Raw genomic sequence first — 288,358 nt, 5'->3', positions numbered from 1 at the left:
TAAGGAAAGCTATTTCATATACCAAGAAGAATGAAAAAGAGCTGCAGACAACAAAGAAACAGTACAGATAACATTGAGGACAAGGAACAATCATTTCAAGAAGATAATGAGGAGTAGCGAATGACAAAGCAATGGTGGTGCTTCTATCACATTGTCTTACCTCCTCCATATATGAGCACAGGAGTAAACATAAACTATCTCAAACAATAATGACCATTCACCATATGCAAATCATAATAATATATAAACTAAGAAGATGACACAAAAACAACACATAATTACTCCCAGAGATAGATACCTTTATGCCAACAACAGCCAGTAAAACAAGGTCATCCTCAGGTAAGGCCCATTTAGCAAGCTCTTCTTCATTAGTCGGAACCTTTTCACTGTCATATGATCTGTATGCAATTGCAACACAGCGCAAACTACCAGCTGCCATAGTTTCAATCGCCTTCTCGAAAAAGGCCATCTGAAGAGGATAATTTCAAGAAATACATTTCCTTCAAAATGTTAGCAACCGCAATCCTAACGATATCAAATTACAAGCATTATGAACTACATAGTTGAAAATTTTAAAAAGTTTAATCAAATACAAAAATAGAGTAACCATGATTCAACTAAAGAAAAAAGGAGGCAACAATGATGTTTAATAGGCAAAGTTTCTCAAACCTTTTCTTCATCCATTGCTACAGCTTCACCATTAGTGTCAAGGTACCGAGTGCATGCAGCTAAAACTATTTCAGCTGCCCCTTTCCAGTGAATATGAACTTTAGAGTCCGGCTGGAGACAAATTATCATAAAAAATTGTAGAATCAGAAGAAAAGTTGTTTAATTGGCTTAGAAAGAAGATATTATGAATATAAAAAATATACGTAATTATTTCTAAAAGTATCCACCACCATCTTTCAACCCAAGACATTTCTAGATTCAGTTGCAGCCTGTAATAATATTTTTTTATCATACGATTGATGTTGTTCTAAGTAAGATGATCTATAGATATACAACAAGGGGAAAAATCTAGAAAGAAGTCTTCAGCAGTATTGTTGTTCTTAACTAATTTAATCTGAAGCCTAGGTTAAAGAAAACCTTCGAGATGAAAATGGGGTTACTATTTGAGGCTTGAGCAGCTGTTGTCACTAATCTTCCTATAACAGTCATTATCATTAGTATTACAACATGTTCAACTATTAATATTACTGTTAGGATCTTCCTAAATGTCACCAGTTACCCAGAAACTTCTCAAATAATGACCGTAAACTCAACTGCAACCACAACAACAAAGCCTCAGAAGTACACCCCCCCACCCCCTCACCTCCCCACCCAAAAAAAGAAAAGCAACATCAACAATCTGAATGGAACTTCAACTGATTGCATATGCATGCATAGATTAAAACTAAAAGGAAAGAAGGGAGCCATAGATGTTTAAGGCATATAATGAATACCCATTCAAAAGAAGGGTCATATATCACCAGAATTCTAATTATCCTTGCTTGAAACTTGATCACAAAAAAGGGTTAAAATTTCAGTCAACATTCAAAATGCAGACGTTGATGATAAAATTGCTCATAAAAGTTAACAGTATAGTGACACTACCAATCGAATTGCAACACCGCCTCGTTTTTTCTCTGAGTTGAAGGGGAATACATGAACAATTGAAGAGCCTGACCTAACAGCATCAAAATCCATACCAAGCTACAGGATTCAAGGACTAAAGATTAGTATTAAAGTTAGAAACAAACAAGGACAAGAAGATATCATGAGGTTAGATATGCAACCTTGATCCCCCAATTAAGAATTGCTTTTTCTGTTGGTGATCCAGAAACCTCTACATCTCCACCTCCCTAAAGAAACCAAAGAAAGTAAAAACGGAAGACATTTACTAAAGACAGCTCAAGAAACATAATTCAAAAAAAAAAATTGAGCTACTGAGACATGCCTCTGGGGTGAAGACACTGCCATTTGCATTCACTGCGATGCCCTCAATAAGTAATGAGACTAGTGTATCAGGTAACTCTGAGCGCCTTTCTGGAGGATCATTTTTTCTTCCACCAGCATAAGCTTCAACCACAGTCATCTGTGCAGAAATAAACTTTATAATTAGATGGATAAAGCATAGAGAGAGTTTTTATTACGGCCATTCTCCTAACATCTATCCCACCCAAGTGCCACCTCTGGAACCTGTCTGTTTAGCAATCATTTAGCTATAATTAATTTTTTAAGTTGTAAAAAAATTTTGAATCCCGCTTCATATAAACGCAAAACCCATCAAGTGTGGTATTTTTCTTTCATCAATATTGCTAGGGAAGAGACTTTGGTGCTATCCTAGGATGGGAATATGCCTCAATAAATACATTGATATTGTTGTCAAAAGTTCAATTGATATGCATTTAAAGGGTTGATCTGAAAACGTAAAACTACAAATTATAAGATTTTTTTGATGTTACAAGAATTAATTTTAAAGTCATAATTTGTGAACTAATGTCCTTCCATGAGTTAAACAGTTGTTCAATAATTTAAAATTAGGACCAAAAACTACAATAGTAAATTAATCGCAAACCATAAATAATTTTGAAAGGTTTATGAATCGAGACAAACCAATGCCTCAGTAAGTGCAATTTGTTCACCAAATAATCTAAAATGTCTTTCAATTATCAATTGATGTTCTAGATACACATAATAAATCAATGCAGTATTTATATTATATAACCTTCATTATTGTTCTAATTTTACCAATTTTACAAATAGCAATTGATTTAACATTTTATGCCGCATTGTATCAGCTCTATGCTTAAAATTTACCAAGAGCACTTTATTTTTATCAGCAAATAGGTTTAGAGTCCCACATGCTGACGTCAATTTATGCACGTTATTAAAAATTATTAATGTATAACAGCAATTCTTCAATGAAAACAGTGAAAAATATTCAAAAGGAATGATGTTATATTCTTAAAGTTCAACTAAAAAGAAAAACAAAACCCATGAAAATCACTCATGTACAAAAGAAAACACATCCTAACTTGCCTGATTCAATGTCAAGGTCCCAGTCTTGTCACTGCAAATTGTTGTCGCAGAACCCATGGTCTCACAAGCAGAAAGCCTGCGCACCTGCAGTTCAAATCCTATTAAGCAGCATGAAAAACAGCTATTCCACAAAACAATTTTTCATGAATGTCAAAAAAAAACACATAAAAAAAACTCATTATACGCACCAGAGCTTTATCAGCCATCATTTTCTTCATCGAGTAAGCAAGGCTGCATCATAATCACACAACTATTATATTAAAAAAGATAATGGAACGGATAAATCGAAATTACACATATGAACATATGAAATAACTTTTCCTATTATTTGCACAATTACACTTCATAAACTGCAGCATCAGCCATATGAAACAAAAGATGAGATATTTGGAATTTATATAACAACAGTACTATGAAGCGTTAGCACAACTAACATAACTAAAACAACTAGGGGAAAACATAAGGAGACAGACCAACTCGCAAGAGAAAACATATGGCCTCTATACAAAATGCAACCCGATATCAAGATATCCAATAAAAAACAATGAGGATCCATAAATTTTCTGGATTTCAAATACTTCTACATATAAAATGAACTTACGTTAAGGTGACGGCTAAAGGAAGCCCTTCAGGCACCGCAACAACTACAATTGTGACCTACAAAGTTCAAAATGTCATACACACACAAACACATATCCCCTTAAGGGTGCACATAAGATGAGGACAAAGGATCATAAATAAGGAGCACATACTGCAACAGTGACAATTTTAATGGCTCCATCTATAGCATTTCCCACACTAGTTTTGCCTGCAACAAATTGTTGTCTTCCATTCGAGTCTTCAGTATGGCCGGTGAAGTACCTGAGTGAATAGGAAAATTTTAAGAACAAATCAAACAGCAATGGGACTAAAAAACAGGGAGTGGGAGAAGCAGAAGAGATTGTCATTAAGCCAAATTTTACCTAACTAAAAGGACGACCAAAACAGCAAAAGCTACACTGAGTCCAACAAAACCAATGAAAGTCGCAACCCCATTCAAGCGCACCTAAAAACAATTAATTGAGGTGAAGATAACAAGTACAACCTAAAATTTCATAAATTGCTGTCACGGGGAAACTGAAACCTGCAAGGGTGTTTCTTCACCGGTGTCTTCTGACAGATTAGCCATGAGTAAACCCCACTCAGTATTAATCCCAACCCCTGTTACCTGAGATTTAAACAAAGATGATCATAGTTGAGCTATAAAGAGAGACACGGTTTCAGTCTACAATGCACCAAAAAGAAGATGTGAATGGACAAATATAGGACACTAAAAGAGTGATTTCATCTGCATGAAATATACATTTGTTCCCAAGGAAGAGAGCCAAAACTGCAACCCAAAAGTTTCTGACTAAAATGTTAAAAGACCAGGTATTAAGAAGAGAGTTCGTGTACTCCAATACATAAATACAGCTAGTTGTGAGGAACAGAAGAATTGACAGTATTAAGTTCAATAACTTTACGACCCAGTGTCTAAAGTCAATATTAAAAAACTGGAACAGGCCACTTGCTGTAAAAAACACAATATAATGGTTTCGAGATACAAAAGGAGTAAAGTTTACCAGCATAGTGCCACTTCCATCCGCCACCTTGCAGCCAGACATTAAAAAAGGCTGCTTTGCATCCTTCTGAACCTAAAGCAGGATGAAATAGCAATTTCAAAGAATGCACAGTGCAAGAATTTCAATGAATAGCACGGCAAGTCATAAGGCTTACTATATCACTCTCTCCTGTCATGCTAGATTCATCTATTGCAAGTGAATGACCGGAGATTAGAATTCCATCAGCAGGGACCTAAAGAGAAGATTAGAAAAACAGTCAAATAATGCATTAAAAAGATAATAAGGTAAAAGAGACATGATAAAAGCCAATACCTGATCACCAATATTGAGGGGTATGATATCACCAACAACAATATCATATATTGAAATTTCAACTCGTCTACCTCCTCTAACAACCTGAAATACATTCAATTATAAATTCCAGAAGAATATTGTTTGTACTCAATTCAATGGTTAACCGATCATCACCAACCTCCAAATGTATGTTTCTCTTCTCTTCATCAAGTTTTTGGAACTGAAGAGATTGTCTATAGTCACTAATAGCTGCAAATTTAAAACCTCATAAATAATAAGAACCAAAAGGGAGAAAATTTTCATGCATTACACAAAACTTAAACAATTAGTTCAGCACCTGTCACAATAATAACAAGGAAAACCGCAAATGCTATGCTACCCCCATCATACCAGCCTTCCTTGGGACCCTGTAAATGAAACATGCAACATGGGACGTGTAAACTAAAAATTATTTCTTAAGAGGCCCAAAGGCTTAGAACAGAAGAAAGACTTGAAGAAAAAATAATCTTAAATAATTATTCATCACATCCAAGAATATGAAGCTATTATACACTGCAAGGTAAATGTTTAGCAATACTACTGGACCTCATGTTAATAACTAGTTAAGAACATATAATTCAATCCACATGACATTCTAGTTTTAAAATCCAAGTAGTACATCGAAGACAAAGATAATTTGAATCCATAAAACTAAGTGATAAAAGACCAGCATTACACATGTCATCCTCCTCTAAGATTTTAAGAAACAAAAGACGATCCCTTCTATTTGCGTTACTTCCATAAAGTGTAGTTTTATAAAAAAAGCAACTCTAATTGACCATACACAGAAGAGCTCACCTCTGTCTTTATACCCAAAGCCAGAGAAGCTACAGCAGCTACCACCAAAATCATCAAAGTAAGATCTTGGCAAGCTTCCCAAACAAACCTCTGTGTGAAAGAAAGTAAAGATTAACATAGATATTCTACTCAGAACCCAAAAAAGAGGTTCTTTAAGAAAAGAATATAAACAGGGGGAACCAAGAAACAACAAAGACAGAGAATAGATATAGAAAATGAAACCGATATATATAGATACCCACCCAGAAACTCCTTCCTTTTTTCCGAGGATATGTGTTTGAACCAAATGCATTCCTCCGTTTCAGTAAGTCAGAGTCATCCCCTGGAATACCTTTCTGCAAATTTGTTTTTAGTGACTCTGCCAGCCCATTAACCTGAATTAGAAAAAAGAAAAAAACTAAATAAGAGAAAATTAAAACCAAACATAATATCAATCAACAAGTTTAGTTTTCACAAACTTACCCCTCCATATTCCTGCAGAGCATTAAAATTATGATCCCTAGTCACTGAAGCAAGTTGCTCAGGTCCAAAAGCAAAATCACTGCCAGGAGTTGGGTGTGGAGTTGTTGTACCTACAAATCAAAGCACTGTGATAAACATCTACATCGAAATGCTGAGCTTTTATAAGCAGCAGCAGCGCAAAAAACCATTGAGTAGAACAGAGAATACAATACATTTTAACAATTTTTTTGTGAAAAAATAAAAAGCAAGAAAAGAAGACAAATGACCAAACAGAGATCTATATCAACTCAATTGCACTGCTACGAAAAAGCTCAAGTTGATTAGAAAAAATGTAATCATTGGCTTTGTACATTAGTATTGAACAAAATAAATGTCGAGACACTGATTGAAACTGTATGTGATAAAGAAAGGAATTTTATAATTTATGGTATTAAAGTTATTAAACTTAATACCATAAAGAAAGGTATATTATCATTTATGGTTTTTCAAAAATGAGAAATTCACAACTATATTATCATTTCATTTTAGCAGTACATGCTGCTTCTGTCTAAAAACTCTCAAACACCCTATGGGCAAGTTACAGAGAAATGGAAGGGAAAGTCACAAGGGTTGGAAATACATTTGAGATGAAGCAAGATAGTGAAGACTAAAGAGAAATGACAGCATATAATCTGCCATAAACGAAGAAACATGCAAAGAACTGAACCTCAAACTCTAGCTGTGAAATATAAACATTATCCTTAAACACCATTCTACAAAGTTAAAGATAGGATAAGTCGGATAGATTACCATTTACTTGTTCCCCAGCTTGTTTGAAAAGATATGCTGCCTAACATAGCCAAAAACAAAAAGTTATAAGGAAAAAGATGCAACTTATCCGATGAGAAAACTAAATTCAAAAATAGCATACTCGTATAGCTTGCGCATGTGCTCTAATCTTCCTTAAAATTTGTTTCTTCTCTTCTTCCTTTTTCAAGTCTAAGGTGTATCTAAACCGACGAGATGCATTGAGCACTAGTGCAGCTTGCTACAAAAGAGAAAAAAGAAAGTTGAATACTATTCAGTACCCGTGAGAATTATCACCTTCTCAATAGTAAAGAAAAAAGAAGCCCAAACATAACATAAAGAGCGTGAAAAAAAAAACATATATGACACCTACAGTTGTCAAATGGGTGGATCTAGCAGAGCTTGGGATAAGATTGATACTTCAGGCTGAAAAAAATTACTGCCATTTGGGGTTTGAATCATTCCGATGTAGCATTCAAGTTATGAGGGTTCAAAAAAATCATGTTTTGATCATTCAAGTCTGCATTATTGAGTTTTAAAGTCGAACCAATTTAATTTTGGATCACTTCAACTTGTTTGGATTTTGATTAATTCAAGTTAAGGTTGTTTCAAGATCAAATAGGGCATATTTTGGTTTAATTTGAGTCAAGGATGGGATCAATACTTCAAGTTGAAATTTTTACGGTCATTTGGAGTTTGAATCATTCCAGATGTTGCATCCAAGTCATTAGGGTTCAAATAATTCGAGTTAAGGTTGTTTATAGTTCAAATAGGGTGGATTTATATTGTTCAGGTTGTTTGCATAATTTTGGATTCTAGGTAATTCCAGTTCAAATTGTTTTTGGTTTAAACTGGATGGATTAATGCTCAGGATGTATGGGTAAATTTGGATTCTAGTTATAATTTGAGTTCAGGTTGTTTTGGTTCAAATTGGGAGGGTTTATATTGTTAACTTTTCTTGATCAAATTAGGTTGGGTTAAGGCCAGGATTTGGGAATGTTATTAGGATTCAGTTCAAATTTGCAGCTCAACAATACTCAGATGTAAATAATAGGCCAAGCCACCTGCCCAAGCGAACAAGTCACAATGGCCACTAGCAAGTGGGTGAAAATCTTTGTTATTGCTACTTGTTTCTGCAGTTACTTTTACACATAACTATCTCACTTGCCATCCTAAGCTTTACTCATGAGGGTGCTGTTTCAGCTATCATTTATTCACTTTTACTACAGTAATACTTCGTTTTCGCTTCAAGAGAACAAAAACCTAAAAGGGAATGTTTGGATATAAAAGTACCAATTAAAATCCAAAAAAAAGAAGGGCAAAATACAAATTTTAGGATAATTATGTTAAAGTTGGTGATACGTATTAATCATAGTGCTACATATCATTCCCTTTTGCCTTTTGTAAACCGTTTAATAAGCAATAAACAGAAAACAAGAAAGCAACTAGAAAAAGCAACAACATGAGAGCAAGCCACCGAAACAATTAAGCACTGCTCTATGATTCAAGACAGGTGAGACCAATCTATCCTTTCCTTCTGCTTTTTGTAAAACGTTATCACTAAGCAAGAAAAAAGCACAAAGCAAATCAAGCCAGCGAAACAATTAAAACATAGCTCTATAATTCAAGACAGGTGAGACCAATCTATCATTTACTTTTGCTTAGGAAAAAAGAAACAGAAAGAAAATAGAAAAAGCAACAAGACACGAGAAAACGCCAGCTAAACAATTAATTTATTGCCCATAATTCAAGAGAGGTGAGACCAGTATATATTTCTCTTGAATAGGAACGGAAAAGACCAAATTAAATTTCTGGAATGAAAGAGAAAGAAAAAAATGACAGGGAAGGATGAAGTGAAAGAAATTCAAAGGTAGGAGGAAAAAAAATCAATTAGCAGTTCAGTTGCCCCTCTTTGATTCATTTGCAGGAAGCCCAAAAAGGAAAGCACGATTAACCCTCGATATTACGGTTTGTCTCTAATCCGTCTAAAATTAGTAACCTAAACCGCCAAAATCAAAGGCATAAAATAATATGTTCGCCTTATAACACTTAACAAAGCACAGAATATATCAAATAATATATATGTGAATTATATATATATTTCTAAAATTTAAAAAAGAGAGAAATTAGGGGATTACCCTCCAGCGGCGGAGTCGGTCGATTGGAGCATTCTTAGTACTTGTGATGTCAAACGGATCAGCACACGACTCATGGTCTTCATCGTCGGAATGAGCGGAGCGACTGCTACCCGCCTCCAAGTCATTAGGCCGCCGGTATGGCGACCCCTTGAATATGCTACTCATCACTCTGTTATGTCGCAGGAGAGATGGCACAGTCACACTATTTCTTACTAATACTACTATTAGTTCTCATTCAAAATCAATTTTCTTTCATTTTTCAAAGCTCCCAAGAATCTTTGATTTATCGCTTTTTTTCTCTCGTTCTTTTTAACTTTTTTTTTTCCGGAAAGAGAGGGCAGAGATATTTCTTTTTCAACGATTTTCTCTTTTTTCTTTAAAGTTAAAACTCATCTAAAAGAAAATTTGCTTCGAAAATCAATTTAATTGTTGAAAACTCGACTCCACCGTAAGCGTAAATTCCACGTTTTAACACTTCAACAAAAGTGATGTGAATGGTCCTTTTGGAAACCAACAAACAAAGTGATTCTAGTTTTTACTATTTATTTTACCCCTTCTTTTTCTCGTATTTTCCGGGAAAAACCACTGGCGAACAAACCAAGCGAGTTCACAAGTCACAACAGAAATTTTTAATTATACAAATAAATAATAATAAATAAATTTAAAATAATAAAAACGATATAAGATATCTTAAATTAAACAAAATTAAAATCACCTGATCTACTCAACAAATAACAAAACGCGATCTTCGATTTTAATGCACCGAAAACCGTTAATTATAAACTTTAACCGGCTCTTATTTTTTAATAAACGCAAAGAAAATCGATGTCAAAACGACAAACCGACCGACCGACAGACCGGCCGACGAGGCGAACGCCATGGAAACCATGCACGGACTCTCATCGAACAACGAAAAACAAATAGAGAGGGAGAAAGAGCAAAATATATACAGACATATATATCAAAACGAAGCAAAATGGAAATGGCGATTTATTTTATTCAAAGTAGTTGTTACCTGCGTTGAGTGTTTTTTTCAGGTTTTTCTTCTCCGAGAGGAACTCGTCGAATAGCACTTCGGTTTTTAAGCTTTTACTTTCTCCTTCTTCTTACGCTTTGAATGGTTTTGCTTTCTCTCGAATTTACGAAACGAAGGCTCTCTGCCTTCCGAAAATGTTATTTGATTTTTGAATGCAACAGTAGCCCAGCCCGCCTGTGTATTGAAACTTGAACTTTATACGAAGGGGAAAACAATCAATTCTTACGCTTGAAACAATAAATATACAAGTTAAATTTGCTTTAAGCCTTGTACCTTTTTTTTATTTGGAATTTAAAAATATGTCTCATTGTTTGATTCTGATGCATGTGTTTTAAAAGGATTATACCTCTATATTTTCATCCGAGGGGACTTGCTTGCCCTTTGGACCTTCCTAGTCATATGCAAACTAATATTTAAAGTTTCTAGAGAGATAATCAACTATTTTCGAGAGAAGTCTTAGAAGCATCGTCTCCACAACTAATTTAAACCCTTATCAGTTGAAGGAATTGTTCTTGTGTCGAGGTTTTGTCCCCAGCTTCAATGAAGAGTCGTGTACAATTCACGAATGGGAGTCATGTACATGCAAGACTCAAGAAAGGTGTTAGTATTGAGCATGTAAATAATGATGGTGGTACCTAGGTTTGAGCTATGGCGCTCCCAGGTACCTCCATTATTATTTACACACTCAATATTAACACTTTTCCCAAGTTTTGCAAGTACCTATCTCCACCAACCAATGCGCCCCCATCCACGAATTGTACACGACTTTCCGTGGAGGTTAGGTAAAAAATCCTGACACTAAGATAATACATTCGATTGTTAAAGGTTCGAGTAGGATGCCAGAAGGAAGATACTTTAAAAGACTGATCCTAAAGGGAATCAATGTTGGATCTGGTGCCATGAGTGTAGTATTTTCGTCTATTTGCACTTGTAATTTTTTTAAACAGATTGGTGAAGAAAATTATTCATGAATTATATTAATACCTTTTGTAAACTGCCCTCGCGTAATTTTTGCATGCAACACAAAATAGAAACAAATATTAGATAGCTAATTGTCTAATGTTTAAACTAATACTAAGCGGTATTACGTGGTCAGGTTGTAATACGGAAAGATAACTTATATTGGTAGAAGAACCTAAACATGTCATTAGTTTAATTGGAAATGAGCAAACAAATTAAAAGACCAATATGTTGTCTATCAAGTCCAATTGAGGAGATGTTTTATCTTAGGCATCAAAGTGAATGACTCCTAAAAGATAGAGACATAGATGTGACTGACTAGACTGACAATACATTGGACTAGACTCAAGAAGAATAGATCTTGAATTCGTTTATGAATTTATTAACTCGTGACGTTCAAAGTGTGACATACATTAATCCTGAGTGGATGACAGACTATGTATACGTAACTCGTATACTTTGATGTAAATAAAAGTCTGAGTTCAAATAGATAAGGAATCGAAAGTCGATGCGTTGGTTATACGACTTTTGCAATATGTAGCGTCATTCATAATAATGGAAATTTTAGCCTGAGATATGGGGAAACGATATCCTCTTATTAGCATTACATGGTTGATAAAAAGTAAACGTATTCACGGATCATTCGTCTTTGTGATGAATGACTACATTAATATTTGATAAAAATTGACTTTTCATGAAGAAAGATGTAATGGTTACCATGAGATAAAAAAATATCATATCGGAAGAACGGGTTTATCCCAATAAGATTAAAGATATCCCATGAGGTAACACACTAATGACAATGTCATTGGACGAGTACTGGTCGAATTGCTTTCGTAATGGTATGTCGTCGGAAAGAGCTTAGTCACTATACTTTAGTGGAATAACTTCATAACTAAATAAGTTTTTAATTAATAGGTGAAAAGTTGGAATTTAATTATAAATCACTTAACCCCTGATCGCATATATCTAATCGATCCCTCCGCTAGCTCGTTAAAATAAAAAATGAATTGCATGTTGAATCAAATGAATAGAAATGGATAAAAATGGAGAAATGAGAAACGTTTGAAAATAGATGTGTTTTTTTTCCAAAATGATAATGAAAATGACATTTTCAAATTAAATAAAGTTCGAAAATGGAAATAAACTGTTTGGCCATAATAAATTCGTTGAATCTAGAAATATGAAATATATATTATTATATATTTTTTTATGATAAAGTTGTCATGATTTAACGAAATTAGAATTGGGTTGAAAATTTTATTTAATTGATATGCTTATTTTGGGAAATAAAAAAATAAATATCGAGTTGGATCGAATTATAAAATACTAGGTTAGTTCAATGAGTATTTATAATTGGATTCAATATGGGAGAAGCCTAAAAGGCCCTCATGTTTAAGAGGGGGACAATAAACCCTAGTTTGTTTAACTAGGGTTGCCTCCCCACCTACCCCTAGTTCGACTAAGAGTATGTTTTTCTATTGAAATAGGCTTTTACAATTCAATAAAGGTTTTACCTCTTCTCCTTATAAATACATAGCACCGATAAAGCTAGATATACAATTTGAAGGTATTGTTACACCGATAAAGCTAGATATACAATTTGAAGGTATTGTTACTCTGCCCAAAAATAATGAGAGTTTATTCTCTAAGTATTAAATCTATTTTCTGAAATAACAATTCTATCGGTTTCTATTGAGAAGAGATTTTGCTTTCACACTGAAAGTAAAGAAAACTATTTCTGGTTCTGTGTTTGATTCGAACCGTTTGAGCCCATACTTGAAGTAGTTCGTAGTACGATAATAACGGAAAAGACTATTCGATTGAAAACCAAGAATGACAAGGATTTGTCTAGCCAAAAAGACAAGTGTGATTTCGATAAAAAGGTTTATTGCTTTAAATACAACAATCCAACTCGGTTTTCAAAAAAAAATTCCGTTGTGCAAAAAAAACCATTTTCTAATCGTATTTTTTCCAACCATCGATTCTCCCCTCAACAATTCCTAAATCAATAGTCAAACTAATGAAATGGCTAGATCAATACAATATCGACACTCTGAATATATCTAATATCTAATACTTATATTAAGCACTTTACCGGGTCGCTATCACATTTATCTCGGTGAAAATATTAGTTATGAAATTAAAGAAATATCACTTCTTTTAAATTATAACTAACATTATTATTATGTTACTTTTGTCTTCCATTTTAAATAAAACAATTGAAAATTACAAATTCAATAATCAAACACATGTTTAATATTATTAAATTGCATATATTCATTATTAAATAAAAAATAAAAAATTAATATAAAATATTTTATTTCACCCATATAAAATCTAGTTTAATTAAAACATTTTAAATTTTAGAGGAATCATTTATATTTATTTTTTAATTTAATTTTATAATAAAGGTTGGAAGTTTTATTTTAATTTTCCAATAGGGTGAAAAATAAAAAATGAAATATTTTAAAGGGTTAATGCCATATGAGAAGTACCTTTCATATTTCAATATTTCATAATATGGGCATGACAAGAGAGAAAGGAAGAGAGCAAATTTTGGATTTAAAACGTGTGATCACATGACATTGATGTCCTTCCCATCTACATCTTAATTTTCATAGATACACACCGCTCCTTACTCTCTATTTTTAATATTATTTTTCTCTCTCTTACCAAAAGCAATCTCTTAACTTTTTTATTTTTAATTTTATTATTATTCAATTAGACGATCAGTACTCACACGTACATGATTGAGACATATTCGTATTATTACGCATATACTACATTTAAAGATAATTATTTACATGAATATTTACTATTTATTTATTTTAAAATTAAATTTGAATTATAAATTTTAAGAGAATTAAAATAAAAATTTGTCATTGCAATTTTTGTTTTAAATAGCACATAAATAAATTTTAAAATTTAGGAAGGATTGAAATATAATTTTACCATTAAATTCAACTACGCTACATTTGCTCCATCGAAGGCTTGAACCTAAATAAATTTTATTGGTAAACATTTTGTTGATCAGTGGGCCAAACATAAGTGTTAAATTTGTCATTTTCAATTTAAAATTATGATAATAAGTCTCGCTTTTGTTTGTAAAAATATTTCTTTATATTTTTTTAAAATATTATTTTATATTTTATATTTTTATAATTGAAAAACATATTAGGTAAATCCAAATAAAAAATTGTTTTCAATGATTAATAAAACATGTTTTGCACTTGTTTTGTTACAATTAGAGGTGTACATGGGTCAACCTGAGCCGGGCTCAATTAAAAATTTAGACCCGTTTGCTAGGCTCGTGTCTTGACCGTAAAATGGGCTTAAAATTTTGCCCAAGCCCGATCTTGATAAAATGTTCAAATTTGGGCTGAAATGGCTACCATATTAATTTTATATAATTTTAAAATATATATAATACATCAAAATACTAAAAATATCAAAATAAATATTTCCTAACAAATTAAAAATAAATTTTAAAAAATATATATACTTAAATAATACTAAGATAGATGTAACTTAACAAGCAAATGCCTCTAAAATAATAACAAAATTAACAATAAAATAAGTTTTATATAATATCTAAACAATAACAAAAAAATAGTAGTAACATAATAATAAAATAGGGAGAAAATAGGAAGAAAATAATATAAAAAATAGATTTTTTTGTCATTTAGTGAATTTGGGTCGGGCCAAAAATGCATTACCCGAGGGCTAGCTCGTTTTTTAAACGGGCCTTATTTTTTTGTCCAATCTCATTTTTTGGGCCTATATTTTTGTCCAAACCATCCCACATTTCGGGCCGGGCTAAATTGCAGTCTAATTATAATGAAACACAAAAATAAAATAATTATTACATTTATAGAGATTTGAACTAGAGTAAAATATTTTATATTTAAAAATTGTTAAAGAAAAATAATTTCTCTACTTTTATATTAGTTTTAAAAAAGTTAATGTTGTTGATTAAGTTTTAGCTCGATTGGTATGTGTATTGTTGCCAATATAAGAAGACATGAATTCAATTGTGCTGAAGCGCATTGTTCTCCTATTTATGGGTTTGTAGAGGGACTCTAGATAGTTCTGAACATTATGTAAAAAAAAACAACAAATTTCACAAAATTTAACAGTTCAATAATTTATATGCAACAGATTAACAAAAAACTAATTATTTAGTTTATTTAATAGGTGTATTATTTTCAAGTTTTTATTTTAATTCATCTTTTAATTAAAAATATATTAAAAATTGACTTATTTTCCTGAATATCTCAAAAATCGACCCAAAATCCTAAATATTTTTTTAAAATCATTTTATTTTCAAATTCGACCAAGTAAATGTTGGAACATTTCAACAAACAACAAGTCAAGAATCTGCAATTTCAACTCAAATTTTAATTTAATCAATCATTAATAAATATTCGATAATGATACTAATTATACAAAAAACGAGAATAAAGTCTAAAAACAAGCAGAAACTAATTCAAAACAAAACAGAAAATGAGATAAAAACAGAAAACAAGGATCACACCACCAAACATTTTAATATATATATTTAGTTGATATTATGAATAATATTGCAAAGGGCTGTTGACTGTTGTAACATTTTGAATACTCATATTTTAGTAAAATCTTATAAAAAAAAAGTAAATTGCACCAAACGTTCCTAAACTATTATTTACATTTCAATTTAATCTTTGAACTTTAAAATGTTCTAATTATATTTCTTTGAATTATTAAAGTTATATCAATCAAGCATTTTGTTATTCAAACTGTTAGTTTCACTGTTAAGTGAACATTAGATCCCATGTAGCATAACTTTTTTTTTTAATTTTAAATTATGCCACAAAAGATATGATGTGTCACTTAACGGGGAAATTAACGGTTTTAATAATGGATGGACTTGATTGATATAATCTTGATAGTTTTTAGGATGTAATTAGAAAGTTTTAAAAGTTATTTGGACCAATTTAAAATGAAAATAATAGTTTGGAAGCGTTTGTTACAATTTAATTAGAGTTGAATTAATTTATTCAGTTCAGTCCGATTGAGCTTTTGTTCAATTGATACTATTGTTATTGCAACAACTAAAAAGAAGTGAGTTCAAATCCGATTTAAGAGCTAGGAGTGATTATAGGCATAAACAAACATTACTTAAAAAAGAAAAATTAATTCAATATTTATAATGAATAATTCTAATTAAAATTGTTAATACAATTAATCAATTTGTTTAATCACTTAACAATGTTGTAATTTTACTTGTAACAAAATAAGAGTTGAATATAGACACGAACTTTATGTTTTGGATATAATGAAATAGCGTAGTCATTAACATCTCTAATGGCCGACTGTGGGTCGGTGGAGGCGCGTAAGCAGGTGGACAAGGCGTGCGGCATGGACTAAATACGCCTCAACCATGCTGCCGCACATGCCTGGCTGGTCGGCCGACACATGCGCCCAAAAATAACGGTTCTTGTCAAGTTTTCTTTCGGTCTTAGGTGTGAGGTTATTAATCATTAAAAAATTAAAATTCATTATTTCAGATTGAATCCAAGTTCTCGTGCCTACAATATAATACTTTAGGTTAAAAAGTTGTTAGCATTTAAATTCTATTATTATTATAGGTAAGTCGTGAAAATTAACCTTTATAAATTTGATTAATTTTAGTTATTTTTCATTTGAATTTTAAATTCTAATCGTCGCTACAAGTTTTTATAGGTTAGATAGAGACTGGGTTTCTAAAAAAAATCTGCGTGTTGTATAGACCCATTTGATTGTTCAAAATAAATAAAAAGTATTTTTTATTTAAATTTAATTATAAAATATATGAATATGAATATTTTTTATATTTTATAAAGAGTAAAACAAGCTGAGTCACTCACGGTTGAAAAATGTAAACCCAAGCCCAATTCAAAGCAAAATTATGTGAAGTCAAAAATCTTTTGCGACAAACATATTATTATGTGAGTAATTCTATGTTAACTTGTTATATTCAGGTATTACGAGTAATAGATTCTAGTACTAAATTTTGGGGCTAGTAAAATTTAAAAAATTTAGAGTTTAATAAAAAATTTAAAAATTACGCCTAATTAAATTTTTAAAATTTTGTGAGATTAATGAGAATTTTCAAAATTCTCTAAGTTCCTAATTAGAAAATTTCAAGAGAAAAATCATAATTTCCTAGTCCTTTTAAACATTTTGTCTCGCATATTATCAAAAGAAATATTTAATAAATTTAACTATTATTGTTTGTGTTAAAATTAAAATTTCAAATTTCAAAAGTATAAAGATTGTTACGATGCATTTACCACTTGTCTATTTTCAACAAAAGGACCAAAATGCAATCTAATGTATAGTATATGAACGGTTATGGTAGTTTTTCCATTTTTTTATTTAAAAAAAAAACCTTTCTTGTTGTTACATGTACGTGTAATAATTTTTAATAAAACTGAACCAACTATAGCAGTTAAAATAAAGTTTAGATTTTCTTAATTTTTTGGAATAGATTTGATTAATATTTGGGTAAACTATTAAAATAGTCATTTTTGTTTGTTTCAGGTTACATTTTAGTCATTTATATTTGAAATGTTATGTTTTAGTCACTTACGTTATCGTATTATAATATTTTAGTTACCGAACGTTAATTATCATTAACGATATAACAGTAAGTTGACTTCGCACGTTAAATCATAGCTTCAAATAAAAATTTTAGGTTAAATTTTACAAATTAGTCCTTATTTTTTTCGTTCTGAGCAATTTATTTATTTATCTTATTTTCCATTCTCTTCTCTTTCTCCCTCTATTTTCCTCCGTTCTCTATTTATTTTAATGTAATTTTTCTATATTTTTTATTTGTTAAAACTTTTTATGAGGACCAATTATATAATTTAACCTAAAATTTTTATTTGCAATGATGATTTAACGTGTCAATCAACTTACTGTTACACTATTAACGGCAATTAATGACTCGTAACTAATATATTACAATATATAAATATAAAAGACTAAAACATAATATGAAATAAACAAAATGACTATTTTAGTAATTTTACTCATAATATTTTGAACAAACTTCTGTTTTTGGTTGTTATATGTACGTGTACTCATTTTTAATGCATAAACAAATAAAAGAGGAAACTTTGTCTTAAACGTAATTAAAACTGCTAAAAGCGATATAAGCACTTTAATAATTAAGAATCAGTTCAAATTAAGAATCGAGTTAATACATCAAATCGGTTTGAATTTTAATAATTAAAAAAAAAAGAAACCAGTACAAGCTAATACCTGTTATGACAAAAAGTGGGCACGTGTTGATTAACCGAAAGAAGACATGAAAGGTCTGTCATGTTCTGTCAAAGAGGCTAATTACGTGTCATGTCCTCAAATAGATATCTGTATTGCGGTCTCTACAAGAAAAGGTGTCACCCACTTTCTTTTTTTAAAAACTAATTAATTGTTTTTTAAATTTATTTCGGAACGACTTTATCTGAATATTACTCTTCCTCAAATAAATCGAATCAAGACATTTAGAGTTGAGTCCGATTATAAGGTTTGAAATAGAGGGTAAAAATTTAAATAAGGTTTGAAATAGAGGGTAAAAATTAAATAGTATATTTTTATGATAATAAAAATATAATTTTGTTATTTTAATAATTTATATTTTATAATTTTAAAAATTAAATCAAAATTTTATCTTTTTGAGAGAAATAAAGTGTAAATTTATTATTACTAATCTAAAATTTTATAAATTATAAAGGATACGAATGAAAGTTTTTTCATTTAAAAAGGGGTGGGCCCCAACTAATCCCCCTAGGACAGGCTCCGATCCCCTCAAAATGTAAAATTTTTCATTTAGACTTTTTATAGTTTATAAAATTTTAAATTAAGTAATGATAAAATTGTACTTTAGTCTTTAAAATGATAAAAATATTCAATTCAATTTTATAGTTTATAAAATTTTAAACTAATAATAGAACATATACAATTTATTTCCGCTCTCCTCAAAAAATTTCGACTTACCCTAGTTTAAAAATGAAAATTTTCAATTCAATTGAGTTCTTTTAGAAATAATAAAAGTACAAAATTATAATTTGTCTCTTCAAATGTAAAAAAAAGTTATTTAATTTATTTAAAATAATAAAATTTAAATTATTATTTATTAAAATTACATTTTAATCTCTTAAAATTTTATAATTTCACTCGATTTAATATATGTTTGTACTTTTGTTTATTTGTTTTATGTTGATCCAAGCCTTTTTGTTTTTGTTTTGAGAATTATTAGTGTAATATAAATAATAAAGTGTGGGTTATAAAAAAATAAAAGAAAATGAATCTATATATATGTTCTTTTTCTGCTTAAATATAAAATTGATTCTCAAGTCATATTGTTTTTTTTAATATTTATTTATTTTTATTAAAAGTGGTATCTAAATTATCAAGTTTATTTTTTATTTATGTTATTCATGTTTGTTTTACGGTCCGTTTTCGAGATTTATGATTGTTTCTTTCAACAATATTATATCCAAAGTTCAAACCCGCATTCTCTTATTAGAAGTATAATGTGCCTTATTATTACGTTCAACACTTGTTAGTATCAATTTTTTTTTATTTTACTAAATAATATATGACATCTACTGAGAATTCGACATGTGTTGTGCTTTTATTGGCCGGTATTATATTTTAGGGTAAAATGAAATAAAATTAATAGTTTAACTATTTGATAATAAAAAGGGTATTAAGTAGAAAAAAATGGTTGGAGAGCTAATGTTGCATTTAAGCCTCTTTCTCTCCTCACTTTAAATAATAGGGTTAGTTGCATCAAGGGTCTCCAAAGTCCAAAACTATGCTAAATTATAAATAGGTCCCAAACATCAATATATTTTAATTGGGTTTTTCAAGTTCTAATATTATTTTAGCAAATCTTCTTATTAGCCTAACTATCAACTTAGGTGTTAAATTCTAACCCGAAAACAATGTTAGATCAAAGTTGTTTATATTGAATTGCTTGTTTTAAAAATGTATTACATCATATGATAGCTGAGCTATAAATAATACTTAATGGGTATAACATTGATATTTCAAGAGCTCGATCAAAACGTTTTAAAGTTTAAAAACTAACTTAAAACCAAGATCAAGGTTTGAAAACGTTATGATATAATTAACCCTAAATGACAATAATTCACTTAATTAATCCCCCTATGCCATAAATTCCATCCATTTCACTTTTTAATAAAAAAATTACTCCATTTCTTCCTTTAAAAAATCTAATCCATCGTGCTTGAATTAATCCCTCCATGTTAGTATAGGGTATACACAACGCACCAAGTGTCACTATTTTGTTTCTCCATTAGTCGCATCAATACTTACCAATAAAAATAGATGAAATTTTTAACAAAAGAACTGATTTACTCTTTAATCTATATATTTTTTTTAATATTAATCTCATTATAAATTCTTATCATATCGAAATCACATTTTTCTCCACCCGCAACATTCTTACTCACATGAATAGGACTTTTATTCATTTATATATATATATATATATATTTAGCCGACAATCCAAGTTGCAGATTTTTGAGGAAAAAAAAGGATAAATAGTTAGAATATTTTTATTTATTATATTTTTGTTGGTTGAAAAAGCAAATTCTTTTCTGGAGTTAGATTCTATTCGTTACAACTGGTGCAACCACTTTAGACTCTAAGAAGCTACCGTGTGATAATAATGTATATTCACCAGAAAAGGTCTTCGATCTTAATCTTAATTTATCAACGAATCTGACCCATGATTTTATTCCCCAATAATTTTCAAAATAGATGTAGAAAAACATCGTATGGAACCTAATATCACCATCACACACGAGAGTATTCTCGTATGTTAAAAATATTGTAAAAGTTTTTATACTATAAGTCGGATTATATTTTATTTTCTCTAGTTAAAAATTGGGTAAATTCATCTCTGTACGTTAGATTCAAAAGCGCATTAGTCCATTTGTTAAATTTTTTATCTAATTTTACTTTTAAAAATTGGTCTATGTAGGTCAATTTAAGGTACAATGGCACGTTGTCATGTGTAACTGTTTGATTATTTCATCAACCACGTCGGTTTTTAACAATAGATATGGATGAAAATTTTAACAGAAATGACTAGTTTGCTCTTTAATGTAACGTATAATGACTTATTTACCTATTTTTTGAGTAAATGAGACAAAAATACAACCTAACTCATATTATAAGAGCTTCCATGGTACTTTTATCCTTTTCTTTTGATAAAATTTATTTCAGATGTCAAATTTATTACTCAACTCGGATTAGAATTAGATATGATTCACGTGTTTAAAAAATACTCAACCTCAAATTCAAATTGGTATTTAACACTTAAAACGAGGTTTAGGCTAATAGAATGATTAATTGGTAAAATACTAAATTTCTAATATTTGAGGACTTAATTAAAATGTTTTGAGATTTAAGGATCAATTTGGCATATAAATGATAGTTTGATGATGTTTGGTGAATTAACTCCATTTTTGTTAATTTCGGCTTGTTTGACTTATTCTCTTGGTTAGACTTTATTGGACTTGGTGGCCAAAGAAGAAACTAGATAAAAAAATAAAATTACTTCATTAATTTGAATTTTTTAATAAAAGTGATGGGACAAATATTATATTTATTAAAGATTAAATAAAATATTGGATCAAATATTAAAGTTTATTACCCCAGGTGTGGCCTAGGTTCGAGTCGTACAAATTGCGTTGGTTGTTCGGGCTTTGCCCTGTTATTGTAATTCACAAAAAAGAAAACATTTATAGTATTTTTTATTCAAATTTTTCTATTGATGAATTTTTATTAATTTATAGAAAATATAAAAAGACAAAATTATTACTTCGTAAAATGAAGGGTTTTTTGTCATTTTCTAATTGAATTGATGCTTTGTGAATTTATGACATTGGCTCAATTAAAGGCTTAAACAATATGAAAATACAAACATGTTATCTCAAAATCCCAATAAAGAAGCAAAGAAGGTGATATGAAAATACAAAAGTGTCATTATAGTGATATCAGTATTTTGTAAAATGAACGGTCTCTTTTGTCATTTCTTAATTGAATTGACGCTCAATTGACTCATGATACAAACTTAATCAAAGGCTATTAAAAGTTTAGATGATAGAATCAATATTGGAGAAAGAAAGCATATTATCTCAAAGGTTAAAATATGTCAATATTCTTTGTAAATTTGGAAATTAATCTTTATACTTTTATTCCTACAAATTTAAGTATCTATTTTTGTATTTCGAAATTCACGTCAAACAGTTAATATTGTTAAAATTATTTTATTAAATTCAAGCCTTTTAATTACATTTCTAATAAATAAATATTTTTTATTTCAAAATATCCTATCAATAAATTTAACGATATTAACAATTTGAACCAAATTTTAAAATTCGAAAAAAGTAGAGAGATTAAGGCTCCCTTTTGATACGATTTGACCCATGGTGAGATGGAATCAATAGGGTATATGCCTTTTAAACGGTGAAGCAACTCCCTTTTTACTCTTGTGGTGAATTGCGGTGTGGTAGTTGAATTGCACCACACCCCTCAATTTTGGCTAGTGTTTTATGCTCCGGTGGGAGTAAAATTACTAAGATGGAGAATTTATTTCAATTTTAGTACCGTTCTTAATAGTCATTTTTTGTTTTGACTTCATCGATAAAGTTGCATTTAAACCCAATTACATATCCCACCGTTATTTCTAATCTCACAGTCACCATTATTTTTAACCTCACTAGAGGTAAACACATTATCTATCCAACTAAATTCCAAAATTCCTAGAAAATAAAAGTAAATTGATTAAATTCCAAAACTGTGAATGGTACAAGGACCTATAGCATATTTTTATCCATCTCAAAACCAAATCAAGAAGCAAAGATGGTGTGAACCAAATCATATTCTTCATATTCTTCTTGTTATTATTATTATAATAATATAAAATTGTGTGAAGTGTGGAGACAGTCAACTGAAGGCATAAAATAAAAGAGAATAAAGGCTATGTGCCAAAGCAACAAAGTAAATCCATGATATTAACTTAATATATGAAATAATAAAGTTTATAGTAATATGCTTTACTTGTTGCCTCTGCATGTAATCCAAATACTTACGTTTAATGCTGGATAAGAATCACAGCCATTTGCTTTTATATGCCATTTCCTGTCATATTCGTTTTTTTTTTTCATTTTTTTATATCGTAGGTAAAATTTAGTTTTGGTCCCTTTATTATACTCAAATTTTAAAATTTAATCTTTGTACTTTTAATTGATATGATTTGATACGATACTTTTATAATGTCATTAATAAAACAATTTCATTAAAAAAATAGAGTTAATCATGTCAAACTAAAGTATAGAAATTAAATCTCAAATTTTGGACATAGTAGAGGGATCAAAATCACAATTTGACATATATTTTTGTATTTTATAAGTTTCAAGATAATTTTATTTTGTATGAATCTTGACCCTTTTTTTGTATTTTATTCTGATAATATATATTTTGATCTAATTATAAATTTTATCATTTCACTTTTAAAAATTGAGAAATTAATCCAATTTGGTAAAATTGTTAAGTTTTTACATTGAATTGTTAACTTAAAATTTTAGCAGTTCAACAATTTATATATGTATAATTGTAAAAATTATCTGTCCAAACAATTCATATGCAACAAATTAGTAAATATTAGCAATTCAAATTCACGTGTTTACCAATCAATGGACTAACTTATCAGTTTTCATGAAGTATGAAGACTAAATTCTAATAAATTAAAGCAAAAGGATTAAATTCTTAAATTTCAAAAAGTAAAAGGATTAAATTTAAAATTATACTATTTTTCATCGTTGAAGAAAAACGGGAGAATTTACTTTAAAGAGCCCTTCCCCGTTTTGGCACGAAAACAGATGGCCATTGACAAGAAAAAGTGAGAAAGGAGTGAAATTTACTTCTTCCACAAAGTATCTATGTCACGTGAATTCTTTATAATAATTATCATATTTTATGTTTTACACTTTTAAGATAAATATCAAATTTATATATTAAATTTATTTTAATGTGTAATTTAATACATAAATTTTAATTTTAATTTAATTATGTATATTTTAAGAAATAAATACGTTAATTTTTTATATTAATTAAATATAATTATTTATGTATATAATATATAAATATAAAATAATACTATATTAATAATTGTGTTAATGATTTATAAAATTAAATAAAATTAAAATTTAATGTATAAAATTACACAAAATTAAAATTTAATCCATTAATTATTAATGTCAAATCACTATGTGCGGAGTCAATTTAAATTTATTAGTCAGTTGATTCTACTTCTAGTTAACCATACATATATTAAATAGAACACATATTTTTTTAAATAAGTAACCCAATGTTTTGTCAAATTAAAATACAGATATCAAACCTTCAAGTTAAGTTTAATACATGACAAAAATCATATTTTGAACATGCTTATATTTATATTCAACTGTATAATCAAAATTTAAAAATGAGAAAATATTTGATGCATCGTTGGTATATAAATTTCATGAATAATAACATAATACATCGTTACTGAAAAAATAAAAAAATAGCAAGGACTTGAAAATAAACACTAATAACTTTATTTAAACATATCAACATAATAATTAATTATAAATAAATATTAAAACCTTAAACTCTAAACTCAGCCGTATTTGGCATGACCTAATTATATCGTTCACCACAAAAACTATTAAATTACCATATGTTAAATAAATATAAAATTACTTAAACAAATGGTCGGCAGATAATGAATGATGTGAAATGTGCTTTCCATTCAAAGATAAGGTTTGATTGTTTACAACTAAAAGATGGTACATGGAATTGGCTACAACTAATTGAATTTTGAACAGAAATTTGACAAGTGTTCATATTACTCTTGTGGTTTTGTACCTGGATTGTGTTTGACAATCATGCATGGATTTTTCTTCACTCAACCACTTCCTACGGAAAACATGAGTAACTCGTTTGAAATTCCAGTAACTAACTGTACTCCCGGGTTATCGAACTGGACAAAGTTTCCATATTACCCATCAGTTTCATTTCCGGAAATGGGTATTATACATTTGTTCATTGTCCTTCCTAGACTGGTGCAAGTTTATCCTGTTGCAAACAGTGTAGAATATGAACAGTAAAAATATCATGAAGACTCTTGTACTACTAGCAAGCTGATTGCACTCTACCTCCTCTATTCCAAAAATGGACGAAAGAGTCCTTGTATCAAAAAATAAATTTGTCATTCTATTAAAAATTTCATCCATTTTTACTCTTAAAAACTAGCCCATGTATGTCAACATAAGATATACATAACATGCCACGTATAGCTGTCTAATTACTCCATCAATCACAACGGCTTTTAACAGTAGGAATGGATGAAATTCTTAACAAAAAGGACCAATATGTTCTTTGATTTAATGTACAGGGACTAACTAGCCCATTTTTTAGTAAAGGGAACAAAATACAATCTGACTCTTAGTACAGGGCTTCTATGATATTTTTACCAACATGAGCTGATTTTTTGTGTTGCAACAATTACTTAGTTCTCTCCCTTTTGCTTAATAAAAAAGCTCCAATCTAGATGTTGGAAGTTAATTTTTACCTCTTGAAAATTGTTCGTTGAAAAACAAATTGGCATAGATTAGCTCATTCCAGGTATCGGGAACTCCGGGAAGACACCAATGGCTGCAATCTTGATGCCTTGAAGAAACTTTTTTCCCTTCTGTCAATCCCTTGCGGTAGATTGACGGATGGCCATCCTTTCGAGAGTTAGTCAATCTTGTTATGTTTAAAAGTGCCACGGGAAACTTCATTTCCCGAATCACTTCTTCCACTATTTTCATTTTTGGAGGATAGGTTTCAAGAAAGGCACCTCTCTTCAAAATTGGTTCGGTTTCCCCATGACAAGTTCCGCCTGAGTTCCAATCTCCACCTCTATTTCAAGGATCAGAAATTAATTAGCCAACACAAGTTAATCCTATATACATACTTATATGTGCATATGTGTGTATATACAATACACTCGTGCAGTGCATATATTATATAAAATTGCATGTTAAATGCAGGAATTCTTTGAATACAAACCTTTTTTATCAAATGGTACACAAGATACTTATGGATTTTCATTTCAATAATGAATAGCATTAATCTCGTTTCACTATATGGATTTTCTTAAAAGGGAAGGGTGTTTCGCAATGGAATCAAGCTTAAGAAAATCGGGCCGAGGGTCAAACCCTGGTTTACAGTCTAGGTAATCTAAATATAGTTAATAACTAATAAAAACATGCATTTAGCTTAATGTTACAATATTCAATATAAAATTAAGAGGTTAATTGCTCAAATCTCATCAACCAGGATCAAAATTACGGATTTTAAAATTTATAAATGGTTTTATCTAATGGTTTGCCTGTTAAACCAGTTCTCTACCAGTTTTAGATACTATACTGGGTTAGACAGTCAGTTCCTAGTTTAACCGGTCTAGCTTTTTAATCACTAAAAGGAATGAGATCGAAGCTAGTCTAATGGTAATAAAGTGTGTTTCGATTATACCTGAAATGAGCAGAAGAGTATCCACGAAAGAAGACCAATTGTTTTGTGGGTTTAATATTGTCATCGATCCATTTTGCCCAGGTCTTCAAAGCTCTTCGATAAGCTTCCATAGCATCAAATTTCGGATAAAGATAATCACCTTCTTTGTAGTAATTTCTCCTGTATCAACTAATCATATTTGTCATTTCTCCATAAGGCTTTGCTTGATAGAACAGATATGTTGGTAAGAAAGATGGAAAAGTGAAAAGAAAAAATAAATTTCTTTCCACACATTGTTTGCTATGATTGAAAAATGAAACAAAAGAAAATAAAAGCATACTGAGGTAAGATGGAAAAACAAGAATGAAGGATTATCATGAAAATATACAGGGCTTGAGACACTCTCATTTTCATCCATCTTTTTTTTTTTTTTTTTCGATTTTAAGTGATTTAATTTTGTTAATAGTAACAAAAAATGAGAATTTTTCCTATTTTTTCCCTCTTACTTTTCTCTTCTACCAAACACACCCAAATTTCATTTTCTTTCAACTTTTACATTCTCTTTTATCCATCTCTCCCACTTTTTCACTTACCAAGTACAACAGCACGCCCTAAAAGTAACTTTTCTTTTCATTTTTCGACTTATGATATTGCAACTCTTAGTCAATGTAGCATTAAAATAAAACATGTATGAAGTATAATTGTAGTGAGATTTGTAAAGTACCCTCGGGCAGTCTTTCCATGAACCCACCAATGGGCGGTATTGAAAATGAGAATATCAGCCCGCTTCCATTTACGAGATGACTTATCAATTAAATCTAACGATAGAGTGCGAGAACCTTGTCGTACAAGAAAATGAGACCTTACAAATTCCACTGTACAGTTATAGTCCTGCAAAAAATTCGAAGTTTAGATTGTTTTGAAATCACAAACCGCTGTTTTTCATTTAATCCTTTTTCTGGTTTCATTTGTTTGTAGAAGTTCTTTTTTGAAATTAGTTTATTTTTCAAAATAAAAAATAAAATAATGTATACATGGTCTCAATATGCTATTGGAATAAAACTGTATACTCTCAACTCAAAAGATTAAGTGCTTGATGAAGATAAAAGGTTCGTTGAAAAAGATGCTTTAGAAAACACTTGTCCAATTAATGAAACATGAAGAAACCTAATGAAAGATTCGAGAGATTATGGACAATTTTGAGGACTCCTATAGAAAAATGTGGTCTTTAAAAGAACGTATTAATGAAAGTAAAAAGGAAAAATGTAGCCATTAAAAGAATGCATTCAACTAAGTAATGAAGAAATATAGCAAGCATCTTGTTACCTTGATTTTGAATAAAAAGTACCCTCTTCCTTTTGATACTTTGTTGCCATTGACCTCGTACATTTTGCTCTTATCGGTAAGGCCTTTGAAGAGGAGGCATAAGATTGACTCAAACTGATTGCGGTTCATTGAGTCTCCAACCAGCATCAGTCTTTTACCTCTTAGTCTCTCCAAGAAGTCCGTAGCATTAAACCTGAGTTCAATTGGTAAATTAAAAAAAATATCTTGCAATCGGGAAGTAAATGTGAGGAAAAATATGGTTAAATAGAAAGAAACCACAGCTAAGCAGGCATTAATTAGCAATAGAGTTAAGTGAAAGGGCCGCCTTGTCAAAACAGAACAGAAATTCAGTGCAATAGGATATCAACAATTTGCAGTATTTATAGCTTCAAAGATGAACTAAAAGTTTTTAAAGTACTAAAGATGAAAGTATTAATCGTATTCTTAGGTTCTTGTATGAACTATTAGAGTGTGCTTTAACTTAAGCAAGGATAGCAAGTCGAGTTAATATTACAAAAATGCATGAAATGAGAAAATATAAACCTCTTCTTTAGGTCCAAAATTCAATAACTCACCCTCGGTCACTTATAATCCGAGTTATTAGCATATTTAGAGCTTTGAAATACTCAATTCTACAATCCAGAAATATGCATTTGCATGCACTAAGCATCTTTCCCCGTTTGATGCCAACACAAAATAAACGAAACAGGCTGAAAGGAAAGACTTTCCTCCTGTTTATCTATGCAAGTGATTTCCCCTTTGTTTTCCCACGACTGCCCAAATCTCTAGAGCCCAAAATTATCAAAGTCTAGCCTTTTCCTACTCTTACACAATATCCGTAGCTTTGGGGGAATTTTAAATGCACGGGTTGGGGGGCAAGCTGCCAGGAATATTGCTCTTCTCCACACTCTTAGATCAATATAGCTTGCTACATTGCTTTCTCCTAAAACTTCCTAAAGTCAAAATTACATTTTGTTCTTAAGTGGAGTAGCAAGGAAATGCCCCTTGATATGTTACAGGGACTCGAGAAGGGGTCTATAATAAGAGTATCTAACCAACATGGGCATTTCATGTCTTTCGGAAATCCTTTTACGTGAGTCTTGAGTATCCATGTCTCATACATATTTGCAGTTATAATGCCAAAGAAGTATCAGCCTTGGCAGGTATAATAGGACAAAGCAAACAGTTCATGTAGCATAATGTTCTAATCTAGCACTAGTGATAGCTAGAGTAACTCATCCTCGAAGTATTATTATCACCGAACTGGTACAAAAGAGAGTATTTCCACCTATATTGTTGTTACTAAAAAAGTAATAGAAACATTTTACAAGTCCAAAAGAACCAAAGATGTACTTGACAAAATACACTAGTTATAACAATAATCCATAAGTTTTACATAAAAATGTAAAAATAACCTAGGAAGTTTAATACGAAATACATAATTATATAAAGTATTATGCGACAGGAAAAGGTAAAAACTTGCTAAGAATTTGAAAATGAAAGAAGAATTCACCATAGAAAAAGTAAACAAAATTTGACTAACAAATATGATAGCTTTTAACCCTACAAAAAGAATTCAGGCTAACCCCGTTACAAGCCAGTATTGACCTACGATAACTCTAATACTCGATAACTCATTTATACATACAACTGACTGTAGAATTTTAAAAGGGAATTCTGCAAAACATTCAACTTGAGCCACAGAAATTAGGGATTAACTAAAATCATTGACAAACAATACACTTAGGCCTCCACATGTGTGGCCTTAGAGAAAAGTTTTCCTAAGATATAACTAAATATACTAAAAATTTCATCCCAATTTTTAATAAGACAAATTTGCAATGACATTAGATCAGCAAGATTAGGTAAACGAAGTCATTAATTTAGCAAGAGTATTTTACTATTAGTTCATTTGATTCATACAACCATTCTTAAGATGAGGTATTCAATAGATTTGGGGTTCAGATTCCAATATTTGCAGACCCTTCCCTGATCCCCAAGGCAACTTGTACTACTTGAAAATATCACTTAACACATTTGAAGACCACAAAAAGCAATGAACCATTTTCACTAGATGCATCTATACTACAATAAATAGTTTGTATAATGTAAAGAGAAATTGCTTTTGATACACAGTAATTTTAAGGAAATGAACACATACCTAGGAAGATCACAGCCATCAGGCTTCCACCGCCATCTCAAGTAATCATAATCTTTCCTTCCATTGCCATGACAGTCAAAAGCCTCGTCAACGTAAGGGCAAGAACCCGGTTTGTAAATTGGGTACTCTTCATCTCTCACCCAAGTCCCAGTGTAAAGATCACAGGTTTCCCTCTTCTTCACTTCACCCTTGCGAACAACTCCGTTATTTGGCGGTGGTGGGTTCCGTTTCTCTGGAGCAGCTCCGTTACCAGCAGGTGGGTTCTGCTTCTTTGGGGCAGAGAACGGATCATCCACGCTTGTGGCATTTGAAGAAGAGTCAAGCTTAACAGTTTGAGAAATTGAAGGAATGGGGTCTTGGTGGGTTGATAAGTTCAGCGGCTCTGAGCCAGCCGGTGGCGGCAGAGAAGGCGGTGGTGGGTCGGGAAAAGGGGGAACTAAAGAGTGAATGTGAGATGTGGTGACTGAAAAAGATTCCTGGTAAACGGAAATGGAGGGCTCAAGCGTGCGTTTACTGAAAAGAACAATGCTGAAGAAGAACAATGCAATGAAGACAACTGTGGTTAATGCAAAACGGGTTTTTCGCGAAATGGAAGGAGAATCGTCCATTTGGATTTGGATTTGGATTTGGATTTGGATTTGGTTAAGGGAGATTTGCATAGGATCATTTTGTTTCATTTACTATTGGCAAAACCCTCTCCAGCCCCTCTTAATTTTAATATTGAGCATATTGATCTCTCAAAAAAATTCAAAATAATTTAATCTCTTTCAATCTCGAAAGTAAAAAAATTAAGGATAATTAGTCTCAACATTAATATTGTTTTCAATTTTATGCAATTTTGATTGCTATAATAACAACTTTATCTCTTGAAGTTTAGACATTTTGTTAATATGGTCTCGATTTAACTAATTTAGCTTAAAATATTTGTGTAAATGTTAAGGTTAAATTTATTGATTTTTTAGAATTAAGACTAAATTGACAAAATATGTAAATATTAAGGGCTAAATTTATTGTTATATCAATCAAAATTATTTACACTTAATGAAAAACATTAACACCGTGATTAATTGTTCTAAGTTGCTTGCTTTCAAAATTGAAAAGATTAAGCTTCTCCAATTTATTGAGAGTGATCAATTTGCTCGATTTTGAAATTAAGAGGCACTGGGAATGTCTTTTTACGTTAACCTTTTGAAATGTATAAATAGAAACTTGTAGCAGGCGGCTGCAATTCGAATATTTTTAATTTTTAGGGTAAACTCCTTAGTTGGTCACCCAACTTTTAGGGTTATTTCATTTTGATCATTAAAAAATTATTACAATTTTATCACTCAATTTTTAGGGTATTTTCATTCTGGCCACCCAAAAATTTCTTAACGGTGGCTAACTGTACAAGTGAAATCATGCCGACTTCGTGTTTACACTTTCATTTTGGTAACCCAATTTTTAAGTAGTTTTCATTTTGGTCATCGAAAAAAATCATTTCAAAATTTTGATCAAGGTAAAAAAAAGAGTTAAGGATTAAATTGAAAACCAATATAAACTCAAATAATGCACTAAAAAATAATTGTACTTGTTTATCCAATTATCGAGAATTCAAAATTTTTATTTTTTCTTCAATGTTGAAAATTTAAATTTAAAAACATTAAAATTAATTAAATAAATTATTTAATTTATTACTATAATAAATTAATTAATAAATTTAATTTCATTCTGAATTTTAAAAATTATTTATATTTTAGATTATCCTTGACGAACTTAACTTAAATAAATCATGCTTAATAATTGTCTACAAAACTTAAAAAATCATGTTTAAATAAATCATGTTTAGTAAATAAGCGATTAAAAGTTAATTAATTGTAATATTTTTCTCTTTATTTTTAGCTTAGCATGAAAAATTCGAGATCATATAATCAAAAGAAATTTGGACTTTGTAAACCATTATTAAAGATAGTTATTTGAGTTTATCTTAATTTGGAAACCTAAAATGAAATTGTAAACTCTAGAATGAAATTAAATTAATTAATTTCAATATTATAGTAACAAATTGGTTAATACTATTAAGGGATGATAAATTTTCAATAATTTAATTAATTGATTTTGATATTTTGATTTTTAAATTTTTAAAATTAAAAGAGAAAATAGAACTTCCGCACAAAGGTAAACAATTACGATTTGACAATTTTTAATGCAGTATTTTAGTTTTAGTTGTTTTTTCACTTTAATTTTAAATGTCCTTTTTACCCCCAACTAATACTTAAAAATAACTAAATTTGGTGATCAAAATGAAAGTGACCTAGAAGTTGAATGACTAAAATGAAATTATAAACATGATGTGGTGAGTATTAGAGATTTAATGCTTGAGTAACTAAAATGAAAGTGCCGTAAAAGTTGGCTGACAAAATTGCAATGACCAAAACGAAAGCACCTTAAAATTTGGGTAGTTTACCATAATTTGTTTTATATATAGATACGAAAATAGATTTTGGTGTATATTAAAAGGCATAATAATAAATTTATCCCTAAACATTTACATAATTTATCAATTTGGCCCTTGTTATTATTTTGGCTAAATTTGGTCATTGACCTTTAAAAAAGAGCCAACTCACTTTTTTTTTTTAATGGAAATGTAATGGCCTAAATTCAAAATTATCGGAACAGTGGTTTCGTAACCACAAATCCGATTTAAATAGAAATTTATGTCAATATTTTTGCATGCAAATTGATATGATAGGAAAATCGTATGAAAATATTGATAGAAAAATTTTACCGATTTAGTGATTAGATAGAAAAAAAAAATTATTGAAGAAATTGGGTAAAAACAATGTATCGAGACCTTTATCTCGTAAAACTGAGTCAAAAATAATTTTATAAATATTTATGAAATGTTATTAATGTGGTATTGAAATTTCGTTAGGAAATTTTAATGTTTGGGTAGTCAATTAAATGAAAATGACTAAATTGTAATAGGTGTAAAAGTTACTAGAATGATTAAATAGCTTAAAAGTCTAATGAGAAAGGATTTAAAAGGAAATTAGACCCAAAAGTTATTTGGGCTGGACGGCGAGGGTATGACATCAGCAGAAAAATTGATAAATTAAGGGTAAAATTGGAATATTGCAAAATTAACTAAATAAAACTAGGACTAAATAAGAAATATCTAGATTTCTCTTCATTTCTCTTCAATTCCAGCAGCTAAAAACGCCATAGGAGGGTTTTCTAAGCTGGTATTTCATAATTTTTGCACCAAGCGAGTTAATCCTTGCCTTTTTCTTGTAATTTTTGTGTTTCTAAGACTTTTACAACTAGGTCCTACTATTAAATTCATTAGTTTTTGATTTCATGGATGAAATTGAAAATCACCATGGTTGAGTGCTGTAAGTTTATGATGAAATAGAATGAAATTAAAGCTTTAATTTGTTTATGAGATGATTTTATTAGGTAATTTCCAATAGAAATTGATTTTTAGGACCTAATTGTAAAAATGCTTGGAAGTAAAGTCTATTGATAAAATTCTGATTCCTAAAGGTTGTAAACTAGTTTAAGGTGATAGAATAAAATGTTAATTGCGAAAAATCAGCTCAATTGAGAGGCTAATTGAGTAGGGACGAAATTATCATTTATTAAAAGCTTAGGGGAAAAATGGTAATAAACAGCTTGCACAAAAACAGTTTGGACAGCAGCAGTAGACTAACTTTGAAAAATCACCATAAATTGTAGAAATCGAATTAGAAGATGAAAAAAATATGGCTTTAAAGCTTATTGAGTTTAGTTTCTCATAGAAGGAATAGTGTAAGCAATGGATTTGTAAATTTTGAGATATAATGAATTTTGTGAGACAAGGTCAGAATGAATTCGGGTTCCCCTGTTCTGAATTTGAAAAATCATAAAAAATTGACGAAAAACAATTATGGGATTAAATTTATATGTCTAGAATCCTTAATGAGTCTATTTTTAAGAGAAACAAAAGAGAACATTATTTGAATTCTGTATGAAGAGATAATTAATTTTTAGTGAAGAAGGGTCAGAACTATCGACAGCAGAACAGGGGTGACTTTAAAGAATAAACTGTACTTATTAGATAAACCAAAAATTCTGAAAATTTTATGGTAAAAATATATATGAGTCTAGTTTCAGGAAAAATTAACGGATCTTAATTTGGAGTTCTATAGCTCAAGTTATAAATAATTTAGTGACTATGACTCAAGTAGACAGCTTTGAATGAACTATAAATAATAGTTGAATTATAGAGAATGTTGCATATGAACATGAAATGTATTAAATTGATAATTAAATTTATTTATTTAGATCCGGAAGATTCAAATACGAAGCTAGATCGAGGAAAGGAGAAAGTTTGGGATTAGTAGATTTTTATTGTTTACAAACAAGTATCAAGGTAAGTTCATGTAACTTGAATTATATTATTAAATGCTTGAGATTGTATGTTATTTATGTGAATATGATTTGAATGTTCATTGTATGAAAATTTATGAAACATTAATATATTTGATAAAAGGAGAAGAAATCTCGGTTGAATGAAAGGAAAATTCGATGGATCTCTGAAAAGGAATTGACGGTAAAAGGATCTAGCCGGACGGGTGATCCTAACTCGATATAGCCCTCCCAAGAATATGTGTAAAATGGATTTAGCCCGACGGGTAATCCGAATTAGGTCTCAATTTAGCCTGACCGTAATTCAGATCCAAGCTCATTAGAGTAATTGTCGCTGTGGATTTAGCTTTGACCGGTAATCCGCTGCAAGGTTGAGGTTCATGAGTGTGCTCTCGAAATGGATACGTGCGCACATGAATATGAATTGATCGACCGAATTGTACAATAAATGTGTACCTCTGAAAATCCATCGAAATTCCGATAAATTCAACTGGATAAATATGGAAAAATAACAAGGAAATGAAAATCATGGTATTAACGAGCTCATCAATCATGGTATATATATTATTGATACATGGAAATTATTGTACTAACTTGAATGTTGAGTTTGTGCATATTAGGGTAATAATGCATTGAATGGATATATGGATGTTTATTGTATTGTATTGAAAATATTCGGTAAGTATAATTCTTGTTACATGAGCTTACTAAGCACGAAGTGCTTACCCCGTTTCCTTTTTCCCTGTTTTGTAGTGTTAAGAGCTCGGAGGTCGGATTTGGTCAGAGACACGTCACACTGTCAACCGCAGGATTTCGGTATATAAAGAAACTTTATTTTGGAAATCAATGGCATGTATAAGCTAACAAAGTAAATGTTAACATGAAATGAATGTAAAGTTAGCCATTAGTATGGTTAACAAACCTGGTTTTAGATATGTGATGAGGTTATCTTATAAATATGCATGAATTTATCTTGAAAATATGTTGAATTGATTTGGTTGATGTGGATTGGTCTTGATTTAATATTGCAGGGACGGTTAGATATTTATAAAGGGGCTATATTGAATATAAAAAAAAAGAATTTAATTCTTAAACTCCGGTAATGCCTCGTACCCTATTCTGACAATGAATACGGGTAGGGGTATTACAGGAAATGATGATTAAAACAATAAATTTTTAACAACATTAGCATGGAAAGTTGTGTGACAATTCACATGTACTTCATATGACAGTTTTGTCTTATATGTCATTTTAACAAATAATTTAAAAGTTATAAATATATTTTAAATTAAAAATATCAAACTTTTCATAAAAATTCAAAAATTTAACTTAAAGTACACGCGAATTGTCGTGCAAGTTGCCATGTTTTGAGCTTTAATGTTTTAGTCTATTTATAGGCTTTGTAAAGCCATATTCTAATAGGAGTGTAGTAAGATTGAAACACCTTATTCTAATCAATATAAAATAGATGGGGTTTAATAAGGTTTAAAAACCTCATTCTAAAATAAAATAAAATAAAAGAAGTGTAGTTCTATATGGATTTTACTTTTATTTTATTTTACCACATTATTTTATTTAAATAAGGATTCGGTTCACTTAATTCTAACACAAGTGTAATTGCATATGATATAACTCAAATCTAAATAGTTAAGACTCAAAGTCTTAACATTTACCAACAATACCAAAACTTCGTTAACATAATAAAACATATTTTAAATTAGAATTATGCAACCAACTTTAGAAATATAGTTTGTTAAATATAAAAGTTTAACTATATAATTTGATAAAATTAAATATAGTGATTTACAAAGAAGTTAATTTTAAATTTAGTGACCTAGAATATAAATTAAATTATATCACACTCATGATGTGGGTGAAAAAATATTTTATGTAAACCACGAGATGGAGTAGTAAAAACTTTATATATATTTTATTAAACATGTATTTGATCGATAAAAGCACTATAAAGATCATTGTATTAGGAGTTTGATTGCATTCTGCCTCATCTACTAAAAATGGGCAAATTAGTCCATACATGTTAGATCAAATAGTAAATTAGCCACTCTATTAGAAAATCCATTTCAGTTCTACTGCTAAAAACTGATCATTATATGTCAACGTGCCATATGTTGTTGATTATTCTGTTAGCCATGTCAATTTTTTATGGCAGAAATGGATGAAAATTTAAAAAAGATGACAAGTTTGCCCTTTAATTTAATATATGGGCTAATTTATCAATTTTTAATAAATAAGACAAAATACGATCTGAAACCTAATATAGGGGATCTCCATAGTTTTTAACGTATTTCAAATGCAAATATATATATATATATATATATATATATATATATATATTTTAATATTTTATAAGAAAATTTTAAAGAAATGACATTAGTATTGTTTTGATAAATTTAAAACTTATTTAAAAATGTTCTGAAATTTTCTATAAAAATACAAAAACTATAGTATTTCAACTTCAAAATTTATTATTTTTATTTTTATATAAAACTATAAAAGAATAAAACATCATTAAAAGGATATAAATTTTAAAATAATGATATTTTGGTCATTGATCAACTGAATTGGTCCAATTGCATCCACGTCGCCAACTTAATCAAGTGATTAATATATAATAAGTACAAATATTAAAAATACATTAAATAATAATAAATAAATTGTTGAAAATATATAACTACTATTAAATTGAATTGGATTGGTCGATTAAATTAAGATCCGATTAGAGCACTGATTTGGAGGGAGGGAATAGACTAGTTGACTCACAAACTATTCAAAACCTATTGAACCAAGTTAAAAAACTAGTTGAACCTATTTTCTTTATGTTTATTTTTTAATTTTATGAGCTCTTAATATTTTATTTAATTAAATTGAATGAATTTATTGAACCAGAAGCATGTGATTTGATTGGTTCAACCATCTATCGTGCTCTAAAAACCTTGATTTTGATATTAAATATTTAAACTAAAAGTTTAGATAAATGGCATTCATTCATTTTTTTATTTAAATTTGTTTTTTCCTATTAATTAAAAAATTATAAAAAAGTACAAAAGTCTTCGACATAAGCAAGGTGTTGTTTCCGGTATAATTAAAAACGAAAAGTTTAGCTAATTGAGTTTAACTCGATTGGTATGCGCATTGTTGCCAGTGTAATAGTACGCGAGTTTGAGTACACTAAAGCGCATTATCCTCGTATTAAGGGTTAGGGACGAGCTATGAGTGGTTCTAAGTATTATGTAAAAAATAACTGATATAATCAAAACTTATAAATGAATTACAAAAGAAAAGGCTTAATGCATAATTTGGTACTTGTGTTTTTTTAGGTTTAATATGGTATCTGAATTTGACAAAAATTATAGTGTTTAATTCGGGGTTTAGAGTTTATTTAATGAAAAAAATCATAATTAGCTAACAATATTAGCAATGAATTTTCGTCGAATCAATCATAAAGAATTAAATTACACCCATAGGATTGTATTTGAAAAACTAAAAGCAAAATTAAATAAATTCACAATTAACACTAAATAACTTCCTTCAGATCAACCATAAAACTTGAATTAGACACTAAAAAGATAAAATTGTTACTTCAAGTACCAAAATATATAGTTTTTGTCAAATAAAGGTACCTTATTGGACCAAAATATAAAACAAGTATCGCAATAGAAACAAGTGTAAAACCCAGGTACCAAATAATATATTAAGCCTAAAAAAATACATAATCTTAACACCGTATTTATAAATATTAAAATACCTTATTTTAATGAGTAAACTACACCCAATGCCACTAAACTATTAGTAACTTTACGTTTTAGTTATTAAATTTTAAAAAAGTTACAAAATGATCACCAAACTATTAGAAAGATTTCATTTAAGTTATCGTGTTGTTAAAGTCGCTATTGTATGACCTTTTCTATTCACTCCGCTTGCACCAATCGAAAGATTTCATTATTATTCTCTTCTATGGCTCATTTTTTCATGAAACAACATTAAACGTTACGAATCTACGAATCAAAGCCCAAATAATTTATTTTTTAATCTTCGACACTGACTATCAAATCGATTTGGATTTAATGCATGTTCTACTACTCATTGATGAGTATCGATCAACCTCATTGATCGTCAACTCATCACTTGGACCTAGCCAGCCGAGCTAAAAAATAATTAACATTACCGCAACTTAACTAAAAAAGTTCAAATAGTTCAATGACTTAAATGAAAACTTTCATATAGTTCAATTATTGTTTTGCAACATCTTGAAGTTAAATGTCATCAACATAAACTTGTGAATAGTTTAGTGATCTTGAGTGAAAATGGTTGTGCAATATATTTACTAAAAATTGACATAAAAATTAAATATTGTATTAGCAGGAACGATAAAGTAAGAAGAGTGTATATGATGGTGTATTGGGTTCAAATTAGACATGATCATGGGCTAGTTTGGACAGGGTTGAAGTAGAATTTTAGGCCCATTTTCGCGCTGGGTCGACCTAAATTAAAAATGTTAAACCTGAGTTCGACCTGACCCGCAATATTAATTATTTTTGATTTTTTTATATAAAAACAAATTTTAAAAATATAATATACCAAATACACTAAAAACATTAAAATAAATATTTTTAAACAAATTAAAAATACATTAAAAAAGTCCTCATATTTAAGTAACACTAAGATAGGTAGCTACTTAACAAGTAAATGTCTCAAAAATAGTAACAAAATTATCAATAAAACAAGAGTTATATAATATTCAAACATTAACAACAAAATAGTGGTAATATAATAGCGAAACAGTAGTAAAATAATAACATAACAAAAAAACAGTGATAAAAAGTTCACGGGTCAAAAATATCATACTCGAGGTTCAACCTTTTAGAAAATGGCCTTAATTTTTTTTATCTAAATTTATTTTTGGGCCTATATTTTTTCTCAAATCTTTTAACTTTTTAGATAGACCTTCGGATCTAAACGAGTGGCCAAATCATAGTCAAGCATAGTTTAGATTTTATTATAAGCTTACATTTTTTTCGATTTTATATAAGAAGATAAAAATACCCTTAAATTAATATTTATTATTTTTATTAAATAAAATTATTTTAGATATAGATTTTTGAATGTTAGCTTATTTTAAATCAACACAAACCTGACCCGACTTTATCTATTATAAACACCTCCGTCGTAATTGACGAACACCGTTTTATTTTCTCAAGCAAGTCGAAATAGAAACCTCTTTTTCGAAGCCCCGACCAGCTCTTGCAAGTAAAAAATTCCCGCCATGGAAATCGCCGACGCCTCGGAGAACGGTTCGGCAAAGACCCAAGCACCGAACAACACGGCTATAGTAGCCGACCCATCAGCCGTAAACCCTTCAGAAACGACCGCTAATAACCCAGCAGTAGAGAAGTGGCCTGGCTGGCCGGGTCACTGCGTTTTTCGGCTCATCGTGCCGGTTTCTAAAGTGGGCAGCATAATTGGCCGTAAAGGCGAGCTTATCAAGAAGATGTGCGAGGAAACCCGGGCCCGTATCCGCGTACTTGATGGTGCTGTTGGAACTCCCGATCGAATTGTAAACGCCCTTTCTTTTTTTTCTTTTTTAATTTTTACCTTAAAATATTTTCCTCATTTTCTCTTTCACAGTAGTCGATTCATTGGGCTCTCTTTAGTTTATAATATGTTTGATAATGAAAAAACGAGCTAAGGGTAAAAGAAGAGAAACTTTAGGCCTAATTAATCTATATTGATGCAAATCTTGTATCTCTTGATTCGAAAAAGTTAAAAAATTTCGTTTTTTTTTTCTTTTTGGTAGCGAAAAATTGCAGTAAAAGTAACAACTGAGCTTAATAGGATGGTTTCCCATTGTGAGATTTATGTAAATCTAGGTACCCTTTTGTATCTATTACTGTATAGAGAAGTAGAACTATTGTTTGTAGGCAAAGATTTGTTTTTGGAGCAAATAGTAAGTACTCTGTCCATTGTGAGATTTATGTAAATCTAGCTACCCTTGTTCTGGTTCCTTGAATTTATTGGCTTTTTCTTGTAGGTGCTAGTATCTGGAAAGGAAGCACCAGAGGCGCCTCTTTCGCCTGCAATGGATGCTGCTATAAGAGTTTTTAAACGTGTTGCTGGATTGCCGGACAATGATGGGGATGCTAAAGCAGCCGGAGCTGCATTTTGTTCGATCCGGTTGTTGGTAGCTTCTACGCAAGCAATCAGTTTAATCGGAAAGCAAGGCTCCTTAATTAAGTCATTACAAGAGAGCACTGGTGCATCTGTGAAGGTGTTGTCAACAGGTATGTTTTGTACATCTTAAAATATGGGTTCAATTTGTAAGAGTTCTTTGCATTTAGGTTTCAGTTGGTGCATATGGATTGGTTAATGAAATATCTTTATCTTGTAATTTTAATGCTCTAGCCCTATTTTGTGTAACGCTATTGTTTTGGGATTATACCATCCTTTTGCCTTTTGATTGAGTTGTTTAATCCTCTTCATATATGATAAATCCAACTGATTGTTCTATCCTTTAATTAAAAAGGTCGAGTAATTGATAAATATGAAATTAAATAAGAACTTAGCCTACCCATTCCCATGCTAGGCATGAAGTAAACCTTAAATCAATAAAGTCTTCACTTAATTCTGCATGGCTCAGTGCATTAATGGATAATTATTGAAATCCCGTGCCCTTTTTTACTTATTTAATGGATGCACGCTTATGCTCATTTATGTGCATGCTTCATTTATCTATTTTGGGGGGATTTCAAGTGCTTTGGTTATCTGTTTGTTTTGGCTGGAGGGACTTTGTTGGAAGGGGTTATTGCTTAAATCAACCAAACTTGCCTTCTCTTTTAATTTTAGTAAAGATTTAGAGAACTTAAGGACGCCTTTTTTCCAGCTGAATGTCTTCTCATCTCTGTTAAAGTGAGGGCCCTCCTTGGTGGTGCACGAAGTTTTCCAATCTGTATAGCTGAAAATTCATGTTCCTGAGACTTAAATAACTTAATGATACCTGCTGTGTGATTTTAGCTAATATCCTAACCGGCTGATTTTATTGCTTAGCTTTGTTATGTCGAGGAATCAATAAGTGGCTGCCTTAGGTTGTAATGTCCAAAATCTACAAAGTGTTGGTCATATTGTCTGTTTCAATCATTTAATCCTTTGATAATTCATCTGAACTTTACTACTATTTTAACTCAAACCATTGCAATTGTATGGTTCTAGACACATAGAAGCAGTTTTTATAACTTGTACATGATACTTACGATTCTAGTAATAGAAGGTAATAAATTTTGACGTTTCCTTCAATTATTTTAGACCATTATGGTTGCATAAATTGTACAATAGATCCAAGTTTTTGTATATTATTCTGTTCAAGAAATGCCCTATAAATCATTGGATTTATGGTTTCTGTAAAATTCATGATGAACACGTTTCTGTTGTACAGATGAAACACCATCTTATGTGGCAGCAGATGAGAGGATTGTGGAGTTGCAGGGGGAAGCACTGAAGGTTCTTAAAGCTCTTGAACTAGTGGTGGGGCACCTGAGGAAATTTTTGGTTGATCACACTGTTCTTCCTCTTTTTGAAAAGACCGTAAGTTTGATTCCTATCAAACTGTTGTTATGTAGACTGCAGCTGTTTCATGCTAAGAGTTGCTATGTATGTTTGTAGCATAATGTGGTTGTCACTCAAGATCTCCAAGCAGATACAAGGGCTGAAAAGTCATCTCTGCTTACTGTTTCTCAAAGTGGAATCGGAATTGATCTTCCTATTACAGCAAGGAGAGACTCTTTATTCCTTGATCATGAAAAACAGTTCGAGTCACGAATCCCATCTGGAATTTCATTCTATGGACAGGATCCTGCACTTCCGACAGTACATTCTAGTTCAGGGCTTCTTCGAACTTCTGTTCCTATAGTTACTCAGGTTTGTTTTTACGTGTGCCTCGATTATTATTATTATTTTTAATTCCTTTTACCAAAATGGGAAAGAGTGAAATCAGAGATTATGATGTCAAACAAGGAAGGGAAAGGGGGATATGGAGATGAGATTGAAAATTAGAGGGCAGAACCAAAATAGGGTAAGAGTGGGAAATCACGTATTCAATATTCTAAATTGTCAATAATTCATAATCCGAAGCTGGTCGAAATTCATAATCCTGCAAGACATGAACATAAAATGCCAAATAAGTAAAACCCCAAGGTGATTCTCCATGAAATTAAGTACTATTTTAATTAGTAGTTAATTTGAGAGGGTGAGAAGCCATTTTTTAGGTCATTCATGCCCTACTTGCTCCAAATCATTGCTGAAGAACTTGAATGTGGCAATTTTTCTCTTAATTACATGCTCATCATTACATGAATTTAATTCAGCTTAGAGATTTTTTAATGATGTTTTGTTGTTGAAATTAGGATTTTGCATTACATTGGTTTATTATGTATTGTCATTTCTCTTCTTGCATTTATGGAATCAGATTGCTCAAACCATGCAAATACCATTTTCTTATGCTGAGGACATTATTGGGATTGGAGGAGTTAATATTGCACACATTCGTCGCACTAGTGGAGCCGTCATAACCGTGCAAGAAAGTGGGGGCCTATCTGATGAAATAACGGTTGAAATTAAAGGCACCTCATCTCAGGTTCAGTTGGCTCAACAACTTATTCAAGTAAGATACTTTCCCGTACGACCTATTTGTTAATTCAATTATAACCGGCTGGCGTTTCAAGTTTTACTATCACTTCTCTTTTGCTATGTAAATCATGGAACTATGCCTCCTTTGTGCTCTCTTTAATGGGTTTGATCCGTGTTTAACATCCTTATTCAATGCATATTTGAACATGGGTTCCAATATATGATACTCTAAAACCCCTCCAATACATGGAAACCTTGAGAAAAATTGAACACACATCCGACACACAGCCGAAGACTAGTAACATGAATAGATATTTTTCTCTATAAACAATCATTTTGGTGCTTTATTTACATATTAAGACTTTTAATACAGGAATTTATGAGCAATCACAAGGATCCGGTTATGAGCAGCGGTTACAGAGACACGAGTTATAGGTCCTCGTTTTCGCAGTTAGGCAGCTCATCTGCACTTTCATCCCAACCCTATGGTGGATATGGGGGATCTTCAAGTGTAAGTGGCTACTCTACTTTTAGGCTTTAAGAAAATTATCATTTTACCTTAAATTCACTTTGGAGTATGAACTTGAATGGGTGTTTTTCTCTGATGGGATTGACAACGGGGCGGGACGGGGCGAGTGAGGAGTGCAGACTCGGGTTAAGTTTCAGAATATATCTATAAACTTAATATAAATTATATACATATATATATTTATATATATGTATGTAAAATTATTAGTTCATATTAATGCTTTCTGGAAAACATTTGATGTAATAGGGATATAAGTAAAATATGTAATGATTTACATCCAAGTTTGACACTCAAAAACTTTAAACATTGAACCTATTTTGCCTAATTCTACTTCAATTATCTGATAATAATAATGCCATAAGATTATTTAACTAATTATCTTTATACTTGTAATTGTACCCAAAAATATAATTTTCTATTATGTCCATTTACATAATATTGATACACACAATATATGTTAAATTAAAAGTAAATAATGCTTATTCCTAAAAAAAAAAAAGAAAGTAAATAATGCTTAAGAAATAATTTTAATTTTCTAAATATAAAATTAGTGTGTACTATAATGTATTAAAAATATTTAAAATATATTATTTTACGTATCATTTTAAATATAATGTATGTAAATGGAATGTAAGTACGATTTTATTACCATAATTTTGAATTATATTAATAATAGTATATAAGAAATTAAAAATATAAAAAGAGAATTATTATTTCTACAAGGATTAAATAGGCATTTTATCTTTATTTTAATATTATTTTAATCAATACAATATAATAGCGTCTTTCATTTCATTTAACAAACCATTCATAATCGAAATAAATAGCGTTATTCAATATTCAATAATTTTATATTCAAATTGAGTTTTTTTCACATATTAAACATTTATTAAATATTCAGTTAATTTTATATTTAAATTGAGTAATTTAACACATGACCCAGTATGTTTTTCCCACCTATTTTTATCACAATCTATATTTAATAATTTAAAATGTGTTTAAATTATTAATATTAAAAAATGTTTAAACAATAAAATGGGTTGGTGAGGTTCATGAATTCCGCCATTAAGAATATTATGCGCTTAATGATGATTGAATTCTTTACCCAATTTGATCTTTAAATAACACCTTTTACAAATAATTATAATAATAAATAACGATTGTGAACCCAAATTAACATAATTTATATAAATATAAGTGATTAAGTTGTTTAGATTCAAGATATTCAGTGTTGTTGGAATTGGATTAGATCAATTGATCAGACCAGTTAGGTTGAAATCTAAAGTCGTGAAAAAGATTGATAGTTGCACTGGTTTGGTTTTTATCAATTTTGAAATTTTTATCAACTTTTATGATTTTTAATTATTGTTAGATTGGTTGAATTAAAATTTAAGGAATATGCCCTTTTAGATAATTTCTAAAATTTTAAATTGAACTTCTATTTTAAGAATATTAAAAGTTATTAACATGCCTTAACCCTTATTCTATAATTATAATAATTTTTATTTTTGATAATTTTTTAATTGAATTGGTTTCACTTTATTTGTGAGATTAACTTAATAAAAGGAAAAAAATATTATTAGGACTAAATTTTGACAGTCAGATGGGGAGAATTTTTTTCTTCTAAATTATTTTGGGAAAAATAATGTATTAAAATATGAGTAACATTATGTATGTTTTTGGCTATGTTAACATACATAAAAATAAAAATAAAAATATTAATATTTTTGGTGATATTTTATTTATTTACCCTTAAAAAATGATAGTTAATTTGTAAAATACAATCTTAGATTAAACTAGTATTTGGATACATTGAATATATTTATGATGATTCTTTTTCTAATTTAGAGTCACAAAATAAATTATAATTACAAAATAAGCAAATTATCCAAGATAATTTTTAAAGTAAAATTTAAATAATAATTCAATATAACATAAATACAATACCTGTCCAAGAAAGAATCTAATTGATCAATTGCATAAATTGAATTATTAATTAATGTGTTGAAAATTATATATCAAATAATGTTAATTAAATTTAGAGAATAAAATGATAAATTTAAGGAATAATTAATATATCAAAATTCAAATAAATAAAATATTAGTAATACATCTGATATGGTTATGGTACGCCTAATGACTACATATTATTTACTTTGCTTTAGTGATCATATTATTATGTTCAGTATTTATTTTATGCGTTAAATAAATTAAAAATAATAATTTTTTACCTTATGTTTGGATAACTTTATTCATTTATTTATTGAAGGGAAGGTTAATGGGAGTTTAATACTCAGTTGCTTTTCTTGAAATTACTTAATTTTATTTACTCCCATTTGTATAAAAGTTAATGAAAGGAAAGATATTTCCTTTCTTTTATTAATTTTAACCATCCAAATAAAATAAACCATTATAGACAATCATTTCTTTAATTTTTCATAGTTTAACCAAATAAAGGTTGTGAAAAGTTCTTCCCTTTTTATTAATTTTAACCAGCCAAATGAAAATTTTCTTAACCTTTCCTTTATCTTCTTTTACAATTATTTACTCAAACATAGTGTTAAAGTAGTATGACTATTCTTGAACTGTTCATGGTTGTGGATTGGAGCAACAATAATACGACTAAGCTTGGTGTGCGGTTGATTGATGACAAGGTGTTGTTATAAGTGTGAGAGTCAATGATGGATACATGTCAGAGAATAGTGAATTGGATTGACTCGACAAGAGAATGTTTATTGGATTGTTATGTGAATGTCACAACGATTCTAATGGTGTATGTGATATTTGGACTTGAGGTCACCATGGTTCCCTACATCAGAAGTCTGTTCGGTAATTCGAAAATAAAAGATTGGACGGTACTAGTATGATTGTCTTGTGATTTATTTTCAATCTAAAGATCACTGACGAAGGGATAGATTGCATGATAACGTTATTGTGGAAAAGTTTTGTTGAAACCCATATCCCTATTTTTAGGCCTTCAAGATCATACCGATGGTCAAATTGGTCAAACATTAGTTTACGAATTGATTGATTTGATCTGTTTAAGTAAATAAATTAGTAAAAAGTTTGTAAAAAAATTTAAAATAAGAAATTATTTAAAAAATAGAGAATCATCGTTTTAGCTCGATTTGCGATGTCTAACCCTTCTCTAGATCAATATTCTAGTCATTTCTTGTTTTGATTGATTGGTATGGTTTAAACAACATTATCTATTAGCATCGGTAGAAGGTAGTTGGTGACTTCTTGTCTTTAAATGATTCTCTCTTATCAACAATTAGGTAGATGACATAAAAGTTGGGATTGATGAGTTGTGGCTAGAAGTTTGTGGAAATGTTTTTTTGGTTGTATGAACACATCATCTTAATTCGATCTATGCTTATCGATCAAAGGTGAACCATTCACTCTCTTTCACTTAGATTTGGTATCTCGCACTTGGATCTGTTGGTTTGGACTTCTTGATTTGTTTTTTCACTATGTCGATGGTGCTTTAGCGGCCCAATAGCAATGTTAAAGCCCTGAGTTCGAGTTTATTTTGTGTCAACACATGACAGTGATTGGATTTTGATGAGTTTTTTATTAGGTTTGTTTTGGTTACTTTTGGTTTAATATCCGGTTTTGATTTTATACTCCTAAATTTAATATTTTAATTAGTAGCAATGGTCAAGCGTTAATGCCTTTCATTGCTTACCCTAGTCAAGCCCTCCTTTATATAATGTAGATTTTGCCAAAGGTTGGTGCCTAACCATTTTATCCTAATATATTTAGGGACTTAAAGGCAAGTAAGTTGGTAGGTTCATTAGATGATTTGAGTGGTTATTCATTAGCTTTTTGGGAATTACATAAGATGTAATAATTAGTAAAAATTGCTTACCTAATTATCTATAATCTTGAGTGATTGGCTAAAACTATTTTAAAAGGAGGTGAAGTATAGATCTTAATCCATTAAGAATTCTTTAATTAGAATTTTTGAGATTAATAATGACCATTATTAATTATGAATAAAATAGTGAGTATCACTTAATAAAGTCTTGTTTTAAGTGATCATATCATGGTATTTTACTTTTTGCATTTTTGTTGTTATAAATTACAATGGCATCAAACACATTTAACACCCTTTCTTGAGGAGGACAAGTTAAATGGTCTTAACTTTTTGGATTGGTATCGTAATTTGAATAGTCCTCAAACAATAATGAAAATTATATTTTCTTAGAAGTCCCATTCTTGAGCCTTCGAAGATTAATGCTTCTTAAGTTGATAAGGATGGTTACAAGAGGCATCTTGATGATATGGTAGACATAAAATGTCTAATGCTTGCCACTATGACCTTTGAGCTTTAAAAGCAACAGGAGGACTTGATCACAAATGATATGATTGAGCACCTGAAATAGTTTTTTCAGGGGCAAGCACGTCAAGATTCGTATGGGATTTTTAAAGCCTTACTTCAATGTAAAATGGTAGAGGGAGCTCATGTTCTCAAGATGATAGACTATATAAAAGATCTTGCAAGAGTTGGCCATTGATGTTGTCTTGCAAATGTTCTCAGAAAGTTATAGTCAATTCATTATGAATTACAACATGAACGAGACACAAAAATCTTTGTTAGAGTTGCTTAGCATGTTGAGAACAATTGAGGCAAACTTGAAGAAGCTTGTACTCAAGGTTATACTAATGGTTCGAAGGGGTAAGGGCAAAAGTAAGAAATACTGCAAGGATAGTACTAACGGCAAGTCTAAGTGCTTTAAAGTTACATTGGAACCAAAAAGGTGAGGTGGTTAAAGAAGGTAAGTACTACCTCTATGATCAAATCAGATGTAGGAAGAAGAGTTCTACTTACAGTGAGAAGCTTATGAAGATGAAAGGAAGTAATGCTTTTGCTTCAAGTATTCTTGTTGTTGAAGTCGGTTTGTTTTCTACTACTTATTTGGTATTTATTATCGAACGTGGTTCTCACATATGTGCTTCTGCACAAAGACTACAAAGGATAAATATGGAATAATAAATTTAGATGCTAGATGTGGTTCTCAGTACTTTGTTACTTTTGCCGACGATTTCAATAGTTATGAGTATGTTTACCCTATGTTCCATAAATCTAAAGCCCTTGAAATGTTTAAGGACTTCAAGGATGAATTAAAAACTAACTAGGCAAAAGTATTAAAGAATCTCGATTAGATCAAACCGGAGAGTAGTTAAGCTAGGAGTTGGATGACCTTTTGAAGGAATGTGGCACAGTTTCACAATGTACTACTTATGGTATTTTACAATGGAATGGAGTGTTTAAGGGGAGGTATTCAATTTTGTTAGATATGGTTTGATCAATGATGAGTTATACAAATGTTTGTACTTTCTTTTAAGGAAATACATCAGACTAAAATGCTTTTACACTGAATCGTATTTGACATAGATGTGATTTTGTGAAGCTTAATCTCAAATCTAATAAATACATCTATGTAAAAATCTCTTCAAGAACAAAGTATTATTAGTTGGACATGTGTTTTATCATAAAAGTGGTTCATATTTAGAGCGGAAAGTGGGAGAAAGATTGAACTTAGAGAAGTTTAAGATCTATAAGACTTCATTGAACCGGAGGTAGAACAATAGCAAGCTCTACAAGTTGCGGAACAAAAGTTATGTAGAAACACACGCATTGTATAGGTTTGAAAGAAAACATCATGCATTTAAGAGATATGGATTTCTTACTATAACGTATGGTGATGTTTTTCTTATGGATTGAGATGACCTTATGAGTTGTTTTGGCTATAGTAACCCGAAATCCATAATCCTATTTTTGGCCATTCAAAGCTTCGACTAGCACGAATGTAGGGAGGTTGATGGATTCCAATTTCAAAAAGACTTCGACTGGTGATCTAGTGGATTCGTAGAAGATGGTACGAATGAATTGTAATTAAAGGTTTGTGAATGCATTTTTCGATTGTGTGAATGTGTCATCTAGAGTCGAGCTACACTCATCAACCGAAGGTAAACCCTACACACACTCTCTTTCACTTGATTCTGATTTCTTACAATTGGTTCCATGAAATTGGGCTTGTTAGTTTGTTCTTCCACTACTCCAATGGTGCTTCGACGACACAACAAATAACAACAAAAACCAGCACATATATTAATGCAACAATAAGTGGCACAAAATTTGGAATTATTTAGTATCAATTAGACAACAATTTTGAAAACATGATAGTGAGACATGAACATAATATAAAAATTAATAATAAAAACACAATTAGGGCGAAGCTTGGAATTTTTTCTTTGGGGCGAAATCAAGTTCAAAGTTTTTATGAGAGCTAAAATGTAACTTGACTATTTCATTAGCTTATAGTTTTATGATTTTTAAATGATTAAATTAAAATTTTAACATTTTAAGTGTGAAGTGTAATTTTATTATATACTAATTCATAATTTTATAAAACTTAAAGGGTCAAACATGTAATTTCTCAATTTAAGCGGGTTGGAGGCCCTTGTTAGTCGCTTGCCATTGCCTCTAAACATAATGATACATATAAATACCAAAATAAATATTAATTTGTCATAACCATATAATAATAAGTATGGTTCACATCCCATGCTTCGTGTTGGATTAATTATCTTTTGTGGTCAAATTATTGAGTAAAACTTTGAAAGTTAAAATATGTTCAATGTTAATGCCAATTTACTTTTTCATACTTTTAAACCCTTTTATTAAATCAAACTAGTAAATCCATAAAATTTAACTCAAGATTTCATTAACAAGAGTTTACTTTCTTTGTTTTATTATGTTTAAATTTAGGATTTACTATCTATATTTAGTTTGACATAAATTGGTATACACGCTAGACTCGTCTAAGGGTTAGGAGTCGAGTTGGGCTTGAACAAGAATTTCTACAATAATGAAAAATATTTTTATTAATTAAATTTAATTATGAAAATATATAAAATATTAATTAAAAATATATTTTTATATTCTGTTACATTTTGAATAGTGAAAGAGGCTTTTTGAGCAATTTAGGTCAATCTGAAAATGGGCTTGAACTTGAAACTTTTTATGAAATTGAGCCTCAATTCGGCCTGACCCATGGACGGCTCTAGTTCACGTAGGCTCAAAGGAGGCAGATAGGGATTTTGGGCCTCCACAAAATGGAAAAAAATTGTTGTGTGTTCTCCTTATAAATGATAATAAAATAAGTTAGTACATGATAAAATTACACTTTTTGTCATTCAATAATTTATAATTCAATTTTTGCTCACCTAAAAAAATTTATGGCTTCGCCGTTGTTGGTCCCTTTACTTTTATAGAATCATTAGTTAATCCAAATTATTGGCACCTTAATTATTTCAAGTAAAATGTTAATGCCGATTTTATTCTAAAAATATGCATTCTAACTTATAATGTTGAGATTGTTTTTTTTTTTTTTTTTTTTGTGTTAGATGTTTTTATTATGTTTACATTTTAATCGAAATAATTGAGGATAATAACTATTTGAATTAAATAATGTCATTATTAAAGTAGAAGATCAAATTATGTCAAATTAAAATATAAAAATTAAATCTCGAATGCGATCATAATAGAGGGATTAAAATTGAAATTTTATCATTCGGTATGAAGGGTGGGTTTGGATGGATGGTAGAGTGCGGTGCGGTGTGTTTAGCTTTCATGTTGTCGCATGCTACAATATCTAATTTTATCACCGCCGTTGTTTTTACACTAACCGTAAGTAAAAACATCGCTTATCCAAATCCACCAAGGCTCTAAATATTAAAGAAAAAACAAATAAAGGTAAATTAATCATTTACATAACATATTAATGATTTATTTAATTAGGTGTTAATTACATTTTAGTTAGTTCTTAGTAATTTCTAGTTTTACAATTGTTTTGTAGACTTTTAATATTTATAATATAAGATAAAAAAAATAGCAATGAAATAAATCTTATAATATAATTTATTATAAGATCCTTATATTATTAGAAAATTATTTTTATACAATTATATATTAAATGTAAAGTTAGGTATCATATAAATAATTAAAATTTGTATTAGTATTTAAAAGAAAATAAAATTTCTTTTCATACTTTCAAATTAATAAAAGTTCATTATTTTGGGTTAAAAAATTATAACTAAACTCAATATAAATTTTAATTTTATTTATTATATAAATTTATTTGGGTGAAGTTAATAAAAAAATTATTACATTTGAGGTACAATGATTTAATATAAAATTTAACTTTTGTTATTAACATATATTTTGCTAAAATTTATTATAAAATCAACTCCTTTAACCAAAGCTTGTGAATTGAATAGAATTCTTGTTTATATTTTTAATAATCATATTAATAATAAAATAATATGGAATGAAAAATTAATATAATGAGCAATAAAATATGAAAAAAAGAGATAAAATTAGAAATATAATGATAAATATTAATTATTTTGTCAATTCAAAAGATTTTTCAAACTTGTATTTATTATATATCAATTTTTCAATTCATTAAATAATGTATTTTAATTTCATATTATTAATGTAAAGTAATATAATTTAAATTGTTGAACATAATCAAAATATGACAATAATAAAAAATTCAAATCATAAATGAAATTTGAATGAAAATAATTATGAAATTAGACTTTTTTTGTGATATTCTAGCTTTTAATTGAATGGAAATACTTGAACGATAATACGAATATAATAAATAATAAAAGATATTTTTATTAGTTTAAAAATATTTGATTTGATTTTTATAGATTGTAGATTAATATCAATATCAATATATGATTTTGTGTTATATTGTTATCTTTTGGATTTACATAATGCAAATTCATATTGTTATATAGGAAATCAAAACTTAAAATTTTCAGATCAGCTCCTATCATGTGTGATGATGCCATGGCTTCATGTTTCACTTAAGAAACTTGTGGGATTTCGCCCTTAAGATATTAGCGCCCCAATCGGCGGATAAACCCGAGATCGCACCGTCCCTCAAATGTCAATCACCCGACTCCGTGCCATTTGAATATGTTGCAGCTTGTTGAATATGTCGGTTTTATTAAGCTAATGAATCCGACAAGAGAATGGGTTTAAGATTTATAGTTTAGGTTTTTGATGGAATTTGAGTTGTTTAAGCGAGAAGCGAATATGGGTGTTATCTAAAAGATAAATTACCAAAGCTGAATGACTAGATATGAGGATGGGTGTAAGAAAGAGCATAATTGTAGATCTATCCAAGAGTCGATCGTGAATTAAAATTTTGAAAATATTCGAGTCATGGTTTGATCTCATTCGGAAATAATGTTTTGTTAATTATGAATGAAGGATGAGTTTTTTTTCTTTCAATTGTGCTTCCCCTTCTTTTTTATTGTTTATATTGCTCCGCTTGTATTTATTCAAGGGTCAAATATCTAGGCTCAAAAGATTTACTCAGAATATGATAAAGTTTTGGCAAAAATGTTAAGCTCCACAAATGAGCTTGAATAAGATATTGAGCTCATATCTTATTTAGCTCAGTGCTAATCTCAAATCTGGCTTGACTCAAATGTGTTGTTATCCAGTAATCTTTAAATATATATATATATATATATTTAAAAAACATTGTCAATACACCATTGATGGGTAATTATGACACTTTATCATTGAGTGAAACAAAATAAATAAATCAATACTCATATCTTAAAACTTAATTCAAACTCGTTAGTTTAAAAGCTGAAACTATACTGAAATGGTAAGTTGTTTAATTATTAACAATGTTTTCAAAGTTGGACTGACAGTCAAACTGGTTAGACAATTGGTTCGTCGTTTAATCCGAATAGTTCGATTAAACAAATTATTAAAAATCCCATAAAAATATAAAAAAAAAATGAATCGTTGTTTTTTAGTTCGGTTCAATTGGTTTCGAACCTAAAGTTTTTTCTAGATTAGTACCTCGATCGACTTCCAATCTAATCGACCAATCGGATTCATAAATAAATGATTTTGACTCAATTCACTCGAATTTTTTCAAAATTTTAATTGATATTTATTTTGATTGAATTTTCAATGTTTTTCTTTTAAACTTATTTTTATAATATAAACTTTTATTTTAAAGCATTTGAACATTAATCGATAAAATTTTAAAATCATTTTCATAAATATTTATAAAAAAATTATATGATATTTTTAGAAAAATATTTTTATATAAAGCTCTTAAATAATTCTCATTACTTTAAATATAACATATTTAGTTTTACATAATCAAAATTTTAAATTAAATTAAAAACGTTTTTTTAATTTCTTAACAATTCTAATCATATTTCGAGTAAAAAAAAATACTTCAAGGTAAAACCAAGCTCCGTTTGTTTCAACATAAAAAGCTTTTATAGAAAGTATTTTTAGACTTTTTTGACGTTTGTTTCATGTAAAATAGGATGGTCAACGTAAAAGGTTTTCAAGTCTTGATAATTTTTTTTCATAAAATGTTTTTCAAACTAATAAGAATATGTCACTGAATACCCCCATACCCAACACGAGCATCAAGTCAAACTACTGGGATATTACATTCTCTACTACATTCTTCACTTATTAAATATTTTTTTATAAACTTTCACAATTTTTTAATTTAGTCCATTTTCATCCTAAAAGTTCAACATTCACTAATTAATCACATTAAATTAATTTTTTCTTATTATACTTCAATCATATTTTTATGTATTTCACTTTTATTATTTTATCCACGTATTTTCTTAAGTTCAATAATTTAATTCTTGCCATCATAAAAATTCATATAATTCCATAATTTCATTTTACAATACTTTATGCATATTTCATCATCTCATAACAAATTCATTAAATTTTTATCATAATTTTTTGTTCGCATATTGGATTGTTTCACACTTAAACTTTTGTACATTTTCAATTTAATCCCTATTATTATATAATTCATTTTTCATCATATAAAGACTTTAATCAAATAATTCATTATAATATTTTATTTCACATAACAAATTTTCATACATATCACTCCTCTTATTTCAATTATAAATTTTACAGAATTTACAATTTAATCCTTTACTACATATCATTATTCTCAAATGTATGTTTATTTCATTGAAAATAACTTTTATGAAATATTTTCAGAAAATTGATCAAACAACCAAAAATATTTTACATAAATTCATTCAAATACCAAAAATTATTAATATTTTTCAAAAAAATAAGTCATTTTTCAGTAACCATTTTCTCTCAAACAAATGAGCCTAAATTTGCAGTCAATTTCCACTATAAAAAAACAATTCAGTATTTCATCGATTGATCCCCAACTTATCAACACCCAACAAAAAATAGTCAATAGAAATCAACAACAGACCACCATAACAAAAATCCATTGTATTTTTAATTTTATTTTATCACCATAATGCTGCAACGCATTTGATCAAAGACAGTATCTTCCTGCCTAAATTGTTCAGAAATTACAACCAGAAGAACCTGCAAAACATAAATTGTGAAATGATAAATATTTGCAACATAAACCAACCAAAATAAAAGCATAAATTAAATATAAGTTTATTCACATATCACCCATGGTTATGCTTTAAAATAGTATATCTAGCAGTAGTATGTTGAAAATTTTTTTGAAGTTTTTTTTTTTTTTGAAGTTTCTCAGAGATTGTTATGTCCTCATACCAACATCCAGTTATGCTCCGGACATTGGTATCAATCATGGCATAAAGGCTCCTGTATTAAGAGTCAAATTGCATTTTGCCCCATCTATTAAAAAAAATGGGCCAAACAATCCATTACATTAGATAAAAGAGCAAACTAAACCTTCTGTTAAAAATTCTATCCATTTTTACTGTTAAAAACCGGCCCCTGCATATCAATATACGTGACATGTCACGTGTAATTGTCTAGTTATTAGAAATGGATTAAATTTTTAACAAAAAAAACTAGTTTGCTCTTTTATCTAACATTTTTGAATAAATGGGGCAAAATACAATCTGACTCCTATTACAAGGGCCTCTGTGGTACTTTTACCATATGATGGCCTCCATTATAATTTCAATTTCAAGGAAACATATGAAATGCATTCTTCTCATATTTCTTCTATCATTATTGCGCAAGTTATCTCATTAGAAAGGAATGATATCTATTGATGTAACCTAGTCCTCTATACTTTCATGGGACATATAAACCGACTATCTACTCAAAATAATTGCTTGGTCTTTTGCCATAAAGGAAGCATAGGAAGATACATCCATCAAAACTCAATATTTATAATTACAGGGTGAATGATGTTTTAAATTGAATTATACATATGCATAACTTTCATAGGCAGAACAGATACAAATCTTACACAATTAAGGGCACTAACATGACCAGAATTAGGTTAATGATGTTTTAAATTGAATTATACACATGCATAAGTTTCATGGTATTAGTTAAAACCAGCATTCGTATGACAGTCAGTCCAACCAAGCTGCAAGTTGATGCCCAAAAAAGGGAACAATGACAGCAATGATTAAGGAAAGAACACATGGTTGAATGTTAGTACTCATCCATCCCAATTTGTAATAAATATTAAGCTGTTCAGAGCCTGCACATCATCGGAATAGGTTCATTGTGTTTTAAATTTTATCGTATTAGTTAAAAGCAGTTCTCATGTGTACATTTTCATCCATCCAACATGAGTTCTATCAAATGATAGTAAGTCCAACTGAAGTTGATCAAAAAACCGAACAACAATGATAGAGGAATGATCATCACATCATAGAAGGTTAGCACTCATTCCATCCCAATTTGTAATAAATATTAGCTAAAACCACATATAAAAATGGTTGAAATCTCCTATGACCAATAAACACCCAAATATAAACAAGTACATAACGAAACAATTAAAACTACAAATCCATCATCACTTAAACTTCACTAGAATCGAACATCAAAAACTAACATCAATGTTACAAAAAGCTTGACTTGAAAAAAGTGTGGTGATAAATGTGGTCTTAGAACTTCTAAGTGGTAGATAAAGCTGGTGCAAAGAACTGAAATCTCGAACCATATATATTTCTAAAATAATAAAAAGTTCAGAGATCTGAAGATATTATTTACAAGCTTCCAAATTACAAAAACTCCATTTTCTTAGCTTTTTAGTTCGAGCTGCCAAACCATGATTTCAACCTAAAGGTCGAAAATTTTCGCTGGTTTAGCATTGTGAAACATAGCAATACTATGTAAACATCAATGCTAAACCGGGGCCGAAAAATATAACCGGAAAAATGCAAGCAAATCTCTTATATCAATGCTCCTGCTCCAGCAAAGCAATCCCAAAATTATACAAATTTATATGCAATAAAAGATCATCAACACATCAATCCAATAAGCATTAACAAACATATCTCCTTTTTTCCTTTCCTCAATTCGAAATCGAAAACCCATCTATTAAATCAGCAGTCGATTACATAAGCAAAAATAGATCGATACTAAGGAAATCAAATCATCATCGAAAGAAGCCCATCGATCCATAGCCAAATTTACCCACATTTCAAAAACGAGGCATCAAATCATCCATCTAAAACAAAACCCACACATATGAACCTCTAAAAATCCTGAATAAAAATTACCTGGGCGGGGATCAGTGATGACCATGTTCCTTGGGGTGTTGCTGGTGCTCCAGATGGCGACGCTCATTTGGGAGAGCGACGAGGTAAGAAAAGGCCATCCCACCGAAACAGACATGGTAAAGAGGCTGGATCGAATCGGTTTGAATGTACTTTGAATTGTAATTGTCCAAACCCTTTTGAAAAGCTTTCTTCACGTAATCCATAGATAGCATCGGTTTCACGTAGTTAGGGACTTCCTTCACTTTCATCCCTTTTATCTCGCTATAAACTTTCCTCATTGCCATTTTCTGCAAAATTCAACCCTAACCCTAGCTTTGAGTTCCCCCCTTTCCTTATTCTCTGGGAAATTTGGAGGATTGGATTTAAGAGTTTTTTTTTTTTTTTTTTTTGTGTGTGTGTGTGCGTGTGTTAATTGAAGGGCTTCTCTCAGTTAGGTTTAAGGCTTCTTCGTTGGGCCGCCCTGCTTCATTGTTTCTTTCACCTAAAAATAAATAGGGTAAACTGCATTACGGTGACTCAACTATGTTTTTTCTTTATCCAATTATGAAAGTTACTAAATGGTTACTTAATTACTAGTATATTTTTTTTTTGTCATTCAAATATGAAAAGTTATAAAATGGTCACTCAACTATCAGTAAATTTCTTTTTTGATCATCCAAATATGAAAAGTTACAACATAGCTATTCAATTTTATCTTTTTTAGTCACCCAACAGTATCAGATTTTTGGGTGCTTCCAACTTTATATGATACACGCACAGATGAGATGAAATTTATTAAAGAAAATTCAACTAAGCTACCAATTTTCAAGATCAAAAGATTAGTTAACTTGAGACGAATTTTTGAATGGGATCCAAGCTGTCATGGGTTGAGATGTCTTCATAGCATTTGAAGATCTGTCTCTTAACCTCGAAACATACTTTGAATTACTCGATTTCGAGTTTAGGAACTCAAGTTATGATCATTTTAGTGAAGACTACGCGAACATAATTTTTGGACGGTATAATTATGAAAATTACGAGTTCCGGGCTTTTAATTCGAGTTTAAATCATATTGAGTTTAATTTTTAGACTTAATTTTTATTATATATGAGCCCAATATTGTATTTATTTGATTTTATTATTTCATTATTTGTTTATTCCGAATTTTAGATTTTTTAAGTGAGTTTTATGTAACAATAAAGTTTAGTTTAAAATTGTTTCTTATTTAGAATGATTAGAATTTCAGTATATTTAAGAGTTTTATTTTGATGTACTTAGCCAACTTGTATGAAGGCCTATTCATTATACACAGTCAATTCATTCATTATTCACTTTAAGTTAATAAATTTTCTTGAGTTTTGATTTTAATAATCTTTTCAGACTGTGAGAATATTTTTTTAAGCTTTTTCTTGAAAGATTTTCTTTATTAAATGGAAAATTAGAGCTATTTTAAGAGTGTTGTGAATTCATCTTTCTAGGACTTTTTACACGTCACTTTTCATCTTTTTCATCTAACTTCTTCATTTTATCTTGTTCTTGTTTAATTGTTCAAACATTTGATTTATTTAACTATTCTTTTTTTTTTCATCTTAATTATTTATTTTAATTATTTTTCAATTAATAGATTTAACTTGGATTTATTTGTGTTTTAGGTTTTGTCAAACTCTAAGTTTTCCTAGAGCCGTAAGCCAAATTCATGACTTAGACAAATTTACAATTCTATTCTGCGCATGTGTCCTTATTATTACATTAGCTAGCTAGTGATAAAAAAGATAAAATTGAATAGTTGGGTAACCAAAAAGAAATTTACTAATAGTCGGGTGACTACTAACATAATTTACCTAAATAAATAAGGTTAAAACATGTTATAAGTCATTGTACTCTTCACAACTTTAAAACTCAGTCCTTGTACATTTTATTTTCATGATTTTATTCTCTCTAATTTTCAAATTTCAAAATTCGATGAATTGTTAACGCTATTTTTTGGTATGATATTTTGAAATAATAAAAAACTCACTTGATAATAATGTAACTAAAAATGACATTGGTAATGAACCTAAATTTAACAATATAATTTTAAAATGTTAATAGTTAGATTTGAATTTTGAATCTGAAAAGTATAGGACTAAATTCTTAAAAATAAAAGCATAAGGACTAAATTTCAAATTTATGAAGAATTTTGAGACTTATGACATTTTACCCAATAAATAATATTTCTTGTCTATTTTTTTTCTATTTTGGTACTTAAATTGTTATTTTCATCTCATTTATTTAAAAATTACTGAAGCTCAATAATAATATGCCATGTGTTACATTTTTATCGGTAACTTTGATTTTTAAGTAAACTGAAATGAAAATGATAATTCAAATACTAAAATGAGAAAACAAATATGTTTCAATGGCTAAATTGTGACAATAATTGTCAATACCTATCTATTTTGACTCCAACTAAAAAAAAACATGATTAATTAAATCTAAATCTAATTTTGATCCAACTTGATAATAAAAAATTAATAAATTGTACTCATTGAATCTGAACTAGAATGACCTAAAATTGAAAGGCCAAAACAATTCGAATTCAAAAGCGATCATGTTTAATTAAAATCTGAAATGATCAAAACTCAATCTCGAACTTAAATGGTTTAAACCCAAAGAATTCAAAACTACTAAAACTTGAAATGATACGAACCCAAACTCGAATTATCGTAAACTAAAACAAGTGAGAAACTTAAATAAATAAATAAAAAACCTACCCCTATCCAAATTGAGCAGGTCAGACCAATTGATAGATGTATATATGCAAGGCTAACCCGCTAAGAATTATTTAAGTGTAAAATTAAGAAGATAAGATATTTAATTATATTAATGCAAATTTAGATTAATTTTATAAAAAATATTAAATTATTTTTAAAAGGTAATTTTATTAATTTATTTAATAAATGAAACTATACAATTCAGGAGGAAAAAAAAGTAATTACTCGTCGTAGATGACGAAAAACAAGTTCCATCAAACATAATAAATGTTTTAGCTTTTGCATCAATAAAATATTATAATATGTTGACAGTTGACTTTATTAAAACTAAAGTACGATATATTTGAAGTGATTGTAAACATTTAATACGATAAATAAATTAGTATTGAATCGTCCAAAACGATGAAAAAATCGACAAAAGAATACAATAACAAAATTATCTCTAATATTAATTAAAATCACTCATTTAAATTATATCCGTTGTGTCAATAAAATTTTCATGAATTTTGGGATTATTAAATAAAATTATCACAAAAAATTTGGTTAAAAAAAAATTAGACGAACATATATGGAAATTGGAATCATTTTGGGGCAGTGAAGTGGGCAGTCACATGTGGTGTATAAACAAAACGACAAATTCTAGTGGGCCATACTAACATGTGATTCAATCTCTCGTTTTCCCAAAATAATAATAATATAATAATCCTCAATTTAATTTCAGTTTATAATATATTTGTAAAAACCACTTAAAAATAAATTATTTTAACCAAAATTAATAGACATAAAAATTTGTTGATTTGGACAATGTAAAAAAATTGTGACTATAGCTATTTTAACCTATTAAAAATAATATTTGAAAATTTAATATCTCAATAATATTATTTTTATTTAAGTATTTATTTTCTCCAAAAATATTTCTATTTGTAATTAAAGTAAAAAAAAGTGAATAAAAATTAAATAATAAGATAATAATTTATTTCATTGAGGAAAAGAAATTCCATAATAGTTTGGTTGAATAAATTGAACCAATTAATTGGAATCTTTTAAAAGTATATTAGCTTTTTTCCCTAAAATTAAATAGGCTAAGTGTGAGCTTAATTGTTACTCAATAAAAATAATTTTAATTATTAAAATATAAAATATTAATATAAAACATTCTTGACTAATAATGTTAGTTTTTGAATGTGATACATTCTCCAACATATTTTTATATATTTAAATATAATTATACTTGCGGTGTGTGCCTTATATTTATTGAACGTTTTGCAAATAATTATAGAAGACAAACGCGTGACAATCTCTTAAGGCAGAAGTAGGGGTGGCGTTGCGACAATATCTCATCTAATGTAACCGCGTTTTCAACTTCAAGCAAGATTTATTCTCCCAGTTAAACTATGACTACTCTATAGATATTTTAGTATGATTAAACCTCTAATCTTAGCTTGTTTAAAGGGGTCATTTTATTCCTATTTTTATATGCCAATCAGCAATGACTTTTCTTGAGGGCAACAAGATGAAATTGCATATGAGTTTTGGTAAGAATTCTGTAGTAACTATGGAAAGAATTTTGTTCCCAAGTTAGAGTTTTGTTTTCAAGGTTTGGTATTGTTAATTTAGTACATTTAAAGTTATTTTCTCTATATTACACTTTTGTTTATTTACTCATTTATTGAAAAGTCAAAGCCTCCTTTGCCCATAGTTTTTATCCTCTTTGGAGGAATTTCCACATAAAATATTTGTGTGTTTGCCCTACTTTATTTTACTTGTTCATTTATATGTGTTGATCCCCGACAATACTAAAAAATTATAAGATATCGAAATTATGTTTATAATTAAATTAAAATATGTAATTTTGTAAAAGTGATTTATTATATTTTTAAGGAGAAAATAGGATTTGAATGTTTTAATATCTGTATAAATGTGAGATAAAGGTGGATAATATAATCTCTACCAGTTACACCTCATTACCATCCTTATTTAAAATTAAGTGGAAAGGGCATTTAACTCCCTAAAATGCGAAATTATTTTAATGTCTTAAAATTTTATAAAAATTAAGTTAATATATGGTAAATTTATAGTTTGGTCCTCAAAAAATATTATAATTTGAATTTAATCTTTTAAAAATCATAAAAATATAAACCAATACAAGGATGAAATTGCATATTAACTCTTTTAAAAGTATATAACTTAATATCAAAATAGCAAGAATGGAGAAAGCATTTCTAAATGTTATTTTTTTATTAAATCGATTTGGTTTCTATGGTTTATTAAGTAAATTTTATGGAATAAAGAGAATCAACATAGCACAAACAAATTAATATATTAAAATATATAATTTTAGCAATTATTTGTTTAGTCCTTTTACGAATAATTTATTTGACATAATATCGGGTGAAGGTGATTATAGATAGTTCACACAGTCATGTTGAGAACTATTGAAAAGTAATGAGATATCAGGGAGTAACTCTGAAAGGTCTTGAAATTTTATTTTATACACTTTTTGATGATGATGAAAGGTTTTACGTGAGAGGATCTTGGACGATACTTGAGTATCGCAGGATGAATGCTCTATCGTGTATGGTCACGGAAAACTTTATTATGATACAATCATATATGACGGGTATGATTAGACTTTTAAAAAAATAGTTTTGAAGTTACGAGATGAGATTGAAGATGTCCCCTTTGTTAGAATTAAGTGACCCAAATTCTTATTTAAATAAAATACGATGGAAAATAAAATAAAAGTAAAATCCATATAGAACTAGACTTCTTTTATTTTATTTTAGAATAAGGTTTTTAAACCTTATTAAACTCCATCTATTTTATATTGATTAGGATAAGGTGTTTCAATCCTACTAGAATATGGCTTTGCAAGCCTATAAATAGACATAGTCTATTCCTCTTGTATTTGAGTAAAAATTTTTCGACATAGTGAATTTTCTTCTCCTCTGCCCGTGGTTTTTTTCCCGAAAGGGTTTCCACGTAAAATTTATGTGTTCTTTATTTTTATTTATTTTATTCTATTTTATTTTTCACACCCTTAATAAATTTTCTTATGATCCAGTAGCGGTCTTTGCGTCTTCTTGACGAGCAAGGTCCCATATAGGTGAGTCCCTGTAAGTTTGGGTACTTTCCTTTAATGAGGACGAAATTAAACCAATACAAAACACAATAGATGAAAAACCGAAAATAATATGGATAAAACCCATACAAGGAACACGCATATGAGGGACTTATAAACCCACACATCACAATTACACAATGTGAGACTCGAGCCTCAATACTTAAAGATGTGAGTCTTCACATTAACCAACAAATTTAAAGTCGTTGATCTAATAATAATTACAAAATAATTAAAACATTTATAAAAATAATAAAAATTTGGAAATTTATTAAATTGTCGATTTTCTATCCCAAATTCTGATTTTTTACGATTTCGAGTCATTTGTTCAAAAACCAATTCAATTTTTATACTCGAACCCATATACTAATTGATTCCCGAGTTAACTAATCCACGTAGATTTCAACAACTTTGTTTGGTGAGATATCAAGTTCCATTTTTATTTCCCTCGTGATTTCCTTCCATTACTTTTTAGAATATTTTATTTCCTAATTGTCATGATTCTTTTTTTTTTTTAATCTAATATTTTCCTTTTTATTTCAAGATTTTCAGTTCACTTTTTGTCCACTTATCTTTTAAGATTTTTGAATAAATAAACAAACAGAACTGTAAAATACACTTAATAATTGGAAGAAAAAAAAATGTAATCTCTGTCTTTTCCTTTGTACATTTTCCTCACATGAATGATTAAATACATCCATATCTAATATTATATATTTTTCAAAAAATAATATAATATATACAAAGCAGTATTAGATACACTAATAGTATATATTTTTTATTTCACAAACAAATTTAAAAAACTATCATGTGTGCCGATTGATTCTTAATTTGATTAAGATGGACATTGTTGTCAGTGCAGAATGATAGGGGTTCGAGTGCGTTGAAACGCATTATCCTTTTTTTTTTGTTAAAAAAATATTATTTAAATTAATCTAACATAATCGAAAATTAACAAAACTATCAATTTCAAGCACAGGTAGTAAATCTTCACCTGCAAATCTGTACTTCTAGTTGTGGCCAACTTCGTAATACGATATGCAACTTGGTTTTTTCCCCTGGGAACATGTCTTATCCTCCAATGCTGAATGTCTTTTAATCTCATATATATCCTTCGTAATAAAGCTGAAGAGGATTTTGTCAAATGAAACCCTTGAATGACTTTGACTACCTCTAGATTATCTGTGTCACAATCTTTTGATATTCATTCCCTTAGATGAGGGACAAACCATTTAGGATACCCCAAAGTTCGGCGTAGAAAACAGAACAAACCCTCAAGTGTTGGGGAGAGACTATAGGTAGTTCTAGTCATTGTATCAAAATGAGTATATATGATCAAAACTTATAACGAGATTATTCAAAAAAATTATCATGTATTTTTTTAATATTTTAGTATACACCCCTTGTAGAACAATTGTAAATCCCCTGACATTGCTTGTAAAATCTAAAAATTTTTCTGTCAATGTATTAAATATTTTCTCATATTTATATATATATATATATATATATATATATTATTATACATGTCCCAATCGCATCTTGCACGCTTTAAGCCTATATGCCTAATAGTTAATTAATCATTTTAAATCAAAATTAGGAAATTAATCACAATAAGTTTGAAAAAATAATTTATTTGTGGGAACCTTTTGACTTTTAACTTGGCTCATTTGCTTCATATTCTACATTTACTTTCTGACCATTGAAAATTTCTTCTTCCTTTTTTTTTTTTACTTTTTGAAATTTAAAATAATTTTTATTAAAATATTAAAAAACTAATGTTGGACTTTTTCACATTGATTAATGTATTTCTTTATTTCATTCAAATAAATATAATCTTTTAATTTGTACCTAATTAAGTTTTTATTCTAAGTGAGAAGTTAATTTTTTGAATTATTATACATATTATGAGGTGATAAATTTAATCTTTAAAGTTTTTTTGGTCATTTTGTCATAATTATTTTCTTTTGATCAATTTGGCCTTCAACATTTAAATATTAGTTTAATTATCTTTCTTTTACGAAAAAATTGGTCGAACAATTAAAATTTTAATGATATCTATGTGATAAATCATGTGGCAATTCACATATATTTCACTGTAGATAATTTTTTAAAATGAACATTGTAGAAAATAATGTATTTTATTAATTTTTTAATTTTTATGAAACACATGCGAACTGCTATATGGGTTACCATGTCATTGACGTTAAAATTTAAATAGTTTGATCAAAATTTTCATCTAAAGGAAAATAGTTTGACTAAATATTGAAAGTTGAGGACCAAAGTAGTATAAAAATGAAGAATTAAGACCAATTTGATAAAAAGGGTAAACATTATGGGTTAAATTTATCATTATACTAATTTTTAAAGTTTGGATTAATATTTAATACATTGTTAATGCAGTATTTTAATTTCATAAGTAATTTTAAATACTATCCCTTATCTTTTTTTTTAAGATTTAATTTTTATTACACCCTAAATAAGATACATGTAGGCAGAATGCTAGGGGATGATAGGGTCCTTGGCCCCCTTAATGAAATGGCTTTATTCCATTTTCAGTCCCTTCAGAAAACTATTAGTTCAATTTAGGTTATTTTAATATAAAATATATGGGTTTGGTTCCCAACAATTTGACTTTTTTGTCTTAACACCTTAACAATTTCTTTTTGGCTTTGCCTTTATATACACCTCATCTTTTGAGTTTTGCTTGTCTAGTTTAAAAACTCATTTTATTGTATCAAATAATTTTTTTTAGCTTTTTAATTTTTTATTGGGTAAACTACATTGCACGTCACTCTAAAACAGCATCATTCCTATTTTGGTCACTTTAATTTTTTTTGTTAATTTAGTCACTTTGGTTAAATTAATTGCTCGAATTGGTCATTACAGTTAAAATTTCCGTTAATCCACCAACAGATTGCTAACGTGATATTTTTTTTACTTTTGACTAAAGTTAGAGATCTCTTTGTAATTAGTTCAAAGCACTTTTTTTTTGTTTATTTGCAACATAAGACTAAGGTTTTCTCATTTTCTTTCTACTTGTTTGTTTCATAGGAAAAGTAATAGAGGAAAATGAGAATAGTTTTGACTTGTTTCTTACTCAGATAACCTTATCTCTCTTTTTTTAATTGAATTTCTCTTAACATTTTTAAGAGAAAATATGCAAGTGATAAAATAGAAGAAAAAACTAAAAAATCCCTTTAAAAAAAACCTTAAAATCTTGTCTTGAGTACCCTCAAATTAAATCATCCTTTCATTATTAACATTCAATACCTAGTAATAATAACATAATTACTATGAAAATAAAAGAGAATAAATATTTATATATAAAAAATTTATTTAGGGAATCACTGTTTTCATTAAAAAATTAAACACACAACAAACTAGATTTGTTAATAAATCAAAAACACATGCAAAAAAATAGAACACAATCTAATTTTGGAAATTTAAGAATTAAGGGAGAAGACTAAAATTTTCTTTAAAAAAACAGAAAAGAAAACTTACCATATTAAGATCAAGTCTTGAAGAAATTGCGAAGGATCTCCGAGAAGCAAATAGCAGAATCCGAGCACAAATAAACACGGAAAACATAGTATTTATCGTAAAACCTCTAAGTCAAAACTATTCTCATTTTTTTCTATTATTTTTCCCAAGAAACAAACAAGAAGAAGAAAAAAATGACAAAACTTATGAGTTTTAGTCTTATGTTGGAAATAAACAAAAAAATATATATTTTAGACTAATTACAGAGAGATTCCTAGCTTAATCAAAATTCAAAAAATACCACGTCAGCAATCCATTTGTGGATTAACAAGATTTTTAACGACTATGACCAATTTGAGCAATTATCTTAATTAGAATGACTAAATTGACAAAAAAGACTAGAGCGACTTATGTTGCAGTTTACCCTTATTTATTTGGTTACAAGTTAAAAAAGTTAAAAGACTTATAACAAAAGTAGGATTATTTGCATTTTAGGTCCTTTTAACTTATATCAACTTTAATGTAGGTCACAATTTTTTAATTTAATCAAATTACATTACTTATTTTCAATTGTTAACAAATTAAGTCACTTATTCTAATTATGTTAAGTAGTTCTCGTTAATAAAAACTAACAAAAAACCGAATGCACAACCTAATCTAAAGGATTTATTACTATTTAGGTCAGGTTTGTAACACCCTCTAACCCTTATCTGTCCCCGGAACAGGATTACAGGGCATTATCGGTCTGTACAGTTCAATTATAGTCATTTTTCCTAATTCCTCTTAATTAAGCTAAATTCACTTAATTAAAGCCTAGTTAATTACTCAATTAACTTCATAATTATTTTTAATAAATATTTTCTAATTCATTTTTCAGAAACAGAGACCCAAAAATACACTTTTCTTATAATCTTAAAGTTCGGGTCGTTACAAAGGTTAGCTTTGGATGTATTATATGTAACTGTGAATTAAAATTGTACTTGAATAAAAAGTTAATTTCTTAAAGGCTTTATTATTGATTTAGCCCCTAAATTATACCACTTTTTTTACTTTAGTATTTAATTTTTGTTGACCCACTTTGATACTTAGGATTTAATTTTGTTTACCAATTTAACCATTAAGAGTTAATGCTGTAAAAAAGCTCTCGTTAACTTGTGGAGTCAAACAGAATGTGCCATGTGGCATTTTTTCCGCATCATCTACATGGAATTAAAAAAGCATATTTATTAACATTTAATTTAATTAATAAACTTTTTTTAATTCTCTTCCCAACTCATTTTTTCTCTCTCTCCTCCTCATCCTCTTTGTTATAATAAACATTGATAATGGTAATAGAACGATCACAAAGCAATAAGAAAATGAAAAATAAAACATATAGATTTTACGTGGAAACCCTTTCGGGAAAAAATTACAGGCTGAGAAATTCACTAATGTTGAAAATTGAATGATACAAGAGGAGTTTCGACTACATCTATCTAAAGGTTGAAAAACCTTATTCTAATCAATGTCAAATAGAAGAAATGTAGTTCTATACGGATTATTAGTTTTATACGGATTCTACTTGTGCGGCATGGTCCTTATCGGCCCTCGGCCCCTTGCCGCCTTGCCCCCAAAGGTCCCCTTATTTTGTCACTGTATTTATTTATTTAACAAGTGACAAGATTTAGGTCACACAAACTCTAACACTCTTGTTAAAACATAATTAAAATTTTCACTCCCTAAACCAGAGGCGATTCTAGAGGGGTTGGCATGGGCCTTGCCCCCCTAAAATGTAAAATTGTCATTTAGGCCCTCTAATTTTTTTTAAATTTAAAATTAGTAAAGGTAAAATTTCACTTTGGCCTCCCTTAAAATTATAAAAATTCGATTTAATCTTTTAAAAATTATAAAGATATAGACTATAAAAAATTAAAATTTCATTCGACCACTCCTAAAAAATTGTTCTGACTTCGTCTCTGCTCTAAACCCTTAAATTTTCTTGTTGTTTTGAAGGATAAAACAAACACAATCTCTACTTATTTTGAAGGAAAGTATTCCACTTATGGGTTCTGATCCAAACATATCAGATTCACTATTAAAACATAAAGATGATATAAAAACAAGCAACTTTTCACCATTGATGTCATGAAATCATTGTAGGGACACTAGAAACTTTTACCTATGACAAAGTATATTTGTTGGGTTTTCAAGAATTTGGAAATAGGGATTTATGGGAGGGAGAGTTGTTGGATTCGACGGAGTTCAAGTTTGGAAGGGAAGGATAATGTAGTAATAACAGAAAAAAAAACTTAGGAAAGATAACAAGGTGTAAAAAATTCATGAAAAATAACATGAAGCACACCTAATTTGCTATTCAGGTTGCTATATTTAAAAATTAGCATTTTAGTCAATATTTTCTAAAAAAAATAGCAATTTGACTTTTTTTTAAAAGATTGATGGTCAAATTTAGAGGTTCTCGTGGGCCAGATCAAGCTCATGCAAGGTATCTTGAAACAATCCAAAATCCGTGGGCACCGGAAAAGTGTGTTATCGGGCCTCCGTCTTAGTGAAATAAGTTTGAAAATAATTATTAAAAATATTTATGAGCCTAGTGGTGTGTCTAATTAGGTTTTAATTAAGTAAATTTAGCTTAATTTAGAGTAATTAGCAAAAAGGATTAAATTGAATAAAGAGTGGAAGTCTAATTATAGATTAAAAGAAAGTAAAAGGGCTAAAATGGGAATTAAGCCATTTAGCATGAGTTGAGGCGGCAAACATGTTAAAATCTAAGATATTTTTAGATTTTAATTATGTAAATATATATAATTTAATTATTAATTACTTTTTTAAGTATATAGATATTTATTAATTATTATTATTATTATTCTATTAAATTATAATTTATATTATTAAATTATGATTATTATTATTATTATTAAAATAAATTAAAATAAAGACAAATGTATGGTGATTAAATTATACAAGTGTAATGAATATATTTATACATTTGTAATATATTTATTTAATTACTTTTATTTAAGTAAAAGATTTTATCATATTAAAATATTAAATTATATAAATTAAATAAAATACGGACAATTGGATGCTGATGATAATAGGCAAATGTAAGATATATGTGTGTCCAATTGTAATATATATATTTGTTACTAAATAAGATATTTATAATTATTGGTATTATTATTATAAAGTTAATAAAATGAAAGAATAAAATAAATGAAATAAAATAAAGAAATAAAACAAAGTAAAGAAGAAACATAAGACATTTCGAAATAGAGCAGTAAAGAAAAAGAAAGAAAGAAGAAAGGAAAATTAAGATTTTAAAGCTTGAAATTTAATTGCTAATATCGAGCCTGAAGCATCGGTCCAAAGAGGAAAAGGAAAGATCGTCGAGGATTAAATCCGAAGAGAATTCTGGTTTGTATCACTATAACTCAAGCTTTATAATTAATATGTGTTTAATTTAATATGAATGTGTGGTAAGTATTTTAAGGTAAGTATTTAATGAACTGATAAAATTTGTGATTGGGTATTAAAATTGAAATTGATATTGAATTGAATTATGGGATCTTGAATATTGTTTTGAATCTTGAATTGAACTGTGAAATTATGAATAATGTTACGATATCTTGCATTGAATTGTAAAATTTTTAATGAAGTGAATTATCAGACATCGTGAAAATTGATCAAAATAATAAATTATAATTAATATTGAATCGAAATGGAAATTATCTTTGAAAATGATTTAAATACCCTATTAACTAGTCGGGCTAATCGGATATAGTTGGCATGCCATAGGATATGGAAGAGTACGGGTTTTTGCTTGCCTTCGATCGAGCACTTATATGCCGACTACTATTATTTTATCATTCTCATTATCGATCCGACACTTTGTGTGTCGAATCTTTATTCATATCATTATGATTCAGACTTTGTGTGTTGAATATCACATTACTAATTCTTGATTAGGTATCAGTACTGTTAAGGCACATTGTGCCGTACAGGTATGTTGGTTGAAATCCGTGTATCCGCTGAGTCCGAGTCAAGTTAATAGGGACAAATGAAATAAATCTACTGATAAAACTAAATTTGAATGATATGGCATATGTGAAAGTTGAGAATTGAAATAAAGAAATAAGAATGGTATATATATAATTGAATGATAACACGAAAGATTGAATTGTTCATTAAGTGATGATAATTGTAATGTAGAAGTATGTGTGTGATTTAATGTATTTAATTATAAACTGAATTATAGTGATACCACTGAGTATATGCATACTCAGCGTACGGTTGTTTCCGTCATGCAGTTATAGAAGTCAAATCTTGAACCAAAGATCTAAAGCCAGACCCGACTTCAGCAAACTTTTGGTGATGTATATTTTCTTTTGGTAATGTGGCACGTACATAGGATATGTATAAAGGTTATTATGTTTTGAATATAAATGGTTTAAAATATTAGTATTACAAGTCTAAGAATTATAATGAAAAAGTTTATCCATTTCAATTTAATTAGTACAATGATAAATTTAAATTGATATTATATTGATTAAATTGATTAGAGGTATTCAGAATAGAATATGAATGTGTGAAATAATTTGGTTGAATTGGTTATGCTTGAAATGGATATGATTTTAATTGCAGGGGGTTTTATGTAAAAATAAGCTGAAATGCTGTCGAAATTTAAAAAAAATAATAAAAAAATAAGAATTTGGAGTACTTAAACGAGTCCCATTTCACTTAAATGTATGTTTTAGACTTTGAGAGTTTGATATAGGGATTTAGTAATTAAATTATGCTATGAATGTTATTTTATTTGTGAATTATTCATAAGTTGATTGATACGTCCGGTAATGCCTCGTAACTCTGTTCCTGCGACGGTTCGAGGTTAGGGGGTGTTACATATCTAGACCAATTTTCTAAGCCCGAGTCTAGCCTGACTCAAATTAAGAAAAGTAAACTCGGGCCTGGCCTGACCTACCTATATTTGATTTTTTGGATTAGTTTTTATTTAAAAGTAAATTTTTAAAAAATATGATACAATAAACACTACCGTAAATATAATAAATATTTTATTGTATTAAATATACTTTTTAAAATTTTATATTTTGGGTTATGTTATTTAGTTGGATAATCGTTTTTTTAAGGTTTTGGGTAATTGGTTTAATTGTTATTGTGTTAGTAATTTAATATAAATATAAATATTAATTATTAATTAACATATTATAAAATAATATATTCGGTTGGGCCAAAAATCTTGCCAAGGTTGGCCCGACCCATATAGAAAACAAGTTTCAAATTTTACCTAAACCCGTTTTCTGGCCTCGTATTTTTGTCTAAACCCTCCTATTTTTAAGCGGGCCTTCAAGCCTGGGTGTGCGGCCCCGTCCGTGGGTAGGTCTAATCAAATTCAACTCTTTTCAAAAGGTTGAGTGCCAAATTTAATTAGAAAAAAAAAAGGAATAAGGGTCAAAATTGTCATTATGTCTTAAAAAACACTTTTACGTTGCATTTCCAAGGAGATAACACGTGTGAGAACCCTAGAGATGATATTGAGAGGGGCAGCCACAAACATCTAATATAGATCATAAAATAGATACGAAAGATACAAAATAAAAATCTATCTAGATTGCTTATAAGGACAAAAAAAGTAGACATGGCGCGTTTTAATTGGGTCACCACAACACCTGGTTTAAATATTGACAGCATTAAACTCAAAGGACTAAACCGATTGACGGAAGTGAAGTTTAAGTACTAAATTGAGCAAAAACAAAGTTTAAGGGCCAAATCATAATAAAAACTTTCTCAAGGGCTAAAAACTTAAAAGAAAAAGAAACGCGCTTAAATGCGGGAAAATTAAATAGCAGCAGTTGTATCCGTCCGTTCCGGTCCAATCAAGGTGCTCTCCCACTTATCAAACTAGCTATTATAACTAATTTCAAGGGTAATTAAGTAATTTCAGTCACCCGACAGCTTGCGCGCGAATGTCTCTCTCTAACAATAATTAAAGATAACAATAAAACAAAAACTACTACAAGAGAAAAAAAAAAATGAAAAGGCAATTTCATTAATTGACCAATAATAATAATAAGGGTAGGGTCACCTTCATTTGGGTCATAATCATTTCATTTAAACTTATTTATTGCTCTAAATTTATTTTTTTTATCTCTTTATCATTATTAGCAGTGAATAATTTCACATCGAAGCCAGCAGTGAAATCAAAAAATTTGTATAGAATAATAAAAATATAAATTTATTTTTATTAATTTAAAATTTTAAAAATTTTAAAAAATCTAAATAAAAAATTTTTCATTTTAAAGGAGTTAAGGCCCTGCCAGCCTCCTTAATTTTACTCTTGGTCACATATACTCTTAAAAAAATAAATGATTGATCACTAAATGTGTTTTATTTCCATAAATAGGGGTTAAACTTCGACTATATAACTATTACGCCACAATCTTTACTCTAAGGTTTGTAGACAATCTCTCTTATATAAAGAAAGGGATAAAGTAACATTTAGTCCCTAAACTTGATAATTTTTTAAATTTAGTCTCAAAAATTTGATAATTTTTCTCAATTTAATTTTGAACTTAGATTATATAAAGACATGGTGACACGACACAATTTAAGATAAAAGTAGGTGCCACATCATCATAGTTTCTTTTACAAATATATCAAGTCTAAAAATTACAATAAATTATAAATAGTTTAATAGTTTTTATAAAAAGTTTTTAGTGAAGACATGATACAATATTAAGTATCATCATACATAACGAATTCAAAGATTAAATTTAAAAAATTGTTAATTTCAAAAACTAATGTGATAAAAATAGATCCTTAGATTAAGATAAAAATTATCAAGTTTAAAGAATAATAAAAGAAAATGTATAAAAAATCATGTTTTAAAAATTAGCTTATTTTAAAATTTATTTATAATATAGTATCATTTAAAATTATTAATTGAATTTGTTTATTCAATTAAAAATAAGTCTACTTCTCATATTTGATAATAATGTAACTAAATATGATTTTAATTGATATTTAATTTCACTTAATTTAATTTTTTATAATATTATTAGTAGGTTGAAATTGATAATATCATAACAATGTCAATTGTTACCATTGAAACGAATACGTGAATTTTTTAAACAATTTTAAGCATTTAGATAAAGGAAATGATTATATAAAATAGTGACGTTCAATCATCTTTTTTCTAATAATTTTATGTTACATCAGTATTTTTATTTTAAAAAATCAAAATTAAATTAAAATACTATAATTCAAGATTAAATTATTGATGTGACATAAAATTATTAAAAAGAGATAATATCCTATTTTACATTCCTATTTTATACAATTCTTCCTCTTTAGATAAAATATAAATTCATTATTAGTTGAACATTATTTACTGAATTTCTAAGCCTCTCTGAAAATTACGTCATACTCTAACAAAAAACAAATTACTTCAAACTAAAATGGAAGGATTAAATCTAAAAATCACCATAATAAAGGGACTAAAACCAAATTAAACCTCTATTATTACTTTTACTTTTTTACGCGTTTAATAAAGTAATATATTAATATTTAAAAAGGGTCAAAATTATAATTAAAACAATTTTAAGTAATGGTTAAATTAGTATAAATTGTACTACTTAATGATTAAACTTTTAAAAAGTAAAAATAGAATATTTATTAAAAAAAAAGAAAAACTACCTACCTCACAGACTCACTTAAACTCTTTTCTTCCTCTCTACTCTCACACACACTGCTAAATAAACCTTTAAAGAACTTTACTTTCTCCATTGCTTAGATCTCCAGTTTTTGTTTCTCTTTTGTGTGTGTGTGTGTTATTTTCACAGCAATTTTCTCTTATTTTCTTTGAATGAAGGATCTATCTGAACTTATTAAATCTCTGCAAATGTGAATAAACTATATTCTCTCTCTGATCCAATCATTTTTCTCATCTTTTTTTTGGTAAAAATCGTGTTATAAAAGCTTCTTTGATTCGCTCCTTTATTACTTGCGTAAGTCTAAATTTTCCTTTCTTTTCCTTTATTATTTTTTTATTTTTTATTTAATTTTTTCGAGTGATATTGTTATGATCTTCTTCTTTACCACCGAAAATGCTTGTGGAGATTCTGGTATTTCTTTCTTTTTCTTCTTCTTCTTTTTTTTTTTAGTTCATTTTTGTAATTATTCTTTGTTTGGATCGTAGATAAAAAGGACGTTGACGCAGGTTGACGTGAATGTAACTAAGAAACGTGAGCTTCCGGCGGGATTGGATCGGGTTTTTTAGTGTCTCTTCGGTAATATTTTCGTTTTTTATTTATATTTTTCTTTTTTACTGATTTAAGTACTGTTTTTTTTTCTTATAGAAAATGATAATATAGTTTTTTTTTTTTGGTTTTAATGCAATAATATGGTTTATTGAAGTAGCTGAAAAGGGCTAAACTAATTTCAGCTAAATCCAATCTCCACTGAAATAAGTTTATTTTTAGCAGGAAAGATCTATAAGCCAAAGTTAGTTTATTTATTTCATCTCTATAAATGTCGATATCAAATAATCACTTTTACAGTCTTGTTCCTTGCATATAAAACTATAGTTCTTGCCTTTTCAAGAAACAAGAAAATATTTTCATAAAAAAAAAAAAAAACAAAAAAGGTAATTGCTGTTAAATTTGACTTAGAAAAACCCAGCAATTTTCTTGAAATACTGATTTAATATGAAGCAGATCTCTAGTGAAGCGAGAGAAATGAAGGCGTCAGGGCTTGGTTGGGCTGTCCTGTTGGTGCTATTGGGGCTTGTGGTTAATGGAAAAGCTGAGATTTACATAGTGACTGTAGAAGGTGAGCCTATTATTAGCTACAAAGGTGGTGAAAATGGCTTTGAAGCTACCGCTGTAGAGTCAGATGAGAAGCTTGACACTACTAGGTAAATTTCTTAGTATTTCCCATTGTGTTTGTGTGGATGTGTTTACTTATTTATTTATTTTATATATAATTGTTTTCAGATTCTGCTGTGGGGTCTTGGACTTATTTGATTTTTTTTTTTGGTTCATATTGGACTTATTTGATATCCTGTTCAGCAATTGTCGTGTTTGAATGATCTATGCACATTTTTGGGCCTAAAATATTACTATGATTTGAGTATTTGACTTAACTATGTTGTATATAGTATTAGTTTATGTTATTTGGATTTAGAAGCAGATAACATCATATATGAATATTTGTTCAAAATGAATATATTTAATTTTTTGATTTTTTTCTCGAATGTTCAAATATGCTAAGAACATAGGTATCTGTACATGAGTAAGTGCTGTGAGTTCCTAGAAAAGACCTTGTAATTCTATGCCTTGAAGTTTGAACCATTATTTTCGAAATTGAGCTAATTTTTACCTTCCTATGCGATTAATGAAACCTCTCATGTAAAACAATAAGGTGGTTGAGTCTACTATTGCAAAGTCTTTTGGTATCTTACGTATTGCCTTGGCATGTATTGTTTTCACTCAAATTTTATGGGCTCACGCAATCTCTTAGTTGATCAAAATGTTCCAATGCTTGCTTGGCTAATAATCCCCTTCCGTTTTTTTTCTTTTGTTATCGTTTCAGTGAATCGGTAACGTCCTATGCTAGTCATCTTGAAAAGAAACATGATATGCTACTTGGTATGCTGTTTGAGCATGGGAGTTACAAGAAACTCTACAGTTATAAACACCTGATAAACGGCTTTTCAGTTCACCTTTCCCCCCAACAGGTGAAATAACTTTTTAGCTGCTACACATACCGTGTTGTTGTATTTGAAATAACTTTTAGCTGAACGAATACCTGCAAAATTTTTTTTGAATCCAGTCTCTCCTTTATCGTTCCTTACACCTTGACAATATATTAGTAGGCAGAAACTCTAAAACGTGCTCCTGGTGTAAAGTCTGTGGAGAGAGACTGGAAGGTGAGGAAACTTACAACACACACTCCACAATTTCTGGGGCTCCCAACTGGTGTATGGCCTGCAGGAGGTGGCTTTGACAGGGCCGGAGAAGACATTGTGATAGGATTTGTAGACTCAGGAATTTATCCACATCATCCAAGCTTTGCAGCCCATCACGATGACCCATATGGACCTGTTCCAAAGTACAGAGGAAAATGCGAAATTGACCCTGATACCAAGAGGGACTTCTGTAATGGCAAGATCATTGGAGCCCAATATTTTGCTGAAGCTGCAAAAGCAGCTGGTGCCTTTAATCCTACTATTGATTTTGCCTCTCCCATGGATGGCGATGGACATGGAAGGTTAGTTGCAATTATTATTTTGCAGTTATTTTCTAAATAGGAAAAAAATATGCCACCTTATCTTTAATAAATATACCTTCAAGAGAGGTCTAACTTTTATATCCTTGCTTCATTACATGAAGGAAAGTCTTAAGGACCTAAATGAGCTCATTCCAGTTTTAAACAAAAAAAGTGAACGTATGAGAATCAGAAGTTGGAATGTGATTGTTTGGCTGAAATATACTGATCAAGGATGTAATAGTTAAATGTTCTACATGCTTGTGTAAGTGCTAATATGCATTTAATATAACATAAAATATAATTATCCCCACTCAAATATATCAACAAAATGTCAGATATAAATCAAACTATTATTTATGTTGTATAATCATATTGACACCATGGTACTTAGACTAAGTCGTGATAGTTGGACAGTGACACGTGTCTGGCTCCTCCAACATGGTTATGTTCAATATGTTTAATGAGCATAAAATGGAGTAAGACTACCTCTAATTTTTTGCAGCATTTATGGGTAAAACTAAGTAGCATAAACTTCTCTTTACAGAACTTCTATTATTCTCACTTTGGAAAAAGTTTAGCATTTGATGGAAGATTTTTATATAAATTTACTGGTATTGAGTTAAAAAATTGTATCTGTTATTTCATTCTAACAACCTCCTCTTTTTTGGATGTCACTGTATATCAGTCATACAGCAGCTATTGCCGCTGGGAATAATGGTATTCCTGTTAGATTGCATGGGCATGAATTTGGAAAAGCAAGTGGAATGGCTCCTCGTGCCAGGTAGAGATTGCATAGATTTAAGTTAAAAAGCTGTTTTATTTTCTTTGATATGGGAATTGGCATTTTTCTTTTGTTTTCTTGTTTTAGGATTGCTGTCTACAAGGCAATATACAGGCTTTTTGGAGGGTTTGTCGCAGATGTGGTAGCTGCAATTGACCAGGTGTGCCACGATTTTTACTTGGAATATTTATTTCCATGATTCCTATTTATGTTGATTTAAGATTACTGCTAAGTTTACTTGCCTTCCCATCTGTTTTGAGCTTTAGTTTTTGCTTGAGATACAATTCAACATTATTTATGGGTAGTGTTTTCCTTTTACATCTAACATTTGGGATTCTAGGTAACCAGATAAAGGATCTTCCTTTTGTATATTGTCTTGTATGGCTCTCTCTTGCTAATAATTGAGCCACAGCTTGGATATGTTTTTGTTTAAAGAACACTTCTTTGATGGTTATCTTTGAATTGAAGATGTTGATGACTGACATCCTCCTTTGTCAAGAAAAATGTGAATCTGTTTTGGTTATCTTAAGTTGAAATGTGAACCTGTAAAAAAAAAAAGCCAGGACAGAAAATATAGAGTAAAATTTGAATTTGCTTGTGATACGCCTGAAAAGAAAAAAAGGAAGAGCTGTTTTTTTGCTATCCATTGATTCTAAAAGTTGCCTATTTTCCAATCAGTTCTACATTCTTCTATGTTATTCTTTTGTCAAAAACTTGTGGTTTGACAACTTTTATGAACAGGCTGTTCATGATGGTGTGGATATTCTCAGTCTCTCTGTGGGACCAAATAGTCCTCCAACAAACACGAAGACCACATTTTTAAATCCTTTTGATGCTACACTTCTTGCAGCTGTCAAAGCTGGTGTTTTTGTAGCACAGGCAGCTGGAAATGGAGGTCCTTTCCCTAAAACTTTGGTTTCTTATAGCCCGTGGATAGCATCTGTTGCAGCTGCAATTGATGATCGTAGATACAAAAACCATCTGAACTTGGGAAATGGAAAAGCTTTAGCTGGACTTGGATTGTCCCGTAAGTTACATCAACTGTGTTTATTTATTTGTCTGGTATGACCCTTTGAGAATGTTTCTTAAGAACAGTAGATGAAAATGGTTTGGTATCTACACATGAGATGACATGTTTTGTTAATCTGTCAGGATAGGGATTCAGACTTCTTCCTCTTTCTAGTTAATGCTTTTCTTTAGTTGATGCCTTCTTAAGTTGTGGCCAAATGTGCCATTAGTCTCGTCGTCAGCATTGTAGCTGATCCTTGCCAATTCCTTGGCTCTTTTAGTATTTTTGGATAAATCTGTGTTCTTTAGAGCTGAATTCTGGAACTTATGGATTATTGCAGCTTCTACTCATCCAAATCAAACCTACACCATGGTTGCTGCTAATGATGTGCTACTAGATTCCTCAGCGACAAAGTTTAGTCCCTCGGACTGCCAAAGGCCAGAAGTTTTAAACAAGAAATTGGTTGAGGGGAACATTCTTCTTTGTGGCTATTCCTTCAACTTTGTTGTTGGTACTGCATCAATTAAGAAAGTCTCTGAAACAGCCAAGGCTCTTGGTGCGGTTGGTTTTGTTCTTGCAGTGGAAAATGTTTCTCCTGGAACCAAGTTTGATCCTGTTCCTGTTGGCATACCCGGAATCCTTATCACGGATGTCCCAAAGACAATGGTAAATCTCCTTGCTCCCATTACCTGTTCTTTTGATATGATAAGCAAAGCTGATAGCTTTCTCACCGGGCCAAAATTTTAACTGTTCTTTTTAACTCAATGATGCTAAATTTTATGATTTGTCTTTCGGAAATCTCTTTTGTAGGATCTTATTGACTACTATAATGTTTCTACACCGAGAGACTGGACTGGACGAGTGAAGAGCTTCAAAGCTATTGGTAGCATCGGGGATGGTTTGATGCCAATTCTCCATAAATCTGCACCAGAGGTTGCACTATTTTCTGCTCGAGGGCCTAACATAAGAGATTTCAGCTTTCAAGATGCAGATCTTCTCAAGCCTGACATTTTGGCACCTGGTTCTCTAATTTGGGCTGCTTGGTCTCCAAATGGAACAGATGAGCCTAATTTCGTTGGTAAAGATGTGCTTGGTTTCTATATTTGTTTCTCTTGTATTCTCAACTAGTGAAAATTTTCAGACCTAATCTTCCTTGTTTTGAGCAGGAGAAGGATTTGCTTTGATATCTGGAACCAGTATGGCTGCACCACATATAGCAGGGATAGCTGCTCTTTTGAAGCAGAAACACCCTCAATGGAGCCCCGCTGCTATAAAATCAGCCTTGATGACTACATCAACAAAGCTCGACCGAGCAGGAAGGCCTCTTCAAGCACAACAGTATTCTGAAACAGAGGCCATGAAACTTGTCCCTGCCACTCCTTTTGATTATGGGAGTGGTCATGTTAATCCGAGAGCTGCTTTGGATCCCGGACTCATCTTTGATGCAGGTATTTTTGCTTTTTGCGTTGGATCTTGGCCTCTTTATTTGTAGCTTTGCGAAATCATTCGGAGTCTTTATTTGCATTCCCCTTGCCTTTTTGTAGGTTATGAGGATTATGTTGGATTCTTGTGCACCACACCTGGTATTGACATTCACGAGATAAAGAAGTACACAAACTCCCCCTGCAATAGCACAATTGGCCGCCCTTCGAATCTCAACACCCCATCAATCACAATCTCTCATCTGGTTGGGACTCAAACCGTTACTCGCACCGTTACAAACGTTGCTGAGGAAGAAACCTACGTCATCACAGCTAGAATGCATCCATCCATTGCCATCGAAACCAGGCCTTCAGCCATGACTTTGAGACCCGGCGCATCAAGAAAGTTCTCGGTCACTCTTACCACTCGATCAGTAACCGGAAGCTACTGCTTCGGAGAGATCACAATGAAAGGCAGCAGAGGGCACAAGGTAACTATACCAGTGGTGGCTATGGGACACTGGCGATAGACTAAATTGGTAAGCAGAACTAGGGAGCATTTTCATCTGCAATTCGTTTTACTACAACCTTACAATTATTCAATCACAACACTGAATTACACGGTCCTCAGTTCATTCAAACATGGATTTCAGATAATATTTTCACGGATCATTATACAATTCAGGATTGTGATTGGTTAATTGTGTTGTAGTAATTGTAGATGAAATGGTCCTCGTACTATTATTCTTTGTAATTTGTGGTAATAAGATATGGGTTTTAGATTATATATATGTCTGAAATATATAGATGTGGAATAGTAGTTTGTAAAGGTAAATGCTATAGCGTGGGGAGACTTGTAGCATCTTCCTTCTATAAGTTTTGCTACTAATTTTCTTTGCTAATTCCATAAAAAAAATGCTTCCTTTACTATTTTGTATTATGTTTTGTTGGATTGACAACCAAAATTTCCCTTTTATCTCTTTGAATTTCCTTTTGTTAACCTTGATTAAAGGTCGGTTTATTTGTCTAAATCTGAAAATCTGAAAACCTGCTTTGAGAATCTTTGGATAAAAGTGATTTGATGAAAATTCATAATTAATTAATAATATTAACAATTAACTTTTATCAAATCAACTTTCATAAAAATTGAACATAAAATTAAACAAAAATTCATAATTTAAATTGAGTTTATTCTGTTTACAAAATTATGAAAAATTTAAAAATAGTATTAGTAATTAACTTTTATCAAATCAACCAAAAACTCAAATTAAACATTAAAAAGTTAATACCATTACTGTTAGGTATTAAAATAAATAGTTTTTACCAAATACAAGATATCAAATGATGTATTAAGCCATAAAAAATATATATACACATTGGCAAAAAATATAAACACACAAATGTTAAAAAGTTGATGCATTAAGGTTGTGAATTTGAACGTTGTAGATGAGGAAAATAACTAAGCCATTGTTTAAGGGTTTGGCTTGATTTATTTAAGATTTTTCAATGTCTATTAATCATATTGAGCATTGTTGAAGTGATCTTAATAGTCTTTAAAGTGTTGTTCATCGGGTAGCTAATTAGATTCTCAACAATCGAAAGTATTATTTTTAAGAGGGTTTTGTCTTTCGTGTTCTGCCAAAAGTCAACATGCCCTGAGCAGCTACTCTGAAAGTCTAGTTCACAGAATCGAGAGCGCCTTAACCGTACGTGGGCATACGACAACCCATCAAGTGGTACCATATACCCTACCAAGGGCAAGATGCTCACATTGCCTTGATGGGTGGTTGTATACCCATATACAGTTGAGACGTTTCTGACTCTATAAACTAGGCCCTCAAGATAGCCACTCATGGCACATTAGCTCTTGACAGAGCACGAGATACTAAACCCTCGTTAAGGGACCTTCAATTGTTTGGGTCTAATTAACTACCTGCAGATAACATTTTGAAAATTTCTTTTGAAAGAGCTAACTCTCCCGAACAAGCATCGACTAAATTTGAAATCAAGACTAATCGAACTCCTTCTAAAAGAGAGATAAAAAATTTTCCTGTATTTTTTAATACTTTTAAGAGATATTAAACTCGTTATCACTTGATCCAACAAATATTAGTGACTTAATATGACAATTGAATTTCAAAAACTAAGAAAGGAAATAAATTTATGATTTTAAATTAAAATTTCACCATTATTTTCATAAACTGGACCGATTGATTTAAGAGTTGATTATTTGGGGTAAAAAAACCGAAGGAAGTAGAAAGAAAATTGCAGAAGGGCAACAATGTCCAGTCCAGAGCATTGAGCAAACTACAAACACCAAACTTCAACAAATCACTTCAAAAAAAAAAAAGAAAAAAAAGAGGAGAGGCATGTCTTTACCCCCAAGGCTCTCTCGTTTATCATCTTCTTCCCTTCCTAAAACCCCACCTCTTCAAACACTGCTTAAACGCGGCTTCACCCCCACGCTCAAATCCATCAACCAGCTCCTTCTCTTTCTCTCCCACTCCCGAAGATTCAACGCCGTTATCCATCTCTTCTCTCAGTTGGATTCCAACAAAATCAATCCCAATTCCCAAACTCACTCGATCCTCATTTGCTCTCTCCTCAAATTGCACAAATTCGAAGAAGCCGAACATTTGGTGAGTACCCAGATGTCGAAATGTCCCGATTTCCCCAAAACTCGGTTTTGGGATTCTCTAATTCAAGGATTTGGTGTCATCCGAAACAACCCAGAGAAGGGTCTTTTGTTGTTAAAGGATTGCTTGAGTGATTCTGGTACATTGCCTTCTTCTTTTACTTTTTGCTCGTTGATTCATGGTTTTGTATCTCAAGGGAATATGGATAGAGCAATTGAGGTGTTGGAGTTGATGACAGGTGATAATGTTAGATACCCTTTTGATAATTTTGTTTGTAGTTCAGTGATTGTTGGTTTTTGTAAGATTGGGAAACCTGAAGTTGCAGTTCGGTTTTTCGAAAATTGTATGAATTCAGGAGCTTTAAAGCTTAATGTTGTTACTTATACAGCTCTTTTAAGCAGTTTTAATCTGTTGGGTAAATTTGATGAGGGTTGTGAGTTGGTTTATAGTATGAAAAAGGAAGGGCTGGCTTTGGATGCTATTCTTTATAGCTGTTGGATTTTAGGGTATTTTAGAAATGGGTGTTTAATGGAGGCTTTGAGAAAATATAGAGAGATGGTTGAAAGAGGAATAAACCCTGATACTGTGAGCTACACTGTCCTTATTGATGGGTTTTCGAAGGAAGGTAGTGTTGGGAAGGTTGTTGGATTTCTGAAGAAGATGTTGAAAGATGGGGTGATGCCGAATGTGATTACGTATACGGCAATCATGTTAGGTTTCTGTAAGGAAGGGAAATTCGAGAAGGCATTTAGGTTGTTCAAGGAAGTTCAAGATATGGGGATTGAAGTGGATGAGTTTATGTATGCAACGTTAATTGATGGAGCTTGTCGGAAAGGAGATTTTGATTGCGTCTTCCATTTGTTAGATGAAATGGAGAAGAAAGGGATTAAGCCAAGTGTTGTTACTTATAACATAGTCATCAATGGTTTGTGTAAGGTTGGGAGGACATCTGAAGCAGATAATGTATTCAAAGAAGTAGCCGGTGATATTATAACATACAGTACTCTGTTGTATGGTTATACCGAAGAAGGGAATATAAAAGGAATTATTAAGACGAAAGAAAAATTGGAAAAATCTGGTCTTTGTATGGATGTTGTTGCATGTAACATACTTATCAAAGCATTCTTTATGGTTGGTGCATTTGAAGATGCTCGTGCACTCTACCAAGCAATGCCGGAAATGGATTTAAATGCAGATTCGATTACTTATTGCACAATGATTGATGGCTACTGTAAAGTGGGCAGAATAGAGGAGGCACTTGAAGTATTTGATGAGTATAGGGTGTCATTAGTTTCTTCTGTTGCATGCTATAATTGTATAATAAGTGGGCTATGCAAACAGGGAATGGTCGATATGGCCATTCAAGTGATTATTGAACTTGGTGAGAAAGGTTTCATTTTGGACATGGGTATCTCTATGATGTTGATCCGGGCAGCTTTTGCTCAAATGGGTGCAGTGGGAGTTATGAATTTTGTTTACAAACTCGAGAATTTCGGGTCAGACACTTACAATAGTTTATGTGACGATGCTATCCGTTTCTTGTGCAAAAGAGGTTTTGTTGAAACTGCAACTGAAGTGTACTTCGTGATGAGGAGGAAGGGTTTAATTTTGATGAAAAGTTCGTATAATTTGGTATTAGAAAAGCTTATTTATGGTGGGACAACGTCTCTAGTTGGCCCTTTTCTCAATTTCTTCCTGAAAGACTATGGCCTTGTTGAGCCTATTGTTGGCAAGATTTTGGCACAATACTTGTGTCTTAATAATACGGACATTGCACTACGGTTTCTCAAGAAAATGAAGGAGCAAGTATCAACTGTCAGTTTACCTCCCTCGATTTTGAAAAACATTGTAAAGGAGGGTAGGTTATTGGATGCATATAAACTTATCTTAGAAGCTAGCGAAAGTTTCGCTGATATGGATGTGGTTGATTACTCATTCCTGGTTCATGCCCTTTGCAAAGAAGGATACCCTAATCAAGCCTTAAATCTGTGTTCTTTTGCCAAAAATAATGGGATTACTCCGAACATTGTAACATACAATTCGGTCATAAATGGCTTGTGTTGTCAGGGGTGTCTTGTTGAAGCACTCCGACTATTTGACTCGTTAGAAAGAATTGGCTTGGTTCCCTCTACAGTTACATATGCAACACTAATTGATAATTTATGTAAGCAAGGTTTACTGCTGGAAGCCAAAAATTTATTCAATGGTATGATGTACAAGGGATGTAAACCGAATATACGTGTATATAATTCATTCATTGACAATTACTGTAAGTTTGGTCAAATGGATGAAGCCTTGAAGCTTCTATCTGATCTTGAGAACAAGAGTGTTAAGCCTGAAGAGTTCACTGTTAGTGCTCTGATTTATGGGTACTGTATGAAGGGTGACATGGAAGGTGCTCTTACATTCTATTCCGAGTTCAAAATGAAAAATGTATCTCCTGATTTCTTGGGTTTTATTCATATGGTACGAGGTCTTTGTGCGAAAGGAAGGATGGAAGAGGCAAGGAGTATCTTGAGAGAAATGCTTCAGACAAAATCTGTTGTAGAGCTGATAAATAACATTGATACCAAGATCGAGTCAGAGTCGATAGAAAGTTTTCTTGTATTCTTATGTGACCAAGGAAGTATCCAAGAAGCTCTGGTAGTTCTTAATGAAATCGCATCTATACTTTTTCCTAGTCAAAAGTGGTTCACCGTTCATCAAGAATCTCAAGCACTGAACAATGGTTTGAAGAGTGAAACTCTTTCTGCAGTCTCTACCGTGTCAGCTGGATCCAACAAAATATCCGATTCAGATGGTGCAGCGGAATGCTATGATATTGGAAAAGAGGAATCTCAATTTCGTAGTTTTGACTTTTACTATTCCTTACTTAGTTCACTCTGTTCGAAAGGGGAGCTGCACAAGGCAAATAAAATTATGAATGATATGCTTTCGAGCTTGCAGGGAGATATGTAGTCAAATTACTATTATTTAGTTGCCATGTCTAAAACCTAAAACTTTCTCTGCCCGGGAGATAGGACAAGAAGCAATGTACTTACAGGCTAACGCTTGTCTGTTTCTGATAAACGATAACCATGCCATTTAAACTTCTTATCTTCCAGAAGGTAACTTTGGTTTCTCCATTATGCACTTCAATTATGACATGTTACCCCTTTTCCGCTAGTCTAATTAGTACTTGCCTCTCTACATATAGACACACATGCACTAGCATGTTTTCTGAGATCGAATTTACCATTTTCATGTGCAGGCCTGCCTGTTTCTGGTTAAATTTGTTTTTTGAGATTTTCATACATTTGGAGAGTCCTTGGAGGATCATATCCTCATACTGAAGTTCAGAAATGGGCAAGATGCAGGTGTCAGACATGGGTACTCCAAGAAAAATGAAAAGTCAGAGCAACATAGCCATTAGGTAATGTAAAGTCTACCTACTTTAATTGAAGCAATTAAATAGTTTGGTAGGTAATGTAAAGTCTACCTACTTTAATTGAAGCAATTAAATAGTTTGGATCCTTTCTTCATGTTAAGCTGTCGGTAATGATATTCATAACTGTAGGTTTCATGTCAATATTGGGGCATATACAAAAATCATATTTGGTGGTAAACATATCATGGAAGTCCTGCACTAGGAGTCAGATTGCATTTTGCATCCTTCACTCAAAAAATGGGCAAATTAGTCCCTGTACGTTTTATCCAAGAGTAAATTGGTCTTTTTTGTTAAAATTTCATCCCTTTTTAGTGTTAAAAACTGGTGTGGCTAATGAAATAATTAGATAGTTACATTTGGCGTGCCACATGTATCTTATGCTAATATACAGGTACCAGTTTTTAATAGTAAAAATGGATGGAATTTTTATCAGAAGAACCAGTTTATTCTTTGATCTAACGTACAGGGACTAATTTGCTTATTTTTTTTAGTAAAGTGGGCAAAATGCAATCTAACCCCTAATACAAAGGCCTCCATGGTATTTTTACCATATTACGGTATAAGTATTTGTTAATCGTACTCCGTGCATGTACAAGTTTTATGTTTCTGACTCAATCATTCATGTTCTTGTTTATTACAGCCGGGGTTGGATGGCAGAAATTGCATTGCTGATGCACATTACATGCTGGCCATTTTTCCAGGTGAGAACCATACTTTGGACTCTTGTTTCCTTCTGTTCACATTAACTTCTCATAGTGTTGTTTTCATTTGTATGTCCTCAGAAGGTTGATCTTGGTGATATTGCAAACCGGTCAGTAACACTTGTTGACTGGTCTGCAAGAAAGCGGTGTTGAGAATCATCTGGCTTGGGATGTTACTGATGAGCTTCTAAAGGATATCATGGTACATGTGCTTATAACTTATCTTTTAAGCAATCCCATTGTGATAATGACTTGCCACTCTTGATGCTAATGAGTGCGAGGTAGTAAGGTCATTAAGAAACGTACCTTTGGTCTTTTGCACAAACATAGGAAAATGGCAACACTTAACAACTTACTACCTTAACGATATGCTTTAGAATTTGCGGTTCCTTTGTATGATAGATGAATTCTGGCATGGTTTGTCATATTGGAATACCATAGTAATACGATGATCCATGCAATAAGTGATGAAAACTTGTACATTTCAAACACTTTCTCTTGCACATTTATGAGTCAGTAAAATTACTAGATTCTTGACCCTTTTTGTTGTGTTCTTTTTATCATTGAGCGAAGAGCAGGTGCAACTTGCCTAAAGAACGGTATCAAACAACCATTTTACCTATTTTGCAAGGAAATTCTACCCAGAAACCCTACATAAATTGATGATGCTCCTCATCTCTGACTGCGAATTCTTTGGACGGATTAGAGCAAAACTGCAGGTTAGCAAGTTGTTGGTGGTGTGTCCTAGACGGGTAATTTCTTGTCCAACCACCCCTCACATCTTTTCCATTGATACATATTCTATATCCATATACATACTCATACATGTATGAACTGGTATCATACGTTCATCATCTCTTAACCCAAATGTGAAATTATTGAAAAGGAAAATACAAAATAATTTGAAGGTATTTTTGTTCTTTTATTTTTATATAAAATCTGTCTCTCTCTCTCTATATATATATATTTGTGGTTGACCTTTAATTGGTCAAAGGTTCAAACCATGTTGTTGTGGTTTTAAATAATTATTTTAAAAGATTTTATATAAACTATTTGAAACTTATCGTAATAATATTTGTTGTTCGTTTAGATAGAGTTTTTAGGCACTTTAGAAAGCCAAATAATCAACTACTCTCTCTCAATTTTAATTATTTAATTAAATAAAACTACTTTAAAAAATGAATTTGTATTTCAATTTCAATTCAAGCTATAAAATACTGTAGACACCTATAAATAAATACTATAACTTATACCAAAGAATTATGATTCAATACAAAACCAATTCAATCAATAAATTCCGAAAAAAAAAAACATAATCAAACAAGAACACTTATGTTACTCGATTCAATTAATAAATTTCGAAGAAAAACATGATCGAACAAGAATACTTGTATTACTCTGATTTGGGTGTGAAAGTTGGATATGGCTATATATCGGACAAAATTATGATAAACTTTTTCTAAATTTTGTCCATGTATTTGAAGGATAAAAGCTCATGTCCTTATAATATAACAATACCTTAAAAACAATGAAGAATCAAAGTGACATCACTCAACAGTGCGAACTTGTAAATGACAAATAAAATATGCATCTTGCATGGATTTAAAAGTTAAGCCTTTATATTTCTAGAAAAGGGTGCACCAGTTATGTTTTGCAACTTTTACAGAAGAAAAAACAAGAGTTTCCCCCATGTTCTTTCTCATATATGATCAATGGCACAAAATGTGGGAGAAAATGGACAATAAATTACCTGTCCGGAAGGACGCAACCCTAACAAACTCGTTGCCCTCCGGCCTTGTTCGATTGTCATCCTCGTTGTTCTCTTCCTGTTACCCTTGCACTCAAGAATTGTGTGATTGCAAAACAAGCCATTTACAAATGTATAAACCTCTACGTAAAAACGAGATGGAACGAAGAAAATATGACCGATCCCACCAAAGTATTCAGTCAAAAATTGAGGAGTGTCACCAATTTATCTAAGGTTTCTGGATAGAATTTCCTTGCAAATAGGTAACATGGTCGTCTGGTACCGTTCCATATACAAGGTTGTAGCAGCTCTTCGCCCTACAAAAAGGACGGTCAAACGTAAAACTATATTCGGAATCTAGTAACTATACAAACTCCTAAAAGCATGGGAAAATATATGCGGAATGTATACCCCAGCGTTACTTGTTATATGGGTGGTCATGTCAATCGACTGCAAAAAGAATAAAATAAAAACCGTCAGAATCTTAGTTCATAATTCTGGATATTTCATCATCATACAGAGGAACCACACGTTTGTAGTGTATTTGTTAAACAAGAAGGTCTTATTATAAGTTAATAGAGTGTACCGTAAAATTCCTTAGAAGATCATATGTAACATCCTGTGCCCTGTATGATTTAGGGTGCCATTTTCTCTCAGACCAGTCAACGCGCGTTACTGACCAGTTTGCGATGCCACCGGGGTCAACCAACTGATAAAAGGAACAAGCGTTAGAAGAAGCTAAAGTGAAATGTATGAAACATGATGCAGAGTATGATTCTTACATTGAAAAAGGTTGGGAGGTAATGCTCGTCGGCAATGCAGTTTTTGCCATCCGCAAATGGCTGTTATAATCAAGAACGTGAATGACTGAATGTCAGCAACATAAACTTAGGCACAAATTCTATCATTTTGTGCCCTTGTTAAAGCTAGAAATACTATCTTAGTGCTAATGCTAATAGTTAAGCTAGAAAATGACGGAAATAAACATCAATAAGGATAGTTGAGACCAGTCTAACAGACAATGGTAAGGATACGTAATGCTTTCGATAAACAGCAATTGTTAAGAGCTACTTTTGGCATCATGTACCAAAAGAAGTTACACTTAGGCCACCTAAAATTAATTCTTCTTATGTTTCAACATTATAGTCGAAATGGTGAATACAAAGAATAATCATTAAAATTGGAACAAATAAAAGTGAACCAACGCTCTCATCAATGAATGCAAGGCTGCTGTAAATTCGAAACGAGAACAGAATACTTTAATAAAATTTACCCTGCAGTAATCCCGAAACCTTGAATAGTAAAGACTGTCAGCCATGACTAGCAGAGCATGCTGCCGCCTCATTGTGAACCACTGCATAAAATTCAATGATTTAAACTTGCTACAACAAGACACTGTATAAGTTCATAAGAGACTTTATAATATCAATTAACACATACCTGTGCACCCTTTCTGAAGTCTTTCTCTTCTACTTCAGGTAACATGCGTGTTGAATACCTGCCATTTCCATGAGGTCCAGGATCCACAAAGCTGGCAAACAAAGTGGGTGGGATAAATTTCAAACAAGGGAAATGGTGCAACAAAGTCCATTATGCGTATGTGTATGTGTAATACTCTCAGATTCTACTCACCAGTCAATGAAACTCATATTAGCATGCATTAGATAATTGTAGACGTAATCAAAATTATGCAATGGAATACAACTGCAATGTCACCATCAATACTTCAGATTTGGTAAAAGTACAAGTAAATATATATATATGTATATTTTGGGAGGGGCGGGGGTGTTAATGACACGAACTATATTTTACCTGTCAGAGAGTAAAACAAAATGTTGGTTATCAGGATCTTTTAGAGCATATGCCAATAATCGTCTCTCTGCATCAACCATAGAAAATGCTCCCCATGTAACCTGCAAATTCAGTGTCAATAAATAAATCAATAGAAAAACTAACCGTACAATAATTGTTGAAGTAGTCATATATCAGATAGCAAAGCTCAACCACAAAATTTGATCTAAGAAACATACCGGAGAACTGTGAATTTCCCGGTTAAGGAAGTAAGGGCTCACATGCACTGGTTTTTCTTTTGATGCATGGATATAAACAGAAAATCTTCCCTCATTACCCTGCCAAGAAAATTGAGCAAACCTTTTTATCAGGATACATGGTTATTATAATTCAAAAACCAAAAATGCGGAAAAAGATATACAAAGTTATTAGAATTCCTTTCTGCAAGAATTCAACAGAAACAATACAGACTGAGCAGACAGTCGATATAACCAAAAGGCATTGATACAGACATCCTGAATCATACAAAGCAGGGGAATCTGCCTTGTCCTCCACCCTAGCAATTATATCAATTCACAATAAGCCAGATTGATTTCACTAATACCTTCGCCATACACATTAACATATTTGCATTGGCAATCAACAAAGGAAATGTTCTTTACTAAAATGAAATACATATGGCTCTCATTCATATTAGGCAATTCCTGGACACAAAAACTAGTAAAATGACCAACCAGAATTTCAGGATAATAACCATGAGATTTAATGGAATAAAAAATAAAGTCCATGAAGAATATGAAGACATTAGATCACGGAAGGGAAAAATGAACTAGCAACAACAACCAAAAAAAACTTACACGGAAGAACATATCCCAAAGCTTCTCAAATGGCAATGAACCTGGAGTTAAGAACATGAATGCAATTTTAGGATTTTTGGATTCGACTGGAGGTGTATCCAAAATATCCCTAACCACAACCCGTGAAATAATCTCCTCATCAGTTAATTCCCTTTTAGGAGGAGGAAGCCAATCAGTAAGGACCTTGCAACCTCTAGAAGAAAATACATAACATGCAACATCGCTGTTCGGTGGATAGATGTAAGCACAAACTAGAAAAAGGCTGACAAAAGAAACCATTAAAATAATCCATATTGGCCTCTTCAAAGGAGAGCGATGGCGAGATCCAGGCAAGATCTTAGTATCACCCATGCTACCTAATCGCCACTCCTTAGGTACCTTCATCTAGTATAAACAAAAGTGCTCTATATTCATGTGTTTCTCCTTTGTTTCAGTTTCCTCCTCAAGGTAATCAATCAGTATCCAACAACCAACCCCAGATTCTTCAATGGATCAATGTAATGTGATCTGTAAAAAGAAACCATAGGTGAAAAAGAGTTACAATACTTAGTTTGTAACACAAGTATCCATCATATCTGAAAAACAGAACTTAATTAAAAGGGTACACTTAAATACCAAGATAAACCTGATCAATCCCTTAAGCTTAAAGCTACATATAGGTAAAAAAAAAAAAGTTAAAAAGAAGAGTAAATTCAAGCAAACGCTCTATACTTCAAAATAAATACAACCAGTATACAAAATTTACCTACTTTTTTTCCGTTTTCTCTGTGCAATTTAAAAGGCTCAAAAGCAAACACTATTTTTCAACATGTGCGAAAGAAAGAAACGTAAAGATTTGTTCCCCTAACTATTAAAACCAAACACAGCAGCAGCATCTTTCAATCACTTCCATTAAAAAGTTTGACAACAAAAAAAAGTCAACTCAAATCAAAGACCTCGTTGATCTAACCTATCTAGACTATAAGACTCGTTCAAATCCAACAAAAAAACACTTGATCATTCAATTCCTCTCCATAGTTCATAACAATCATAAAAAAACATAACCAATCAATCAATTCAACAATGAATGAATCAAACAATGGTCATTTCTTTTTTTAAAAAATGATAGAAGCAGCAAAGTTACCTCCGCAATGGTGCTCATCGAAGAAAACGGAAGCGATCTTCAAATCTCTGGATTTGAAAGATCCAAAAAAAACAAAAAAAAAAAAACAAAAATGGCAATGAAGATCTAATGGAAGCCAAAAGCATGAAACGATGAACAAATATAAATAAATAAATTTGTATATTAAAAAGAACAATTATTTACTTCAATAATTTAAACAAATTTTCGACGTGTTTATAACTGAATTCTTTGTTTTTTGATTTGTTTTTGTTTGTGAAAGAATGGAGAAGGAGAGGGACAGAGCTGGCGGGTTGGTAATATAGTATTTTAGCTAATTTCCAAACAGCCGGCGATTTAGTTTAATAATTGGTTAAAATATGTCATAAGTCCCTTTACGCTTCATAAATTTAGAATCGGGTCTTTATACTTTTATTTTTAGAAGGCATAATGTTTAATTTAGCTCTTATGTTTACACATTTTGTCAATTTAACCATTTTTTAAAGCTAAATTTGGCCCTTAACTTTTTAAAAAGAGTCTATTTAAAATATCAACCTTTTGAAAAAGAGTCGAAATGATATTCTTTAACGAGAATATTAACTAAAATGTTAAAAATTTAAACACAACAACTTGCATGACAGTCCACGAGTACTTCGTGCTAGTTTTTTTGAATTTTATAAACTTTTTATATATTTTTTATTTTGATTTTGATTTTTTTATCTTTATAATTTTTTATTTATTTATGATGAGACATATAAGACAAATGATGTTATGTTAGCATGACCTACATATGGATTGCCATACAAGTTGTCAAGCTAACAACGTTAAAAATTAATGTTTTAATCACCATTTCCGTTAAAAAAATTCAACTTGACTCTTTTTTGAAAGGTTAAGGATCAAATTTAGCTAAAAAAAAAAGAATAAAAGTCAAAATAACAAAAATGTAAATGTTGAAGGTTAAATTTATCATTATGCCTTTCAAGATTTTAGTTTATTTTTTATATTTCAAAATTCTGGTACAACTATTAACATTATTAATTTTTTTAGGTTAAATTTGTTAGTGTGACATTTCAAAATATGTCATAAGTCTCCGTAATTTTTGAAAATTTAGAATTGAGCCCACGTACTTTTATTTTCAGGAATTTAGAGGTATAGAGACTAAATTCTAAAATTTTAAAAGGTATAGGGATTTTTTGAAAATTTTAACCAAAACAAAAATATGCAGCATGCTTCTATTCTAGAATCAAATTGTTTAAAATATCTAATCGCGTTGTAAGCGCGTGTAACTCACTTTGCCTTTCTCAATTAACTGTCTTCGTTTAGGGTTAATTAATGTTTTCCGACACGTTTTTTAATTTAATTATTTATCCGTTTGGTATAAAGGAAATAAATTTATAAAAAAATGTTCTCCTATGAGATTTTTAGTATATGATTTTTTAACTCACTTATTTAAAATATATTATAAAATATATAATTAAAATAATAAAAATAATATATATTATTTTAAATAATTAAAACATTAAATCAATCAGTTTCATATATAAAATTTAATAATTGATAATCGATGAATATAACTAGATAAATAGAATTTACAATTAACTTAACTACCAAAGCCATCTAAACCGAAATTGATATAACGAAATTGGTCTCATTAAGTCGGATATTTTATGTTATGGATCGATACCATTTAAATTTGAATAATTTAATTACTATTTATAACAGATTCAAAGTAGATATAAATATTAGATATTTATTATATAAATTCACTCACATTTTTAATTTAGATCAAATATTTGAATCCATTATTTTCTTTATTTTAAAAAAATTAAATATTTTTAACTTATTACAGTTTAGACGAGTTTCAACGGTACAATGTTAAAATTAAATAATATTTAAAAAGTTAAATAAAATAATTATTTTTAAAAATTAGAAATAGTAATAATGTTAATATTGCTATAATTATGGAAATTAAATATAGTGATATTATACTTACAAGGATGTTTAACCTTTAAGCTTAAGATTGGTATTTCAAGTCCCTTACACTAATATTACACATAATACTAATATACCTCTCATCGTTGTAAATTGTACATGGCTTTTCGCGGAAGCTAGGGACAAAACCCCGACACAGTAACAATTTCTTTTGTTGTTAGAGGACAAGTCGACTACTCAATAAATGATACTTCAAAAATTATTTCTGAAAGAGTTGATCTCTTCAAAAAGTACGAATTCAATATATGCATTAATATTTGGGATATTTGTCAAAACTAAACGTGAATTTTGATCAAAAGTGAAATGTCATGCATATGAAAATTTTATATATGAAATTTTGATTTGAATCAAAATAAAAGTTTTGTGTATGCATATGAACCGTAATTCAAGTTTTATGTATATAATTATATCAAATCAAAATTCATGTATTAAATTACACATTTGACTAAAGTTCATGTATAAATTTGACATTTATCTTTTACCATTTTCCTACATAAAACTTTAGAAAGTAGGTTAGATATGGGGATTAAATTAACCACTAAAATGATTTTTTTTCTTGAGTGGAACAAGTAAAATTAAAATTAAGTAATAGGACAATATTTTAAAGGGTTAATATGTAGTTTACCCCATGAAGTTATCTAAAAGTATTTAGTTCGTACTTGAATTTTTTCCTATCTAATTAGTACTTGAACTTGTATTTCGTCGTACACATTGTCCTAATTTGTTAACAACGTTAATTTTTTAAGGGTTAAAATGTAGTTTACCCCCTAAACTTATCCAAAAGTTCCTAGTTGGTACCTGAATTGTCTAAACAAATACGTAGTTGGCACCTGAACTTGTCTAAAAAAATTGTACTCTTTTAAATTAATTTATATTTTTTTAGTAAAAAAATTAATTTATATTTTTAAAATATTTTAAAAAAATTAGTTTGTCTGCCACATGTCATATTGAGAGGCTTCCACGTGCCACTATAAGATTAGTTATCAGTGCCACGTTAATATAAATTAACGGTGTTAGTGCATAAATACCTACTTGGGTAACATAATACAAGTTCAAATACGAACTAAATATAAAAAAAAATTAGATACTAACTAGATACTTTTAAACAAATTCAAGGAGCAAACTGTATATTAACCCTATTTTAGACTTTGGTTTCTCTACCAAGATTCCAAAACTAAACCAACATCGCAATCATCATGCCCACTAATTACTTTTAAAAATAATTATAAAATTATAAAAAGACTTAATATATAGTTTGGTATCTAAGTTTAACACTTTTTTCTAATGCAGTACTCATATTGTTTTTGATTGATTGAAATGTCATATCAAAGAACAATATTTGATAAAAATTTTGTTCATTTTTACTGTTAAAAGATTTTTCTATAAGTTAGCATGATGTACAAGTGACACATCACATATAACTATCTGATTATTTTGTCTGCTATAACAGTTTTTAACAATAGAAAAAGATGATATTTCTAAAAAAAGGAGACCAATTTACCCTTTTTTTTTAGTAAAGAGCGCAAAATACAATTTGTCTCTTAGTATAGGGGTATTCATTGTAATTTTACTTGATAAAACTATCGAGATTTATTAAATGAGGCGATAAAAAATTTAATGTTAATTTATCTAATGTTTTAAATTTGAGTCTCGTGGATAGAGAATATAATATTGAAATTTTTTTACTCTTGCTCAAGAGTTCAGTCCAACTCGAATTTTAATTTATCCGGAATTCAATGTAGCAAGAATTTTAGACAAAAAAAAATAAAAACTTTTAATAATATTAAAAAATAGTGAGATGAACGTACCCACGCGAGGCCAAAGCGCGTGAAACAGTCTTTCCCCCAGGCTCCAACATGTTTGTTGCTCTTAGAATCGAAGTATGTACGACAATTACGAGGCTTTGAAGTTTAAACGTGTCATTGGTCGTTGCCTTGAAGGAATGAAACGACAAATATACCCTTCATCTTTACTTGTTTTGTGCGTCTTATACAAATAAGGTTTGGTAGGCATTTTAGGTAACTTATTTTTTAAATATATATAGATTCAAGATCTTTCAGTATTCGGTAATCATATCAAATTCTATCGAACTCTGAGTGGAGCCAAGTCAGGATCTTTAAGTCGGGGGCAAAGCTCTTCCAATGTTGTTTTCTTTATCCATCAAATTTAAACATAAAATTTTTCTCTACTATTCAATTCGAAACATAATTTTAATAACGCAAATTATCATAATTGCATGCTCGTTAGAAATGTATTCAATAAATAATTAAAGACACGATAAAATATAATATAATATAGAAAACAAAAAATATAGTATGATAATAAATTTAGCTCTTAACATTTATCTCTTTTGACATTTCGATTTTATTTTTTATTACTTTAACTTTCAACATGTAAAATTTAGTCAAAATATTTTTTACTGAAAGTTTTGACCGGAAGGTTAAGTTTTACATTAATCTACCGTTAAAATTATAACAATTCAATCAATTTTTTATAAAAGGAAATAATTTGACTAAATTTTAAAAATTAAAAGTTAAGGCTAAAATGAAAATTAAAAACAAATGTTAAAATTAAAATAATTTTATTATGCGAATTATTGATATGTTAAAATTTGGATAAATTATAAAAATAATTACTTTTGTTTACCTCAAATTACATTTTAGTCACTTATGTTTGAAATGCTACGTTTTAATCACTTACATTATCGTTTTATTACGAAGTGATCACTCTACCGTTAAGCTCCGTTACCTCCCTAACGATGGTCCTACGTGGCAATTCAAATAGGTTTAAAATGCCAACTTGGATGTCCTACATGACAATCTAAATTAAATTTATTTAATTAAAAATCTATTTTCATTCCAGTAACTGGACATCTAAGTTGACATTTAAAACCCATTTGGACTGTCAAGTAAGACTACAATTAGGGAGATAACAGAGTTTAACGGTAAAATAACCACTTCGTAACAAAACGATAACATAAGAGACTAAAACGTAATATTTCAAACATAAGTGACTAAAATGTAATTTGAGACAAATAAAAGTGACTATTTTTAAATTTACCCCATTAAAATTTATATAAACGTATAACACATTTAATACGGTTTAAAAATTAAATTACAGAAAACATTGTTCTTTTATATGACAATTTTTTATTAATATAAAAATAGTGCAATAAATTAATAGATGAAAATTGACTTGGAGTCTCCAGAAAAGTTGGAATATTAAGGAGCGAATTGACCTAAAAATCCTTAAATTAAATATTTTTTTTATAATTATTACATAAATGAACCAATCAAATTAACTCATTTGTGGAAATTGGTATTATATGATGGCATTAAAGTCAATGTCAAACAAAAGCCTAGTTCATGAATGTCGCGTTTGACGGAGTAAAGACCGAGAAATGACCCTTTTTATGTTCACATTTTTCTGACGACTTTTAGTGTTTGAATTTTAATATTGGCTATTTCTATTCGAAATTTAATTTCGGATAAATTCGATTAAATATTTATTTTTAAACTTAAGGTAAATTTAGAAAATCCTTTTTAATAGGGGTCGGGATTAAATTATAAATTTTTAAGAAGTTAAAATTAGGCTTGGTCATGGGTCGGGTTATTTGCTTAGCCTCGAAAGCTCGCTCGAAAAATAAAAGAGTTTAGACAAAATATAAGGCCCGAAAAATGAGCTTGGGTAAATTTTAAATCTTGTTTTATATATGGGTCGGGTCTTGGGCAAGAATTTTGCCTGACTCGACCCGAATATATTATGTTATAAAAAAATATTATATTAATTATATATGTTAAATAATAATTATATATATTTATATTTATGTTAAATCACTAACCTAATAATAATTAAACTCATAACCCAAAAAATTACCCAACTAAATAATCCAACCTAAAATATAGAACTTTAACAATAATATTTAATACAATGAAATATTTATTATATTTATTTGTATTTTTAATATAATAAAATATTTATTATATTTATGGAAGTGTTTTTAATATAAATACTTTTTAATGTGTTAAAAGTTTTTTTATTTTAGCGTTTTTAATGCAATTAATGTATTATATTTTTTAAAATTATTTTTAAATAAAACTAATCTTAAAATAATCAAATATGGGCGTTTGGGTCGGACCCAAGTTTACCTTTCTTAAACCTCAAGGATAAAAAGTAAGCCCAATTTTTGGGTTGGACTGGGCTCAAGCTTGGAAAATTGGTCTAGACATATTGCATAAGTCTGGCCCCAAACCGGTCTGACTCGGGCCACGAGCACCTCTAGTTAAAATATTATTTTATCATTTATTAAGTTTTGATTTCATAAATTTCAAAGGAACTGTATAATTTTTTTCATTTTTGGGGGCTCAAGTTGTAATTTTATCATATGTTATAAAATTGCATGATTTTTATCTTTTTTTGGAGGGGGGCAAGGCCACTCCTTGCCACCCTTATATTCACCCTGAATCTTGATTAACCTCAAGATATATCAAGATACTGGAGCTCAAGCTCGATTAATCTCGTTTATCAATTTTTGTACTAAAACTCAAACTCAAATTTGATTAAGCTTATATGTATTCAAGCTTAAATTGACTTAATAATTATGCTTAGGGTTAATAATATATGTTAATGACAATAAAATAATTTAATAATATAAAAATATTTAAAACATATATTAAAAATGAAAAGCTTGATGAGGTTTACGAGTATTCGAGTGAAGTATTACAAAGTTCAAATTTGGCTTTATCAATAATTGAACTACTTATCAAATGAAGTTCGAGTTTGTTTGAAGTAGAACTCGAGTAATTTGTAAACATTAATGTTTCATTTGCACTCCTAATTGATCCTAAAAGAATAAAAATCCGTGATGTTATATCTTTTGGAGGATATAAATTTATGACATTTAAAATGAAAGTTAAATTTTGAAAATTTTAAAACCTCAAGTTCGAGCCTTACTCTATCTAAAGTATAGAAGCATTTTCAATCTAGACTTACTCTCATTTTAAGCTCAAAATTTTATTTATGGTTTTTTATGAAATTTTATATTAATTTTGAAACTCAAAAGTCCAAAATTCAATATATAAAATTTTCATACATAACCTGACTTTTGGTTTTATTTGCAAACTTTGGCTTCAATTTTTCCTCTTATATGAAAATTAGCTCCAATTTTCCAATGAGCTGCCCAAATTAGACTTCTATAATAATAATAATAATAATAATAATAATAATATGAACTTTCGAGATTCAATTATTATTATTATTATTATTATTATTATTATTATTATTTACCTTTCAACTTAAATGGAGCTTTGATTGCTTATCTTTGATCTTTCTAGTTGGAATTGCCAAAATATTTCATGTTTGGTCACACTTGTAATCATAATTGAATCTCGAAAGTTCATATAATTAGTGTAAACTACATTAGTAATCATTCAATTATATATTTTTTCTTTTTGATTATCCAACAATGAAAAATTAGAAAATGATTACCCAATTTTTAATTTTGTCTTTTTGATCACTAGCTAACTAAAGTAAAATGAAAACACCTAAAATTTCAATATAATTGAATGACCAAAAGACAAAATTTAATAGTTGGATGACTATTTTATAACTTTTCATAGTAGAATGATAAAAAAATATAAAGAATACATAGTTGAGTGATTGTTAATGTAGCTTACGTATATAATTATTGTTGCACACGTGAAAGAGCTAAAATGCCAACAAAAATGGCAGTCTTGTATCTCAGCTGGTGAACCTTACCAACATAATCAAATGCATTATTGCAGCACCGATGGTTTCTATGTTACTCAGATTCTAGTGCTAGTTGTTAGTGATAAATACAGGTGTTTGTCCAACATGTGTACCTATGATCTTTTTAAGTTTTTCCTGTTTTCATAAGGTCATATCCTCGTAATTATATGTCAGATATGTCGTATACAAATACGAATGCTTGTATGACATAAACCTAGATCTCAATAAATGTCAAATACAAATGAATGTCCCATAGGGGGTCATATCTCTAAACCCGTATCCTATTAAATGTCGAATACGAGTATCTAAATACGGGCATTTGTCAGGCATTAGTATTTTCAAGCTTTTAAAGTTTTTCTTTGTATTCGGGATCATATCCAATGTTTTTTGAATCAGACCAATGGTTGAACCAATCAAGTTACTAGTCCGGACAATTTGATTAAATAAATTATTAAAAATTTATAAAAAATAAAAATATATTTAAATTTTAGCATGGTTCAATCAGTCCGTATAGATTTGTTCTTCAATCAGTCTAAAAGTTTTTCTCTGAACCGATTCCTAATTCAACCAGTACAAACAGCTAGACAGGTCCAATTTAGATAACCATGATCATATCTCCATACCCATATTCTATTAAATGTCAGATACATGTATCAAATACCGGTGTTTGTCCAACATGAATATGTTATGTTCAATCCTTTTTAAGTTTTTTTAAGTTTTTCTATGTATTTAGGAGGTCATATCCCCTCTTATATCCTAATACGGGTGTCGAATACCGTTACTTCTATAATGAAGAACTCTAACAAAAGTTTCAAATGACCCCTCTAATATAGGCTATTTATTCCCTTCGTTAATTTATCTCAAAGCAAAATTTTTAAAAAAATACAACACATCAAGTACAAAGGTTCAAACCAAAAAATGCTGCGTAAATATTGTATAAATCAAATCTTTAAATGTATGTTCTTATTTTTTACCACAATGTTAATGCAAATACTAATAGCTCAACCTCAACAGATCACTAACATTGTCACTAATAATGGGAAAAATGTCAGTAATGAGTACCCGGTAACTGAGAGATTTGTTTCAATTGAAAGAGATGCCTTCATCTTCGTCGTCGAGCTCCAGGTCACCAGAATCATAACCGCCCATCATGGAGAGGAAAAGCAGAACCGCAAGTAGCTGTGCAGCTAGAAAATATTTTGCCCTCCTCTTAAAAGTTTTCTCCTCCTCTGTTTTCTCCCTTTTTGGCTTGCTCTTCGGCTTTGAACCTAGTTGGGAACAAAAGCGAACCATGCTTATTACAACACTAAGGTTTACCAAGATAAATAGGGTTTCTGCTAATGAGCGCCCTAGACCACTCTTTAAGGTTAGTTGACAACCATTTTCTACAAACGAAGAACTGGATCATTCCTTATATCACCAGCAGAACATTCAAAACATCAATAGCAGTTAATTAATCATGATTCTTTTAACTGTATAATTTTTTTCATTTTGGGGGCTCAAGTTGTAATTTTATCATATGTTATAAAATTGCATGATTTTTATCTTTTTGGAGGGGCAAGGCCACTCCTTGCCACCCTTATATTCACCTGAATCTTGATTAACCTCAAGATATATCAAGATACTGGAGCTCAAGCTCGATTAATCTCGTTTATCAATTTTTGTACTAAAACTCAAACTCAAATTTGATTAAGCTTATATGTATTCAAGCTTAAATTCGACTTAATAATTATGCTTAGGGTTAATAATATATGTTAATGACAATAAAATAATTTAATAATATAAAAATATTTAAAACATATATTAAAAATGAAAAGCTTGATGAGGTTTACGAGTATTCGAGTGAAGTATTACAAAGTTCAAATTTGGCTTTATCAATAATTCGAACTACTTATCAAATGAAGTTCGAGTTTGTTTGAAGTAGAACTCGAGTAATTTGTAAACATTAATGTTTCATTTGCACTCCTAATTGATCCTAAAAGAATAAAAATCCGTGATGTTATATCTTTTGGAGGGATATAAATTTATGACATTTAAAATGAAAGTTAAATTTTTGAAAATTTTAAAACCTCAAGTTCGAGCCTTACTCTATCTAAAGTATAGAAGCATTTTCAATCTAGACTTACTCTCATTTTAAGCTCAAAATTTTATTTATGGTTTTTTATGAAATTTTATATTAATTTTGAAACTCAAAAGTCCAAAATTCAATATATAAAATTTTCATACATAACCTGACTTTTGGTTTTATTTGCAAACTTTGGCTTCAATTTTTCCTCTTATATGAAAATTAGCTCCAATTTTCCAATGAGCTGCCCAAATTAGACTTCTATATAATAATAATAATAATAATAATAATAATATGAACTTTCGAGATTCAATTATTATTATTATTATTATTATTATTATTATTATTATTACCTTTCAACTTAAATGGAGCTTTGATTGCTTATCTTTGATCTTTCTAGTTGGAATTGCCAAAATATTTCATGTTTGGTCACACTTGTAATCATAATTGAATCTCGAAAGTTCATATAATTAGTGTAAACTACATTAGTAATCATTCAATTATATATTTTTTCTTTTTGATTATCCAACAATGAAAAATTAGAAAATGATTACCCAATTTTTTAATTTTGTCTTTTTGATCACTAGCTAACTAAAGTAAAAATGAAAACACCTAAAATTTCAATATAATTGAATGACCAAAAGACAAAATTTAATAGTTGGATGACTATTTTATAACTTTTCATAGTAGAATGATAAAAAAATATAAAGAATACATAGTTGAGTGATTGTTAATGTAGCTTACGTATATAATTATTGTTGCACACGTGAAAGAGCTAAAATGCCAACAAAAATGGCAGTCTTGTATCTCAGCTGGTGAACCTTACCAACATAATCAAATGCATTATTGCAGCACCGATGGTTTCTATGTTACTCAGATTCTAGTGCTAGTTGTTAGTGATAAATACAGGTGTTTGTCCAACATGTGTACCTATGATCTTTTTAAGTTTTTCCTGTTTTCATAAGGTCATATCCTCGTAATTATATGTCAGATATGTCGTATACAAATACGAATGCTTGTATGACATAAACCTAGATCTCAATAAATGTCAAATACAAATGAATGTCCCATAGGGGGTCATATCTCTAAACCCGTATCCTATTAAATGTCGAATACGAGTATCTAAATACGGGCATTTGTCAGGCATTAGTATTTTCAAGCTTTTAAAGTTTTTCTTTGTATTCGGGGATCATATCCAATGTTTTTTTGAATCAGACCAATGGTTGAACCAATCAAGTTACTAGTCCGGACAATTTGATTAAATAAATTATTAAAAATTTATAAAAAATAAAAATATATTTAAATTTTAGCATGGTTCAATCAGTCCGTATAGATTTGTTCTTCAATCAGTCTAAAAGTTTTTCTCTGAACCGATTCCTAATTCAACCAGTACAAACAGCTAGACAGGTCCAATTTAGATAACCATGATCATATCTCCATACCCATATTCTATTAAATGTCAGATACATGTATCAAATACCGGTGTTTGTCCAACATGAATATGTTATGTTCAATCCTTTTTAAGTTTTTTTAAGTTTTTCTATGTATTTAGGAGGTCATATCCCCTCTTATATCCTAATACGGGTGTCGAATACCGTTACTTCTATAATGAAGAACTCTAACAAAAGTTTCAAATGACCCCTCTAATATAGGCTATTTATTCCCTTCGTTAATTTATCTCAAAGCAAAATTTTTAAAAAAATACAACACATCAAGTACAAAGGTTCAAACCAAAAAATGCTGCGTAAATATTGTATAAATCAAATCTTTAAATGTATGTTCTTATTTTTTACCACAATGTTAATGCAAATACTAATAGCTCAACCTCAACAGATCACTAACATTGTCACTAATAATGGGAAAAATGTCAGTAATGAGTACCCGGTAACTGAGAGATTTGTTTCAATTGAAAGAGATGCCTTCATCTTCGCGTCGAGCTCCAGGTCACCAGAATCATAACGCCCATCATGGAGAGGAAAAGCAGAACCGCAAGTAGCTGTGCAGCTAGAAAATATTTTGCCCTCCTCTTAAAAGTTTTCTCCTCCTCTGTTTTCTCCCTTTTTGGCTTGCTCTTCGGCTTTGAACCTAGTTGGGAACAAAAGCGAACCATGCTTATTACAACACTAAGGTTTACCAAGATAAATAGGGTTTCTGCTAATGAGCGCCCTAGACCACTCTTTAAGGTTAGTTGACAACCATTTTCTACAAACGAAGAACTGGATCATTCCTTATATCACCAGCAGAACATTCAAAACATCAATAGCAGTTAATTAATCATGATTCTTTTCATTTTGAATGGTTATAAAGGGATAAGTTTTGTAACTGTAAATTGTAGACTAGAATATTGAGGTAAAAGTACCATGAAGGCCCTCGTACTAGGAGTCAATTGCATTTTGCCCCTTCTACTCAAAAAATGGGCAATATAGTCTTTGTATGTTAGATCGAAAAGCAAACTGGTCCTTCTATTTATTTCTACTGTTAAAAACTAGTCTATGTATGTCAGCATGACATACATGTGGCACACAACGTGTCATTCTTTGGTTATTCCATTAACCGGACCAGTTTTTAACAGTACAAATTTTTAATAAAAATGACCAATTTGTTTTTTGACCTAATGTGCAAGGACTAATTTGACCATTTTTTAAGTAGTGGAATCAAAATGCAATCTAACTCCTAGTATAGGAACTTCCGAGGTACTCTTACCGAAAAATGATTAACGTATGAAGTTGATGAAGGCCAAGACCAGAAACCAACAAAGCAAAGTAATTGTTAGCAAAGTAATTGTTGGAATTCCTTAAATTAAGCAAATTTTCTACATTAGTGCTAGGAATTTCCTTGTACTATTAGCCATAATCAAATTACTAATTTTTAGGGATAGGCTAATTTCTAAAGATTATTTCCTTTTTATTTTTCCTGCTATTCTTTAAAAGGTCGATTCAGATTAGAAGTAATAAGAGAGAATCATTCTTCTTCCTAAAACTTGTTCATGGTATCGAGCATCGGAATCCATTTGATCCTCGTCTTTCTTCTCTTCTCTTGTTCGTGTTAGAAACCCTACTCCCATGGGTGACACCGAAAATTTCTCGAGACCGAGATCTCACAAATAACTCAAAATCACAGTCAAGGAATCCCACAAGGTGACCTTAACTTTTCTCTTATAATCACAAATCATCGATTAGATGGAAAAATTTCTGCAATGGTCACAATCATCCTTATGGTTCTTCGTGGCGAGGAAAAATTGGGTACATTAATGGACAAATTCCTCGACCAGCATCAACAGACTCTGGTTATGCAACTTGGGAGCTTAACAACTCAATGGTTATGGGTTGGCTTATAAATTCGATGGAAGGTCATATAAACCGAACGTATCTTTTTTTCAAAACTGCCAAAGAAATGTGGGATGCAATCAAGGAGAATTACTCGGATCTTGGAAATACTTCCCAAGTATTCGAGATCAAATTAAAGTTGAAAGATATTCGACAAGGAACACTTGAAGTCACTCAATATTACAACAATCTAAAGATCTTATGGCAGGAGTTAGACATGTATTATGAAGTTGATTGGGGCGAGGGCTTGGAACACACCAAGTTCATGGATCATCTTAACAAAGAACGTCTCTATGAGTTCCTAGCGGACTAAATCGTGATCTTGATAAGGTCGAGGACGAATACTAGGCGAACCACACCGCCAACCATAGGAGAAGCATTTGTCAAGTAAGGAGGGAAGAGAAACGGCGTCTTATTATGTTGGGAGACGCAAGAGAATTAAAACCATTGACCGTAGTTGGTCATCATCCTTCCGAGAACTCGCTCTTATTTCAAGAGGCCTCAATCTCAAAGGTTCAAAGATGGAATTGATTCGGTTCAAAAGGCCATGGTGTAGCCATAGAATCGGGTTGGGCATACCAAGGAGAAATGCTTCAAACTCCATGGCTATCCCGAAGAAAACAAGGCAGCAATGATATCTACTATCAAGAAGATGCTCGAATGTTAGGCTAACCAAAACTCAACTTGAGGCTCTTCATAAACTACTCGGACTCCTACACCAGTGGGTCACTAGCTATTCAAGGTACGCTTTAAATACTACACACAAACCTATCACAACTTCTCGGATACTAGACTCGGTGCATCCGACCACATGACAGTAATCTAAGTTTGTTTCACACCTATTTACCTTGTCATGATCACTCTCGGATTCGCATAGCTGATGGATCTTACTCGCCGGTGGCTGGAATGGGAACAGTGAGACTTACTAAAAATTTTTCCCTTGATAAAGTTTTACATGTTCCAAATCTTTCCTGTAATTTACTCTCAATTGGCAAGCTTACCAAAGATGAAAAAGTACTTGCTGAATTTTCTGCTTTCGGTTGTGTGGTTCAGGAACAGGAATCGGGGAAGATGATTGGCACTGCCAAAAGTTAATGATGGCTTATATGTTTGGAACAAAAACAGTTCAAAAGAAGGGATGGCCTTATCTACATCAAAAGACGATTCTATCATGCTATGGCATCGTAGACTAGGACACCAATTTCATGTACTTGAAGAAACTGTTTCTCTACTATTTCTAAATAAGAAAATTAGTTCATTGAACTGTGAAGTTTGCCAACTGCTAAACACACTTGTGTCCTTATCCTTTGAAACCTTATGTTCAATCTCAACCTTTCTCTTTAATTCACAATGATCTATAGGGAGCCATCGAGTAAAAAACATCACGAGGCTAGGTGGTTCATAACTTTCATTGATGACCACACTAGAGTTTGTTGGGTCTATCTCCTTAAAGAAAATCCAAGTCTCTAGAGTCTTCAAAATTTTCATTCAATGACTCGAACTCGTTCAATTCAAATATTCACACCCTTAGAACGATAATGGAGAGAGTACTTTAATTCTATCCTAAGTCCTTATCTTTCTAAGCAAGGAATCATACATCAAAGTTCTTGTCCGACACCCTCAACAAAACAGGGTTTAGAGGAAAACAGACACCTTGTAGCCGTGGCTCATGCCCTTATGTTTACTATGGGTGTACCAAAGTATTTATGGGGAGAAGTTGTCCTCACTGCTTGTTATCTTATAAACCGACTCCCATCAAAGGTATTAAACTTTCAAACACCTTTACATACTTTTCAAAAAAAAGTTCCCTTGTTTCGTGTTCCTAATCTCCCAACCAAAACATTTGGTTGCAAAGCATTTGTCCACAACCATCAACCTAACCGATCTAAACTTGATCCTAGAGCTCACACTTGTGTCTTTATTGGTTACTCACCTGCACAAAAAGGGTACAAGTGCTACTCTCCAACCTTACACCGGATGTTTGTGTCCCTTGATGTTACTTTCTTCGAAAACGAGCCATATTTTTCAGCCTCTCATCTTCAGGGGGAGATACTTAGTGAAGATGAGACCTTGAGCAATCTTCTCATTATACCTCAAGACTCTATCAGCCCTACCACCACTACAAAACCTGCTGAAAATCCTACAGCCACTGTTATTCCTGTTTTGGAACCTGTCAGCCCTACCACAACTACAAAACCTGCTGAAAATCCTACAGCCACTGTTATTCCTGTTTTGGAACCTGTTTTCCTATCTCCACTGTTCAGCAACAAGAAACAAGGGTGATTAATCATACTAATGAAGAAAAACAGCCCACTCATTCTGAAAACAACAAGGAAAAACTCAGGGACTTCGTGTATACTCGGAGACATCAGCTGCCTGAGACCGAAACAGCAGTGCCTATGCCATCTTTACCCGAGGACTGTCCTGAGGAAGAAGTTTCACCTCCTTCATCTTCCATCCATCTTCCAATTGCAGTAAGAAAGGGCACTAGGAGCTGCACTCAACATCCCATTTCTCGGTTTGTATCCTATGGAAAGTTGTCTAAATCCTACAATGCCTTTGTTTCTAATGTTGACTCTGTAGAAACTCCAAAGAACATAGACAAGACTCCTATGGAACCCAACCTTAAATTAGGAACTGATAAGGATGGAGAAGAAGTAGACAGGGGGAGATATCAACGGGAGAAACATTTGGAAGCTGCCTACAGGATATTGAGATACTTAAAGGGACTCCTGGTAAGGGGTTGCATTTCAAGAAAAATGTTCAAGAAATTATGGGCAAGCTGGGTTTGATTCACATCTACACTCCAGCTTGAGGGGAGTGTTGGAATTCCTTAAATTAAGCAGATTTTCTACATTAGTGCTAGGAATTTCCTTGTACTATTAGCCATAATCAAATTACTAATTTTTAGGATAGGCTAATTTCTAGAGACTATTTCCTTTTTTATTTTTCCTGCTATTCTTTAAAAGGCTGTATTCAGATTAGAAGTAATAAGACAGAATCATTCTTCTTCCTAAAACTTGTTCAGTAATATTAACAAATTAACAAAAGCAAAAACGAAAGAAAGAAAAAGATACTTTTGGGTGCAGTAACTTACTCCAATTTGAGGGACCTTTTCTCGGAGTTGACGATGAAGGGACTGAGCGAAATTGTGGACCAGAAGATGATGAACCAGACTCTATCAACTCCGTTTTAAGTTTTTCGGCATATCTGACAATATTGTCATGCTCCAAGACTTTGCTTCGGAGCACTGACGTGTCCTGGTGGTGAAGAATTGCAAAGGAACATGTTTTAAAGAGGTTAAGGAGAAAAGTTCTGTACTATAGAAAATGTGTTACTCGTTCATCCATAGGATCTTCAATATCCTAATTTGAATTCTCCCATGATTTCAACTTATGTTTCTTTTCCTTTCAGGAGGAAATATCTTTAGCAGATACTAACTCAAAATCATGATTAAAATAAAAAATAATTCCAAAAGTTAATCATTACTATGCCATTATAACAAGGACCTACAGAATGATCTAATTTAATATGCCATTATAACAAAAGCAGTCCTAAACTCATAATTTCTGTCTTCAGGTCAAAGCAGCGACAGTCATTACAATATTAATATAACCTATCAAATTGTTCATAATTTCCACAAAATATATTAAATGACGCTTATATTCGACATAAATTATACATATTAAGAATATCTGTCACGCAAATGAAGGAATTTGCAGTGCAAACACATCATTTATTAACAAAAGCTATAAAGATTATTCAGGAAATATAATCAGCAAGAATGCTTCCATTACTACAACAGTATACAGCTACGTGATTTTGCATAGTGTTGCTCCCATCAACAGCCAGGTTTAGCCAGTATTCATCTTCCTTGTGACTCAAGTTTTTTCAGATAATTGAATGTTTAGCAGATGCAAAACTACTCGAAGGAGTTCACGAAAGACATTTAAATCCAAGTTTAAGAATTTATAATGATTTAAATCAACCATGTAATTACCAAAATCATCTTTCAGAGATAAAAAACGAGTGAAATAGTATAGCCTCTGAGGTAACTCACAGGTAGTGCATGAAGGGTGACAAGAACATGTCCGAGAAAAGTTGCATCCAAGCTTGATGGCCTGCAAACATAAGCATTTGTCCACAACCATCAACCTAACCGATCTAAACTTGATCCTAGAGCTCACACTTGTGTCTTTATTGGTTACTCACCGCACAAAAAGGGTACAAGTGCTACTCTCAACCTTACACGGATGTTTGTGTCCCTTGATGTTACTTTCTTCAAAACGAGCCATATTTTTCAGCCTCTCATCTTCAGGGGAGATACTTAGTGAAGATGAGACCTTGAGCAATCTTCTCATTATACCTCAAGACTCTATCAGCCCTACCACCACTACAAAACCTGCTGAAAATCCTACAGCCACTGTTATTCCTGTTTTGGAACCTGTCAGCCCTACCACAACTACAAAACCTGCTGAAAATCCTACAGCCACTGTTATTCCTGTTTTGGAACCTGTTTTCCTATCTCCACTGTTCAGCAACAAGAAACAAGGGTGATTAATCATACTAATGAAGAAAAACAGCCCACTCATTCTGAAAACAACAAGGAAAAACTCAGGGACTTCGTGTATACTCGGAGACATCAGCTGCCTGAGACCGAAACAGCAGTGCCTATGCCATCTTTACCCGAGGACTGTCCTGAGGAAGAAGTTTCACCTCCTTCATCTTCCATCCATCTTCCAATTGCAGTAAGAAAGGGCACTAGGAGCTGCACTCAACATCCCATTTCTCGGTTTGTATCCTATGGAAAGTTGTCTAAATCCTACAATGCCTTTGTTTCTAATGTTGACTCTGTAGAAACTCCAAAGAACATAGACAAGACTCCTATGGAACCCAACCTTAAATTAGGAACTGATAAGGATGGAGAAGAAGTAGACAGGGGAGATATCAACGGAGAAACATTTGGAAGCTGCCTACAGGATATTGAGATACTTAAAGGGACTCCTGGTAAGGGGTTGCATTTCAAGAAAAATGTTCAAGAAATTATGGGCAAGCTGGGTTTGATTCACATCTACACTCCAGCTTGAGGGGAGTGTTGGAATTCCTTAAATTAAGCAGATTTTCTACATTAGTGCTAGGAATTTCCTTGTACTATTAGCCATAATCAAATTACTAATTTTTAGGATAGGCTAATTTCTAGAGACTATTTCCTTTTTTATTTTTCCTGCTATTCTTTAAAAGGCTGTATTCAGATTAGAAGTAATAAGACAGAATCATTCTTCTTCCTAAAACTTGTTCAGTAATATTAACAAATTAACAAAAGCAAAAACGAAAGAAAGAAAAAGATACTTTTGGGTGCAGTAACTTACTCCAATTTGAGGGACCTTTTCTCGGAGTTGACGATGAAGGACTGAGCGAAATTGTGGACCAGAAGATGATGAACCAGACTCTATCAACTCCGTTTTAAGTTTTTCGCATATCTGACAATATTGTCATGCTCCAAGACTTTGCTTGAGCACTGACGTGTCCTGGTGGTGAAGAATTGCAAAGGAACATGTTTTAAAGAGGTTAAGGAGAAAAGTTCTGTACTATAGAAAATGTGTTACTCGTTCATCCATAGGATCTTCAATATCCTAATTTGAATTCTCCCATGATTTCAACTTATGTTTCTTTTCCTTTCAGGAGGAAATATCTTTAGCAGATACTAACTCAAAATCATGATTAAAATAAAAAATAATTCCAAAAGTTAATCATTACTATGCCATTATAACAAGGACCTACAGAATGATCTAATTTAATATGCCATTATAACAAAAGCAGTCCTAAACTCATAATTTCTGTCTTCAGGTCAAAGCAGCGACAGTCATTACAATATTAATATAACCTATCAAATTGTTCATAATTTCCACAAAATATATTAAATGACGCTTATATTCGACATAAATTATACATATTAAGAATATCTGTCACGCAAATGAAGGAATTTGCAGTGCAAACACATCATTTATTAACAAAAGCTATAAAGATTATTCAGGAAATATAATCAGCAAGAATGCTTCCATTACTACAACAGTATACAGCTACGTGATTTTGCATAGTGTTGCTCCCATCAACAGCCAGGTTTAGCCAGTATTCATCTTCCTTGTGACTCAAGTTTTTTTCAGATAATTGAATGTTTAGCAGATGCAAAAACTACTCCGAAGGAGTTCACGAAAGACATTTAAATCCAAGTTTAAGAATTTATAATGATTTAAATCAACCATGTAATTACCAAAATCATCTTTCAGAGATAAAAAAACGAGTGAAATAGTATAGCCTCTGAGGTAACTCACAGGTAGTGCATGAAGGGTGACAAGAACATGTCCGAGAAAAGTTGCATCCAAGCTTGATGGCCTGCAAACATGTAATAATCCAGCTGTCTATATCATTAGGTTTGAGTAAAATACTATTTGAGAAACTAAAATTTCTACAGCCAACAGATTTTAATATCTATGCCAGGATACTAAAAGGAATTACCTATCATCAAAGAGGAAGTTCTGTTCTCCTAACTTAGTAGATAGAGCACCATAAGCAATTTTTGCTCTCCTGTAAATCTGCCCACAGATAGAATATAAAGAAGTGTGATTCTGAAAATCTAGTACCAACCCTCAACGCACATGAGCATCAGTATATAAAAGCACATGGTACATTTTCTTGATAGCGCGAATGCAAGCATTGCATGGTTTAACGTGTACATGCAGGTAGAGTAACACAAGAGAGAAAGAGAGGGAAGAAAAAATATGGAAAAATTGAAGGGAAAAGTGGGACCTCATCTTCTCTGTGTTCGGCATTGTCTTTAGTAATTCCAAGACGTTGTTTAACACTATACACTTGCTTTAGGAAAAGAACTTTTCCTATTGGCCATGAAAGATCAGAATAATAAATCTTGTAGGCTGATCTTCCATCGGTACCCACCCATAGTTCGTACGTCAATGCATCAGCTAACCAAGAGTTAATCATAGCTTGTATCGATACCCAATCTGGGGCAGATTGGAATTCAGAGTCCAGATCAACGATACCATCTTTCTTTAAACACTCAACAACCCCACTATTCTCGTTGTTGTAGGCAACGTAAGTACCAGATTCAACATAAGGAATTTGATCTGACAGAAATTTATTAAAAAAAAGCATTATCATGATTATGTCTATTTACCCAAGGACGTGCTTGCATGTGACAAACACAATTTACATGCAGATACTCATGCTAGAGAAATATGACAGTAAAATATTATAGCTATAAGCGGGCCATCAGATAGTGACCACTAGTGCCATCAGAAAAATAAGGGGCTTCAACCAATCTTTTAAACAGTGAAAACACCACCAACAAAACCTTTAACAATGATGTGAGGTTGACTGACATATTCCAATACTATGCCCCCATACATAACATTACATAAGAGTAAGATCATTGTCTGGTTCATAAAAACACAAAAAAGAGGTGAACATCAATTTCAAGCTTTACATATGTCCCAAAAGAGAATGCTATAATAACATGCCAAGAAGATTGTTTAAGAGATTTTTTTTCTAGAAAAAAAAATAGGGCATCACCAGGATTCAAGTGCTCCCAGTTGAAAATTTACCGTAGTAGTGGAGCAATGCACCCAATTTATCCTCCCAAAACCTCAATCTAGATTTACAAAAGCAACTCTCAAGCAACACCCTTGAAATTTTTAATGTTTTAAGTGGTTATTACTTATTACAGTTTATAGCAGTTAAGTTCTTAACTGATATTTGGCTCAATGGTAGCTCAAAACTCTAATTTTAAATAGCAGCCATAAAGTGATGTTAGAGCTCCTATTTTGCTTTTTAACTCTCTCTAAGGCCAATATTCACAGCAATTGGAGTGTGAATGGCTAGCAGTCCTACTGGTTAAAGTGACGCCCTTAAATTAATACATATACACATACATATATCCAATTTACAATTTGAAGAACTATTTCACTTTTATAAAAAGATTGTAGAGTGTCATAAACTACATTGTATAACCAACAATGCCATGAGATTCAAACAACCATATATATATATATATACACACATATCCTATACATACATCTATATATATATATTAAAGAAAACTAAAACTAAAGGTAGGCAAAGTTGATCCACCCCAGTATTTATTTTAGCTGAGCAATTAAAGAAGAGACATTATAACAAAAGAAACCCAATTGAATTACATACATATATATCCAATTTACAACTTGAATGACTATTTTGCTTTTATTAATTAAAAAAAAATTATAGTGTGTCACAAACCAAATTGTATACAGCCAATAAAGCTAAGAGAACCAAACTACCCAATATATGCGTGTGTATGAAAATTAAAGATAGGCAATGTTAATGTACCCCCAGCATTTATTTTAGCTCAACGTCCATCCGATTTGCATTTAATTGACAATTAAAGAAAAGAGAATTAAAATTAAAAGAAACCCAATTGAATCACATACATACATAAACCAAATTGTATAACCAACAAAGCTAAAAGCATCTTTTTGTGTGTGAAAACTAAAGATAGGCAATGTTGCTGCAGCCCCAGAATTTATTTTAGCTCAGCATCCATCCAATTTGAATTTTATTGACAATTAAAAAGAAAGTTAAAATTAAAAGAAACCCAATTGAAATTTAGGAAAAAGAAAAAAAAAACCTGAATCAGGGAAGATTGAATTGAAAGATAAACGAAAGGGAAAGTGGGCAAGCTTGAGATAAATGAAAAGCGGCAAACAAATAGGGCACGCAGTTGGGAGATCGAAGTAAGGCTTCCTTGCGACCAGTGTGAACTCTTCGGCTTCCCTTTCACCCGCCACTTGCTCCATTTTCTTTTTCTTTTTCACTAAGCAGCTATGGCTGTTTGTAATTTGCTCCGATGGGTAAAAATACCAGAGCAAGCTGAAAAGAGTTTTGAGAGTAGGGGTTTAACAAAGCGTTTTTAAGATGGTAGGGTTTTTCAACAAATTTATTTGTTTATTTATTTTTGGGTTTAAGTTGTCACTAAATTTGATCATAAGTCGGGTATCTATTTAAACATAAAAATTAAGATTTAATAAAAATGTTAATATTATAATAAATAATTTTAAGAGAATTTGTTCATAAATCAAGTTATCAACCTCGAGCTTAGCCTGATCATCTTGAATGTGTATAATACATTATATTATATAATTTACAATGTACAAAAATTAAATCTATAATAATATATAATCAGTGGCTAAACTTAAAAATTGTTTTAGGAGTTTGGATGAAATTTTAATTTTTATAGTTTATATCTTTATAATTTGTAAAGGATTGAATCAATTTTTATAATTTTAAGGGCCAAAATATAATTTTATCTTTACTAATTTAAAATTTTAAAAAATTTAAAAGCCAAAATAATAATTTTACATTTTAAGGGGCAAGCCCATACCAGCCCCTGGCCTCGCCCCTGTATATAATGCTATAACATAAATATTAGAAAAAGTTAAAATAAATATATATAAATTTATTAAATATTTAAAAAAAATTAAAATAATAATATGAGTGAATCTAAAATGTTAAGTTAGTCATGTACAAATATAGGTTGTATTAGACAAAATTTTATATTCATATTTCAGATTAGATCGAACTTGAAATAAACATAAAATGTATTAATATTATGCTTACACCCAACCTGAATATAACCTAATCTAACTGCCCAAACCCTCCCACATTTCAAGCGGACCTTAAGACCGAGCCGAGTAATCTAACTCATGAGCAAATCTACTACCAATCCATCTTATTTCATTACCATCCCTAAATTTAGTTCAAGATTTATAAATCAGTTAAAAAAAAAAGAAAGAAAGAAATTGTAATCTTATCTTAAATAGTTTATTAAATAAACTTTAAATGAATAAGTGAAATCAACAATGAATTATATAATAACGATGACATGATCGAGTTCTCGAATTCGATTAATTTAACAAATAAACCTTAAAATCTTATTCACAATCCATCGATTATTTATGTCAATATACGATAATATTTTCAATTATTATAATATTCCAATAAGTTGATTGCTTAGTGATTATCATGCTTAACACTGGTTTGCAAGATTTGGGAACAGCTAGAAATTATTATTGACTGATTTTAGTTTCAAGTTGCATTATATCAAGCTACTGCCGTTATATTAAAAAATAAATGTACTCACCGTGCACATAAAAATATAAATCCACCCAATCATTTTATATAATTTTAACGTATATTAGATTTATCAAATAGTTAATTTCTAATTTATTTAAAATTTAATGTTCAACAAAATATCATTCAAAAATTACATAAAATAGTCCCTTTAATATGTCTTTAGAGTTTTAGCACAGTTAAATAAATCTATACAGTACTCATACATATAAACGAGATTTTTACTCACCGAGATTAAAAAGTCATTAATTGATATTTTAAAATAAATAGAACAAGTAATTAAGGAGATTTTACACAATTCTGTAAAAGCCATCCATCGAATATGAAAGTCAAAGTCAACTTGCGAATGATAATTAAACATATATAGGATAATAATGGCTAAAATGGTAATGGAAGGGAGCCAAACCCAAATAAGACATTACGACTTTTTAACTATGCTTGTGGAGTTTTTAAACTCCATGAATAATATACCAAATATATTCCCATAAATATATATGGGTTAATTCCACTAAATGTTCGCAAATTATTGTCCCAATTTTAAATTAGTACTCAAAACTTCAAACCTTCTAATTGAATTATCAAAGTATCAATATTATATTAATCAAGTCCTTCCATCAGCTTAGTCATTGGTTTAAGCATTACATGTCCGCTTAAATTTAACATGGAGTATATTTAAATCACATGAATCAAATAATAAACACAAGTGTAGTTTCAATTCAACACATTAAAAGGAAAATAACTCTTAAATTTTATCAAACTGTCCATGCCGTAAGTACACAAGTACTTAAGACTTCAGAGTTTGATTCACGTGACTTAAATTTTATCAAACTGTCCATGCCATAAGTACACAAGTACTTAAGACTTTAGAGTTTGATTCACGTGCTTCAAGTTCAAACTGACATTTAACACTTAAATTGACGGCTAAGCTGATAAAAGGACCTAATTGATACAATACTGATACTAGTAAGACTCAATTAGAATGTATTGAAATTTAGGAACCAAATTAAAATCAAAGAGATAGTTTAGGGACGTTTTGTGAAATTAACTGTGCATCGGATAAGCAAAGTGGGAAATTTTCATACTATTAACTAACTGGGTAAACTCTTGTATGATAAACATGGCAAGCATCAAATGTTAAAAATAAACAAAAGTACTGGTGAGGTTTAGACAGTAACAAAACAATCATCAAAAAGAAAAGTGTAATGCCATCCAAATTATCACTCGAATCAAGAAACTCAAAAGGGAGGGGTTAATAATGCCATCCAAATTATCATTCGAATCAAGAAACTCAAAAGGGAGGAGTTAACCTTACTTTTGATGCTGGGATTCAGATTCTAAACGATCGCTTTCTTTCTTGAAAAACTCGAATTCTTGGAGAAGTTTTGCCAGCTTTGTTGCATTCTCTTCTTGAATGTGAGATGGAACTTTTTCTTGATATCCTGATGCACTGATGATCTTCTTCAGCTTCTCCTGATGCCTGCGAAAACAAACAATTTTGATCCTGTGAGTTATGGCAACTCTCTTGCTATATTGACATGTATCGAAGATTGACCAGAGTATTTGTGCCCTATCTTACTCAGACTTAAATGTAAGTGTCATATGTGAGGATGAGCCTGACACCGATTTATTAAATTTTCTTTAAGTTTCTTTCCATATATTTTGACCTGAACCCAGAAACTCGACTTGATCAAACTGAATGCAAACATGACCCAATCCATTTTGACCATAAAAAGTCAATAATCCAAACCTATTCAACCAGACCCAAAAGAAGTCCGAACCTGGAAACAGATCCAAATCCAAACTGATTCAAACCTGAAGGACCCGACTCGAAAAACCCGAACCCAAAACATCCCAAATCCCAAATGAAGCACAAGAAATTGACCCAAACCTGAAGTGAGCCGATCCCGAAATTGATCTAAACCCCAAATTACCCAGATTCAAAATTGACTTGAACTGAAAAGATTAGAAAAGTCCTAAAGCCCTAATTGACTTGATTTATGAATTGATCCAACTCCAAACCAACCCGACTCGCCCAATTGATAGGTCTATCTGATAAAGATATATATTTTGAAGTTTTTGGAAGGTCAGATCTCCATAATCACATCCGATATGTAGTAGATACAGATGCCAAACATTAGTACATCAAAATAAAATGAAAAGTCTAGAATAGAAAAAAACTTACTTCAGTATTTCATCCATTTTATTCTTAATCTTTTCGCGTTCTGCTTCTGCATTTAGGGTTCCATGAACCTTAAGATAAACTTTAAGGTTTTCATTAACATTTTCAAATGCACATCCAGCTGGAGCATCATCCACACCACTGAGTAGAACCTGGAGATTGGTAATTTGAAAACATTAAAAACCGCATTTGAACACTATAATAAAAGGATAATCCAAAATTCTGACTTGGAATTCGATGCATCAGTGTTTAATATGCTGCAATACCTTGAAAGATGATAACGTGGCAAGGGTTAAGATCTCTAATTCACAAGATCTTATGATTTTCGCCACTTCATCATTTTGACATAATGCAAAAGCAGGTAACCTAAAAAAAATAAAGTTAATGCAATACAATTAGACAAAGATTTGCTGTGAGTTATGTCAAGGCAATCACAAGCCAGCTCCTTTGAAGATTCGAAACAACAAAAAGAATATATATATATAGTGTTTCACTTATGAACCTTTCATTCTTCTGCTTAGCAAGCAGCTCGGCCCGAAGTGACCTAAGAGACCTTACAGTGGACTCTACAAGGTCCATTTCATATTCCACCCTTTCATTTGTCCAGCTCTGCAAAGGGAAAAAGAGGCCAGTGCACAAAGACCAAAATTAAAAGTTGAACTTGCACAAATTTTTTGTTCAGTTATCATATGATTTTTCAGTTTTCAGGATAATAAAACAAAAAAATTATTACCAAAAGAAACAGGAACTTACCTCTATTGGTGATGGGTAATCACATATCATTATAGATTCTTTCTTTGTGTGGCTCTTTACTCCTGGAAGGCGCTGCCACAGTTCTTCTGTAACGAATGGCATAAATGGATGAAGCAAACGCAGACCTATTTCCAAACAAGCCCAAAGAGCATCTTGCGCAAATTTCCTTTCAGAGGAAAAAGCTGGATTATCACCAGCAAAGTAAGGCTTGATTGCTTCGATGAAAATATCACAGAACTGATACTGCCACCAAGAATACACACTGGTCGTAGCATCAGAAAATTCATATGAATTTAATGACAATACGGTCTTCAATATAGCCTTGTTTAACACTGAGAGTATCCAGCGACAACTGAAAGGCATTGTCTCGGGATTTATGGTTGATGGAGGAGTATAGTCATCCGGAAGTTTGCTCATGGCAAAACGAACAGCATTCCATAATTTGTTGCACCATTGACGATAGCCAACCACTCTTAGGATATCCAAATTGATTTTATCTGACTGAAATGAAAAAATAATTTAAAAACAAAAAGGCTGAGAAGTGCAAGGTCTCTCAGAGAAGAACAACAAGTTTAATGAGAGTAGAAACATAACATAATAGAATAAGCATGTAGAAGTACGAACCTGAGCGGTGTAGGAAACAAGAGCAAACCGGAGAGCATCAGCACCACATTCAGCAATACCGTTAGGAAAATCTTTCCGCTGCCCTTCTTTGGCAGTGGCCAGCTCATTAGGATCCAAGTTACCCCCTTCAAGCCTCTTATGAAGACCTTCAAGTGATATCCCATTTATCACTTCAAGAGGATCAATTACATTTCCCAAAGACTTTGCCATCTTACGCCCATGTGCATCTCGGATCATGGGATGTAAGTAAACCTGAAAAAATGAAAATCATCTAGGGTCAATAGAGAACTTGAAGCAGTCTCATAAAAGTGCTGTACACAATTAAGGACAAGATAGCAGTCACCTTACTGAATGGTACATCACCTCCCAACTTCATTCCCAACATAACCATTCGAGCAACCCAGAAGAAGAGAATGTCATGGCCGGTTTCGAGAACCGATGTTGGATAAAATGCTTTTAAATCATCTGTATCATCTGGCCATCCCAACACAGATAATGGAAAAAGACCAGAAGAAAACCAAGTGTCAAGTACATCAGGATCTTGAGACATCTCAAACTTCTTCCCAGAATATTTCTTCCTAGCTTCTGCTAGAGCCTGTTCCTCATTGGTGGCAACTATCCAGTGATCATTATAAGCACCAAGTTCCTTCAGTTCATCATCTTCCAAAGTAACATACCATGCAGGAATACGGTGACCCCACCAAAGCTGCCTTGAAATACACCAATCACGAATGTTCTCAAGCCACCTGCAACATTTGGAAACTATCACTCACGCTATGCAGCCATTAAACCAGGATGGTGTAAGATGAATATGACATAGAAATAAAGTCAGCCATGGAGCCATTCGATGGAAACCAACAAGAATTGTTAACCTAAAATTTCTAGAAGCAACAGTTTCCTACATTTTTTAGGCTTTTGGTTAATCACATTGGAGCAAGCTAATTCAAATATGAGAATGTCACAACACCAAACATAAAAAAAAGTCATAATACTTGAGAAGATCATTATTCTAGAACATATTACCAGCACGTAGAAGAAAAAATACTAAATGAGTACCTTTTCCATTCCGCGGTGTACTGCTTCGGAATGAACTCAAGCTTCCTGTTTTGATCATCCATGGCTGCATCAAGAGCTTCCTTCGCAATGCTGCTGCAGCTAACATACCACTGGGGCTTTATCATTGGCTCAATGACATCATTGGTTCTTGAACAAAGGCCAAGGCGCATCTCATTGTTTTGAGCTCCTCGATACAATTTCTGAAGGTGAAGAAATAAATTAATGAATATAGAAATTACTTCCGATCATGCATTGATGAAAATAGAAATTATTTAATGCCAAAAGCTATACAATGTAAATGTGCAAAAGGCAAAAGATTGGTCAACAACCTAAGGACTTTTCATGCATTCAAATTGCTCACCAATTGTGCTATCCTGAGTCCTCATTTTCCAACACAGATACAATGGACATGATTAACTTGAGAAAACTACGATGCCTAGGTTGGAGACGTACTTGTATCTAACTCTCATCCCCCATGTCCATGAAACATATATCATCTATCCCACGACAAAAAAGAATGTACTTGACTTATAAAGCATAACTAAAGCATGACTTTGCTTGGATTTCAGATTTATTTTCCTTCTTACAGATAAATACACATATATATATACTTGTATATTTTTATTCTTGCAATAGTAAATCAAACCTTATATACAATCATCATTTATCAATGTCTTATTACCCTCCAAAGAATGAAAACGTAGCTCACAAACCGATGTTTATAGTTGTTAAATGATAACTTTACATCTCAAATTACAACTCTTGAAATGGCAAAATGCCACCAAGTCTGAAGAAATACTGAAACCCCAAAGGTATAAAAGAACCATAAATCAGGAAGCAATCATAATTACCCTCCCTTCTAGTATCTTCTTTCTAGGAATTTTAGTTGCACTTATTTAGTTATTTTTTGCAGATGCCACAGGTTAACCAAATATGCAGTCCAGACTAGAGCTCAATAGTGAAATATCATTGCATATGAATCCAGCATACTGGGAAAATACCTTGAAGTTTAGGGTCGAACATTAGCATTTTAAACCAAATGGATGCAGGTTTAATTCTTTCTACATACATAGATGGGATGCAAGGGGTGCACACCCATAATCAAGAAATTTAAATCAAAGATTCAATACAACTGCAGCAGAGAAAATTACACAAGAATATTTGCATGATCTCAAACTGAAAGATAACTCTTCCCATATACATATCAATAAAATCAAATACCTTCTTCTGTAATGCATCAATCACAGCCTCACGAGCCTTAAACCGTGGCATTCCAACAAAATCTGCCCCACCATTGCTATTTATTTTCCCATCATCAGTGAAAATGTTAATAAATTCAAGGTTATGGCGCTTGCCCACCTCAAAATCATTTGGATCATGAGCTGGAGTTATCTGTGCAACATTGAAGGCAATGCCAAGAAAAGTAAACAAAACGAGGAAAGATGCGCAGTTAGCAATAGCATCTCAAAATCTATGATAAAACTCTTTACCTTTACTGCACCAGTTCCAAAAGTTGGATCAACTAGAATTGCATCACAGATTATTGGAAGTTTTCGTCTGTTGAAAGGGTGAATGGCAAATTTCCCGTGCAGATGACTGTACCTCTTGTCTTCCGGATGAATAGCTATAGCTGTGTCACCAAGCATTGTTTCAACCCTAGTAGTGGCAACAACAATTTCACCCAATTCTCCCTCCAAAGGGTAAGCAAAGGAGGTCAACACTCCAAACTCCACTGGCTTTTCATAACTAGGTACCTTTAACAAAGTTCTTTCTTTGATGTCCGTATAATCTACCTAGAAACATGGAGCAACTTCAAGAGAAGCAGCAAAAGATGCAGAAAAAAAAATTACCCAAAAATTGAATTACCTCTATATCAGAGATAGCAGTTCGCAAGATACAGTCCCAATTGACTAACCGTAAATCCCTGTAAAATGCATGGAGAAATGAAGAGGCAACGTATTTGAAAAACAAAGGATTGTGCTTAAAGGATACCAATCATTCTAAATGCTATGAACTTCATTTTTACTGTCAGCAACACAAATTTCATCAAATCACAGAATAACAGAAATCATTCAGCATAAAACATGCCTATAAATAAGACCCTCCTTATAAAGCCGATTGAAAGCCTCCATCACAGCCTTTGACCTCTTCTCATCCATTGTATAGCACTGGAAAAAATAAATAAATAATATAATAAAAAAGAAAAACCACAAGAAACATGAGAAGCTATTAATAAAACAGCTAAAGATAAATTTAACTATACAGCCATGGCCCATTAGCCAATATGAAAAGAAAAAGTTAAACTATTAAAGGATGCCATTCATATTTTACCTCACGGGACCAATCAAGGGAGGCACCCAAACGTCGTAACTGTCCCAGAATGGTACCACCATACTCATCCTTCCACTTCCAAACCTAATAATTGCGGTATCAATAAAAAACCATAAAGATGTTATATTTGCAGAGCAAATCAATAGCTCCATCTATGTTATATTTGCAGAGCAAATCAATAGCTCCATCTTAATTTCATAGTTAAAACTCAGAGAAACTTAATTTCAGAGTTAAAACTCACTTCATTTACAAAATTTTCACGACCAACATCATGCCTGGTTAAGCCTCTTTCACGCATTAGCTTTTTCTCTACAACCACCTGAAAAATTCAGATATTAGAGCAACTTCAAGTCACACCTGTCTATATCAAACAAAAAGCAAAATGGAGAAACTTATATATAACAAAATGAAACTTAAGCTTTAACTGATCCAAAAAAAAAAAAAAAACCAGAAGGAACACAACCTGTGTAGCTATCCCAGCATGATCCATGCCAGGTACCCACAATGCATTGTATCCAGACATTCTTCTCCAACGAATGATCGTGTCCTGCATGAAATAAATGAAATACAATGAAAAATTGCCAATAAATATTAGTAGCAGTAGCATTACACTATGCAACCTCTATGGCACAAGTCAGTGCATGGCCTATGTGCAGAGCCCCAGTCACATTAGGTGGAGGAAGAACCTGCAAAATCAGTCAGGTTATTAAAGAATCATCACTTTAGTTTGAAAAACGGTAAATAAAGAGAATTGGGTGAATTCCAGTTTGATTCATACAATCACAAACGGTGGTTTTGAGCTACTTGCATCAGCCTGAAAAAACCCAGATTTCTCCCACCAAGCATACCATCTAAACATACAGAGACAAAGAATGCAATAGTTGAAACAAAAATTAACTTTAAAACATATCTAACCTACCAATTGTGAACTTTTTCAACACTTACGACTTCTCCACAGAAGCTGGACTATATTGCTTGGCCATCTGATTAGATAGTCTTTTCTTCTCGCCAGAAGGAGTCTCTGGATCCACAAAATCCTCCAGATTCTCATCATCTGCTTCTCGCTTGGCACTCTTCTTTGCACTCTTTTTTGGAGCATTCGATCCTTGTTGTGCCTTTGTGGAATCACAAGAAAAAAAAAACATTCATTGATTTCAACATTGCTAAAATCAAAACAAAACTAGCTACATCTAGCAAACCATGTAATCCATGCGTCATATCTCATGCTTCTCATGCACATAAACACAAATTAACTTGCTATGTTAATCATGTTTAAAACAAGTTAATCAGTGTCCTATTTTCGAATCGTATCCAAACTTGTGAGGCCTAAAACTAATTACACGCACAGTTTTACAAGTTCTTAAGCAGATTTTTAATTGCAGTTACCTTAAGTTTGGCTAACTCAGCTTTTTCTAAGGCCTTTTGTTTCTTCAGTTCCTTCTCCTTCGCCTATCACCAAAAAAAAAAAAAAACATAGGTAAACCTAAATAACAATAAACGAATCCAGATTTGGAAGTAATTAAACTAAAATGAAAAAATTAATAACAAATGAACCTTTTCTTCTTTCTTTTTCTTTCGTTCGAGCTCTTCTTCAGTCAAAGGCTTCGTATCCGGTTGCTGAGACTGCAAATTTAATCCAAAAAAATTACAAGAAATGAAAAAAAAATCAATGAAATGAGAGAATTAGTGATAGATAAAAAGTAATGAAGAAAAACGAAGTAAAGGAAGTACACTAACCATGGCTGCTGAGCTTTGATGAGAATGAGGAAACAGAGCGGCGTCCAATAGAAAAGGTGTGGGCTTTGAGGGCCTGCGTGCGTTAGTCAGGGTTTTTGTTATGTGCTTAAGACCGAGAATAAGTGAAAGAGAAACCATAAAACAAGTCGAATAAGTTTAGCGTTTTATTTCGTATTTATTTATGGATTTTTCCGGGGTAAACCACACTGTGGTCACCTATTGGTAAATTTATTTTTTTATCACTCAACTATAAGAAAATTACAAAATAGTCATTTAAATATTTGATTTTACCTTTTTTGGTCATCAACGTTTAAATGGCTAACATAAAAATGACTTGAAAGCTTTTAAAATTTGCATAATAGCAAATTTAACTCTTTATACATTATGTTAATTTAATTTTGATTCTAAAAACTAACTCTCAACTTTTATATATTATGTACTTTGATCGTTTTGTAGTTTTATTTTTCTTTCTAAAAAACAAGCTTTTTAATTAAATTTAATTGAAAATATACAAAAAATGGAACACAAAAATCCAAGTTAATAATTTTACTATTGTCTTATTCTTTTAAAATTAACCCTTATTGTCGAAATAAAAGCAAGATTGCAAAAAATAAAAATCAAATTACATAATATGTAAAAGTTAAGAGGTAATTTTTAAAATTAATACTGAATTGACATAATATATAAATGTTAAGGATTAAATTTACTATTATATTTATTTTAAAAGTTGTGAATTTATATTTCATATTTAATGCACTAACAGCTTGTAAATTCATACATGTATAGTGAATCATAAGAAATGACGTGTTCTTATATGTTTTAGCATGAGTGTATAGTATTCATAGTATAATAATTTATTTGGAATTCAAATTTTATAAAAAATCATTTTAGTCCTTTATTTAAATTTTCACTTCTTTTAGCCCTTAAACTTGTGATATTTATCAAATCACCTTAAAATGAATTGTCACGTGGATGCCACATCGGTAATTAATTAAGGTTTAAAAATTTAAAGTTTTAAAAAATCAAATAAAATTATAAAAATATTTTTTTTACTTTTAAAAATTAATTAATTGCTATCATGCCTATAAACTATCCATAGTCCCTCCTCAATTTATAAATAGGAGTATAATGCGTTTCAGCGCATTCGAACAAAAGTCATCATGTATTGACAATAATACTCATGCCAATCGAGCTAAAACTCAATCAGCCATTATAACATGTAGTTTAACATAGAAAATTTTACCATAATTAATTTCCTACAATGTAGTTTAACATATAATAATATTATATTATATTATATTATATTATTATATATATTTTTATATTTTTAGTGTTTACATTGTAATATTACATTATAAATTAATTTTTACGTGACATAAACAAAATATATTAAATATATTACTCACATATAGCGTTAGATTGAATTGAATAACGTTAATTGGATTTAAAGATGTATAAAAATAATATTACTAACTTATTTTTAATTAGAATAAACTATTAGAATAGTCTCTTTTGTTTACTTCAAGTTACATTTTAGTCACTTATGTTTGAAATATTACGTTTTAGTCACTCACATTTTAGCTATTGAGTTGTTAATTGTCATATCGTGTAATGGTAAGTGATGCACCCATTAAATCATTATTTTAAACAAATTTTTAGATTAATTTATTTAGTTCCCATATTTTTTATTTTGAGCAATTTAATTTTTTTATGTTCTTTTAATTTTTTTCTTTATTTTTCATTCTCTTCTTTCTACTTCTCTCTCTATTTTATTCCCTTCTCTATTTATTTTAACATAGTTTTTCTATATTTTCCATTTGTTAAAACTAATCTATGTACTTTTAATTTTTAAACAATTTAATTTTTTCAAGTGAAACGAATTTGTGGTCTAATTTTACCCGATGAAAAACATAGGAAAACTAGTTAAAAAATATGAAAAAAGGAAAAAACAAAAAAAAGAAGCAGAAGAGAATGGATAAAGAAAAAGAAAAAGAAAGTTATAAAAACACAAAAGAAGGAAAAAAATACATCAGTTTACCGTTACCTCATTAATAACAATTAATGACTTAATGACTAAAATGTTACAACACAATAACATAAGTGATTAAATTATACATTTCAAACATAAGTGACTATAACTATAACGTGAGACAAGCAAAAGTGACTATTTTGGGAGTTTAACCTCTAAAAATATTAGTATAAAAATATGTTTGTGTAATTAAATATTAATGCTTCTTATTTTAGAAAATTTCTCTACATTCCAAAATTCCAAATCATACTCATAAAACACATCCATATATATTATATATATCAATATTTTCTTAAAACCAAAACACAGAGATATGTATGTATCGATACAATAACCAAAACCTTAAATCACCATTAGACTCGTTAACTATTACTTTCAAAGTGATAATAAACCATGATATATGTAAAACTAGTTCATCCCAAAACTTTCAGATCTATAATATCATAGCTGGTTAGAAACGAGCTTTCCGTTTTCGAGCAGTGTACTTTGTGTCAGGGGGAACGACATTCCCTTTCCTTCTCATCTGGTCCTTCTTCCTCAACACCCATTCTCTGCCCTTCCCTTTCTTGTTTACTTTCTGCTTTTTCTGAGGTCTATGCCTGTCCGAAATGCAAACCTGCAACAAAACCCCGAAAAACACAACGACATATAAGTAGTTGCAGTCATTGTGGCGGCAGAAACCGAAGCAACAACGAGCAATGTACTAAACTTTGTAAACCACTTATTTATTTCGTTTTCCAGGAAAAAAAGTGCAGGCTTTGACTGGTATAGGGCAATAAAGCATGTAATATGATACATATATATACATATATATATATAGGCTCACCGTCTGATTTTCTTCATCTCCACTGCTCTCATCGTCAGAACAACTCTCTCCGTCTTCACCTTTTCCACTGGGAACGACAGAGCTGAGGGACGGCGGGCCACAAGTGAGGACAAGGTATTCTTTTCTCTTCTTGGTACTGGAGGAAGACAATTAGTTAGTGTTAGAGTGCTTAAAATGATACAACGAAATGTCCATCTATCTATATATTTAAAAGAAAGGGTGTTCTATTGGAACTCTCTCCTATGTTCATGAATGCATATTTTCACCTAAATTATATTCCATGCGATAGAAGCGATAGCACCTTTCCCTAAACTAGTGCAAGGTTGTTTGAACTGGACTAGGCTGGCCGGTCAGACCGTGAATAGGCCAAGGTACCAGTGCAGAGAAGGGCATCAAATCAGTATGGACCAGTTGAACTGAATTTTTAATACATAATTTTAAATTTTTAAGATTCTTTTAATGATTTCTTTAATTGAACCAGACGGACTGGTTGGACTGATGAACCGGTGGCCTGACCAATTCAACCAATGGTTCAGTTCTGAAAACCATGCACTAACAAAGATACAATAGATGGATAAATATAATATAAACAAAAATGAAAATGCACAGTACGAGAGGCATAAGGTAAAAAGAAGTGGAATGCTAAGATACAAATGCCCGCAAGGACATAATAGCAGGAAAATAACACCAGTAATCATGAAATGTCGATAATTTCATGCAATACATTCCATTGCCTCTGAATAAACGAGACTGCTGAATAAACGAGACTGCAAATCTTGATTCCATTAAAAGCAATGGAACAAATCGTATGATCCAATTGGAGGCATGAACAATTGGATCTAAAACAAGTTCATCGTGAACAAGAAAAAGGAATAGAAGCAAGTGTATGCATAGCTGTCATTAACTCAAACAATCCATCCCACCAAACACATATATGGACACGAAGAAAGATGGCAATTGTAAAGCCGATCATAAATAGTTCATATGGGATCGCAACATACCTGTGCGGGTAATCGACAACCACGCCACCAGCAAATCCAGAGCGCATTGCATAACTCAAAATTAGCTCACGTTGGGCTAGATTTTCAGGATATACTTGGAGCACTGCTCTAGCTCCCCTTGCTAAGCATCTATATAATGATCCGAAAAAAGCCCTAAAAGATCATATCAACCATATTAAATTTACCGAAATACATTTCCCATTTACAAAAAACTAGATACATAAAAACCATTAACATACTTTAATCTCAATCTTGGCTCGTGAGAGGACTTGTCAGCATTGCATAACCACTGCATGCCAAAGCAACGAAAGGAGAAAAGAAATCATGAGCACGAATATGAAGTCTTTAAACTGCTTCAGTTTAAACCAATTACAAGAACGCTTTGGAGAATAAATTGCAGGCTTAAGTCACATTAATCCTCTCCATAAAGAGAAATTTTGCACCCAAAGAACAAGTGCTGACCACATAACATTTTAAGATAAATGATTGTTTCTTTCTCCGCAAACCCAATCGACATTTCAAAGACTTTTATTGTAAAAACTATGAGACACTGTATGGTACACTTATTTGCAGGCTCCCACCAGAAGCAGGGTTCTGGGAAGGTCACAATATATGCAGCATTCTCTATATTTACTCAGAGAGGTTGTTTCCGGGTTTTAAAGGGGCGAATTCAATTAGATTACTATAGCAAGTGCATTCTTGATAACGATTGAAACCCGAAAATTTACGACGGACAAACAGAAAACCGAGGCTCCCATAAGACGTAAGGGGATTTCCAAAGTAACATACATTCAAATTAATAACAGTTGAAATGGTAATCTGATCCATAATGAAATAAGTTTTTTTCATACACAAGCCAAGATTTACAGAATTCAGAATATTCGAAGCATGGAATTGAACTTGAATATATGAAAATGGTGAAGCAAAATATTGACCAAAAGCATACCTGAACAGCAGAGATACTAATAGCTCCATCGATAACTCCAGGTCGAAGTCCTAAGCCCTGAAAATTAATATAGTATAATGAAGTCCTCATTTAAGAAACATGTCCGAAAACAGCTACAATAACATCGGTTTAATTTGAAGATTTTTAAGAACTTGGTAATTTACCTGACCCATATCACCAAGTAACAAATCTCCTTCAACCTCATTTTGCAAAGCAACATCTATAAATCAAAGCCAAAAAAAAAAAAACACTTAAAACCATTTATTACAAATGTGTCAAAAAATTAAGTTTCAACAACAAAAAATAAGAACTAAACTTACTAAGCATTGATTCAGAAATATCGAAACCAATCCATTGGTGACCATTCTCAGTTATTGTCTCCCCACTAAGCCCTGATCCACAACCTAAAATAACAACAAAATATTACAAATTAAATATTAAAAAAAGGGTAATTTCATTTTATTTTATTTTTGTTTGAGCAGAGAAATAAATATATATACCGATATCAAGGAGCAACCTTGGGACTCCATCATCGGGCAAAGCCAGAAGTTCCAGTGCTCTCTCAGAGAGCTTTGTCTATTTTTTTTTTTTTACAAAAAACCCAAATTTCAATACTTAGTAATTTCAGCAGCTAATAAAATTATACACAAAATAAAAGGAAAAATAACTGCAAAGTGAACCTGTATTTCAGCAATACGAGATGAGGAAGTGTATTTTCGAGCTTCTACGTCGTCGTAGAAAATCTCCGGCGGGGCTTGCAATTCAGGCCGACTCGACATCCTATCAACTCCGGCGGCGGATATGCGACGGCAACGCGATGGAGTTTGACAGTGTGAGAAGGGCGGCTGGAGTTTTGAAGGGTTAAATACTATATCCTTTGTGGAGGATTAACAGCTTAAACCCAAAACTACTTTTGTTCCATTTAAAGTTAAGGGTTAATTCCAGAATACGTCCTTTAACTATGGAAAATATTTTAAATTGGTCCTCAAGTTTCAATAAAATTGCACGATATTAATAAACTATCAATAAAGTCTTATCTTGTATTACAAGATTTAGGGTGAAATCTAAAATATTTGACCAATTTATACTTTATTTTTTATTGTATTAATAAATTATCCTTTTTTCAAATAAATTTGTCAAATTAAAAACAAATATTAATGTTTCGGTTGATTCGAGTTAATTTTTTAAACTTAAGGGGTCGATATAGAATAAACCCACCCCCGACTCACCTGGGATATTTACAAAATTATCTCTCTTTATATTTTTATTTACGATTTAACTCTCCCGAGACTTTTGTCCCACTGCCGCCTCTGTTTAGTCTTTAGTACCCTAAAACCCCAAAATTATCAGTGATTTTCGTTATTCCATTGATCCTTTCGCCAATATCCAACGCCATCTCTGTCTTCACCATTTTCAGTCACGATCGAAATCTGCTGGGCCCTGGAGGTTTCGTTTCTCCATACAAATCGACACAGTGAAAGCAGGTTATTCTTCACATTCTCTTTTTACTTTTTCTTGGATAAATTTATTTGATTTTCTCTGCTGAAAAGCAACATATACATTTGTATCGAGTAAGCAAATTTGTTGGCAAATCTAAATTTTTGAGGAGTTCATTGCATTGACAAATCTTTGATTCACCACTGTTTTATAAATCAAAATAATTGAGTGAATTGTTAATTAAAGAATTGGCTTGAAGCAATGAAATGAAATAAAATTCGGGTCGGGGGACGGGTGTAGAATTTCGGGTCGGGGTCGGGGTCAGGGCAGGATATGTTCCGAGTTAGTGAAATTTAACTAAAAAGTTTCTAATTCTCTACCAGCTAGTAATTCTGTTTATATAATATGCTTAAGCTCCAGTTCTCTTTAAATGATTCATTCTCTGTTGAATTTTGGATGTTATTATTCAATCCAAATATGGGATAAATGGTGGGTTGTTTCCAAATTTGCTAATTACTTAACTATAAGTTATAAGAATTTTATTTGTATCATCTTCTTAATTGTAGAGGACTCATTTTTTTTATGTTACTTGGATTTGGAGCAAGTTTATATGCTCAATTTTGTATAAGTTTTTTTCATTTTTATATCCCATGTTTGCTTTGGAGAAAATGAAGAATCCGGGTAATATAGATCTTACTATTGTAAGTAGAAAGTGAATGTGAGCTTTTTTGTAGGCAATCGTTGTAGGGGAATGGCTCTCAGGCTGGTAACTAAGAATCTCAGCGGTCGAATCTCGCCCAAGCTGTGTTCTGCTTCTCTGTTACATTCACATGCCACAAGTTTTGGTATTTGTCTGGTTCTTTCTTTCTCTACAGAAAAATAAATAAAAATAAAAGAAACAAAATGAAATATTGATTCTTGCTTATTTGATTTATTTATTCAATTTTGCTCATCAATATATTTGAAATGCTTAGCATATCTTTATGCATGTTTTCAATGTCTTCATCAATACCTTTGCGGTTCTTCCAAGAGACTTTATCTGGTTTTGTTTGTGCCTTGAAACATGAAGATCCGAATTACTGTAGGCAACTTCACTTTAGATGGAAATATGACACTATTTTTTGTAGCACACAAATTGGAAAATAGATGGCTGATGTGAAAACCATGGAAGTATAGGTTTCGGAAGTAGCTATTTCTTATCACAAAAAGGTCAACTATGCATATTTCGTATCCATATACCAGATGCATATATGCAATTTTCTTTGCTCTTAATGCTCAAATCTCAAATACGTCACCCTATACTTGTATCTGAATTCCTACAACCTCCCTTGTGTCACTATCATTATGAATTTTACTAGTGTTATGTTTTCAGGGTTTAAAGAAGTACGAGAAGAAGAGAAAAGCCAAATGGTTGGTAAAGTCTTTAGCAATGTTGCTTCAAACTATGATCTCATGAATGACTTCATGAGTGGCGGACTACATAGACTGTGGAAGGATAGGTTGGATTTTGTATGCATTTTTGTTCTTATTATTTCACTTTTATCATCTTGTTGCTTTCTCTATTTTAAATCTTCTGCCCAATTTATCAGATTGGTTTCCAAACTGAGCCCATTTCCAGGAATGAAACATCTTGATGTAGCTGGTGGAACAGGTAGGCTTTCCTTGTTGAACGAAGTATATGTGCATTTCTTGTAGTGGATAAAGCATAAACACCGGCAAACAATAAATATGGTGAGGTTACGGGAAAATATAAGAACTGCAAAAGTGAAAAAAGAATTAGGCTAGCTGTTGTAGTTCTATTGGTTGGATGATTAATTTGGGCAATGTGAGTATAATGAATAACACTCATAATAGTATAACCTTGGAAGTGAATCTTAGCTCCTTAAAATGAAATTTATTTGTCATTTTCTAGTGTAAAATCAAACGAGACAAGTTTGGGGTGTTACTATGCTTCATTCTATTTTCTTGATGTAAACTGAAGCTGTATTCCTTAGGTTAAAAATGCTGAATGTGCAGGTGATGTTGCTTTCAGGATTCTGGAAAGTGTTAACAGCATCAAACGCAGAGCATTACAAGATCCACTCAATGATGACCTACAGGAAGAAACTCGGATATATGTCTGCGACATCAACCCAAACATGTTAGATGTTGGAAAAAATCGTGCCCTAGAGAAAGGTAAATAAAAGAATAAGTTTGTTGTTGAATGGATTATATTTTATCTCCTAAAGGTGAAAAATTATTTGTGAGGGAAATTTTGTACGTCACCTCAATGTTACTATTTCTTCTTTTTCTTTTTTTTTTTTTATCCTGTTTCCCTGTGCTTTTAGGTCTTGGAGAAGACAAATCTCTTGTATGGGTGCAAGGAGATGCAGAAGCCCTAAGTTTTGAAGATAATTCAATGGATGGTTATACCATTGCATTTGGAATTAGAAATGTCACCCACATAGAGAAAGTTCTTTCTGAAGCTTATAGGTAAACTTCAAACTTTTGACCTCCCTTTCTTTTAGTTCATAGTGTCATTTTCTTTACAGAACCGTCTGATATATTCTATATTCTAATTCCCTCTAGGAAACCAAGCCCATGTAGATAAATTGGAGAGACTGGTACTATAACTTGTTTAGAAAAGGGACGTTTTCTTTCTTGTGACCAACAGTAATCATGGCTTTGAGTAAAGTGATTAAGGAACTGAATATTCTGTAACTTTTGGTGAAATAAACTGTATTCTCTTAGGTTTACAACTAATACTCAAAAGTAGTACCGAGGTAGACTGCCGGATTATGACTTGAATTCATGGGGTTAGCAAATTTCCCAGGAGCATCTATGCATGAATGCCCTCGAGCTTGCTGTATTCTCGAACCAGTTTATGTATGAGATGAATTATGAAGATAATTAGAAAACATGGTAAATGAAATATGAAGCTGAATTCATCTATTCATTATAATACCTTGCTGTGGTTTTCATGCTGCTTATTTCTAAGTTCATGGTTCACTGGTTCAGCAAAAACTTGTGTCTTTTTCTTTTTCATTTTCATTATAGGTTAGACTAAGAATTGGTGTTAATTATATTCTGTGGCATACTTATGAAGTTGATTCTATGCAAAGAGAAAGAACATTCCATTTCCAACTTCCTTTTCTTTGTTCACAATCTCGTAATTTTAAGAATTCGCTACCTGTTTTGTGCTGTGGACCTACTTCCACGCAGTGGCACAGACTGTTCCATAGCTGAATAAGGTTTGTGTTATGAATTATAGTGTCTATAATGTTGGTGCCCATCTCTCTCTCTCTCAGGGTTTTGAAACGGGGAGGAAGATTCCTTTGTCTCGAACTGAGCCATGTTGACATTCCTGTATTTAAGGAACTGTGAGTATCCTTCACCCTTTTCATATTGAATGCAACTGTTCGATAAAAATTTCTTTTAGAACATAAATGATCTATGCAAGTTCCCTAAAGAGTGAAACTTTTGTTAAGACTATACCATTTTGCTTTATATAAATTTCCATTTAGCTACTTTGTTCTTGCAAATATTTTACTTTACACCATAGAGTAATTTTTCTACCATACTAAATAACCTTTTAAGAAAGTGATAAATTCTAGAAAATAAAAGCTGGAGAATCTTTGACATGATTCACGTTTAAATTACATGCCAAATAAACTACTAATTGTAGAAAACTAGTACATCAATGGAATCCTCATTTTCCAACTAATAAGTATCCATCTTGTTAACTTTCAAAAATTCATGTGAGATTTCATTTTACAGCTAGTCTTAGTGGAGCTTTCTTTTGGCACTTCATGTATGTTCTTCATATTTTATCAGATTCAGGTTACTTTAGTCTTGTTCTAAGAACTTTTTGCCCTTCATGCAGGTATGACTTTTATTCTTTCTCGGTTATCCCACGACTGGGAGAGATTGTTGCAGGTGATAGAGAATCTTACCAGTACCTAGTTGAAAGTATCCGCCGTTTTCCACCACAGGTCATAATTAAGTCGTCCATACCTTCTTATTACTTCTGAGTAATATGCAATTAATTACTTGATGCATTTTTGATTACCTGGAAAATAAGTTAATTCAAGGTGGCTAGAAATCTGGAACATAAAGTATGAAATTCTGGGATTTTCATTTCAAGTGAATTGCTCAAGTTTTTCTGGAGTTATCGGTTCTGTATTCATCGGTGATCCTAATTTCAGCTCCGCTATGTTGCCATAAAATAATTATGAAAAATTCATCAACGCAGGAGAAGTTTGCTTCAATGATTGCGGATGCCGGATTTCAGAAGGTCGAGTATGAAAATCTTGTCGGGGGCGTGGTTGCCATTCATTCCGGTCTAAAAATTTAATGGTATATCAAGCAATTCTTCGTTTGACTTTTTATAATAACTGAACATTATCGGCATTCTTTGCAACGAACTACCGCTGCCTGCTTGCTTCTGTTCGATCTAGATGGAATGACATCGTGAGAAGCATTTAGGTTCAAGCATGTTGATCTGTTATGCATTTTCAGCTTTATTTTATATTTCTACTAATGCAAAAAAGTTCACTGCACTGTACAGTACTTGATGTGAAATAAATATTCTCACCTTGAAGTTTTCCCTATTATTGAAAGCAAGTTTTGAAGATTCCAGCTTTGATGTAAGCAAACAACATCCAAATATTTTTAAGATTCAATCGGGGAATTTATCGGTGGAATTTATCCATATGATTTTGAGTTGATTTAATGTTTCTATCATATCGGTTTAAAATAATATTTATTAAACAATAGAATTTTTTTACATCAAACAGATGATTAGAAATTTTAATTTACATCAAATTTGATAAATATAAAACTAAAGTAATTTACACAAATTTTACATCAATTTAAAATTTAATAAAAATATATTGATTTTAAATCTATTAAGTCAAATTAGTTCAATTAAATCTATTAAATCAAAATAATTAAATTAAATCTATAAAATAGGTTTAAGTATTTGTTTTATTTTATTTTATTTTATTTTTGGTGAAAAATAAAAGAAGCAAATTACATTGAATTAAATTGCTCAAAAGCGCCACTCGCTTTGTCTTGTTATAAAATTTCTAAAACTTCATTGCAAACATTATTGAAGACCTATAAGCTTGACTTCTACCCCAAACTTAGTTTAGCCAAACCGATCCATAGTTATATTGTCTTTTTTATGTATATATTTAATCCACCATTGTCCTTTCAAATCTTATAACCCATTGGACCCTCCTAAGCAAAGTGATACTTAAATCCTCCAACTTATTACCAGTTAAAGCTTGGACCACATCTAGATTATTTGTATGAATCTCGACTCATTTATATCTTTTGCTAAGTAGAAGAAATAGTTCATCTAGAATATCTCAGAATTCAGCCTAAAAAATTACGCATATATCCTTCAGATTTGATTCATGTAATAATTAAAACTTAAAAATTTTCGAATCATTCAATCAGCTTGTTTTTAAACTTGATAAAAGAAAATAAATCAATTTTTTATATAATTTTATTTCATTGTAAATAGTCAAACTAAGCAAATGGTCGACAATACATTGTTGTTTAACAATAAAAATAGCAAAGACATTGATTTGAAGCAGGTATCCCAGCAATATCCAAGCAAAAACCATGTCCATCTTGAACCCCTGGATATTTAAATTCGCAATTTTGTTCACAACAATCATCACTGCAATGCTCACTGCATGGTCCTATTCCCACATTGCAGCTTTTAGTTCCCGGCCCCTTGCATTCATACACGCATTTGCATATTCCGTTTTCATCACATATTCCTTTCCCATTCTTTGAAGTTTCACATTTAAAATCGCAATTTTCATCACATTTCCCTAATTGTTCTTCACATACTGCACCATTTATTTTACCTATTTTTACAAAAAAAAAAGTATTTAAAGTTGTTAGAATCAAACTGGACCGATCAGTACATCAATTCAACGGAAAAGATTAAATCAATTGATTCATGAATTTATCTAAATCAATTACATCAGACAAAGAAATATGATCATAATACCTGAGGTGAATAGGAATTTAATCATTTTTTCTAAAACTTTCAATTATTTTATTTGGTTTTGTTTTGGTACAAAAGATGTTATATATGCAAAAGAAGGGTGGTCCAATTTCAGCAATAAATTTATTCTTTAATTGGTATTTTATATCATTTAAGGAAATGAAATTTTCTCACTATATATAAATATTTTAACTATTGAGAGCTGCAAATATAAAATTTTAGATACGACCCAATATTTATTATATATTGTCACTTATTAGTGTGAAAAAAAGAAAGTACATTTCAATAAATAAACTTGAAACAGGTTGATTGAGTCATAATTCGATTGGTATGGATTGTCAATATAAGAGTATGTAAGTTTGAAAGCGCTGAAGCGTATTATCCTCTTATTTATGGGTTGAGAAAGAACTATAAGTAATTCTAATCATTATATTACAAAAAATAAATATAATCGAAATCTATAATGAGATTACGGTAAACATCAGAAGGTATAAACAATAACATAAGATGAAAGCAAAAGAACACTTTTAAACTAACAGAAAGACACTAATGGCCAAGTTTATGACGTCCGCTATAAGATGCTTCATAAACGTGTCTAAACAGTTGAGATTCCTTGCTTATTTTTAGAGATGCAGAGTTACTAAGATAATTGAATTTCAATATTTTCCAAATTGTATACTTACATTTTCAAATTAATCCTTCTAATATTTTATGTAGACAATGGGGATTGTAATTGCTTGTTGTACCATACTTTTACTTATCCTTATATTTTACGAATTTAAAAATTAGGGTAAACTATAAAAATAATCACTTTTGTTTGCCTCAGATCATATTTTAGTCATTTATGTTTGAAATTTTACGTTTTAGTACGTTTTAGTCACTTACAGTATCGTTTTGTTATAAAGTGGTTACTCTACCGTTCAACTCCGTTACCTCCCTAACGGTGGTTCTACGTGGCAATCTAAATAGATTTTAAATGCTAACTGTAGAAGCCTAAATTACCCAAACCCCATTTACAACCAACAACCCAAAACCCAATTTCTAAACAAACAGCCCAAAATAAACCCATACAAAGACCCATTAAACCCTAACATAACCCACAACCCAAACCCATCAACTAATAGCCCAAATTCCACCAAACCCTAGCCCATCCCAATCAAATCAGCAACCAAACCCTAGGTGCGCCGCACCTAGGGTCTTCAGCCTTTTGACCTCTGCCACCACCCACCGCCACTCCTCTGTTAGCCACCTGCTCCATCATCCCTCTGCACCTGCAAGGAATTAAAAGGAATGGACAACAAACATAAAATAATAAAAAGGAAAGCATTTGTAAAAGGCTATAAAAGCCATCAAAAGACAGTGTAATGGGGGGGACGAATTTTTGGATGAATGAAAACAGTAGATTCGGCCATTTTAATACCAACCAATAGACTTCAGATCACCAAAAAGCAGAGAATAACACCAAAACGGAAGATAACCAAAAGCAAGAATAAAAATACAGAAACAACAGAAGGTGATTGGCATCTTTTTCTTTTTTTCTTTCTTCTTTCGAAATTTCTTTTTTTTCTTTTTTCTTTTTTTCTTTTATTTTTCTCTCTCTTTTTATGTACATACACATATATATTATTAAAAATAAAAACAAATAATGAAAAAATAAAAAAAGGTTACCTTTTGAACTTCCGGCCACCGCGCGACGGTGGCGCACAGTAGAGGTACGGCATCGGAGTCTCACCGAAAATCCCCAGGCTGAGAGAGGGCTGAGAGAGAGAGAGAGAGAGAGCTTTTTTGAAGAGAAAGAAAGAAAAAATGATTTTTTTACAAAATTTTTGCTTTTTATAATAATATAAAACGACGTCGTTTTGCATTAAAGACCCAAGGCATAAAACGACGTCATTTTGCCTTGGGTCGGACCGACCCGACCCATACCCGCTAGAGGATCCGTGTGTTTTTGATTAATGGGTTATTTATGCGCGCGGTCCTTCCACTTTTTCACTCTTTTACAATTAAGTCATTTTTTATTTTCAATTTGGCCCCATTTTGTTTTGCGCTTTTCAATTTAGTCCCCTATGAAACGCACGTTTTTGGGGTTTGGGGAAAATTTCTCATTTGATCCCCCTATACCTCACGCGCATTCAAATAAGCCCTTACTTTTTATTTTTATTTCGAATTTGCCTCAAAATTTTATTTTTCTATTCAATTTCGTTCTTTTTTTACTTTTCTCATTATTTTATCTTAATTTAAATATCAATTACACTATTGTCACTGTGATGATTATTATAGTTTTACTTATTAGCATTTCATTATCATTATTTCTACTTAATAGTTATACGATATATATATTATATATTATTATTAATAGTTTTTATTATTATTTGTCTTAATATTATATTATATGTATACTCTTTTAATATATTAGGTATATTCCAAATTCTATATTACGTAATGCGTATATATATATTTGTAACTATATTGTGTATATATTTTATATATATTATTATGCATATATTTTAGCATCATTAGTTATACATCTTTTATACCATTGTATGTATATTTCTAATACTATTATTATTATTATTATTATTATATATATATATATATGTACGTGAATGTATTTATGTAGCGTATGAATAGATTTTTTCTATCATCATTTCTAATATACGTATATATTGTATATATTTTATATATCATGTATATACTTTAATGTTATTAGTTACATATTTCTTATGCCATTTCATATATATGTTTTATATTATCCTTACTATTATTATTAATATTAGTATATGTTTTATTATATAGGTATATATATGTATATTTATACATGGTATTATTTTTAATTACCTTATTTTAATTGTACATACCCAATTTTGCCAACCCATTCCTAAATACTAACCCAAATCCCTAAAACCCAACAGCCCAATACCCCTAAACCCACTTACAACCTAAAACCCAATAACCCGTTAGCCCAACTAACCTAAACCCATTACAAAGTGAACCCAAACTAACCTAAACCCAAAACCTTGTAGGCCCACTGACCCAATAACCCCAAATCCCATCAGAAACCCTAAGTTCAACCGAACCTACCCCCCACTTGCGCCACCAACCCTCTGACGGCCCCATGCCCCTGACTGCCGGCCACCTGCTCCACCAGCACCACCCATTCCCTACAAGCAGCAATGAAGGGACAGAAAATGATATAAAATTGATTTGTAAATGGCTATATAAAGCCGAATGGAAAACTGTAAAAGGGTCCCCTTTTTAAAAAAAAAGAAACAGAAAAAGAAACATTGAATTCTGGATTCTGTCTATATCTATATGCAAGGATAGCATCAGACTAAGCAAGAAAATAGCAAATATCGAAGAATCAGAAGCTAAAAACTAAGGTTATTTCCTTTTTTTATATTTCTATTTCGTTTTAAAATCTATTTTATCACCCATACACATAAAATATAATAAACTAATAAAATAAACAAGTAAAATATATAAAAAAAAAGAGAACTTTTTACCTTTTTCTACCACCGGTACTAGTAGTCAGGCTTGATCCCATGAGCCTCCGGTGGCCGTCCCAGGTGGTCGGCCCTCCGGCCGTAGCCCTCTCTCCCTCCTCTCTCTTCCTCTCTTTCTTTTTTTTTTCTCTTCCCCTCGCAAATGATTTTTTTCTTGAAATTAGGCCTATTTATAGCCCTCCAAAACGACGTCGTTTTGGACTAACCCGTCTACTGATCCGACCCGCTCCAAGGATCCGTGTGTTTTTTCATCTGAGGGGCTAATTGCACTTTTAGCCCCTCCGCTTTTTCATGCTTTCACAATCAGATTTTTTTTGTTTTAATTCGGCCCTGTAATTTCATCCGTTTTTCAATTTAGTCTTTACTGTCACGCTGCTTTTTGATGGTAAGGCAATATTGCATTTTGACCCTCCCTTTTTCAAAAATTTGATTAAATTTTAAATATTTTTTTTAATCGGTTCCTTATTTTTTTTGGTTTATTTTTTTATCCAAAATAAAACCAAATTTTGAGTTATTTTTAATGGTCTAAAACCGGTAATTTTGTTAAGCAATTCACTGTTTCCGTAAAAATTTGGTTCCATTAACTTTTAGCGTGCCTAATTGTATTTAAAGTTCTTCTTTTTTTAAAAAAAATTTTTTCCAATACAAAAAATTTTTATTGGTTAGAAAAATTAGAATTAGTTTTTAAATTTTAAATAAATTAATTTTATGTAAAAATTTTTAAATTTTGCTTTTATTTTTAAAATTTTAAAATTTTAATTTTTTTAAATTAAATTTTTTTTTAAAATTTGTGTTTTATATTAATTTTTAGTTTTAAAATTTATTTAGTGTTTTAAACTTTTTAAGGTAATTAATTTTAATACTTTAGGGGTTAATTCAAAGATTTTTTTAAAAGGTCTTAATTTCATTAAAAGGTAATTTAACCCAATTAACTTAATTTTTTTTGAATTGGGTTAATAGATTTTTAAGGTTGATTTCTCGAACGGCAAAATAAAATTGATTAACCATTGGTGGAGTTAACGGGTTAAATAATAAAAATTAACCTTTTAATATTTAGCAATTAATGATATTTAAATTAAATAATTTTAAATACTATCAAAATTTTGTTTTACATTTCCATGTTTCTTTAAAAGGTTTAATATTTGTTAATGGTTTTAATATTTTTAAACAAGATTGTTTTTTTATCTATATTGGATCAAGGATTTTTAAAGGTTTTGCATTCGGTTTAAGGAATTTTAAAATAAAAAATCCGTTCTTTATGGAGAAAATTTGGAATTTTTGAATTTGGAAATTTTTTTTTTTTTTTTTTTTTTTTTTTTTTTTTTTTTTTTTTTTTTTTTTTTTTTTTTTTTTTTTTTTTTTTTTTTTTTTTTTTTTTTTTTTTTTTTTTTTTTTTTTTCGGAGGATTCTAAGTTTTATTTTGTTTCCTTAAAAAGGGGGAACCAAGTTTTTTTTTTTTAGGGTTTTAAAAAATGGAGGAAAGAAAAATTTTGGAACCTTGGGGATTTTGGGTTAATGGGGGGGAAGTTATTGGAAAAATTTTGGAAAAATTTCCCTTTTGGGTTGGGGATTAAAATTTTGGAAAAGGAAAAGGGTAAACCAAACTGGGAAAAAACCCCTTTAATTCCTTTTGGGAAAAACAAAAACAAGAAAGGGGGGAAAACCAAATTCTGAAACAAACCCCCCAAAAACCCTTAAAAAGGGGAAATAAAAACAACAAAAAAAAAACCAAATTTGGGAAAAGGGCCTTGGGAAAATAAAAAAAAATTAAAAAGGCCGGGGGGACAAAGGGGAAAAAAATTAAAAAAAGGGGGTTTTTGGAAAAAAAAAAAAGGAAAAATTTAGCGTTGGTTTGGGGAAAAAAATTAAAACAAAGGGAATGGGGTTGGGAAAAAGAAAAGGAAAAATTGAAATTTTTTAAAAAAAAAAAAGGGGAAAAAAAGGAAAAAAAAAGGAAAACCGGTTAAAATTCAAAAAAAATGCCTAAATCAAAAAAAAAAACGAAAGGGAAAATTTTAAATCCCAAAAGAATACAACCTGAAAAATAAAACAGGGTAGGGAATTTCAAAAGGGAAAAAAATTTGTTTATTTTAAAAAAATTTTAAAATTAAATTTTAAAAATAAAAAAAGGGTTGTTTAAAAATTTTTTTAAAAATAAATTTTTTAAGGGTAAAAAAAAATTTCAAAATTTTAATTTTATTTCTTTTAAAACCTTTTTAAAAAAAATCCCTTATAACAAACCCCTTTTGAAAAAAATTAATAAAATTTAAAAGGGGAACTCAAAAATAAAAAGGGAACCCAACGAAGGGGGCAATTAAAATTGGGGAATAAAGGGGAAAATCAAAAAAAAAAAAGGGGAAACCAAAGGAAAAAGGGGAAAACCAAAAGAATTCAAAAAGAAAATCCAAAAGAAAGGGGGAAATTTAAAAAGGGACATACCAAAAGAAAAAACCAAAAAAATGGGGCCTTTTAAAAACCCCCTCCCAAACAAAAAGGGGCGGGAACCCAAACCGGGCCCATCCCCATCCCCCCATTGGGGAAAAAAAAGGGGTAAGGGGGCCCAATTGGAACCGGGAAACCAAAGAAATTTTAAAAATGGGGAAAAATTTGTAAGGGGATTTGGCCAAAGTTTAAAGGGAGAGGGTTTGAGGAAAAACCAATAAATATTTTTCAAAAATTTAAAGGATTTAAAGAAGAAAAATTTCCCAAATTTCCAAAAAAATTTTGTTTTTCCCAAAAAAGGTTTTAAAGGAAAAAAATTTGCAAAATTTACGGGTTTTGGGGAAAATCCTTAAAAAGGGAAAAAAAATTTTTAAAATTCCAAAATGTTTGGGAAAAGGGGTTTTGGGGAAAAAGGGTTTTTCCAATATCAAAGAGGGAAATCGGCCCGTGGGACCTCAAAGATTTAAAAACCCAAATCTTTGACCTTAAAAGGGGAAGGCGGTTTTGGGGAAAAAGGGAAAACCAAAAAAAGGGGGGGTGGGGGGAAGCCCGGGAAAAAACCCAATTTAAACCAGTTTCCCAAATAAAAAAAGCTCAAAACCCCCCTTTAAAAAACCCAAACCCATTTTAACAAACACTCCCCTTGTAAAACCAACCCCCAAAATTACAAACCCTTTCATCCCAAACACCCAAAATAAAAAAGGGTCCCAAATAAAACCCTTTTTCCCAAAAATGCCCCAAACCAACAAATTTCCCAAAACCCTAACCAAAGGGGGAAACCCCTTTCCAAAAGGGGCCCAAAATTAAAACTTTTAAATTGGCCCAAAACCCCATGCTCAAATTCCCCAAAAAACCCCAAAAGGGGAAAAAGGAGGTTTAAAACCAAATTAGGGTTTTGGGAAAAGGGGGAAAGGCCCATTTAAAGGGGGGAAAAAGGGGAAAAGGAAAAAAAAGGAGGTTTGAACAAAATTGGGCAAAAGAATCTGAAAGGGTTGATTTTAAAGGGTTTTGGGAAAAAAAAGTGGTTTTAAAAGCCCAAAATAAAAAATTTATTGGAAAAATTTTCATATGGGGAAAAAATTTTTTGAAAGAAAATTTTTATTTAAACAATTCCCCTGGGGAAAAAACCCCAAACATTAAAACTTAACCAAAAAGCTTGGGAAAAAAGAAATTGGGAAATTTTTTTTAAAGGGATAAAGAAATGAACGAAAAAAAAAGGGGGAAACAGGAAAATAGGTTTTCCCCCGTGGGTAAAAACCGAATGAGGAAAAAAAATTTTAAATTTAAAAAAGAAGGGTTTGGCAATTGAGCAAGGGCCCCCGAACCTTTCCAAATTAGACTAAGTTTTTGAATTTAAACAAGTTATGGAAAACATTTGGAAAGGGGCAACGAATGGGAAATTTATCTCTTTTAATTGAAATCCGAATTAGAGGTGGTAAACGCCCACATTTCCAAAAATATAAGGTACCCAAATGGGCAAAACCTTCCTTTTTGGGGTTTGAATATGGAGTCCCTTTAAGGCCTTCACCATGGAAAGGGCATTACGGCGGTATCATGGGAAAGTCGAAACCCTTTGGAATGGGCCCCTTTCATGGGTGATTGTCTACTTAACCCCTTTATTTCCTTTTGGGAAGCCTTAGACCTTCCGGGGGCCCAATCCCCTAAAAGGGTTTATCATGGAGGTTTGTTTTGGGGGAAAAACTTATTCCTTTTGGAGCCTAACCAAATAAGAAGGCCGGTAATTTCCTTTATCCCAATTAAATTTTTTTTAAGAAAAAAAAACCCAAACGAAAAACCTGGGTGTCAAGTTAAGCAAGGAAGGGATCTAAAGGGTTTAGGGAGCACTAAAGGAAATTGGGTTTAAAGCGGGTAAAAAACGGTTTGGGGTCAGAACGTAAAGAAGAAGGTGGAAGAAGGTAAGGAGAATTCAAGAATTTAGGGGCTTGGGGCAAAGGGTACCCTTTTGCAAAAACTTTTTCGGGAATTTGGTCCGAAAGTAAAAATCGGGAATTGAAAGGGTTTTTAAGTGAAAAGTGACGAAAAGAATGGAAAAAATTCGGGATGTTTCCCCGGTTTTTTAAACAATTGGATGAGGGTTCGGGTTTATAAGTTTGAAATTAAAATTAAATTGTTCCAGATAAATTGTTCTTTTTAGTTTCTTGCTCTTTTCTTTAAATAATTGATAAATATTTTTACTTTTTGGTTTCCTAATTTATGATCTTTTTATTTCATGCCTTCTTTACATTTATATTACCATGAATCTTTTTTTTAATTTTTTTCCCTTCCTTTTCCATTTCAATTCTTTTGGTTTACTAATAACTTCTAACTTGAAACATTTTGGTTTGTTTTTAAAATTTGGGAAAAACTTTTTTTTTCCTTTGTTGTTGAATGGGGACAAGAATAAGCGATTCCCTTGAAAATCTTTGGAAGGAAAATTTTCTTGGAGGAAAAAGAATGAAGATTGGGCTTCTATTTAAGATGGGCAAGTTTACATTTACCTAATAAAAATGTTTTAGGGTAAAGCTGGGGCAATGAAGATTTGGGCCTCTTTAAACCGGAAGCAAGGGAAAAATTTAAAATGAACAAAATTTTTAAGTAAAAGGAAGCAAAAGGTTTGTGGTTTCCAACCTCCAAAACGAATTGGCAACAATCCGGACCAAAAAAAGGGAAAAAAAATGGTGGATTAAAGGGATAACGGGCCCAAAAAATTTTCCTTCCCAAATATTGATTGGTGGCAACACGAAAAAAATTGTTTTTTCATGGTGGATTTCCGGGAAATCGAAGAGGCCCAATTTTCCCTTCAAAAATTGATTTTCACAGGGGCCATTCGGGTTTCGGGGAAATGGACGGTAACGTTATTCCGAATATGAAAAAAAAACATTGAGACTTTGCTAAATCCAGGGGAAGAAAAGGGGGAACCTCGAAGTTGGGTTTTTAAATTTCCAAAGAAGGGCAGTTTCGGGGCTTTTTAAAGGAATTTTGTGGTAAAATTTGGGATAAAAAACCAAATTAACGAAAAGGAATTTGGGTTTTGGGAATTCTAAGCCTTTCGTAAAAAAATGCGAAATTTCCCCAAAACAACCGGGAAAAAGGAATGGGTTTGGGGATAAAAAAACATTTTGTTTCCCCCGGACCCCAAGGCTTTAAAATTTAAAGGGTTGGGGGAAACCTGGGGAAAATTTAAAGAAATTCGGAAAAAAAAAACCAAAAATTTTTTTCGGGTTTGTTTGGGGAATTTGCTTTTGGGGAAAAAATATTTAAATAGTAAAATTTGAAAAAACCCCATAAAATGTGGTCCTGGGTTGGAAAGCCGAAATAATTTTGAAGAATGGGATTTTAAGGGAAACGAAAAAAAGGGTAAATTTTTCCCGAAAATTTTTTTAAAAGACATTCCCAGAAGCAAGGTTTGAAAAAACGTTTTAAAGAATAAAAATTGGCCCAAGGGAATTTAACAAAAAGAACTTTTAAAACCCAAATCAAAATTTAAAAGGGGTTGGGGTTTCGAAAGACGGTTTGGGGGTTTGGAACCGAAATATTTTTTAAAATTTAAAATTTAAAATGAGGGACCCAAAATTGAAAGGCAATTTGGGGGAAATTAAGAATTAAAGAAATAACCTTATTCCAAAAAAAAATGGGGATGGGCCATTTGGTTAAGTTCAAAAAGTAAAAAATAAGTCAAAAAATTAACCTTTTGAGAGAGAAAAGGGGAGCCTGGCCAACTTAGTTTCAAGTCAAAGCATAAAAGCAAATAAAACCAAAAGAACAATCGGAAAATTTTTTTATGGGGAAATTAAAAGGGAAAGGTCAAATACTTTTGAATCGGGATAGTCGAAAAGGGAAAGAACAAGACCATGAAGGAAAGGGAACCTCCAATGGTTTCATATGGGGAAAGATTAAACTTTTATTGGTTGGGAAGGGGTTTATTTTGGGAAAAATGCCAAAAGAAATCATGGGAAAAATTCATGTCCCGCCCCGTATGACCTCGTCCTTTTTTTGTGGGGAGGATGTTTGGGAAAATTTTCCCAAAAGTCAAATGGCATATTCATTTTGGGTTTTCTTCTTCAAAATTGGCCTTTTTCTAATGTCTTTGATTTTAAAAATTTCTTTAGGTTTCAAAGAATCATTTTTGAAAACAAAATAAAATGAAAAAAGTGCGGCAATTCAAAATTAAATTTTAAAAAACAGGGTTGGGGGAAAGGGGAACAAAAAAACAAAAAGATTGGAAAAAATTTTTTGAAACCAAAAAACTCCTTTTTTTCCCCAAAGCAAATTTGGGGCTACAAACATTTTCCCCAAATTTAAGGAAATTAAAAGAGGAATTTGGTTTTGTATTAAAAATGGCCTCAGAAAACCCTTGGGTTTAGGGAAATTCCAAGTAACCCCAAAAAAATAAGAAAAGGAGAATGGAAAATTCCCAAAAAAATTTTAAAAAACCCCAAAAAAAATTGGAAAGAAAAGGGGAAAGCTAAAAGGATGGGGAAAGGGTTCCCGGGAAGGGTTTTTGGAAAATTTCCCAAAAAAAAAAGGGAAAAAAAAAGGGAAAAAGGGTGGTAAAAAGAAAAATTTAAAAAAAAATTAAGAAAAAAAGGTTTAAAAAAAATAATAAAAAAGGGCTTTAAAAACAAAAAAAAAAAAGGGGTTTTTAAAGGGAACAAAAATTTGGAAATAAAATTTAGATCCCAACTTTTAAAAGATTTTAAAAGAAATTCTTTCAAAAAATTTAATTATTAAATCTTTTTTCAATTTTATAAAAAAATTTTTTTCCCTTTTAGGGAAATATATTTTTTTTGAATTTTAAAGAATTTTTTTAAAATTTAAATAAAGTAAAATTTTTTCCAAAAAATTTAAAGAAAGGAAAAATTTTGGGAAATAAAGAAAAGTTTTTAAAAAAGAATGAAACAAAAAAGTTCATCAAAAGAAAAAAAACTGAAAACCTCAAAAGAACGAAAAAGGGATAAAATAAAAAAATTGTACTGGTTAAAATTAAACAAAAAATTAAAATTAAGCCATAAAATCAAAGAAAAGACTTTGAACAAAAAAAATTTGAATTTATAAAATTTTAATTTTGTTTTAAATTTTCAATTTTTTAAAAACCCAATTGAGGATTAAAACATTTTTCCAAAAACCTTTTATTTGGCCCAAAATTAATTTTTTTTAAAATAACTCAAGCAAAGGGGGTTTCAAATTTTATTTTTCATTTTAATTAGTTTTCCGAAAACACTTTTGGAAGGGTATTATCAAAATTAGGTTTTCAAATTTTAAAATCAAATTATTGCAAGGAGTTGAGTAAAATTATATTTTCAATTTCCTTTTTAAATTGTTTTCCAAAAAAAAATTCGGGGTAGTTAGTCAAGAATTATAATTTCAATTTAGTTTCAAAAATAATATTTCTTTAAATCAACCCGGGGAATTTAACCTTTTAAACTTTTAAAATAATTTATTAAATATTACCTAAGCAAAGGTTTTAATTTTTTTCAAAATTTAATTTTTAAAAGTATTAATTTAATTTGGGTTTTAATTCTTTTAAAAAATCAAATTTTGGGAAATTGCCCTTTTTGTTTTTAAAATTTTTTTTCAAAATTAATTTCAAATTTAATAGTTGAGTTTAATTTTGTTTTAATTTCTTTTTAAAATCCCATTTCAAAAATTTAACCTTTTTGGGTTTTAAACCCTTTCTTTTAAATAAAATGGTAGGGTTTTAATTGTAAATTCAGTTAACCCCAATTGAGAAATTTCCCCTTTTAAATTGGAAGGTTTGAACCGTTCTTTAAAGGTAAAGGAAATTGGCCCTAAATTTTAATAAAGTTAAGCTTTGGAATTTGAAAAGAAAGAAGGGCCCAAAAGAAAAAACAAAGGGCCCTTTTAAACTTGACCCCAAATGGGCCCTTTGTTTTCCAAATTTTCCCAAAGAGAAAAGGGTTTTAAAAAAAGGGGATTTCAACCCAAAAACAAAAGGCCCCTAACCCCCTTTAACCACCCAAAACCCAAAAACAAAAAACCAAAAAAAAAACCCAAAACAAACCCAATAACCCCCCAAAAAAACCCAAAACCCACCTCAAACCAAAACCCCTTAAACCAAACCCCCAAACCCAACCCTCCCACCCCCAAACCCCCCTTTAACCCAAAACCAAAAAAGAACAGGAAAAAAAAGGAGGCGAAAAAAATAACAAAAAAAAACCCTTTGTAATTTAAAAAAAAAAAGCAAAAAAAAAAGGAAAAAGGACAAGGAAAAAAAATAACCCAAGGTTTGAAAAAAAATTTAAAAAAAAATAATAAAAAGGGAAAAGTTTTTTTAAATAAAAGTTATTTTTTACCAAAATACAAAAATTTACAAAAAACATAAAGAAAAAAAAAAAAAAAAAAATTTAAAAAATTACAGGGTTGGGCCCCAAAGCCCCCTTTCCCTCCCCTTTCCTTTTTTTTCCCCCCCTTTTTTTTTTTTCTTTTTTGGGGTTTTTTAAAATTTTTTAAAAGGGGAAATTTTTGGCCCCGTTTCCCCCCCCTTTTTTTTCCCCTTTTTTCCCCCCCCGATTTTTTTTTTGATTTTTTTTCCCATTTTTTTTAAAAAATTTTTTTATTTCCCAAATTTAAAAAATTTTGGGTCCCCCTTTTTTGGGTTTTTGAAAAATTTTTTTTTTTGTTTATTTTTTAATTTTTTCTCTTAAATTTTAAAATTTTTCTAATTTCCTTTTTTTTTATTTTTTAATTTTGGTTTTATTTTTTATTTGGGTTTCATTTTCTTTTATTTTATTTATTTAATTTATTTTAAATTATTTTAAATTTATTAGTTTTTTAATAGTTTTTCATTATTTTTTTTTAAAATTTTATTATTAATTTTTTTTAAATTTTTAAAATATTTTTTTTAAAAATTTATATTTTTAATTTTTAAAAAGTTCAATTAAAATTTATTTAAATTAATAATATTATTTAAATTTTATTTTTAATTTTTAATTTTATTTTTAAATTTATTTTTTAAATTTAAAAAATTTTAATATAAATTTAAATTTAATTAAAATTTTTAAATTTAATTTTTTTATTATTTTTAACTTTTATTTTATTTTTAATATGATTAATTTTAATTTTTTATTTTAAACTTGATATTTTTTAATTTATTTTTTTTTTAATTTTTTTAATTTATTAAATTAAATTTATTTTAACTATTTATCTTTTTTATTAATTTTTAATATTTTCAATAAATTAAATATTTCTTTTTTTTTTATATTTTTAATTTATTTTTAAATTATTTTTTTATTTTTAGTTTAATTTTTATATTTTTTATTTAATTTTTTAATTTTTCTTTTAATTATTTTAAATTTAATTTTTTATTTTTTAATTTTTAAATTAAATTTTAAAATATTTTTTAAAATTTTTTTATTTTTAATTATTTTTAAACACTTTTTATATATTTTAAATTTTTTTCCTTTGAAAAGGGGAAATAAAAACGAAAGTTTTTTAAAAAACCCCAAAAAACAAAAACCCCCCTTTTTTTCCTTTCTAAATTAAAAAAATTTAAAGGGGCCCCCGGGGATTTTTAAAAAACCCCCCTTTTTTCCCTTTTTTTCCCCAACCCAAAGATTTTTAAAAAATAAAACCTTTTTTTGGGGGAAATTTTTACCGGGAAAAACCCCCCGGGTGGGGTTTTCCTTTTTTCTTTTTCCCCTTTTTTTTTTTTCCCAGTTTTTTTTTTTGGGAAAATTTTTAATTTGGGCCTTTTTGACCTTTTTTTGCAATTGTTTTTAAATTTTTTTTTTTTTAATTTTTTTTATTTTTTTATTTCTTTAAAATTATTTTTAAATTTGTTTTTTTTTTTAATTAAAATTTTTTATTTTTTTATTTTTTTAATTATTATTTTAATTTATTTTTTTTAAATTTATTTTATATTTTAATTATAATTTTTAATTTTATTAAAACTTTTTTATAAATTGAATTTTTATTAAATTTTTAAAGGTTTTTAAATATTTTAAATTTTTAAATTATTTTTAAATTTTTAGAAATTTTAATATTAAATTTTTAATATTCCAATTATTTTTAAAATTTTTTATAAAATTATTTTTAAATTAATTTTTTAAAATTGTTTTTTTAATATTTAAATTATTTTTTTAATTTTATTTTAATTTTAAAATATATATTATTAATTCCTTTATTTTATTAAAATTCATTAATTTTAATTATTCATTTTTTTATTAATTATTTATATTTTAAAAATTAATATTATTTTTAATTTTTTTATTATTTAATTTTTTATTTTTAATGTTTTAAATTTTCCCGTTCAATTTGTAATTATTTTTATTTTAATTTTCTTTTTAAATATTTTAATTTAATTTAAATTTTCTTTTAAAATTTTAATTTTTATATATATTTTCTTTTTAAATTTTATTATATATTTTAATTTAATTTTTAAATTTTTTTTATATTTTCATTTAATTTTTTTAAATTTTTTAATTTTTAATTTTTTATTCTTTAAAATTTTTATTTTATGTTTTTTTTAATTTATTTCTATTTAAATTTAATTTTTTTTTAATTTTTTTATTTTTCTTTTTAAATTATTATTTATTTTTATTTTTTTTTCTTTTTTTAAAATTTTAAATTTTCTTTTTTTTTAAATTTTTTTGTTTTCAAAATTTTTAAATTTAATACCGTTTTTTTTTATTTTTTGGATTTTGTTTTTTAAAAATTTATTTCCCAAAAATTTTTTAAAATTGAAATTTTTTTTTTAAAAAAAATTCTTTTGTAATTTTTTAAAAAATTTTTTAAAAAACCAATTTGGGGTTTTGTTTTTATGGAAGTGTTTTTTCTTTTTAAAAAATAAAAATTTTTCCCCTGTTTTAAAAAAAATTTTTATTTCCTCCCCAAAAAAAATCAAACAAATTTTTTTTAAACCAAATTTTCTTTTTCCTTTTTAAAAAAAGGGCCAAACTAAAAAAGTGCACTTTTTCCCCAAAAAAAAATTAAAATTTTTTCAAAAATTTAAATTTTTTTCAAAAAATTTTTTTCCAAATTTTCCTTTCCAAAAAATTTGGGCGGTTTAAAATTTTTAAAATTTTTTTTTTTTTAAAAATTTTTGGTTTTAAAATTTTTTTAAAATTTTTAAATTTTTGGGAAATTTTTTTCCCCGTTTTTTTGGGTTTTAAAATTTGGTTTTATTTTGGTTTAAATTTTTAAGGAGGTTTTTTTTTCCCCTTTATTTTTTTTGGTTTTTCCTTTGGGTAAAGAAATTTGGCCCCCATGGATTCCCCAAAACTGGTTTTGGGTTTAAAAATTTATTTTGGAGTTAATGCCCTCATATAGAAAAAAATAACTTTGGGTTTTTAACCCCTTTCAAAAAAAAAAATTCCGGGCTTTTTAAATAATTTTAATTAGGGGAAATTTTTAAATTAAAAAATTTTTATAAAAATTTTTTTTTTTAACCATAGAATTTTTAAAGGGTTTTAAAATTTTTCCCAAAAATTTTTTGGGTTTTTAACAAATTTTTTAAAAATTTTGGGTTGGTTTAAAATTTTTTGGGGGGTTTTAAAAGGGGTTTGAAATTTAAAAATAAGGGAATTTGGGGGTTTTTAAATTGGAAAAAGGGGTTTTGGGAAGGGTTTTAAAATTTGGAAAATTTGGGGGGTCCCAAAATTTAAACCCGGATTTTTAAAGGGTTTGGTTTTCGAAAAAGGTTTTCCCCAAAAAAAATTCAAATAAAATGTTCATTGAAAAATTTTTGAAAAGGGGAAACTCCCGTACCCAAAAGAAAGAAAGAAAGAATTTGGGTTTCGGGCCCGAAAAAAAAAAAAAATTTGAAACCAGGGAAACTTTTCAAAAAGAAAGGGAAAATTATTGGGGGCAAAAAGGGGAAAATTTTAAACCGGCCTCCGAGTTTGTGGGTGAAGAAAAGGAAACACCCTTTTTTTTTTTCCCAAATTTCCCGGAAAAAAGGGAAATTTTTTTTGGTTTAAATTTTGGTTTTTCCCAAATTTGGGCCCTTCCCATAGTTTTCAAAAAAAAAGTTTAAAGGGTTTAGGGAAGGGAAATTTGGTTCGGAAAAGGGACTTTTGGGTTTAAAACCTCTTGTTTTCCCAAAAAAGGGGGAACCAAATTTTTTTTTTTAGGGTTTTAAAAAATGGAGGAAAGAAAAATTTTGGAACCTTGGGGATTTTGGGTTAATGGGGGGGAAGTTATTGGAAAAATTTTGGAAAAATTTCCCTTTTGGGTTGGGGATTAAAATTTTGGAAAAGGAAAAGGGTAAACCAAACTGGGAAAAAACCCCTTTAATTCCTTTTGGGAAAAACAAAAACAAGAAAGGGGGGAAAACCAAATTCTGAAACAAACCCCCCAAAAACCCTTAAAAAGGGGAAATAAAAACAACAAAAAAAAAACCAAATTTGGGAAAAGGGCCTTGGGAAAATAAAAAAAAATTAAAAAGGCCGGGGGGACAAAGGGGAAAAAAATTAAAAAAAGGGGGTTTTTGGAAAAAAAAAAAAGGAAAAATTTAGCGTTGGTTTGGGGAAAAAAATTAAAACAAAGGGAATGGGGTTGGGAAAAAGAAAAGGAAAAATTGAAATTTTTTAAAAAAAAAAAAGGGGAAAAAAAGGAAAAAAAAAGGAAAACCGGTTAAAATTCAAAAAAAATGCCTAAATCAAAAAAAAAAACGAAAGGGAAAATTTTAAATCCCAAAAGAATACAACCTGAAAAATAAAACAGGGTAGGGAATTTCAAAAGGGAAAAAAATTTGTTTATTTTAAAAAAATTTTAAAATTAAATTTTAAAAATAAAAAAAGGGTTGTTTAAAAATTTTTTTAAAAATAAATTTTTTAAGGGTAAAAAAAAATTTCAAAATTTTAATTTTATTTCTTTTAAAACCTTTTTAAAAAAAATCCCTTATAACAAACCCCTTTTGAAAAAAATTAATAAAATTTAAAAGGGGAACTCAAAAATAAAAAGGGAACCCAACGAAGGGGGCAATTAAAATTGGGGAATAAAGGGGAAAATCAAAAAAAAAAAAGGGGAAACCAAAGGAAAAAGGGGAAAACCAAAAGAATTCAAAAAGAAAATCCAAAAGAAAGGGGGAAATTTAAAAAGGGACATACCAAAAGAAAAAACCAAAAAAATGGGGCCTTTTAAAAACCCCCTCCCAAACAAAAAGGGGCGGGAACCCAAACCGGGCCCATCCCCATCCCCCCATTGGGGAAAAAAAAGGGGTAAGGGGGCCCAATTGGAACCGGGAAACCAAAGAAATTTTAAAAATGGGGAAAAATTTGTAAGGGGATTTGGCCAAAGTTTAAAGGGAGAGGGTTTGAGGAAAAACCAATAAATATTTTTCAAAAATTTAAAGGATTTAAAGAAGAAAAATTTCCCAAATTTCCAAAAAAATTTTGTTTTTCCCAAAAAAGGTTTTAAAGGAAAAAAATTTGCAAAATTTACGGGTTTTGGGGAAAATCCTTAAAAAGGGAAAAAAAATTTTTAAAATTCCAAAATGTTTGGGAAAAGGGGTTTTGGGGAAAAAGGGTTTTTCCAATATCAAAGAGGGAAATCGGCCCGTGGGACCTCAAAGATTTAAAAACCCAAATCTTTGACCTTAAAAGGGGAAGGCGGTTTTGGGGAAAAAGGGAAAACCAAAAAAAGGGGGGGTGGGGGGAAGCCCGGGAAAAAACCCAATTTAAACCAGTTTCCCAAATAAAAAAAGCTCAAAACCCCCCTTTAAAAAACCCAAACCCATTTTAACAAACACTCCCCTTGTAAAACCAACCCCCAAAATTACAAACCCTTTCATCCCAAACACCCAAAATAAAAAAGGGTCCCAAATAAAACCCTTTTTCCCAAAAATGCCCCAAACCAACAAATTTCCCAAAACCCTAACCAAAGGGGGAAACCCCTTTCCAAAAGGGGCCCAAAATTAAAACTTTTAAATTGGCCCAAAACCCCATGCTCAAATTCCCCAAAAAACCCCAAAAGGGGAAAAAGGAGGTTTAAAACCAAATTAGGGTTTTGGGAAAAGGGGGAAAGGCCCATTTAAAGGGGGGAAAAAGGGGAAAAGGAAAAAAAAGGAGGTTTGAACAAAATTGGGCAAAAGAATCTGAAAGGGTTGATTTTAAAGGGTTTTGGGAAAAAAAAGTGGTTTTAAAAGCCCAAAATAAAAAATTTATTGGAAAAATTTTCATATGGGGAAAAAATTTTTTGAAAGAAAATTTTTATTTAAACAATTCCCCTGGGGAAAAAACCCCAAACATTAAAACTTAACCAAAAAGCTTGGGAAAAAAGAAATTGGGAAATTTTTTTTAAAGGGATAAAGAAATGAACGAAAAAAAAAGGGGGAAACAGGAAAATAGGTTTTCCCCCGTGGGTAAAAACCGAATGAGGAAAAAAAATTTTAAATTTAAAAAAGAAGGGTTTGGCAATTGAGCAAGGGCCCCCGAACCTTTCCAAATTAGACTAAGTTTTTGAATTTAAACAAGTTATGGAAAACATTTGGAAAGGGGCAACGAATGGGAAATTTATCTCTTTTAATTGAAATCCGAATTAGAGGTGGTAAACGCCCACATTTCCAAAAATATAAGGTACCCAAATGGGCAAAACCTTCCTTTTTGGGGTTTGAATATGGAGTCCCTTTAAGGCCTTCACCATGGAAAGGGCATTACGGCGGTATCATGGGAAAGTCGAAACCCTTTGGAATGGGCCCCTTTCATGGGTGATTGTCTACTTAACCCCTTTATTTCCTTTTGGGAAGCCTTAGACCTTCCGGGGGCCCAATCCCCTAAAAGGGTTTATCATGGAGGTTTGTTTTGGGGGAAAAACTTATTCCTTTTGGAGCCTAACCAAATAAGAAGGCCGGTAATTTCCTTTATCCCAATTAAATTTTTTTTAAGAAAAAAAAACCCAAACGAAAAACCTGGGTGTCAAGTTAAGCAAGGAAGGGATCTAAAGGGTTTAGGGAGCACTAAAGGAAATTGGGTTTAAAGCGGGTAAAAAACGGTTTGGGGTCAGAACGTAAAGAAGAAGGTGGAAGAAGGTAAGGAGAATTCAAGAATTTAGGGGCTTGGGGCAAAGGGTACCCTTTTGCAAAAACTTTTTCGGGAATTTGGTCCGAAAGTAAAAATCGGGAATTGAAAGGGTTTTTAAGTGAAAAGTGACGAAAAGAATGGAAAAAATTCGGGATGTTTCCCCGGTTTTTTAAACAATTGGATGAGGGTTCGGGTTTATAAGTTTGAAATTAAAATTAAATTGTTCCAGATAAATTGTTCTTTTTAGTTTCTTGCTCTTTTCTTTAAATAATTGATAAATATTTTTACTTTTTGGTTTCCTAATTTATGATCTTTTTATTTCATGCCTTCTTTACATTTATATTACCATGAATCTTTTTTTTAATTTTTTTCCCTTCCTTTTCCATTTCAATTCTTTTGGTTTACTAATAACTTCTAACTTGAAACATTTTGGTTTGTTTTTAAAATTTGGGAAAAACTTTTTTTTTCCTTTGTTGTTGAATGGGGACAAGAATAAGCGATTCCCTTGAAAATCTTTGGAAGGAAAATTTTCTTGGAGGAAAAAGAATGAAGATTGGGCTTCTATTTAAGATGGGCAAGTTTACATTTACCTAATAAAAATGTTTTAGGGTAAAGCTGGGGCAATGAAGATTTGGGCCTCTTTAAACCGGAAGCAAGGGAAAAATTTAAAATGAACAAAATTTTTAAGTAAAAGGAAGCAAAAGGTTTGTGGTTTCCAACCTCCAAAACGAATTGGCAACAATCCGGACCAAAAAAAGGGAAAAAAAATGGTGGATTAAAGGGATAACGGGCCCAAAAAATTTTCCTTCCCAAATATTGATTGGTGGCAACACGAAAAAAATTGTTTTTTCATGGTGGATTTCCGGGAAATCGAAGAGGCCCAATTTTCCCTTCAAAAATTGATTTTCACAGGGGCCATTCGGGTTTCGGGGAAATGGACGGTAACGTTATTCCGAATATGAAAAAAAAACATTGAGACTTTGCTAAATCCAGGGGAAGAAAAGGGGGAACCTCGAAGTTGGGTTTTTAAATTTCCAAAGAAGGGCAGTTTCGGGGCTTTTTAAAGGAATTTTGTGGTAAAATTTGGGATAAAAAACCAAATTAACGAAAAGGAATTTGGGTTTTGGGAATTCTAAGCCTTTCGTAAAAAAATGCGAAATTTCCCCAAAACAACCGGGAAAAAGGAATGGGTTTGGGGATAAAAAAACATTTTGTTTCCCCCGGACCCCAAGGCTTTAAAATTTAAAGGGTTGGGGGAAACCTGGGGAAAATTTAAAGAAATTCGGAAAAAAAAAACCAAAAATTTTTTTCGGGTTTGTTTGGGGAATTTGCTTTTGGGGAAAAAATATTTAAATAGTAAAATTTGAAAAAACCCCATAAAATGTGGTCCTGGGTTGGAAAGCCGAAATAATTTTGAAGAATGGGATTTTAAGGGAAACGAAAAAAAGGGTAAATTTTTCCCGAAAATTTTTTTAAAAGACATTCCCAGAAGCAAGGTTTGAAAAAACGTTTTAAAGAATAAAAATTGGCCCAAGGGAATTTAACAAAAAGAACTTTTAAAACCCAAATCAAAATTTAAAAGGGGTTGGGGTTTCGAAAGACGGTTTGGGGGTTTGGAACCGAAATATTTTTTAAAATTTAAAATTTAAAATGAGGGACCCAAAATTGAAAGGCAATTTGGGGGAAATTAAGAATTAAAGAAATAACCTTATTCCAAAAAAAAATGGGGATGGGCCATTTGGTTAAGTTCAAAAAGTAAAAAATAAGTCAAAAAATTAACCTTTTGAGAGAGAAAAGGGGAGCCTGGCCAACTTAGTTTCAAGTCAAAGCATAAAAGCAAATAAAACCAAAAGAACAATCGGAAAATTTTTTTATGGGGAAATTAAAAGGGAAAGGTCAAATACTTTTGAATCGGGATAGTCGAAAAGGGAAAGAACAAGACCATGAAGGAAAGGGAACCTCCAATGGTTTCATATGGGGAAAGATTAAACTTTTATTGGTTGGGAAGGGGTTTATTTTGGGAAAAATGCCAAAAGAAATCATGGGAAAAATTCATGTCCCGCCCCGTATGACCTCGTCCTTTTTTTGTGGGGAGGATGTTTGGGAAAATTTTCCCAAAAGTCAAATGGCATATTCATTTTGGGTTTTCTTCTTCAAAATTGGCCTTTTTCTAATGTCTTTGATTTTAAAAATTTCTTTAGGTTTCAAAGAATCATTTTTGAAAACAAAATAAAATGAAAAAAGTGCGGCAATTCAAAATTAAATTTTAAAAAACAGGGTTGGGGGAAAGGGGAACAAAAAAACAAAAAGATTGGAAAAAATTTTTTGAAACCAAAAAACTCCTTTTTTTCCCCAAAGCAAATTTGGGGCTACAAACATTTTCCCCAAATTTAAGGAAATTAAAAGAGGAATTTGGTTTTGTATTAAAAATGGCCTCAGAAAACCCTTGGGTTTAGGGAAATTCCAAGTAACCCCAAAAAAATAAGAAAAGGAGAATGGAAAATTCCCAAAAAAATTTTAAAAAACCCCAAAAAAAATTGGAAAGAAAAGGGGAAAGCTAAAAGGATGGGGAAAGGGTTCCCGGGAAGGGTTTTTGGAAAATTTCCCAAAAAAAAAAGGGAAAAAAAAAGGGAAAAAGGGTGGTAAAAAGAAAAATTTAAAAAAAAATTAAGAAAAAAAGGTTTAAAAAAAATAATAAAAAAGGGCTTTAAAAACAAAAAAAAAAAAGGGGTTTTTAAAGGGAACAAAAATTTGGAAATAAAATTTAGATCCCAACTTTTAAAAGATTTTAAAAGAAATTCTTTCAAAAAATTTAATTATTAAATCTTTTTTCAATTTTATAAAAAAATTTTTTTCCCTTTTAGGGAAATATATTTTTTTTGAATTTTAAAGAATTTTTTTAAAATTTAAATAAAGTAAAATTTTTTCCAAAAAATTTAAAGAAAGGAAAAATTTTGGGAAATAAAGAAAAGTTTTTAAAAAAGAATGAAACAAAAAAGTTCATCAAAAGAAAAAAAACTGAAAACCTCAAAAGAACGAAAAAGGGATAAAATAAAAAAATTGTACTGGTTAAAATTAAACAAAAAATTAAAATTAAGCCATAAAATCAAAGAAAAGACTTTGAACAAAAAAAATTTGAATTTATAAAATTTTAATTTTGTTTTAAATTTTCAATTTTTTAAAAACCCAATTGAGGATTAAAACATTTTTCCAAAAACCTTTTATTTGGCCCAAAATTAATTTTTTTTAAAATAACTCAAGCAAAGGGGGTTTCAAATTTTATTTTTCATTTTAATTAGTTTTCCGAAAACACTTTTGGAAGGGTATTATCAAAATTAGGTTTTCAAATTTTAAAATCAAATTATTGCAAGGAGTTGAGTAAAATTATATTTTCAATTTCCTTTTTAAATTGTTTTCCAAAAAAAAATTCGGGGTAGTTAGTCAAGAATTATAATTTCAATTTAGTTTCAAAAATAATATTTCTTTAAATCAACCCGGGGAATTTAACCTTTTAAACTTTTAAAATAATTTATTAAATATTACCTAAGCAAAGGTTTTAATTTTTTTCAAAATTTAATTTTTAAAAGTATTAATTTAATTTGGGTTTTAATTCTTTTAAAAAATCAAATTTTGGGAAATTGCCCTTTTTGTTTTTAAAATTTTTTTTCAAAATTAATTTCAAATTTAATAGTTGAGTTTAATTTTGTTTTAATTTCTTTTTAAAATCCCATTTCAAAAATTTAACCTTTTTGGGTTTTAAACCCTTTCTTTTAAATAAAATGGTAGGGTTTTAATTGTAAATTCAGTTAACCCCAATTGAGAAATTTCCCCTTTTAAATTGGAAGGTTTGAACCGTTCTTTAAAGGTAAAGGAAATTGGCCCTAAATTTTAATAAAGTTAAGCTTTGGAATTTGAAAAGAAAGAAGGGCCCAAAAGAAAAAACAAAGGGCCCTTTTAAACTTGACCCCAAATGGGCCCTTTGTTTTCCAAATTTTCCCAAAGAGAAAAGGGTTTTAAAAAAAGGGGATTTCAACCCAAAAACAAAAGGCCCCTAACCCCCTTTAACCACCCAAAACCCAAAAACAAAAAACCAAAAAAAAAACCCAAAACAAACCCAATAACCCCCCAAAAAAACCCAAAACCCACCTCAAACCAAAACCCCTTAAACCAAACCCCCAAACCCAACCCTCCCACCCCCAAACCCCCCTTTAACCCAAAACCAAAAAAGAACAGGAAAAAAAAGGAGGCGAAAAAAATAACAAAAAAAAACCCTTTGTAATTTAAAAAAAAAAAGCAAAAAAAAAAGGAAAAAGGACAAGGAAAAAAAATAACCCAAGGTTTGAAAAAAAATTTAAAAAAAAATAATAAAAAGGGAAAAGTTTTTTTAAATAAAAGTTATTTTTTACCAAAATACAAAAATTTACAAAAAACATAAAGAAAAAAAAAAAAAAAAAAATTTAAAAAATTACAGGGTTGGGCCCCAAAGCCCCTTTTATTTTCAAATTATTTGTTTCTTATTTTACATTAATTATTATTATTAATTATAATCTTTATATTCTTATTATATTTACTATATTTAATATATGTAGTGGTGTATATTGTGTTATGTACAGATATGCGTATGTGTTCTATATATATTTATGGAATATTATTATTAGTTATTTTTAATATGTGTATTATGTAAATATTTTAATATTGTATTCTATACATTATTCCACATAATATTAAAGAACACGTGTTCTCAATATAACCATGTGCATTTAAATATATACTGTATATATTTGGGGAAGCATTGTCGATAGTTTTTTATTATCTTTTAACATGTATGTATCATATAAATATTTGAGTGTTATATTATGAATATATATATATATATATATATATATATATATTCAATGTGTATATTTTTATTGTATTTTTATACGTCATATATATTTTTCAAGCTATATTACATTTCACATATTATCATATAAATATGTACATATATTTTTAACTACTTTCGCACATTATTTTTAACTTCACATTATGTATATATTTTGAACACCATACATATTGAGTATTTCTAATGTCCCGTTTATTTATACCCACGTCGAACATATCCATGTAATGTACTAGTAAGTTCATTCTATGTCGTTATCATTTCTAATGTATATGTATATTTCATGCAATATAATTAATAGTTACTCTTTTAACATTATTTTGAAATACGTGTATATTATATGTATTCTTTTAATATGTATTACATGTATATATATAAATATATTCGATTCTACATTGTGTATATATATATTTTCAATGTTATCTTTTTAAATCATACGTCGTTTTATATATTTTCCATAGTCTTAACTAGATTTTATATTTTTATATGTATATTATTACATTTATTTTATTCTTATCATATATATTATCAATACATGTACTTTATTATATGTATATATATCGTCATGTACACATATTAATATTATTATGTAAATCTTTTCATCCCTATTTTTACGTATATATTCGTAATGTCACTTTTACATATGTATATTCAATGTTTTTTCGTTTTCAATATTATTGTCATATTTAATCTTGCATCTTGTGATTATTGTTTTAATATTTTTGTGATGTTTGTCATTTGCTTAAATATGTATACCTAGTCCTTTCATTTGTTTATTTATTTACGTATTCATTTTGTCTTACGTTTTAAAAATCACGTTTTGTTTCTAAATTAATTTCGATAATCAAAGGCAACATATCGGTTTAATACCAAGTCGACGGTTCCATTGCTATGTTGAGTGGAATTTGTCGGTTCGTGTTTAATCGGTATACCCTTCTCAAAAAAAGGGAAATCAAAAATTGAAAGTTTTCGTGTTTTGAATCGGATCACGATTGAATATTACTTTGAACTCATATTTTTGAAAATCAAGACAACACTTGTTTATGAGATACCAATTTTTGGGCGTCGCGAGGTGCTAATACCTTCCTCATGGCGTAACGACTCGAACCCTAATTTTTCTCTGATTTTTAACGTAGACCTCAACTCGGCCTTTTCCTCGTTTTTAAAAAAAAAAATCTAATAGGTGTCCGATCACACCAAGAAAAAGGATCGGTGGCGACTCCTGGTTCATTCTAAAGCCAAATTTCAACTTCCAATTTTCTAAATCGCCACAATTTAGCGACCCGAATCCAAACTAAAATTTTTACGTCGCTACAATGTGTATATATATTGTGTACGTATTTTTAATTATTATTATGTTTTTAATATATATATATATATATATATGTGTGTGTGTATATTTATGTAATATTATTAATAGTTGTTTTTAACATTATTATTATTTCTCACATGTGTATACTACGTAAATATTTTAATACTATATTATATATTTTATTATTATAAATATTATGTATATGTATCTTTTAATATTATATGTTTATATACCATATATATACTTGAATATTATATTATATTTTTACATATTATCTCATGTATATGTTTTTTAATACTATGTTATGTATGTATTTTTCAATGCCATATTATGTACATATTTTTAATGCTATGTATACACTTTGTAATACTATTATTATGTTTATATTTTAAATATATATATGTATAGAGGTAACATTATTAGTGTTTTTAATATCATGTTTCCATCACTTTACTAACTATTATTATATGTTTATATATATTCATGATTTTATTTAAGTATTTAATGCTATTACTATCATGTTTAATATCATATGCATTATTATTGTTTTATACTATTACTATCGTATGTATATTGTTAATGTTTTAAATATTATCTATTTCATATATTCTTAACTTTTTATTTGTCTGTCCCGAATTTAGCATAGTATTTCATACCATAGTGCAACATCAATTTTAGTTTTCTTTTACTTTTATTTGTTCTGTCTAGAAATATTTTCGTTCATGCCTTTAAATTAATTTCAATAAATAAGCAATGCACCGATTTAACATTAAGTCGTCGATTTCATCGCTATATTGGGTGAATATTAATCGGCTCGTGTTAAAAACGGAACATCCTTCTCAAAAGAAACCAAAAAAAACTTGAAATCTTTCGTGTTTTAATCGGATCACGATTAAATGTTGTATTGAACTTGCATTTTCGAAAATTAAGACAACACATTTTTAATATAGATACCAATTTTGGGCGTCGCGAGGGTGCTAATACCTTCCTCGTGTGTAACCGACTCCCGAACCCTATTTTTTCTCTGGCTTTTAATGTAGACCTAGACTCGGTCTTCTTTTTGTTAAAAATAAATAAATAAATTTAGTAGGTGCCCGATCACACCTAGAAAAAAGATCGGTGGTGACTCCTTTTTTAAATAAAACCGAAAGGCGGTTTTCAAATTTCCAATAAGTCACCTCAATTAGCGATAGAAAGCAAAAATTTTTACGTCGCTACACTAACTTGGATATCCTATGTGGTAGTCCAAATTAAATTTATTTAATTAAAAACTTATTTTCATCTCAACAACTAGACATCCAAGTTGGCATTTAAAACCCATTAGACTGTCACAAACGATTGTCATTAGGGAGGTAACAGAATTTAATGATAGAGTAACCACTTCGTAACAAAACGATAACGTAAGTGATTAAAACGTAACATTTCAAATATAAGTGACTAAAATATAATCTGAGGCAAATAAAAATGACTATTTTTATAGTTTACCCTAAAATTATGATCCAATAAGTAAAATAAATTCCTTTTATGATATGTGAAGTATGCTGGGTGTTTTTAGAGAACTATTCTCTAGCATTAGTCTAGGAGAAATGCCATTATAGTTAACTACGATCTACATCGATTTACCCTTTACACAATTTAAAATTTGATTTAGAGAGGACTAGATTTTAAAATTATATATAAACTTTGAATTAATCAAGGCGAAGCCAGAAAAATTTTAGGGGTTAAAATTAAATTGTATATTTTACAATAGTAAAAATATAGTTTCACCATTTAATATTTATATCTTTATAATTTTAAATAATTAAATCAAAATTTTATCATTTTATAAGGGCCAAAGTATAATTTTATCTTTACTATTTTAAATTTTTATAAATTTTAAAGGGCCTAAATGAAAAAATTTTATTTTAGGGCTAGTTACGCACCTAGAATCAATGTGTATTATTATATATGAATTTTGAGTGTGTACAATTATATATATATATATATATATATATATATATAAGATTTTTGTTTGATTTAATTTTCACAAATTGTTTACACAATTATTATTATAGAATCATTTTACGTTTACATATTACATAAAAATGATTATATTTATCTAATATATAAATAAATTGATATATTCATTGCTTTGAATGTATACGATTAAATCAAAATTAAATTTCATGTATACATCTGAAGCACAATAAAAACTTCATGTATATGATTACACCAAATTAAAATTTATATATTAAATTGTATTTAAATTAAAATTTATGTGTAATTTTGAGATTTGTTCCAACTAAAATAGGAAACAAAACAATCACCAACAATAATCCAAAATCCCAAATATAAGAACATGATTAAAGGAATCTTAGTAAAAGTACCATAAAGGTCCCTAGATTAGGAGTTAGATTGTATTTTACCCTCTACTAAAAATATATTATATTTAATATTCATTACTTTGTTAGAATTAATTTTAAGTAATTTTATTAACCGAGTTAAAGTTGAGTTAATTCATGATTATTATAAATAATTATATAATAAATTAAGCATATTTTGTCAAATTAATTAGAAGCATTTAATCTTGGATTATACAATGAGACTTTGTTTAAATGCATCACTTAAATTTTTTATTAGTTTCTTTATTTTACTAAACTTAAAGATTTAGTCCGTATATTTTAATTTTAGTTCACATACTTTTCAAATTTTGAAATTTTAGTTCGACCTAAATAGTAGTAGTTAAATTCGTTTGGTTAAATTCAATTACTAGTCTTGTACTATACGTACAATTTTAGACTTAGTCCATATTCTCAAATTGAATCATTCTAGGTCCCTATATTTTTTGAAATTTGCCACATCGGATTTTAGAAATAGTAGCTCTTAACTTAATGAATTTAACAGTTATCATTTGATAATAATTTAAATTTTAAAATTGAAAAGTACAAGAACTAAAATGATCAAATTAAAGTACAATGATTAAATCTATAACTTTCATAAAGTACAAAGGACCAAATGTGTCTATTGACTAGGGTTTTTTTTAAATAAGCATTACAAATTGAATTATGAAATATTTAAAATTTCAGACGAACTACTTAATTTAAATTATAGTTTAATAAACACAAATTATTTTATCTAAATTTAATTATAAAGTAAAAATATCAGTATAAAAATAATTATTAATATATTTTAGTTTAATCGACTCTTGAAATGAGATTTTTAGTATCTAAGTTTAGTTTCAATATTCAATTTGGTACTTGAATTTTTTGCTTTAATTTAGTACTCAAGTTTAGCTTCAATATTCACTTTAATACCTATGTTTTTCTAATTTGATACTTGTACCTTTCTTGTCCCAGTTAAGATGTTCAATTTGGTGCCTAAACTTTTTTTTTATCCCAATTAAGTACCTATGTTTTTTGTACTAGAGTAGACGTGTTAGCCATTCTTTAGGCCACATGATGCATTTGGTCTACATACCAAACTGAACATTGAAGCTAAATTCAAGTACCAAAATAGAACAGAAAAATACTCAAGTACCAAATTGAATGAAGCTAAGCTTAAGTATCAAATGATATATCAACCCTAAAATAAATTACCCTATGGCTTGCTTGTATTCGATTTTAGATAGCATCACAATGCAACAAGGATCTAAGTTCAGGTATCAAAAATTGAATAAATCGACAATCATCTTAAAACAAAAAACTAACCTACTAACTCTACTTAACCCAAAATCTTTAATCGAATAAATAGAATTAAATCGATAAAAATCGATTCAATTTAATTTGATTTATTTAGATAACTAATTCTTTGCACACTTTTGTGAACATTCCACATCCTATCTGGTTTAACTTCATTGCTTGAATTAATTAAATCTAGATTTGATCATGACCGGGCTAAGTTGATGTAAAATTTTAAGCCTATTTTTTAGATTCGGGCTAGATCCATTCTGAAAAATGGCCTAAAATTTTGCTTAAACTTAATCCAGATTAAAAATGTTAAACCTGGCCTGACCCAGCCCACTCATATTAATTTTTTTAGATTATTATTATATAAAAACAAAATTAAAAATATAATGCATCAAATACACTAAAAACATTAAAATAAATGTTTCCCAACAAATTGAAAATATATTTAAAAAAATCTTTATACTTAGATAACACTAAGATAGTTGCAACTTAGCAAGCAAATGCCTCTAAAATAGTAGCAAATTTAACAATAAAACAAGAATGATTCAATATCTAAACAATAACAACAAAATAGTAACAATATAATAGCGAAATGGAGCAAAACAGCCGAGTCGGGCTTGAGTAAAAAAATCCTACCCAAGACCCAGCTCGTTTAAAAAACAAGCTTTATTTTTTTGTCCAATTCCAATTTCTGAACTTATATTTTTACCCAAACCCTCTAACTTTTCGAGTAGATCATTGGACATGAGTGGGTGCCTGGCCATAATCAAGTCTAATTAAATCTATTACATCGATTTAAGCTTTTAAACGATTTATAAATGACTTTATTCATAAACATTAATAAATTGAATCAATTTTGTTTTAGTTTATGTAATAATTAGATTTTAAATTTCCGTTTATGATAATTTATTTAACTTGATAAATAAAAATAATTATGAATAATTTGTCTAACATTTTGTTTTATTTCATTATAAATACTCAATGCATACAAATGGTAAATATGCATTGCTCTCTAACCAATGCGAGCCCCTTAAAATGAAAAAAAAAATTATTTAGGCTTTTTATAATTTATTAAATTTTAAATTAGTAATGGTAAAATTATACTTTGAACCTTTAAAATAATAAAAATTTGATTGAATCCTTTAAAATTATCAGAATATAGACTATTGAAATAGTGAAATTATATTTTTACTATCGTAAAAATATACAATTTAATTTCGACAAAATTTTTTTTCCTTATTCAATCACGTCTCTAAACATTATAATAGCAAACACATTAGCGTGAACTAGGTATACCAGCAATATTCATGCAAACCCCATGCCCGTTGTTTCTCTGGGTATTTAATTGCACAATTTCTCTTGCAACAGCCATTGCGATGCTCACTCCATTGATCCAATTCCCACATTGCATTTTTTATTTATCCGCGACGAACTTTCGTCGCCATTGCCATCACCTTTTTTACATAATTTTATTTCATTGTAAATAGTCAATCTAGGCAAATGGTAGACAACACATTGTTGTTTAGCAATTAAAATAGCAAAGACATTGATTTGAAGCAGGTATCCCAGTTATCTCCACGCAAAAACCATGTCCATCTTGAGGCCTTGAAAATTTCGATTCACAATTTTGTTCACAACAATCATCACTGCAACGCACACTGCATGGTCCTATTCCCACATTGCATCTTTTAGTCCCCGGCCCCTCGCATTCATACATGCATTCACATATTCCGTTAACGTCACATATTCCTTTCCCATTCTTTGAAGTTTGACATTTAAAATCACAATTCTCGTCACATTTCCCCAATTCTTCTTCACATACTGCACCGTTTACTTTACCTATTTTTATAAAGAAAAAAAATACATTTAAAGTTGTTAGAATCAAATCGATCAGTACATCAATCCAATGGATTGACTCATTAATTTGTGTGAATCAGTTGAATCAGACAAAAAAAATATGATTATAATACCCGAGGTGAATAGGAGAAGGATGGCAAAAATATATAATAGGGAGAAGAATTTAATCATTTTTTTCTAAAATTTTCAATTATTTTATTTGGTTTTGTTTTGGTACAAAAGATGTTATATATGCAAAAAAGAGTGGTCCAATTTGAGAAATTAATATTTTTGAGCACTAAATCTATTCTTTAAATGGTATTTTATATCATTTAAGGAATTGAAATTTTCTCACGATATTATAAACTAATATAGGATGATTTTGCTTGATTGATGAATGATGATCTCCCTTGAATCTCTTTTAATTATTTCTATAATTAATATTTTATATAAAATATATTATATTAATATTCATTATTTTATTAAAATTAATTTTTAAGTAAATTTATTAATCGAATTGAAGCTGAGTTAATTCATGATTATATAATATAAATTAAGCATATTTTGTCAAATTAATTAGGAGCATTTAATCTTGGATTATACAATGAGAATTTTTATTCTATATTTTAATTTTAAATATATTGATTATTACTTGGCATAATTTTCAAATGGTTTGAAAATTTGTTATAATCTTAAAAAAATAATGTTATATGTAACAATTTTTTATTTCTTATTTTAAAATAAACCTAAAAACATAATTTAATTTTTAATATTGTTTATGAATTTAAAAATTTCACTGATAATTATCCGATTTCATCTAAGCACATGACCATGATCAGATGTGTAAAAAAAATCCTACCCAAGATTCGACCCGTTTAGAAAACGGGACTTATTGTTTTGTCCAAACCTAATTTTCAAGCCTATATTTTTGTCTAAACCCTCTCACTTTTCGAGTAAGTCATCGGGCATGAGTGAATAGCCCGACCCATGATTAGATCTAATTAAATCTATTAAATCATTTTAAACTTTTAAATCGTTCGTTCGTAAAAATAAATAAATTGAGTTAACTTTTATTTTAGTTTATGGAATAATCAAATTTTAAATTTCCGTTTATGATCATTTATTTAATTTGATAAATAAATATAAATCAAAATAATTATGAATAATTCGTCTAACATTTTTTTTTATTTCATTATAAATAGTCAATGCAAACAAATAGTAAATATGCATTGCTCTCTAACAATTATAGTAGCAAACACATTGACGTGAACTAGGTATTCCAGCAATATTCAAGCACACCCCATACCCCTGTTGTTTCTCTGGGTATTTAATTGCACAATTTCTGTCACAACAACCATCGTTGCAATGCTCACTGCATGGTCCAATTCCCACATTGCATTTTTTATTTATCCACGACGAACTTTCGTCGCCATTGCCGTCACATTCATACAAGCATTTGCATGTTCCGATATCATTTGATGACGATTTCTCGCATATTCCTTTCCCATTTTTTGAAGCTTCACATTTTGAACTGCAATTCTCATCACAAACTCCAATTTCCTTTTCACATTGTGCACCTTTCACTTTGCCTATTTTTACAAAGAAAAAAAAACAATAATTTAATAGCCACATTGGTCTGTTAAATATTTAACTATCAAGTAACTTAAATAAAATTTTTGAATAATTTAGTGATTATTTTATAACTTTTTAAAATTAAGTGACTAAAATGTAAACTTAATAATAGTTTAGTAATTTAGGTGTAGTCGAGGGGCCACAGGGCCCCAATCCCTTAAAATTGGAAATTGAAAAATCGACTCTTTAAAATTTATGAAATTTTAAATTAGTATATGCTAAAATTACACTTTGACCCCCAAAAATGATAAATTTTTATTTGATTCTTTAAAAGTTATAAAGATATAAGCTATTAAAATGGTGAAATTATATTTAGCTCTCATAAAATTATACAATAAAAATTTTAACTTTGCCCTAGGTGTTGTTTACCATAATAATAATAATAATAATAATACCTGAGGTGGTGGTTATGAGAAGAATGGCAAAAATATAAAATAGAGGAAGAATTTAAACATCTTCTTAGAATTTTCAATTATTTTGATTTGAGAAAATTTTGGTAGAATATCTTTTTATATATGCAAAAAAAGTGGTTGAATGTGAGAAATTAATATTATTTAGAATTTAGTTTTAAGCAATAAATCTAATTCTTTAATTGGTACTTAAAATATCATTTAAGGAAATAATTCTTTACTCAAAATATTATAAATTATAACAAAAATAATAATAAATTAATTTTGGATAAACTTTATTTAGCATAATAATAATTAAATTAATTAGGAGCATTTAATATCGGATTATACAATGAGATTTTTTATTCTATATAATCTTAATTATAATTCACTATTTTAAGTAAGTTGACATCCAGAAAAATTAAAATAAAAATTAGGTTAAGATTTTCTTTTGTTTTTAAATCAATGTGTGTTTGATAAATAAAAATTTACCAATAAGTAGTTGTGTGCAGTGATAACACATTGTACTCCCAAGGAAAGAATATAGATTTTAATCTGGGAGGCAACATTATTAGGAGGGACAACCACGAACCCTGAACATGAATCATAAAATGGACATGCATAATATAAAAAAAATGAAAAATTTATTCGATTCCTTTCTCATCTTGGTATTCACTTTTTCTTCGGTTGTCATATTTGTTAAATTAAGCTTTATTTGATAATTTGTTTTGATATAACAAATTAAAATATTTTTGAATAAAAATTAAAGTTAGAACAAAATTGGCAAAATGATAAAATCAAGTTAAAATGATTTCAATTGAGTTAAACATTTACAATCAAGTTAAAATTGTTTTAAAACAAGTTAGTATTGCTCCAAGCCAAAAAGTATCGATACCTTTTGGCCAAGTATCGATAGTTTTCAAAATATCGATACCCATTCTAAAATCGATACCGAATTGATATTCTATTTTCAATTTACACAAAAAGTATCGATACCTTTTACCAAGTATCGATTTTGTCTTTGGTATTGTTGTAAATTAATTTCAACGGTCAATAAATCAGACATTAAATGCTAATAGTATTGATACATTTTGTTGCAGGTGAATTTAATGATCTAGTTGTTTTCATCCCTAGTGGCTCTATTAACTTTCATAATAACCCCACGGTTAGAAATGTATTAAAGGGTATAAATACCATGTTCCAAAGGTCCTACAACAAGGAGAGAGATAATCAAACTTAAAGATTAATCAGAACAACCTTAGTGCTTAATTCTTTCATATTCTTCTTGTAAACACTTGTGAGCTTTAATTGTATTCATTCAGCTCAAGTGTTATTCTTTGTATTTGTACTTAATTGACAAACACATCAATCTTTCAAGTATTACTTTTTAGTTTCCAATTTGTTATCCTAATTGAGAGGGTTGAGTTTTAAGGTTTGAGTAAAAACTTTAAGGGAGTTGCAGTCCTAAGATTTTGGCTAGAAATCTTAAGGGACATTGTAAAGTTAAATCTTATCTTCAAAGGTTGTCAAATTAGTGAATTAGGGAAAATCCTTAATTGTGGAAAGCTAAGGTAGTGGAGTAGGCAATTGAGGCTGAATCACTATAAATTGTTGTGTTGATTGTTGCACATTCTTTCGTTACTTCCACAAATTTTCTTAAAAGCCAATTCATCCTCCTTTTGGTGATTTTGAGTTGATCTTTCGAGCTATCTATTAGCAGCTACCCATATCTTTGAAAAGTCAAAGATATGGGTGTCAAAAAATTGACACCGAAAATCAGAACATTTAAGGCATCGAAATTTGGTTTGAAATTTGGCATGGGATAATTACAATTTTGGTCCCTAATTGTATAGGGACTTTGCAAGTTGATCCCTGAACCTCAACTATAAATAGGCCTAACCATTTCTCATTTTATTTATCCCATATTTGTCATTCTCTACTTAAGGCATTGTTGTAATGTCCCCCTACCCGAGACCGTTGCCGGAGTCAAGCAGGAGACATTACAAAACTTATCATAGCACTTAAACAGTTTTCGTAGTAAACTATCCATCTGCGTCACGGTCGCTAAAAAAATAATATCTCGAGTTACGAAAATTGAAATCCAATTCCGTAAATTTTCCCTGAAACTAGACTCATATATCTACTTACTAATTTTTTTCTAGAATTTTTGGTTAGGCCAATTAGTACAGTTTATTAGAAGAAGTCTCCCCTGTTTTAGGGTTTGGCTACTCTGACCCTTGTGCACTACGAATCAAATTTCTTCCTTTACAGAAATCCAATGACTATGCCATTTGTTTCAATTAAAAATAGACTCAATAAGGAATCCATAAAAATAAAGTTTGAGTCCTAATTCTTAATACACAATTTATGGTGAATTTCTAAAGTTAGAACAGGGAATCCAGAAATTGTTCTAACCCTGTTTCACCAAAATGTAAATATCTCATAAAATACAACTCTTTTACCTATTTTGTTTCTTCCATATAAAAATAGATTCATTAAGCTTCAATTACATATTTTATTAATCATCTAATTCACTTTATACTATTTTTGGTATATTTTCAAAGTTGGACTACTGTTACTGTCCAAATCTGTTTTAGTATAAAATGTTGATAACTAAGTTTATAACATCTTCATTTCTTCTCTCTACAACATTTACCAACAATTCCTCTTATTACTCTTCACTAACATATCAAAACATACCATACTTAAGGTTTTGGTAACATTTACAAAACATACCAAAATATCATTTAACAACTTAGATACTTTCAAAATAACCAAAAGACATCCTAGGTACAATGCCATTTTCCAAAAGATAGAAACTTAACCAATTTGAGTTTGGGGATTGGCTTGTATCTTTGAGTCCTTATACTTTCGTACCTAGCTGCATGACGAAACAAACCGTCTGCTGAGAATACTCTCGATGGTATTTCTATAAACAATAGCTTAATCAACTTTAAGACATGGTAATTCAAACACATTATTGCTATTATTCAATATCAATCAGTACTTTAATAACCTTTACTTTATTTACCCTTATTAACATAACTCGGACACTAACGGATACACGGATCCAACCCACACTCCGGGATAAGCACATAGTGCTTCATCGAACAAATCCGAACTTTAACATTATAGTACACAAAGTACTTCATCGGAACAAATCCGAACTTTAACGATGAGTCGACACATAGTGTCTCATCGACTCAATGTCGAATATCCCAATACTTCCAATTCCTATGACATGTCAACTATATCCGACTAGCCCGACACTTGTTAATAGGGTATTCAAAATCACATTCATTTCACTATGGTAAAAATACTTACCTCATTCACATTTTCATACAATATAAATATCAAATATAGCAATAACGATTAAGCTCGGTTTATAGAAATACAAACCACTATTTATCGAATTTAATCGATATCTTCGTTCACTTTCTCTTTTCCCTTCTTTGATGACGTATCTGGTGCTACGTTTGCTACTAACAATCATACAATTAAAAATCATCAATATACTAATTCATAAAACACATTTTCACTTTCTATCAAACTTTTACAAAAATTCCAATTTCATCCTTTTTCCATTACTAATCTTTTTTTCTTTAACTTAAGCTTCATATTCTCTTTTAATCAACTCATTAACAATTTCTAACTCATAAAATTCATTATAAAACATAAATTTTGAGCTCTATTCAACTTAATCCCTATTTAAACCTAACTTAGAATTCTTTTAATAAATCACTCAATTTTCACTTCTAACTTCAATTCCTATCAATTTAACCCATAAAACCTCAATTTATTCAACTAAATCAATATCTAAAAATTTTCTATTTTTCTTCATTTTAACCTCATACATGTAGAACTTTGAATTAGGCATCCATAAACATAAAAATCATAAGAAAATGAGCTAAAACAACTTACCAATTAAACTTTAGGGCCTTAATCCTCAAATTTCCCTTTTCTATTTCTTTCTTTCTTTCCTTCTTTCTTTCTCACGTTTGCTCTCTGTAACTCTTTCTATGTTTCTTTACTCATTATTCTTTATTCATTATACTATATTATATTATTATTAACCTATAATAAATATAAAATTAACACGTGTAATAGCTATAACATAAAATATCTTATAGCTATTACACATATATACCAACTATTACACATGTTATATCATACATTCACACACATGGCACTTAGGGTCTAATTGCTAGATTAGTCCCTTTTACTAATCTTTAATCTATAATTAAACTTTTATACCGTATGCAATTTAGTCATTATTCTAAATTCAAGCTACTTAACTTAATCAAACATTAAATAACTATTCAACTATAATTCATAAATATTTCTAATAAATATTCATGAATAAATTTCACGGAAACAGTACTCATGACTCAATTTCCGATACCGTAACTTTCGGTTCATTACAATTGTTCTCTCTCTCCCTATTTTTAAATTTCACTTGTATTTTTGGAGTGAAATATATTTGATAGTGCCCGAAGACGTAGGCAAAATTTGCTGAACCTCGTTAAAATTCTAGTGTTCTTTATTGTTTATTTTTGCATATTTTGTGAGTGTAATTATAGTGATTTATTGTGCTATTAAATTACGATATAGGGATATTCTGGCTAGGAAAGACCTGGTACTTAAGTGATCCTCGTGATCCACCTCTCTTTCTTGGGAATTAAACTTAGTGTGATTTTTCAGTACAATAATTTTACTCTTTTACACGCTTTTACTCAACAATTGGTATCAGAGCTAGATTCGTACTTGAGGAATATGACTGTTTATGGTACTATTCACGTATACGACGCTACTCATATATACAGTAGTTGGATTGAGGAGAAAAATGACAGAGGCATCGTCATCAGCAAGGACTACTGTGACCAATGCAAAATTAGAAGTAGAGAAATTTGATGGTACCAACAATTTTGGTATGTGGCAATGTGAGATCATGGATGTCTTATGTCAGCAAGAGCTGGATATAGCTTTTGAAGAAAAACTTGATAAAATGGATGGCAAGGAGCGGGCAAAGATCAATAGACAGGCGTGTAGTACAATCCGCCTATGTTTGGCCAAAGAACAGAAGTACTATGTCATGAGGGAGACATCAGTGAAGAAGTTATGAGATACACTGGAAGAGAAGTTTCTAACCAAAAGTCTTAAAAATAGGCTTTATATGAAAAAGAAACTTTATCGATTCACGTATGCTCCCGGTATGTCGATGAATGACCATGTGAACTCATTCAATAAAATTTTAGCAGACTTGCTAAATTTGGATGAGAAATTTGAAGATGAAGACAATGCCTTATTGTTGTTGAATTCCCTTCCTGATGAATATGATCATCTTACCACCACATTACTTCATGGGAATGACACGATCACATTTGATGCAGTCTGTAGTGCGTTGTATAGATATGAGACTCGAAAGAAAGATAAAAGAGATCACGGAGATACAATTGCAGAAGTTTTAACAGTAAGAAATCATTCACACAGCAACAAACCTGGTAGAAGGGACAAGTCCAAAGGGAGACTCGCCAAAGATGAATGTGCTTTTTGTCGTGAGTAGGGCATTGGAAAAAGAAGTGTCCTAAGTTACAAAAGGGCAAGGCTATTTCTGATGCATGTGTAGCGGAGCATGATGAGGAGTCGGACTTTAGCTTGGTTGGCATGGCAATGACATGTCATACAGATGAGTGGATTTTGGATTCAGGATGTACTTACCATATGTGTCTTAATAAGGACTGGTTTTCTAGTCTTAAAGAACTAGAAAGTGAAGTTGTTTTTATGGGCAATGACAATGCTTGTAAGACAATGGGAGTAGGTATAATCCAATTGAAGAATCACGACGACTCAATCCAAGTCTTGACAGATGTTCGCTATGTACCTAGCTTGAAGAAAAATCTAATCTCATTAGGTGCCCTAGAATCTAAAGGGCTCACAATCACTTTGAGAGATGGATTACTAAAGGTAGTAGCTGGGGAATTGACAGTGATGAAAGGCACAAGAAGAAATAACTTGTACTATTTAAATAGAAGTATAGTTATTAGATCAACATTAACAGTTTCTATGAAAGATGCAAATTTAGAGGCTACCAAGTTATGGCATATGTGATTAGGACATGCTGGTGAAAAAGCTTTGCAGACTTTTGGCGAAGCAAGGCTTGTTTAAAGGTGCAAATTCTTTCACATTGGAATTTTGTGAACATTGTGTTCTGGGCAAGTAGATGGGGGTAAAATTTGGTTCAGCAATTCACAATACGAAAGGAATTCTGGACAACGTTCACAGTGATGCGTGGGGACTTACCAAAGTGGCTTCTTTGGGAGGTATGCACTATTTTGTTACTTCTGTTGATGATTATTCAAGAAAAGTATGGGTGTATCTAATGAAAATAAAAAATGAAGTATTGGATGCATTTCTAAAATGGAAGAAGATGGTGGAGACTCAAACTGGTAGAAAGGTCAAACGACTTTGATCAGACAATAGTACTGAGTACAAAAATGACCTATTTCTACAATTATGTCAAGATGAGGGCATTGTGTAACACTTCACTGTTCGGGATACACCACAGCAGAATGGGGTAGCAGAACATATGAACCGGACTATATTGGAGAAAGTTCAATGTATGTTGTCCAATTCTGGATTGGGCAAGGAATTTTGGGCTGAGGCAGTTACATATGCATGCTATCTAATTAGCCATTTGCCATCAACTGCAATAAATGGAAAAACTCCTATGGAGATGTAGACTGGTAAATCTGCTACTAATTATGATTCTTTACATGTTTTTGGTTCCACTGCATATTATCATGTAAAAGAATCTAAGTTAGGCCCAAGAGCAAAGAAAACATTATTCTTGAGTATAACTGGTGGAGTAAAAGGATACCGTCTCTGGTGTCTTGATACAAGGAAGATTGTTTTCAGTAGAGATGTGACTTTTGATGAATCAACCATGTTAAAGTACAAGGATTCACAAAAGGATGACAAAACCAGTAGTACTTTGCAGCAGGTGGAGCTTGAAAAGGTTAATGATGATCCAGTTAATATTGGAGGGACAAATGATGAAGAAGTTCCGACCCAATAACCTCTACAGCAACAAGATTCAATTGCATATAGGAGGCAAAGAAGAGAGATTCATAAGCCTACTATCTTTGATGATATAGTGGCCTATGCATTTCTAATTGTAGATGATGATGTTTCGTCTACTTATACAGAAGCAATAAGTAACACTAATTGTAACAACCCAAAATCCGTGGGCACCAGAAAAGTGTGTTATCGGGCCTCCGTCTTAGTGAAATAAGTTCGAAAATAATTATTAAAAATATTTATGAGTCTAGTAGTGTGTTTAATTAGGTTTTAATTAAGTAAATTTAGCTTAATTTAGAGTAATTAGTAAAAGGATTAAATTGAATAAGGGTAAAAGTTTAATTATAGATTAAAGAAAAATTAGAAGGACTTAAGAGGAAATTAAACCATTTCCTATAGCTGAGGCGGTTTAACGTGGAAAATATCAAAGATTTTATTGATTAAAAAAATATATATTTATTTAATAATTAAGTATATTATATTATATTATATTATATTATTATTATATATAAAAGAAACAAATAAGTTAAAAGAAAAGGAAATGAAAACGAAAACAGAGAAGAAACAGGGGAGAAAGAAGAAAGAAAAGGGGAAATAGGGTTTATGAAGCTTGGAGTTAATTGATAAGCTTATTCAAGTCCTTTTCTCATAATTTTGATATTTTAGAAGTCTTAAAACAAGTTTTTGATGAAATTAAGTTGTTAGTTTGGAAGTTCTTAGGTTTTTAAACAAAGTTCATGTTGAATAAAATGATGAAATAGGGGTTTAATTGAATGAAATTCAAGTTAGAATAGATATAAGGATTGAATTGCAAAGTAAGCTATAAGTTTTGTGTTTTAGGGACTAAATTGAGGAAAATTCGGAATTAAGAAAATATTTTGAAAATTTAATAGTTAAATTTGAGTTTAAATGAAATTTGAATAGGAATAAGGTGTGAATTGGTGTTATAAATTTGGTTATTAACATTTTACATCAAAACAGTTTTGGGAAGTAGCAATAGTCTGAATTTGAAAATTCACTAAAAATTTTATAAATTGAACTAGAGGATGAACAAAATATGGAATTAAAGATTATTGAGTCTAGTTTCTTATCGTAGAAACAGTGTAAGCAATTAATTGATGAATCAAGAGATATTTGAAATTTTGTAATACTGGTTCGGGGTGATTTCGAGATGCCCTGTTTTAACTTTGGAAAATCATTAAAAATTGTACAAAAATTATTATGGAGTGTAATTTATATATGTGAACTCCTTAATGAATCTAGTTTCAAAATAAATAAACAAGAACCTTATTCGAGTTCTGTATAATGAGATAATTTATTTTTAGTAGAGAGAGGTCAGAACTGTCAAATGAAATAACAGGGGAGTATTTAATGAATAAACTGTACTAAATGGCTAGACCAAAAATTCTGGAAATTTTATGGTTAGAAGATATATGAGTCTAGTTTTAAGGAAAATTTACGGATATTAATTTGGAGTTTCGTAGCTCAAGATATAAATAATTTAGTAACAGTGACTCAAGTAGACAGCTTAATGGTGAAATTATATATATATACATTAAAAATGGTTAAATTTGCATGTTTAGGCTCATGAATTTATAAATTATTATTTTCGTAGCCAACAAAGAACCTGAAGCATCAGCATCGAAAGCAAAGGAGAAAGTCATCGAGGACTAAAACGGGAGAATTACGGTGTGTATTACTATAATTCAAATTTTAATTATTATTGATTGCTGAAATTTTAATTGTTATGTATGGTAAATAAGACTTGAGGTAAGTATGTGAAATTGAAATTACAAAAAGTAAAATAATACCCTATTAACTTGTTGGACTAGATTCGATACAAATGGCATGCCATTGGATTTGTGATGTGATGAAGAGATTGTAGTTCGGCCGAGAAGATGTTTCTGTTATTATATACTTCGGTTTATCCGAATAGGCATTTAATGCATTATTGGTGTGTTTGGAAGGATATATTATACCGGTGTGTTATGGAGGATTTACAATATTCTGGGTGTGTTTGAGTTGGATATTCTGGTGTGTTTGGGTGGAAATCCGTGTATCTGTCATAGTCCGAGCTTTGTTAATAGGGTAAATAATTGAAATGAAATTTTGAAAATAAGATTATTTGTTTTAGCACTATTGAAAAGTACGAGAAAGAATGTATAAGTTAAATTATGAATTGAGTTAGTATGAGAAAAATGAATTATGAATTTAAGATTTTATGAAGTAAAATAAATATATATAAAAGTAGTTTAAATAATTATAAAATTTATGGTTGATGTTTGTAATTTATTAATATTAAATAGTCTTGATTTATAGTAATACCACTGGAGTATATCCATACTCAGCGTACGGTTGTCTCCGTCTTGTGAGTTAGTAGAAGTCAAGTATTTCGGCTCAGCATCCAGAACAATCCCGACTCCAACACAAATTTGGTGATGTATATTTTTCTTTTGGGTAAAGGTGGCATGTACATAGGTGTTATTTAGTCACTTGAATATGTATATTACTTTGGGTAGTGAAGGATGAATTTTAAAATTTAGATGGTTAAATGAAATGGAAAGAAAAGTACATGATATTTTGATACATGAACATTAAGTTGTTAAATGAATGAAGTTTTTAATCAATTTTGAATGATGCTATGATAGTAATTAAGTTAAAATTTTGTTAATGATATAAATATTAGTTATATGAATGTGAAATATTGGTGTTGGTTGTTTTGGTTTGAATTTGCAGGAGGGTTAAGTAAAAATAAGTAGAAATGCTGCCGAAATTTTTATAAAAAAAAAAATTGGAATACTCGAACAATTCCCGTTCTACTTTTAATACGTGCTTGAACTTCGAGAGTTCAAGATAGGGACTCAATTATTATATTATACTATGAAAATTTTTAATAATTGTAAATTATTAGTAAGTTGTCTGATATGTCCGGTAATGCCTCATAACCTCGTTCCGGTAACGGTTTGGGGTTAGGGGGTGTTACACTAATGGTGTAAAGTGGAAGCAAGCCATGAATGAAAAACATGCAGTCTCTTCATAAAAATAAGACCTGGGAGTTGGTGACACTGCCCAAGGGAAAGAAGGCAATTGGATGTAAATGGGTATATGCAAAGAAGGAAGGATTTCCTGGTAAAAATAAAATTCGATACAAGGCTAGATTGGTAGCAACGGGTTACAATCAGAAAGAAGGAATAGACTACAATGAAGTGTTTTCTCCAGTTGTGAAGCATTTGTCTATTCAGATTTCGCTAGCCTTGGTTGCACAATATGACCTTGAACTAGTTCAACTTGATGTGAAGACCGCCTTTTTACATGGTGATTTGGAAGAGGAAATCTATATGACTCAACTAGATGGATTCAAGGTTGCTGATAAAGAAAATTAGGTTTGCAAACTGACAAAGTCGCTTTATGGATTGAAACAATCTCCAAGGCAGTGGTACAAGTGATTTGATCAGTTCATGAAAGGGCAAAGGTACACAAGAAGTAAATTTGATCATTGCATGTATTTTCAGAAACTACAAGTAGGAAATTTCATATACTTGCTCTTATATGTTGATGATATGCTGATAGCATCTAGGAACAAAGTTGAGATTGAGAGATTAAAGACTCAACTCAATCTCGAGTTTGAGATGAAAGATCTAGGTAAAGCTAAGTAAATTCTTGGCATGGAAATATGTAGAGATAAAGCTCATGGTAGAGTTAGCTTGTCTCAGAAGCAGTATTTGAAGAAGGTACTACAGTAATTTGGCATGAACGAGTAGACAAAACCTGTAAGTACCCCGTTGGCTTCTCATTTCAAGCTTTCTGCACAACTATCTCCTTCGACGAATACAGAATGAGAATACATGTTGCAAGTTTCATATTCTAATGCAGTGGGTAGCTTGATGTATGCAATGGTGTGTACAAGACCCGACATTTCACAGGCAGTTAGTATAGTGAGCAGGTGTATGCATAATCCTGGAAAAGGACATTGGCAAGCTGTGAAATGGATTCTACAGTATATTCAGAAGACCGTGGATGTTGGTTACTGTTCAAGTAGGATAATACACTTGGTAAAGGTGTTATTGGGTACGTTAATTCTGACTATGCTGGTGATTTAGACAAACGAAGATCAACCACCTGTTATGTGTTTACACTTGCTGGAGGACCAATAAGTTGGAAGTCTACACTACAGTCTACAGTATCATTGTCAACCACAAAAGCTGAATACATGGCTGTAAAAGAGGCTGTAAAGGAAGCTATTTGGTTACAAGGTATGGTTAAAACCTTAGGATTGGTTCAGGAGCATATTAGCGTGTATTGTGATAGTCAAAGTGCTATTCATTTAGTAAAAAATCAAGTCTATCATGCACGTACAAAGCATATTGACGTACGATTCCATTTCGTGCGAAAAATTATTGATGAAGGGAAAATTCATCTTCAGAAGATTAAGACTGCAAATAATCCCGCAGATATGATGACCAAGGTGGTAACAGTAACCAAGTTCGAACATTGTTTGAACTTGATCAATATCCTGCAAGTTTAATAGTTGAAGAAGGCACTATCAAGTATTATTGTCAAAGGCAGAAAGAATTGTATAAAGATAAGATTATCCTAATCAAATCTTCAATGTGGAGATTATTAGCAGTTACCCATATCTTTGAAAAGTCAAAGATATAGGTGTTAGAAAATTGGCACCGAAAATCAGAACATTTAAGGCACCGAAATCTGGTTTGAAATTTGGCATGGGATAAATGCAATTTTGGTCCCTAATTGTATAGGGACTTTGCAAGTTGATCCTTGAACCTCAACTATTAATAGGCCTAACCATTTCTCATTTTCTTTATCCCATATTTGACATTCTCTACTTAAGCCATTGTTCTCTCTCTCCCTATTTGTAAATTTCACTTGTATTTTTGGAGTGAAATATATTTGGTAGTGTCCGATGACGTAGGCAAAATTTGCTGAACCTCGTTAAAATTCTAGTGTTCTTTATTGTTTATTTTTGCATATTTTGTGAGTGTGATTATAGTGATCTATTGTGCTATTAAATTACGATAGAGGGATATTCTGGCTAGGAAAGACCTGGTACTTAAGTGATCCTAGTGATCCACCTCTCTTTCTTGGGAATTGAACTTAGTGTGATTTTTTAGTACAATAATTTTACTCTTTTACACGCTTTCGCGTAACACTATCAATACTATTTTAATTGAAGAACAAATTAGTGTGGTTTGATTGGGTGTGCAATTAGTTGGAACTATGGGATTAAACAATCTAATTTAAATGATTTGCGTAGATGAGTTCATTAGTTAGAGTTAAATTTTTCTTGTTCGCAAGGTTTTCAAGGGATTAAATCATAGAAGTTTGTTGATGCAAGTTTGATTGATGGCGAAGATGGTTAGTTCACCTTGTTTTGGAAAGGGTGAAAAGCTAACGATATAGGTGGTGAGAAAGCTTAATGTTTCTTTAGTGAGATGGGTTTTACCATGAAGAGGGAGATGAGAAAGATGGAGAGGATAACAGAGCCTTGAAAAGGGTCATTAGAAGTGTATATAAAGGGGCCTTGGTGAGCTCCACATAATGATGCTTATTACGATGTATGGTGGCTATAGGATAGTATTGATGTGATAGGATAGAGATCGATATTAATGTATGACAATCACTCTTAAGGTTATTCGTTTGACAAAATTTAGTTGTTGGATTGTTCCCAGAAGTAATTTACAACTAAGTATGAATTGGTGGTTTGAGTTTAGTCTTTGATTACTTTAATTGACTTATTATTGAGTGAAAAAGTATCCATGGTCCGTGATTAATTCCAAAACCAAAATTGACGTCATAGTTGAGGCCGGAGCTATTATTAATTTTAAATCTATTTTATATCAAATTATTATTTTATATTCTATTTTACTTTCAATTAAAATTTATTTACTCTTTTCTAATCAATTAAAGCACGACTTTGCACAAGTCATGTGCACGACTTTGCCCTTGACAATAATGGTTGATAGATATTTTAATTTTGACTAGTACAGTCTCTATGGGATTCGAGTTGAATCATTCGACCATGCTTCCTATCTATTGATATTAATTTAGTACAGTTGAACCATTCGGCCATGCTTCCTATCTATTGATTTTAGATGATATAACGATGTGACAATGACAACAGTAGTGCCGCGGTCATAGTTGGGATAGGAGATGCACTTGTCGGAACATCAACCCCAATTGCAGTAACAACATTCGCACAGAACCTCCCTCCACCCCAACGAGCAGCAGGCGAAGGGCAAGAGACAGGCGACGTTCCACAAGCACTACTTGCGCCCTTAATCACTTTATAAACTTTTAATCCCTGATTCCTCTCCTCCACTTTCTATCTGTGATTTCTTTATAAACTTTGTCATTTTTTCCTTAATTTCTTTAGAGAAAATTTTGTCTAGAAGTTTGAATTTTAAACGGGACCAGCTGTGACCCCTCCAAATTTTTCTGGGAATTGTTCCTACCGTGATTTCCCAAGAAGAGCAACACCAATCATATTCCATCTTTCATATATGGGTGTACAAATATCGAAGGACTGTGTTAACTTTGGGAGACGACGTCCATTACACGATTACACCGGTTAGGATGAATTTGTTTCTAAGGCAGTGAGTTTACCACGGCGTAGTAATTTCTAATTTCATATTTCGTTATTTACTTTTCAGTCAGTGCTAACAAATTTGTTTTGTAATACCTTATTTCCTACAATTCTATTCTATGGTTGTCTCTGATTTGATTTCATTAATGAGTTTAAACGGATCTGACATTTATTTTAATTCTTGAAATAACTTGGTTTAAAATTTTCAATTCCAGTAATTAATAAACATAAAAAATCATATAATTACGAATAATTCGTCTAACAAATTTTTTATTTCATTATAAACAGTCAATGCAAACAAATGGTAAATTTGCATTGCCCTCTAACAATTAAAATAGCAAATACATTCATATGGAGCTGGTGCACCAACAATATTCATGCAAAACCCATAGCCCCCTAGAGGCCCTGGGTATTTAATTGCACAATTTCTTTCACAACAACTTTCATCGCATTGCTCACTGCATAGTCCAATTCCCCCATTGCATTTTTTATTTTTTCGAGACAAATTTCCGTTGCCGTTGCCGTTGTCGTTGCATTCATACAAGCATTTGCATGTTCCGACATCATTTTGTGACAATTTCTCGCACATTCCTTTCCCATTCTTTGAAACTTCACATTTTGAATTACAATCCTTATCACAAATTCCTATTTTCTCTTCACATTGTGTACCATTCACTTTGCCTATTTTTACAAAGAAAAAATGACAAACAATGATTTAATAGCCAATCAATAGTCCGTCAATAATTTAAATAAAACTTTTAAATAGTTTAATAAATTTAAAATACCCGTAAATATTCGAAATTTTCAAATCAAATTTTTTATTTTAAAAAAGCATTATATAAAATTGCATCATTAAAGTAGAAAAAACAGTACCTGAGGTGTTGAGTATGAGAAGAATGGCAAAATTATAAAATAAGGGAAGAATTTAATCATTTTAGAATTTTCAATTCTTTTCTTTTGATTTTATTTGAAATATTTTTATACAATATCTTTTATATATGCAAAAAAAGTAGTCCAATGTGAGAAATTAATATTGTTTGGAATTTAGTATTAAGCAACAAATCTAATTCTTTAATTGGTATTTAATATCATTAAATAAACTATAATATTTTTCACAATGTTATAAATAAATTTTGGTTTGTACCAAAAATAATAAATTAATTTTGGATAAACTTTATTTAGCATAATAATAATTAAATTAATTAGGAGCATTTAATCTTGGATTATATATACAATGAGATTTTTATTCTATATAATCTTAATTATAATTCACTACTTTAAGTAAGTTGACATCCAGCACAAAAAAAATCAGACTAAAATCTCATTTTTTTATTTTTTAAGTCACGGAAATATATATATTTAAAAAATGTTAATTTTTTTCATTTAAAGGTCCAAATTTTACTTTTTTAATTTTCAAAATAAATTATTTTTCTAATTTTCTAAGCCATGAAATCTTAAATGTGAAAAATAATTTAATTGAAAATTTGAACAATTATAAGGACTAAAGTGTAAAATTACCAATTAAAAATTTTACGGTGTAAGGTGGCTATAAAACGGTGTTGATGTGATAGGATAGTTGATATTATGTATCATAGACATGCTTATAAGGTTGTTCGTTTGACAAGAGTTGATTGTTAGGTTGTTCTCACAATTAATTTATAACAAAGGATTAGTGATCTAAAGTTGTTCTTCAATTACTTTAATTGACTTATTATCGAGTGAGAAAGTATTTATAATCCGTGATTAATCTCGAAACTAACGTCGTACATAAGGTTAGAGATTTTATTAATTTGGCTAAATCTATTTTTATCAAATTACTATTTTATATTTTGTTTTATTGTCAATTAATTCTTATTTACTCTTTTTATCATCAGTTTAAACCCTCTTTATTTAATTTCGCAGGTTTCCACAAGTCTTGGACACAACATTGTCTATTACAATTTTGGTCGATAGACATTTTAATTTTAATTAGTATAGTTTTTGTTGGATTCAACTAGACATGTTCATGGGTCGAGTTTAAGCATGATATTAACACATTTTATGCATTCCCTAGCCTGGCTCGACAGGAAATATGAGCCTAATTTTTATTCAAGTCTACCTATATTTGTAAATGACAAATCCAAACCTATTTTAGGCCTGCCCATATTATTTTTTGAATTTTGAATTTAATATTTATATTATTTTTAATTTAATATTTAATAGTTTCATTTATTTTTCTTTTATTAAAATTTATATGTAGGTGTTTTAACTTTTGCTAATGTTTATATTTTAGTATTATATATTACTATAGATTTAGTTTTTATGTGTTATAAATTATATAATATATATAAAATAACATAATATGATATATTAAAAACATAAAAAATGAGCTAGATCGAGTTGGGCTTCGGCTTTGAATATTCGAGTTTGAGCCTAACCCATATTTTAAATGAGCCTAATTTTTTGCCCAAGTCTATTTTTCGAGCCTAATATTCCTGCCCAAACTATCCCAAATTTCAAACTTAGATTAATAACCCAACCCATGAATAAGTCTAAATTCAAACATGCTTCATATCTACTCATTTTAGATGACATGACAATGTGACAAGGATCTAAGTTCAGGGATCAGAAATTGAAGAAACTGGCTATCACTTAAGAACTAACCTAGGAAGTCTACTTAACTTGAATCTTTAATCGAAAAAATTTAAAAAAAAAAATTGGTAAGAAGAAGCTAAGTACAATTAGCCATAACAACCCTTAACAGAGTTCACTAACACTTTCTTATAGTCATCCAATAGCAATTTGTTTGGGTGGACCGTTGTAAATACGCAATCCAAGTGGGTCATGTCTGCCCAAAACTGTCATATTGTCCACAACCATATTGGCTGAACGTGGAACATACAATACCTTAATATTCCAGTCCCTTACTATATGTTGTCTGATAATTTGCACCAAACTCGACCTGACTCCCTTTGCTTGCCCATTAAGTGTATTAACCGTAGTCAAACTCGCACTCTCCACCAACATTTGCTTAATCCCTCTCCTCCATGTTATATCTAGACAATCCATAATAGCCTTTAGTTCCGCATCAAATACAGAACATATGCCTATATTTATACTGTAACCAGTGATCCATTTGCCTCAGTTAATCTCGAATCAATTAGACTTTTATTTTAATTCGTATAATAATTGAGTTTTAAATTTTCGTTTATAATCCTTTATTTAACTTAATAAATGAAAATAAATAAACATTTTTTTATTTCATTATAAATAGTCAATGCAAAGGACCTGTATATATGCATTGCTCTCTAACAATTAAAATAGCAAATACATTCATTTGTACTAGGTATACCAATTATATTCAAGCACATCCCAGTCCCCTCTAGAGGCCCTGGGTATTTAAATGCACATTTAAACCGGCAACAAATATCATTGCATTTCACACTGCATGGTCCAATTCCCACACTGCATTTTTTATTTTCTGGCCTCGACTTTCCGTTTCTGTCGGTGTTGCTATCGCATTCATACAAGCATTTGCATGTTCCGACTTCTTGGTGATAGTTTCTCACATATTCCTTTCCCATTCTTTGAAGCTTCGCATTTTAAATTGCACTTATTATCGCAAATCCCTATTTTCGCTTCACATTGTGCACCATTCACCTTTGCTATTTTCACAAAGAAAAAAGAATATTATAGAGTCGTGTCTGGGATTTTGGATTTAATTGTTTAATAAAACATTTGTGAACTTTGTTAAAATAGATGTTGATAATGGCAATAGGATAATTTCAAAATTAAAGAAAAATAAAAAAAAAATAGATTTGACGTGGAAACCCTTTCGGGAAAAAACCGTAGAGGAGAAAAAATTCATTAATGTTGAAAAACGAATGATACAAGAGAAGTTTCGACTACATCTATTTAAATGTCGAAAAACCTTATTCTAATTAATATCAAATAGAAAAAAAAAATAGTTCTGTATGTCGTAACCATTTTTTTTGAAAAAACGGGAATCGACTTAAGTTTTGAAAATGAAAACGAATAGAGGAGTCGCCACCAATCCTTTTTGATAAGGTGTGATCGGGTCACCTCAAATTAATCATTTTAATAAAAGTTAAGGTTTACTAAAACGATAATCTTGGATCTACGAAAATCAGAAAATGAGTTCGGGAGTCGGTTACGCACGAGGAAGGATTAGCACCCCCGATACGCCCAAAATTGTTACCTAGTTGATTAATTAGTGTCTTAATTGTCGAAAATTGAGAACTTGAAAGACTTTGAAATACGATCCCTCTTTTGTAAAATAAACATTAAAATGTTAAAGACATTCTTGTCTCGAGGCAATGATACGTCATATCAGTGAGTTAGGATACGGCATCTCGAACTTTTGAGAATGAGCTTGCCTTTTGTTTAAAATTGATGTATTTTAACTTCTTTTAAAAGGATATTCAGTTAGTTAGGGTGGACGAGAAAAATCGAAACCCAGTAAGTTAGGGTACGTTTCCTCGAATTTCCAAACACCGAACATTGCCTTTATTTGCAAAAGATCTTATTTCGAGGTATCAAAATGTCATACCCGGTAAGTTAGGGCACCACACCTCGAAGCTCCGAAAATAAGCATTTTTTAGACTCGTGTTGTGATTTAAAAGAATATTTCGCATTTAGATTGAATGAGAAAAGTCGAGGCCCAGTAAGTTAGGGCACGATTATCTCGAATTACCTAATGCGGAATATTACTACTTTGTGAAAGAATTGCATTAATAGATTGAGTGGGAAATATAACATAATTTAGCATAAAAGCAAATTATAGAATTGCTATGTATGATGACACAATGATAGGTGTGGTAGTGTCAAAAACGATAATACGAACAACTATAAAAGATGATACAGTAATGAGGCTAAGCAAACATAAACACATGCGTGAGGAAAATGAAATAATCGAACACGCAAGCAAATAAATAAATGAATAAATAAATAAATAATGGTAGAATAAAATGATAATGAAAACAATAATAATGATATGAGTAAAGATAAACGAATAAAACGAATAAAAAAGAAAATAATAAAATAATGAATAAAGCAGGAGATGTTCGAAATTAAAAGGAACTCATAATAAACAATTATTATGTAAAACTAAAGAACGATAATATAGAAACGATAATAATAATATTAATAGCAATTGTAATGGCCTAAATTCAAGGTTATCGGAACAATGGTTTCAGTAACCATAGATCCGATTTAAAGAGAAATTTATTTCAATATTTTTGCTTGAAAATTGATATGATAGGAAAATCGTATGAAAATATTGATAGGAAAATTTTATCGATTTAGTGATTAGTTAGAAAAAGAAATTATTGAAGAAATTGGGTAAAATAAGGTATCGGGACCTCTATCTCGTAAAACCGAGTCGAAAATAATTTTATAAATATTTATGAAATGTTATTAATGTGGTATTAAAATTTCGTTAGGAAATTTTAATATTTGGGTAGTCAATTAAATGAAAAGGACTAAATTGTAATAGGTGTAAAAGTTACTAGAGTGATTAAATAGCTTAAAAGTCTAATGAGAAAGGATTTAAAAGGAAATTATACCCAAAAGTTATTTGGGCTGGACGGCGAGGGTATGAAATCAGCAGAAAAATTGATAAATTAAGGGTAAAATTGGAATATTGCAAAATTAACTAAATAAAACCAGGACTAAATAGGAAATATCTAGATTTCTCTTCATTTCTCTTCAATTCCAGCAGCTAAAAACGCCATAGGAGGGTTCTCTAAGCTGGTATTTCATAATTTTTGCACCAAGTGAGTTAATCCTTGCCTTTTTCTTGTAATTTTTGTGTTTCTAAGACTTTTACAACTAGGTCCTACTATTAAATTCATTAGTTTTTGATTTAATGGATGAAATTGAAAGTCACCATGGTTGAGTTCTGTAAGTTTATGATGAAATAGAATGAAATTAAAGCTTTAATTTGTTTATGAGATGATTTTATTAGGCAATTTCAATGGAAATTGATTTTTAGGACCTAATTGTGAAAATGTTTGGAATTAAAGTCTATTGCTAAAACTATGATTCCTAAAGGTTGTAAACTAGTTTAAGGTGATAGAATAAAATGTTAATTAAGAAAAACCAGCTCAATTGAGAGGCTAATTGAGTAGGGACGAAATTATCATTTATTAAAAGCTTAGGGGAAAATGGTAATAAACAGCTTGCACTAAAACAGTTTGGACAGTAGCAGTAGACTAACTTTGAAAAATCACCAAAAATTGTAGGAATCGAATTAGAAGATGAACAAAATATGGAATTAAAGCTTATTGAGTCTAGTTTCTCATAGAAGAATATTGTAAGCAATGGATTTGTAAATTTTGAGATATAATGAATTTTGTGAGACAAGGTCAGAATGAATTGGGGTTCCCCTGTTCTAACTTTAAAAAATTATAAAAAATTGAATAAAAATAATTAGGGACTTAAATTTATATGTCTGGAATTCTGAATGAGTCTATTTTTAATAGAAACAAACGAGAACATCATTTGAATTCTGCATAAAGAGATAATTTATTTTTAGTGAAGAAGGGTCAGAACTGTTAGACAACAGAACAGGGGTGAATTTGAAGAATAAACTGTACTGATTGGATAAACAAAAAATTCTGAAAATTTTATGATAAAAATATATATGAGTCTAGTTTCATGGAAAATTAACGGATGTTAATTTGGAGTTCCGTAGCTCAAGTTATAAATAATTTAGTGACTATGACTCAAGTAGACAGCTTTGAATGAACTATAAATAATAGTTGAATTATAGAGAATGTTGCATATGAACATGAAATGTATTAAATTGATAATTAAATTTATTTATTTAGATCCAAAAGATTCAAATACGAAGCTAGATCGAGGAAAGGAAAAAGTTCGGGATTAGTAGATTTTTACTGTTTACAAACAAGTATCAAGGTAAGTTCGTGTAACTTGAATTATATTATTAAATGCTTGAAATGCATGTTTTTGATATGAATATGATTTGAATGTTCATTATATGGAAATTTATGAAACATTGATATATTTGATAAAATGGGAAGAAATCTCGTTTGAATGAAAGGAAAATTCGATGGATCTCTGAAAAGGAATTGACGATAAAAAGGATCTAGCCCGGACGGGTGATCCTATCTTGATATAGCCCTCCAAGAATATGTGTAAAATGGATTTAGCCGGACGGGTAATCCGAATTAGGGTCTCAATTTAGCTTTGGATGGTAATTCAGATCCAAGCTCATTAGAGTAATTGTCGTTGCAGGATTTAGCTTTGACCGGTAATCCCGACAATACTCTATGAGTTTATATTGCGGATTTAGCTCGACGGTAATCCCACCGCAAGGTTGAGGTTCATGAGTGTGCTCTCTGAAATGGAAATGTGCGCACATGAATATGAATTGACAGACCCGGAATTGTACACTAAATGTGTACCTCTGAAAATCCATCGAAATTCCGATAAATTCAACGGGATAAATATGGAAAAATAACAAGGAAATGGAAATTATGGTATTGACGAGCTCATCAATCATAGTATATATTATTGGTACAGGGAAATTATTGTACTAACTTGAATGTTGAGTTTGTGCATATTAGGGTAATAATGCATTGAATGGATATATGGATGTTTATTGTATTGTATTGAAAATATTAGGTAAGTATAATTCTTGTTACCGAGCTTACTAAGCACAAAGTGCTTACCCGTTTTTTTTCCTGTTTTGTAGTGTTAAGAGCTCGGAGGTCGGATTTGGTGGAGACACATCACATTTATCAACCTCGGGATTTCGGTATATAAAGAAACTTTATTTTGGAAATCAATGGCATGTATAAGCTAACAAAGTAAATGTTAACGTGAAATGAATGTAAAGTTAGCCATTAGTATGGTTAACAAACACAGTTATAGATATGTGATGACGTTATCTTATATAAATGCATGAATCTATCATGAAAATATGTTGAATTGATTTGGTTGATGTGGATTGGTCTCGATTTAATATTACAGGGAAGGTTAGATATTTATAAAAGGGCTATATTGAATATAAAAAAAAAAATTTAATTCGTAAACTCCGGTAATGCCTCGTACCCTATTCCGGCAATGAATACGGGTAAGGGTATTACAGTAATAATACAGGTAATGCTTTAGAAATGATGTATGAAAGTGTATATACGTACGTGTATAAATAAATAATATATGATGTGGGTGAGGGAAGAATAAAATAAGTGTATTTAAAAGGTAATAGGTGAAAATGTAGGAATAATAATGATATAAAATAATAATAACATTAAAATAAAGTAATAAGCAAGTGAAAATATTAAGTACAATAATATATGATAAAAAAATACTATATAAAGAGTATATATACATGTATAAAATAGACATAACAATAATATGATATATTAAATATATATATATATATATATATATTTATATGATGTTAAAAGATGTATATATAATATTTATATTAGGAATAATAATAATAATGCTATGTAGATATAGTAATACATAATATAGTTAAAAATATACACGTAACATATAGAAAAATACAATATTAAGAGGATGTATATACGATTCACATGTGTAGTAAAAGATAATGTTAGAAAATAATTATTACAGTATTACATAAAATATATATATACATATATATTAAAAATAAATATATGGTGATATTACAGTATGTGCATAATATATATTTAGATATTATATGTAATGTATAAAAAGAATATATATAGTATTAAAAAAGGAGAAATATACATAATATATATACGTGTACATATGAAAAATATAGTCATAATATTAACATACATGTGTATTAATAAGAATATTAATAATAAAACTATTAATAATATTTTATAACAAATATACATATAAGTATTAAATAAAAAGATAATGATGAGCTGTTAATAAAAATACAACAATAATAAAATATAATATTGTAAATAATATTAAAATTAATTTAGAATAATATGGAAAAGTAAAAGAAAAGGGACGAAATCGAATTAAAAATAGAATTTTGAGGCGAATTTAAAAATCATCAAAGGGGAAGAGGACTGATTCGAACGCGCGAGCAAACAAGAGGGACCGAAGGAATAAATAGTCCAATTTTATCAAACGACGCCGTTCAGATGTCTCTCCTTCAAGCAGTCAGGGGATTAAATTGAAACAGAATTAAAATTACGGGACCAAATTAAAAAACATGAAAATACCTGATTAAAACCAAAAAGATTGCGGAAGGATTGCATGCGCAATTGTCCCAAATGTCAAAAACACGCGGATCCTTCTGTGGAGCGGGCCGGGGTTCGGGTTGGCGCTTAAAACGGCGTCGTTTTTGTGTTTAAAATGGCCGGGCAAAACGGTGCGTTTTGCCGGCCTATATAACCCATTTATTATTATTATTTCTCATTTCTCCTCTCCCCTAAAAAAAACCTCCTAAACTACTCTCTCTCTCTCTCGGTCTGCCAGCCCAGAAGCCGGTGAAGTGCAGGCCGGTCACCGCCGTACACGGTGGCCGGAGATCGAAAAAGGTAAGGAATTTTTATATTTTTTTTGTTTTTAAAGTGTATATATATATATATATATATGTGAGTAAAATAAGTGAAAAAGAAAGAAAAAGCAAGAAGATTAGGATGAATCACATTCGGTTATTAGATGTCTATTCCTTGTTTGGACTGATTTTGTTGTTTGATATTGCTAGGGTTTCTTTGTTTAAAAAAAATTGAATGCTTTGTTGGTATATATCAAGTTACCGAGAGAGTTACAATGGTTTTGAACTTGGCCTTTTATAGCCAATTCTTCACAACTTGCTCTTTTTGACTAATCTGTCTCTTCTTCTTTTATTGCTGCAGGCAAACGATGGTGGAGCAGAGGCCACTTGCAGGAGATGTGACTGAGGCGGTGGGATAAGTGATTTAGGGTTTCAAATTCTAAAACCCTAAATTTTTGGGCTAGATTGGGGTTTGGGTAGGTTTAGTGTTTTGGGTAAATTGGGCTTCTATTGGGTTCGATTTTGGTTTAGGGTGTAGTGGGTATTTAGTGGGCCCAAAATTGGGCTGTACACTATACTTGTATTGCATGGTCTTTAACAAGGATTTAGGTCACACAACTCTAACAAACTTAATACTTATGACATCTTTCGAATTCATAGATTTTTGGAAGCAAATTTGAAATACGTATAAAAATTTAGAAATTTAAAATCTATATTTTACAACTTTTAAATATATAATCACACATAGAATACAAATTTGGTCATCAATTGAATTATATTTGATCCCCAGGTTTTAAGAGTTTATATAAAATATTAAAAGATAAAAATATCATTATAACAATACTTATTACTTCTCTTAAAATTAGTTTTGAACTCATTTTTCAACCAAATTGATATTTATTAACTCGTGAAATTAACTCAATTAAAAATATTATAATAATAAATATTTTTTTGAGTCTACCATGGTTTCATTGCGTTGAAAACATTGGGACTTGATTTGGAACAAAATAAACTTTTAAGGATTAAATTAAAAAATTAATATACTTTAAGGATTAAATGATGCATTAAACCTTATTTTATATCTAATATATACATTCCATTCTAAAAGAGAAGTAATTTAGCGTCTAAAGGAAACACACCCTTTGGATGGGCAGTGGTTATGTTGTGGTAGAATCTTTTACCTCAACATTATCGGAAAAAACATACCGTCTATCCAAAATCACCTTAAAAGAATTATTATTTACAACATAAAACTTTTAAATAAATTTATTTTAAAAAGTAGATAAATATAAAATGTAAATTATTAAAGTGGAAAAGATAATACCGAGGTGGTGAGTATGAGAAACCCGAACCCGATCGTAATAAATTTTAAATTTTTTTATATAAAAATAAATTTTAAAAAAATAATACATCAAATACACTAAAAATAATAAAATAAATATTTTTCAACAAACTAAAAATATAAAAAATAAAAAGTACAGCCATGTTATTTGGGCTGGGCCCGAGCTAAAAAGTTATGCCTGAGGCTTGACTCGTTTAGTAAACGAGCTTTATTTTTATGCCTAAGCCCATATTTCGATCATATATTTTTGTTGAAACCTTTCCACCTTTCGGGCTGGCCTTCAATTCTGGGTAAGTGACCCGACCCATGATCATATCTAATGGGAGACAACAATTTTTTTTAAATAACTTTCAAATCCCTTAATTGTAACGGCCTATTTTTAGTGAAAATTGAAACAGTGGTTTCGAGACCACAAATCTGAAGTCAAAATTTATTTTAATATTATTTTAATATCTACAACATGATAATATGATGGTCTAAAAATTTTGTTAAGAAATTTTACCGTTTGTATGCTCAATTTGTGAAAAATGACTAAATCGCGTAAAGTGTGAAAGTTGGGTTCTATTAGCTAAATGTCTTAAATAGCTATAAAACTTTAAATTGGAGATCCTTATATGGTAATTAGATCATTAATTGAGTTAGTGGATGTGCATGGCTTGGTAATTGTGTAATTTTTAAAGTTAAGTAAGGGTAAAATGGTAATTAGGCAATTAAAGGTAAATTAAATAAAAGAAAAGAAAAAGCTTCACCTTTCTTCATCTTCCACCGATTTTCACCAAGGAAATAGCCATTGGAGAGCTCAAAATTTCAGCATAATAAACCCCGGTAATTGATTTTTAAGCCCGTTTTTGATGATTTTTATATTTTCGAGATTGTTGTAGCTTAACCTAGATAACTAGGTGACTAATTTGCAAAACTATTGAATAGTTTGAGTTTTGAAATTGATAAAAATTCTAGGGTTTTGAAGTTTAATGAAAGAAAATGAGAATTTGTTGTTAATTAAACAACTTTTGTTAAGGGATTTTTAATGGAATTACCAATTAGAGGTTAAATCAAGAAATGTGAAAATTATGTGTTAAATGTGTGAATTTGTGGAATGTAGGGGCTGCTATGAGCATGTAGTAAATTCTTCTAGGCTATGGTGTGGATGAAATTGCATGAATTTCATTTTACGAGCCTAAGGACTAAATTGTAAAGAAGTCAAAAGTATATAGGCAAAATGGTAATTTTCTCATAACATAAATTTTGGATTGAAGTGAGTAGAAAGTGAATTAAATTAGTTAAATTTGACTATATAGATCAAGAAAAGCTACGTTCGGATTTAGATCGAAGGAAAGAAAAAGTAGTGGATTGATCGGTTGATTTACGCCGTATTAATTCGAGGTAAGTTCTATGTTTAATAAGCATTAAATTATATGTGTTTTAAATGCTTAATTAATATAATTGTGATGATACGACACCACGAAAATTTGCGACGAGGTATCAGCAATGTATGGATCCCGGTTGAACCTTAGGAATAGATAGGATACGAATGGCATGTCATTAGGGGTTACCGTGTTTTGGGTGTTAGTCTCGTACGTCCTACCGGTGGCTGAGTTTTCGGCATGTGTTGCGGTTAATTTACAGCTTGTGTGAGCAACATCGTGTAGCTACATCTTGACTGACAGCTTATGTGAGCAGACCCAGTTATGGCTCGAGAGTGAGCATAGATATGAGATATGAGATAGAGGTGGTTTTGACCACGTAATGGCACTTAGTGTGCAAGATACCCGAGTATCCGATAGTATTCCAAATGGTTCAACGGGTATAGTGATGATATGAAGTTATACGAGTTCGATACGAAGTAGTACAGGTATTCATGTGAAATACGAGAATTGAATTATATTTGATATAAAAATACATGGTTAACATGATTGTGGATAATGTGTTAGGCTTTGGGCCAAATTGAGTTGCATTATGTATTAACTTTCTTACCTAAATTATGGTTGATTGGTAAGTTGTATTTTTAGTTATACGAACTTACTAAGCTTAATTGCTTACTCTATTTATTTTCTGTGTTTTATAGTGATTCAGAAAGCTTACTCGGTTTGGAAGTTGCCGGAGATTGCATCACACTATCAAACTCTCATTTTGGTACTTTGGACTTAATATATTTTGGTTAAATGGCATGTATAGATGTTTTTGCTAATGTGGCCTATATGTCTTATGGTGTTTTGGCCATTTGAGTTGGTATGTTTTAAAGTAATCAATTGATGTGTTTAATATTAATATGTTGTATATGTGGGTATTACATGTTATAAACTTGATATTGGTTGGTTTGAATGTTTATTTAAGCCTTGGTTATATGTATATTGTGGAGCTTAGGTTGGTACCAACTTAGGTGAGAAATATGGCTTGGAAAATAGCCTATTTTTGTCCACACGGGCAGAGACATGGGCGTGTGTGACACACGGCCAGGTGACACGGCTGTGTATCCCCTGATACTTCTATAGAAATCAAGTCAGTAGCTTCACACGACTTAGCACATGGCCGTGTGGCTTGGTCGTGTGGCTTAGCACATGAATGAATTTGAATGGTTATTAGTTTGAATGAGAAATGATTTTCGAGATGTATGATTGTTTGATCCATAAGTTCAGTAATACTCCGTAACCCTGTTCCAACGTCAGATACGGGTTAGGGGTGTTATATTAACATAAATTTTTTCTTGATTTTTTAAGCTATGAAATTTTAACTTATATTTAAAAAATTAAACTGCATGACACGTGTTAACATAATAAATCTGGCATAATAAGATATTTTTGGAGAGAGAATAACTATCTTATTTTCTAATTAATAAAAAATTACCCTATTTCTTTAAATAATTTTATTTTACAATATTTTTATAAAAAAATCCAAAATGTTTACGGTCTTGGACTACTAATGCGAAGAAAGCACTCCACCGTACAATAATTGATGGAAATAATGGTAAAGCACGTGTACTAGGATTTGAATTATAATTTATCTTTTCTATTAATAAATAAGTAAATTAGTCTTTGTACATTAGATTAAAGAGTAAACTATTCATTCTATTAAAAATTTGGACTATTTCTACTGTTAAGTGCTAATGTGGTTAACGGAGCAATCAGATAGTAACAATATCAACCTATTAACACATTGGTCAAGGCAACTTTCAAAACTTGAACTCCTAGCCACGGCGCGACGTGGAAATCCATCGTCGTGATAAGAAGGCCATTTGGTCAAGTCAATAAGTTGCGTCGCAACGAGGAACCCCTTCATGTCACAACATCAACTCAAAGTTTTGAAACTTCTACAAAATAGTTCTTATTTGATCTCGGGTTAATTTTAAAGCATTCGTATGTTCATATAAAGCCTGAATAAGGTTGTATATGACATTAAAATGCATGTAATGTTGTTCTTTGCCCAGTATGATGATCTGTAATTATTATTTTATTGTGAATTTAACATAAGTTGCTCCAACAATAAATACGACATCTCATAACTTGGACTTGGTGATCATTTCAGATAATGGGGTGTTACATATATTCTTATTCATTGTCATTTAGCGTAGATAAATAAAAATAAAAGTAAATTAGTTTTTGCACATAGATTCTTATTTCTACACCCAATTTTACAATTTACTCAGTTTGGTCTCTAATATATGAAATTATCAATTAAGCATTATAATTTAGTCTTTTTTCACATCCAAGCTTATAATCTATCAATTTAACACTTAAAACTTTCAATTCTTAATTAAGGCAACTTTTAAAATTTTAACAGTTTTACAAATTGATACACAAACTAGCTAGATTAAGCTCTCATTATCTCAGAAACATAAAAATTATAAGAAAATTACTAAATTGCACTAGCCAATTTTTTATTAAAAACTTTGAAACCCTCATTCAATGGCATCCAAGGTTTCTTCTTCTTCAATTTCGATTGGAAAAAAAGATGATAGTCTCTTTCCTTCCACCGAAAAATAATATATATACATATATTAATTTAGGTTTTTAACTTAATTAATTACGATTATCTATAGCGATTGGACTTTATAATTTAGTCCCTAAACATTAATTAACCGCAATTTTGACTAAATTACTTATAAAAAATTTAATCCACCTACAACATAAGTACATTTATGGGCTCGATTTACAAAAAAAGGATCCCGAAATCACATTTTTTAGTACCACTAATTTTCATGTCATTACAATCTAAGGTTTAGATATTATACAAAAAAAAAATTGAACAATGTATATTTAGTTCATTTTTGTTCATATAAGAACTCAATATATTTTGTTCGAATTTTTTTTTTTGTAATAGCTTAATCTTAAATTCTCATTCATTTTCATTTTGCTTAGATAAATAAAAATAAATAAACACAAAGAAATCCATTTTTTTACTAATAACTGATCTAACACTTTTCTTTATTTCATTATAAATAGATGTTTAATGACAATGATAATAACAAACACAATTATATGCACTTGGTGTACCAATATCACCAATGCAAGTGCCATACCCATCATGGAACCTTTTTACACAATTATGGTTACAACAATCATCATTGCAAAACACACCGCATCGTCCAATTCCCATGTTGCATTCTGGATTTTTATGCTCTTCGTTATTGTCATCATTGTCGTTGTTGTTAATATTGCCATTACATTCATACAAACATTTGCATGTTCTGATACCATTTAGTGATGATTTCACACATATTCCTTTCCCATTCTTTGATGCTTCACATTTTAAACTGCAGTTTTCATCACAAATCCCTATTTCTTCTTCACATTGTGCACCATTCACTTTAACTATTTTTACAATGGCAAAAATAAAATTATTATATGGACACATTCAAAAAAAATTATTTTAAAATATAGTGTAAAACTGTGCAACAAAACACATATGAATGTAACATTTATGACATTTTTCAAATTCATAAATTCTTGAAAGCATCTTTCATTGTGAATTTGATATGCATATAAATATTTGTGAATTTAAAATCTATGCACTTGTACTTCTCAAATATCATATATATATATATATATATATATAATTACAATGCTCTATCTAATAAGTAATAACGTAAATAAATTACTCTTATACTCATTGTCTTTTAAATTATATTAAATAATTTATTTTAAGATTTACTTAATTATTATATGTATATTACAATTTATAAGACTCGATTTAAATTATTCTTATAGTTAATTGTACTAGACATTTCCAAACTATGACCCTTATACTAATTGGTCCCCAAACATCAAAACATCTAATCACTTCCTAAACTATTGGTATTATATCAATCAAGTTTTTTATTATTAAAACCATTAATTTAATCATTAAATGGTGCGCCATATCTTATATGGCTAAATTTAAAATAAAAATTTTAAGGAAATATATTTTTGTCACATAACTTTTAAAAATTAAAATTAAAATAATTCAATTTGAAAAAAAAAGAGAGAGAGAAAACGATAAAATTTCTATAAAATTTTGGGAACCTTAAAATAATTTATTTTAAAAAATCTATTTTACAATATTCATATAAAAATTTGATTTTAAAGCATGTCATGTAAGATCCTAATCACTAGAACTAAAAGATTGAATCATAACTATTTTATATATACTCTACACATTTCATTGTTAGAATTTTATATAAGAAATGAAATCTAAATCTAAATTTTAATTAAGATATTTTTAAAAAGTTAATAGAGAATTAAATTTAAAAATTCAATAAAAAATGCATAGTTAAAGTAGAAAAATAGTACCTGAAGTGAATACTAGGAGGGCCAAAATGAAAAATACTTTGAAGAATTTTATCATTTTCCAAGAAATTTCAATTTTCTTTTCTAGAATTTTATTCTTTTTCTTTTTTTTTTTTTAAATTTTGGGTGGAGGATCTGTTTATATATGCAAAAATACTGTGGACCAGTTTAAGAAATATAATTTTATTTGGTATCTATTATTTTGGTAAATTTTATCTAGCCTTGTTGTCAAATAGGACAAGGAGCATTTAATATTAACCATGTATATTAATGTAAAATATGTGGTAATAAATTTGTATTTTAATATTATTAAATATGCATTTAATTTTGGATTTTGGATTTTTAATTTTATTTCTTTTATTTAAAGATGATATAAAAATATGAAAGAAGACAAAAAAGCATCATAATTTAAAGGAAAGAATATTTTTGTAATTCTATTATTGAATTGGTGACCCAATTAAGGCCGTGTTTAAATAATAATATAAATATATAAAAATAATAATAAGTTGCCGATGAAGCTTTTAAACTTTACAAATATGATTCAAGATGTGACACGTGTCTCATTTAGGGTGTATGAAAAATATTAAAAATATTTAGTACAATGTTAGTGTAATTTTAGACTCGAAGTTGGGTTAAAGTGATGTTGTGTGTCCAATTGAGTATAGTAAAATATTAAATATATAAATAAAATGTGACACGTCGTTACAAATTTTAACTTTGTTTGTGGAATTTAAAAAGTACATTGTCAATGTACCAAATATTAAAACTATTAATTTAATCATTAAATGACACACCATATATTATATAGCTAAATTTAAAATGAAAATTTTAAGGAAATATATGTTTTGTCGCATAACTTTTAAAAGTAAAAATTAAAATAAAGTAAATTGAGAAAAAAAGAGTGAACGATAAAACTTCTATATCTCAAAATAAATATTTTTTTAAAAAATATATTTTTACAATATTCATATAAAATTTTCATTTTAAAGTATGTCACATAAGATTCGATCGTCATTTAATAGTTTTAGTAACGAAAAGGATCTAATTAATATAATCTCGATAGTTTAGGGGTGTAGTTTGAATGATTTGAAATTAAAATTTCAATAAAAATTGCATAGTGAAGGTAGAAAAATAGTAACTGAAGTCAATACGAGGAGGGTAAAAGTGAAAAATACTTCGAAGAATTTAATCATTTTCCTAGAAATTTCAATTCTTCTTTCTTTTTTTTTCTTTTTTTTTTTTGAAATTTTTGGGTGGAGGATCTGCTTATAAATGCAAAAAATACTGTGGTCCAATTTAATAAAATTAATTTTTAATTGGTATCTACTATTTTTGGTAAATTTTATCTAGCCTTGTTGTCAAATAGGACAAGGAGCATTTAATATTGGTGTATACAAGGAGAGTAATCTATATACCTTAATTATAATTCACTTTTTTTATATTCCGATTTAAAAGTTATGATTGTAGATTGAATCTTAACTCAATTAGTATGAATATTGTTGCCAATATAGGAGGACATAAGTTCGAGTACGCTGAAGCATATTATCCTCCTAGTTATGGGTTGGGGAGGGGTTATGCATAGTTCTAGGTATTATTTTAAAAAGAGCAGATATGATCAGAACTTATAACTAAATTGTTAAAGAAAAAAGTTAAGATATGCATTTAGGGTGTATAAAAATACTTAGTACTCAAGTGAAATTTTTAGATTCCAAAAATTGGGCTAAAGTGAGGATAAGTGCCCAATTAGATATAATAAAATATTAAATATATAAAATGAAATGTAACACGTACGTAATAAATTTTAACTTTTTTTGTGGAATTTAAAAAGTAGACGGTCAATGTACTAAATATTAACCCAACCTATTTTGTGAAGCTAAAATATTCTAGTGTTAATATATCAAATACTAAATTAAATGGACAAGCTTTCGAAGGAAATTCAAAGGTACAAGCAATTTTGACTGTAACTAATGTTTTAAAAATTTGACCGATTCTTAATTTAACTGATTCGATGGATGATAATATTGATTGCTCTTTTGATTTGGTTTGTCTGGACGTTAATAACCTGTTGGTGTTAGGTTAATGTACTATATTTGGAACTTAAGTTTGGCTTCAATGCTTGTTCAATTTGGTATCGTAGTTTTTTATCTCAATTTGGTACTTAAATTTGGCTTCAATGTTCAATTTAATACCTGAGTTTTTTCAATTTGTTACTTGAGTGGTTCTTTTTGTCCCAATTAAGCAAATAAATTTAGCTTCAATGTTCAATGTGATACATGAATTTCTCTTGTCCCAATTAAGTACCTATATTTTTTTATTGGATTACATGTGTCAAATATTCATTGGACCACGCAATATCGTTTGATCTAGATATTAAATTAAGCATTGAAATCATGTTAGCATAAATAATGGTTTACAATATAGAGCAGCAGAAAAGATCGAACATAAATACTTTCAGCCATTGCCTATACCAAATGTCAAAATCAAAATGTTATGGCACCATTAACGAGTATGTCATACCACCGACGAGGATGTCAAATTTAATTGTACAAAAAACTAAAAACCGCCAAAGTCTTCTCAACACTCGAAAATCTCACTAGATGAATTTTTTTTATTTTATTTTCTAGTGCTTAAGGACCTTAAGTTTAGTTCGTATTTGTAGTGATAGTTACCCGTAAAAAACCACCAAACTATATGTCTCACTATCACACAAAAAAAGGTGTGAAAGTAGTGGGCAACAAAACTGACCTACCATAAACCAAAAGCAAATCGAGCAAATTAAACTCGAATATAAATTAAAACAAAAAACTTAAATATCAAATCAAACATTAAATCTAGATTTCATTAAACAATATTATTACTACATTGATCCCTCCAAACAAAATAAGATTTTATTTTGTCTCTTTCAATTTTCAAAAAACTTTATTTGAATCATCATCATCTTCATTATTATTCTTATGAAGCTTTAGAGTTTTGCTAATTTATGAATGTTAAACGGATTAGCTTCGAGAGAAGATTCGGAGCTATAAGCCCTTTCGGCAACCTTCTCGTTCCAAGCCTCGGTAGGATGGAAACCGTCCCAAAATAGGAATCGCCCTCGATTACTGCACGGCTTCGAATTTTTGAGACAAAGCTCTCCGCCGCCACCGCCAATTGTGCAACACGTACCATTCGTCACTATAAAACAATAACACAACACATTTAAATTAGCTTTTCATTCAAACAACAATATTATACGCAAATCAAAGTTAGCTGAAACAGGTTCAAGTTCATGCAAGATATTTAAACCAATTTTTTAAACATTAGTCCATCTCAACTTGAAAAATGAGCTTATTTTTTTACTCTCAAACTCGATCCAATTTAAGAAAGGTAAACTCAGGCCCAAACTTGGCCCGCCTATATTTGATTTCTTTTAGATTTAATTTTTATTTAAAATATACTTTAAAAAATATAATGCACTAAAAATGCTAAAATAAAAGTTTTTAACATATTAAAATACATTAGAAAGTATTTATATTAAACGACACTACCATAAATATAATAAATATTTTATTTTATTAAAATTAAAAAATAATAAATATTTTATTGTATTAAACATAATTTAAAAATATATATTATTTGGGTTGGGTTATTTAATTGGGTAAAGTTTTTTAGGTTTTGGGTAATGAGTTAAATTATTACTAGGTTAGTGATTTAATATAAATATATATAATTATTACTTAACATACATAATTAATATAATATTTTTCATAACATAATATATTTGAGTCGGGTCAGACTCAAGCCAAAAGCATATTGCCCAAGGCTCAGCCCATATAGAAAATGGGTCTTAAATGTTACCCAAGCCCATTTTTTAGCATCGTATTTTGTCCAATCCCTCTTTTTTGGGGGGACTTCGAGCCTAGGCGGGTAACCTGACTCATGAGCAGGTCTAACCTAAACCTATCCATGTATCAACCCAATTCCAAAACTTCATATACTATAAAATATTAAAAAAATATTTTTATATATTTTTGTAATTAAATTCAAATTTAAAAATTATATTTAATTTGAATTATAGTTGAATCAATTCCAAATAAATGTCAATTTTTTTTTTTCTAAACTCCATCAAAACTGAATAAATTGCCCAATTCATAAACAAATCTAAGGGTGTTCAAACGGTCGGTTCAGTTAATACCCAAATCAAATTACTATTAATTAAATTACCCGAAATATAAAAATCTTTAACCGTTAACCAAACCGAACTTTTTTCAAATATATTAACCAAATCGAAATATTTAGGTTAATTCAGTTGGTTAGCGAATTAACCGGAATTTATATATATTGTCTCTTGATTAAAATAAATATAAAACATATAAAATATATTGCTAATGTTTATTTTCCTTTTTTTAATAGTTCAAAAATTTTGAATGGAGGTGAAAATAGAAAATAAGACATTAGAAACACTACATAAATATTAAAAGTCAACAACCAAACAAAAAGTTGACAATTATATATATTATTTCCGTTAATTGGTTAATTCAATTAATTATTCGATTTCGAACTAAATTAATCGATAACCGAAATTTCTAAAAAATTATTAATCGACCTCCGACCAAACTAAATTCAACTACTGATTGATTAACTGAATTAGATTAATTTGGTCAATTAGTTTTGTTTTAACAGAACTATGAACATTATTAAATGAACCTATATGAGATTAGTTATTTACCGAATGTCGTCGAATTTGGAGAAGGAGTAAGATAAGTAAATTTAGCATAGGGTAGATCATTGTTAAGTTGATGTATCAATAGCATAAGCCTCTCGTTGAAAAGTGCAGCAGCGTTGTTTAATTTATCGACACAAAATGATCCATTGGTTCCGTACTCCGAAATTGCGAATGGGGCGCAACCAATAAGTGACAGTCCATACACCGCAAACTTCCTTGCGCCATTGTTGTACAAAGTCTGGTATGTTATTGTTATACAAGAATTAATTGAGAAAATACGGTTAGGTTAAATAAAAATATTAAATTTAAAAAATAATTTTAAATTAAATTTATTTAAAAAATAGGTGTTAACGTGCTAAATTAATTTAGATATAATCAGTGGTGGAGTTAAGGGGTTGGTAGGCGCCTGGCCCCCTAAAATGAAAATTTTTTTATTTATATTCTTTATAATTTATAAAATTTTAAATTAATAATAGTAAAATTATACTTTGAACCCTCAAAAATAATAAAATTTGATTTAATCTCTTAAAATTATAAGATATAAACTATTAAAATAGTGAAATTATATTTTACTATTGTAAAAATATACAATTTAATTTCGACTCCCAAAATAATTTTTGGCTCCCCATTGGGTATAATGATAAATTTAGTTTTAATCTTTAAATATTTTTTTAGTTAAATTTGACCATCAACGTTTTAAAAGAAAGTTGAATTTGACTATAATCCTTTCAAAAGAGTTGAATTGTTATTTTTTTACGGAAATACTTGCTAAAACATTAAATTTTTAAACACAACTACTCAAATGGTAATCAACGTGTACTTCATGTTAATTTTGAATTTTTATGAATATTTTATAATTTTTAAATTATTTATTGACGCCATATAAGACAAACAATGAAATGTCAACATAAAGTACATTGGACTCCCATGCAGATTGCCACACAAAAATCCTTAAAAAAAATAATGTTTTAGATAATATTTTTATTAAAAAAAGTGATTTAACTATTTTTAAAAAGTTAATGGCCACATTTAGCTCAAAATAAAAAGAATAAAGACGGCATTGACAAAAGATGTAAACATTGTGGGCTAATTTTATCATTATGCCATTAATTTATCAATCAATCATCTCAAAATAAATGATAACAAAATGGCAAATGATAAATTTAGCTCTCAACGTTTATATCTTTTGTCAATTTGGCCATTAATCTTTCCAAAAGAGTCAAATCAGTTTTTAACGAGAATATTAACTAAAACATTAATTTTGTAATAATATTGGTATGACAACCCGTGTGGCAACCCATGTTTGCTTCATGTTGACGTGGCACTCTTTATCTTATATACTATATCGACAAATAATCTAAAATTACAAAATATTCAAAAAAAAATATATTTAAAATTGAAAAAATATATAAAGTTCATAAATATTAAAAAAAGTGTGACGTATACTAGGATTGTCATATGGTTTGCCATGTTAAAAAAATTTAACGTTTTAGTCAATATTTCCATTAAAAAATAGCAATTTGACTCTTTCTAAAAAGTTAATGATCAAATTCAACTTATTTTAAAATGTTGAGGGCCAATCTTAGCTTAAAAATAATAATTAGGGTCAAATTAACAAAAATACAAATGTTAAGGACTCAATTTATTATTATGCCAATAAAATTATAATATTTTGATGACTCTTAATTTAATTAGAAAAATAGTAGAAAATAGAATACTCCCTCATCCCAATAAAATTATAACATTTTGATTTTTAGTGGTAAAATTTTCAACTTTGGCATATTATTATTTTAAATTTATTATTGAAAATTTTTATAATTTTTAAAAAATTATTTTTATTTTATTTTTACAAACACTAATTGATTAAATTATTTAAAGTAATTCAAAAGTTCAAAAAAACTTGACAAAAAATCATTTATAACATTTTTATTGAGACAGAAGAAGTGTCGATCACCTTAAGTTGGTTCGAGAGTTGGTGAACGAGCAATGTAGCATATTGCATCTGAGTAAAGCGTCGACTAGTGTCATAGAACTCTGGCTTGAAATAATTGTTGATGTAGTCGTTGCTTCCGATTTGAATTGAATAAATACATCGGTTTAAGAGCAATCTAGTCTCTATATTATTTCGCATTAACCTAGAAAGTCTCAATATTATAATTTTGTGATTTTGTATCTGCTTGTCCAAGGGTATTCGATCACCCTACACATCACATCAATAAGTGTATATCGTTATGTAATGTTGTGGGTTCGCACAAAAATGTGTTCAAGGGTTAGGTTGAACATGATTTAATATATAGTATTAAAGTTTTCATTGTCTGATTAAACGCTCGATATGGTTTAAGACTCCATGCATGCTTTGTTATATGAGAGATGTATCAATGTTGAATACGTATTTGACATTGAAACACCTTTTTATTATGCTCAAATTTAAGAGTTAGCTCATAATCTGATCTCTCTGTTTTTATAATATTATTTATTACTCTCAATAGTTTATACTGTTACATATTTTGGTTAAAATGCTAGCACTGATTTTTCTTTAAAACACTTGGGGGCGGAATTAGAAAATTGTTTATCGGTCCAAAAATAATAATAAAAATTGGGAGACAAAAATACAATTTTAATATTATACTAACCTGTATTTTTCTTAAATATTAAAGGGACTAATAAAAAAAATCATTTTTTTGGGGGGGTGCCATTGCTTGCCCCCCTCCCCTAAAAACATTTTTCCAACTTATCATGTTGACATGGATTTATTTGTGTCGGGGTGCTTAAAAAAAATTCCCTCTTCAGCCATTTAATTGAAATTGATTGTCGGTGCTAACTATTTGGACTAATTAATGTCTGATGGTATTATAAAAGTTAAATTTTGCTATTAGTCCCTATATTATGCATAAGTTATGAGTTTTATAAATGCACTCTGATTTGTTCATTTTAACCTGATAGATTCAATTACCACTACTTGGGCTAGGAATGAAATTCCAAAATTCAAATAGTACAAAGACTAAAATTAACCAAATGAGAGTATACAGATCAAATTCACAAATTACGAATAATATATTGACCGATAATAGAATTTGACCCGTTATAAAAAGTAGAGAAATCAAATTATGCAAAATAGTATAAGGACTAAATCCCCAATTTTAACATAATAGAAGGATCAAAATCAGAATTTGACATAAAAGAAAACAAATTTCATAATTACCAGATCTTTTCCAGTTTCGTCACGAATGCCGGCAGCACCAGACGCATAGTTCACACCATTCAAAATGCTTTCCCCTTTTGATTCGGCGAAAGGAGGCATAGAACGTGTGAACCCCAAATACTCAGCTAACATATAATATAAACAAATTAAATGTTAGTTACCGATGTCTTAGCTTACTGGCAAAAGTATTATGATGTAGGTATAAAAATTTGATATCAATCCTAAGCAATTTCAATACGGGTTGGACCCATACAAAATATTTAGATTAAATTTTCAAGTTTGGGTTTGACCCGAAAAATGAATTTATTTATTTTTATCCAAATCTAACTCAATTTAAGAAAGATAAACCCGACCCCGATGAGGCCTACCCATATTTCATTTCTTTTAGGTAGGTTTTATTTAAAAATAAAATTTTAAAAATAGGAATAAATCCCAAAACTATACATTAATTATGGTTTAATGTGCAATTGTATACATGAAATTTCGATTTGATCCAATTCTTGTAAATTATTAAAATAATTATTGATATAATATTATTTTATGTTTATGTATTGCATACATAAATAATTATATTTTCTAATATAAAAATAGATTAATGTATTTATTTCTTTAAATGTGCATGATTAAATCAAAATTAAAGTTCATGTGTACAATTGCACATTAAATCGAGTTCATGTATAATTTTGAGATTTATCTCTAAAAAGTATAATGTACTAAAAACGCTAAAATAAAAGTTTTTAACACATTAAAAACATATTAAAAAGTATTTATATTAAAAAATTACCATAAATATAATAAATGTTTTATTATATTACAAAACACAAATAAAAAATAAATATTTTATTGTATTAAATATAATTTTTAAAATTTTATATTTTTGGTTGGGTTATTAGTTGGGTAAATTTTTTTTTAGATTTTGGATAATGGATTTAATTGTTGTTCATTAGTGATTTAATATAAATATAAATATATATAATAAAACATATATAATTAATATAATATTTTTTATAACATAATATATTTTGGCTAGGCCTGGGCCAAATAAATATTGCCTAAGCTGGACCATGTAGAAAACGGGTCTTAAATTTTATCCAAACTTATTTTTCAAACCTCGTATTTTATCTAAACCCTCTTATTTTACCGATAGGCCTTCGGGCTTGGATGTGTGGTCTAGCCTATGAGTAGGTCTAGGTAGCACTAGCGGCAGGCAAGGAGATCCCCTCCCCAAAATTCTATTTACTTTAGTCCCTTTAAAAATTGAAAAAAAAAATTAAGCCAATACAATAGTAAAATTTCACTTTGCCCCTAAAATTTATAATTCAATTTTTACTCTTAAAAATAGAATATTTATATTTTAATCCTTTTAAAAACTATAAAAACTTTAAGCTAAGATAATTTTTACCCTTGAAAATTTATAATCTAACTTGCTCCCTCCCTCCTAAAAATAATTCTAACTTCACCTTTGGTTAGAATCAAGATGAGTAAAAAGCAACTTGCCTTACCCATCGTTATCCCTAATTTTGCTACACCAACAACAACGCTAAACGAGATCAATAAACCATTGAATGTAAACTATGAATATATATATATATATATATATATATATATATATATATATTTACACACACACGTGGTGCATTTGTACATGTTGAGGGGACCAAGTCTTTATGGATAAGTATTTAAAGTGTAGTTCACAGGGTAGTTGATCGATCCCTTAATAATAAATAGCATTGTCCCCATGGGATTTTGTCCCCAACCTTTGCAGAGAGCCGTGTACCTCAATTAGTGGTATCTACAAGACTCAAGAGAGATGTTAATATTGTGCATGAGAATAATTATGAAATAGTTGAGTGCGAGGTGACTTGAACCGCTAACCTAAGGCTTACACCCCCTTTTACGTGCAACCATAGTACCACTTGGACTACATAGTAAGTAAGGGTCATATAAGCCTCAGCTTAGTGATTTGAGCCGCCCCCACTTAGGTAGCTCCATAATTATTTTCACACACAATACTAACACCTCCGAATCTTGTAGTTACCATCAACTGAAGCACCCCTCTCTGTGAAACCATACATAGCTCTCCCCATGAAAGTTGGGGACAAAACCTCGACACAAAGACAATATCTTCGGTTACTGAGAAACCAGACGACTACCTATTGATTAACACTTCAAAGACTCCTCCCAAAGCAGCTCCTCGGTAATACATATATATAATATGAGCAAATGGAGAAGAGAGAGAGAAGGGCAAACCAATATAATCCTGCATGTTTTTGCCATTGCTGAACCTTCCTGTTGGTCCTTTGGGAAAATCAATGCCATAGGGTGAATAGTTGACTTTGGCCAAGGTGTTAAGGTTATTGTTGTTGCCATTATCGGATAAGGAGTCCCCAAAAATGAAATAGCATGGCACTTGGGGCTTTGCATTTGCCCAGTTTTGCAATATTACAAACAGCACTGAAATCGCCACCACCTCCAATGACTTAAGAAGCTTATATGCCATGGATGATATTTAAAAAGCAATGAAATTTAAAATAAATGACTAATTGAGGAGAGACTGGATTGGGAACTATATATATATAGGGATGAAATGAGGGAGCAAGGGATTATGCCTTTTAGATATGAATGAGTGATTGAAATAAATGTAAATTTAATGTGTAATATTTTTAACCTTTTCTTTTCTATAAATTGAAAAAAAAATTTAACTCTTGTGTGTTAGATATAAATATCCAATATTAAAATTTTGGATAATATAAGAATTTTCAAAAGTCATGATCGAGTTTTATTTATAAAGTCGAAACGTTAATTAGTATCCGTAGTATTGATTAAAGTGTTATATATATATATGGTTAAAATATATTATAAATTTACGTAATCTTTATAAATTTAGAATTTTTTTTAGATTCAAGTTTATTATAATTTTTTTAGTTACATGGCTAGTAAGTCAAGATTAGTTTTTTTTTTTCAAAATGTCAAATCAATAAATTGAAAAATAAAATAGTTGTATTAACGATCGAACTTGAATTTTGAATTATGTTATATGCATAAGATATTCGGTTCAATCCTAAACAACCCCATTCACCACCAACAATTATCAAAAGAAAAAGTTGAGGGATTAAATTCCTGAAAATAAAAGTATAGGGACTAATTTCTAAATTTTTGAAGAGTACATGGACTTACGATATATTTTAACCTATATATGGTTTTACACCCTTACGTATTTCTTGAATTAATATTTTAATAACTCAATTGTCATATTCCATATTCCCTTCTTATATAGATCATGCATGTCAAATTTATCGTAAATTAAAATTTTTCGACTACTTGTTTGAAGTAAAAAACCCAATTGTTCAATAAATATTAAGGTATACAATATTTCAAATATGATAGAGATATCTAATCAATTGAAAATCTTACATATATGGAAAATACAATTATATTAATAAATTAAATGGTTAGATCGTTAAAATATTAATCGTACAAAAATATACAAAATTATGTAATATGTTATTTCTTTCTTCATTTGAGAAAAATAAAAAAATAATTTAAATAACTTTTAAACGATGATTATAAATATCGATTAATGAGATCTGTAAAACAAAAATTCTAAAATGGTCAAATTAAGTTTTAGTCCTTCTACTATATTCAAATTTTTAATTTAATTTTTATATTTTAATTTTATATAATTTGATCCTCATATCAGAATTAATTAATCTGAATAATTAACACCATTAACTATTTTCAATTTTGATTTTTAAACTCATTATGCTAATATGATTAATTAAAAATAAAAGAATTACATTATATCAAATTAAAGTAGAAGGACCAAATCATAAATTTAAGTATAGTAAACAGACCAAAATTATAATTTAACCTTGTAAATCTAAATCGTGCTATATAGGTTAGGGGCTCCAACTTAAATGTTTGGCAAGTAAATAAATAAATTAGGCACAAGATATTAATGCTTAACAAATAAGTAAACAAACCTTCCTTTATTTTTTAGTAAAATATTTATTTTCAATATAATTTTAATGCATAAATTGATAAAATTCGACAATTTGAAGACTATTAAAATTTGATAATTATTATTATTTTTTATTTATCATGGTATGTATAGGAGCGAGCCAATAACTAATCTTTCACATTCTATAGGCACATTAAGGGGCAGACGCTGATCACAAGTTTTAAAATTGTTCCATACGTAAGACAAGTATCAACCCCTCGATTATCGATTAAGATAGGAGAGATCTTTACTATCTCACTTAACTCCCGTCATTAAATAATCATTTATTAATACACATATTGCATATTAATTGTTTATATGATTTTTTTATTAAATTGTTCACTTTTTTTCATGTGAATGAAATTAGTTAAATGTTGGATTAGGTTGGAATACCTTAATCCAGGAACATCAATTTATGAATTGAGATTACTTCACAAGTCATCTGTAATTTAAATAATATATATACAGAAGTTCGAGTTTAGAAAAAAATTAAATTGAAAAAAAGTATTATTTAGGTTTAAGAGTAAAAAACTTAATGAAAATTAAAAAAAATATTTAAACTTAATTAATTTGCACCCAATTAATTCCTTATTAAACAAATTTAAATTTATTTAATTTCTCTTTTAATGCAAATTTTCGTTGACTGATTTAATCTGTTAACTTTTAGTGATATTGTCACATGCCCAATTTAATATCATGTGAGATGTTAATTATGCAAATATTAAAAATAAAAATTAAAAATATAATACAAATTCTTAAATATTCAAAATATAAAAGACTAAAAAATTAAAAGGAAATTGTTCCAAAATATTAAAAAAATATCTAAAATGTTCCAAACAAAGAAAAAAATAGAAATTTAAAAGGAAATTATGTTGATCATAATTACTCTTTTTAATAGGGAGCTTAGAAATTACTATAGCTTCTCTTCAATTCATAAATAGGAGGACATTGTGTTTCAGCGCAATTGAACCTACGACTTTCTGCATTGGTAAGTGGCAACAATGCCCATATTAATTGAGCTAATGCTCAATCAGCAATATATTAATATTTTTACACATCGATTACTTTTTATTACATATATTCTAATGTGTTTGTACATGTCTCTTACTTCATCTCATATTTCGCATAATTTATCATTATAATTCAATTTAATTTTTATATTTTCATATAGTTTATTTATGCATTTAAATTTTATTAATTTATTGAAAATTTTATACACTACTTAATAATTTGTTTTTATATATTTTTTATAAATCCAAGTAATGATGCTATATTCATATGTTTTTGTGTGCTATGTGTTTTTAATTATAAAATAATAAAATTACATATTAATCATAGTACTCTAAGCTAGAAGAAGAATTATCTCTTCGTAATTGATCCGTTACTATTAAAGATATATCTTGAAAAATATGTGAGCCGATAGAAAATTGCTTCATCAATCCCACAATAGCATGTGCAATCGTATTAGCTCTAAATTCCTGTAAATGATGATCAAATTATTTAATTATATGTTAATACAAATATGTTTACAACTTATTATCTTTTTTAAGGACTAGAGGCAATTCTAAGGGGCTGGCATGTGCCCCGGCCCCCTTAAAATGAAGAATTTCCATTTAGGCCTTCTAAATTTTTTTAAAATTTTAAATTAGTAAAGATAAAATTGTACTTTGGCCCCCTTAAAATTGTAAAAATTTGATTTAATCATTTAAAAATTATAAAGATATAAATTATAAAAAATTAAAATTTCATTCTGCCCTTAAAAAGTTGTTCTGGCTTTGTCCCTGCTAAGTACATTAACATTTATAAGGTTTTCATTAGAGAAACAGGGTCCTCGTCTAATAGAAGAGTAAGCTAGGTCATTAATTACTTTTTAGCTTTAGGCTGTAATTAAATTATGTTTAACTTTAAAAGGTTTGTTGGGTTTCGCTTAAATCATAGATTATATGTTTGGTTATGGAATTAATTTGCAGTCATTTTATAATTTTGGGTCAAAATATAATGGAGGCCCTTGTACTAATAGTCAAAGTTCATTTTATCCTATTTGTTCAAAATACAGGCAAATTAGTAAAAATACATTAGATCAAATAGTAAAATGATCATTCTATTAAAAATTCTATTTATTTCTACAATTTAAAACTGGTCCATATATGTTAGAGTAAGGTACACGTGACACACCGCGTAACTATTTGATTATTTTATTAGCCGCATAAGTTTTTAACAGTAGAAATGTATACAATTTTTAACAGAAATGGTCAGTTTGCTCTTTGATCTAATATACAGAGGTTAATTTTCTCATTTTTTAAACAAATGGGCAAAATGCAATTTGACTCCTATTGCAAGAGCATATTAATATTATGCCGTCCACTAATATAATTTTAATAGGGTCTAATTGCTATTTTGGACCTTTGATTAATTGCACTTTAAGTTCTCAATTCAATTTCTAATTAAAAATCTATAGCAATTGAACTTTATGATTTAGTCCCTAAACCTCAATTAAGCCCTAATTCGGCTAAATTATTTGTCCAACATTCAATTCATCTATAAAATAACTCCATAAATATTTACGGGCTCAGTTTACAGAAACAAGGTCCTGAAATCACCTTTTTCTGACACTATTAAAAATCGAGTCGTTACATGATGAATTAAAAAAAAACATATAGCAAAAATAAATCTAGGAGGGTTATGTTTATTTCTTTTAAACATGTTGGATCGAAGCAATCTATTTTAATTTGATTCATGTGTTCTAAATATACTTCGCTTCAAACCTAAGCTAATGGTTAAGTTGGTGGTTAGATTCATTGAAAGTTCTACAAGCAAGAAACAAAATGATGCTCCAAAGAGCTTATATCGTAGGAAGATAAAGGAAATGAATGTGGCTCATTAGAGTGTTGATAAAGGATTAAAAATGATTTTTTAAATATATATTTTAAAATTGTTAGTACTAGAACTAAATTGATAAATTTTGTAAATTTTAAGGGCTGAATTTGTCGATTTTTTTTATATTTGAGATCAAATTGACAAAACGTGTAAATAATAGAGGCTAAATTTGCTATTAGACCAAAAAAAAAAACTCATGTTAGATTTTCGTCACTCATATTACGACAACTAATGGGAGAGTGATTAAAATATTTAATTTCAAAAAATCTAATGACTAAGGGCCAGTTCTGCATTACTTTTTAAAAGCACTTCTGGCTCCAAAAGTACTTCTAGAAGAAAAGCTGTGTAGAAAAAACTGCTTTTGGCTGAAATTTGTAGCTTTTTAGAAGTGCTTTTGAAAAGTATTTCTGAAAATGAGAAGCTAAAATTTTTAGCTTTTTCTCTCCCAAAAGCACTTTTAATGCTTAATTACATTTTCACCCTCCAATAACACAAGATTTCTCTTTTTTTTTCTTGGTACTTAATTACAAATGTGTTAAAATCATTAATTAAAAACAAAAAATATTTTTAAAATACTAATTACAAATATTTAATAGTTATATTTAAATATTTAAAATATATTTTATATATTCTAATTAATATTTATTGCTTTAAAATATTTAAAATTTATATTTTATATATTAAAATATAAACAAGAAGTTATAATAATTTTTTATATTCTTACTAAAATATAATAATATTAACTAATTTAAATATTATTTAAATGCATATTTGTTACTTTATAATAACATGTCTAAAATTGACATTTTATTTCTCAAAAGCACTTTTTAACAGCAATACTAAACACTCAAATTTTAAACTAAACTTTTCAAAAGCACTTTTTCACATCACTTTTCAAAAGTACTTTTCAAAAGCATTGCCAAACTAGCCCTAAATAAAAGAAAATAATTGGGTGACCAAAATCGAAAGAAAGACATAGTTAAGTGACCATTTTTAAACTTTACCCTAAATTTTAATGATAATTATTAGTAACCATTAAAATTTATATGGATATAACATAGATGATAAAATATAGAGACAATTATGCTTTTAGTCCCTTTCAATGTTGAAATTTTGGATATAACCCTTCTATTTTATTTTTATTTTTTTTATCTTCCATGTTCTTTTTACGATCTATATGCAAAGTTTGTAACTACCATTCCCAACAATGTCTTCCCTAAGGTTTGAATAGATATCACAATTAGATACTTTTAGTGGGTTCGAATAGATAACATTATTAGTTGCTACTATTAAAATGATGTTCTTATTTTTTTTTTTTATCTTTTACTATTATTAGTTCATGCAATTAGGAGTACCGACCACACGGAAATTCAATGAACCATATTCAACAAATAATAAATCCACATGTTAGCAGAATGCTTACCACTGTTTTGATTTTTACCTTTTTGCCATTTCAACACTTTAACAACAGCAACAACTAATAGTGTTATCAATTTGAATCTCCTAAATGAAAGCACCAATTTATGTCAAATTAAAAAAAAAAGGACTAAACTCAAAATTTAACATAATAAAAGAATTAAAATTATAATTAGACCTAAATATATGGATTCAACACAAATATTTTTTTTATTAAAGTTTCACTAATAATAAAGAACATAAAGTTACAAGTAGAAATATATGTCTGACAAGTTACAATATAGAATAAAACTAATATAATGCATAGCAAACAAAGAACCGAACATAACCCAAACAAGGCATATGTATAACGTAGGCCAGGGACTAACATGCACATTCAGGGATGGCACCAAGGGGGGAGGCAGGGACCCTAGCACCAAAATGAAAAATTGTTATTTTAGTCCCTCAAAGATTTTAAAATTATAAACTAGTTTACTTGGGTCCCATGTGTTAAAGGCCAATTTTGGGCCATCCCTAAATTACTCAGCCCAATACATTAAATCCCAACAATTTTGAACCCAAACTAAACCTACCCATTACCCAAACCCAATACAAAACCCTTAGCCCAACTAAACCTAAGCCCAATACCACATATCAGAAACAAAAAATACCTAAACCCTAATCCTAGCTTGTGGCGCCGAATCCTCTGACATTCGGCCACCCACCGTTCACCCACTCTCTGCTCCACCGCCCCAGTACCTGCACGAAGAGATAGAAACAATAAAAAAATGATTGAAAGAAGGTGATAAAACCCGAATCAGAATTGTAAAAAGGGAGGGGGGAATATGGTTTAATACAAAAAACGAATGTAACGAAGGCATTTTTTTCTTTCTTTCTTTCCGAATATTCAAAAGAAAGAACAAAAACAATACAAGCACAAACAGATCGGAAATATATAAGGGGAAATACAAGAAATAAGATCGATCCAGCAACCAAATACCAACATCAAAACCTTAAGGAGAATATTTTTTATTTTTATCTCTGTTTTTACTTTCAAATTTATTCCTTGTACATTTATAAATACAAAAATATAAATAAACATAACAATTTTAAAAAACATAAATAAAAAGCAAAAAAAAAGAGAAAAAATTAGAAATTTACCTTCTCCTACCATCAGTCGCGGGTGGTCGGCGCCAAATGACAGACATGTGGTGACGATCGGCCGTGATCGCCCCTGTGTCGAGAACCCTTCCCTCTCCTCCTCTCTCTTCCTCTCCCTTCTTCTCTCTTTTTTTTTCTTCCTCGCCTTCCAAATAAATTTTTTTCAAAATTTTTTATCTTTTATAGGGGACCAAAACGGTGCGTTTTGGTCCCCCCATTAAACGAAAAACAACGTCGTTTTGGCCCCGGGTCGGGTCGACCCGACCCGCTCCTAATAGGACCCGCGTGTTTTTAAAAGCGGAAGGGTTAATTGCGCTTTTAGCCCTTCCGCTTTTCTGGGATTTTACAATCAAGTTTTTTTTCATTTTCAATTTGGCCCCATAATTTTTAGCGCTTTTCAATTTGGTCCCCTGTGCTGCGCTGTGTTTTGACCAAGGGGTTTATTGTGCTTTTAGCCCCTCCAGGTTAGGCGCGTTTTATAATTTCGTCCTCTTCTTTTTATTTTTATTTCAAATCGGCCCCAACAACTAGTTTTTCAATTCAATTTCGTCATTTTTTTTACTTTTTCCGTTATTCTACTTTAATTTTATTATTATTAGAGGTGATCATGGGCCGGGCCAGGCTGGGCCCAGACAAAATTTAGGCCCGTCTATTAGGCCCGGGCTCGGCCCGGCCCGAAATATGGGCCTAAAATTTGTCCAAGCCCACCAAATAAAATTGCTAAGCTTGAGCTCCTACTGGCCCGACCTATATTAATTTTTTTTTACTTATTTCATTAAATAAAAATTTTAAAAATATAATAAATCAAATATATTTAAAAACATAAAACTAATATTAAAACAAATAAAATAATACTAAAACAATTCTTAAAACAATACATAAATTGACAATATAATAAAAAAATGGTTATACTAAAAATTTAAAATGATTAAAAATAAAATAAAAATATATATTAATATATAATTAGGTAGGGCAAGCAGTGCCCGGCCAAAAACTCTTACCTGAGTCCCGGCCCGTTTTCTAAACGGGCCTCGTTTTTTTGCCCAAGCCCATTTTTCAGGCCTATATTTTTACCCAAACCCTCCCATTTTTAGGGCGGGCCTTCGGACCGGGCCGGGCCGCCCAACCCATGATCAGCTCTAATTATTATCATCATTATTATTTATTAGTGTATAGTTTATGTATATATGTATATATGTAGTGATGTTCTATTACTTTATTTTTATAATTTCATTATTATAGTAACTTTTTGTATCTCAATATTACTATCTATATTATTATTATTTTACCACATTATTATATTATTACTGTTATCAATATACTATTATTATATTTATTAATAATATTATTAGTACTAATACATATTTTCACTTAATGTTTATGTATGTGTCTCGTGTATGTATTTATGTATTGTACTAATAGTTTTATTTTTCATATTATTATCTCTAATATATGTATATATTGTATATGTTTATATTATATATATTATTTCTTTACTATTCCATGTATATATTTTTATACCGTATCGTGTATATATCTTCATTACTTCTATCATCATTATTAATATTAGCATGTGCTTTATATATCGAATGTATGTATATATGTATCTCTAATGGTGTGTTTCTATTTTATTATATATGTATTGTAATACGATATGTATGTATTTTAATTAATTGTATGTATTTCGCATACTATTTCATGTAGGTATTTTTATATAATCCTTATTATTGTTACCAATGTTAGTACATATATTTTATTATACGATATATATTTTTATATAGTTTTATTTTCATATGTTATTATACTCACTAATTTACTTATTATTTTCCATATTGTCACTCATGATATTAATATTATTATATGTTATTTGGTGTACATATATCTTTTATTGTTACTATTTTTACTATTATTATTAGTAAAGGTCTGTTATATATGTATATTGTATATGTTCATTTTAAATATATATGTTATGTATATATATATATTATGTACCCATATTAGTATTATTATGTAAACCCTTTTCATTCCTATTTTACGTACACATTCTTAATGTCATTATTACGTATATAGATTTATTGTTTCCATCTCATATTCAATTCTAGTATTACATTATATCTTTATTGTTTATAATTTTATTCTCACACTTATATTTGTTTCAATGTACTTTTAGATTTGTTGTTTATTTATTTTTATTTCATATCAATTCGCTTTACGTTCAAACGAAAATCTTTTTCTAATTAATTTCAATAATCAAGGCAACGCACCGATTTAACCATAAGTCATCAAATTTCATCGCTATGTTGGATGGAATTTGACGGCTCGTGTTAAAACTGTATATCATTCTCAAAAACCAAAAAAACCAAAATGTATCATATTTTCAATTGAATTATGACTAAATGTTACATTGAACTTGCATTTTTGAAAATCAAGATAACACGTGTTTATAAGATACCAATTTTGGGTGTCGCGAGGGTGCTAATACCTTCCTCGCGCGTAACCGACTCCCGAACCCTACTTTTTCTCTGGATTTGGACGTAGACCTAAACTCGGCCTTCCTTTTGTTTTAAAAATAAATTTATTAAGTGTCCGATCACACCTATAAAAAGGATCGGTGGTGACTCCCTTTCTTGTAAAATCAAACTTCAGTTTTCAAATTTTTAATAAATCGCCACAATTAGCGACCAAGCGAAACCAAAATTTTTACGTCGCTACACCATGAAAAAAAAATCAGTTTAATCCTTTTAACACTCTAAAATAATAAATATATACAAAAATAAAATTATATTTTAATCACTTTAAAATTTTAAAATTTAATTTTAACCCACAAATGTAAAATTTTAGTTTCATCTCTGCACATTTACGAATGTAAAACGTAGAACTCAAACTCGAGTCAGGAAACTCGACCTTTGTAAACTAGAGGAATACTTAAATTTAGCTAAATGGGGACTAAAGAAACACCCAAATATTTTGCCTTTTGCCTTCGAGATATTAGAATCAAACTTTTTACTTAGCCACCCTGTCCAGGGTTGGCGGTGGTGGTCGGTGTTGACGGCGCTGGCGGTTGTGGTTGGCGCTGGACCAACAGAGTGACGGCAAAATTAGGATTTTGTATTTTTTCCATTTTCTTGTTCTATTGTCCACGTAATAGATTTGGGAAATTACGGTTGTACCCTTATGTTGCCTTTTAAGTAAGGTGAGAAAAAGGAATATTCCTTGGGAAAAGGGTATCACGAGATTACGACACCTAATAGAAGCCTTTTATTTTATTTTTTCTCTCGTAATAAAAATAAATAAAAACACTTTGAATTTTGTTGGTGGTTCTTGAATTTGACGTTCACGATAAAATTCAACAAAATCTTCTCTTTTAAAAAAATTATATCTTATTTTTCGATTAAATTTTAGTTCGATTAGTACGAGTATTATTATCAATATAAAAAGATATAAATTCGACTGCGTTAAAACACATTATCTTCCTATTTATGGATTGGGGAGAGATTATAGATAATTCTAAATTTTATGTCAAAAATAATAAATATGATTAGAATCTCTAATAAAATTATTCAATATATATATTATTAATATTTTTTAAATTAAAATTTGAAATTTTATACGAAGATTTGATTAATATAGTTTTTCTTTAATTTCTTGTCTGTTAAATATAAAAATTATATCATACATAACCAAAAGTTAGCCAACTTTGAAATTTTTGTTTAATTGAATTCTAGTTTGATTCAATTTAAAATTAATTTATCTTGAAAAATAAATAATTTAAATTTATGTTTCTTTTTGCCAACGAGACATTATAAATTTTTTTAAGAAAGTGGAGGATTTAGTAATTGCGTGGTCAAATTTGAGTCAAATAATGCACAATTATTACGTGTGAGTTTTAATTTATAGGTCAATTTTAGTATGGATTATTTCAATTCTTAATTTGTTTACGCTTTATATTAGTTTGATTCCACTTTATAGTTGTTCGGACAAGTATTTTTTAGGTAAAAAGGACATCTCCAAATGCTCTCAATTTCAACATCGAACAAATTAGTCTCTCTCTCAAAAAAAATTAGAGTAATTTAATCCTTGCCGATTTTGGAAATGAGTAATTAATGACAATTAATTACAATATTAATATCTTGCATCAATTATACATAATTTCGATTGATATAATAACAAATTTATGGGATGAAAGAGACTAATTTGCTCATTATCAAAATTAAGAAAGACGAGAGAGATCAATTATATAAGGATTAAATTGCTCTTTCTTTAGATAAATCAATTTACTCGATGTCGAAATTGAGAAAAACTATAAATGTGCTTTTACTTATTTTTTATTATATTATGATTAAATTTATATATATGTATTTTTATAAGAGAAAGAGGATAATATTGTCTAGTAATCGAATCGAGACTTACGTCAATCAAAAATCTAAAAGGTATTTTTAGAATTTCACCGATGATTTAATCAAACGAGTTAAATATTTTAATAATTTAAATTTAAATTCTATTTAAATACTTTAAAATAATCTAAACACACATTCAAACTTAAAATTGTTCAAAATATTCTATTGGGTCACAATATTTATTCAATGTACCACTTTCAGTTCAAATGCCACGAGGTGGGCATTAAAAAAAATTAAAATTTAGCTAACTTATTTGATTATGATTGTAATATAATAATATACAATATAATATAAAAATATATAATATAGTTAGTGATTGAAGAAAAGAAAAAGTAATGTGCTAGGCTAGAAATGGAAAATGGTCGGTAAAAGTGTTGAATGTTGGTACCTAATAATAATAGAAAATGGGAGAAATCTATGGATCGAGTCGGGTGATATTTCGATTTAACTTGAATCAAAATTTATTATTTAAAGTAATAAAATATTTTAAAATTATTAAATTTAAATATAATTATTGTTAAAGTTTGAATTTTGATAAATAAATAATAAAATTTTCTCATTTAAAATTCAATTAGTATACGTTAAAAGAATAACCCGACCCTAAATAGGACCAAAAAATAAAATAAATAAATAAGAGAAGCAAATTAGCATAATCAAAGCCCCCACCACCTAACTTTACATGCTGAATCATGGCCGGTGACAGACCTATAATATATATTATTTTAAATAATCCATTTTCATGTTCATATTATTTTCTAGACTCTTATTATATTTTAATTATTTTTCTCCTATTAAAATTTACTCTTTCAATGTTAATTGAATATTAATTCGATTGAGATCTTACATGAACATAGTTAAACATGTTAAATTAGTAGTTAGAACTTTAAGGATTTATAGGTAATATGTATTAAAAATAATTAGTCTTTTCACTTTATTTTTCAGTAAAAAATTATTTTTGGACTTTTTTAATGCATAAAAATACTGATAATCAATCTTTACTTTTAAACTCGCGTTCTCCTATATTAACAACAAGATTAATATCAATTGACAAAAAGCATGACATTAACAATTATCGAACAAATATAAGCAAATTAGTTTTATAAATAATTTAATCAATTACTTAAAAATAATTCAAATGTATATTTCATATATAAACATTTTAACAATGAATTACAATAAATTATTTTATTATAATTTAAATTTATATATTTTATATATCATCAATTAATAATATTAACATATTTGAATATTTTTAAATTTTCACTTTTATTTTAAAATTATCATGCTTAAAATTAACATTATATATTCTCGAAAATATTTTATATATAATAAATTAAAAACAAAATTATAACCCAAAAATAAATATAGAATGATTGTAAATATATTCTTCATCGTATCATTAAAATTTAAATAAAACTAAAAGTTAAAAATATAAAATATCATTTAACATAAAATAAATATTTTATTATTTTTCTTCAAAATTTCCTTTATTTAATTTTTTAATTTTTTCCTTTCACTTTCACGCATATATATATATATATTCAATTTCATAAATAATAATATTTTTTATAGTGCCACGAATTTTCGGTATAAATAAAATTATCAATTTCATAATTTCATTAAATGTATTCTATAAATGAACTAATCCAACAAAAAAAAAACTATGATGATGTGTGGTAATTTATTGATTGCAGTAGTTGATTTGACCAATTAATTCTATTAACTGACTATTTAAAAGTGTTTGATAAAACTTAATTAATAAGTGTAAAACGGCAAATAAAAACATACCACAAATAAGAACATGAGGTAAAGAAAATAATTTTTTAACAAGTATGATAAGATATTCATTCCCAATTAGCTGTGAAAAAAATTGCTCATCCCTAGCGTTTTTTATTTTGAAAGTTTTAATTCAACAAGCTCTTGTAAATATCTATTTATCAAACCTTACAATTTAATTAAAAAGAGCCAAAAACTCTGTTTATCAAACACCATCTATATAAAACTATTTTATATTACAAGTTTTAATTTTTCTACTAAAGCGAATTAATATTTAAATTAAAATTTTATTTTTCAATAATAATTTCACATTAATATTAAAAAATAATTAAATGACATATTAATCCAAAATTTATTTAAATATTATATAAATTACTATTTTTAAAAATTATAAAATTACTTGTTTAGAAATATTATATTATCAAAAAGAAAAAAAACCTATTTAATTTCTTACAAAACACAAAGATTCCGGGACATCAACAGTAACAAAAACAATGAAATCTTTGTAAAACGATTAAAAGCCGTAAAGAAAGGCAATAAGCCTTTTTAATCTTTTTTTCATATATATATATATATATATGATATAAATATTCCATTTTAAAGTTTATTTTTTAATTTTTAACATTTGAAATAAAATTGACTTCAAATTTGTAATCAGTTAATTGATTTCAAAGGAAATCAACCAACCCATCATCATCATCATCCATAAAATGTTTTCTTTTTTTTTTTCAACTTTGTTTTCACTGTAGTTTTGATTGGTCTTTAAATATTTCTACCTGCATAAATTTAATTTAATTAATTATTAATGAGATTTTACAGTTCATTTTGAGTTATTTTTTTTTCTCTAAAAGAAAAAAAAAATTTGGGTTGCCATTAGTGATAAGCACGACTGGCAGTCATCATTCCCTTTCAATTCCTTCAAACCCCCTTTTTTTCTCTCTTTTGTTCCTTTCTCTCTCTAGCTTTTTCCCTCTCTACAATTCATGCTTTGTTTCGCTGTCTAAAGCTTCCATTCCAATTCTATTTTTTTTCCTTTCAATCTACTTTTTTTGAGGGTTCTTCTTAGCCTTTATTTTTTAACTCTCAAAACACTCTCATATATATATTTTTTTTTCTTTTTTCTTTTTTTGGATCTGGGTTCTGCTTGCTTTCTGATAATCATCTTCAACAACCAGGTAATTCATTTTTTTCTTGAACATATTTTTACTTTTTGGGGATTTTTGGTGTCTGGGTTTTTTTTTGAACTAATGTTCTATCTACTAAATTCAAGAAGATTATAGAGTTTGAAGTATATATTTTCTGGGTTGTTGAGCTTTACAATATTGGGTTATTATTATTATTTTGCTATGACTTTGTTTTTGATTTTTTTTTTTTTTTAAGATTTGATCTATTGGTTGGTGATGTGTTGGGGCTTTAAAAGTTTCAAGCTCATGTTTTATGAATTTAACTTCATTTTAGTAGGCACTGACTATAAGGAGCATGAGTTAGCTATGTTTTTTCTCGGGGGGGTCATTTGATATGAATTTTCAATAAAATATGGTGTTTTTGTCACTTTCATGACATTGAATTTCGATATCTGGGAAACTGTAAAATCTAAAACACAGTGATCGAATGTTGTATTTCCAATAAATTTAGAATTTTTTTTTCTGTGTTATGGCAAACATGGATCTAGTAGGACTGGACAGCTAAATCAACAGTCTGCTTTATCAAATGGATTTCATGAGATTCTAAGCTTGGTCTTAGCTGATTCAGCTTACCTGTATGCAGTTTTAGAAATTTGTCTTTTAGTTGACTGATAAAATTAGCTCTACAGCTTAAAATTGGACTAAGAATTTCAAAGAGAGCTGATTAAGCAAAGAACAATTATAGCCGGTTAGAACTCAGGGTTATGAGTCTATAATGTCTGTACTAGTTCTAACTTAAGATCTAATTGTTTGAACTCTTATCAGCTAGTAGCAATTTTTTGGGACCCTTAATGAAAATTTGTAGATAATTAAAGAAAAAGAAAGAAAAATAAAACTGAACTCTTGTCCTTTGCTGGCAATTGCTTCTGGAAAAATGTGAAAACTGCACCCTAAATTAGAGATGCAGGTGGTTTCTATTCATGTTGATAAAGTGTTCGATGTGAAAATGCAAAATAATGATCTATTTTGTAGGTCTAAGCATTGGCTTTGTAGAGTTTAGTGCAAGACATTCTTCTACTTAATGAATAACTAATCTAAGTACTGGTTCCATACTTAAGTGATGCTCAAATTTACTCATTTTGTCGACAGCAATACCATGAACGATGTTGTGAGAGAGCGATGCTTTTTTTCGTTTCTTTAGATTCTTTTCCTGCAGTAATTTTATTTATCTATTTGATAATTCAAGTGATGGTGCTGATAATGTTTCAGGTTAAGTCTATTACTTGCTTCAAGCTTGGGACCTAGAAGATCAAAACATTAAATTTAAAGCTGTGTAATAAGTATGGCGGTTTCCATGAGAGATTTAGATCCAGCTTTTCAGGGAGCTGGGCAAAAAGCGTATCCTTCACTTTTTGAAACTTGCATTGTTATGTGGTTTATCACTCTGATTGTGTACTGTTCTTTAGATCGATAGTCGAAATAAATTTTTTATAGTAAATTTAGGTTGTACATTTAGTGTAGGGTGACAACAAATGTAGAAAGAGAACAACTATCACATCTGCTGCCATTTCAATCTTGGTATGTCTGCTTTTGAGTTGCTCTTCTTCATGAATTATTCTCCTTAATAGTTTGCAGTGGAATTGAAATCTGGCGCATTGAAAACTTCCGCCCTGTTCCAGTTCCAAAGTCATCTTATGGCAAATTTTTCACAGGGGATTCCTATGTTATTTTGAAGGCAAGTCTTTTCTATTTTACATATTGCTTGGTTGTATTAGCACCAAAATTTGAAGCTTGTGGATTTGTTAATAATATTTTTGATGCGATCGCTACCATGGAGAAAAGGATCTGCTGTGGCTTTTATTTATAATCTTTGCAAGGTTGTAAGCATTTGGCTGTTGTTGTTCTTTGCATTGGGGTTATTTATAAAAACTGAATACTCATATATTTACTAGATTATACTTGTAGTTTGAGGCTTTAAGATGCAACTAAGTTTTCCTTCTCAGATTAATGTTCTTTAATGTTACCTTCTTTTTTTTTTTTTTGGCTCAGACAACTGCCTTAAAAAGTGGTGCCTTGCGTCATGATATACACTATTGGCTTGGTAAAGACACATCCCAGGTAAACCATGTTCCCACAAAAATCTTTTTACTTGTTCAATTCTTAACCTTTGAGAAAGTAATAGGTTGAATTTTGAACTAAGATATCAGATCAATTTTGTGACCACAACTTGTTTAACATAGGATGAAGCAGGTGCTGCTGCAGTCAAGACTGTTGAACTTGATGCTGCCCTTGGAGGGCGTGCTGTTCAATATCGTGAAGTGCAGGGCCATGAAACTGAGAAGTTCCTTTCCTATTTTAAGCCATGTATCATACCCCAGGAAGGTGGAGTAGCATCTGGATTCAAACATGTTCAGGAAGAGGAACATAAGATACGTATGTTTGTCTGTAGAGGCAAACATGTTGTCCATGTAAAAGAGGCAAGTCTTTCTAAGGACAAACGATACTCAATGTCAAGTGCGATTCAATACTTTTCATTCAAGAAGTTGATGACATGTTTCATGGCAGGTTCCTTTTGCTCGATCCTCACTTAACCATGATGATATCTTTATACTGGATACAAAGTCTAAAATCTTTCAATTTAATGGGTCCAATTCATCCATTCAAGAGAGGGCAAAAGCCTTAGAAGTTGTTCAATACATTAAAGATACTTATCATGATGGGAAATGTGAGGTAGCTGCCATTGGTGAGTAAACTAACAGATACAGATCATGAAGGAAGGGAAGAATAAGATAAATGGAGTGAGAAGTGGATATTGTTTATAAACTGATAGATTCTATCTTATTACTCTATGCAGAGGATGGAAAGTTGATGGCCGATGCTGAAACTGGAGAGTTTTGGGGATTCTTTGGTGGCTTTGCTCCACTTCCAAGGAAGACTGCCAGTGATGAGGATAGGACTGTTCAGTCTCATACAGCCAAGCTACTAAGGTAATTTTATCTTGGTTTGGCAATGGCGATGATGGTCAATTGCTTATGCAAATAAAATTTTCGCTTTCTCTAAATAGACCAATTAGTCATCTTTGAGTGAAAAGAAAAATACTTTTGCATTTGGTAAAAGGCCTTCTTTGTGTCCTATAATTTTGTGCTTTGAGAAATGCTCTCATTGGATTATATTTGCTTTTCAAGTGTTGAGAAGGGGCAGGCAAAGCCTGTTGATGCTGATTCCTTGACAAGGGAGTTGTTGGACACAAATAAATGCTATATATTGGATTGTGGGTTAGAAGTCTTTGTATGGATGGGAAGAAATACTTCTCTTGATGAAAGAAAGACTGCAAGTGGAGCGGCTGAGGTAATAGCTCTGTAAGGTGATTTAAACCAACTTTTATATGGATTTCTCATTCGCTCCTTTTGCATTGTTGATGTTACCAAACAGGAGTTAATCCGTGGTTCTGATCGACCAAAATCCCAAATAATTCGTGTAATTGAGGGGTTTGAGACTGTTGTATTTAAGTCGAAGTTTGAGTCATGGCCCCAGACCACTAATGTTGCTGTTACCGAGGATGGTAGAAGCAAAGTTGCTGGTTAGTAACTGAAATATCTTGCAATTTTGTTGTTTTTGATTTATGAGTTGTCTTTTCTTAATCTTTATACTATTTTAGCCATCAAATAATCATCATTTGTCACCTTAAACATTAATATATTTCAATGGTTTCTGTAGCACTTTTACGACGTCAAGGGCTGAATGTCAAGGGCCTTGCAAAAGCTGCTCCTGCAAAGGAAGAACCCCAACCTTATATTGATTGCACCGGAAATTTGCAGGTATATTTGTACTTGTGTAGCTATATTTTTCTAGGTACTGAATTTTTGAATGTATCATGCTCCCTTACTGCCATCCTTCCCAGACAGTGGAGCAAGAAATTTGATCTTGAGTATGTCGCACTGACATTAAAGTAATATATATATTCGAATATGATTAAAGTATTAAGTAAAAACTGAAAACACATTAAGAAACTGGTTGCCTAAATATTGTCAATTTGTTCATTTGATTTTATTGGAAAGAAAAATTCATGATGAGTTAAAAGGCCATGTGCAATGCTAGTTATAGTATACAAATGTACACGCACAATAAAACCTTTTAGGTTGGTAGACTGAATATCTGCATTCTGCGGCCATTCCAAGCTTATTGAAGAATATTGCTAACTCATCCTTTTGGCTCTAATGACGGGTTTATGTTATTGTTAAGAGTTTCATTTGTTCTATCTTTAGGCTTGTTATCATGCTTAAACATATAGCCAGCTTAGTCCTTATGTAGCAGGTGGCAATGGTGCTCTTCTCTTCATGCATTGGACATAATATATGGTACATACTGTCTTTGGGTCTGAAGCCAGTTTACTGATGATGGCATTAATTTGGCTGTGCAGGTTTGGCGTGTGAATGGCCAAGAAAAAGTTCTCCTTCCAGCTTCTGATCAGTCAAAATTTTACAGTGGGGATTGCTATATTTTTCAATATTCTTACCCTGGAGAAGACAAAGAAGAGTATCTTATAGGAACATGGATTGGAAAGCAGAGTGTTGAGGTGATTAAGCATTCTATTACTCTCTTTGGTCTTTCTGTTCCGAAAACTATTGAGTGCCTTAAGCTTTCAACCATAGTTTCAATGACAAAACTGTCTTTTGTCCCAAACAGGGAACACATATATGTACCATGGATGTGACTTGTCCTCATCATGCTACCTTTTCTTACAATGCGTGTACTATTTTTGTTGCTTTACTGATAATGAGTTTTTGCCTAACAGGATGACAGAGTTTCCGCAGTCTCTTTGGCAACCAAAATGGTTGAATCAATGAAGTTCCAGGCTACCCAGGTAGCTTTTTTTAAACTAGACCATTGTTCTTTTTCTGAAGTTACTGTTTGTATATGTTTGTATTTCCCTTCTGACGGTATTTTATCCGATCATCAGGCTTGCATCCACGAAGGAAGTGAACCCATTCAATTCTTTTCGATCTTCCAGAGCTTTATTGTGTTTAAGGTTTGAGGAATTTTGATTTGTAAATTTTACTTCAATGGATACTCTTATGTGTCCAAGTTCTCCTTAGATAACTGGTTCAATCATTTAAAATTCATCAGGGTGGTCTTAGTGATGGATACAAGAACTACATTGCTGAGAAGGAGATCCCAGAAGGGACATACACAGAAGATGGTCTTGCACTGTTCCGAGTACAAGGTTCTGGGCCTGATAATATGCAAGCGATACAAGTTGAAGCAGTATGTCCCAAATTTTTCTACTATATTTGTTTCCTTAAGAACTCGTAGCAAGTATGATCCTTATAAACTAGTTTTTTGCTAGAGGTCTAACATCTTCCACGTGATAGCGGTCGGGTACTCATTTTTATTGTTTTTGATTTCTGGAAAAGGTTGACTGGACCATGTTCTGCCTTCCATGACTGGACAATCTGAAAGCACGAGTCCTGAGAAAGTTGCTAATAATTTTACCCCTATGCCGCTTATAAAATGAATAGATGGACTTCAAATTTATTTCGCTGTACATTTATTGTTTACGAGATGGAACTTATGCACTTTTCCCTTTTTTCTTTATTTAACTTCTATCAGGTCGCATCATCTTTGAACTCCTCTTACTGCTACATATTACATAGCGGTTCCACTGTCTTTACATGGGCTGGAAACCTAACTTCCCCTGATGACCATGAGCTTGTTGAGAGACAACTAGATATCATAAAGGTTCGATTTGTATTTTCAAGTGGCTTCCTTCCCGAAACTTGATTTAGGCTTGATGGAATAGTATGGCAAAGTGGATAGATTGCATCTGTTGTATTGAATATTAGTTCACTTTAGAAACAGCTATTTGAGTTTCCGATTTGATTCTCTAAGCTTCGATTCATACCCTTTTGATTATCTTCAGCCTAATTTACAATCCAAGCCACAAAAAGAAGGATCGGAATCTGAACAGTTTTGGGAGTTGCTTGGAGGAAAATCCGAATACCCAAGCCAAAAGATAGCAAGGGAACCTGAAGGTGATCCTCACCTATTCTCCTGCACGTTCTCGAAAGGTATTGATAACTCTCTAATGGTTATAAGGTTTTTAATTTATGGTCTTAGTTCTACAAATGTAAAATGTTTATTCATAATTATAGTTTTCTAATTCCTTATCTTTCTTCATTGTCATGGTTCATTGCAAATTTCACTCCAATCTGTAGGGAATCTTAAGGTGCGTATCTACTTATCAGCTACTTCCAAATTTGAAAACTATGATTTTATCAAATGCGTTCATGACTTTTATATGTATGATCCATTTATTGGTCATGTTAGCACGCTCGTAAATGTTAAGTGCACTTATTTTTTTTACTATATTGCAAAAAAAAAAAAAGAAAAGAAAAGAAAAAAGAAGCCCAAAGTAAGAAAAATCTCGTCTTTTATCTGCATCATTGGCTTAAACTGAAGTTCTTATGCAGGTTACGGAGATATATAACTTCAGTCAGGATGATTTGATGACTGAAGATATATTTATCCTAGATTGTCACTCAGATATCTTTGTCTGGGTTGGACAACAAGTCGATACCAAGAATAAATTGCAGGCCTTGACTATTGGTCAGGTAAGATCAACCGGTTATATAGGTGGAAACTATAGTTACACACTACTTTTTAAGGGTACTATTTTCACTCGTCAACATATTAAGGATGTCGAGTGTGCACATGTAAATGGACTAGTTCTTGGTTGGTTCGTACAATATCTATTAGGGATTAGGAATAGTTTGTGGTCTGTTCCACCTGGTGTGTTCTTACATTTCAATCTGTTGTTGGACAGAAATTTCTTGAGCATGATTTTCTCTTAGAAAAATTGTCTCGTGAAGCTCCGATATACATAGTCATGGAAGGGAGTGAGCCACCCTTTTTCACGCGCTTTTTCTCATGGGACTCCGCAAAGTCTTCTGTAAGTATCTCTGCTACTGCATTGGAATCATGGTTGCTTTATCTGTGCAAGGATCTTAGTGTTTTTATTTGCTTGCAGATGCACGGAAATTCCTTTCAAAGGAAACTTACCATAGTGAAAACTGGGGGTACACCAACAGTCGATGTAAGACTTCACTTTAACTCTCTCATATTAGTTGAACTTTTGCCGCTTTTGGTATGGAGTGATCACTATCTATGTTGCTTGGACTCTTCATTTTTCTTGAAGTATCCATGCCCGACACCCGTGCCTAAGACATATCTGGGTATGGATATGAGAATATGACTCGGACTTTCAAAATACATGGAAAAACTTTTCAAAGGCATACCTGTAAGCTGGAGTCCCAGTAACATAGCATGTGTCCATTTTTGTGTTCTCGTTACCACTTTGTCGGTTATCTTTAGAGTTAATTTTCGGATTAACATCTTATTGTATGTTTAGAAACCCAAGCGTAGAACGCCAGTATCATATGGTGGAAGGTCTAGTAGTGTGCCGGACAGATCACAACGTTCTAGAAGTATGTCCTTCAGCCCTGAGCGAGTTCGTGTGAGGGGAAGGTCTCCCGCTTTCAATGCACTAGCAGCTGCATTTGAGAACCCTAATGCTAGAAACCTTTCTACTCCGCCACCTGTGGTTAAAAAACTCTATCCAAAATCCGTGACTCCGGATTCTGCAAAAAAGTCTGCAGCTATAGCAGCTCTTACTGCATCGTTCGAAAAACAACCACCACCAGCTCGAGAGACCATCATACCTAGATCTGTGAAAGGTATGCATTTTCCGTGTTTCAAGACCAAATTTTATGTTATTTTCGTATTTGTACTCTTAAACGAAGCATGTATCTTGATGAAGTGAGCCCACCGACACCCAAAACAACACCAACACCAGAGCCTAACTCCAAGGAGAATTCCATGAGTAGCAAACTAGAATCCCTCACTATACAAGAAGATGCTAAAGAGGGTGAAGCTGAAGACGAGGAAGGCCTTCCAATATACCCTTACGAACGTCTCAAAATAACCTCAACCGATCCTGTTTCTGAAATAGATGTGACCAAACGAGAGGTATGATTTAAGACTATGATTTTAAGATGGTATTACATTTGTTCTTCAAGACTCTTATAACCGAAAAAAAATGCAGACATACCTGTCATCTGAGGAGTTCAAGGAGAAGTTCGGGATGAAAAAAGATGCATTCTATAAATTGCCGAAGTGGAAACAAAACAAACTAAAAATGGCTCTTCAACTGTTCTAAGTCCCCCCTTTGATTCATCTGTGCTATTTATTCAAAACCCCCTTTCAAATGAGAGTGCAGGTGGAACAAAACATGCTTCCAAATCCGTACAAGTTTACCTCTTTCTTTTCTTAAATCGAATCCACAAATCGTTCTAACTATATTCATTTTGTTCGGCTGCAGTGGGAAGAACCCGAACCTGTTTTCTCAGGATCGAAAAAAAGGGACAGCATCAGTGCATATTTAGCTGCTTCTGCTCCCCTAAGAAGCTTTTGGTTTTTTTCTCTTTTTTGTGTCATTAATAGACAAATATCTGGATTTCAACCCCCCCCTTTTTTTTTCTCATCTGGTTGTTTGGATGTCTAGAAAATTTCTTCCTTTTTCTTCTTGGCTTTTCTTTGTTGTTTCTGGTTGAGTTTTAGCTTTTTCTTTTTATTGGTATTCTTATGGTCACAGTGCTTTGTTGTGAGGTTTGCATTTTTGCATTTTTTAAATTTATTTTTTATTTATTTTTAATTTGGTTTTCCAAAATGATTAAAAAATTAGAACAAATATTGGGAGCTTGAAAATGCCAGACAATTTTAGGTGTATTTTGTATTTAACTTTTGAGGATGAAAAGTTTGTACAGCTGAGTGTAAGAACGAAGAACTAGTTCATTTTGCCTTTTGTTTTGGATAATAAAAGTGTGATCTTCTATTTTTCTTCTTCTCTTTAATTTAAAGAGAAAAAATTTGATCTTTATTAGTATTTACATTATTTCCCATCTTTAAACTTTTAGTAGGAAAGATTTTTTAACATATATTATGTTAAAAGGACCTATGGATGAGCGATGAGTGTTTACTTTTACTGCGGCGTGTTTAGTTTTTTATTTTTATTCTATAGTATTATTATAATTTTTACTTTTATTACATTATTTTTAATAACAGATAAATTTATCGTCCATCTTTATTGTTTTAATTCTTTTCGTTATACATTATTTATTTGGTTCTTTTCATAATCGATGGAAACCTAAATTTTAATTTGATTTTATGTTATAATGTTAGCTACTTGATATTGATTAGCTTAATTCGAATATGAAAATAATTTAAATTTAAAATAATCTGAATTTGAAATGGTATAAATATAATCATAAGAAATTTGAATAACTTGAATATAAAAGAATCTATATTTGAATTCTCATTTTCATTTCTATTTGGGTCTATAAAATGAAATATTTAACTTTTGGTTTAATATATGATAAAATTGTATTTTAAATTTTTTAAATGATAAAATTTTGATTTAGTTATTGAAAAGATTATCGAATACAGATTATTAAATGGTGAAATTTATTTTAATTCTCATAAAATATATAACTTAATTTCGCTTCTAAATATATATTCAAACAAAAATAAGGAAAACTATAAAAATAGTTATTTTGTTTATCTCAAATTATATTTTAGTCACTTATGTTATTATTTTGTCACGAAAATGTCACTTTACTGTTAAACTCTATTACCTCTCTAACGGTAGTCTTATGTGGTAGTCTAAATAAGTTTTAAACGCCAACTTGGATTTATAACTGTTGGGATGAAAATAGATTTTTAATTAAATAAATTTAATTTAGACTGTCACGTAAGATATCCAAATTGGCATTTAAAACCCATTTGGATTGTCATGTAAGACCACTATTAGGAAAGTAACGGAGTTTAACGGTAAAATGACCATTTCATAATAAAACGGTAACATAAGTGACTAAAATATAACATTTTAAATATAAATAATTAATATATAATCTAAAACAAACAAAAGTGACTATTTTTGTAGTTTGCCCTAATGAATAAATATGACTTTTAACATCCAAATACATATTCATGTTAACTAATGAATAAATATGACTTTTAACATCCAAATACATATTCATGTTAAGACTCATTTACCTCAATCATCACCATCAAGATCAGGCTCAACTGACTGCTCAAACTCTGCATCCATAATAACACCATCCATTACATGCACAACAAGCTTCCCTCTCTTCATATCAACACTCTCTGACTTCACTCCATTAACCACCAACACTCCTCCGGCATCCTTTGAAACAAACAACTCGAACCCTGACAATGAATCGTAGGACACCTCTTCGCCGCCGATCGGTACCATAGCCGTATCAAGAACACGAGGAATGGCCGAGAAACCTAACACGCGAGAGATCACCACGTACGTGTCATTTATCTTTTCTTCGACTAGACTATTGTTTGCGCTTAACCTCAGATCGCGCTCGAAAGCGGTTTCTGAAGGGACAAAAACGGTGAAAGCGAGATCTTCAGGTAACATATCGATCATCATGTTCCCGAATGAACCGACCGATTTGTCATTGCCTGAGGATTTAAGCGACGTGTCATCATAAATGGACATTGCTCCGTTTCCGGTGTCAACATCCGGAACTCTGAGCATCGAAATGATCAACACCAGTATACAACAAAAGAACACTACCGAAAACACAAAAGCAACTGAGTTTTTGCAATAGAACGTTCTCCTCATCTCCTTCTATAGATTATTCATTAGATGCAATGAATTTTGGGCACTTTTTCTCCTCTCAAATCTATTTTACTTCATTGCCAAAATAAACTCAAATCTGGGATTTGGAAACATAGAGTAAATAAAATCAAAATATAAAAAATTCAAAGTTTAATGACTCGTAAAATATGTTATCAAGTAATACGAACAATTCATATATATATATGCACTAATCATTCTCAAATTATTTTAAATTGAGTTATCAAAGTATCTGTATTGTAAACACGAATGTCAATACGGATCTCAAGTGAAACATATTTAAACTATATATATCAACTTGTAAACACGAATGTGTTCATCTTTTGCATAACTTGATTCTAAGGTGTTAAAAAAACACTTATCAATAAAATTTAACCGAACTATTTTTTAACGAGTGAGATCCAATGTATCTAACACACGATTAACAGCTGCAGTAATGGAATGATATGATACGATTCTATACTTTCAAAAATCAATCGAAACATGAAGTTGGAAACATGGAGAATTAAACCAACAAATTTACAATGAACTTAGAGTTTAACTTAATTAATTCAAACTCAGTAACAAATGATGTAAAGTTTGCTATTCAAATCCTAGAGCCTAGATGTTCCGGTTTAAGAATAGATGAAAGAGTAGCGATTTGAACTTTAAAATTAAACATAATCAAGTTTTCGATTCAGCATCTACAGACACGGAGAATTTGAAAAAAAAAAAAAAGGTTCAATCAAAATCAAAATATAGCCAACTGAAATTCAATTGAATATACTAAAGAAATACATGATATTTTATTTTCTCAAGAATCAAAACAATGACAGAAAAATTTAAAAAAAAAATGCGAAACAGCTAATCATTTCAATCATTGTTTCTTTAATTCATCAGATTTAGAACCGGAAATCGTATTCAAACAAGAGATCAAAACTCAGGCTGAGAATCGATTGCTGAAATTAAATTGCTAAAAAGAGAAAGCAAGCAGCGAAGAAGTATATACCTGGTTAGATGCAGGAAACTATGGCTATGAAAGAATCTGTAAAGCACGAAAACGCTTTCGAAAAATCAATGGAAGATCGCAAGCTACGGTTTCAATAATGGATTTGGCGATGAAAAACAGAGTCCCAAAAGCTCACTTTTTTTGAATGAAACGGATTTTTTTTTTTGTTAAAAACGCACTAAGTTTATTGCATGTGAAATTGCCTTGAAAAATGCTCTTTTAACTTAAATTCTGTCAATGTTTATAAATTGGTTAAAATCTGCCATAAGTGTCTCTACTTTTTATAAGTTCGAATCTAGTCCTTATACTTTTACTTTTAGGAATTCAGTCCCTTTACTTTTTAAATTTCAAAATTTAAGTCCAAACGTTAAGACTGATAAAATTATTTTGTTAAATTTAGATTCCTTAAATATTATTTTTTAATTACATGGCTACTAAGTAAATATTTTTTAACTTAACTACTAAAATATCTCTAGCAAAATAATTAAAAAAAATCAATTGAGCCTCTTATTGAAAAGTACAATCAATTGAGTCCATTAAATATGGGTTTCCATCTATGTTCTTAACAGACCTTTAAGTACAGACGTAACAATTAGCATGAAAAAATGATGATGTGGTAATTGACATGAAAAAAATTAATATGCTCTTTTAACTTTTAAGCCCGTTAAATGTTTTTGCCCTTTGGCCCAAATTATAAATGTTAAATTCGGCTAGGGTCGATAATTTTTATTTTTATATAAAATAAAAATATAATATATCAAAAACACTAAAAATATTAAAATAAATATTTCCAACAAATTTTAAAAATTTCAAAAAAATTTATACTTAAATAACACTAAAATAGGTGCAACTTAACAAGCAAATGCTTCTAAAATATTAGCAAAGTTAATAATAAAATAAGAGTTATACAATATCCAAATAATAGTAATAAAATGTAACAATATAATAATGAAATGATTGTAAAACAATGAAAAAAAGTAGCAAAACATCATTTTTAAAAAAAAATTTTAACCAAAGCCTGACTCGTTTTCTAGATAATTTTTTTGTCTAAATTTATTTTAAGTCTATATTTTTATCTAAACCTTCTTATTTTTCGAACGGACTTTCGGGCCAAGTGGGAACTATGGACAAATCTAATATTAATTAATCTTTAATTATTTTACAAAGATTTAATTAATTTTAAATTATTTTACATTGTTGAATTTATTGTTATATATATATTTTCAAATTCAATATTAAAACAATTTAATTAAAAATTTTATGATTTCTTTAAAAAAAATATCGTGGCAGTGTGGATTGAGTAGGCTACACGGTATTGGGCCAATGGTGGTGTAGCAAATTATGGCCATTTAAACAATTTCGCCATACTACAATTGTTGTTGTGGATTCAACGCTTCGTCTTTATCGAGTAAAATCTAAAAAAGAAAAAAAAAGGACAGAAAATAAAATAAAAAGTGAAAGAGCGAAAAAGAGTAAAGCACAAAGAAACAGATTTGACACAGTTGAAAATCTTTTGAGTTTCCGTGCTTAAAAAATTCAACTAGTTTTAAAAGAGGGGAAAATCATTTGATTTTCCTTTTTTTTTAATTTGAATTTTGCAGCAATAACTGAGAATCAATCACTTTCAGTGTTTTTTTTTGGGAGAAAATTCTATGTCGAGCGAGAGAGTTCCCGTTGAGTTATCCAAGGGCGTTAACGGCCTTGAAAAAATCATCCTCCGCGAGACTCGAGGCAGCTCTGCCGAGGTAAATTTATAAAGGTTTCGGTTTCTTTATTTCTTGTTTTTTTTTTTTGAAATTTAGATTTTCATTTCACGATCTGTTCAATCTGATCTGAGTTAGTTTTCTTTCGTTTCTTTGGATTTAATTTTTGTTCTTCTTCTTCTTTTTTTGTTGTTATTTCGATAGATCTTTGATTTCGGGCTATTTAATTTTATTTCTGTTTTTTTTCCTAGGTGTATTTGTATGGAGGACACGTGACATCTTGGAAGAATGAGCATGGAGAGGAGTTGCTTTTCGTCAGTAGTAAGGTGCTTTTTCAGTGACAGTAATTTTCTTGATTTGATGTGAAATATACTTCTTAGAACATTCCTTTGAATTGATGGTTCATTTAGACCTAATCTAATATTTCCCCTGAAATTTTGTATGTAGTGCCTAATAGTTGATATTGCAAAAGCTACTTTTTAGCAGTGGATTTATGCTTTTAATTAACCCATAGATGTCAGAATGATGGAATAGTTTATGAATAAACTAGATTTGGTTGAAATGGTTCTCGTAGGTGTCTTACGATTACTTAATTTGTACGAGAGCCTTTATGGATATAAATTTTCATCTTCAATGGAAGCAGTTTTGCTTCTTATGTTTCCTTTGTCAACCTGAGATCTGTCTGTTTTGACTTTTGAGTGTGAGCAGTTGCAAAAGTTAGACATATTATGTGTTTTATAGATCATAAACCTTTCTGAACCATTTTTGAAAGATAAAGATCGGATTTGTTAGTATTTGCAATAAATTGAACCCATAGATTAACTGTCCAGAAAATCAAATTTAGAATAATGACATGTTTGAAGAAATTGAATGAAGTTGTAAGAGTTTGTTTGAAACTCTGCACACTATTATGAAATGAACTACTTCCGATACTAGTAGGAAAAATTGCTGTTCAGTAACTTGATTTTCTTCGCTTATCTTTCTTTTTGGTTCCATTCAGTGGTCATACGAGGTAAAGGAGAAGAAGAATTTTTTTGGTTTATGATGTCTATAATGATAAATGACCTGAATTATTCTGATGAATCTGTTTAACAAGTAACTAGAATTCATTTTTTTTATAGTTTATCTCTAATGTGAATACTAGTATATGCGAATGCAAGTGTTTAAGAATATAACATTTAGAGGTCATGTGCATTTTTGTTTCTAACGTACTAGATATATTTCTTCTGCAGGCATTGTTCAAGCCTCCAAAAGCAATTCGTGGAGGAATTCCTATATGTTTTCCCCAAGTATGTGCAGATCTTCTATTGTCGTAGTTTGTTTAGACGATGATCATTGTGGTCATGAAAAACATGCTCTGTGTTTGCAGTTTTCAAATCATGGTCCTCTTGAGCCGCATGGGTTTGCCAGAAATAGACTTTGGAGCATTGACACTGACCCTCCTGCTTTTCCGACAAACTCATCCAACAAAGCTTACATTGATTTGATCCTTAAGCCTTCTGAAGAAGATATGAAGATTTGGCCTCACAGGTAATGTCAGTTCACAAAAAGACTTCCATATCTGAATCTTCACCACATTATTTTCTTGACCAATTAACTTGACTTCGTGGCTTTGTCTTCTATCTCAGTTATGAGTTCCGCCTGAGGGTAGCTTTGGGACCTGGAGGGGATCTAATGTTAACATCTCGCATCAGGAATACAAATACTGATGGAAAGCCGTTTACATTCACATTTGCATATCACACATATTTTTCCGTTTCTGATATCAGGTAACTCAAAAGGACTTGTTTTATATTTAATTCTTCGGTCATGTGATGTTCTGTAGTACTGCTACTTCCGGGTTTATAGTTGGATACATTTGAGTTAATCTTTTGACATGCACGGGTCACGCTATCTTCTTCCATTGTTACATTTGCATATCCCAGTTTATTAACATTAAATGTTGACAGCTAAGCTATCATAAGTGGCTAAATCTCTTCTCATGCTACTAGCTTCTAGATGTTATCAATAACAACATGGTTTGGTTTTTCCTTTTACTTGCGTAGCTTCTTTGTCTTCTCCCATCCACACGGTTTAAGTCTTCTACTTCAACATTATTAAGTTCTAACAAGTAAAATATCATTTCTGGTGACATCTGTCCTCTTCCTAGTTCTAGTTGATGTCTGGGTCTGAAATTCTGTTCACTATTGCAAGCATGTCTTGTGTTTGAGCAATTGAGCATTATTAATGAGTGGTTTGGATTTTGTTTGAACTGCTACTTCTTGATGATATAGGAGATGGGGAACTTTGTTTATCCTTACCTAATTTGCCCCAACCCCCTTTGAATTGTGTGTTGGATTGGATGGTCTTGATTGTGATTTCCAGTAGTGAAAGTAACGAATGTTCTTCTGCCTGCTCATCAAAGCCACTTGCTTTCCAATGATGAATTGTCACACAATTCTTAGTTTCAATAATAAGGTATATGATAATGTAACAATAACAATTCTTAGTTTTCACCCAAAAGAAATCTTAGGTTTGGATCACGTAAACTGAAATAAAGTAATATTTTAGTAATCTATTTTGCGACATAAGTTTTATTTGCTTGTTTTGTTTTCTTGAACCTTTATTTTGAAATTTTATATTCCGGAAGTAAACTGTGGATTTATAAAATTGTTGATTTTGTTCTTAACTTTTAACAGTTTTCTAATTATTGATATGGGTGCTAACTGAATTGCTGCTTACTTTTCCTCTTTTAGTCTGATATTTGCACCTTAACTAGTAAAACTGATTCATGGTAGAATATGTTAGTCAATCACTCTATCTTTGTCCCATATCATGATTATAGTCAATCACTCTATCTTTGTCCCATATCATGATTATACCATTGCATATTATCAGGGTTTAAAAGACTTTAATTCCTTGTGTTCAGTGAAGTTCGTGTTGAAGGATTAGAGACACTTGATTATCTGGATAATTTACTGAACAAGCAGCGGTTTACTGAACAGGGAGATGCAATAACATTTGAAGCTGAAGTGAGTGCATAATGACTTTTTCTCTCAATCTGCTCATATCTAAATTTTGTTCTGCTGACATATTTTTATTTCTGCTTACAAAGGTGGACAAGATATACCTCAGTACTCCAACTAAAATTGCAATTCTGGATCATGAAAAGAAGAGAACCCTTGTATTACGCAAAGATGGGCTCCCTGATGCTGGTGAGGTTTATTTTCTCCAACTTTTTTATTAATGTCCATGCTATTTATATGGACTCTTGACACCTTTTATGTATAAGATTTCTCTTCATACTCCGAAACACACAAACAAGAGTGTTTCCTATTTAGCTAGGACTTGGAAACAGTATCATGTTCTTCATTGCTGCTTAATAGTAGAGGAGCTACCTTGTCTTTTTTTCTTACTCTGAATTTTGTGTTCTCTGCTCAAGCTATATAACATTTCGCCAATCACTACCAACCTATGAAAACTGCTCATATGGAATTATGGATTATTGTTGGTTGATTTCAAGTAGTAGTGTGAACTACGTTTTCTTTCTCTTCTAAGATCTATATGCTTGATAAGTATTCTGAACTCGGGCTTGAGATTTTTACCAGGTAGATATAGTGAATTCTGGTAGTATTTGCATGTATGAAATGCAGTAAAACATTCCACCAAAGAGTATTCTGAAATGCCTTATCGTATGTTAATATTCCTAGGCTGTTCTTAGCTCTAATATTATTTCTTTTGCATGTAGTGGTGTGGAATCCCTGGGATAAAAAGGCAAAGGCAATGGCTGACTTTGGTGATGATGAATACAAACATATGCTCTGTGTGGAGGCTGCTGCCATCGAGAAACCTATCACATTGAAACCCGGTGAGGAATGGAGGGGAAGGCAAGAACTTTCTGCTGTTCCTTCCAGTTACTGCAGTGGGCAACTTGATCCTCGGAGAGTCCTCCAGGGTAGCTGAAGATCCTTTACCGTGGTCAATATATGTACAGGTAATTATGCTGAATGTTTAAAACCCATACTTTAAGTTATCTTTATTTTGTAATCATCATGTTGCTTATCGACCTCTATGGAATGGTTTGGGTCATTACTGTTATCTACATGCATTTATCGTGAAGGCCTGATACATGTGCCTTACTACTTCCATGCTTTTCTGTTTTTTGGTGTCTGGTCCTGAACTTGATTTTCAAACCCAAACTTTAAACTGCTCAACCACACATAAAGAAACAAAATTTTGTAGGATATACATAGAACATCAAGATTCTTATACTGCTGTAATTTTGGCTTTCTGGTCTTTGCATCTAGTATACTTTTTGTTTCTTTCTTTGCAGGTATGTATAAGTAGACTCAAGAACAGTTTTGTACAACCGTGATCTTGTTTTACTAGTATAGCTGGTGTTGTTTATTATTCCCTTCAATTAGGGCCAAACGAAAAGTTGGTTCAAACCAATTTAACTGATAGCTTTCGGTCAAGTTGTTTCAGCCAAGTAGTTTATGATGGTTAATTCGGTTTTGTGGGCAGTTAAACTAGGTTAAGGTTTTTTTTTTTTTTTGGGGGGTCAAGGTTAAAATAGGTTAAGTTGGTTTGTTATCAGGTCTAAATTTTTATAACCAAACTTACTGATTTAACCGACTTCTGATGTATATTATTTTCTTCAATATATTTATAATACATAATAAATATATATACCATATAAAATTTAACCAAAATCCGAACTGACCTTTATTTTGTGTTTTATTTTTCATACTAGGAAGAAAACAAGAGAGAAAAAGAAAAATGGCTTAACTGACTGGACTCAGGGATGTTAAGTCAGTTCGGTTAGGCGGGTTAGTCTGTTATCATATAGAGTTAGTCAATTAAGTCGATGTTTTTACTCAACCGATAGATTGGTTTCCTTTAGCTTGCAATTTATGCTACTTCGCTTACTCATTGCAAATCATGTCTTTTCGAATTATAATTATAATGCAACATACAGGTATCATGATGCAACATGATGTGTGGGTGAATCCTAGATTTTTTTTTTTGGATTTAATGAAATAAGTATAGCTTAAGACACGGTAAAAGACTATGGAAGTTCTTGTACTAGGAGTTGAATTGCATTTTGTCCTATTTACTAAAAAAATGGGCAAGTTAGTCCTTGTATATTAAATCATTCTGTTAAAAATTTTATCCACTTTTATTGTTAAAAAATAGTCCATGTGTCTACCTGTTTGATTTTTTCATCAGCCACCCCGATGTTTAACAGAAAGAATTAGTTTGTTTTTTGATCTAACGTATAAAGATTAATTTGTTCGGTTTTTGAGTAAATGGGTAAAATGCAAATTGATTTCTAACCTCTATGATACTTTTACGCTTAAAACTCTATGATACTTTTACCCTTAAGACACGGCTGATCGATGTTGTTACTGTTTATTATTATTAGCAAACAATAAATATTGTTACTTGCTGATATGTTGAAGCACTGTTATTTTTCAGCTATGCTATGGATGAGCTATTATTTGTCTATGGGCTGTCTTTGAATTGTCTCTCAGAGCCTCTCTCTCTCAACACCAGCTTCCCCGTTTTGTAAGAATTTCCTTAATTCAATTTGAGTTGGATTATTTTCATCTTCTTTTTGTTTCATTTTGGGTTAAAGGGGCTTTGTATTAATTAAAGTTTACATATAGTGCAAAATTATGCCTTGTCCTATATGGGATTTATTTTCTTCACGAATTGGACTTGGATTAAATATTTTGTAATTTGAATTTATATTTGGGTTATTGTTCAATTAAACAAAAAAAATTTATTTTAATATTTAAGAATTTGTTTTTGTTTTAATCTATTTCAAATTTCATTAGCCAACATCATCTATCATCTTCTTTCCACGAATTAACTAAATTATGGATAGGTTACACAGTTGAATTGTTTTGGAATTTAAAACCAACGCTGTGAACAAGCAACTAGTTTAGCAATGTTGGTTGGATTGGGAACCAGTTAGAGTATCGGTCTAAAGAGTAATTTTAAATCAGTTAAATTGAGAATTAGTATAGATTGATTGAATCGAGTTTATATATATATATTTTTTAATTTGATCAGTGAATTAGTGGCATGATTGATTCGACTATTGATCCGATTTAAGAAAACATTGGTAATTTGTATGTTGGTTTAAGTGTTATTATGTTTTCAAAGTTAAATTCTTTGCTAAACCCTTTTCTCTTGGAAAATGTAAGTTTTGATTGTTAAATAAAAGGGTAAATGTCAAAACAATATATTAACTTTCGTCTCGAGATGTAATTTTATATATGAATTTTGATTTTGTATAAATTTATATATAAAATTTTGATATGATTTAATTTTCTTAAAATATTAATAGGATTATTAATACAACATCATTTTAAGTTTATATGTTGTATAAACAAATAATTATATTTATTTACTATAAAAATAATTGGATATATTTATTTTTTAAATGTATGTAACTTAATCAAAATGAAAGATTAATGTATATATTTGAACCACATCTAAAGTTTGTGTATAATTGCACCAAATCAAAATTCATGTATCAAATTACACATTAAATCAAAGTTTATGTATAATTTTGAGATTTTTCCTTAAAAATAAAAATAAAAAATTAGTTTTTATTTCTGTAGTATGTGTATTCTAATTTGATTAAATTTTTTCTTTGTATATTTTAGATTTTAAAATTTTAATCTCAACTTAAACGGTAACAATTAAATTTATTAGGTAAAAATTTAGTATTTACCACGTAATATGAGTAAGTTGGATTGAATATTTGTTATCCAATTTGATCAATTTAATCTTTATATTTCTAATTCAGTCCTAATTTAAATGACAGTTGTTAAATTTATTATTTAAAATAATATGACTTTTTGTGAGTATTTCGTAAAAATAACAAGCTCACATCGCATTATGTGTGATAATATATTTGTTGCATAAGATTTTAAAAATATCAAAATTTAACAACTATTGTTTGTATCAGATTAAATTTTAAAATTTAAGAGGTACAAGGATAAAACGATCAAATTAATAGAGACTAAATTCACAATTTGTACATTAAATATTAATATTTTATCAATCAAGCTTTTCCGTAATTTAATTGTCAACTTAAACATTAAATATCAATTTGAATCTAGTAAAATGTTTTAAAAAAATACATAAATTAAATTGTAAAATGTATATATTAAAAAATTCTCTTCTAATATAAAAAAAAACTAGAAAGCAATGAATTGCTTCAAAATAATTGATTTTTACCTATTTTTTTCTAATTTCAAGTTTAATGTGATTTACGAGTCATCTATGTTCTAAAAAATGCTCTTTAAATATTTTTTATTTTGGTATTTAATGAATATAAAAAAAGTTTACATTGCTATTTGACTTCTGAGCGATATTAATTTCCTCATTTTCGTTTTTAAACTTTTTAATTATTTTGATAGTTAAACTACTCTTTCGATATATTCTTTTTTTTATTCAAAACATTAATGATGTTAAAAAAAAAAAAGTAACACACAATCAAAAGAATACATCACATGTTAAACTTGTATGACTTGAAACCTATACTTATTAAAGAAATAAAATACAGTGGCAAAATAAGAAATCTGTGAGGCGAACAAGTAGAATCCGTATAAAACTCAACTTATTTTATTTGATATTGATTAGAATAGGGTTTTTCAACCAGATATGGTCAAAACTCTTCTTATATCATTTATTTTTCAACATTAATAAATATCTTCTCCTCTGCCAGTAGTGTTTTTCTTAAAAGGGTTTTTACGTAAAATTTGTGTGCTCTTATTTTTCTTATTTTGTGTTCATTCTATTACTATTATCAACGTCTATTGTAACACCACGTGTGCCTTTTTCCATGTCATTGCTGATGCAACCATTAACCAATAGTGTAGTTGACTAATGATCGATCATTGATTAGAGGTGACCGGCTCTTACCTAAGGTTGAGCAGTCGTTTATTACTTTTGATCATTGATCTTTAATCATTTTAATATATATTTTTATTTTTATTTTTTAAAATTAATAATTTTTAGACATTTTATATTTTTTTGAATTTTTAATATTTGTAACATGTGTAAAAAATTATATGTAAAAAGTTGTTAAAACTATGTGTTCGCATTAGACTTGATCATGGGTAAGACCATCCATCTAGATTTGAAGTCTCACCCTAAAAGTGGGAGTATTTGAGTAAAAATATAAACTCAAAAAATAAGCTTGGACAAAAAATAAGACCTATTTTTTAAATGGATTAGGCCTCAAATAAGATTTTGGCCTCAAATAAGATTTTGGCCTCGGCTTGACTTAAATTAGCCTAAACTTTCTTTTTTTGCTACCATTTTGTTATTGTTTTGCTATCATTTTAATATTATATTGCTACTATATTATTGTTATTGTTTAGACATTCTATAACTTATATTTTATTGTTAATTTTACTACTATTTTAAAAATATTAGTAATGTATTATATTTTTAAAATTATTTTTAAAAAAATTAATACAAACATATTGAGTCGGGTTCAAATTTAGTATTTTTAATCTATACCAAACTTAAATTAAATTTTAAACCTATTTTTCAAAAGTTCAAACTTAAAAAAAAAACCTAAAATTTTTCAGCAATCTAACTGGAATCCCACCCATGATGAGTTCTCGTTGGCACCTCGGGAGTTTAAGTAGCTTTGATTGTACCTAAAAGGAAGAAATTTAATTGGATTTCATCTATGAATGATACAAAACTTACAATACAAACTAATTAAAAGAAAGTGAAAAAGAAAAAGGAAAATTAAATATTGTTCAAAGGTAAGTGTAAGTCCTGTTTATGCTTAAGCCATGGAAAACTCAATAATGGAGGAGTGTTGGGACCAATGAAATCATCTCCACTCTCTGATTTAAACGAACCCCTATTAGTAATTTCCCCACCTTTTGACTTCTTCTTCTTGCTTGCACCGCCGATACTCAGTGTGAGTTCAACTTCACTATCTTCATCCGAGTTTTCCCCGGCCGGTCTCTCCAGGTCGAATCCCTTTGCCATTTTCATGGTGTGAATGTGATCGCCGGAGCAACTGCTAGTCCTTTCCCTTAAGGTCGGATCGGCTTCGAGATTGGGATTGTACCCACAGGTAATTTGCAGCGGTGTTGTTGAATGTTGGTGGTGGTTAATGAGTTGGGATTGGTTGATATGAGAGGAGGTAACCATTGGAGTTGCCCACAACCTGTTTGATTTAATTCCCTTTTTCAGTTCCTCCATTAGTGCCTTTTGAACGCTGTACACCCGATGAAGTTCTCGTACCTGCAAATTCAATTCTCAGTTTTAAAAAAGAAATAGTAATAATCCATCGAAAATTTCAAAAGAATATTATTGATTTAAATATTTACAAGATTATCCAAAACCAAGATTGAATTAATCGAATTATTTTGATTAATTTGATTTTAATCAAATTTTGTTATGACGAAAATATAGAATATAGATGTGTGTTCTGATTAAAGCTCTACAAATTTGCATTTTCTCATACACATCGGATAATTTTAAGCTTTGCACCTCTGTTACTCGGATTTAAGGTGAATATCGTATATAGATAGGGATAAAGTTGGAAATTTTTTCAGAAGGGTAAAATTTAAATTATAAATTTTTGAGAGAGCTAAAATGTAATTTTATCATTAAATTAATATAAAAAATTTACAATTTCAAAAGGATTAAATTATAAACTTTTTTAAAAGAATTAAAATGTAATTTTACCGAACAAAATTTTAATGTAACTAACTCACCCTTATATATAGATATGTGTTCAATACAAATATATTTAATTCCATTTAAGGAGACCATATTCGTACTCATATTAGAATATGCCCTGGTTATATATATATATATATATATATATATCTTATGTTTTGAGAAAGATTAAAATATGTGTTAAGTCTTTCGGTTTGACAAAATTTGAGATTTAGTCCATTTATTTATTTTTATTTAAAAACCTCGATCCAATTATTAAAATCGTAAGCATTTTCTGTCAAAATTTGTCAATTTCAAATTTTGATTAGATTATTCTCGTATAATATGTCATATGATTAACAAAATATAAACATAATAAATTGACAAATTTTGACAAAACTACTAACAAAAATAAGGATTGGATTGGGATTTTTAAATTGAAATAGTAGAAGGATTAGATTTTTAATTTTCAAAATACATGGATTAAATCTCACATTCTATATAAGTACAAGGACTAACAACATTTTTTAACCATTAATGCAAATAATTGTAACCAAAAAAAAAAAAAAAAAAAGACTTGATGTTTTCACAGTCCATACCTGGTGTTTGAACATGTCTTCATGCATTTGCATTGTCTCTTTGATGGATTCCATGTTATTAACCCTAATTTCCGTGGAATTACTTTCTGAGCTTTCTATTATTGGGTTTATACCACAGTGCTCAAGTTCGGTTCCCATTGCCTGAAAATGGTTTAAACAAGAAATTATTGCTTGGAGGGTCACAAAATGTAGGTCTAATTATGATTTTAGTCCCTCTATTATGTTGAAATTTGAGAGTATATCGTTTTTACTTTAATTTAGCATAAGTTATGACATGGATGAATCTACATGAATTCGTTAGTACTATTAACGATGTTATCAATTTACAACTAATACCACTAATACTTTAACAGCAAATTACGGTAAATTAAAGTAGAGAGATTAAATTCTAAATTTTAATATAATAGAGGATTAAAATTAGAATTAGACCTATAGCATAAGAAAATAATTCCTTTGGGAACTTTGTTTATTCTTACAACCTTCTTTTGTACTGATATATGTTACTTGGATTTAGATATGAATATACGGATATTGAATAGTAATCGAAAAAAGATGTTAAAATTAAATACTTTAAGAAAAATAAAACGTTGAAACATGCTATTAATCTTTGTACTTTGACATATTTTGAAATTTAGTCCATGTACTTTAAAAGTTAAAAATTCAATCATATTATTTTTTTAATTTAAAATTCTAGTCCAATCATTATCATTGTTAGTATTTTCCGTCAAAATCTATCAACTTGACATGTTGATTCAAGCATATGATTGATAGAAATAAACATGTTAAGTTGATAAATTTTGATAGAGATTACCAACAATGATAATGATTGGACTAGAATTTTAAATTAAAAAAAACAAGATGATTGAATTTTTAACTTTTAAAGTACAGAGATTATATCTAAAATTCGAGAGACTTACAAGGACTAATAACACATTTTAACCAAAATAAAAAGTCTATAGGAATTATATCTCAAATTCAGGTCTAACTGATAATATTGTTAAATTCAAGTTCATTACAACTAGAGATGAAGGTACAGGGTAGGCAAAGGCTTTGGTCCCCAAAAATGAAAAATTGTTGTTTAAATCCCCAAAATTTATCAAATTTAAAGTTAATATATGATAAAATTATAGTTTTCCCCCCAAAATGCTAGTATTTTGATTTATTCCTTTTGAAAAATGTCAAGATATAAGCCAAAAAAAATATAAAATTATATTTTAGCTCTCATAAAAATATATAATAAAATCTCAATTCCTAAAAATATTTTTGGCTTTGGCCTTGATTATATAGTCATTTTTCTAGCTACATTGCTACCAAATCAGTTATTATTATTATTTTAAAATGCCACTCCTGTAAATCTAAAGCAAAAAATTTAACTATGATAACAATTAAATCTAAATTTTGAAATCTAAAAAGTATATAAAATTAAAATTCTAAAAATAAAAATATAAGAATTAAATTCCAAATTTAAAATATATACATTGAGAGACCTACCATATATTTTAACCTTAAAAAAAATACCCAAACAATGAAGAAGGAAGGCAAAGAAGATGGGATATGAGCAATAAAGCTACCCAAAAATGGATTGTGGGTCTCTCAGTCACTAACTCTATCTGGTTTGTTCTAAAAAAGTGTCTTTTTATTTATTTATTAAAACTCATGATGGGATGTCATGTTACCCTGAAGATTGAAGCTAATATGTGATGAAATTTAGCATAAAGGCAACAAAAATCATTAAATAATTCACCCAAGAACATGATAATTTGAAGTAGAGAAAATTCAGTTTCATACAGTAATTTGCAGTATTAAGGCTAAACTGCAAATTTTTATCAAACATTTAATCAAACACCTTACAGGCAATTAATCAAACACTTACGGATCAGTCAAAAAACTGCAAAAAGAGAATTCTACCATAATTTTGGATATCAGCTAAACTATCCCATGAGAAAATCTAACAACGATTTACAAGATTAGATCGAAAATAAATTAGCAGAAGGAACTGAAATTTGTTTTACCTGAAAGAAAAAAGTTTCTTCAAAGAGGCTTTATATTCATCCAACATATTCTTCAAAGCTCAAAAGCGCATAGATGATCTTCGTATCTTGTAATCAAAATGCAAAATCCAAACAACACCCAAAGTAGAACAGCCAACGATCATGAAACCCTTTTTTTTTTTTTAATGGACGGAGTTATCTAAAACATCACCCCCCCCCCCAAACAAATCTTCTCTTTGTTAAAGCCATGGAAATGTTTGTTAATAAATTTCAAAAAGCTTGACAGGCTGTGAAATGAAGGTGGCAAGAGCAAGAACAAAGCAAAAATAAAAATATAAAACTGGACTAGCAATGTGTTTGTAAATAAGAGTAATATTATATTTTAGAGAGAAAGCCGAAATCATATATATATATATATATATATTCCATAGATTAGCTTGGTTCATCCAATTAGGAGAAAAATAATTTTTTCCTATAAAAATTCTATTAAAAATAAACTTAAATTCAAGTGTTTTGAAACATATTATACTTCTACGTAAGAGCTAAAAAGTTATGAATAATTTTAAATATTGTATCAAAAAAAGATATAATAAGATTAAAAAGTATATACATGTAATTATTTTTATGTTTTTATACAAAATATTATGTAGTTTATAATTTGGATTTGTATAATAAAGTTGTAAAACTCCATTATGAAGGAATATCAAAGAATGGGAGGCCATATCTATATATATGGAAACAAATGGTAGTCCCAAATATAAGGAAAGGGTTTATGAGTATGATCAAGACATTCTAGACAATGAGTATATATATGTGTTTTGTGTTTAAAAGGACCACTTGGCCTAAGTTATTGCTAATTTATAACCACATTTTTTGCACATTCTTGATAAAAGCTGAAAATTATAAGTTAGGTACACAATTTCAAATATTTACTATTTTTTAAATATTTGTATTTAGTTAAAATTTAATTTTATTGATTTATTTTATTAAGTTGGTGTTTATTAAATCGATTTAATTGTTTTAATCGAATATCATCTTGATTAATATGATTAAATTGATCGGTTATCGTTATTAAAATTGTAATTGAACTTATCAATTTAACCAACTTCATCTATATTATAATTTTATTTATTTTAAATGTATTTATAATATAATAGATAATATAAATGTAATTTTTTATAATAGATGAAAAATAAGTAAGTGGCCGCTCAATTGCTATTATAACAATTAAGAAGACGTGAGTTTAAATATGTTTAAATATGTTTTTTTTACTTTAGGGTTAGAGATTATGAGTAAAAATAATCATTGTATAAAAATAAAGAAATAAAAAGGTTAATTAATTTAATCGAATTGATTAGGTCGGTTAAACTATAGTTTGGACAAGCAATTTGGTTTAATGTCTTAGATTGTTGGTTAAGTGAATTAAGTTTAAAAATTGACCAAATCGATTAAAAAACCGAATACCCACTCTAAGATCACATGCTTTAAAATTAAAATTAGAGATAATTTTGATTTTGTATAATTTTATTCAATAAATTTTGAATTTAATTACATTAAAAAATGGAATTTATTTTATATTTTAATCATCAAAGTGAAGATGATGTAGTGTTTCAGTTCATGATTTGACATTAACGGAGATAAGGAGATTAGTTAAGATTCTTCAAAAGGTTGCTGATTAAACAAGCAATTCAGTCCTGTAGATTAGCATGTTTTGTCTAAAATAATACATTTAATATCTACATTTAAATAAATAAAATATGGGATATTTTAATAAATATATTATTTATAATTATAATGTGTGAGTCTCTTTTTCATCTTGTGTGCATATTTTATATAAGTTTTATCCGAATTTTTTCGATTTATTTCGACTTTTACTTAGTTTTTGTTCATTGTGTAGCGTATTAATTGAATTTGATATTATAATTGATGGAATTTTTATTTATATTTATTCTATATTTGTAATTTGTACTTGTAATTATATATATAAACTTTTTTTAGTATAAATGTATAAACAAAATATTGAATCTACATGGTAATGCATGCCTCCTTAGTTGAAAAAGAAATTTTTTAGTTCTTTTTAAAAATAAAATAAAATATTCAATTTAAGATGGATTAAAGGGTAAATGAAATTCAATGTTATTAAATGATTAATAAGTTTACGTTTTGACGACTTAATTTTAAAAATTACAAAATGATTATTGAATCTTTCAAATTTTTCAAAAGCCAAGATGTAACTTCTTCAAATAATTTAATGATTATTTTGTAATTTTTTTAAATTAAGTGACTAAAATATAAATTTATTAATAATTTAGTGACCTAAAGTATAATTTACCCTTAATTAAATAAAAATGCATTTTTTCCAAAACTTGAATCTAGTGAAGTTTTCACAAATCTAATATGTAATTTTTAAGACCATCAAGGTCAGGCTAATCCTTCCAATTCCTTTAAAATGAAAATTTTTCTATTTTTATTTTAACCTTTTAATTTAAAAAAATTAAATTATTAAAAATAAAATTATACTTTAACTCCTAAAAGAATAAAATTTTAATTTAATTTTTAAAAATTACAAATTAATTTCAACCTCTAAAAACAATTTCTAAATTCACGCATGATAAAAGTCAAAACTAAAACTTCTTTTTTCTTTATTTAGAGTTTTAAAGCCCACTAATGCACTATTTATTAGTTGACTAATTATATAATCTTATCAAGCTTTTTAAGCATCAACTTGTTTTTCAAAAGATAAAAAGTTAGCAAATGACTCTTGTTACCTATTAGTGGATACTTTAAGTATATTAATTAAGTAAAACCCATTTATTTTTTTGAATAATTTTATTATAGGTTCTGATTATATTTTTTTTTTTTTTACACAATACTAAAACTATCTATAGCCCCTCCCCAATCCATAAATAGAAAGATAATGCGCTTCAGTGCAATCAAACCCACATCCTCATATATATTGACAACAATACTCATACCAATCAAACTAAAACTCAATCGACAATAAACTTATGGCACAATTCTAATGTAGATGAAAAAAATTATGTAATAAATTTATAAAAACTAAATGTATCTTGGTTGAACATTATATATATATATATATATATATTTTCTCAAGATTTATCAAAATATATAAAAAAATACATTTGAAATGATATTTATTACTTTGTGGAACAAATAAATTTTTGATAAATTTACAACTGGATTGAGACCTAATTGATGCTATGACACATATCCAATCAAACTATTAATAAAAGTATAAAATATTAGTGGGAGAGATTAAGGAATTAAGAAATCATCCTATGTGTTTAATCGATTTTTAAAATTTTAAAATACTTAATTTAATTTGGTCATATTTTATATTTACTTTATCAAATTTCAAATATAATTTAAATCAACAATAAAATAGCTCAAAAATAGTAATTCCAAACATGTTATTACATTAGCTAAGACTTTATTATCAACTAAAAATGAACTTATGATGTGATGAAGCCATAGTTATTCATGAAAAATAAATCTAAAAATTAAAAAGGTGTAAAAGATATCAACTAATCGCATTCTTGTTAGGATTTTGTCATTTTCTTATAATTCAGCAATATATATATATATATATATAAATAAAGGTGAGCTAAAGTTAGGTAGTTTAGATATGATAATTAATGTATTTTATTTTATATTATTTATACGATGTGTTTGAAGTATTTTATATTAATTTTAATACGTTAAAATGACATATTTAAGTTTAAATTTAAAAACTAAATTTAATTAATTTAAATATGAATTTGACCTAATTTAATTTGATCATAAATTAACAACCTGAACCAAGCACAAATTCGAAAATGACTTAGACCCAACAAAAGTTATTTGAAATGACTAAACTTAAATGTCAAATCCGATACTCAAATGACAACTCAAAAACTCATCTCAAAAATTGACTAACAAAATCAAACTACCTATAAAAGAAATGGTCTAAACCCAAAACGATCATATATATTTTTTCAATTTTTAAATATAATTAAATATGTTTTCTTCTATTTTACGGTTCGAAATAAACAAATAAGGAAAATATTCTTAAAACTCAAAAAAGGCATTATTCTTTTAAAAAAAGGGCTAAAAAACATGTTGCATCCACTTCACCAAATTGCATCAGATTCCAAATATGACTTCTTGACCAATAAAAATAAAAAAAATGTATATTCGATTATTTTAATTTAACAACAAACCAAAATATTTATAAAATAAAAATAAAATAAATTATCTTCTTGACATCGCATGCCATCATTTTAACAACAATATCTTCTCTTCCCACGTTGTTCCTACAATTTTTATTTTTCTTATTTTATATTTTGATCCTTCAATTATTGTTACCAAAACTCGTATGCTGTTTTTTTTTTAAATATTGATTCTTGTTTTTGGCATTTGACATAAACTACAAAGTGGATGCATTATGTTTGGGATAAAGTTTTTTTTTTAAATAAAATTATAAGTATAATTAAGATTGTGAATATAGCTGATTGAGTTTTAGTTCGATCGGTATGGGTATTATTGTTAATGCAGGAGGACGTTAGTTCAAATGCACTGAAGCACATTATCATCCTATTTATAGGTTGGATAGGGACTATAAGTAGTTCTAGACATTGTGTCAAAAAGAACAGATACAATCTGGACAGAACTTAAATATGGTGACAAGGACGAAGCTAAAGTTAAAACTTAAAATTTTCCCTTTTAACCTACCTATCCTACATTACGAGGCTTAAAACATAATAAAATCCAAACTTTAGACTCACGTATAATATTTACGCATGATAAAACTCGATATTGGATTAAAAGTTCAAATAAAACCCATCACAGGGCCGGTAAGGGCCCCAACCATCCTAAAATGTGGAGCTTTACTTTTAACCCTTTTAAATTCTACAATATATTAATTTAGTGAATGATAAGTTACATTTTGTCCATCCAAAATAATAAAATTTTGATTTAATCTTTTAAAATTTATAAAAATATAAATTATTAAAACTATAAAATTATATTTTAACCCTCATAAATTCGACCCGAGTAAAAATATCTTAACAATGAACTACGAAATTATTGGCTTCCAAAATAATTTTTGTTTTTATATTTATTTTCTCATTTGAACTTAAATTTACAAGCAACCTATTATGGCACCGACATAAATATCAATATTATATTGGAATGGGAGTGTATTAAATGTGTAATATTATTAGTTGTTTAATTAAAATAATTAAAATATTTTACCAAAAAAAATTAAAATAAATAGGACCACATGGAGGCCACATTGCTATCCACAATTATGTGTTAAAGAATTTAATTAGGGATCAATTCATCAAACAAAGAATCTTAAATTATGATCTCATTGTTCTTAATTGGGTATTTATTAATGAATATTTGGTGTTATTTAAATTTTTAAATATTTTTTTTGGTAAATTATAAGAAAAGGACAAAATCCTAACAACAACACGATTAGTATGACTTGAACCTAGGTCATACCTAAGGCGATAAACACACTGACCATCAGGCTAACCACAAGAGTTAGGTGATATATTAAGGATCTCTCTTAGCTTAACTAGTGGTTAAGGATTCGATCTTCGCCTTAGGTATGAAGTAGCTTTAAAACTAGTGGCCAGCATCTATTCTCTTAATGGACCTACAGAATGCAGATGATTAGTTACTAAGCTTGCTCCGATAAATATATTGAGAAATAAAAAAAAAAAAAAAACTTAACACATGTATAGAATACTTCAAAAAGAAAGAAGTAAAGAGTTTATATCATGCTACCTTAATTATTTTTATAAATTTTTAATATGTATTTAACATTTATAAAATTTAACACAAAAATTTATTCAACCTATCTTAAATTTTTAAATATAAAATTAATTTATTTCACTATTTTTATTATAATATTATATATTTAATTTTCTTACGTTGTAAAAAAAAACATGTGAAATAAATAACATAATTTAGATAGATTTTGCTGTCGAATTTGGATTGTATTAATGTATGATGAAATGGTACTCTAAAATTGGATTAGGTCGTCACTTAAAAATTTATTTGTTTTTTATAATTTTTAATATTTTTTTAAAATTTTGACATAACACAATTTTAAAATCTTACATAATCACTCTTGAGGGAAATCCAAGTTCATGAACCAAATTAGAAAAAAATTCGACAAGCCTTTATATTAACGTGGAAAACGTCTAATGAGATCTTATTAGAGTGAGATTCTATGAGATTCTTTTGAAATCAACAACTGTGGTTAAAAGATAGAAATGAGAAGACTATAGTCGTTTGATCAAGCCATGTCAGAAACTAAAATATTGTGTTGATGACCTAGAATTTGTTAAATCGATTAATGAACGCGTTACTTTTCTCTAGAAATCAGTTTCTTTCCTTCTTTTGTGTTGAAAAGGAAAATTCACATTTTCAATGTAAACCCGATGTGGCATGACCAATAGTGGATTGATTTTTTTTTCAATAGTGGATTGATTTATTTTCTCACTTTTTATTTCTACCGTTAATTTAAAAAGATCCTTACTATAATGAGACCTTTAAAGAGATGCCATACTAACGTGGAAAAAAAATTTAAGGATTAAGTTGAAAAAAATTGTCAAATTTAGGAACTAAATATTTATTTATCCCCAAATTAAATTTGGATTCTTGTTTGATTTTTTTTAGTACTATTGGAGGTAATGTTTTAAAAACTGGACCGATGGTGGAACCAATCCAATCATGGTTCGACTGTTAATCTAACAATAATTGAATAAATAATTAAATTTTATTTTAATTTTTAAAAAATATTAAAATATTATAAATTGGTTCAACCATTGTTTTTTTATTTCGATTTTGGGGTTTTTTTTATCGATTTTGAATGGTTCGATTAAAAGTTGATCTAATCCCTTTATTTGGACAAATATACTGGTTATTCCCAATTCAACCAGTTTGATCCAGTTCCAACGGCATTTATAAGAGATATGGTTGAAGCTAGAGTCGTTCACGAGTCGAATTATCTACTCCAATTCGAAAGCCTACCCGAAATATGAGAGGATTTAGACTAATAGACAAAGCCCAAAAAACAGACTTCGGCAAAAATGTAAACCCATTTCCAACTCGAGCTAGGCTAAGCTCTACTTGAGTTATCTTATTTTATATAAGACTAAATATAGATAAAATGTTAAACCCATATTTCAAACCGGATCAGAGTGAAGCAGAGACGACTTAAAAATCCCTTGCCTAAGCCCGCCCCAGCCCGAAGCACAAAAAATTGAAAATTACAAATAAATTCCAAAGTTGTAAAACTAACTCATAAAATTATACATTTATACACAGAGTTAAAAACAACAATGGCTACCCATATGTAAATAGAAACATCTCTATTTTTATCATTTCATCTAAAAGTCTCAAAACTTCTTGTTGCTTTCAGTTATTTATTTATTTATTTCACTAATATTCATCTTCATCTTCATTTCTTGATCCAAAGAATCTCCTTACAACAGCTGCAAATGCACCCAAAAACATAAACAAGAGGAGTGTATCGAATCCGCCTCCGATGCCGACCGCAACGCTAGGGCCGGGAGCAAAGAATGAGAATGGTGACCAGCCCCAACCACCATAGAACGGCACGCCGTAACCGTATCCGTAGCCTCCGACTAGAGGTGGGGCGACCCGCGGATTAATGTAAATGTTGGTCCTGGACAAACATTTAGGAGAACAGAATTTAAGATGAAATGTTGGCCCGACGTATATCCGAATATGAGTATGGGGATTGAGGGATATGAATTATGATACTCCGACTCTTCATTTCTAAATTAGAAGGTAGAACCACCTGTATTTTTAACCGGTAAAAGTATCATGGAGATCCTTTTTTCCAGTCAGACTACATTTTGCTCTATTTACTAAAAAATGAGTAAATTAATAACTATACGTTACATCAAAGAGCAAACTAATCATTTTCATTAAAAATTTTGTCTACTTCTAATGTTAAAAACTGATCTGGCTGATGAAATAACCGGTCCACTTGTACCTCTTGTTGACGTACAAGGACAAGTTTTTAATAATAAAAATAGGCGAAATGCAATCTAAATTGTAGTACAAGAGCCTCATGATATTTTTACCCTTTTAACCCTATATTACTTGGACTCGAGCATCAATATTGGATACAAATATATGTTTACACGAGTTCTTTTTTTTTTTTTTTTTTTAAATTCATATATTTAGAAAGATCTTGAAGAATCATATCTCCGTACATATATTTAGGAAGTTCTTCAAGAATCATATCTCCGTACTTAAACCCATATACCATATATGTAGAATGGAAAAAAATTTCCTAGGGTCAAAACATAAAATTAATCTCACAAACATAGTGATCTAAACAAAATCAACATTACAATTTACATAGCTAAAATTTGATGAATTACCTGGAATTGTTGTTGGCTCTTGGTGCTGAGCGAGGAGCCGCTGACCGGAACGCTTGACCGCCAACTCTACCACCAGATTTGGCGGCTGATGCGTCACCCACCGAACCCAGAGTCAATACCCCGGCTGCCAATGTCACCATTGCTAGCTTTGCTAACTGTTTCTCATTTCTCCTATATGAAAAACAATCCAACACTATCAAAGAATACCCTCAATGTCATCACTTATGCTAAAATCAGCATATAATAAATTTACAAATCAATCGAATAGTTAAAAGTTATTTTCAAAAAGAAATTTTATATAATCACTTGCTAATAATTTTATAAAAATACTATTAAATTATACTAAATTAAAATAGATGTATTAATTTCGAAATTACCATAATTGAACCTATTTTAAAAATTTTACACCTAACAGTAACAATGATTATGGTTGTTTAAAAGAAATTTCACCCTTAATTTGATCAATTAATAAAATTATATTATATAAAAGTAGAAGCCTATTGAGTTATTTCTGATGCTTTTGGAAAAAGTTTATGAAGTGTTGTCTATTCGAAACCGATAAATCTCTCAACAGGTCCAATATTATTGATAAATCTATTAATACTAAGTTGATTCACCTATTTAAGGATTCGAAAAGGCACTTTCACTCGTGAACTCATTTCTTATTCAAGTACTCAAACTTTTAGCCCCACCAAGGCAATCATTATGCCAAATTAAAGGGATTAAACCCAGAATTATACCAATATTAAGAATCTAGCCCTAAACCCCAAATTAACAGCAAGATCTGAGAATAAAAGAACAAAATAACCATGGAAATGAACTATAATTACCAGGAGGTATCGTCGTGGTCGTCTGAGTGGAACCTGCAAGTAATGAAAGTAGGAGAATTGGGAAGCTTTGCTTTGGGTTTTCGATTAAATGAGAAAGCATTGGCTATGAAAGTTTGATGAGAAGAGGATAATGCTACCGACATGTTTACGGGAATAATCGGTGTTGCTGTGTTTTCGTTAGTATTTTGGTAATTTTATATGAACTGAGATTTTCGTTCATCTTTTTTTCATGATATGGGGATCACCACGTGTTCCAATTTTAATGGCTCTCCGTCCTAAATATCTCGTTTAGGCCTACATTTCCAAATTCTAAATGGTCTAACTCTGCATTACAGGTGTGCCAGCCCGGCCTACAAAATTGAGTATAAAATTTTACTCAAGTTAAACTAGTATAAAAATATTAAAATTTAAACCCGACTCAGCTCGCCTCAACCATATTAATATTTATATTATTTTTATATAATTTTAAAATATATATAATATATTAAAAATATTAAAAATATTAAAATAAATATTTTTCAACAAATTAAAATAAATATTAAAATATATATACTTAACAAGTAAATTCTTCTAAAATAATAATAAAATTAACAATAAAATAAGTTTTATACAATATTCAAATAATAACAATAAAATAGTAACAAAATAGTAATAAAATAATAGTAAAATAAGGAGAAAATAATAAGAAAATAATATTAAAAAATAAAAATAAAATAGATTTTCTTGTCCTTTAGTGAATTGGGGCAGGGTCTAGACAAAAAATGTCTTATCCGAGATTCAGCCCATTTTATAAACAGACCTTATTTTTTTTCTAAGTCTATTTTTCGAGCTTATATTTTTGCTCAAATTCTCTTACATTTCGAACGGACCTTCTAGTAAGTTAATTAAGTAATTAACTCTACTTTCAGTCCCTACCTTTTTTGCATAGTTGAAATTTAACACTATTTTAAATCTCAATTATTCTCAAGAGTTAGATCTTTCTGCTCTTTATATTTCATAACGTCAATCGGATTATGTGAAATTGGAAGACTTTCACGTGTGTGATATTGCTTGTATGATTAATTTTTTATTTTAAAATTATCATATAATTTAATTTAATGGAATTCTCTTCCCATTGATATTAATTAAACTTCGATGAAAAATATTTAGAGGGCCGAATCCTTAATATTAAAATTAGAGGAAATATGCAAAGAGTATAGGGTTTGAGACCACTGCTATATATTCTAAATTTATTTGAAAACACGTTTTAAATATATTAAATTTATTTGATATATTAGTCTTATTTTTAGATTTTACAATCAAAGTCGATAAATGTCACTTATGGCTGAGGGTGCAGTAAAAGAATGGGTTAAATCCGCTATTTGAGGTATGAATTTGGTAATTTTTTCCATATTAGGATTAAATTTTTTTTTTTCAAGTTTGGTCCTAAATTTAGTAATTATTTCCATATTAAGACTTAGACTTGACAACTTTTCACACAATAGGGCTTGGACTGTTTTTTGGTTTAAGTTTAGCCCTGAAGTTGACAATTATTCTCACATTAAGAATTGAATTTTAGGGTTTTCAACGACTAACTTAGATAAAAAAAAAGTTAAAGTCATGATGTAATAACATTTGTCAAGTTCCAGGCCTAACTTTAACAAAAAATAGAAAAAAATTTAGACCCTAATGTGTGAAATATTATCAAGTTTAAGACCTAACTTGAAAAAAAATAAAACCCAACATAAAAAAATTACTAATTTCAAGGCTCAAAATATGATTTAACCTTAAAAGAATTTTTATGTATTAAAAATGCACATTAGGAGTTAAAATATTACAACTTTAGTATAACAATTATCAAATAATAATTCATGGTTAATTGTTATTAATACTATTGATATACGGAGGAGATTGTGGTGTCATATTTGCCTTTTCTCATTGAGATCCCAATTTTATATACGAGAGTTGTTTTCTTATTTCGAGATTTCATGTATTACTTTGTGATTAAGGTATTGATTAATAAATGGTCAGTCTTAATTAATTTGGGTATGATACACTATAATGTGAAAGTGAGTTTCTCAATTTAGACAATAGGATAAATAAAATGGATATGAATAACAATTGAATTCAAAGATTAAAGCATATAAAAATATATAAATTCGAATATATAAATATATATATATAGGCAAATATCCAATCCAGTCCCTAAATTTAACCCAATTTGAAAATGGGAAAAGACACCAAGCTTGAGTGCTCGATTGAAAAGCAAGAAACTGTAAAACACGGAACATTACATGATTGGCAAATTAAACCATAGACATGTTAAAATGTTCTTTTTTGAAAACTAAATTACTTTTTTTCTCTTCATCATCTGTAAATGTCAATGAACTGCCATCCTTTCGCTTTTCCGGCGTCGGTTTCCAGTGTTCTAAACAGTATAATGCTGCTGGATCGTATCGATATCCAGCCCCTTGAGTTTCACCACGGACTCGACGTGCCCTTTGAGTGTATGAAGCTCTCGAAGCCTATAAAACCGACATCAGAAATCCGTGATCGATTCATAAAATGAACAGTTATAGATTTTAGTGTTAATGAATAAGGCATGATGGCTTAATCTGTTACCTTGCAACTTCCGCTCGTCTCTTGGCCTGCTCGGCGATCTCCGATAACTCCCGGTAACTGTTCTTGTCATTGAAGAGATTAGAAGTTTCCGGTGGTTGAAGTCCGTGCAATGTTCTTTGGGCAAGTGCCCATTGTGCTTCCCTTTCTTCTTTGCCATAATCTTTCTTTGTGGTGAATGCAGTCTGTGATGGAGGCTGGGTTAGTAAATACGAAAGCGACTCGACTAATATGCGTAAACCAAGTATGTATATATACCTTGTTTTCGAGTAGGTTGAGCCAAGCTTTTCCGCTTAAGATGTAACGGATGGCGAACTTCATTATATCCAATGGTACGTAGAAAACTATACTGTAGAGCCATATGACACCAGCCCATCCCCAACCAATTCCTTTGATCCTTGCAAATCCCCAGTTTGCATATACAGCAATCAAAGTTGCAACCTATAACCAACACGAGAATCGATTAATTCGATGCTTTATGACTCAGAAATGAGTGTAGGAATATAGGTACGTGTTCATACAAGCTGTGCAATGATGAAGGCAGTGACCAATAGTAATCCGGGACGCTCAGCGTACGACCAGCTACGCGATCTAGTCACGAAGATCAGAGCCTGGCTCACAATGCTCACTTGTAAGTATAAAGCGCCCATCATCTCATGCTCTCGTTCCCGTAGAGATCGAACACCAAATTTGTCCTGCATTTTTCGATACAAACAGTTAAGAGACTAAGTTGAAATCAAAAACAAAGTTTGAATACTTTCAGCAGGTATAAATTGCAAAAATTTTCAGCACTGCGTACCGAGAAGAAGTCGGTATCATGCATGGCCCAGAAGAATATGACAGTCATCAATGCCAAGTAGCCTCCGAGCACGATTCCAGTGGCAAAAATTTCTTTCAGTTTCCAGCTATCAGGCAAGGGCGATGGCTTGACTCGATCCTTTGAGATTGTCATAATGGTTCCTGGAGTAATATTTGATTCAATTGATGTTAATACTCGGATTTAAAGCATGGAACACGAGAAGAAGATAAGTCATGTGTAAGTTATGTAATAATCTACGCACCATCATTAAGAATGGCAATGATCAAAACCATGAAAGGCGAAAAATCGAACTTCCAGATGAGAGCGATAAACAAAAATCCGAACTACGGAGAATCCGAGACAAAAGATCACATAAATGAATCAATACCTGTAGGTTCATGTAACCAATAATTAATTCGTATAAAGCCATTTTATCATGTACTAACCACAATACGGATCGTGATCGAAACTGCGTAGATCTGCGAAAGTAAACAAACACGAAAAGGTCATGCATCGCAAAGCATAATGCATATAAATCTTCAGAAATATGTTAAAGAGGCGAGATCCACTTACAGTATAGTTCTTCATCCTTTGGAAAATGGCTCTGCTAGTTAACACTGCACTTATAATAACACTCAGCCCCGGTTCTGTGAGAACAATGTCGGAAGCACTTCGTGCGGCATCTGTAGCATCAGCCACTGCAATACCTATATCTGCCTTCTTTAAAGCAGGAGCATCGTTAACACCATCTCCAGTCATTCCACAAATATGCTTCCTCTCTTGTAATTTCTTCACAATTTCGTATTTGTGCTCTGTAAAGTGTGATACAAAGGTTTTATGTTACTCGAGACCTCGAAGACAAAAGAGTTCACATTTGCGAATAGCCAGGATGTCAAAGCAAGTTACCTGGAAACACTCCCGCAAACCCATCGGCCTTCTCAATCAACTCTTCCACAGGAAGGGCAGCTATGCTTGCATCTTTGTCTTGACCTAGCAAAGAAGCAGAAGGATACATGTTCGTCCCCATTCCAAGTCTGCGGCCAGTCTCTTTTGCAATCGCAAGTTGATCACCTGGACATAAGTTCAAAAGCATAAGTATTAAATTGCTGCAACGAATGAAGTAACAAATGGAATTATCCATTGGTGAACTCGGTTAGAGGATTCATTACCAGTAATCATCTTAACATTCACACCAAGATGAAGAGCTTGGCGAATGGTTTCCGCACTGTCATGCCTTGGAGGATCAAACAGAGGCAATAAGCCAACAAATTGCCATGGAGTGCCGGCGCTTTCTTTTGTTTTCTCCGGCACTTGCTGGAAAGTGTAGGAAATTTGGCAAGTATAAGGAAACATTTTAATATTCAAACTACAAAATAGGGATGAGAATATCATGATTTCAAGAAAGAAACCTGTCTGGCAACAGCTAAAGAACGAAGCCCACGATCCGCAAACTTGTCGATGATAGAATGAACTCTCTTCTTAAGATCTTCTTTTGCATTGCAAAGGGCCAAGATCTGTCAACAGATATGATAAATTAAATGACATGGAGGCCCTTCACAATGTTTATACCATCAGCAAATTGCGATAACATGGTTACCTGTTCGGGAGCACCTTTGCTTGCTCGATGCCAGTTGCCATTGGAATCAATGTAAGTCAATGCAGTTCTCTTGTCTACTGGATTGAAAGGCAAGAAATGCACCTCTCTAATACCAGCTCTCGCCTGTATGTACAACATATCGAACATAAATATTCTCCTTCGATAATGGGAGCAATATAGAGAAGAAAAGGTTATATACCTCCTTAGGGTCGGCAAGCATTCCAACAATGGCAGCATCGATAGCATCTTGATTTTCAGTTCTAGATGCCCTTGCAGCAAGCAAGACAACGTGCTCCTTATCAGCATCCTTTACAAACACCTCAATCAAGTTTTTATCGACACTCAGCTTATTGAGCGTCAATGTTCCTGTCTTATCACTGCAAAGGACATCCATACCGGCCATTTCTTCGATGGCGGTCATACGCTTGGTGATAGCACCCTGCTGAGACAGCCTGTGAGACCCAATGGCCATGGTGACAGACAAAACAGTCGGCATAGCAATGGGAATACCACCGATCAGGAGGACCAAAAGATTGTCGATCCCATCCCGGTACTTGCGGTGTTGAATCGGATACATGACAACGATCTCGACCAACATACCAATGGCAATGGAGCAAATACAAAAGTTTCCAATAGCAGTGAGCACCTTTTGGAAGTGTCCTACTTGGTTAGTGCTATCCACAAGATGTGCAGCCTTCCCGAAGAAGGTATGCACACCGGTAGCGATAACAACGGCTTCAATTTCACCCTGTTTACAAGTTGAACCTGAGAAGACTTCATCCCCGGGATTCTTCGTAACGGGAAGCGATTCTCCTGTTAAGGCGGATTGATCAACCTTTAATGGATCGCCTTCAAGAAGTCGAGCATCGGCCGGGATGATATCTCCCAATTTGATGCTAATGATGTCTCCAGGAACCAGAATTGCTGCTTCTTGCTCAGTCCATTTGCCATCCCTTAGCACCTATAATAATTTCACAACCATATAAATTCAAGATCAATTCCATCATAAACATTAACTCTTAGCCATCGCAAAGATTCTATTATATGCATCAAAGTTTTCATGGGTCTAAGTTGATCTAGATTTCAATCAAGCTTATGTATTGTAGTAATATTATACATAGATAAACAAATATTTCAAGTTTGAAAATACAGAACTTAGATTTTGTTTAAATCTGCTCATATTTATAAATAATTAACTCAAATTCATTTAGTACAACATATAATTTTTTAAAATATAATAAAATGTATATTTATTTTTATTTAATATTTAATAATTTTATTTTTATTTTCACTTTTATTTAACTTGTAAGCATATAAACAACTAACATATTTTTTAATATTTACATTTTATAATATATATAAAAAGAAGAGAGAAATCAAATATTATAAAATCAAAAACAGGCTGAGCTGAGTCAAGTTTAAATTTTTAATATTGATACTTAAACTCAACTTATATTATTTATTTAATTTTCAGATCTAAATTTTTTATTCAAACCTTTCAAATGTTAAATCAACCATTAAATTTAAATGGATAATTTAAGTCTTGAACAACTACAGTACCACTGCTACTAAACAGCCCAAGGACGAACCCGAATCTCGACATAAGCATCGGAACTTACCCCGAAGCACCTTTCAACCCTATTTTCTTGGATGTAAATGTATTAAAAATTACCTTGGTTTTGGGAGCAAGACCAGCCATAAGAGCAGCAGCAGCATTACCAGCATTATTTTCTTCAATAAAACTGATGGTAGAGTTAATCACCAATAAACAAACGATACCGACGAAATCTTGCCAATCCGGCGGCTTCCCCTCACCGTTGGCTAAAGCAATGGCCATGATTGCAGCAGCTTCCATGACCCATGACAATGGATTCCACATGAACCCCAAAAACTTGAGAATTTTGCTCTCCTGTTCATTTTAAAAGCATAATTTTAATATTTATTATGATTGCAGACGTAATAACTATCGAAATTAAATCCTTAGTAAAGCATCATGATAAGACCTTTTTCTCCTCTAGCTTGTTGGGGCCAAAAATCTGAATCCTGTTGACTCCCTCGTCTGAGCTTAAACCTTCTCTGGTACATTTCAGCTGCTCAAACACTTCCTCGATGGGGATTTTTTCCTAAAAATAAAGCAATTATCCAGAAATTAGAAACTATATTTTAGAAAAAAAGCAAAGGAATTTTTTTTTTAAGAAAAAAAAAAAAGAAGAGGAAAAGGTGGTAAAGTACCTTAAAATTCCCAAACTATCAAAAAGAACAAATCGCTTTCAAATAAAAACACAAACAAAAAACCACTTTATTCAGTACAAGGAAAAGATTAAACCGTAGCCAACTCTGTAACCGTCTTGTCCAGTCCTCGGTTTTCACATTTTAATATATATATTTTCTTTTAGAGATTATTACTTGAGGGTTTGTTTGGATAGAGAGAAAAAAAACCGGAAAGAAAATTAAACACCCAGTAGTATTTTACAATTTAATTGTTTATAGCATCAAAATTATATTTTAGCCTATTAGAAACTTTAGGATTACTCCTTTGTTTTCAATATTTTAAAATATATTTAATAAAGTACAAAAATAATTGTTTTTAAATATATTTGTCGCATGGTCAAAAGGTAGACTTTTCCGGTTTACTCGTACACAACACATGGGATGGATAAGTTGATTTGACTTTCTTTTCCATTTTCGAGGAAAATCGGTTTATTTGACCTCTAATATTTCGATATAAAAACATTAGTTTTATAGAAAATTATTTTATTCTTGGATCTAATAATAATTCTAATTATCATGCAATTATATGGTTTAAATAGCATGTTATAAAATTATTAAAATATATAATAAAAATTATATTTATTGAATCTTAATTTAATTGGTAAAATTATTATGAATACAAGAATATATGAGATTGGTTTAGAAAACACTACAAATAATTCTAGATATAGACCCAAAAAATAAATATTATCAAAATGAGATTTTAAGAAAAAATTCATTTAAAGAACAAAAATTATACCAAATAAATACTTCTAAATACAAACCAAATTAAAACTTCAAATTTAGAAGTGCCAATTGAAATCAAATCAAATACTATAAATTAAATTGATTTTCTAGATTTTTTTCTCACCTTACCTATATTTAATTTTAATTATTTTTATAATTTTTTTTGTCGTAATTTTGTAAGGCGCTCTCCACCATCAGGTATCAACTTTTTTTTTTGGACCTGATGTCAAATAAAGTAAAGAGTAAAATTCGCTAATTTTCTTTCTGTTACCAGCATGGCTTAGTCAAAAACTTTTCTCGGGAAAGTGACAAGGAAAAGCAGGCCAGTGTAGATCTCATTTTAAAAAGATAAACAAAGCAAACAAGCTTAACAAAATGTAGAAGACGATTCATTTTAATAGTCGAAAATTTTTTTAAAAAATTTAAAACAATTTAAGAAAATACTAGAAAAATAAAAAGACTATTACCAGATCAACAGTCTCGTTCTTGATCTCTTCAAGACTAATACCGGCCATGTTTCAGTTTACGCGGCGATCACCACCAACGGCAACGGCGGCTTAAGAAAAAAAAAAGAGTACTCGAAATGAAGTAAAACAAAAAAAAAAAAAAACTCGAGAGAAGAGAGGAATCAAAAACTCCTGGAATTATGAAATAAATGAAGAGAGAGAGATTGGATTTGAGGTGGAAAAAGTAAAGACCATTGAATGAAACTTTCAGATTCCCGAGAAACAAACAGAAAATAGAGAGAGAAAAGGAGAGATTTTTGTGTATGTTTTTTTTTTTCTTCTCCTCTGCGTAACACTGAAAGGCTAAGCTTTTTATATACTCTCAAATAAGAGAGAAGATGAGACTTTGTACAATCACATTAGAATTATTATACTAGATTTTTATAATAATAATTTTCCCTATTTAAATGTGTTATTATTGTATTAAAATTCTATATACTAAATTTAGCTCCAGTTGGCAAAAGCGGAATCGCACCCAAATTCAATCTTATGTAGTTATAATTTACAGTTACTCGGGCAGTACGTATATGATGTAGTTGATAGACTTCTTGTTAGAATTAATTAAATCGAATTATTGTTAAAATAAAATATAATAGTAAAATAAAATAAAAATAAAATTCATATAATTTTTTATTTTAGATTGGTTAAAAACTCTCTTACATGGAGATGAATTTAGAGGCTGATAGGGGCACGCCCTCTAAAATAAAAATTATTATTTAGGTAATTTTAAAAATTTTAAATTAGTAAAGATAAAATTACACTTTAGTCTTAAAAATTTAATTTAATCTTTTAAAATTATAAAGATATAAACTATAAAAAATTAAAATTTCATTCGGTCCCCCCTAAAAAATTGTTCTGGCTTCGCCTCTATCATATTATATCATTTGAATTTGACATTAGTGAATTTTTTCTTCTCTGCCCGTGATTTTTCCCTAAAGGGTTTTCCACGTAAAATCTGTGTATTTTATTTTTCTTTTTCTTATTGCTTTGCAATCGTTTTATATTGTCATTATTGACGTTAGTTTCTACATTTGTGATTACTCATACATATTAATATTCGTATTCTGATTGTATTGTACTTTTAACCCTTTCTAAAAAACAAATATTTAAAAGAAAGTTAATATTAAGAAAAATTGAATCAATTTTCAATTGAACCGTAAACGAAGTGGCAGAGAATTTGTATTTAAGTTTTCAATTTTGGTACCCCTTATAAAAAAATTTAAGATATCTGACGTAGCAATGCACTCAATATTTATCGATATATATTTATTAATTTGGTAATTATCTGATACACAGATAAGAGAGTTTTTAGATTCCATAAATGAGTTGAGGGCGTGACAAGTGTCACATTCATTTATGTAATTCTTTTTTATTATATTTTATTATATACTTGTTAAACCATTAACCCGGTTGTAAAATTTTAAAAACTCGATTTTTAAATAATTCTCTTTATTAATTTATATATATTAATATTTTATACATGAATAATATTAATTATACCATCACATTTTTATTTTTAATTTAATTAATCAATAAATAATTTTCAATTTTACATTATATTCCTACCTTCTTTTTTTTCAAAATTACCGGCCTGTAATCATGCCTTCACCGAAGACTTACTATTTCAAAAGATACGTATACGGTAAATCGTTTTGAAATTTTATTAAAATATTTTATTGAGATATTTATTAAATAATTTTTTCATTGGCAATGTATTTTTATTTCACGAATAGTTTTAAAAAAATTGTCATGTATATATTTAAGTATTTTCTCTTTATTAAATATAGTGAGATATGTCGATTGAGTCTTAGTTTAATTAGTATGAACATTGTTGCTAATGCAGGAAGACACGAGTTTAAGCGTACTGAAACATATTATCCTCTTATTTATTGGTTGGAGAGAGGTTATAAGTAGTTCTAGATATTATGTAAAAAAAAAAAATGATTAGAACCATGGATGAACCAAAAATTTTTTTAATGGGGGGGCAAAATTTAAATTGTATATTTTTATGATAGCAAAAACATTTCACCATTTTAATATCTATATCTTTATAATTTTAAATAATTAAATCAAAATTTTATCATTTTTAGGAGTAAAATGTAATTTTACTTTTATTAATTTAAATGTTTATAAATTTTTTTATTTTAGGAGTCAGTCAGTCCTCTTACTATGCATCTTATTAAAATTTATAACGAGATTATTAGATATTTTCTTGCTTTGAACAAATTTTCACTATTGAATGTCTGTTTCTCTCCATATATATATATATATATCAAAATACCTGACAATTAATAATTTTATTATCAAATGACATGAATTTGTTTTTTCATTTGTAATTTTGTTAAAATTTATTTTTTAATTTATTTTAATAGTATAATGACTAAATCGTTTCAAAATTTATCAGTATATTATTATTTTTAAAGAGATTAAATTACAATTTTATCAATTTTGGAGCCGTTTGTCAATTGTCTTTTGGCAAACTCGCATCTCTCCTTTATTTCTATGCCATATGAAATGTGGATAACTGAATTACTATCATAAATTAATTTAACACTAACTCAGTGAATGAGGAAAACAGCAGCAGCCAGCTTTTAGAGTTAGACGATCAAACTTCCAAACGAAGCTTAATAGAATCCATCATTTCTAGGCCCCAGAATGATCGTACGTTTGCCAAAGCCAAAGATTCAGACCACTGGAGGCACTTCTACATCTGACAAAATGCCTCACCAGAGCATGATTTTCCTGCAACCAACCAGATTCCAAGGTACCTTCGCTTACCTACCCACTTTTTATCTGTAAGAAAAAATATAAAACAATTAAAAATTAAATGTTTAAAGATTGAACCCAATATTAATAAAAATGTTAAAACTCCGGTTTGGATCGGCTCACTCAGATTTAAATTTTTTATATAATTTTTTCCTAAAAATAAAATACATAAAAAAAATTAAAAATATTAAAATAAATGTTTCCCAACAAATTAAAAATAAATTTTAAAAAACTATACTTAAATAACACTAATATAGGTGTAACTTAGTAAGTAAATACTTCTAAAATAGTAACAAAGAGTTACACAATACCCAAATAATAACAACAAAATAGTAACAACATAATAGTGAAATGGCATTAAAATGGTAAGAAAACAACATTTTTTTTTCTTTTTGCAAATTTGGGCCAATCCTGGTCAAGTGTAAGCCAAAAAGCCTTACTCGAAGCCCAACTTATTTTTAAACCGAGACTTATTTTTTTATCCAAATCCATTTTTAGGGTCTATATTTTTGCCTAAACCCTCTCATTTTTTAGGCCGAGCAATTATGAAAGTATTTTTCATCTTTTCATACTTTTATAAAAAATATTATTTGATAATCGAACACAAAACTATTTAATTCATATAAAATATCATTATTACTCCACTAATAATAAATTGTTGATATATATTCATACATATTTTTCAATACAAAATATTTTCGATCGCCCATAATGAAATTTAATAGAAATTAGGGTAAACTATTAAAATAGTCATTTTGTTTAGCTCAGATTATATTTTATTTACTTATGTTTTAAATGTTATGATTTAGTCACTTACGTTATCATGTTGTAACATTTTAGTCACTGAGTCGTTAATTGCCATAAACGATGTAACGGTAAGCTGACGTAGCATGTTAAATCATCATTTCAAATAAAAATTTTAAGTTAATTTATAAAACTGGTCCCTATGTTTTTTATCGTTTTGAGCAATTTAAACAAGTTCGCCTCACTCGAAAAAATTAAATTGTTAAAAAAAATAAAAGTATAGGGACTAGTTTAACAAATGAAAAACTACGTTAAAAGAAATGAATAAGGGAGGAAAACAGAGGGAGAAGCAAAAGAGAATGGAAAAAGAAAAGTTAAAAGAGCATAAAAAAAAAAGAATTTACTCAAAATGAAAACAAATATAAGGACCAATTGTAGAATTTAACCTAAAAAGTTTCGTTTAAAGTGATGATTTAACGTGCCACGTCAGCTTCCCGCTACACCATTAATGGCAATTAACGATTCAATCGCTAAAATATTATAACATAATAACGTAAGTGACTAAAACGTAACATTTAAAACATAAGTAACTAAAATATAACCTGAAGCAAATAAAATGACTATTTTGATAATTTACCTTAAAAATTATATATTTGATCAACAATATAATTGGAGGCCATAGCCAAAGTCTATATATATATACATATATATTTGTACATTCCAATGTTAGATTTAACATTGAGATTCGATCATGAAGATACTATCATCCCATTTTTATATAATAATAAAAACCCTAATTTCTTATTAATATCAAACCCTAATCTTAACATCTAAGTAAAATATATATAATAATTATTTTTAGAAAAAAATAAATTCACTTGTGGAAAAAGTATGAAACGATATTCAAAAAGTATAAAACGGCTTTGATTTTGTATTCCACAGTCAAAAGAAAACGTTAACGTGAAGCAAAATAATTTGTTAATTATAGTATATAATTTTACTTTATATTTCTTATTTTAAATACTATATAAATTAAGATATGTTTAATAAATTAAAACAAAAAATTAAAGTCTAAGATTTGGTTATTATCTGTATAAAAAAATCTCCAAAGTACGAGTTTGAAAAATTTTAAATTAACAAGAATATTTTTTTATTTTTCATTATATTATTAAATTCACGTTTTACAATAAAAAGTTGAAACATATTTAATAATTTCATTATAGGCTCTGATTATATCTATTCTTTTTAAAATAATGTCTAGAACTACTCATTAACACATCTCCAACTCATAAATAATAAGATAATGTATTTTAGTGCACTCGAACTCACGTTCTCCTACATTTACAACAATACTCATGTCAATCGAACTAAAACTCAATCGACTTTGTTTGAATAATATTAAAATATTTTAAAATAAAATATAAATACATTAATAATTTATGTATTTAATATTAGAATGTCATGCATGTAGGCATTAATTGAGACATGTCAAGGTATAAAAAAAAGCAGTAGGCGATTGCACATGGAAGCATAATAATAATAATAATACTGAACTGTCAAAACTAAAAAAAAAAAAATAGAATGCATGATTATTGCCTATTTATTATTATTTTTGTTGGTATTTTTTATATATTAATATTTAAGTAGTTTTTTATCATATTTGTTTATTTTCAAACAATATCTAGAATTATTCATAACCCCTCCCTAACCTATAAATAGAAGTATAACAAGCTTTAGCGCATTAGAATCCACATCCTCCTGCATTGGTAACAATATCCATACTAATCGAACTGATATTCAATCGACAATTGAAATATATTTAATTAAATATGTCACCAGTACGACCCTAATATATTTCTGAAATATGTAAACATAAAAAAATTATTATTAAATAGACAAATTACATTATAAAAAATATATAATTTTTTATTTAAAATATTAATAAATAAATAATAAACAAAGTACTACTTGGTGGTAAGTTGACTTTGGAAAGGGTAAATGTCTCTAATCGTTCCAGTTATTGTCCTTTCAATTTAATTAAATAACACATAATAAATGTTTTATTTTTGACCCAAATCCTTCAAAAAACTATTTCAAGTCCTTTCGAACCACTGTAGGGGCTAATATATAATTAATAGAAAAGCTGCCTATTGCCTCTTATTTAGACAACGACATTCTTAATCTGTCATTTAATGCTAGTTTAGTTAATTAAGTTTATTTTTATTATTTTAAAGTAATTTTTGACTCGAGATTTTTTAAGTATCATTTGTTAAAAGTCGATGAACTTCTTAATAGATTCGGTTTTGTGTTACTGATGAAAAGAAATAATTTCACAAGTAGGATTAAGACGATGACATGTGTATATATATCATATTATATTTTGAGTAAATTGCATTCGAGGTCATTAAATTATTAGTAAATTTATATTCTAGTTACTCAACTTTAATAAATTACAAAATAATAATTGAGCTATTAAAATTGATGTTATATGACATTCTCCATTTACATCACTTGCATCAATTGAAAGCTTTTATTCCTATTTTTTTTCTACAGTTCAAACTTTTTTTATGAAATAATTTTAAACTTTACGAATCCAACAAACCAATATTCAAATAATGTTTTTGAAATAGGCATCGGTCCAACCATACCTGACCCATGGACAACTCTAGGCTAAAGATGAATCATAAATTATTGAGAGAGTAAAATGTAATTTTACTATTTTTTTAAAATCAGTCATGTCGTCGGTTCTCGATCCAACTTGTTTTTTAGTCGGTTCATATTAATCTAATCGATTCAAAACTACCTTCCAAATCCAGTTGATTCAATCGATTAATCTAATCTAATTCAAATAACATAAATATTTACTATTTTTTAAAGGGTCAAAATCACTACTTTCTGTTATCTCTATTTACGCCCCTGTTCAAATTAACCTATACCACATGATTTGTCAATAATAAAACTATAAAATCTCTAAAATTTCATAACTTCAACCTTATTTAATACAAAAATTAATGGTGAAATGATGTAGTAGCATGCATTATTCATGTGAAATGTCAATTATTTTCCATTTAATTTATTATCTTCACCTGGCGTGGGTTGTGAGCTTGCACTCACACTTGCTATTGCTTGATTGGAAATCGATAATATTAATTACTTTTTTTTCCTAAAAAAGTCAAAATATGATCAGAATATTATGAACCACAACTGGGATTTTTTATAATAATAATAATAATAATAATAATAATAATAATAATAATAATATATATTATATTATTATTATTATTATTATTATTATTATTATTATTATTATTATTAGAACATATATATTATATATAATTATTGAGGAGGCTAATAATAGAAACAAAGGGTTTGACTTCATATTGCTGATTTAATTAGATGTTTTAGTTATTATACATTATTAACCCAATCAAATATTTATTTAATTTGCTGCAAAGTCTTCAAGCGTGAAATTAGAAAAAATTGTAATTTTTATGATAATAAAAATATAATTGTATTATTTTAATAGTTTATTTTTTATAATTTTTAAATAATTAAATTAATTTTTATTAATTTTAGAATAATTAAAATATAATTTTATTTTTATTAATTTAAAATTTTAAAACTTTCAAAGGATTTGAATCATAAATTTTATATTTGGGGCGGCCCTTGTCAGCCCCCAGAAAGTCTTTTTTTTTTTTGTTTGATTCGGTTTTTTTTTTTAAACTATCGATTTAAAAAGAAGAAAACAGAACTAATCTATTTTATTATTGTTATTAACCTTAATCTCTATCATGATTAAGGCATCAGATGTCAACTTTTGTAATTTTATTATCAATTATTATTAACATCAACCCCATCAATGACTCATTTAATGTTATTTTTCGAGTTTCCAGATAGCCGGAATTAAATTTGAAGTCGAAAAGATTTATTGCTGTTTAAATTGAATTGGATCAAGAACCGATTAGATTATTAATTTAAAAGAAAAAAAAAACATTAGATTAATTGATTCAGGGATCGGTATGAATAAATTGAACACTATTTTTTTTTCTTATGGATCTTTAATGGTTCATTTAATCGAACTAGTTAAATCGACAAACCAGTGGCTTGATCGATTCTACCATTAATCTGGTTTTGGAGATTTTTTTTTTCTTATTTATATGGCTTAAACCTCGTATCTTACTTAAGGAGCATCGAGTTATATGGCTCGTAAAATATTATTTATTTTGAAAATTACTTTTTGGTATTTATAAGTAATTATTGATTATAAATATTGTTTACAAATAGTAATATTAATTTGATTTTAAAAAAAATAAAAATAAAAAAGCCTTACATTAATTTAAAATTTAGCACACCAATGCGAAATTTGATCGATTTCGTCAAGCATTAAAATTTGTCCAAATTGGACCATTGTTTTTTTCTCGTCTTTTTTCTTCTTCAATACTTCTTTCTTATTGACAATGAAGTTCAATTTTATTTTATTTTACTATTTAATTAAGAGTTTAATGACATGTTGAAAAAGAAAATCAATGATTTGATTTATATAATTGATAATGTAGAGTGTAATATCCCACATTGGTTGAGAAAAAGCTATTAAGAGAATTTAAATATTTTCTTGTTTTTTACATTTATTGAGTAATTGGGGCTAAAGATTCAACACATGTATGCGGCTATTATTGCCTGCCCAATTAAGTGTATAGTGATTATTTTATTTATTTACGCTCAATTCTTTTTTTGTCAATATTAACTATTTAGTTTTGCAGTAATATATTTCTAATGCATATTAAATATTATTCACAAGTAAGATGAGATAAGTTTACGTGGAACTACTTATAACTATTTTTTTCAAAAAATAATTTTAATTACAATTAATAAAAATGAATTACTCTTAAATCCATAATTGTCTATATAATAATATAAAATGCTATGTCAATAAAATTAAAAGTTTTGAAATTTTGAATATATTTTTATTTCAAGTTTGAGTTTCATTTTGTATAAATCGATTTCATTTATATATTGTACTAATTGATTCCGATTATAATTATATAGATATATTGAATGTTATTGTTATTAAAATTATAATTTAAAAATATATATATATATATATATTTTACAACTAAAAATATATTCACTTGAATTAACATGGGATAAATGTTATATAAGTTGGAATAAATTTAGAGAGAAAAAAAGTAATTCTAAATTTAGAAATTTTAACCCATGTTACCAAAAAAGAAAAAGGAAAAAAATTAAAACCAATAATTCATTAGAAATAATTACACTTAGAAAAAAAAAGTATATTATGTCATTTACCACTAGTGTCTTTAGAGTATAAAATTGAAATACATAAAATGAAAATGTGTATAATATTAAAATTATTACTATTTATTAAGTGTTATCTGTGGACTGTACAGTCAATAGTAGCTTAATTGAGTTACGTTTAATTCACAATTAAAATGCAATTGTTGATCGAATAGTCAAGTATGAGTTTAATAGTCTCTTGAATTTAATTTTATTTGAAGATCTCCTTCATCAGTTTAAGAGATTTTGTTACCGGATAGTACTCTCTATGGGTTTAATTAGTTTTGATGTAATCGCTCAATGTTGATTATTTTCTACCAAAAAAAACTTCAAACCTTATCCTATTGATGTATCAATTGTTTGACATGCCAATATATATTGAATAAATTTAATGTATGGTGGCATGCCAGTCAAATAAGCTAATCAAATATGATTGGCAAACCCTTTTTCTTTTCCTTGTCCCAACACAGTCAAATAAGCTAATCAAGATTCAGCTCAGCACCACCTTTTTTTTCACAACAATTGGACCGGTTTCATTGGATTCTACTTTGAAATTTCACCGTGAAAGTTCATTTCAAGGAACCCCCAATCACGCTCCAATTCTTTCAATTTGATTAACAGTGGAGAAGAAGGTCAAACCGAGAGTTGGGTTTCTTGTTTGAGCGTGATTTATTTGATTCTGTTTGAAGTTGGAGCTGCTTCGAATTGGTATGTTTAGTTTGTTGAAAGCTTTAGACCTTTCTGTGGATTGGGAAAGTGTTCTCTTGTTACTCCATTGGCTAATTTCGGGCATTTGGTCTGGTAATGTTAAGCACCATGTAATTGCAGTGAAACTGTTTGATTTTATTCCTGTATGGGGAATATTCGCTTGAAAGTTCGAGCTTATACCGTTGCACGACTGTTCTGCATGCGTGTCCGGGCTCTGGTATGTACATAAAAGGCAGTCTCTCCATGTTTGAGGTAATAAAGGGGACTGGCCTTTCTACTACTTCGGAAATGGTAGAAGCACATTATAACAAATTTATCAAATTATTATTTATTTTATTATTAAATGAATCAATTTACCGAATAAAAAAATAGATAAAAATATTGTAGAGGTCGACTAGGAATTAGATTTTATGTTAGATAAAAAATTAAACTGGTTCTTAAAAGTTTTATCTATTTCTACTGTAAAAAACATAGTCCATGTATGTTGATATGAGACACACGTAACACTCTAAGTGTAACTGTTTGATTATTCTGTAAGTTGCACCAGTTTTTAATAGTAGAAACTAGATGCAGATTTTAACTAAGAGACTAATTTGCTCTTTTATTTAATATACAAGGACTAATTTACTCATTTTTTAAGTGAATGGAGTAGATAATAATTTAACTCATAATATAAGGGTTTTCATGATATTTTTACCTAAAAATGCCATTTATTGTTTAAAAATAAATAATATTTTGAAAGTTTTTATGGTTTTCAAACGAATGTTTGAAGTTGAGCTGCAAATGAAAAAAATCATTTTTATGTCTTTTTATTATCTTTATTACAATTTGACATTGTTTGATTCTTTTTAATGTTATAATGGTTAAATTGATCTATTTAATAGTAGAAAGATTAATTTAATCCAGACCAAAATAGTCAATACAGTACTGGCGGGTGACCTTTTTCTACTAGAATTGATACGTATAGATACCGATTTGTTCTAATGTATTGTTTGATTCTCGATATTTTAAAAATATTTAATATATCAAATGAATTAGACTAAATAATTTTAAATATAAAAATATTAATTAATTGCATAAAATATTTATCAATAAACTTTATAAAGAAAATTTCACTATTTAAAAATTTGAAATAAACATAGAAAAAAATATTCCACACATTAAACAACAAATTTATCCATACCGTTATTTAAAAATGATCTATAGTAAGATCATCCCATACTAAATATATAAAACGAAAATTTAACAAAAACGTACTTAAAATGTTGTGTTGGTGAAGCATTTAAAATTTTCTTTTTGATTTCTTTAGTTTGTTTGTTATATAAAATCTTTACTTTCTATTATTCATTAATTTTCTACTTAAAATTTTGAAGTTGTTCCTTTACGTTGGTTAAAGTTTAAATTTAAAATTTGATTAATAAAAAATATTAAAGTTGGTTAAATAATAATTTTATGTATTTTAACATTATTCATGCTCTAGTTGATGCGTAATATCCCAATCAGTGTAATTAGAATTGGTCGGATCGAAATTGGTACAAATCAAAATTTATATGGATGCAGAAAAGATAAGTAATTGTTTTAGCTTATTACTAAAACGATGTGTGCCGATTGATATAATTGGAATCAATGCGAAATCAATTATATTTACTTCTAGAAGGACTTGTTAAGTAATTTCACCCTCTATAAATGGAGGCAAACAAGTGCCCAATTGATTTTGTAAGGTGAAGAAAAAAATTCTTTTGATGCATGGACTGCAATGTACCAAGTGACGTGGCAATGATAATCTGTCTTATTGATAATGGTCAGCCATTAAAGTGGATTAAGATTAGTTTTTGACATTCACACTTTGGTTTAAAGCAGAAGCGGAATTATTCTATTTATTTTTACGATAATAAAAATATAATTTTATTATTTTAATAATTTATATTTTTATAATTTAAAAAATAAATTAAATTTTATTAATTTCTGGAATGTTAGAGTATATTTTTTCATTATTAATTAAAATATTTATAAACTATAAAAGAGTTTAAATAGAAAATTACATTATGTGTTATAACTAGATCAGTCAAGAGCTTACTCGACCCAACTCAGGTTTGGGTGTGAGTTTCTTCATCTTCGGCTAAGGTTTAATTTAGATAAATTTTGTTATAAAAAATAAATAATAATAGAGTAAATTACATTTAGGATCACAAAATTATTAGTAAGTTTATATTTTGGTTAGTCAATTTTAAAAAATTTATAAAATAGTTACTGAACTACTTGAAAGTTTTCATTTAAAGTCATTAAATTATTCAATTTTTTTTTGTAAAGTCTAGTTAGCGAGCTCTAAATGATGATTTGACGTAGAACATACCTTAGATACAAGATAATCTAATAATTAGTCTCTAAGATTAGGGAAAAAAACTATTTGGATTTTAGTTTGTAGATTCATGATATACACAGTTGTTTCATGAAAAAAACTGAACTGTGTAAAAGAAGGGAAAGAAGAGGTTTTGATTGATGCAAGTGGTGTTAACGGAAAAAACAATACAACAATAATTTTAACAGTCTAATGATGTAAATAAAAACTTTCGATTAATCCAGTGACTATCTTATAACTTTTTAAAACTGAATAACCAAAAATGTGATTATGTGCATGTATGATAAATTACAAAAGAAATTATACGAAGCATGAATTATTGAATTTTTTTTGAACAATTTCAATATAAGTTCTGATCATATTTGTTCTTTGTGACACAATGCCTAGAACTGCCCATAACCCCTCCTTAACCCATAAATTTGAGGACAAAGCGTTTCAACATACTCGAACTCATATTCTCCCGCATCAGCAACAATACCCATACCAATCGAATTAATACTCAATCTCCCTGAATCATTATTTTTTTAATATCTATTTATTCTTTTTGCATTTCGATGCTCTTAGATTTTTTCCCCAATAACATGTACGAAAAGGTCCATGAAATGCTATGTCTCGATTCGTGGAAGTGGGCCGACAGCCTTATCTTGTCAGAGTTTGGAAATGTGAAGATCGAAGAAAATATCAACTATTTTGTTTATAGTAATTTATTTAATAATTAAATAATCAAATTATTCTTTCAACTTTTACTTTTTAAAATTTAAATTTTCTTAATTTTTTATTTTAAAATTCAAGATAAATTATTATTAATATTTTTATCAATATTATTAATATATTTATATAATCATATCAACTCCAAGAACAATTTATAATGAACTTAGTAAATATAATATATGAGAATAAACAAAATTTAATAAAATTGTATCTGAATTAAAAAATATTTAATTTTAACTTTTGAATTATATAGATGAAATTATCAATGTTGTTTGTACGAATCAGATTAATCGATTAGATAAAAATTAATCAAGATATTAATTGAAAAGATATTTTGAAATGGTTGATCAAGAAACCAGTATGGACCAGTTGAATTGGACGATTAAACTAAATTCTTTTATTAATTTTAAAATTTTTTAATAATATTTTACTAACGAACCGATAATATAACCTGTTTAACCACTAATCCGATCCGATTTAAAGGAAATCCGCCATATTTTGAAATTGCCAATAAATATTTCATTTTAACCATTTAAAGGTAGAACTATCCTCATAGTAGGTCCAGCCTATCAGTAAGACCTTAAATTAAATTTCCTTCAAATTCAAATTAATCATAAATTATATATTAATGGTTTATACTAGATTTTATTTTTTTAAAGAATAAATTAATTGCATAAGACATCCTCAACTTATGTTTTAGATTTTAAATTGGTCTTTAATTTTTAAAATATTATTTTATCAATTAGGTTTTTCTATCGACTTAATCATTATTAGCTTGAGCTTAAAATGTAAACTCAAATTTAATGTGAAACATATTTAACACACGAATCAAATGATAAATACATGTGTACTTACTTTTATGGCTAGTTTTAAAGTTGTTCACCTGCAAAGTTTGAACAAGATTTTGTTTTTTTTTTAATCCACTTAGACCTGGTTTGAATTTGATTTAAATTTATTTTTGAATTAAAATGTGAAACATAAAAATACTAATATAAAAATATTTTTGAACTAAAATGTGAAACATAAAAATACTAATATAAAAAATATTTTTTTTTATTAATCTTGTGAACAATGGAACAGATTATGGGTCAAGCCAACTTGAGAATGAACTTGGACAGTAATTTCTTTTGGAACTGGGTCGTGGCCTAGATTAGCTCGATCCAAGGAAAGCTCTAGATAGTTTGAATCCACTAAGAAAAGAAATAAGCATCCTAAATATTATTAGTACAATTTATCTTTTTAACGCGTCAAATTTAAGTTATTCATTCAAAAAGTACAAGCGTCTTTATATTTTGATAACTCGACTTCAAAAAACCTCAAAATGATCATTAAATTATTTGAAAGTTTTCATTTATTTTACTGAACTATTCGAAAATTTTTATTAAATCATTGAACTATTAAGTTTTTATTTTTTTAAGTTCAGCCAGCGAGCTTCAAATGATGATTCGACAATCGATACAGTGAATCAGTACTCATCGATGCGTAGAATAATATACCTTATATCCAAGTTGATCTAAAATTTAGTGTCGAAAATTAGAGAAGAAAGCTATTTGGATTTTAGTTTGCAGATTCGTGAATTCAAATTTGTTTCATGAAAATAAAAAACTGATTTTTAGAAGAGAAGGGAAATGAAAGCTTTCAATTGGTGTAGACGGTACAAATAGAGAAGATCATACAATAGTGATTTGAATAGCCCAATGACTTAAATGAAGAACTTTCAAATAGTTTAGTGACCAAAATATAAACTTATTAATAGTTTAGTGACCATAAGTGAAATTTACCCATAATAGAAATGAATCACTGGATTTTTTTTTGGAAAAAATTATAGCAGATTTTTTGACCGAAAGCAATAAAAGAAAGGCGGTGACGGAGGAGAGAGTGCACAAAATATTATGTACAACCTACTCTTTCTCTCCCATTTTCCTTTCTCCTTTGGCCTTTAGCTTAAAAATTCCCCCAAAACATTGCTCACCACTCAAATTATCTCTTCTCTTCCTCACTGAAACGCTTTTCTCTTCATTCTTTATCATCTCTTTCGTTTTCCCTTTTGTTTCTTTTCATCAGTTTCCATGGGTTTTCCACCTGGTTTCAAGCTTTCTTAGATTACAGAGATATATACGTGTTGATGGAGTGGGATAGTAATTCCGATCTGAGTGGGGATGAAGACGAAGGCTTCGTCTTTAACGATGGAAACCCACTACCTTTCCCTGTCCAGAATTTGCTGCAAACGGCTCCTTGTGGCTTTGTTGTCACCGATGCTATCGAACCCGACCACCCCATCGTTTATATCAACACCGTCTTCGAGATGGTTACTGGGTATCGTGCTGAAGAGGTTATTGGTCGCAATTGGTTAGTTCTTTATTGCTTTTATTTTCCTCCGTATTTTAGCTGACATTTTGAATGGTGTTTGGTTTAGGTTTTTTTTTTTTAGTACTGTATAAAATGGGAGTAGATTACAATGTGTTATTAGGTGTCTGTGTCATGGAATTTAGGGGATAATGGAAACCCTTATTGGGTTTTTCTTTAATTCCCATCCAAAGGATGGGAATTTAGTTATGTAATAAAGATTGTTGAATTTATTCAAGATAGGAAGTATTAGTTTTCATGTTAACATGTTGTGCAACGAGAACGAGCAAATTTACTTTGCAGTTTAATGAATTTAGATCTGGGAATCCCTTTTTGAAGCTTATATTCAAGGGGTTTATGTTTTTTGGTTAAGAAATTGTTTAATGTTTCATGCAGACTAAATATTTATGTTGCTCCAATTCTTCATTTTGCTTGAAGTACATACATTTGGATACGGGCATGGGGATATGGCTCTCTATATACATAGAAAAACTTAAAGAAAGTTGAGCACACTCGTCTAAACACACTTGTAAACTTACTGTTGAATCCGAGTGAACTTACCTCAACGGTACATGATATTGAGGGTGCAGTGAAGCCCCTTATTATCTACCTGAACAACTGCAAAATTAACAATGCTGGAATTGATTTCCTTAAAATAGTGTGTTTAGTGGGGAGTATGCTACAAAGTGGATATTAACTAGAAAGTAATCTGCTGCAGGGGATTTTTTGGTGTGAACTTTGAGTTCCGTATAGACCTGGTTTCGGCCATAATTCACCAGAACATTCTGTAGTCTTAGTAAGAGAGGGAGGGTTAAGGATTACCCGGTGTGAGATATCACATTGTTTGAGGAACCCTAGATGCTGTTGCCTGTCGGTATGAAGGATCGCCAACAGGATGAGATGTTTTAGTTCTAGTGGAGCAGGCTAGCATACACTAGAAAAGGGATCTGGATCTTGATTGAATCTTTCGTGTGCGGGTTCTTGTTTAGTTTGTCAGTAGGATTTTGCTTGAGAAGTGTAATATAGTTTTTTGACAGAAGGGTCTGTGTGGTTGGCATATTACTAGTTTTATGTTCGTGATACTGTGACTTGGGGTTGGAAGCTTGTATCAAGGGGGAGGCTGTTAATATCTTGTTGATTTATCTATATATTGGTCTCATACTTCCAACTTGATTGTATTAGACTTTCAAGCTTCAAATTTATTCTACATGGTGACAGTAAGGTTCCTGCTTAAGAGGGCATCTTCAGTTTTATATTTTGTTTCCTGTTGTTACTTCCAAAAGAAGCTACCTCTTGATGTATGGTATCATAATCAAGTGTTCGTGTTTTTGAATAATCATTCTTTAAGTGGGATACGTTCCTGAATCATACCAACCCTAAAGAATTTTGAAATGTTTTGTCATTGTTCAAATGTTTCTGATATTTGTAAACTAAATCTCATATTATATTGACTAAAGATTGACTATTTACCCAATATACCAGCAATTAGTACAATGATGGGATGAGGAATGTTTCCATGCTATACAATTCTCTTTGGAAAGTTAGATGATATCTTCCTCTATTTCAGAAGTGCTCTCTAAAAGCACCAAAAATGCTCTGGTGTTTCGTTTGAATGCTGCACTAAGTTTAGCTCCTTGAACTATTGTGGTTACAAATTTGGATAGGATGTTTGGAAGCTTATCAATAGAATTAACGTTCTACATTATCATTTTGATGCCTATATGTTTATATGTTGAAGCTTTTCTGAAGGGAGACGTGAGCAGAATATGTCAATGGGACCATAACTACATCATGCTGACTTCTACAGCTTAGCATATAGATTTGATGCAGTGCATTTGAGGAAATTCAGTTTACTTCTTAATTTATGTAATATGATGAAAATATCTGTGTAGCCTTAGATGAGACTAATTTCTACTTGCTTCATATCTATCTTGGTAGCATCAGATGAGACTCAAATTCATGCTTCCCTGAGGAATCATATTGATGTGGCGAGATGCATTTTTTTTATAAATTTGGTCAGCCTGTTGTCATCAAAATAGTGTGGAATTCCTGGAAAAGCCTTTTGGTGAATTAGAGTTTGGCTTTGGTTTTGGACTGTAAAACAGAAATTGTTGGCTTGATACTTGAAAGCTTTAAATGACTCTAATCTATATTTATCCGACTTGGAAAAATTGAAAAAGAAAAAGTGCCTTCTTACTTGTCAGCCTGGGAGCTGATGGAATTTATAGTTGGGCCATGAGTTTTAGAGATGCTGCACATCCCTTGACCAGAGCCTTCCTTTTTCCTTGTAGAAGTTGTCAGCAAGCATCTGAAGCTATTAATCTTGAATCTTTTTTTTGTTTTTGCATATCCTAGTCATTGCTGTGTTAAATCTATTTTTTCTTTTACATGTTTACTTAACGAACCATTTGCATTTGGTTAATTTCTGCTTTCCTTGGTTATGCTGAGGCCTCTAAAGTTGCATGTCTGTTTGTGTTGGTAGTTTTATGCTTATTGGGGTCACAGCTGAACAATTGTACAAGGGTGGAGTTTAGAGGTGATAACTGTATGTTCTCTTGTAATGCTGGTTTTAGAAGGTCTTTTAAAGGTTCTTTGATAACCTTCTATGTTTTTTTGTTTCAGAGCACTGTTTTAATTGAAAGCCTATACCACCTACTGCCCCCTTTTCACCCCACTTCTCATATATTGCCGTAGTTACTGTAGATCATTATGAAAGTTGTTTATCATTATGCTCCTTGTTACCCTTAAATTTTCTTGTAGAAAGAAAATTAATATTTAATATTCATCTTCTGACAAGTTCTGCGTTGTTCTGGTATTTATGTGATTTTTTTTCAGCCGTTTCTTACAGTATAGAGGGCCATTTGCAAAAAGGCGGCATCCTTTGGTAGACTCCTCAGTAGTATCAGAAATACGGAGATGTCTTGAGGAGGGCATTGAGTTCCAAGGAGAGTTGTTGAACTTTAGAAAGGATGGATCTCCTTTGATGAACAAACTGCGTCTTACTCCTATTTATGGAGATGATGGTATAATCACTCATGTTATTGGTATCCAGTTCTTCACAGAAGTGAACATCGATCTAGGTCCAGTGCCTGGATCTTCAATAAAGGAGTCTATAAAGTCATCCACCCATTCTCATTCTGGTTTTCCTGTGTTTTGGCCTGGAGTAGTTGGGGACCGAAATGTCTACCGTGGGTTTTGTGGGATATTGCAATTGAGCGATGAGGTATTGTCTCTCAAGATACTATCGCGATTGACTCCAAGAGATATTGCGTCTGTTGGTTCTGTCTGTAGAGCGACTATATGACCTGACAAAAACGAGGACCTTTGGCGGATGGTCTGTCAAAATGCATGGGGTTGTGAGACTACTCGTGTTTTAGAGACAGTTCCTGGTGCCAAGAGACTTGGGTGGGGTAGGCTGGCAAGGGAGTTGACCACTCTTGAAGCAGCTGCATGGAGGAAGCTTACTGTTGGAGGGGCTGTTGAGCCTTCACGGTGCAACTTTAGTGCTTGTGCTGTTGGGAATCGAGTTGTACTTTTCGGTGGTGAAGGAGTAAATATGCAACCGATGAACGACACCTTTGTATTGGATCTGAATTCCAGTAACCCGGAGTGGCAACATGTCCAGGTGAGTTCTCCTCCACCTGGTCGTTGGGGTCATACACTTTCTTGCGTGAATGGGTCTCATCTGGTGGTATTTGGTGGCTGTGGAAGGCAGGGCCTGCTCAATGATGTTTTCGTGCTAGATTTGGATGCTAAGCCTCCGACTTGGCGAGAGATCTCAGGATTGGCTCCTCCGCTACCTAGATCATGGCACAGCTCCTGCACTCTTGATGGAACCAAGCTCATAGTTTCCGGTGGTTGTGCAGATTCGGGAGTACTTCTTAGTGACACTTTCCTGCTTGATCTTTCAATGGAGAAACCTGTCTGGAGAGAGATACCAGTAGCGTGGACCCCACCTTCTCGTTTGGGTCACACACTGTCGGTATACGGTGGTCGGAAAATATTGATGTTTGGAGGTCTTGCTAAGAGTGGTCCTCTGCGGTTTCGTTCTAGTGATGTGTTCACAATGGATTTAAGTGAGGATGAACCCTGTTGGAGATGTGTAACTGGGAGTGGGATGCCTGGCGCTGGAAACCCCGGGGGCGTAGCTCCACCTCCAAGACTTGACCATGTCGCCATGAGCCTACCCGGTGGAAGAATTCTCATCTTTGGCGGGTCTGTCGCTGGTCTTCACTCTGCTTCCCAACTTTATCTCCTGGATCCAACCGATGAGAAACCTACTTGGAGGATACTAAATGTGCCCGGGAGACCCCCGAGGTTTGCTTGGGGGCATAGTACTTGTGTTGTTGGTGGAACAAGGGCTATCGTACTTGGTGGTCAAACTGGCGAAGAGTGGATGCTGACCGAGCTCCATGAACTATCATTGGCAAGTTCTGCTATCTGATAAAGTTACTGTCATGGCTGAAAGATGAATCTGCAGATGCATATAACCCGTGTTTATAAACGAGTCTCAGCTCAAAAAACGAGCGACTCAAAAGTTGAGATTAAAATTCTGGGAAGGAACTAGATTGTTGAACATCATTGGAAAGTAACTATCCTGACAAAACATTCTTCTGGTCGTGAAGCATGTTCATGTACTGAGGTTGTTCCGGTCCGGCTGGCCGGCCCCGGACAGAACTCAGAAACGAGTTGGCTTGAAACATGTTTGGTTTTTTTGTAAGGTTTGGTATGAACCGTCTAACAATGCTGACAATGGTTTATTCTTGCTTCTTAGGATGCTAGTATTTGATACAGACAGACTGAAAACAAGCTAGGTTATTCATATATATATATGCTATATATTATAGTATTTGTAGGCTCTGTAATTAAAAAAAAAAAAAAAAGGATGTTGCATGTTTATAGTAACCTGTTGCTTTTTCTTTTTGGTCCAAACCTGTTGCTTCAGTATTTTATTTTGTGAAACCAGCTTTGGTGGTGTCCCTTCAATTTGAAATTTGGTTTGATTTTAATCCGACTTGATTTAAAATAAAATTGTAGTTTCTGTTTCATCTTCTTTGAAGTTTGAATTTATGTTTTCTTTTAAAAATTATGTGCCATATCACGTTTTCTTTTAGAGATTGTAATGTCTTATTATTGTATAAAAATTGAATTATTTAATTTAATTTTTGTATATGTTCGTATATATAATAAAATATATAAAATGATTTGATTTTTACATTCACACTTAAAATTGAATAAATATAAAAATTTAAAATAAGATAATTAGTTTTATAAATTATTGAAGTGTTAAAAGATATTTAAATTTGATAATAATTTCGAGTTAATTTAGTTTTAAATTTTTGGTCAATAATTTTAGCTTTGTTTTTTTGGAAAATTTTGATTAAGGGTTTAATTATTTAAATTAAATTTATTTTGATTTCAGAATTTTGAGTTATTTATTTGAATCATTTCAGCCAAGTTTTGAATTTTACAAGTTTAAGGGTGGATTTGACTGTGCGGTGCGATAAGTTTAGCTTATTTTTTGTCATACTTTACTGTATCATTACAGTATCTAATTTTACTATCACTATTACTTTTACAATAACTGTAAGTAAATACAGTCTCATCCAAACCCTCTCTAAATTACTAATTCTTTTTATAATTAAATCTAACACTTTTGGATATGGATTAAAATTATCACTTCTTAATTGGCTTTTTGTTTTGGGACCTGATTGGAACAGATTCGTTTTATGTTAACTTTTCCTGATAAAAACCATTA

General features: G+C 29.9%; 18 protein-coding genes across 43 annotated transcripts in view; 7 read left to right on the top strand and 11 right to left on the bottom strand.

Moving 5' to 3' along the window:
* LOC108469601 (calcium-transporting ATPase 10, plasma membrane-type-like) overlaps positions 1-10,575 on the bottom strand; it is a 14,393-nt gene extending 3,818 nt beyond the window's left edge. For 2 of the 3 annotated variants that reach the window (XM_017770519.2, XM_017770520.2), the window contains exons 1-24: positions 10,449-10,575; positions 10,155-10,368; positions 9,140-9,308; positions 7,126-7,242; positions 7,005-7,044; positions 6,216-6,325; positions 5,996-6,127; positions 5,754-5,843; positions 5,254-5,323; positions 5,095-5,165; positions 4,935-5,018; positions 4,777-4,854; positions 4,623-4,694; positions 4,145-4,228; positions 3,984-4,066; positions 3,774-3,882; positions 3,623-3,678; positions 3,210-3,252; positions 3,022-3,105; positions 1,937-2,074; positions 1,776-1,841; positions 1,594-1,692; positions 670-780; positions 299-469 (exon numbers count right to left, since the gene is read on the bottom strand). In XM_017770519.2, coding sequence (XP_017626008.1) covers positions 299-469; positions 670-780; positions 1,594-1,692; positions 1,776-1,841; positions 1,937-2,074; positions 3,022-3,105; positions 3,210-3,252; positions 3,623-3,678; positions 3,774-3,882; positions 3,984-4,066; positions 4,145-4,228; positions 4,623-4,694; positions 4,777-4,854; positions 4,935-5,018; positions 5,095-5,165; positions 5,254-5,323; positions 5,754-5,843; positions 5,996-6,127; positions 6,216-6,325; positions 7,005-7,044; positions 7,126-7,242; positions 9,140-9,304 — 2,073 coding nt within the window. In that variant the 5' untranslated portion in view covers positions 9,305-9,308; positions 10,155-10,368; positions 10,449-10,575. Of the gene's footprint in view, positions 1-298; positions 470-669; positions 781-1,593; positions 1,693-1,775; positions 1,842-1,932; positions 2,075-3,021; positions 3,106-3,209; positions 3,253-3,622; positions 3,679-3,773; positions 3,883-3,983; positions 4,067-4,144; positions 4,229-4,622; positions 4,695-4,776; positions 4,855-4,934; positions 5,019-5,094; positions 5,166-5,253; positions 5,324-5,753; positions 5,844-5,995; positions 6,128-6,215; positions 6,326-7,004; positions 7,045-7,125; positions 7,243-9,139; positions 9,309-10,154 lie in introns of all 3 variants that reach the window. The other variant, XM_053031639.1, reaches the window with a different exon arrangement.
* Positions 10,576-24,974: 14,399 nt separating this feature from the next.
* Positions 24,975-30,953, bottom strand: LOC108467517 (protein trichome birefringence-like 5). 6 transcript variants are annotated; one of them, XM_053031404.1, is made up of 7 exons: positions 30,232-30,953; positions 28,071-28,263; positions 27,469-27,635; positions 26,766-26,924; positions 26,089-26,150; positions 25,819-25,948; positions 24,975-25,705 (listed from the first exon to the last, which is right to left on the bottom strand). In XM_053031404.1, the coding sequence occupies exons 1-6, from the start codon at positions 30,906-30,908 to the stop codon at positions 25,863-25,865; spliced, it is 1,344 nt and encodes a 447-aa protein (XP_052887364.1). In that variant the 5' UTR covers positions 30,909-30,953; the 3' UTR covers positions 24,975-25,705; positions 25,819-25,862. The 6 variants fall into 6 exon arrangements, with proteins under 6 accessions (XP_052887364.1, XP_052887363.1, XP_017623645.2 ...); XM_053031403.1 differs by having other exon boundaries at positions 24,975-25,322; XM_017768156.2 differs by having other exon boundaries at positions 25,819-26,150.
* An 8,796-nt stretch (positions 30,954-39,749) lies between these two features.
* On the top strand, positions 39,750-53,105 carry LOC108470252 (RNA-binding KH domain-containing protein PEPPER-like). 4 transcript variants are annotated; one of them, XM_053017966.1, is made up of 7 exons: positions 39,750-40,195; positions 40,670-40,919; positions 42,068-42,216; positions 42,295-42,549; positions 43,097-43,291; positions 43,631-43,768; positions 52,636-53,105. In XM_053017966.1, exons 1-7 carry the CDS (start codon positions 39,905-39,907, stop codon positions 52,702-52,704), a joined length of 1,347 nt encoding a protein of 448 aa, XP_052873926.1. In that variant the 5' UTR covers positions 39,750-39,904; the 3' UTR covers positions 52,705-53,105. The 4 variants fall into 4 exon arrangements, with proteins under 4 accessions (XP_052873926.1, XP_052873927.1, XP_052873928.1 ...); XM_053017967.1 differs by having other exon boundaries at positions 52,631-53,105; XM_053017968.1 differs by having other exon boundaries at positions 52,607-53,105.
* A 1,874-nt stretch (positions 53,106-54,979) lies between these two features.
* LOC108467654 (uncharacterized) lies at positions 54,980-57,826 on the bottom strand. Its single transcript, XM_017768371.2, has 2 exons — positions 57,365-57,826; positions 54,980-55,229 (listed from the first exon to the last, which is right to left on the bottom strand). The coding sequence occupies exon 1, from the start codon at positions 57,646-57,648 to the stop codon at positions 57,376-57,378; it is 273 nt and encodes a 90-aa protein (XP_017623860.1). The 5' UTR covers positions 57,649-57,826; the 3' UTR covers positions 54,980-55,229; positions 57,365-57,375.
* A 16,549-nt stretch (positions 57,827-74,375) lies between these two features.
* On the top strand, positions 74,376-81,119 carry LOC108469811 (subtilisin-like protease SBT2.5). 2 transcript variants are annotated; one of them, XM_017770863.2, is made up of 12 exons: positions 74,376-74,718; positions 74,910-75,000; positions 75,427-75,626; positions 76,304-76,448; positions 76,587-76,981; positions 77,667-77,762; positions 77,850-77,922; positions 78,504-78,789; positions 79,112-79,437; positions 79,582-79,849; positions 79,938-80,219; positions 80,316-81,119. In XM_017770863.2, exons 3-12 carry the CDS (start codon positions 75,448-75,450, stop codon positions 80,720-80,722), a joined length of 2,457 nt encoding a protein of 818 aa, XP_017626352.1. In that variant the 5' UTR covers positions 74,376-74,718; positions 74,910-75,000; positions 75,427-75,447; the 3' UTR covers positions 80,723-81,119. The 2 variants fall into 2 exon arrangements, with proteins under 2 accessions (XP_017626352.1, XP_052887417.1); XM_053031457.1 differs by having other exon boundaries at positions 74,387-74,835.
* A 1,296-nt stretch (positions 81,120-82,415) lies between these two features.
* Positions 82,416-90,536, top strand: LOC108470285 (pentatricopeptide repeat-containing protein At5g57250, mitochondrial). 8 transcript variants are annotated; one of them, XM_053031915.1, is made up of 6 exons: positions 82,416-85,935; positions 86,079-86,240; positions 86,896-86,956; positions 87,038-87,158; positions 89,343-89,503; positions 90,182-90,536. In XM_053031915.1, exon 1 carries the CDS (start codon positions 82,562-82,564, stop codon positions 85,784-85,786), a length of 3,225 nt encoding a protein of 1,074 aa, XP_052887875.1. In that variant the 5' UTR covers positions 82,416-82,561; the 3' UTR covers positions 85,787-85,935; positions 86,079-86,240; positions 86,896-86,956; positions 87,038-87,158; positions 89,343-89,503; positions 90,182-90,536. The 8 variants fall into 8 exon arrangements, 7 of the variants coding, with proteins under 7 accessions (XP_052887875.1, XP_052887872.1, XP_052887874.1 ...); XM_053031912.1 differs by lacking the exon at positions 89,343-89,503 and adding an exon at positions 87,530-87,708; XM_053031914.1 differs by lacking the exon at positions 90,182-90,536 and having other exon boundaries at positions 89,343-89,898.
* LOC108468997 (glycosyltransferase BC10-like) lies at positions 88,573-92,752 on the bottom strand. The gene is made up of 12 exons (XM_017769870.2): positions 92,658-92,752; positions 92,475-92,521; positions 91,352-91,858; positions 90,734-90,832; positions 90,516-90,616; positions 90,336-90,407; positions 90,144-90,234; positions 89,977-90,057; positions 89,486-89,545; positions 89,290-89,412; positions 89,115-89,153; positions 88,573-89,020 (listed from the first exon to the last, which is right to left on the bottom strand). Exons 3-12 carry the CDS (start codon positions 91,733-91,735, stop codon positions 88,904-88,906), a joined length of 1,167 nt encoding a protein of 388 aa, XP_017625359.1. The 5' UTR covers positions 91,736-91,858; positions 92,475-92,521; positions 92,658-92,752; the 3' UTR covers positions 88,573-88,903.
* Positions 92,753-101,044: 8,292 nt separating this feature from the next.
* Positions 101,045-114,601, bottom strand: LOC108470116 (mitochondrial outer membrane import complex protein METAXIN). 2 transcript variants are annotated; one of them, XM_053031771.1, is made up of 6 exons: positions 114,262-114,601; positions 112,389-112,723; positions 112,098-112,174; positions 111,914-111,974; positions 108,679-108,841; positions 101,045-101,458 (listed from the first exon to the last, which is right to left on the bottom strand). In XM_053031771.1, the coding sequence occupies exons 1-6, from the start codon at positions 114,428-114,430 to the stop codon at positions 101,274-101,276; spliced, it is 990 nt and encodes a 329-aa protein (XP_052887731.1). In that variant the 5' UTR covers positions 114,431-114,601; the 3' UTR covers positions 101,045-101,273. The 2 variants fall into 2 exon arrangements, with proteins under 2 accessions (XP_052887731.1, XP_017626828.2); XM_017771339.2 differs by lacking the exons at positions 101,045-101,458; positions 111,914-111,974 and adding exons at positions 103,980-104,340; positions 109,642-109,702.
* Positions 114,602-116,836: 2,235 nt separating this feature from the next.
* LOC108469589 (valine--tRNA ligase, mitochondrial 1) lies at positions 116,837-206,995 on the bottom strand. Of its 6 annotated transcripts, none has more exons than XM_053031770.1 (22): positions 206,992-206,995; positions 124,444-124,591; positions 124,261-124,329; positions 124,093-124,155; positions 123,652-123,821; positions 123,485-123,557; positions 123,327-123,392; positions 123,170-123,253; positions 122,948-123,025; positions 122,707-122,790; positions 122,464-122,543; positions 122,242-122,299; positions 121,866-122,168; positions 121,597-121,767; positions 120,376-120,575; positions 119,663-120,065; positions 119,320-119,571; positions 118,696-119,196; positions 118,445-118,551; positions 118,209-118,308; positions 117,946-118,094; positions 116,837-117,240 (listed from the first exon to the last, which is right to left on the bottom strand). In XM_053031770.1, exons 2-22 carry the CDS (start codon positions 124,579-124,581, stop codon positions 117,072-117,074), a joined length of 3,318 nt encoding a protein of 1,105 aa, XP_052887730.1. In that variant the 5' UTR covers positions 124,582-124,591; positions 206,992-206,995; the 3' UTR covers positions 116,837-117,071. The 6 variants fall into 6 exon arrangements, with proteins under 6 accessions (XP_052887730.1, XP_052887728.1, XP_052887727.1 ...); XM_053031768.1 differs by lacking the exon at positions 206,992-206,995 and adding an exon at positions 149,127-149,131; XM_053031767.1 differs by lacking the exon at positions 206,992-206,995 and adding an exon at positions 149,056-149,059.
* Positions 130,505-135,246, top strand: LOC108467856 (2-methoxy-6-polyprenyl-1,4-benzoquinol methylase, mitochondrial). The gene is made up of 9 exons (XM_017768669.2): positions 130,505-130,729; positions 131,417-131,527; positions 132,055-132,181; positions 132,272-132,333; positions 132,699-132,857; positions 133,010-133,154; positions 133,970-134,041; positions 134,545-134,653; positions 134,914-135,246. The coding sequence occupies exons 2-9, from the start codon at positions 131,434-131,436 to the stop codon at positions 135,013-135,015; spliced, it is 870 nt and encodes a 289-aa protein (XP_017624158.1). The 5' UTR covers positions 130,505-130,729; positions 131,417-131,433; the 3' UTR covers positions 135,016-135,246.
* LOC108468546 (GDSL esterase/lipase At1g29660-like) lies at positions 202,398-210,069 on the bottom strand. Its single transcript, XM_017769426.2, has 5 exons — positions 209,742-210,069; positions 207,492-207,616; positions 206,244-206,489; positions 204,293-204,527; positions 202,398-202,758 (listed from the first exon to the last, which is right to left on the bottom strand). Exons 1-5 carry the CDS (start codon positions 209,989-209,991, stop codon positions 202,547-202,549), a joined length of 1,068 nt encoding a protein of 355 aa, XP_017624915.1. The 5' UTR covers positions 209,992-210,069; the 3' UTR covers positions 202,398-202,546.
* Positions 210,070-223,967: 13,898 nt separating this feature from the next.
* On the top strand, positions 223,968-233,357 carry LOC108469544 (villin-4). Its single transcript, XM_053018185.1, has 24 exons — positions 223,968-224,272; positions 225,491-225,619; positions 225,857-225,956; positions 226,271-226,339; positions 226,462-226,698; positions 226,787-226,964; positions 227,076-227,208; positions 227,407-227,569; positions 227,654-227,801; positions 227,939-228,039; positions 228,642-228,797; positions 229,017-229,085; positions 229,182-229,250; positions 229,349-229,486; positions 229,832-229,960; positions 230,142-230,289; positions 230,437-230,447; positions 230,692-230,832; positions 231,045-231,170; positions 231,249-231,314; positions 231,630-231,954; positions 232,038-232,246; positions 232,323-232,496; positions 232,599-233,357. Exons 2-23 carry the CDS (start codon positions 225,564-225,566, stop codon positions 232,434-232,436), a joined length of 2,886 nt encoding a protein of 961 aa, XP_052874145.1. The 5' UTR covers positions 223,968-224,272; positions 225,491-225,563; the 3' UTR covers positions 232,437-232,496; positions 232,599-233,357.
* An 802-nt stretch (positions 233,358-234,159) lies between these two features.
* LOC108469547 (uncharacterized) lies at positions 234,160-236,136 on the bottom strand. Its single transcript, XM_017770424.2, has 2 exons — positions 235,936-236,136; positions 234,160-235,026 (listed from the first exon to the last, which is right to left on the bottom strand). The coding sequence occupies exon 2, from the start codon at positions 234,930-234,932 to the stop codon at positions 234,333-234,335; it is 600 nt and encodes a 199-aa protein (XP_017625913.1). The 5' UTR covers positions 234,933-235,026; positions 235,936-236,136; the 3' UTR covers positions 234,160-234,332.
* Positions 236,137-237,282: 1,146 nt separating this feature from the next.
* Positions 237,283-243,421, top strand: LOC108469546 (putative glucose-6-phosphate 1-epimerase). Its single transcript, XM_017770423.2, has 9 exons — positions 237,283-237,680; positions 237,890-237,964; positions 238,871-238,927; positions 239,008-239,168; positions 239,267-239,407; positions 240,547-240,649; positions 240,733-240,832; positions 241,366-241,611; positions 243,096-243,421. The coding sequence occupies exons 1-8, from the start codon at positions 237,588-237,590 to the stop codon at positions 241,578-241,580; spliced, it is 945 nt and encodes a 314-aa protein (XP_017625912.1). The 5' UTR covers positions 237,283-237,587; the 3' UTR covers positions 241,581-241,611; positions 243,096-243,421.
* A 2,872-nt stretch (positions 243,422-246,293) lies between these two features.
* LOC108469129 (uncharacterized) lies at positions 246,294-250,607 on the bottom strand. The gene is made up of 3 exons (XM_017770019.2): positions 249,937-250,607; positions 247,925-248,065; positions 246,294-246,905 (listed from the first exon to the last, which is right to left on the bottom strand). The coding sequence occupies exons 2-3, from the start codon at positions 248,060-248,062 to the stop codon at positions 246,399-246,401; spliced, it is 645 nt and encodes a 214-aa protein (XP_017625508.1). The 5' UTR covers positions 248,063-248,065; positions 249,937-250,607; the 3' UTR covers positions 246,294-246,398.
* Positions 250,608-257,217: 6,610 nt separating this feature from the next.
* On the bottom strand, positions 257,218-259,415 carry LOC108468006 (uncharacterized). The gene is made up of 3 exons (XM_017768851.2): positions 259,175-259,415; positions 258,345-258,515; positions 257,218-257,617 (listed from the first exon to the last, which is right to left on the bottom strand). Exons 1-3 carry the CDS (start codon positions 259,315-259,317, stop codon positions 257,371-257,373), a joined length of 561 nt encoding a protein of 186 aa, XP_017624340.1. The 5' UTR covers positions 259,318-259,415; the 3' UTR covers positions 257,218-257,370.
* Positions 259,416-261,287: 1,872 nt separating this feature from the next.
* On the bottom strand, positions 261,288-268,039 carry LOC108470022 (plasma membrane ATPase 4). Of its 2 annotated transcripts, none has more exons than XM_017771200.2 (16): positions 267,633-268,039; positions 266,172-266,291; positions 265,841-266,077; positions 264,368-265,129; positions 264,169-264,291; positions 263,981-264,085; positions 263,741-263,885; positions 263,478-263,642; positions 263,145-263,383; positions 263,018-263,050; positions 262,834-262,915; positions 262,572-262,732; positions 262,294-262,467; positions 262,031-262,213; positions 261,776-261,957; positions 261,288-261,678 (listed from the first exon to the last, which is right to left on the bottom strand). In XM_017771200.2, the coding sequence occupies exons 1-16, from the start codon at positions 267,678-267,680 to the stop codon at positions 261,582-261,584; spliced, it is 2,856 nt and encodes a 951-aa protein (XP_017626689.1). In that variant the 5' UTR covers positions 267,681-268,039; the 3' UTR covers positions 261,288-261,581. The 2 variants fall into 2 exon arrangements, with proteins under 2 accessions (XP_017626689.1, XP_052887444.1); XM_053031484.1 differs by lacking the exon at positions 267,633-268,039 and adding an exon at positions 266,401-266,646.
* Positions 268,040-282,098: 14,059 nt separating this feature from the next.
* On the top strand, positions 282,099-287,185 carry LOC108469841 (adagio protein 1). Its single transcript, XM_017770902.2, is given in 2 exon segments — positions 282,099-282,603; positions 285,436-287,185. Coding segments are annotated over 2 exon segments (1,833 nt in total). The 5' UTR covers positions 282,099-282,379; the 3' UTR covers positions 287,045-287,185.
* The last annotated feature ends 1,173 nt before the right edge of the window (positions 287,186-288,358 follow it).

The sequence above is a fragment of the Gossypium arboreum genome, chromosome 8, assembly GCF_025698485.1.
Source record: "Gossypium arboreum isolate Shixiya-1 chromosome 8, ASM2569848v2, whole genome shotgun sequence".
Lineage (NCBI taxonomy): Eukaryota > Viridiplantae > Streptophyta > Magnoliopsida > Malvales > Malvaceae > Gossypium > Gossypium arboreum.
The sequence above is the reverse complement of the archived record's forward strand: the minus strand, read 5'-3'. Positions and strand labels throughout refer to the sequence as shown.

Coding starts and splice junctions, on each gene's coding strand:
- LOC108470252 (XM_053017966.1), top strand. CDS start 39,905: ATGGAAATCGCCGACGCCTCGGAGAACGGTTCGGCAAAGACCCAAGCA. Junction 40,920..42,067: donor TGTGAAGGTGTTGTCAACAG/GTATGTTTTGTA, acceptor TCTGTTGTACAG/ATGAAACACCATCTTATGTG. Junction 42,217..42,294: donor TTCCTCTTTTTGAAAAGACC/GTAAGTTTGATT, acceptor GTATGTTTGTAG/CATAATGTGGTTGTCACTCA.
- LOC108469547 (XM_017770424.2), bottom strand. CDS start 234,932: ATGAGGAGAACGTTCTATTGCAAAAACTCAGTTGCTTTTGTGTTTTCG.
- LOC108467654 (XM_017768371.2), bottom strand. CDS start 57,648: ATGGCAATGAGGAAAGTTTATAGCGAGATAAAAGGGATGAAAGTGAAG.
- LOC108469129 (XM_017770019.2), bottom strand. CDS start 248,062: ATGGGAACCGAACTTGAGCACTGTGGTATAAACCCAATAATAGAAAGC. Junction 246,906..247,924: donor AAGACATGTTCAAACACCAG/GTATGGACTGTG, acceptor TTGAATTTGCAG/GTACGAGAACTTCATCGGGT.
- LOC108468546 (XM_017769426.2), bottom strand. CDS start 209,991: ATGGCATATAAGCTTCTTAAGTCATTGGAGGTGGTGGCGATTTCAGTG. Junction 204,528..206,243: donor AACTCTCGAACCAACTTAAG/GTGATCGACACT, acceptor ATAACATACCAG/ACTTTGTACAACAATGGCGC. Junction 202,759..204,292: donor TCCAAATTCGACGACATTCG/GTAAATAACTAA, acceptor ATTGTTTTATAG/TGACGAATGGTACGTGTTGC.
- LOC108468997 (XM_017769870.2), bottom strand. CDS start 91,735: ATGAAGGTACCTAAGGAGTGGCGATTAGGTAGCATGGGTGATACTAAG. Junction 90,833..91,351: donor TTTGGGATATGTTCTTCCGT/GTAAGTTTTTTT, acceptor TTTTCTTGGCAG/GGTAATGAGGGAAGATTTTC. Junction 90,235..90,335: donor AATATGAGTTTCATTGACTG/GTGAGTAGAATC, acceptor TTTGTTTGCCAG/CTTTGTGGATCCTGGACCTC.
- LOC108470116 (XM_053031771.1), bottom strand. CDS start 114,430: ATGGAGCAAGTGGCGGGTGAAAGGGAAGCCGAAGAGTTCACACTGGTC. Junction 112,724..114,261: donor TTCAATCTTCCCTGATTCAG/GTTTTTTTTTTC, acceptor AATTTCTGTCAG/ATCAAATTCCTTATGTTGAA. Junction 112,175..112,388: donor CCGAACACAGAGAAGATGAG/GTCCCACTTTTC, acceptor ATCTGTGGGCAG/ATTTACAGGAGAGCAAAAAT.
- LOC108467517 (XM_017768156.2), bottom strand. CDS start 30,908: ATGAAACAAAATGATCCTATGCAAATCTCCCTTAACCAAATCCAAATC. Junction 28,264..30,231: donor GATGGCTGTGATCTTCCTAG/GTATGTGTTCAT, acceptor AATTGAACTCAG/GTTTAATGCTACGGACTTCT. Junction 26,925..27,468: donor CATGGAAAGACTGCCCGAGG/GTACTTTACAAA, acceptor TAGTTGATACAG/GAGAAATTACTACAAAGAAG.
- LOC108469544 (XM_053018185.1), top strand. CDS start 225,564: ATGGCGGTTTCCATGAGAGATTTAGATCCAGCTTTTCAGGGAGCTGGG. Junction 229,487..229,831: donor AAGCGATACAAGTTGAAGCA/GTATGTCCCAAA, acceptor AACTTCTATCAG/GTCGCATCATCTTTGAACTC. Junction 230,833..231,044: donor AGGCCTTGACTATTGGTCAG/GTAAGATCAACC, acceptor GTTGTTGGACAG/AAATTTCTTGAGCATGATTT.
- LOC108469546 (XM_017770423.2), top strand. CDS start 237,588: ATGTCGAGCGAGAGAGTTCCCGTTGAGTTATCCAAGGGCGTTAACGGC. Junction 238,928..239,007: donor TTCCTATATGTTTTCCCCAA/GTATGTGCAGAT, acceptor CTGTGTTTGCAG/TTTTCAAATCATGGTCCTCT. Junction 240,833..241,365: donor AGATGGGCTCCCTGATGCTG/GTGAGGTTTATT, acceptor TTTTGCATGTAG/TGGTGTGGAATCCCTGGGAT.
- LOC108469589 (XM_053031770.1), bottom strand. CDS start 124,581: ATGGTTTCTCTTTCACTTATTCTCGGTCTTAAGCACATAACAAAAACC. Junction 123,558..123,651: donor CCAGCTTCTGTGGAGAAGTC/GTAAGTGTTGAA, acceptor CTGTATGTTTAG/ATGGTATGCTTGGTGGGAGA. Junction 121,768..121,865: donor TTGGAACTGGTGCAGTAAAG/GTAAAGAGTTTT, acceptor AATGTTGCACAG/ATAACTCCAGCTCATGATCC.
- LOC108469811 (XM_017770863.2), top strand. CDS start 75,448: ATGAAGGCGTCAGGGCTTGGTTGGGCTGTCCTGTTGGTGCTATTGGGG. Junction 76,982..77,666: donor GATGGCGATGGACATGGAAG/GTTAGTTGCAAT, acceptor ACTGTATATCAG/TCATACAGCAGCTATTGCCG. Junction 79,850..79,937: donor AGATGAGCCTAATTTCGTTG/GTAAAGATGTGC, acceptor TGTTTTGAGCAG/GAGAAGGATTTGCTTTGATA.
- LOC108467856 (XM_017768669.2), top strand. CDS start 131,434: ATGGCTCTCAGGCTGGTAACTAAGAATCTCAGCGGTCGAATCTCGCCC. Junction 132,182..132,271: donor CATAGACTGTGGAAGGATAG/GTTGGATTTTGT, acceptor CCAATTTATCAG/ATTGGTTTCCAAACTGAGCC. Junction 134,654..134,913: donor TCCGCCGTTTTCCACCACAG/GTCATAATTAAG, acceptor TCATCAACGCAG/GAGAAGTTTGCTTCAATGAT.
- LOC108470022 (XM_017771200.2), bottom strand. CDS start 267,680: ATGGCCGGTATTAGTCTTGAAGAGATCAAGAACGAGACTGTTGATCTG. Junction 262,733..262,833: donor CATTGCCATTCTTAATGATG/GTGCGTAGATTA, acceptor ATATTACTCCAG/GAACCATTATGACAATCTCA. Junction 261,958..262,030: donor TCAACCTACTCGAAAACAAG/GTATATATACAT, acceptor CCTCCATCACAG/ACTGCATTCACCACAAAGAA.
- LOC108468006 (XM_017768851.2), bottom strand. CDS start 259,317: ATGTCGGTAGCATTATCCTCTTCTCATCAAACTTTCATAGCCAATGCT. Junction 258,516..259,174: donor GACCACGACGATACCTCCTG/GTAATTATAGTT, acceptor TTTTTCATATAG/GAGAAATGAGAAACAGTTAG. Junction 257,618..258,344: donor AGAGCCAACAACAATTCCAG/GTAATTCATCAA, acceptor ATGTTTGTCCAG/GACCAACATTTACATTAATC.
- LOC108470285 (XM_053031915.1), top strand. CDS start 82,562: ATGTCTTTACCCCCAAGGCTCTCTCGTTTATCATCTTCTTCCCTTCCT.